Source organism: Bombus terrestris, chromosome 13 (assembly GCF_910591885.1).
Source record: "Bombus terrestris chromosome 13, iyBomTerr1.2, whole genome shotgun sequence".
Taxonomy (NCBI): Eukaryota; Metazoa; Arthropoda; class Insecta; order Hymenoptera; family Apidae; genus Bombus; species Bombus terrestris.
Window position 1 is genome coordinate 11528472 of NC_063281.1, and position 241077 is coordinate 11769548.

The 241077-nt window shown below is 41.1% G+C and overlaps 18 protein-coding genes across 40 annotated transcripts; 9 read left to right on the top strand and 9 right to left on the bottom strand.

Moving 5' to 3' along the window:
• The first annotated feature begins 450 nt into the window (after positions 1-450).
• LOC100645807 (serine/threonine-protein kinase 17B) lies at positions 451-64440 on the top strand. 2 transcript variants are annotated; one of them, XM_003400151.4, is made up of 6 exons: positions 451-1200; positions 45128-45340; positions 45413-45551; positions 55617-55743; positions 56356-56584; positions 58900-64440. In XM_003400151.4, the coding sequence occupies exons 1-6, from the start codon at positions 1067-1069 to the stop codon at positions 59912-59914; spliced, it is 1857 nt and encodes a 618-aa protein (XP_003400199.1). In that variant the 5' UTR covers positions 451-1066; the 3' UTR covers positions 59915-64440. The 2 variants fall into 2 exon arrangements, with proteins under 2 accessions (XP_003400199.1, XP_012170948.1); XM_012315558.3 differs by lacking the exon at positions 451-1200 and adding an exon at positions 30646-30671.
• Positions 64441-71626: 7186 nt separating this feature from the next.
• On the top strand, positions 71627-93131 carry LOC100645687 (probable serine/threonine-protein kinase MARK-A). Of its 2 annotated transcripts, XM_003400150.4 has the most exons (8): positions 71627-72143; positions 72792-73247; positions 77795-78007; positions 78172-78310; positions 87080-87206; positions 89058-89106; positions 89262-89441; positions 89697-93131. In XM_003400150.4, the coding sequence occupies exons 2-8, from the start codon at positions 72949-72951 to the stop codon at positions 92263-92265; spliced, it is 3576 nt and encodes a 1191-aa protein (XP_003400198.1). In that variant the 5' UTR covers positions 71627-72143; positions 72792-72948; the 3' UTR covers positions 92266-93131. The 2 variants fall into 2 exon arrangements, with proteins under 2 accessions (XP_003400198.1, XP_020721749.2); XM_020866090.2 differs by lacking the exons at positions 71627-72143; positions 72792-73247 and adding an exon at positions 76692-77666.
• Positions 93132-93367: 236 nt separating this feature from the next.
• Positions 93368-98196, bottom strand: LOC100645464 (ATP-dependent RNA helicase DDX42). Of its 2 annotated transcripts, none has more exons than XM_012315557.3 (10): positions 98080-98196; positions 97262-97493; positions 96917-97189; positions 96012-96552; positions 95346-95574; positions 94911-95185; positions 94502-94652; positions 94081-94415; positions 93871-93999; positions 93368-93670 (listed from the first exon to the last, which is right to left on the bottom strand). In XM_012315557.3, the coding sequence occupies exons 2-10, from the start codon at positions 97474-97476 to the stop codon at positions 93494-93496; spliced, it is 2325 nt and encodes a 774-aa protein (XP_012170947.1). In that variant the 5' UTR covers positions 97477-97493; positions 98080-98196; the 3' UTR covers positions 93368-93493. The 2 variants fall into 2 exon arrangements, with proteins under 2 accessions (XP_012170947.1, XP_003400196.1); XM_003400148.4 differs by having other exon boundaries at positions 97982-98094.
• A 1118-nt stretch (positions 98197-99314) lies between these two features.
• LOC100645345 (cationic amino acid transporter 4) lies at positions 99315-104665 on the top strand. 4 transcript variants are annotated; one of them, XR_007226125.1, is made up of 10 exons: positions 99315-99476; positions 99621-99771; positions 100018-100266; positions 100340-100675; positions 100938-101184; positions 101280-101679; positions 101826-102054; positions 102120-102281; positions 102374-102607; positions 102694-104665. XR_007226125.1 is itself a non-coding variant. In XM_003400147.4 (9 exons), exons 2-9 carry the CDS (start codon positions 99630-99632, stop codon positions 102553-102555), a joined length of 1947 nt encoding a protein of 648 aa, XP_003400195.1. In that variant the 5' UTR covers positions 99315-99476; positions 99621-99629; the 3' UTR covers positions 102556-104665. The 4 variants fall into 4 exon arrangements, 2 of the variants coding, with proteins under 2 accessions (XP_003400195.1, XP_012170946.1); XR_007226126.1 differs by having other exon boundaries at positions 103000-104665; XM_003400147.4 differs by having other exon boundaries at positions 102374-104665.
• A 1034-nt stretch (positions 104666-105699) lies between these two features.
• LOC100645097 (acetyl-coenzyme A transporter 1) lies at positions 105700-109318 on the bottom strand. Of its 2 annotated transcripts, XM_020866320.2 has the most exons (9): positions 108892-109318; positions 108570-108768; positions 108217-108506; positions 107980-108134; positions 107715-107908; positions 107464-107648; positions 107271-107388; positions 106959-107174; positions 105700-106883 (listed from the first exon to the last, which is right to left on the bottom strand). In XM_020866320.2, the coding sequence occupies exons 2-9, from the start codon at positions 108759-108761 to the stop codon at positions 106704-106706; spliced, it is 1530 nt and encodes a 509-aa protein (XP_020721979.2). In that variant the 5' UTR covers positions 108762-108768; positions 108892-109318; the 3' UTR covers positions 105700-106703. The 2 variants fall into 2 exon arrangements, with proteins under 2 accessions (XP_020721979.2, XP_003400193.2); XM_003400145.4 differs by having other exon boundaries at positions 108570-109317.
• Positions 109319-109734: 416 nt separating this feature from the next.
• LOC100644654 (host cell factor 2) lies at positions 109735-135666 on the top strand. Of its 3 annotated transcripts, none has more exons than XM_012315553.3 (8): positions 109735-109759; positions 121297-121457; positions 125250-125407; positions 129146-129302; positions 129563-129859; positions 129935-130245; positions 130725-131074; positions 131457-135666. In XM_012315553.3, exons 2-8 carry the CDS (start codon positions 121304-121306, stop codon positions 132190-132192), a joined length of 2163 nt encoding a protein of 720 aa, XP_012170943.1. In that variant the 5' UTR covers positions 109735-109759; positions 121297-121303; the 3' UTR covers positions 132193-135666. The 3 variants fall into 3 exon arrangements, with proteins under 3 accessions (XP_012170943.1, XP_020721975.1, XP_020721976.1); XM_020866316.2 differs by lacking the exon at positions 109735-109759 and adding an exon at positions 115529-115663; XM_020866317.2 differs by lacking the exon at positions 109735-109759 and adding an exon at positions 115529-115663 and having other exon boundaries at positions 130749-131074.
• On the bottom strand, positions 109919-136069 carry LOC100644977. Of its 2 annotated transcripts, none has more exons than XM_048411319.1 (8): positions 135718-136069; positions 111906-113013; positions 111707-111833; positions 111401-111505; positions 111037-111277; positions 110665-110850; positions 110216-110364; positions 109919-110142 (listed from the first exon to the last, which is right to left on the bottom strand). In XM_048411319.1, the coding sequence occupies exons 2-8, from the start codon at positions 112153-112155 to the stop codon at positions 109980-109982; spliced, it is 1221 nt and encodes a 406-aa protein (XP_048267276.1). In that variant the 5' UTR covers positions 112156-113013; positions 135718-136069; the 3' UTR covers positions 109919-109979. The 2 variants fall into 2 exon arrangements, with proteins under 2 accessions (XP_048267276.1, XP_048267275.1); XM_048411318.1 differs by lacking the exon at positions 135718-136069 and having other exon boundaries at positions 111906-112518; positions 112606-113513.
• A 426-nt stretch (positions 136070-136495) lies between these two features.
• LOC100644533 (protein brunelleschi) lies at positions 136496-141251 on the bottom strand. Of its 2 annotated transcripts, none has more exons than XM_012315548.3 (12): positions 140075-141251; positions 139721-139994; positions 139452-139650; positions 139167-139378; positions 138905-139103; positions 138408-138822; positions 138109-138329; positions 137670-138027; positions 137448-137604; positions 137193-137370; positions 136897-137120; positions 136496-136813 (listed from the first exon to the last, which is right to left on the bottom strand). In XM_012315548.3, the coding sequence occupies exons 1-12, from the start codon at positions 141010-141012 to the stop codon at positions 136628-136630; spliced, it is 3561 nt and encodes a 1186-aa protein (XP_012170938.1). In that variant the 5' UTR covers positions 141013-141251; the 3' UTR covers positions 136496-136627. The 2 variants fall into 2 exon arrangements, with proteins under 2 accessions (XP_012170938.1, XP_003400188.1); XM_003400140.4 differs by having other exon boundaries at positions 136496-136819.
• Positions 141252-141392: 141 nt separating this feature from the next.
• On the bottom strand, positions 141393-144020 carry LOC100644415 (syntenin-1). The gene is made up of 8 exons (XM_003400139.4): positions 143843-144020; positions 143485-143550; positions 143199-143387; positions 143016-143126; positions 142685-142920; positions 142456-142609; positions 142267-142376; positions 141393-142194 (listed from the first exon to the last, which is right to left on the bottom strand). The coding sequence occupies exons 2-8, from the start codon at positions 143533-143535 to the stop codon at positions 142140-142142; spliced, it is 906 nt and encodes a 301-aa protein (XP_003400187.1). The 5' UTR covers positions 143536-143550; positions 143843-144020; the 3' UTR covers positions 141393-142139.
• Positions 144021-144699: 679 nt separating this feature from the next.
• LOC100644306 (CKLF-like MARVEL transmembrane domain-containing protein 4) lies at positions 144700-157217 on the top strand. 3 transcript variants are annotated; one of them, XM_003400138.4, is made up of 4 exons: positions 144700-145071; positions 155346-155513; positions 155595-155708; positions 156182-157217. In XM_003400138.4, exons 1-4 carry the CDS (start codon positions 144898-144900, stop codon positions 156263-156265), a joined length of 540 nt encoding a protein of 179 aa, XP_003400186.1. In that variant the 5' UTR covers positions 144700-144897; the 3' UTR covers positions 156266-157217. The 3 variants fall into 3 exon arrangements, with proteins under 3 accessions (XP_003400186.1, XP_048267271.1, XP_048267272.1); XM_048411314.1 differs by lacking the exons at positions 155595-155708; positions 156182-157217 and having other exon boundaries at positions 144935-145071; positions 149220-155382; XM_048411315.1 differs by lacking the exons at positions 144700-145071; positions 155595-155708; positions 156182-157217 and adding an exon at positions 145082-149101 and having other exon boundaries at positions 149220-155382.
• Positions 157218-157984: 767 nt separating this feature from the next.
• LOC100644102 lies at positions 157985-161188 on the top strand. Its single transcript, XM_003400136.4, has 5 exons — positions 157985-158120; positions 159732-159868; positions 160285-160458; positions 160745-160864; positions 160947-161188. The coding sequence occupies exons 2-5, from the start codon at positions 159749-159751 to the stop codon at positions 161019-161021; spliced, it is 489 nt and encodes a 162-aa protein (XP_003400184.1). The 5' UTR covers positions 157985-158120; positions 159732-159748; the 3' UTR covers positions 161022-161188.
• Positions 161189-161342: 154 nt separating this feature from the next.
• On the top strand, positions 161343-164655 carry LOC100643984 (protein singles bar). The gene is made up of 5 exons (XM_020866326.2): positions 161343-162933; positions 163418-163600; positions 163779-163919; positions 163992-164151; positions 164525-164655. The coding sequence occupies exons 1-4, from the start codon at positions 162781-162783 to the stop codon at positions 164067-164069; spliced, it is 555 nt and encodes a 184-aa protein (XP_020721985.1). The 5' UTR covers positions 161343-162780; the 3' UTR covers positions 164070-164151; positions 164525-164655.
• Positions 164656-165661: 1006 nt separating this feature from the next.
• LOC100643860 lies at positions 165662-172466 on the top strand. Its single transcript, XM_003400134.4, has 3 exons — positions 165662-165990; positions 169539-169683; positions 170876-172466. Exons 1-3 carry the CDS (start codon positions 165933-165935, stop codon positions 171033-171035), a joined length of 363 nt encoding a protein of 120 aa, XP_003400182.1. The 5' UTR covers positions 165662-165932; the 3' UTR covers positions 171036-172466.
• On the bottom strand, positions 172433-195313 carry LOC100643742 (CAD protein). Of its 2 annotated transcripts, XM_003400133.4 has the most exons (26): positions 195047-195305; positions 194242-194380; positions 193759-194044; positions 193086-193402; positions 192096-192666; positions 191748-191981; positions 190810-191454; positions 190118-190670; positions 189401-189776; positions 188683-189109; positions 188359-188557; positions 187856-188007; positions 187674-187778; positions 180190-180438; positions 178957-179208; positions 178228-178392; positions 177963-178124; positions 177540-177711; positions 177065-177180; positions 176461-176875; positions 175841-176187; positions 174826-174967; positions 174679-174749; positions 174384-174562; positions 174082-174286; positions 172433-173149 (listed from the first exon to the last, which is right to left on the bottom strand). In XM_003400133.4, the coding sequence occupies exons 1-26, from the start codon at positions 195165-195167 to the stop codon at positions 172949-172951; spliced, it is 6801 nt and encodes a 2266-aa protein (XP_003400181.1). In that variant the 5' UTR covers positions 195168-195305; the 3' UTR covers positions 172433-172948. The 2 variants fall into 2 exon arrangements, 1 of the variants encoding a protein (XP_003400181.1); XR_007226122.1 differs by lacking the exons at positions 172433-173149; positions 174082-174286; positions 174384-174562; positions 174679-174749; positions 174826-174967 and adding an exon at positions 176255-176343 and having other exon boundaries at positions 176090-176187; positions 195047-195313.
• LOC105666401 lies at positions 181571-186483 on the top strand. Its single transcript, XM_020866325.2, has 4 exons — positions 181571-182043; positions 183054-183358; positions 183439-185216; positions 185577-186483. Exons 1-4 carry the CDS (start codon positions 181820-181822, stop codon positions 186189-186191), a joined length of 2922 nt encoding a protein of 973 aa, XP_020721984.2. The 5' UTR covers positions 181571-181819; the 3' UTR covers positions 186192-186483.
• Positions 195314-195868: 555 nt separating the features above from the next.
• On the bottom strand, positions 195869-198139 carry LOC100643625 (pyridoxine/pyridoxamine 5'-phosphate oxidase). 2 transcript variants are annotated; one of them, XM_020866097.2, is made up of 6 exons: positions 197888-198139; positions 197325-197473; positions 197039-197162; positions 196890-196964; positions 196146-196348; positions 195869-196076 (listed from the first exon to the last, which is right to left on the bottom strand). In XM_020866097.2, exons 1-6 carry the CDS (start codon positions 197993-197995, stop codon positions 195947-195949), a joined length of 789 nt encoding a protein of 262 aa, XP_020721756.2. In that variant the 5' UTR covers positions 197996-198139; the 3' UTR covers positions 195869-195946. The 2 variants fall into 2 exon arrangements, with proteins under 2 accessions (XP_020721756.2, XP_003400180.2); XM_003400132.4 differs by having other exon boundaries at positions 197063-197162; positions 197888-198057.
• A 118-nt stretch (positions 198140-198257) lies between these two features.
• Positions 198258-216756, bottom strand: LOC100643501 (atrial natriuretic peptide-converting enzyme). Of its 5 annotated transcripts, none has more exons than XM_020866092.2 (13): positions 215737-216756; positions 213684-213807; positions 206815-206998; positions 203580-203793; positions 202670-203041; positions 202102-202334; positions 201805-202011; positions 200947-201160; positions 200639-200784; positions 200401-200572; positions 199706-199953; positions 198859-198977; positions 198258-198741 (listed from the first exon to the last, which is right to left on the bottom strand). In XM_020866092.2, exons 2-13 carry the CDS (start codon positions 213741-213743, stop codon positions 198568-198570), a joined length of 2343 nt encoding a protein of 780 aa, XP_020721751.1. In that variant the 5' UTR covers positions 213744-213807; positions 215737-216756; the 3' UTR covers positions 198258-198567. The 5 variants fall into 5 exon arrangements, with proteins under 5 accessions (XP_020721751.1, XP_020721752.1, XP_020721755.1 ...); XM_020866093.2 differs by lacking the exon at positions 215737-216756 and adding an exon at positions 214050-215341; XM_020866096.2 differs by lacking the exon at positions 215737-216756 and adding an exon at positions 213459-213595.
• A 141-nt stretch (positions 216757-216897) lies between these two features.
• LOC100643381 (armadillo segment polarity protein) lies at positions 216898-223499 on the bottom strand. Of its 4 annotated transcripts, XR_007226123.1 has the most exons (8): positions 223295-223499; positions 222393-222456; positions 220671-222307; positions 220410-220589; positions 220014-220316; positions 218889-218985; positions 218419-218480; positions 217233-217333 (listed from the first exon to the last, which is right to left on the bottom strand). XR_007226123.1 is itself a non-coding variant. In XM_003400130.4 (7 exons), exons 2-7 carry the CDS (start codon positions 222427-222429, stop codon positions 217149-217151), a joined length of 2439 nt encoding a protein of 812 aa, XP_003400178.1. In that variant the 5' UTR covers positions 222430-222456; positions 223295-223497; the 3' UTR covers positions 216898-217148. The 4 variants fall into 4 exon arrangements, 3 of the variants coding, with proteins under 3 accessions (XP_003400178.1, XP_020721750.1, XP_048267273.1); XM_003400130.4 differs by lacking the exon at positions 218419-218480 and having other exon boundaries at positions 216898-217333; positions 223295-223497; XM_020866091.2 differs by lacking the exons at positions 218419-218480; positions 223295-223499 and adding an exon at positions 222665-223237 and having other exon boundaries at positions 216898-217333.
• Positions 223500-241077: the final 17578 nt, after the last annotated feature.

Sequence of the window (241077 nt, forward strand, 5' to 3'; positions counted from 1 at the left end):
TGTTCGGAAAGTACGGCATTGAAATCTCCGGGTGGAGAGTGGCAAAAATGGAGCAGCTCGCGGTCTCGGAGATCTCGTTATCGAATCGTATATAGGCTCGTGATATTGCTTATTAATCGTAAGATCGGTTTGCGAAGCTTGAAAGACGCGTGGGGAGACGGAGAAGGAGGATGATAAAGAAACATAGGCGAAATACGCGCGAGAGGAGGAATGGAGAGCGAGAGAGAGAAAAGGAAGTGGTCGGTCGGTCGGTCGGTGCATGCCTGTCAAGTTCTTTCTCTCTCGGGTTCGAAGTTGGTGCAAAGAGTAAGTTTACTCGTTCGGTTTCGGATCTGTTCGGATCGCTTCGGTTCAGTTCGGTACTGTCACCGAGTTTTATTATAGGTGGGGGTACGTTTCTCCCACCGCGTTAGAGATAGCGAAGGCGCTTCGAGAATCGAGAGTGGGGAATCGCACGAAGCTTCGGCGGAAGGTTCAATTGTTAGCCAACCATTGCGACGAGTGGTTGCGCGTGATAAACATTCGCACGATAGAAGCGCGTGCTTCGTTTCGCGATCGGTGCGTGCACTGGGGCTAGACTTGTGCGTTCGACGTCGCCTCTAATCGACGACGATCATCGTACGAAACGTGCAGCAAGATGAAACGCGTGCCTGTAATCGCGACAGTGACGTGGTGATTGGTTTCATCGTTGTTCGCGTTATATCGTCGTGAGTAAACCCGTAGTCCGTGTAAACGCAGTGACCGAAGCAGAGAGAAAACACCTTCCCTTTTTTCTTACTACTTCCTTTCTATCGTTTGCTTGTGAATACGAAGGATACTTACGCGAGTATTGCTGGCTGTGATCGCAACAAGTGAAATCTCCATAGTCTTCCTCCGTCTCCTTCTCCTTTTTTTCTTTTATTCTTTTGTGTGACTCGACTACAACGAGACTACTCGTGTGCCTGCTGGTTATCTACTTTGGCGGTCGTGACGCCTCGTCGTACGACCGAGCAACAGAAAAATTTGGGATTATCCGTGCATCTTTTGCGTTTGGTTCAGTTGACGTACCGTCGACCGGGTAGCGGCCATGACGGCGGACAGCTTGTTCGAGACTACCAGCATCCCAGGGCATCTCGCTCCCACGCCCCAGAGGCTGGAGAGGCTTCTCTCGAAACAGACCCTCGAGGAACTGTACGAGGTCGAGGAACAACCTTTCGCACGGTAAGTCCAGTCTTGCTTCTCTTCCTCTTCTCGCTTCGTCTCGCCTGCACGCCATTCTATCTCTTCTCATCGTCTCTTTGTGTAACGAGGTTACCGCGTCTACTTATATGTTTCCGACTCGGAACATAGAACGTCGATCGTTTTTCCCTATGTGTGTCCTCGCTAGGTCACCGATCTATCGCGCGCATCGAGCTCCGTTAATTAAAATTGTTTATATCTTCTTCCTTCTTGTCTTTCTCTCTCTATTCGCGTACCTCTTCTCACTTTGTTTTGTTTGGCTACTGTGTCGAAATGCTTTCCTCTAGAAACATTGCTGTTTCGCGACTGGAAGCAGACGGTGTGTAAAAACCTTTGAAATAGGATTCGAGTAAGAAAACAAAAAAGTTCTAGCGATAGAATGTTCGAGTAGGGCCTTGGGGCACCCTTAATTCGGTTCTGGACCCTACCGAAGAAAGAAAGTGTCTCTACCGCGAAAGATCGAGGTCGAGACTTCGCGCGCCGATACTCTTTTACGACCTCCGTCTACGCTAGTCTACGCCAGTATCCTTTTTCTCTCGTTTCTCGAAAATTCCGTTGCTTCTTAGGAAACAGCGAAAGAAAAGAGAAGAAATAGGAGACTACCGTGAATAGCTTGAAACGTTCCTCCGAAACTGTGCAAGGTCGATGAGCATCTGCGAACACGGTTCTCCGTGTGTTCCGAATGAATCCTTATCCTGCGTTGTGCACACGAGATCGTCGTAGAGGAATTGTCGAATCGAATGGCGCTATATAAACGACACAGTTTAATTCGTTTCTAACGTCGATCGTCGTTGTGTATGGAAAAACGAAAATGTTATTTTTTATATTACGTTGGCCGTAAAGCAGCGATAAAGCGGCTCGAAAGAATCAACAAACCGTACATTAGCTATTATCGCGATGTTTCGACAGTCGCGAAGGTCGAGAGATTTTGCAAAATCGCGTAACGACGAGACGCGTGCGTATCGACGTTTAAAGTTACAGTTTTGGAGCGAATAATTACGAAGGTCACGTGCTTCGAATTCCGTTGCGAAAGGAAAAGTTTTCATCGCGAGGTGTACGCTGCGTATGCAAAGTCGCGTCGAGTTACGGCGTAATATTTTCCGCTAAATATTTTTTTCAACCATATAATACTCGCAGGATGCGTTTACCGTGACAAAATTTGCCTGAAATAGTCGAGAGATCCTATTATGGTCAATCGCGCATTCATCCTCGATTTGCTCCAGTGCCATTTCCATTCGCGGTCCTTTTGTTTGCTGCTTATTGGAAGTGGGTAGGTAGTGGACTGCTGTAAACGATATTCTCGTTGCACTCGGCGATAATGTAGGCCACCAGCTACGTTGTTTGTTGTTATTACACGTATCAACATCGTTCTCGTTATGTACGTGTAATCCGTTTCGACGATGTCGATTCCACACATCGTCGATACAAACGTACTTAAGCTATGTGATTTTCAAGAGAGAAAGAGAGAGAAAGAGAGAGAAAGAGCAGGGACGCGCGGTGAATCGCAAGACGGTATTAATATTTATCGTCCGAATCAAGCTCTAACGACGTAACTCGACAGTTCTTTCACGACGACCCGCTATTAGTATTCTTTCAGTGACCGGATACGTTCGAGATATTCCACAAAGGTGTTAACCGTTGCAAAGATTTATGCAGCCGTCAATCAGGATCGCCGGTCGTTAGGCGTTAGCTACGAATGCAAAATAACAGCTGCTTACTAAACACCTGCTGCATTCGAGATTTATACACGCCAGTCGTACAGTGCTTTCGTATCGAAGAACGGAGAATTATATAGTAGCTCACGAAAGTATACAGCCCGGTGCAACTTATTTCGAACTATACTTTAACGTTATGAACGCGCGTAGGTCGAAATTACTTGGAAATATGTTGTTTACCGATCTGCTGTTGCCTAGCAGTCGTTGCTCGCAGTCGTGTGTGCGTCTAACAGTTTAAGAATTGATATTAATTGCGTGTACGTGCGATTCGAGGAAACGATCCTTTAAATTGTTTGACCAACTGTATGATGCATGCGAAACCTCGATATAAACTCGTATACGTTATTAAGGAAAGGAATGCAAACAACCGCGGCGATTCTTCGTAAAAGTCTGGCTTACGTAAGATTCCAGGGAGAATCGTGCATCCAAAAGGAGAATGGCACGGCGGTTGTTAAATGGCACTTTTTATTCACCGCATTTTATTGTTCCTTTTTCTTGCGGAATTGTTACATCGAATTAGTCGTTCGCTAAAGGTAAAACGAGTGGAGGTACGATTCAGATATTTAATTCTGGCTCGAGTTACGAACCACCAGCGCGACGCCGCGCCGCGTCATAAACTTTAGAGAGAGAGGGATCCCGATATAAATATTATGATTATGGCTATATCGGCTTATAGGGTGCCATTCGCGAATGTAAACTGAAAAGCAAATGTGCGCCGTTTCGTTCTCTCCGATTAAAAGATTTTGAGCGCGTAATCGATACTTACCCTCGCTATATGCTAGGCGTTTTATCGCCTACGACAGACATTTGCCTTGACGATTTTTCATCGTTATTCGTATTCGTTCGTCACGGTCTTGGAATTTTATATCGACTCACACTCTTCCCTCCCATCTCTCGCCGCAAAACGAACCTCTTGGAAGCCGAACTCGATTTTTGGTTTTATCTGCATGCGTGATTAGTAGACTGTGGACTCTTAAGTATAAAAATGCTTAAAGCGTTTATAAAATATATGCAAAGTGAAATATTTCTTACGATAACAGATGGAACATATTTCTGCTTGAGTTTCATTTATTTTTCTTTTTTTTTTTAATTTGCATTAACATCCGCGTTCCAACGATTAATGTTGATTCTTCTGAAAAAACAACAGGCTTACGTTTGCCAGTTGTGTATAGCAAGAGGATGAGATAATACATCAAATTCCGAGGTAAATTAAGAAAAAAAATATTGGTCGTTGCTCGTGTCTACTTTCGAATTTATAAAGTTGATCGATTAAATTCTCCTCGTAGAAATCAAATAGCATCCAACTGGAGAGTTTAAAAATATTTAAAACAAAGTAGACTCGTACATTCCATCCGTAACATAGATCGATTTGGCGTAGATTAATTATTTTTTCGCTTCGTTTTTTCGTCAATGAAATATCACAACTAGAAGGTGCTTCTGTTTTTCCTTGTTCAGGTGTGAGCTCGCAAACTAATTGCAGACAGTATTATGAATCACACGCACGGTATTTCCCTACGTAAACATTTCGCCTCGTTGATTAGAGAAGCACGGTCGCCAGAGAAGCTGGAGCTTATGTACGTGCTATACTTTAGGATACAGACAAATTCATTTCTCGTGACTCAGAGAGTAAGTGGATTTCTTGTGAGCACGGGAAAAATGATAATCGATGCGGCGCGACAGTTCCTATATCATTTAAAATAACGAGCATGTTATAATAACTGCACCGTGAAACTAAAAAGCAAATGATCCTATTATTATTATCATTATTTTATGTATAACTATTACTATAGAAATATCGTACGATAACCGGTCGACAATATAGATTCATAAGTGGTCTAACAAAATTCGTTCTCTATCGTTAATTATTATTACCTTATTACATTTTTATTTTTATTAACTTACAATCCGTTCCAATCTGTCGTGTTCGCTGTTGTATCGAAAGGTTTTTTTATTTTTTCCCGTAATTTATCTTATACATATTAATTTAAGCGTAGAATATAATATATCGAAAAAAGTATCGAGATGCAGAGGCAAATTCGTAAACAAATACAAAAGCAAAGGCTGTTGGACGGAATAGCTGTGCACCGATTTGTTCCGTATGTCGGTTGGCGTTTTAACGAGCCATCGGCGAAGAGGAGCAAATTCAATCGGCAGAAAGATATTTTGTAGCTGTGTAAGAGTGGGACGCGGGCAGATGCTTTTTATGGTATCGGGTCGCGTCTTAGAATATACGAAGACAAGTGGGGATCGTGCAAAGCAGAAGAGAGCGAGAGAGCGAGAGAGTTTAGCGTGGGTTGAAAATAGCTTGTGGCCGGACTGAGAATGCAGAGACCGTCCGCTATGCACTTGCCACTCGATATTTATACCCTTATAATAGGTAGATTGGTTGCAATGTGTCTTCGTCTTACGTCGGTCGAACGTACGAGCCCAACGACTTACCTGGAACGGTGGACAAACCACTCGGTAAACGCGGAAACATCGATATTCCGTTCTATAATTGCGTTGGATCGCGAAAAGTCTAAAAAGAAACGCTTCTACTTTTTCTATGTCGTTCGAGAGTCGAGAGGCGCGTTCTCGTTGCTGTTCAAGTGGGATTTCCTGTAAGCGACATACGGTAAACCACGTATACTCTATCGTAGGTTCGCAATCGTATTAAAATACGCGTTGGTTTCATACGACACGTAATAATCGTTTAGATAATTAAAGATTAGCGGCGGAGAATTATGGCTTAGCGAAAGACTACGCAGCAAAAATTTAGAAAGCTCATTTGTAAGAATTATAAAAACATAAACTAAGGATTCCATGTTAGGCGCTTGCAAGAAAACGCTTACAAATTCATATTCATAATTTCCGTAATTTATGGAGTACGTAGCCGCGTGGATGCAATTAACTAAAACAGCGATTAGGCTTGACTTTTATTATTTATAACAGGTTAGGTTATGATTTAATACATGTATGGTTTTGTCCATTGACGGGTTGTCAAAGAAGAGAGTGGCGAAGAAATAGCCAAGCGGCGAACTCCTCTCTGGTTACGTTCGCTAAGAGCGCTCTGGTTGGAGCGTACGAAGTAACGCGACGGAAACGGGCATGCCATCTGGAAAGTAACGGTAACGGCACCTGCAATTAGTGCGACAGCCAGGCTGCCTACTTGTTGGAGGCTTGCTCGCGAGCTGGTCGTCGGATGACCTTCCACCGAGGGGGAAAAACGAGATCTCGGAGCGCGTCGCCTGGTCGCTTCATCTCCTAGCAAAGGGATACCGCGTATCCGGTTTGTCGTATTCCGTGGTCTTTGTTGGGAACGGTTAAGGACGACGACGTGTTTCGAACCGTGGATCGGAGCTTCGACACGCGAGTCGTTCACGGTACACGATCCATTTCACTTTTTATAATGCAATAAGAATCTCGAAAATCATACCGTTCAGCGATCAGAAGGAGAAACCTGGAGGCAACGTGGATCTGATTGGTCGTTCCTCGTAAACCCAATATTATCGTTACTTTGCCGATGTTTATGCGATTTCGTGTTTCGCGAGCATAATTAACGAAATAGAGAGTATAGTTATTCGACAAACCATTGTATCTGACAGCGAGAACTTTGGTTTAGACGATCTATTATTTTTTTATATTGTACACACTTTATTCATTCTCGCGTTTTTAAATTTTCTCTACAGACATCCGCAGTCTAGTTAATTCTTTTCTGCGGAAACGTAACTTCGACCATTTGCCATACTTTGCTTCTCGTTGTATAAATCACAAAATGTAAGAATTGGAAATATTTGGTTTATTTCAGTTACGAGATTTGTAAACTTCTTACCGTCGTATGAAATACCATGGATTCCAGACTCGTTTCGAGAGCTTATCGTTAGTAAAAAATTTCTTTCGTCTGGATTTCGATCTAAATTCGTAGCCAGCCCACCCCGTCGATCCTCTTGACAGATTTCCGTTCGGGCGGAGTTATGGGCTGATTCTTTCACGATTTTTCTTCACCCTCGACAGGGTTTCTACTCGCGGCACGTCCCGTAGGAGGCTCCGGCAGCTGTCTCCAAGACGAGCAACAGCTGTGCTCCCTGCTGATCCCATTGGCTCGAGGCATTCTTGGACGGTTCTGCGTGTCCTTTGCTCTCGAGGATACTTCTCGTACCGTGGTGCTTCCTTTCACTTAACATAACAATGCTCTTTTTTCGTTCGAAAGAATGCGAGTTCGACAAGAGGCAGCTAACGTTCCGGTTTTTCTTTCTTTCCTTCCGTTCCTCGTAGTCGCGTTTTCTTCCTTCGATGCAACAGTGGACAATGGTTTGGAAAGCGACATTTCGTGATCAAAATTCAATTTTCAGTTTCAACGTTTAATCTTGTAGCTCTTCTCGCTTCTTCTTCGCGTTCCTATCACTTTAGACATCCTAGAACAATTTCAAGAGAAAATTTGTCGAGAAAGTTTATAAAGATTAATTAAAAGTGATATACATCCGATTTCTTTTATACGAAAGCTTACACACTTGTTAACATGAGCGTGTAAATTTTAAATTCGACTTACGATAAATAGTCGAATCACATCGTATAAACTGACTTTGCTAATAAGTTGACGGAGCTTTAGCCGATAGAAAGTGGATATAAAGGCGTTTTTCAATTTTCGCCGAGGAACGTTTCCCTCGGACCATTGTACATCGGTCGAACTCCACTCGACCAAGAGACAGATACGTTTGTTTCAGCGAACAGGGAGATCTGTTGTTTTGACAATCGGTTGGGCGGTCGTTAGTCGTCGAAGGAAAGGGGAAGTCGTGACTCAGCGAGGTTCTGCGACATCTTATTAACATCCCTTCTGCACGATAACGGCGATTATCGGCGATACAGATACAGCGGACGATAAAGCGGTCGTGGCGTTCCGTGTCGAGAGGGCTCTTCAGCTTCCCGTCTCCTTAATTATATTTATCGGGTCAGTCGATCGGAACGGTCGCCGCGGACCGAGATCTCACGTTGGTTCGTCGCGAACTCTCTCCTTTGGTAAAAAGTACGATGGCTCGATCGCTTCACGGGTGAGAAAATACGATGGTACGAGCCGCGAACGAGCTACATCAACGAACAAACGTTGCCTTCTTCTCAAGGTCGCCGTGATCATTGTCCGTTCACTGGCGCGTTGCTCGCTCATCCGATCGATAACTCTCTTCTCGTGGATCGTGTTCTACGAGTTCGAGGGAAGAAGCCACCCAGAGTCGTAGTCGTAGACGTGGCTCTTGAGAAATAACGAGAAATTCCAGCCATCGTTATTCACCGGTACCGTATTTAGACAGGCTGTTATTCGTACCCGTTACAAAGCAACGAATACTCCCTTCGGTCGTCGCAGGTGTTGCAGTCCTTTTCTTTTCACCGACCTTCGAATAAAGATATCGTTTCGAAGGGAAGAAAAATTTCCGTTCGAGTTCGATTTCTAGCTCGCCACGGTGAAACACAGCAAGATCCAGATCTCGTTCTGGATTCGTGCGTTCGAACGAGACACGGTAGATTCGCGGTGGTATCTCGCCGGAGTACGGGAAATCAGCGAATCTCAATCGGGCGAGAAACGTCCTGCCGGAATGATCTATGGATCGAGATCGATCGCGAGCTCTCACGAGAACTGCTACGAAAGGCAGAGAGAGGTGTTGTATAGTTGTTGCGATATTACGACATAGAGGTTAGGCTTGGAAGTCGGGCACGATGGAGAAGGGCGACGCTGGATCGTTCGCGATCCCCATGATCTATGGATCACGATTTCTTCCTGTCAGGACGTTTCGTTCGAACCGTTGCGCCGTGTGTCCTGTGCTCACGACTCGAACGCGTATCGTGATTTTTTAGATTGCTTCGTTAAGGATGAATCAGTGTCGCAAGAAAGACGTTACGCGATGTTGGATAAATCGTTTAAAAAATTGCTTTCTCCGAACGTGCAGCCTTTCTTTACCGAGCTTCTTAGTTTAACTACTTCTCTTGAAATTCGTCAGGCAGAAATTCACGAGAAATTTCGCTCGATTCGCATCCTCTCGAAACGATCGAATTTTTTCAGACTCTTGAATCGCGTCTTGGTTTCGAGCTGGGAAACACTCTCGCATGCTCGAAAACGAGATTGCTCGTTGTTCCGTGGCGTACTCGACGCCTACGCTCGTTTTCTTCCTCTTTTCTCTCTGCACGCGCTGCGTGTTCTTTCAACGAAATGAAAGACAAGTTTGGCCAGCGCTTCCATTCATAGTTATTAGGGTTAAACGACGCGCAAAATGCGCCTTCTCCTCTCGTATCCTGCGTCTCCTTCTTTCTTATTGCCAGCGTCTTTATCCGCTCCGAAAGGAATCGTGTGCATCCCTCGCAGCTTTTCGTTTCGTTTTAACCGACTCGCGCTGCGAAATCGTAAACAATAATAACGATGCGATCGTCGAAGGAACCTCGCAAGCAATTGCAACGTGATTATCCGTAATGTCTCTGAGCGTACAGGGTGTTTCGGTTATTTTGAATTTTTAAATATCTCGGCAAGTTCTGAAAGACGAAGGAATAGCGTGAGAATGAAATTAGCTGATTCAGAACGACGAGCATCCATTCGACGATCGTCAACGTTTTTGTAGATGAAACTGAATATCTTTCGATACGTCGATCGACGCGTTCCATAACTCGGCGTGGGTGCTCGTCGTATAATTCTCTCGTAATCTGCGTACGAAAAACAAGACACAGAAGACGAGAATATCGCTTAGCGTTTCCCGTGGTCGAACAAAGAGATAGCTAAATCGTTTTTAGGAATACCAGGTAAACGAAACACCCTGTATGAACATACGTATATTAAGGCACGATCTGCCAGTTGGACGTGGTATTCTTGTTTTCTCGTTACCGATGCCGAAGTTATACTCGCGTGTGCCGTAGAAGCCGCGGAAAGTAGCAACGAACGAATTTGTACGGGCGATATCGTGAAAGAGTCAGGGCAAGAGAAAGAAAAAGAAACGGAAAAAGAGAAAGAGAGAGTCGTGGCTTGTTCGTTAAGACCACATACGCGACGACCTCGTTACTACAACGCGGTCGCTCCCCTTCGGTTTCCGTTCGGTTAACCGTAAATTACAACCACGACCGGTGTGTAACGAGCATAATGGCGACGGTAGCCGGGTGAAGGTCGGCCAACTCGAGCGAGCGATGCGACGCGACGCAAACGACGATACGAATCGACCGGCATTTCGTTTCTTTTACGATAAAAAGCTATCCGGAGTATTTACCCGTCTTGATGTCGAGCGGTCGAATCGAAAAACCCAATACCAGCACAAGAGCGTTCTTGTATATCGAGCGTTCGATCAAAGATAGGTAACCTTGTCCTTATGTAGCGTGGTCGAAAGATGAAACCTCGATCGAGGCTAACGATATGCAGATTCGATTATCCTTCCAACGTTCGCCATCCGCGCTTCTGTTCTCTCTTCAAATTTTCCTTTCTTTCGCGTCGAAAAGTTCTCGTTACGTTGCACGATTGCCTTGGAATTAAACGAGTCGCTTCAGTTCGAATCGTTTGTGTTCGAATAACCTGATTTCAAGAGGACACCTAATGGCAAATAAAAAGGAAGTAGTTACAGCGGATTATGGAAATACTCGAGCGCTCGTAGAAGCTTTATACGAACACGTATTATACGAACGTTGGAATATCTACGAACTTAAATATGCTATACGCGCCAGGCGAAACGTCTTGCAGTTTCATTAGCAGTATAACAAGTCCTGATCGTATTATCATTATATTGGTAATATCTGAGACCAATATGAACGGATTTACATCGGTAAAACGTATGAAATTATTGGAAATGAAACGAGTTGACTAATAAGAACACTCGAGAAGATATTTCGAGTCTGGTAAACGACCAGTTTTCCTCATAGGCAGATTTTAAGTTTGTTGGAATTTAAATTACTCGGACGAAGGTAGTTTGACTAATCCGAACAGGGTCTTAAAATTAATCTCGGTCGTGTAGCATCCAGAAATCATTGGAAAGTATGTTTCAGCGTGTCTAACCATCCCGCTCGAAGGTGTCCTACTTCGCCAGCAACATATATCGTCGATCGTTGCGGTTCCGCGTATCCATTGTGGCGTACATTGGAAAGGGAATAACCTTGCCCGCATTTTCTATCGTATCGCAAGATATCTACCCCTTTTTCCTTTCGCGTACCGTCCAGATTACCCGATTATTATCCTTAAACCTAAACAGATACGATATCTATTTTTCATTTTCCAAAGCCTAGCAATTAATATTAACCAAAGCGCGGTCTCGTTATTTAGCTGTGGAAGAAATATTCGGATAATAAGTCGATCATCCGTGATTCACCGGTAATTTCAAGCTTTCGAATCGTTTGATCGATTCTCATCTCGATATCGTTCGACTACCCCAATAACAGGGTTGCAATTAGGCGAATGATTAGCACGCGCGGTTCCTACGTAACTCGCAAGAACCAGATACGTAGACTTTGTAATTATAGATTATTACTTGGGTACCGCGTGATCTGATAAGCTAAGGCCAAAGTAAAGAAATTACGCGAATCAATCGTACCTTGACGGTCGTTCGAGATGCGTAAGCAATAGTTTGCGGAGAGAACAACGCAGGAATTTGTTGCTTCCTTCATTCGTTGCAATATCACCGTTTCCTCGAGATATGCAATTTTCCTACCTCCAGATATATATTGCCAATTAGTATCCTCGTACTCGGAACCTATCATTCTTCCATTTTCACTTTCCATTCGTAAAATGTGTCGGTCACTCTGAATGGTCGAATGTCTGTAATCTTACGATAACAAATGGATCATTGTTGCCAGGAGCGTTCAATGTTTCATTTCATAACGATACAGCGAGGAAGAGAAAGGATTCTTATCGCTATGTGATGGCGAACTTTGTTTAAAATACAAAACGCTGCTTAAGCCTTGCAAGTCGGTGCTAGCATCTTACGAAACGACAACGATAAAAAGTAACATATTTGCACGTGTGAAAATTGACTCAGCCTCCATCCTGCGAAGGTTAAAGATCTTGATATTTTTTTCTTTTTTTCTCAAAGAAGATAGAAATAAGGTTATGGCAAAAGTAAATAACGCTAGACCAATAAAAGAAAATGTTAAAAGTCAATTCGCCGGGGAAGAAAGAGCAGAGTCGGATAAACCGTTGGATCGTTCTCCGATCGACGCTCGACAAAGCCGATCACCCACGCCTCGCAGGAATCCCAAGGGCGAATTCGTGTCTCTCGAGCCACTTACACCTCCGGCGGCTGCTCCGGCCAACCGTAGTCGATATAGTCCGACGATATCGCTTTACCGGTGTCCTCTCTCTTTCTCTGTCCCAGATTCGATGCTATACGATGCACAGTACATGCCTGTAAACATCATGGCCAGCTCTGTATACGGCCCTTGTAACGCAATGCGGGTCAATCGATCGGGTAGATTCGATCGGAGTATCTCGACGTGCGGTCCTTTACTTTGCTTCGGAAGGCCACTCGTCCTTTTGTCGTCGCAGTTAACAGCGTCGATAAATTGACATCAAGTTGCAAGTTTTAGGTTTTTTCAACTTTCACGCTGATCGAAACGGTGTCGCGCGTCAAGTTTTTTTTTTTTGTTTCTTTCTTCGAAAAGACAGTGTGATAAATTTTAGTTGAATCTATAATTTCGCGATACGTCGGAAGATAAGAACAAAGTATCACGGCGACTGATTCTATAATGTAGGTGAAACGGTCGCGCGACGAAATCCGCTTGTTCGCATCGAGCCATTGAGCTCGACACCATTCATCGATAGCATCGCGAAATCGGGGAAAACTTTTAAGCGATATTCATGAACGGTCTGCTGCGAGTTTCTTCCGCCTTTCCTCCGGAAAGACACTCAGGCTTCGGTTACGCACGACCTGTTGCTCCTACGATATATTTCACCGGTCTGTGGCATACGCGCAGACTTGGACGCGATTTAATCGCGATACGAGTTACGCGCGAAACTTTCACGCGGCTGACGTCATTGGTGTAACGCCGAAACGAAGAGCCTTGAACGAGCAGATTCCGGAGCCGGCGTTTCGTTATCGTACACAAGGTGCATTCGTCATCGATCTAGTCATAGTAAACTTCTACAAACCTGACCTACATCGCTTTATGAATCACGAATTCGTGCTATCGCTGTGAACCGGTAATCACGCGCACGATTTCGTGGATCGTCGTTAATTTGTACGAACGACAGAGGCACGATGATCGCTTCCATTTTTTGTAAATAACATTTTAAATAATATTTAAGTAGACTTTTTTCTCGAAACACCGATTTACGTTCATTAGCTGCCAAGCTGTGCCCATTTACTACACGTGTGTACCTACACGATTGTCACATAGCGGATAAAAAACGTTATTTTGTCTCTTAGCAAACAGCACGTGTTCGCTACGATAAATCAGGATAGAAAAAAATCTCTGGTTTACATCAGTCCTAACGCGATTCGTGGCAAATGTCGGGTTTGGATCGATTCAGTTAGGCGAAGTCACCGAGTGTTACAGAACACGTGCAACGGTATACATATTTGGAAGTGGTTGCGTCGGATTTTCGCAATTCTCTGCCGGTACGTGGTTGGGTGCACCGCGACCGCGGTCGTGAAAGGTGCGCCGTGAAAAGTTTACGCGTTGTTCGTGGTCCGGTCTTTTCAAGCCTAGCAACAGAAAACACCGGTCATCAGCAGAAACGCGAGAATTCGTTCCCCTCGACACGCACATTCCTCGTTCCAGGGACTGACAGCTGACGAGCCGGTCTGCGGCGCGTTTCTCGCACGCAATCTCCACTGGTCTCCATGGTTTTCTCCGTTCCTGCGACTAAATAATCCCGAAAGCCTGTCTCCGTGATTTTAGAGTATCGCGACTTTAATTCGAAAAGAGAGAAAGAGAGAGGAAAAAAAAACTGAGAGAAGGAGGAAGAAAAAGCCGGCATCGTATCGAAACACGAGCAAAAAGCAACGTTCGACGCAACGTTCAGATTCTTTTCTCCGGAAGAATGTAAGGTGAAACGTAAAAATTGCAGTCACACCTGTGGTGTCTGTAGCCGTGACACGGGATATGACATTCCATCGTAAGTACACCGCATTCCAAGAGAAAGGACAGCAAACCAGAAGGAAATAAACGTCGTTGATATACGTAGGAATACGTAGGCGGGAATTGTCGCAAGAGATTTCATCCGTATTTTCTTCGTTCATTCTTTCCTATTTCTTTCGTTTTTTCTTTCCGGATCATGAACAGGCTTGCACGAATTGCACGCGAATGGTCTCGTTCATGATCGTCCCGACGTAAAATACAGTTTTGCAGAAGTCGAACGTGCGTGACCGTGCCAGAGACAATTTTACATGCCCACCTACTATATAGAGTCTATACCATGCACAGGTGTGGCCAGTTATTTCGCTCGATTTATTGCCCTCTTCGTTTATCGCTGCATAGCGACAGATATTGGCAATGTCGTAACAGCTTTTCGTCCCACGTTGGCGAATTTTTCGATTCGCCTCTGAAAGAAATTATTACGATATTTTGGTACAGCCTGGCCACTCGAGAGAAATCGACTCGGTCGCAATCGCGAGTATCTGCACCGCTGTCCGATTTCGAAATCGATTCGTTCGTAACTCTGATCGATCAACGAACAAAGTTCGTTCGACCATCGACTCCGCCGCTTTGCGCAGAATCGTTTTATCGTAAGTGGTTCTATCCTGAGGATTTGCATTTATGAAAGAAGAAAATAACGAGCAATATATATATATATATATATATATATATATATATATATATATATATATATATATATATATATATATATATATATATATTCGCGAAAGTAGATCGGAAATGGACACTCGACCCGTTAAGACGAAAGGTCTACGTAGTACGGAACACGATGACACGAACTGTCTAACTGTCGCTTCCTCTTTCGTAAGCCGTACGTACGCTTTAACGTTCTCGTTTACCAGGTTGGGACGTGTCCTCGTTTCTCTGCGACTCCTTCCTTGAAATCGAACGATCTTGCCGTTTCCTCTTCCGATAGCTCGACGAATACCTCTGCATATATTAACGAGCGAAGGCACAACCTCCTTTTCACGCGAAATCGTATTAAACCGTTTGCGAATCGTTTTAGTCGCATTTTCCTTTTTTCATCGATAGAGAACTTCGTCCGTAGGATATCTGCCCTATATTCTATTTCAACTTTCGTTTAATAGCGTTTTCCAAGCAGAATAAAACGACGAACAACTATTAGCCGGCTACCGGTGCACTCGTCCATGCACGTTCTGATACTCTGCTTGATTTATAGTAACAGTTTCTGAATTTGATCGAAGCGTATAAGTGGATGAAAAAATTAATTATTATTATGGACTCGGAGGATCAGAAATGTAATTTTTCTCGATAGAAATTCAACGTTTCATGTTTTTCTGCCGGTTTAGAAAAATCGTAGGCCCTCGTGCTCTTACCTATGCCGATCACAAAGGATAAAATAATTACGCTCGTTGAATTTATCCGTAACTTTTTAATGAAAATAAATCTCGCGAAAGGAAATATTGGAATGTGCGATTATTTTTTCACCGATAACGTAGATGTTTCGTCAAACGTTTCGTTAACTTCCAGAAGTATCCGTCTATGGAATATTTGTATATTTTTACGTAGGATGGTTAGTCGATGATGACCCGAATGTCGAGAAATCGTCGTGGGATAGGCGTAGCTCGGGGATCTTTCTTTCGATTCCACGCACTGCGATAATTATACGACTCTTTGTAATTATTGCCTTCCCCTCCCAATGTCACCCTATGGCGCTAACCGTGTGGCGTCATGCCAGTCGCTTGCTTTCCACTCGAAACTTGCTATCTTTTTACCTTTTATGCGCTTGTAATTTTCACTTTTTCTCGATTGCTTCATTACACGCTGCTATACTTATTATATTCACGTGTCTTGTTTTTGTTGCAGGTAAGTCTCAAGATATTTTTAGCATGTCGAAGTCGAAAAACTTCTGATAATTTATCATCCTTTTTGGTAAGTCTAATATTTTTCGTCGTTTCGACAATCTTGAATTTTCGAGAATATTTCAAAATCAGATTCGAATCGATGCGATAATTAACAGGATAGTTAGGTCTTGTATTCTTCTATGAAATAGACTTTATATCGTATTTGGATGTGTAATATCATCGAGTAAAAAGTTAACCATCGCACATCTCAGAATCAAATAATAACTTGGATAATCGCGAAACATTTGTCATTTATAACATAATATCGTAGTTACGAAAGTATAATTTTTCTATATGATCCTAATTGGATAATAACTAATAATAATAGCTAGAGGCTGTAATTATCTCGATGCTATACACAATACTTGTAACAACAGTTAGATAATAACAGTTTGATGACTGGCTTCATGTGGACGTTATTAATAGCCTGTTGGTCGGTCTCATTGAGAATATATCTGGATAACCCTTAATCCCTATTTAACGCTCTGTCGAGCGAAATAATGGCCGATTCTTCCATGTTTACGAGCATTAGGATTTACGGAAAAGAGCAACCATTTACACCCTAACTACTTCGAATCTCGTCGAACTTACGCGTTTCTACAACTTGGAATAACTCATTTACCAAACAACGTCGAAAGTTCGTTGGAAGATGCGAACGAGTTACACGCAGCGAGACGTAAACGTGTACACGAGAATATGTACGCGAGAACGATCGCCGGTTGCCTCTGGATCACGTTTAGTTAGCACAGTTTTCTCTCCGGGACGGTGAACGTCGCCGAGGCCGTAGACGTGGCGCCGATTTAAACGTTCCTCCGTTCCGCTCCAGCTGAAAGCCGTGCACTGTTGCTCGCCAACGTTTCGAGCCGCGATCTACGGATACGCTCGATCTCTCGTGGTCCATTGGAAAATAGCCGCGTTAGGATCTAAAAGTTTATTCCATCGAGAGAAACCGTCCACTGGATGGAAGCGTACCTATTGTGGAAAATTGGAAAGAATTTTTATAAATTCCTAACCGGTCCGACAAAATGGAAAGATATGTTAATCTCGGTATGAAGGTGCGAAATAGCTCGTTATTATTCAGCGCGGTGTTCGCGAAACTTCTTCAAGAAATTAAATACTCTAGAAGCCTGCAACATTTGTTTGAAAGAATTCGCGATCAGCGAATTCTCTAACGCTTCATAGCGGATTTGCAAGAGAAGACTCGTGAAGTTACGGAGGTCGAAATGCGCTGCGATTCTAATCGAAACTCGCTTAACTTTCGCTGCGAATTTTCTGATATCTCTGTGCAGCAAATACTTGGACGAGCGGCAACGAATCGCGACCTGACTAATATCCGCTTAATCGAGTCGCCTCTTACCTTCCACGCGTCCTTGCGTAAGCGGCTCGACGACGGCCTTTGTCGTTGTTATTGTGTCATCGCGAGTAATGGGTACGACAGGCCGCTTCTGTCGGACAAGAGGGAAGAGCGGGTACCGGAGAGGAAACTCCGTTAAAAGGCAGCCTCGAAAGCGCCACGTGGGCGCTCACCTTCGATCGCGACGCGTCCACCGCGACGCACTTACACACACGACTGTTTCGTACGCAGATACACGCGTAGATTCGCGTGAGAAAATTTCACGGTATTTCGGTGTACGCGTCGAGATGCGTTAGTAATCGCGCGTAGGTTTTAATTGGGCTGTGTATATGCGCGGCTTGCTCCATACGTGTCACGTAGGTGAAACGGCACCTATCCGTGCCAATCCGTTCCCTTTGTTCTCCGCTCTAACGTCGAGACCTATTACTCGCGCGTTTATCTTTGCCCTTTCGGCGTAAATTCCCGGTCACGAATCCTTTTCGAGCTCCGTGTCAACGTAACGCGGTCGATCGCGATAAATATTTCAGGTGGAAATAGTCGGACCGTAAAGTAAAGCGGCCGACTTCTTCTATTCCGTTCTTATTTTTCTTTCCTTGAGAGCTCGATGACAAAGGACCAAGAAGTACGAGTAAACGACAGATTCGAAGTTTGATAAAGCGAACACAGGGCGAGGGACATTTCTCTTGGTTTTAGCCCTCGAAACCTGTAAACTTTTACCTACTGATCGATTTTACGGCCTGGGTTTATCGCTACCATCTTCTGCATGGACTAGCGCAGCTTTCTCGTTCACTATGTTAAATCGATTAGGAACGAAAGTGGATAGGGCTGTTCGTTCCGTCAACCCTGTCGCGGCCGTGTTCGTCGCAGCTCTAGAAACCTAGATTCCCGCGCGAGTCGGCGTCCAGAAGATCGAGTGGATTAAAAAGCGAAGCCAAACCAGTCCTCCCTGTTGTTGACGTGAAACTTTTCTCGGTTCGGTCTGCGAACGCCGCGAAATCGGCATATAAACGCCTTGGACGAGGGAGAGGAAGAGGGAATCCTCAAACGAATCGAGGAGTGAAATTTTACCGCCTTTCACCGTTTGCATGCCATTTCGATCGAACCTGCCACCGATGTCTCCCGCGCTGTCTCCGTATCTTCCACGATTTAAATCCAGCTTTACGCAGTGCGTGGAATTCTGCGTCGTCGTGGCGAAGAATCAGCCTCGAGCGACGAGCATCGGCAGAAGAAAAACGACCTTCGACTTTTGCTCGTTCGTCTTAGTAACGGATGCGTCAGAGCATCTCGCGTTCTGCCACGCGTTCTAACGTCATGTATCGCAAAAACTGCCCCGGATACATGGGGTTCTCGCGAGAACAGAACACACCATCGTACAGAAACGTAGCAGCACCACGTAGATAGCAGAATGGAATAAACCGATGCGGACTATTTTTGGAATCGTTTGCTTATTCCCGTCTCTGGCATTTTAATCGAATATCCTGTTTGATGAGCAAACATTACTCCGCTGGTATTCCACCTCCTCCTCTCTCTCTATCTATCTATCTATCTTTCTCTCTTTGTTCGTTCATTTTCCAAGAAACATCCGTCGCTTGTACAGTCACCGGAAATTCGGATTCTTCGGAGATTTTCTTCCCTCGAAAAATGGTTTCAGAAGAAGTTACGCTGCAATGTCGAGAGAGTTTTAATCACCGGACAAGGTGAATTTCCGCGCGCCGGTGGAATACCAAAGAGGTGAGCAAGCGAGGAAAGGTGGTCGCGATTCGAAGGCTAAATTTAAAGATCGAAAGGTTTGGACGGTGGCTGTTGGTCGACGGTCTGCCTCGGCTCGCTTCCAGATTCGTCGATCGCCGGGCGAATGCACGAGTATACAAATATATCGCAGGCGCGTGCACTGCACACACGCATTCCCTCGGCTACGCGACAGCCGTGCATTCCAGAGGAGTTAGCGCTGCATTATCATTGGCGCCAGCGCGCTTTCGATTCGAGGAAATCCGGAGAACAACCCTAAAAAAAGCGGTTTTCACGGTTTTATGACGCCTTTCTACGAGTTTACTTCCGCTCCTCTTCGACCGACTCTTCCCTTCCCTTCTCTTCTCTGCTTCCTTAGTTACTCGATATCCCTTTGCCGAACGAGCAACGTTTGATATATCTCTTCCTATCCGGCAACAACCGTCCGAATACGCGCGCACCGAGGCGTTTTATGGACCGTTTTATGTCCATAACTGCTTTGTTTAATTTTCTAGTGGACTCTACGGGAGCAAGCCGAAAATAAAAGCGCGACAGTTGCGTCAATGGTATCGCTTACGTAATTGCATCGACGCAACGTTCGTCGATGGTGACAAACATATTAAGTAGTAACGTTCTAATTATCGTGCGTATAGATCGTTTCTATTATCGGTTACGAATAAACGTCGTTTCATCGAGCGTAAGAAACCAAAGCGCTTTCGGTAGACCTTGAACTACAATCGGCAAGCTTATCGAGTTAGCGACAACCGGATAATTGCATCTTGGCTAGTTAACCAACGATAACGCGGCAGTTGGCCAAAGCGATCGACGAAAAATTCTCCCGTTATTCAGCTCCAGCGATTATGCTCTTGATACGTCATCGGCGACCAAAAGACCGTTAGACAGAGAAACGTTATACCGAAGGGCAAAACACGGCGGAAAGTGTGTCGCAAGCGTGTAACTCCTCTCGAACAGCGAAATTGACAATGGAACAACGAGAGATCTGCGCTTGGACGCGTGGATAGCTGGAGGCACGTCGAAGAAGGATATATCATGAAAGACTTGGGTGGTGAACGCGCCGCAGGAAGTAGGCGATGGATGCGGGGCAGCACGACTCGCGTCTGTAATAAAACGGAACTCGTTTTGTGACCTCTGGCCATTTCGACGGCACAGTAAATTTTGCCTTTGGCGAAGGACCTGTTTACCAGTTACCGGGGCTCGTAGCAAGCCTGGGTTATTCGAGTCACCTAAGCTTCGATATCGATATCAAAATTCCATCTCGAATTTTGCACAGAATCGTCAAACTTGTACTTGTACAGCCAAGTATGATAATTACGACTAAGAATAGTGATATTAGTTGAACAAACTTTCCTTTTAATGAGTAGAAATTACACGCTCCTAGTGAATTAATTGTCGATGTACGCGATATGTTTATTTCGCTGTTTATCTCGCTACTTATAACGAGGCGAACGTAGATGGTTTAACAATAGTTCGTAAGAGAATTTAGCGAATTAAGAAGCGGAATTATTTGCCTCGAATAACCCTGCTTCGAATGTGAACGCTGGTAGAACCGTCTTAGACGGTCGAATCTCCGAGCGACGAATTATCGGACATTAATTTTACGAGGATACGGCGAGCCTCTTTGTCGACTCGCTTTCGCATTTTAGGAGGCTCGGAACGAGTTTCCCCGGTGAAGTACGCGTATCCGTGCATCGTTCATGTTGCAAACTGCGAGGTAGAAGTGGCACGAGGAGGCAAGTGGCACGAGGGCAAAACGAAAGGGAATGAGTTTTTAACGGACGCAGTAAAAGCGCTGGGCGCGCCCTTTCTCTCTTCGAGGAAGGCATTCCGTCGAACACAAATCGCGCAATGATTCCGAGGGTTTCACCTTTTGTCGGTGAGATCCACGTCGATGGAACGACGTTATTTTCGACGCTCTCTATACCTGGGAGAGCCGCAGCCTGGGCCTTTTACTCGCCTAGTCCGGCTGTGTCGTGCCAGAACGAGTGAGTAATCCCTTCGGAATTTCGCTCGAAAAGTGCCTTTCCTGTGAAACTAACCAGCATCCTTCCGAACACTCTCCTCTCTCCTCTCTTCACCATGCATCGCTAAAGCCTCTCTCTTTCTCTCTCTCTCTCTCTCTGTGTTCTTTCTTTCACAAGCCCTACACGAAGCAGCGTTTACTGGAACATCGCCAGAAAAGAAAACCCTTCCTTTCATCCGCTTTCAAAGACTCGTAATATTCGTCCGAATGAAACTTTACGGCGCGCCAAAATATTTTTTTGGCTACGGATCCGGCTTACCCAGCTATCTCCGCTGGAAGATCAAAGTGCAGACGGATTGGGTACTCTCGTCGTGCTCTTTAAATTTCCGTATTTTGCCAAGTTTCGTCCGAACGAGTCCATCTAGGTGACGATGGGTGCTCCCTAGATCCATCGATCGAGCTCGATCTTGGCCAGAGAAAGAGAGAAAGAGAGAGAGAGAGAGAGAGAGAGAGATATCGGCCCGTGGATAATGCGAGTAACCTTCATCCGTGGACCGTTACTCTGCCCTGCCGGGCCCGCCGGCTACGGTTATTCAGGTCTCTGGGTCCCCGATCGTCGCGACACCGAGGTGAGGACACGTCTCGCGTGAGACAGCCTCCTTCTTCGCGCCACTCTTTCAGTCTCCAAGTCTATGCTTGACATCGCGGTGACCGTCACCACGGCAAACCGACGCGTTTCTCTTCGTCTTGCCCGTTAAATCGCGGTTCATCGTGGTAGATGCGCGGCTACAGGAATTATCCACGACGGTTTGTTACGCGCGAAAAGATTCTAGCGGAGAACGTTACTTCCGATTCGGTTCGAGGTCAAAACCGATTCGTCGACTGGAGACGCGTGTCGGCTCGATGCCTTCTCGCGTGACCGCCGGTCTTCCGCAAGTAGGCCACGTGCAAAGTAGGCCTCCTCACGAACCAGCCCGATAAACGAAGACGCGTTGCGGCTGCGGCTCGCGAGAAGTCATCTCGCCTCTTTCATCCTTCGTGTCTTGTCTCGACGAAATACGGGGTCACGTTGTAAAAGGCGTTCCTTCCCAGGAAGAACGAAATACCTGAGTCTCGGGATTCTCGCTAATGGGATCAAGGGGCGGGCAGAATTCGCGAGGCGTGTGCTCGACTCGCTCGGATCATTTGCTCCTACGCGACAGCTCGTCCGTTTCTAACATCGAGAGATTCGTTTCGCGATAAATCTCTCGGTGTTATCCTTTGAACGTCTCCATTGAAGAACTCGACGCTGTCCGCAGAGGTGGTCCGTTGTCGCAGTTTAAAGTCTACGTCGGTGTTCACGAATTACGTATGCTCGCTAACTATGTATGTGAACTCGTCGACTAACAACGAATACCGTTCACTCGGGAACGCGCGATGTTTGCTACGTCGAAGACTCCGTTCGTTCAAACACTCGATTGCAAATTTTCAAGTGCATTGTCCAGATGCGTACAGTTATCGCGCTAAATAAAATAATTCAAATTCTAATCTGTCTTCTTTGGATCACGAAAAACCTTCCTTTCGTACGAAGAATATAGTTACGTATCATTTAAACGATTATGAGAAGGAATGACAGTTACGAAATATTTGTCTAAATTATGGATACTAAACGATAGAAGCAAGCAACGATATTAGCGATCGTCGATACATGGTGGATCGCGTTTAAGAAGTTGCTGGCGATCGTATCTCGTAACGGCCACGATTCTCGAAGGAGAGCGATTCACGATCGCCTCGACCGAACACCTTTCCTAGTTTTGTCACGAGCACTGTGTCGAAGGCACGATATCGTTACAGAGCGATGGCGACAGAGCAACGATCTCGTGTCACGGTGTAGGATACGCGAATTCGTGCGTGGGTTTGCCGATTATATAGGCTGAAAGTTGCCGATCGTACCGCTAAAAGACCGTCCAATTACCGTGGCCGATGTGTGGTATTAATGAGAGCATGTCCATGCCATGTAGCTAGTTTTGAAAGCTGTCTGATTTATAGTCTCGGTTTCCTTCGAAACGCTATTAAGTATCACCGATATCTAACCTGCAAATAAGAACCCTTCTAGCATAGATCTCGGTATAGCGCGTGCTATATACGACGCTCGTGGACGACCTTATTTCAACGCTAAAACTTGCGACACTTTTCGCCGTGACTTTTTTACGAAATACCTGGCTGCTCGTAAATCGCTATTTACTTCTGCAATTCGCGATTATCCACGTACTTCCACCTTCGTAATCCTCTATTATTCTATCCTATTATTTTCCAGGAAATTAGCGGCGAAGAAAGACGTAGCGTTTCGTCAGAAAATGAGCAATAGCTTCTCTTTCTATCTATCGGCAATCTGAAAATTTCGTCCTAGAAATCTTGTCTTTTCGCTCTGAAGCTAAACGCGTGTTCTTCCATGCTTCTAAAAATTTCCAAAGTATTGCTCGTTTTATCGAAAATCATTCCTGAAAAAGCTTATGCGAACTTAACCGGTTGTTTGCACACTTTCAACTATGTCATTGAAATCCTCTTGCTACGGTCTACGTTTAGAATAAATTAATTAGAATATATATATTTCCTCAAAATCGAAGAAATTCTTTTTAACGATAAAGCTAATAACCAACTCTTGTAAATAGGTACGTGAGAAATAGGGTAGGTAATTAAGGAAATAAATCATTTTATGGCTTAGGTCTCTGTTAAGCAAACGATACCTGCTAATTTGTGACGGAGGATATGTCAGGGACAAATTGTCTCCGCCTTAAGCTGGAATCGATAGTTCTGTGAAAGAGTCGCGGTTTACAGATTAGCCGGTTCTCGGTTCTCACGACGTAGTAGCCTTTTGTATGCAGAAGCGAGCGAGAAGGCACGCAGGCAGAACTGCGCCGAGGAATTTCGACCGGACCCTGGTCGACGTTGAATCACACGTGAACGTTAACTCGCTTGGACGTACATACCGCATATACCAATCGCGTTGTGACTCACAGTCTTCGCGTTCAGACCCCTGTCAAAACACTCGACACATCGGAGAAAGGAACGCGACTTTTGTTTCGTAATCACAAATCGTTAGATGAACGAGACACGAAACGATCCACGTGTTACATCATGGTATCTGTATTTCTTACAATGACGAAGATACTTCCTAGAAAGGTAGAAACAACGGAACGAAGTTGTCGAAGACGAGTCATCGGTTGCATCGCTTTGTAAAAATCTCTATCCTCTGCATGATGAAACATTGGAGACGACCGATCTTTTCTCTTTCCTTCGATCTCAAATATTAGACGTTATTCGATCAAATTAGACGTTATTTTTCGATAGCCTGCGTCATTGTTACACGTAAGTGTACAGGCAAATAATTTGTTATTAGCTTCGGATAGGATATTTTAACTTCGCAAGGAGAAAAGGCAGATGGAAATTAAGGAATCGACGAGAAGCGGGGTTGATCAAAGTTTGACTCTCGAGACGCTCGTACGATAAATATCCGAAAAGCGCACTACGAGCACAGTTAGGCCTCTTTGGTCAGCATTCGCGAGGGGGGAAAAAGCGAAAATTCGAGGGACAAGGGAGAGGTGAAAAAAGCAAAGGGTTAGAGGCTCGGTTGAGTCACGAGCGCACGGTCAGTCGAAACGAAACGTAGACGTTCGCCACGCATCGTGCGTGCAGGTTGTACGCGGAGGGCTCACCAACGATACGTATCTATGTTCGACCGGCTGAGTCACGTGGGAAGCATGCGTGAAGTTATTCCTTGGCAGGTTCGGCGCTTTATACCCTTACTCGCCCGCCTTCTTCCTCCGTTTCTTTCCCTTTCTTCGTTTCCTCTCTTGCTGTTTCCAAGCGAACGAGTCAACGTGTCACGACTCGCCTCCTTGCCACCACGTCCATCGAATCGCTGCAAATTGATTCGAACGTATCGGCCGTACGCGTAATCCGCGCTACGAACACCGCAATTGATCGATCCTAGCGGTTAGGCTCGCGTTCATTAGCCGACTATGAACGGTCGCGCACTTGACTCGCCTTCGTTCAAAGGAAACTGTACGAAACGACTGTGTTATCTGCATCCGCGATTTTAACGGGCTACTGTGCATACGGTTGCCGATCGTCGATATCTTCGTCGCTTGTCGCCGGCAAAAATTCGATCGATTCTCATTACGTTTCTATTATTTCGTTGAAAGCAAAGAGAGTCGAGAATATCAGACGATACAAATGGTAAAAACAATTGGTTCGTGGCACATAGCAACGCGTCTTCGTTTGCCTATGTGGGCGGATCGCTTGGGGCTCGAAGCGATTTGTCATAGCGACCATGTTAAATTATAAGGTCTCGATCGGACAGTCAATTACCGGCATTATGTAAATATTTTAGTAGAAAGATGGCAAGATGGAGCCAAGCCGGACTTGGGCCGGCAATAATGGAACAGGAATATTCCAATTAAGCCTCGTAGGAAGAATGCAGTCTCGCATAAACATAAAATAGCAAACGTCCGATAATGTTCGCCTTGTACATCGTCCGTCATTACGGTTAATCGTGTAATAGAAAGGAAATCTGTCTCGTTATACGCCGTAGAGAAAATGGATAGAAAATGGAAGACGGATTTGAGGAGAATGGCATCGAAGCTTGGCTGTCTCTTAACAACTTCCATCGTATAATTATACGAAATAAAAGGTTACTGGTACAGGCAAATAAATCAATTTCATATCACCGCGATAGATAAATCAATTTGTATTTGAGATAAAGGTATTTCTTACGAGGCGAACGTTCAATTAGTCTCTGGTCGTGGAATTTCACGGAGGGTGGCGTCGAACCGTCTGGTTTCTCGAAATCCTCCCTCGTCGGTAGCAAAGGTAGGAGCGTCTTTGCCATTACCACGGTCTCCAGCTCTCGAGCACAATGCTGTGAAACGATTTGCACTTGAATGCCAGGTCTCATCCGTTTTCAGGCCGGATGCAGGTCCCGCCTTGCCCCGGATGCGATCCCTTTACCGCATCGACGCACTCGCGTCTCTCGTCCAACTATCTCGTTCCGTCAAATAGCCGTCGAATTTCCACTATTTTTTTTCTTTCTTCGTTCGCTTGGCTCGAGGACATCCATTCTCCAGCTCGCAATTAAACGAAGCATTATAAATTCATGGAGATGGAGACACACGATCGGGTTTGTCGTTGGTCCTGTTTTTTCGGTTGGCAGGCAGTTCGCTTCCTCTTAACCGAAATACAAACGCCCACGCGTCTCGCCGACAAAACCAGATACGTTTCTCTCGATTTTTCACCACGGCTATAAATCATGGCCACGTCGGTGTCTCGAGTTAATAGCTGAGCGGAGAAACTCATTAAGCATCCCGCGAATGGTTTACTTCTACTTACGCTAATAACCTTGCCACTTTATTGTTTGCTCCCTCGAAGATTCTGTCTTTATTTATTATGTCTGTTTGCGTATCATTTATTTGGAACATTTAACTTTCGCCAACGCGATACGAAGATGTATTTTTATTCGCGCTCTGGGAAAACTTTTACAATTCTGTCGTTACGACGATGGCTAACAACTTCTCATCGTACATTTTTTCATCGCGAAACTTCTTTTTCGTCGCAAAGTCACACGCAGCAGCGATTCAATCGCGAAAGAGAAACGCGTCGTTTACGCTCACAAGTACGACGGATTATAATATTAGATGACGTGTAAAAGAAAAGTCGAGGAGTATCGGAAGGTAATTAAAGTCAAGCAACAGCAATAAATTGAAATAGCAATGCGGAGAACGCGGTAAAATATGGCGGATTCATCAGGAAAGAAGCCATAACGACTAACGGTTAATAGATGCAGCTTCCAAGAATAGAACATCCTTGAAGGGGATAAGATAACTGCAGCTCCGATATACTGCGATTTACTTTTCATCCTCGTTTCCCATCGATCGCTGCCGCCCAACGAGACCGTGTGAAAAAGCCACTTCTCACGTCGCGATTCCAACCATCGAAAAACGAAAAACACGAAAGGTAAAAAAGAGCGGTGGAGCGCAACAAGCATAACGAGTGTTATCGCGATGATATTTCCGCGCAGGTATGTATTTCGCCTGCGGTTAATTTTATTTCACGCTGCGTGATATCGCGAAGAAAAACAAAGAAACGATACGATTCCTAGAAAAAAGGAACCGTTCAGGAGTGTTGAAACAGACACGGAATTAGCGTAATCGCGACACTTGTTGTCATGCGCGGATTATTGTTATGGTATCGTGCCACGACAGTCGGGGTCGTTGATACAACTGTGTTATTCGTTCTTCTCGGTTCGAGCGGTTCAGACGTGTACACGTAAGTGAAATATAGAAATCGAATCAAACGATACGTAGTATTCCTGTTATTTTCCAAAAAGTAGAGAAACAGCTCTGATATTTAAAAACGAATTTATTGGAAGGGAAGAAAAATACAGATTTTATATTCGAAGATCCCTAACGTAATAGATTTTTCTTTATTTACCAATAGAATGACGTAATACTGTCACAATAGTAAAATCAACCACCGTTGACGCGAGTGCAACGTATCGTTTGCAAGATATAAAATTATCCATATATAATTTAATTCGTTCTGAATTCTTGAAAAGACGAGTAATCGAAATAAGCAAAATATTTATTTGCACTTGCAACGATTGTATTTGTGTTCGTGCGTTACGTGTTTAAGACGTTAAAGTTGTCGAAGATTGGAACGTTTTGGTGAAGCGAGCGATTCATAAATATAACAAATAAGCATAGAACTCGTTGCTTACATCGTTCGAGATGTAGATGCATTCCATTTAAGATGCTAATTGCGCGCAACGAATGACAGTAAATATCCGCGAATCGTCGTAGAGTTTCGCCGCGATTAAGTCGCGTTTCGACGCGTGACCACCGAGGTCTGAATTTTTGCTGATTGTTTTGCGAACAGCCTCGAATCGGTGGTAATTGATAACCGGTTCTCCGGCGTAAGACGTATATACTTCTCTTATATCGAGCAGCGTGCTGACTCTTAATGAATTCAGCTGATCGAACGCGTACTTTTCGTCACGGAGACGCTCGAAATCCACGCGAATTCCTCGAAAAGGATCTGCTCCTCGAAAAACCTTCCTCGAGAAGTTAACTAAGCTTCTGACGAAGTTCAAACACCACCATCGAATACGGTAGACTTTGCTTATTTGGTCCCGCTTTAACCAACTAGATTTTTCATCGAATCTACAGGACAGCGATAAGTTTACAAACACCGTATCTTTAGTTCACTTTGGAATCTACCGTGATTTGACGTTATGATCCAGCGATAAATCATTTGCGTCTTGAGAATTAAACGTTAACCGTGTAGCTATGTAACGAGATTAGAAAATTAACGAAACAATGTAAGAACTTAGCGAACGTATATAAATTACGAGTTAGTTACGTCGTTCTTTAGACGTCCCATCATCGAGGACGACAATTCGTCAGACCTCAGGCAACCACTTTAACCATAGCCTTAGAAACTTAGAACGGATCCTCGAGACAGTTTGAACAAGAGCGCGTTACATATTTGTCATGCTCCGGTCCGGTAACGTACGTGCCTCGAATACGGCCGCATTCGTGTTTAGAAGAACGAAGAAAATCGTAAAGTACGCGCGATACAAAAGCGAGTAGCGGATCCTCGTTGAAGTATCGTCTCTAAGGTAATTGCGACACGCTTTAGTACTTGTCACAGTTTCACGTGGTCGCCGGCTTTCGCTGGCAACTACGAAGACCGGCGACTCAAGGGGGAAGGTAATAATCGTTAGTCTCTCTGCAAAGCGACGTTACGTCACACGGCCGAGTTTCTAGCATCCGTTTAACGCGGCCGATCGCTCCGACTATTCCGCGATCGATGCCCCTTCTTCGAGCGATTCCAAGTTTCACGTCGTCTGGATATGAAAACCAGTTAATTTCACCCGATGTGCTTTTGGAGTTGTTCCTAGTAGAATAAATATAGGTAATATGGTATCGTATTACCCGTATTTACACATTACCTAGATTAAACAAGAAGTGACGAACATTTGTAATGATTTCTAATCTTACACTGAGATAATTGCTTTATTACTCGTATAGTCGATATCGAAAGCACGCTATCGAGAAACTATTACCTAGACCGATCCTTATCTTTTAATATCACCATTCTTTCCGTCGTTATCCTCTAAATTCAAAATTGTAAATCTCGAGCTACGTTTAAAAAATATATGCCTTGAAGCATCCGTTTTGTAACCTACTCATATTGGAGTACGAAAAAGATAACGAGTTCTAACATAGTTCGATATAAAAGAAACTCAGTCCGATGGGAAAATATCGGTTTCCGATACTCGAATGTCCTCGAACCTAGATTCGAGACGATAAAGGCTGGTCTAACAGCGGGACGCGAATCAAAGTGCACTCGTGGTTGGTTCGCGAATCGATCAGAGGTCTGGAAAGGATCGGATTTCGCTCGCTAGACTCGATTCGCTTGTCCATCGATCGCAGCATTGGCACGCTTTCGTTTTTCTTCCGTGGGTGAAGGGACACGCGTGCACTTTATTAGCCGCGAAATCGCGAATCAAAAACCTCTCGTGCGATACACACAGCGAAAGAAAAAGTTATCAACGTGGAAGAGGAATCGGCGTGGTGGCTCGGTCGTGGAAGCGTCGCAAGGAAGCGTCGTAAGGAAGCGTTTCGATGCGAAGAGACACCCGAAGCACACGGTTCTCGGCGTTGTTTCTCGATTCGCGTTTCTCTTACGTACGGCTACCTGCGGTGGCTGCTATCGCGAATATATATCCGTCGCACGTAAAGAAGAAATAAATTCCCAGCAGGCCGTAAAGAAATCCGTACCGAAGGCGTGTGCACCATCGCCTTGGTAGCTCGCCAACGAGGTTAGTGGGATTTGAGATTTTCGATAGCTCCTTCCTACACGTATACGGCGTAACGTGTCGAGGATAACCGGCGTTCTCTTCTCGCGTGAACGCGTTCCTCCTGTGCACGAGAATGCTCGATCGTGTCTCCTCCTCGGCCCAGGTTCCAGCTCTTCGAATCCGAACCGAAGAACCAGAGAGCAACGACGCTCGATTCTCTCTTCTCCTCCCGGCTAATTTGCATAAGAGCGAGTTCGATGTACCAAACCTTAACCCTAGAATGGTTAACAGAGGAAAGTACCGAACGAGACAAGCAGGAGAACGTATAATTACCATTATTTTCTATGTTCGAACAATATAGACGTTTAAGTTGAACGTTTAAAAAATTACTGGTCCGATGTTACGTATACGATACTGTCTATATTTTCAAAGCCACGATCGTAGAACGTTTCTCTACCGTTTATTCTGTACTATAATCTGCTAGGCTTGTTAGAAACAGATATTTCAATTGATTTAGGATTTCAACATTAAACAGACAGAAATTGTATCAAGTGTCCAAATATGTACTTATGAACGGTAGCATATATCGTATTTTTCAGCAGAATTACCCACGGCTGAACTAACGACAAGTTTTTCGTGTTTGTTGCAGGTACGTATCGCTCGGACGTATTTACCGGAGATACCGGTAACAGGGATCCTCATTGTGACAAAGTATACCTACGATTAGTCGACACTGATAATTCGTTATCGTTACGCGTAAGGCGTCGCTCGGGAGATTGCTTCACGATTATCTTTCTACATACATAGCAACGAGCGAAAGGTTACAGGCGAGCTTTTCCCTTTTCCCTCCTTTCGTCTTGTCGTTCTTCGCTGCGATGAAATTTTCGTAGGTGTTAATTTATATTATTAGGCACCGATTTCTGACAACGGTATCTTGCAAGGTCGATGTGAACGTCTCTGACGCGTGTCTTTGCGTTTCGAAAACAATACGTAGAAATTATTTAATCTTTCTCGTTTATCGTTTGGCACGAAACAAGTCTTTTCGAACACCGTGAAAATTCAGGGTCAACAAACCTAAACGAAACTCGAACGGTACAAAGCGAGGGCTAAGATCTTTTGGCAAGACGATACCTTTGGTCGCCCACGTTTCGCGTCGGTCATCGCACATTGTAAACTGTTGTCCACGACGCGTGGTACAAAAGTATTGTACTTGCTCCTGCCTGACTCACGCGACTTGATTTGGTTTTCATACAGCAGAGACACACGACACACCTTGATTTAACGCAACATCTTCCTCGGCTAATTATGATTCATCGACAGTAGCCATCGATAGCGACGACGTTTATGGAAATTCTCCCTCTAACTGTGACTAACATGGCCGATAACTGTTAGTCGATGGCATCGTGCGAGTGGACAACGAGCGCTGTATAATAGACGTTTCGTTTTTGAAGCAGTAGCGATACGAAGGAAACGTTCTTTCAAGACGAGCTGGTAATAAGGCCAAAGTGTCGTTCTAGTTCTAATTAGTGCGTCTAAAAGCCAACTCGGAGAATCCCACTTTCTGTAAATATCCGAGCGTCGGATGTGACGAACATCCGCATATAGATAGAAACGAACAAATATCGTGGACCTATCGGCTAGAAAAGTAGGTATCACGAAAGGGAAAAGAGAAAGAAGGAAAAGAAGGAGAGATGGACCGGTCGATCCGACGATCGTTCATCTCGACCGCACGGCGACTTCCTGCTGTCGATCGTTGAAGTATGGCTGGTGCGGACCGACCAGTTTGGTACCCTTCAAAACTTCCCATCGACGATCGCAAATAAACCGAGTCTACTTTGATGCCTTGCGAAAATAAAGCTGACGTTCCCTCCCCTGTATCTCGATCGAGCATCGTTGCAACGAAGCGCAACTACTGTACATTCCGCGAGACTTGCATCTCGCTCGATAAATTCGCCGTTATATTGGGTTGGCAACGGTCTTTGACATTAGGTGGTACTGACAAAATCCGCAATCACTTAGTTACCATTCTAATAGATTTCGTGAAAATGTAAAGGAGGGGAAAAATAATAAGAAAGGAGAGGAAGCGCGAGGGACTGAGGAGGAAGAAAGGGAAGGTTGTACGGTGGGACGTTGAAAGAAATCACGAGAGATAGGGGATCGAGAAATCCGTTGGTATGGAGTATCGGTTTCTTCGGGGGTCCCGATTTAGCCACGGAACGCCGCAAAACGCCAATAAGAGGATACTTTGGTCGTTGTCAGGATTAATGCTCGTCACGAACGAACGAAGGGACGGGCGTCGACTTCTAAATTTCACGAGGAAAAAAAGTAACCGGAGGGAGACGCACGAGGCGTTTGGCGAACGTACGTGGACGAAAAGGAGGAAGCCTCGGGCAAAGAGGGGAGATGGACTCCCTTGACGTCCTTCGTCGGTCGCCACAGTTTGCTGACCCGGTTTGAAAAGAGCAAAAATCGATGTCGATGGGAGAAGGAAGGGATCCAGGGGCCGATCGAACCAAAATCGACCAACCGGTCGACGGCTGGGTACCGCGCATTAAAATCTCCCTGCGCTAATCTGATTCGATTATTAATCCTGTCGAGATCAGGCTTCTAAAAATAACACCGTAGGTCACGGCGTGTGCCACAGCGTCGATTTCTGCGTAAAAATTGTTAAGATGTTGTAAAACGATCGATCGAAATAACATCGTTTCCGAGGATCTGTGAATCGATGATGTAATTTAAAGGATTGGAAAATTGAAAAAAAAAGAGTAGGTTTTTGTTATGACCCATTTAATCGCGATATTAGAATTCTCCTAGTCTCTTTCGAAACAGCGTATAATTATCCTTCTCGTTGGAGATGAAACGAACTAGTCGAGAGACAGGAATCGCGCGAAAACTCGCTGAGCCGTTGGTTAATGGCTACGAGAGCAACGAACGAGGAGAAAAAGAGGAAAACGGAGCCGGAGGAAACTGGAACGGGTCGTTTTGTAACCGTTCTCGGATGAGGTTAAATATCATTCCGTTCGTTCTTCGGCGGGCAGCGGATAAACACCGGTGAACGATTCGCGTGAAAGTTTCACCGTGCTCGTTGCCCGATAAAAATGTTGCTCGTCTGAACAAACTCTCCCAGAGAAGGTAGACGATCGTGGTATTTGGTCAACAGGCTTTTGACTGCTGTCGACCATATAATTGCGAGATCCTCGATGACCTTTCGACGCACTCTCGACATTGTCGAAAGGTTAAAAATTAAATTGTTGGAATATGCATGTACGTATATCGAGAGAGTCGAAGCAAATGGTCCACAGAAACGTTTTGTACGATATTCAACGATAGCAACGAAGGAAACACGTTGAATTACGATTGAATTATATTGTTTTCGTGGCATGACAAATTGTTACGACTTCGTTCGAGATATATATGTATATATGATCCTTCGTAGGACGGAGAATCATCTTGTGTCACAGTAATAATCATCCTGCAGGCAGAGAAAGAAAAATTTCTGCGGCGGTCGACCGCAGAAGGTTTCGAATGAAACGATTCGAAGCGGTTTGCGGGAATGCAGTCGATCCCGTAAAAATGATAAAAGTGTTCTAGCATGGAAGCAACAAGCAGAAAAATACATTTTTGCCAGCGAGATTCCAAAACCTGCTCCCGTGACATTACCGCAGCTGAATTCCTTTTCGTACCACTGTGAACGAGGCATGGAATTCAAACGACTGTTTAAGAGCTCGTCCTGCTGCTACTTTCTTCTCTCGCGACATTTGCGAAGAATCAGGAACTGCAACAGACCCGAGACCAAGGATTATAATTCGCAAAAAGAAAAAGAAGCGTCTGTCGTTCCCGTGTCAACTACGAACATTGGGTCGCTCAGAAACCATACCGATCAATCGCGTAAATTAAAACGCTTAGAAGCACGACGATAACGAACGATAGTTGCTAGGATTTGTCCTACTTTTACAATTTACAAGTATTTCTTTGTGATACATAAATTTATGAAAATGAGAATTTTTTCTTGAAACGTCGAATACGAATTCTGTATCTGGATAATCTGAAATTTATAATTCTACGAGAGCTGAAGTCGATCAGCAGATGGATTTTCAGAAGCTCCATTATTACTCTAAATTTTGTCTTCAGGTAAAGTTTCTTCGTCACAGCGATTGACGTCAAGGGATTAAAAAGATTAATGAAAGATTTAACCAGATCCTGGTCCATTCACGACGCAGACACGACTCGATTATAAGCCCGGACGATTGCGTTGGAAGTTTCGCTTCTTAGCGAAGTTTAGTCGATTAGCCGGCGACGGTTAAATGGCAGCGGCAGACTCGCGACACGATATTCCCCGTATTTTTCTCGGTCCATCCTGGACAGCCGCAAGCCGTATCAAGTGCGTGTATTGCGTAACGCGTGTACCCGCTGTGCGTCCAAGTCCACCAGCACAATGGCGTTAACGAGCGACAATCGACGGGAAGACTGCGAACGTGTCCGCTTGACTCGCGCAATAATGCGTTTCTGTTACCCCGCGTTTGTACTCTCGCCGAACTAAATTCTCGCTTTTTCCACGATTGCTTCCTTCTAGCTCCATAAACATCAGAAAATCCACAAAAATATATTCATCGCGTTTGCTCCTATGATTTTCATATCGAATTGTTGCTAGATCCTGCGGATTTTCCCTCTTTGATCTAACAATTGTAGTATTGGGTTGACAACTAAGTAATTAATTAAATAATACCACCTGATGACAAAATCCGCAATTACTTAGTCGTCAACCCAATATTAGTGAAAAATTTCTCATTCATTTTATATTACAGTCCATAGTATATGTTATTATATATAGTCTACATTATAATGTAGCATAGCATATAGTCGGTTCTTAATCTGTGGTCTATGGGCCCCCGGGGGACGGAAGTCGTCACACACGCAAGTAATTATTTTTTTATTCGAATAAAAGATATTTAATACTCGTATTCATCTACTTATAGCGGCTCGCTTCTATCGAAATTCGGAGGTTGTTGATGAGAGTTCCAAACGCATATATTCAGCACGTTACGGATGGGAGTTGCGAGCTAAGTCTCGCGGGTCTGAGACAATAAAGAGTTATTTATAGGAAATCGGTGGTAAACAAAAGGTTAAGAACCTCTCCGTTATAGCGTATAGAGTTGGTAAGAGGCAGTTGGTTTCACGCGAACCGCTTAATTCTGGACGGAACGATCTCGATGCCATCCGATGGTTAAGTTTATCTCATTACAGGGCCCCGTGGTACGGAAACCAGAGCGACTCGTTGCCCCCGGTCGTCGTTAATTACACTCGACTCTGCTGGCAATTAAGGAAATTAGCAGATAGGTAGGCAGACCGACCGCGTCGTCTACGATCGCCGGCTCTGCATCGGTTCTCTCTCGAATGCAAATCCATTGTGCAACTACTGCAACGGGCCAGCGTTACATCGTTACCAATGCGGTGAAATTCGTTCCAGTTGCGTTCGCAGCTCGTTAGGCCGATTACACAACGTTGCGCAATCTTCTCCTCTCAGGGGCACTGGAACGTTTTTTTCTATCTGCACTTTCTGTGCTTTCTCATCACGAGCTTCTCGATCGTCAAATAAAAAATTAAGAGGTATTGCAACGTATTTTACTTTGCGATATTTCTGTTTACTCCTTGCGATTACTCTGCACCAAACCTTGTTACCGCATCAGTCGTGCGTCTACTTTGAGCCATTGTTTGCGTTCAGCTTCCTGTATCCTTCCGTTTTTTTAGTAGAACTTTACAAGCCACTTATCGACTGCAACATCACACCGTTGGCGTTCGATGAAAATTAATTTCGACCTGCGCAACAACCGACCATATCTGAGCTGAACGCTTCTCGCACCAAATAAATCTACCCTTTCTGTAGCTTTCCAACCTCTGAACCATCGAAAGGGCTACTTACATAGATGAAAGAGACGCAAGGTACGAAGGATGTCGACCGTTAGCGCAAGGTGCGTGGCCAAGCTCGTAACCGCGATAGCCGAGCAACGACGTTGCGTACAATGTCTCCAGTCGCGGATGTCGATGACCCTCGAACGTCGGTATCGGGACAAGGAGAGGATGGTAGAAGGAGAGGCAGAGGAGAGGGAGACGAAGGGGAAGGAGAAAACGGTAGAAGCGGTGGACGAAGATGGAAGAGTAAGGAAAATAAAAAGGCACAAGCTCCTCAAGGGAAGAGGTGGAAGAAGGTACTTCGTAGACCGGATGGTGGGTAGGAGCACGAGGTCGTCGGACTGACCGGTGTGTTTAGTAGTTAGGAAGCTAATGGATGCCTTAAAGGACGATGGATACACACAAGGTTGTGTTGCACGACGTAGACTCTGATCCCGGTGTTAGCACCGATTTCCTGGTCCGCCGCTCTACACCAGAGGGCAACGAGCACTTAACGCTTTGCTCGGCTCCCCTACCTCTCCTCTTGACCCTGGGTCATTGATCTTACACCAGGCTACGTATATAGTTTTAATGTGTCTATGCTCGGTAGCTTTAAGTAACACGCCGTTTCGAACTTTGCGGTTGATCCCTGGTCGTGGGAAGAAACAACAGACATCCAATTTAGGAGAGCACGACCACCGAAACGTTGTAATATCTGACTTACGATGTGGTCACTCGTCAGACACTCGACGCCAAGACGTCGTATTTTAGGTCATGCTGGACCTTCTACTCGGTGACTCCAGTCCGAAGGGAAAGTTTGTTTCTTTTCGCGTTTTTAAATGCGAAAACTACGGATGGAAGGTATGAAAAATAACGTTTCTTTTATCGCTCAGAAGTTACACGGATTTGTTCTGTGATCTAAAAAAGCACACAAAAAGCGACATCCACATCGCACGAATTTCTGGAAGCAAGTGGTTCGTTGCTTAAGAGCGTATGGAACGTTCAAGCGAAAACCACAAAGCCACAAAGAGGTCGCAGCCTCAAGCTCTCGATGCTTTTCTCCGTCTCGATCATCGTGCAAAAGCTTCGAACAGCTCCTCGTCGCGTCTCGTACAAATCCAGCACTGGATGGAGATACCACTACGGTGAAAGTGTATACTTTCTATGGAGTTCGCGGCACTACCGCGTTCAGCCCCGGTTAGAACTTTATTCCACGTTGTGAACAAATTTGCGAGACTCGATGCCGGGTAACTGGTTCATCCCTGAAACCGAGGATTCAAAGAAACGAGATGTAAAAGGGATTGGTTTGGCTATTGGTTCGCGCTTCTTCAACATGGGACGCGGTCGGACGATCGAACGAGGTCCTAAGTACGCTTTAAGTCCCGCACAGATACCAGGGACTCGCTGGAAAAATAATAACGTAGCTGGCGCTATTTAAGAGAAACAAACATAGTGAAAGTATTGTTGCGTTCTTAAATATTAAGGTTGATCACGAAACCGTGAGCAAACTATTCCTTGATATTCCCACGGATTCTGCAGCGATCAAATGAGACGCGATCATCTCTTGGACCGAGAAATGCGCAATAAATTTTAGTTTGCGTTTTCATCGCCGTGCAGATAATAATACTTTGTACTTGTAAATAATAATAGACTCGTGAACGCTGTAGAAACGAATGATCATTCTCTCGTCTTTTGTATTAACACGTTTGCTTGCTACTGAAATGCCTCGGCATATGTATGCTGCGACGTCTTAATTATTTGAAAGTTAGCCGCTAGACTGTCGACGATAACTACTTATGCAATTTTGAGTTTCTGCATCTCTGCGTTCCAGGAAAGAGATTCGAGAGGTTAGAAATTTTGCAAATAACTTTCGTAAACTTCTACTAATTTCATATTTACATTAAATTCGACACTCGAAACGTATAAACTTTAGCTAACCACTGATTTTAGGATCGCGCTACTCCTATATCGTTTCCATCTACAGTACCGGCCGCGGAGATCGAAGAGCAGGAAATGTCCAGGAGTTTCTTTAACCAGAGAAGCACGACAGTGGAACGGTCCAGTTTCCTGCTTGGTATACTTTCGTGACGCCTCGAGTTACAACTTTGACGTTATCCGTGGTTCAAGGAGCTCGTAAATTCGAACCGTTGCTTGCCAATATCGCAGCTATATAAAGATACGCGGTAAACGTTTGCAATTACCGCTTCCAGGTGCAATTTCATTTGTTACAAATTGCTAATTAATTTTGTTCCTTGAGAGTCGTAGAGCCTTGCATTGCCGGATAACGCGATCACGAACCTTCAGCTTCGCCAAATTATCCCGCTACGTCTCGCCTTCTAGCTTCATCCTCGTCTTCGCGGCAATTGCACGGTTCGAGATGTTCCGTTCTTTCGTTTTCTTCTCGGAACGTAGTCATAGGATTGCGAGCGCGTCGATTTAACGCGCTCCTCGCGACTAGACCTCCGCGTAGAGGGCTTCTTGCTATCTGGCTGTTGCAGCAAATCTCCCGTTTATCCTCTAACGACCTTAACGCCGCAAAAACCGTCGCACCCCGGGAACATTTGCCTTCCTTTCTCACAGAGGCTACCAATCTGCAGTAAAAATCACGGGAAATTGCGATAAATTTAACAACGCGACGTACATAATTGCACATCGATTTCTTGCACTGTTAATGTTATACAGAGAAGTCGTTTACAAAGTTTTTGACAGTATTTCCTGGGAAACGCATGCGATGCGTCAGAAACGGGTTAAGGGATTAACGATCGTTGCGCAATGAAACTCGAATACGTAGAAACGTTTAGGAAACACGAGAACGCGAAGTCGATATTTTATCGCCCCGCAGCCTCGAGGATTATCTCGGAAACGCGACTTTCACGCGGCGTTTCGTAGCGAGATTTGAAAATTTGTTAGCGAACGTTTATAGGAAATGTGAAATGCGCAAAGGTATACTGGATGCCCATAATATGGAAAAATGTATCGTACATAGTAAAATAGTTCGTAGTAAAATATTATACTTGTTATAATATGTGAGCGGCGAAGCTTATTGAGATATCGTGTGTTTAATTATGTTCGGAATATGAATTTTCATAAACACATCCGCGGTTTAATCATTGCGGTTCAATTTATCAGTAATTTTATAATTGAAATACATCTGGTCGAAAACGCGTAATTATCCAGATACTTTTGAAAGATAGCGAATACATGTTACAAGATAAACATATAATTTTTTAATTTCCGGTGTAACAGTTCCGAACGTTGGCTCGTGAGACGCCCGTGCACGCATCAACTACCTCGAACCAGCTATTTTACATTTCCGCGGAGAAATCCGAAGCGCCAGGCCGGCAACGTCTAGATCCCGTGATTTCTCGTTGGAACCCGTTGATCAGGCTTGTTTTCTTCCACCGCTACCATAGAAGGTCCTCTCCTTTCATCGAACGCAGAAATTCCACTCCTCGAAACGTGAATTTAGTCTCTCGCGTGCTTATGGTAGTTCGTCGTCTTTCGTGAAAACGTTGTATGAAGTCGATAAAACCGCGGATCCACCCGAGAGCCAAGCTAAATTACGCTACGCTGAGTTTAAAAATATTTGCATTATTATTGTAGTATAAGGCCCAGTACGGTTTAGCTTAGCTTTTGATGAAAACGCTTCTGCATATATTATTGTGCGTGTATGCGAAGCAAGTATTTTTAAATTTAACATAAACGGCGTATTTTCGGTACCTCTGACTTAATGAATCGGTAAATTCGAGCTACGCCAATGGTGAATATGTACGTGGTCCAGCAAGTGTGTCGACGTCGGTCTTGTCGACGACAGTCACGCTCGCGCGATTCCGCGTTCGCTTAGACGAAAGTCGAGTTTCTGTCACGATACCTTTCAAGGTCAGGACTTAATGCGCCCACGTAATTAACCTCCAACGAGTTGCCAAGCGGCACTTTGTATTTTCACGGAGAAATCCGACCGCGGCTCCTCGTTAAAGACTTCGAACCAACCTCGTTTTCTTCGGCTGGCATGCGCTCCGATCGAACTGGGATTCAAGCTACTTAAAATTCATCACATTTCACGACTACAACGTTTACTTGGTCAAAGACGGTTTTATCGAAACTAGAAAACGTTAATCGATATATGCGTGTTTCTTAGTCAAGTTTTCTAGTTGATAGATGGTTTGGAATATCCGACCGAGGTAATAAATAACCGAACGCTTTTTACTTAAATTATCTCTTTCGATGTTTAGCCAGAGTATATCGAAATTAAGTTTTGCAATCTGCCGATGAGCTCACAGATACGAAATATCGTTGCTTATATTACTTGCAATAATCTCTTATCGATTTAGGCGAAACCTTCTTATCTTGTAATTTTTCTCTCAAAATATATATATGTATATATACACACACTATATTTCCCAATTGGTTTCAAATCTGAAATATTTCACGTGGCACATACGATACGTAGACACGAAGAAATATTATTGGTAAATGTTGGAATCGTGAGTCAATGCATAAGAACACATCGTATCATGTACGACACGACCACCCCAATTAGATTCACGGAGATCCACGATCCAGACACATTAATCACAACTGCGGTTCTTCCTGGAGAACGAGTCCACGTTCGTTCGTTAAGTTAGAAACGAGCTTCTCTGTAACGGTCGTGAATAAAATTTCGGCCTCGATTTATCGCACCACCTGTTGGCTGCAGCTCGCAGCTGCCTCCTCGCTATTACGGGGAATTTGTTCACCGGCGTAACGAACGCGGCGCGGCCGTTCTCGCAGGTGCTACCTCGACGGGACGAAAAATACAATTTCGATTTCTTGCTCTCCGCTTGACGCCGTTCCCCGAGACTTGCCCGTCATCCTAACACGAGCAAATATCTTGGTTCGTGTAATTTGCCAGGTTTATTCGAGCGACTCCGGCGAGAAGAACGTGGCACGGTGTTGCGCAAAACTTGAAGACACGTTGCTCGATTCCACCGAGTTGAGATTAAGACGCGAGATTGTACAGGGTGTCCCACGTGTTCTCGTTCAGCGATGAACACGCTGACGAAGTTTGAACAGAGAAACACAGGGACATTTTGTAGAGTTGGCTGTTTCGTGGAAGAAATATCGCGCTAGTGTTGAGCAACAGTCTCGATGCATCGCATTTCCAAGACAAATTAGACTCGAAGGTAGATGCGATTTGTTGGAAGAAGGCGCGATCTTTACGAGAATCGTGCATACGCGAGCGGTAACAACGGAGCGTGGGAGTTCGACCTGGGCTCGACCAGGGAAATCGAGATCACGTGCATAGCAATGCAGCCACGGCGCGCACACTCGGTCTGCGTTCACTTCCTCGACTTCTGAACTTGTTTCCTAGCGTTTACGTGCATTACGTAAATCCACGTTAGGCTCTTTACCTTCGTTCGCCATCGCGTTTCACCCGGTGACCCGAACGAAAGCTTCGCCACGTTATGTTCCGACTATGGCCCCTCTTTATCTCTTTCAGTCGTTTGATCCTGCATACATATATTCTGCGAACTTTACGAAAGTATTTGAACACCTACAAAGAGATGGCGAGAAACGCGAAATCTCGAATAAGTCGATTGTATCTGCGTTCGATGTTTTAGGTAGATGGTAAAACAGGCTCGAAAGTGCCAGGTCCTTCGTTTTCGAAAATTAACAAGTTTCCTTTATATTTTACTTTAGAAATTCTTTTGGTACCAAGTTTTCACAATCTACTTTAACACATTTCTTATTATTTTTGCTTATTGTATTAGTACCACATATTTTTACATATTGTTGTATATTATATGTTGTCTAACAATATGTAGTGATATTATACGTATATATTACATTATTTTATTATTTTAGGTGGAAATTGTAATAAAAACATTTAAAACATAAAATGTTATCGCCTCAAAAACATAATTTTTCGATTAATTTCTCAAAAACAAAGGACTATGCGCACCAATCCTATTAGACCTGTTTTATCATTAATCTTGAAAACTTTTACTGAGTTTATATCTTTGGGACATTTCATGAATACGTTACGCGATTGCAGATTTATGTGCTTCATAGTTTAGTCCGTACGATCGAAAGAACGAGATCGGAGGTTTATTTTGCTCGCTATATCGGTCGTATCACTGTTGTGGAAGGGTTAGTTGCTTTATTAGGAACGGGGAAATCTGCGAAGCGATTTCATTGTATCGAACTCGAGATATCCTGGAAACAATGCTCGCAATCTCTTGCCACCTAATGGCGCAACTGTAAATCCGATATTACGGCGACAGCGATTGCGACGCTGTAATTATGGCGATGTCCGATGCTGCTGCCGGGTCTAGCTGGAAAATTAGAACCCTCGGGTAAATGAAAGTTCAAATAACCTCCAATTATCGTAATCTTCTATTCTCTGGAAACGATTGCCTTTCCTTTCTAAAGCGCACAATCTTGTTACGCCTTCGTCGAAGCGATCGGTTCAAGCGTTCTCTTTTCGTTAGTCTTTCTAATCTTTCGTTTCCTTCGAAGCAATGAAAATCTACACGCTCGTGACTTTAGCGTAAAGGAGACGATATAACGTTCCAAAAGATCGAAGACGAACTGCATTAAATGCGTTCGTCTCTTTTCCCTTTGTTCGGACGTTAACGTCAGATAGATCTGGCAGTGTAACAGCCTGTAATTAGAACGTAGATAAGAGACCCGTTCGGTGGAGTCTGACCACGATCGTCGACAACTATTGGCATTTGCCAACCTACATACCTAGACAAGCCGTGGTTCTCACTCGTCGGAGAGCGAGCTGGTCGCTTGATCAACGAGAGAGAGGTACCAAGACACGAGTTAAACCGTCCGGCGACGTCGATCTCGCAACCAGTTTATCAAGTGAAAAGCATCCACGCCGATACTCGGAACAGCCGGGAAGATAACCCGGTCGAGCTACAAAAATCTTCAAACCGAGCGCACGCGAACAGTGTACAACTTTTGTGTACGAACTTTATCACCGAAGGTGTCGTGAGACTTTTTATCGGCGATGCGATTCCTCCGCGAGCTACAGCCGATCCAGAGTAATGCCACCGATAATTGCATCAATGATCTCACGCTGCCTCGGCACCGTAAAATTTTCCCTGCAAAGTCAACGCGCTCGTTAACAGTTTTATGGTCGTCGATGATAATTAAAGCAACGTTCAGCGTGCTTTTCGCTCGCAAGTATCCACGCGAGCTATCCGCAATGTGTACAGTAGGTGAATGAAACGTAGCGAAGGATGTTCTTAAAATTAGAATACTAAAGGCGATTAATTGATCTAGTTACAGCTGAAGTATAATCGTTGAAAAAGTGTGTTGAACAATGTAAAAAAGCTGTGGCGATCAAGTATTTTTTAAAACTTCTGTGTATATTTTCAGACTCGTTCCAAACGTCGCAAGTATAATCGTGTTTCATATAACAAAACATATTTAGAAAAGATTTCTCTAGGCGTTGGAATACTTTTATTTGGAGTACCGTAAGAAATATATTTTAGACATTACTGCGAGGCAAGAAACGATTCTGCGTTGACATCGTTCTGTGAACGAGGTTCTGTAGATCCTGCGGGTTCTTATGACGTCCAATAGCTTTGAAATTAATTGTTACGATCATTGAAAGTTGTAAAGTTTAACCACTGACCGATTTTACGACCTCCCTATATCGCTTCCATCTAGTATACCTGAAATACCTGATCGTTGACGACCCAAGCAGGGCGTCGTCTCGTTCCCTGATTTACTCTGTGGGATACCGACCTCGTAACAATGCTCTCTAACGACGTTTACACCGACGTCCGTCGCTCGATTCATTCGCTTCATGGGTCCTTCGTAACGAGCAACTCTATGCAGAAAAATCATGACACGCGTCCAGGATATTTTCTATTCTATCGATATCATGGAAAGAGATAGTGCGTCCGAAACGTGTAAACTCAAATACCGCAATTAGGCCATTTAAGGGATACAAATTGCCATAATAAAGCTTTGTTGCTATCGGGTCTCCTAATTTGGCAATTAGTCGAATACAGGTACAAATGAGGTAGCTGAATAGTAGCTTTAAGCTATCGCTCATAAATATCCCCGGGCACTCAGGTTAAGCCGTAGTAATAGTACGCAATGTCTACAAAAGCCAATAGAAAAATATTACTAGGAAGGATAATAACTGTAACCAGGTTTTATTACATTTTCTATTAGGGTACCAGTCTGCAATTCTATAGTACCTGTTAGAAACATACCGATAATATATTTTACTGTCTATGTCAATATTTGTGCACCTTCCATATAGTATAATAGTTTAAGAGTCCCTTCATGATCTGGCTTTTAACTTAGGAATGAAAACATTTAAAGGCACAGAGTTTGTCAGGTAACGAAGTATTTCTACGAGATTTAACAGTTACGAAGTTTTACTGTAACGCACTAACGATACGAGTTTTGTTAATGCATATTAGATGCATTTTTTACAAACAGAAGGAGAACGTTTTATTCCAAATTTATTTATAATTTCCTGCGAGCAATTGATCGCAAATACTTTGAGGGAAATATTTAAGGGAAATTTCATATCATTCAGTCATCGATATGGTGACGAAATGCATTCCATTTAATTCCATTGTTGTATCGGCCTGGTTCGATCTCGAGGCCGTTCCCAAACGAGTCGTTCGTGGACCGGGAAAAACGTCTGGGCGTTACAAAAAGAAACGAGACTCGTGCGATTAACGGTGATGCTTTCACCGTTGTTCTTAGGACTAGAGGCCGAGAATCGAAAGAGACGGTCGACAAGAGCGTTGCCCGCGCAACTTCGCTTTCTACAGGTTGTTTAGATCATCGGATTACAAGCGCACCGTTTCGACGCGTTCATGATACACAGGGTATCGTCGATCGTCTTGGTATCGTTCGAAAATGTAGCCGCACAATTTATAGATTATTTGTTGTTTACCGAGTGGAAAATTAGAACGCGAAGCCAGACGCAGAATTTCCATACATTATGTGCAATTAGAAAAGCGCGAGCATAACGGGTTTGTATCTGCTCGTTGATGAAAGAGCGAAAGTAAAGCGTTCACGCGTACAACTTCCTCGCGCAACGTTACTTCACTCGTGACGTCTTTGTCCGTCACGCTCAACAGAGATAGACACGCGTTTCTAATTAATTTTTTATGGATTGTGGGGTTTAGCTTCGAATAACGTGCCTGTATTTGAATATATAATGCATTGTACAAGATGTAACGCACGATAATTAGACCGTGGATATCTGTGCAAACGCATATTTTTATAGAATATTGGTAGTTAAGTGAAACTTGGAAAAGAAATTTATTTTGCGTCCAGCAGATTTTAGTCGCGTACTATTTATCCTACGTTTCGTATTTTTTTGCGTTTTCATATTTCATTGCGTATGTTTTTTAAGAACATTTGTAAAGCTGTAACATCGTACCAGATTTATTACAACATTTTTTTTGACGCTTTTCGTTCCTTTCGCAGAGGCAAATACGCGGCAGTGAGAAGATGTCGAGAGAGATCGAGCGGAAGGCAGTGGGCAGCGAAATTTCTAAGGAAGAGGAGACGGGCGCAGGAATTGAGGGCGGAAGCCCTGCACGAAGTCGCGGTGCTGGATGCCGCGGCCAGCTGTTCTCGTCTGGTGTCCTTGCACGAAGTATTCGAAACGAACACGGAAATGGTCCTGGTTTTGGAATTGTAAGTCGCATTCTCCATTTTCGAGGCCGAATTCCACAATGTGTGTATATATGTACTGTTTTCAATTCAAAGGGCTCCTGGCGGTGAATTACAAATGATTCTGGACAGAGACGAAGTTCCGGAAGAACGACAAGTTGCCAGATTACTGAAGCAAATTTTAGGCGGAATAGCCTTCCTCCATTCCCTGAACGTCGCTCATCTTGACATTAAGGTGAGTGTCGAAAGTTATTCGATGCTTGCGAGAAAATTGTTACGCTATATAGAGTGTCCCAGATTTTTTCAGCCAAACTTTGAGAATTTTGTGAGAATATCGTTTGAGACAGTATGAACGATATATAAAGTTAGTAAAGTATCAATATAGTCGACCGAGTCATCGCGATGAAATTAAATTCAAGCAAACTTCACGGGATAATATGTACTGTACGTAGATTCAGTTCTTTATCGCCGTCAGTGTTCCATCGACAGGAACGGCAAACACTTTGAAAGTATTAACACGTAGCGATTACATTGATTGCGAATCTACTCTCTTATCTTATAGCATAGCAACGGCAAGTAGACTACCGTTCCTTCGTATCTTCCATTTTTGTTCTAACTTCTTAACGAAGCTTTAAACGAAACGACCTACACTCCTGGTCATAAGTATTGGGATATCCGCTTAGTATCAATTGTTTTTATTCTCTATTATTATTTCATTAGAAATCTGTTATTTCGTTCGCCTCATGCGGCCAGGTATTAAATAAAATTGTTTGTTAAAGTTTCCTCATAAATGCGACGAGTAGCTTATAACATTTCTTATTTATATCCGTAGAATACGAATATAATTAACGCAAACTTGGAATACCATGTATAGCAAGCATGACAGAAGGAAATATTCCGGTCGAGAGTGTTTCTTATCTACCGAACATTAAAAACAACGAAGAATCCGATAAGAGTTGGTAGATTGTGGTTTCTGCAAATAAGTCTTATCTAGATTTTTCCTGTCGGGTTGAAAAACCTTCTCAGAGAATTGGCACGCGTACCTTTACGACCATGAAAGGACACGGATAAAAACTAGAACAGCGAGCGTACGATCTCCGAGTCGCGCCTAATCTCGAGGACCGAACTCGGTGATGAAAAGAAACTCGTTGGCAACGAAACGACGATGTTTCAGGACGGTGCTGGCAGTTTCTCAGCAACGCAACGTGCCCGGCCTCTCGGTCGGTGCGAACGACCTAAATCGTTATGTAAAAGTATCCGTATAACAGGGCGAGCTTTGCCAAATCTCGATTTGAGCGCGAAAACTGTTGCATCGTCGCGACGTCGAGACGATGTTACGCATCGTTAAAGAGGGCATCGATCCGTGGCTAGATCGTCGATCGATTTTACCGTCACTAACATCTTCTTGCACAATTGAACTAATATTGTTAGTAGACAGCGGATTTTTATCCATTTATTGGAACTTTGAAAATGCAAAAGTGCATACAATTTATGTATATAGTATACAAAAATATATAAGATAGTATAGTAGCGTGTTTATTACGATATTTAAAGGATAAGATATGCTTTTCGTTTAAGTTGCATTTCTTCAATTAGGTTCGTACAAATGGAAAAATAGAAATCCGTGGTTTAATTATTAGCGTGTTTTTTGTGCCGCGTATGATCTTTTTTGCCGAATGAGCATTCTAGCTAATTCTTATAGCGATAGAATCGATCTGTTTATGGGAAACGTAAGAATACTATCGGGAATTTAAATCTACGATGCGTACTACGAGGGTTGCATTAATTTGTCGTTTCCCCACATTCGCATTGTTGTCTCGGAAAGTAACTTTCTCGCGAATTCAAATATTTGCTAGAAAGCGGGGACGCTTTCGTTGGAATGCAGAAAGGAGAAGAGGCGCGTTTCCTCGCTACTTTGTTATCGCAAAACGCGTATTTGTTTAAAAAAAAAAAGAAGATCATAAAGCAGAACGGCGAGACACGTGCACGAACGGGAAGGAATCACCGCGATGGAATTCCGACGAAACTGGCTCCGATACGACGTTTCTGCCTACTCGAAATTATTTTTGTACCAGCCACGAGGGAGTCGCGTCTCGCCGCGAAACTTTGACTCGAAAATAACTCGACGCGCCTCTCCTCTTAGCCTTTTCACCCCGAGAATAATATCCAGAGGAAAGAACGAGATCTCTGTCCTCTTTAATTAAAATTTCTTTCCATTTTTTTTTCACGTTTCAAGATACGTTGAAATATTTAAAGTCTTGCTTCCATTTATGCAAAGTTGTATCGCTCGTTCTCTCTAGCAGCGCTATAATTCAATATTCGCAGCATTATCTTTTTACCAGCCAACTGGTAAAATTTATCACATTTAGAGAAACGCGGCATCTGTTCGAACACTTTATCATTTCGAAGAAGCTAATAGCGAAAACATGACGAACTTTTCAAATCCGTAGACTTTGTATTTTAACCGTTTAAACTTGTAAAGAGGACGAATCTCGTTTCTCGTACGAGCGCCAGAGTCCTCTCGAAACAGAGAGTTTCTATAATGTGGATTAAAATGGAGCCTCATATTTGCATAATTACCCCGGTTTTATCCGTCGATGAATCTTTCGATTTTGCCAATAAATCGCTTTAAATTACGCTAAACGTCAGAGGAGAGACGATGCATCCCGGAGATGATAGATAAGCGTGGTTTACGTGCGCGTCACGGAGCGCGGTACACGCGCGCGAGATCAGCGACATTTTTCTTATTTGGCGGTGGCGACGATTTGCAATTTGCGACGTGCACACGGTGACACCGCGATACGGGACCAGCTACGCGAGAGGACGTCGAAGAGACGCGTCGCGACGAAACACAGGCGTAGATATACGAGTGCGTGTTTATCGATTATCGACGTGATCGATATGGGCGAGCCAAGGCAAACGAGTCGTATTAATAATATTCCTTCGGCGACACACGTGGCGGCTCGCATATTTCAGCCTTCCTCCCCTTTTTTCTCTTTATTCTTCTCAACGCGGCTCGGATTATAATCGCGGTTACGCAACCCAATTACCCACCTTTCGTAAATTGATAGCAATTTGCGGAGATACAGGTTACCGGGTACGCGACTAAATTATGGACGAGCGAGAGGCTGGCCGCGACGCTGTTAAATTCTCTTCTGAGAGTTATCGATATCGCCTGACAAATTAAATTACCGAGTGAAAAACTGCGATCGAGATGGAAATAAAATAAGGCCGAGTTTCGTGCGTTAAATCGTTGGCACAACACGTGACTCGACTCGAAACGTTCCTTTATCGGCTTTTCTGCTGCGAGACCGAGGATTACGCATCCGCCAGAATTATCGCGATGTTTTCCGAACGATAAGATAATTTCGCGCGTTCTAGCTACGTAAAATGGCTCGCTTTAACGGCGGAAAGAATCGATTCCGTTCTTGTTTGTACGTATTTTCCGATAACCGGGAATTACGGCCGATTCTATATCTTCTGGCACTTAACTAGAATAACCAGCTTCTAATGTTTCTACCTATAAATATATTACACGTGTATATAAATAGTTATAATTAAAATGATACGTTCGTGGAACTGAATACCAGTATATACTAATATATAATTATATAATTATATTTCAATTCAAAGAAAACGGTAATATCACAGTAATATTGCATAAAATTCATATCTTACAGAGTGTCCAGTTTTAAGATTGCTATTTATGTGGTAAATTAATTTTTTTGCCAATGCATGGTCGCTGTGAACGTTTAGTAACGTTACCAACGTAATCATAATAATCGTGTCTCACGACAACGCCGATAAAATTTCAAGAAGTTCGATGTAACGCACGGCAAAGCGTTAAAGTACCTTGGTGTAGATAAATCATCGAGCTCGCGAGAGCAAACCGTTTAGCGTCGCCGTAAAACGTTGCTATCAAAATGTTTTGCCGCTCGAGCCGGCAACGCGTTTTTGAATCGTTGACCCGCGTTTCATTTTCAGTCGCGTCGTTCGAGATCGCGAGAGCGTGGCCGAATAGAAACGACCGCGCCCGTTTCGAAAGGAAAAACGACGCACTCCAGTTTTGAAACTTTCCGTTTCGACGCGTTCGCTTTTCGAAAAGTCATCGCTCTCGCTTCGATCGCGCTTCGAACTCGGCGAACTCACGCGCGGAGGCCGTGCACCATCCACTCCGGTTCATCTTAAAATATCGCCGTGCCACGAATTCACGCGATATGCCTGACCCAAATATAGATCTCGCGTTTATGAATGGAAAAATGCAGGCGAATTCTTTGGCTCGATTCCAAGAGGCCTCGTTGGCCGGCGTCCACGAGGTTTCAGGCGCCGGGACGTCGAAGCCAGTTTCACGCTGCTGGAAAATCACGCTCACGCTCGATAGGTTTCTCGCGGTTGATAATTGGAACCAAGAGGGACGAAACGCCTCCGTCATCGCGTCAAGCCTTTCAGTCTTTCATTCGCGAGTCGTGTACGGGCTATCTGAATTTCTTGAAAATTGTTCTCTTCGTATTTAAGAGGCTAGAACGATAATGGTATGACGTTCGTCTTAATGATAACGCACGGATAGTCAATTAATAGAACGTTGTAATTGATGCAAAGTTTTGAAGCAACATTACAATTAACGCCGAATAGATTAATTACCGACAATGAACGTCTACTCGAAACAGATTAACAGAGACGTCACTTTATATTCTCTATTTTAAAGTCTGTCATACGAGATGTACATATTAATCAATGGACACGAAATCCATATAAAGCCAAGTCCTTTTTAAGCTTTACGGTACTGTTATTGTAACACGTCCTCGTTTTCATCCAAGTATATATATATATATATTTTTTTTTTTTTGTCGTCAAAAGATCTCTTACGTTTAAAGAAAAGAAGAAAGTAGCGTTATTAATACGCGCCGTTTGTCGCTAAAATTTCACGTTAAAGACGTTGCGGAACGTAAAAACTGCTTTTCTCGGTCGAAACGAGAGAGGCGAGATCGTAATTTAAAAAATCGCAGCTGGGTTAATCAAAAGTGAAAGGATCAATTTCGACTATCAACGCGTACAACTTTTCTACCCACGTCAATCCTATCGTTCGATCGTTCGCGTTCCCGTTCGCGGAATGTCATAGCTCTTTCGAACTCGTGGAAACGAGCGGTTGAACGATCTCGACAGGCATGCAATAATAAACGCGATATCTAAACTGGCGCCATAGGCCGTCTACTTCTCTATTTGCCTTCGATCTCCGATAATCGCGTTGTTTGAAATTGGTACGTTCTCGCGACAGCCCGAACGCTGTATATTCCCTATCGAACGTTCGTTATTCTAGGCTTTCTCGCGAATCGATTTTTCGACGGATTTTCTACGGAAGAGAGGCGATCGACCTCCGAAGAGAAAGGGAGAGATTCATCAATGAACTCTCGGGGCCTAGCCTTGATAGTCGGAGGAGCGAGCTTGTACCGAGAATTCCATTTCTGCCATGGTCAGTGGCTCGCGTTCCCTCGATCGATGCGCGCCAAGCGTCGAAGCGGTTCGTTCATTAGGCAGAACGCCGCGTTCGATGAAATCGATTCATCGGCCTCTTAATGGGATAACCGAGCTCCGCCCCGTAGACGGCGCGTTCCGAGCGAACGCGATACGAGTTAAGGAAAAAAGACCAGCGATATTTCATACGTCGAAGGAAAAGCGACTGACCGATCTCTCTTTTCTCCCTTTTCTACACGCTTCTATCGTGCAACCAAGACCATATAGAGCAACGATAAAATTTGTGCTTCGACCGGCATGTTCGTAGCGTACAAGTATATAATTACGTTCACGTGGAATCGATTTTGCAAAATGACTCAGATTCTAGACGAGTATTGTTGGGATCATTGGTAACCCGATTCAGATACGCTCAACGTGTATTGAGAGATCGTTCCACTGCATAGTATAGTCTGGCAAGCGATATTTACTTGCCAAAATTGAAGATACTTTTATATAAAATTAAATTTAAATTCTTTTAAATGTAAATGTTAGTTTCTACGATGTTGTTTGGCTATTTCTTGGAAATTATTCAAAGACATAAAAACTTTCATCGACGCTGTCCAGCCCGTGATGTTACAGTATATTTGCTTGCAAAGGTATATTTGAATATTAGTATGCGGCAGAAATATTCATCTTCGTAAACGTTACGATAAGCGAAATACGAGCTCATGGTATATCGAGGTTTATTGAACCTAAGCGTTTAAAAACTATCTATATTCTAATAATATCTATCAAAATATAACACGCATTTCACTTGGTACAGGCTCGAGGAGAACAGCAGGGTTAATGTATTCTTTCTCGTAACTCGTTCCCTCGTACAGCGCGTGTTGCATTCACGTCTACCAACTCGTACATGAAACACGCACACGCGTGTTCTCGCGTCTGGCCGCAGAGCGTAGGGTCGCTTCCCCCTTTTCTCAACCGCCGGAAGTTTCAATGAACGCGAGAGACAGATCCTCATAAATTCGTTGTCCGTTGGCTAAAAAGCCTTGCAACTTGGCGCAGACGCTTTCGCGTGCTTCGCATTCCGATCCTCCGCCGAGTTTTAATCGAGAAAATTCGATCGTCGACCTCGACGATGCAACACCGAGAGAGAGAACGATCGCAGATGCGCCGAGGCATCGTGAGAATTACCCGCAGCGACGTTTTTCTCTCGAAAAGGTAGATAACCCTGACTTAATGGTTCGCGTCCTTCCTGTAGTTTTTACGATCGCTCTCTGTGTTACGTTAAACGACGACATCCGACAGACCGAGCTCCGAGAACCGGCTCACCTGTTACACTTTCCTAGACACGCTCGATCGATACATCGCACGTAACGTGGCGTTTTGAACCGAGCGAACGACCGACCGCACCTCCCTCGTTCCGGTAAAACTTAGAAACGAACGCCGTAAACGAGCATTCGTTCGTCGAATCAGAAACGCAATATCCGTATGATTTAAACTGGCTCGATGCAGACCGTTGTTCGGTTCGACGAGGAAACGATCAAGAAGCGATTATCCTATTTGCCAAGGAGAATACGCGCTTGTTAATAATATTCGTGGTAATCGATCGCGACGCCTACATCGGTTGCAGCGAGGAACGTTCGCGAAACTCGAATGACGCAGGAACTCCGTAATGGCTAATTATGGAAATGTCTTTGTTCCTTATTGAACGACTTCCGGGACTCGGACGAGTCCGTTGCCAAACACACTTGCCAGATTCTCACTCCGAACGATCCGCTCTGGACAGAGCGTTCGTCTCGTTCTAAAGCTGCGTTTCCATCGGTGTTCGCGAACATGTTCCCGCAGAAACTGTAGCGAACATTAGTAGATACTATTAGTAGACATTTGAAAACTGTTCGAATAACGCCGCATACCGAGGATAAATATTTTTTAGATTTATCTGAACGTGGCTGATGCATACGTAGAATCCAAATGCGTAACAATTGCGATTAATACGAGAGTTCCAAGTCTCAGCGACGTTTTTCCGACGATGGTATTATAAAGTTTCACGATGTAAAGCGTTAAAGAGCAAACTGGAGCGCTCGCGATATGAAGAAGCAAGAAACGAGAAGCAGCAGAGTAAAACGCATTGATAGGACTCGGTGGACGAAGTGCACGAGTGTCGAAAGCAAAAGGGGCCACACGAACAAAACGTCCCACGACCTCGACTTTACAGGAGCACTTTTCAAGCATCGTGCGACGCAGTCTGGTCACGTTCAACTCGTAACTCGGTATAACGAAACGTAACGCGCAAACTGAATCCTCGAGCGGAACGAGCGTGCACGCCATCGTTCCTTCTTGGTCTTCTCGTCCCCCCTCGCGTGTTTTACCAATTTTCTTCGTCTATCTTACTTCTCGATCGAAGCTTCGAAGGTGAATCGCTGCAGGAGCGAGGAGGAATATTCTAACCGACGTGGTATTCCACGAAGCGAGACGATCGAGGACTTTTGCAATCGCTTCTATACGCTGTTGGTCGCGACAGCCACTGTTTCGTAGAACGTTGACGAAGACTCGCGACGATAATGTTTAGAACATCGCAGCGGGAAGAAAAAGCTTTTCCTTAAACGTTTCTGTCACGCTACGCGTTACGAGAGTTTCTCCGCAGGTGTCAATTCGCTGTCCTTGCTCTGGCGACTCTTCCCCGAGATATTTCTCAGTGTTAAATTTCGTGCAGATTATCCAATGGATGGAAAAGTTGGTCTAGCGAAAATTCCCCGTTTTCGTTCGGCTATCTTCCATCCTTGTTCTATCGATGTTTCTTTGCGAGAAGTTTAAATAATTTCGAGACTGCAAAGAACGCGACGAACCCTTTTCTTCGTCATAAATTCAAAGATTCCGTAAAACGGATGTTGCGAATCGAATTTGTCGAGGATTTATCGTGACGGACAAACCACCGTATCGCGAGTCTCGCTTTTATCCACCAGAATACATTGTCACTTAAAAAGATCATCGACACAAATTTCGTCGTTTTTCTTACGAGCCTATCGGTTTCTCTAAAATAATTCTCTCACGAGCTGAAAACCGTAGGCGATGGAATCGCGAGCGAATAGAGGCGCGAAAGAGGATGCGTGGGCGTCTCGTTCGAACGGGCACCGAAAGGCTCGATACGCGAATGCAAACGATCGTCGATAAGAAAGGTCGTGGCGCGGCCTAGCCGAGCGATTCATGCCCCTTTCTCGATCGTTTTTTCCCGCCGAGAGAATTCTTTCCTCTCGAAACAATCGAACAAGGCGCTTGACTGCTGTACGCGAAGAAAGAGACAACAGAGAAGGAAACAGGATCCGAGGTTCTAGGTAAAAGAGAGAGCGATGCAGAGAGGAGGAGAGACGAAAAGAACGAAAGGGGACGAACGAAAGCTCCCTTTGTTGATATATTGTCAACGACAATACGCTTTTCAAGCTCCTAGCTAGAGCGACGATTATGTTTTTAGGAGTCACCGGTTTCAACTTTTAAACGCTGTCCAAAGGAGCGTCATTATCGAGTTTATTAAATGGCCACGTGAAATACTCGAGTGTGGCGATTAATTGCACCGATTAGTCAGCGGCGGAGGTACAGCGAATTAGCTTTTGTTCGATACTTTTAATTAAGTACCACTGTGCGTGCCCATTGGAACGTTCAACTGTAGGTCGGTAACTACGTTTTTGCACCCATTGGAAAAACACACCTGCAGCGGCTGTAACCCAACGTGCTCCCTTTACGAGCAGATGTTTCAACTCTATTATTCGTACTTTTTACACGCTACCAAAAGTATCCGGACACTTTGATGTTACACGAATTTGATCAGAATGTAGATATCACTGGCAAATTAATTAGGGACAAGGTTTAATAGCGATTCGCAAAGAACAAGATGATTACAACGATCCTCTCATCCGTAATTTTGTCAAAAAAAAAAAAAAAAAAAAAAAAAGGAAAAGCGAGAAAGAAACAAGTATGTGGACTCTCGAGCGATAGTGTACAAAGATAAATTGCCCTACATCGCACGACAATTATTCGTAATTGTCGAATTACAAAGCGAATTACACTTACCTTGACTCAAATATCCTTCCGACTGAAATAACCCTGTCGTATATTTCCTCGCACTCAGCTGATCAAATAAAAGGAAAAGCAAGCACGAGTGCTCGTCGGTGGTTACGATTAATTATCACGATTACGTGACAAATGCGTCGTCGAATTGTCGTTTATCAAATAGCTTCAATTAAGTTAAGACATCGCGTACGAACAAGGCATGTAATGATCGCTGAAATCACGATAAGACAGATGGAAAAAACTACTCCGATGCATGTTGCTCGGTTCGCCAGCACCCGCTGTGCCGTCAGTTGGACCATTTTTGCTGCGAACGCGTTTCCCTCGCGCCGCCCTTCTTTCACTGGCATCAAACGCTGTTAGCTAGTTGATAATCGTAGCGACAAGATCGCTCTAAATAATTCATTCTCGCTGTAAATGTCGTCTGGGTAAAGTATGAAACGGTGTTCTCGTTGGAGAAGCACGAAGTCTCGGGCGTAGATCGCATCGTACGGTTAATCGGGGACGCTTCGGCTGCTCCGGGATAAAATATGATCGTTCCATCTTCTTCCCGAGCGTCCGCGAGCTGCAAGCAATTATACGGAACGACGAAAGAAAATAACGAGCTCTTTTGTCTCCGTTGGCGGTCTGTGGAGATTCTTGAAAGCCTTGGTCGTCGCCAGACCACCATCCGTCTCGAGAAAAATTCTCTTTTTCATCGCGTAATTTTACTTCTTCGTGAAACTACAGCTTCCTTCTATTATGGCGAATTATAGTTCTAACCTTGCGCGTTCGTTTCTTTCAGCCTCAAAATCTGGTCCTGACCGGCGAGTTCCCAGACTGTGACGTGAAGCTTTGCGACTTTGGTATCTCGCGGTACATCAGCCATGGCGCGGACATACGGGAGATTCTGGGCACGCCCGATTACGTTGGTGAGTAATCCTGACTTAAGCAACGGAAAAAGAATTCGCGATAAGCCGTGGCTCGCTGGATCGTTGATAGTTTTCGAAATTTTCCGCTGTCTGTTGGACTCGTAAGTAGGGGAACCTAAAGTACGATAACGTCTTTATTCTGTCGTAGACCTTGAATTCGTCTGTCTTCGATCCGATAAGAGTATTACGTAGCCTCGAATTTAGAAATTACAAGCAATTCGTCATGTTACTTCGGGTTCCCCTATTTCTCGTCGCCACTAGCTAGTATTCGCACGGTGAATCGAGTCCGCGACTCGTTTCATACCGCGTAATTCCATTAGAGAAACAGACCTATTGCATAATTGGACGGAATAAGCCACTTTTTGAGCGGGCAGGAAAACCACACGCGTGGCTTTACGTCGATCATCGACAAAGAGCATCCATTTACGATTACTCTCTGCTATCGCTTTTGACTCGGGTCTAACGGTCGCACAGCCAACTCGAACGAAACCGTCGTTGGACAATGCAACGTCACAAACCGTTGCATTCCCACGACCTGTTCTTCGTTGCGTGCCTTTCGATGCTTCCTTTCCTGGTTTCACACTCAAGTCGCGTCTCTCGCCATCGTTTCAGCCCCAGAAGTGTTGAACTATGAGCCGATCAGCCTGGCAACAGACATGTGGTCCATCGGAGTTCTGTTGTACGTGTTGCTAACGGGATGTTCTCCGTTCGGAGGTGACACGAAACAGGAAACGTTCTGCAACATCAGCCGATGTCGCCTAGATTTCCCCGACGATCTGTTCGAAGACGTGTCCGAGGAAGCGCGCGATCTCATGCGCAAGCTAATGGTCAAGGATCCAAAGTAAGTATTCTAACGAGATACGTCTACGTATCCGTCGTTCCTCGTTGTCCCAATTCTTTGACAATGTTCCCGTGTATCCGTATCTCTGTTCCTTGCTGTACAAATTTATTGGAAATATTCTTGCGAATGACCGCTGTGATCGAACGAGACGAAGTTTGTTGACTCGTCAAATATACGATCATCCCCCATTTATTTCACTGTAATTTTATTCCGTAATAATTAACGTTATCTTTTAAAAAAGTAGCAACGGACCAGTCCATTGAAAATTATAGCCATCTGTGGAAAAGTAATTACAGCAAATTGCTCGAGACCATCCAAATCTTCTTTGAATCATTTTTCATACAGCAGGCAATTTACGAGTAATTTGCAATTGTAAATAAAAATCGGACACATCCTTTTTATAGGGAGTCGAATGAGATTGTATATTTCAAACGAACCATCTCGCCTCTTTGATACATGGCAAATTTCATCTTGGTCAAGCACAGCTGTATCTTCCGAAGGTATTCAAAGCCTTTTTTGGACTGTCCCCCGATGGAAAGCGTGTTACCGGTCGACTCGGACAGCGCATCGTCGTTGGAATGTCGCGATCTAACGTAATGCGATTGCTTTCGTTCCTAGAAGCCAAATAATGCCAACGTACTCGACCTAACTAACAGTGTTCTCGAGATGCACGCGCTGCCTCCACGCGGCCTATCTTCTTTCGCTTCGAGGTAAACGGTAAGCGGTAAACGTTCTCGGTAGGTCGCGCGGCACGCTTCCTCGAAGGCATTATTTTCACCAGTGCCGGAATTCTTAGTAGCACGTTCTCCGATAATACTTATCCGCCGACCTCTTTAGTCTTCCATCGAAGTCGCGGCGCTGGCACCGGCGCCTTTTCGCCAGCGATAAACGCGAGGTCAGACGCGAACTCCTTCGTCTCTTTCATAACACGATCTCGAGTTTAGCGGCCGCTGAGCGATGATTTACCTCGAGTCAAGCCTGCAGATTCCCGTCAAATGAAACTATTATCATGATGCATATCCAGTCGATACAACCATTGTCACCCATTTCATCTGACCTAACTTTTAAAATGAACCAGACGTATTACGTAACTGTTTTCTTTTTTACAAAAATGTGTTCTTGGTGGAAATATTTTAAGAAACGTGTCAGAACGTGGTCATACTTGTTATATCGAGTTTCCACGAACTTAACGTAAACTTATGCATAAAGTTCTCTTGACTACATACGGTAACTATGTTTCAAGATACGCCAATATAGCCATGATAGTCGAATCTCGTTGTAACTATAGACTGCGAGTTCGTATGCGTTAGGAAATCTGAAATTGCAAAAGTTCACGCAATGTACGATAATGTAGTATTTAATACGACGTTCAATGGATGACATCAATTTCTACTTAGATTCTATTTGCTTAATCAGATTTATAAAAGAGTGAATTTGCATAAAAGTATGCGGTCTATTTATAACGCTCATAATATATTCGTACGGGGCTTCTACAAGTGTTCGTACAGGTACTTTGGCGAGGAACTGTATAGGATGTTAGAAGAAAATTTCACTGCCTGGAAACTCGTAATTGTTGATAGGTATCGCGATACCCAGTTCGTCTTTGCGCGAGATCTCGTGCAAAGTCATGCCTCGAGGTAAATCTCATCGTAGAGGAGACGTTGTAGGTTTAGAAGTTACGACGAAAGTCTTTAAACTCGATCATTCGGCTTCCTGAATCCGCACGTACGTGGAAGCAAAACGATCGACATTCCATCGAGACGACTTTCTTCGAAACGGGAAGAAGGACGTTGGCACATCGAACGAGTTCCGCTGAAAAACTCGTAGATTTCCTTATCGTCGACCAGTCGGACAGCTGAAAGGAAGTCTCCATCCGGAATATCCGCGCCCTTCCAACGCGAAAGTTGGCTTATCTCGTTGTCAGCGTGTGTGTTTTATCGTCGAATGTACATGCGTCGTTTTCGTTCCCTTTCCATCCCTACGAAACGCGCGTTACGCAACTACGTAGAGGCCTGTTACCAGAGTCAAGACGTCCCGTGACTTGTGCCGGAAATGGCGACCATTCGTGAAATCGCGGTGGTTTGTACAGAATGGGACACATTGTGAGATCGAAAAAAAGGAAAAGAAAATACAACTATGTATGTGGTTTGACACAAAAGCAAGGAGATTACTCTCGTTGTAACTCAGATTACTTGCCCCGATAAAAAGCTAATAAATTCCTACAAATTTAAAATTCAACAAATTTTGATCGAAACTTTAATCGAATCCTTATTTGTTCGCTTCATATTGATAATCTTAATCCGTTGCTTTTCCAGCGAACGCTTGACCGTCACGGAATGCCTGCAACACCCATGGTTCGGCTCGTTCGACGACCCTCAACCACCATTATCTTTATCCAGCCGCCCAGCGTTGGACCAGTCTCCCATCCAAGATAAATCATCGCAGGAAACGAAATCATTCTCCAAATCTACCACGAGCGCCGAACACCAAACAACGACAGGACCATCCATGACCAAGAACGACTCAGAGAAACAAAAAGCGGTGAACGCTTGTCAGGGCATGGAAACGAAACCCTCGGCAAACAGAGCAATTTCCTCGCACACGGAGAACATATATACAAAGTCAAAAATGTCGCCGAAACCCACTAGATTCGGGCTGAGCTCGGATCGCAGGGACACTTTTAAGAGGAACATGGATTCTCTGGCGCAGAAATTTTCCGGCACAGAAATCATGATAATCGAGCCAGTCCCGTCATCCGGTACCACAGTTTCCTCGAACGTAACAAGCAGTACGCAAAGGAGAGCCACAGCCACGCACACGATGCCAGCCGGAGAGGTGTTCAAATGCACACCGGTATTCATCCTGGGCGAAGAGCAACAATGCAGCGACAGTGGCAGCGATTCCGTTTCAGAAATATCGACGGACAGCTCTAGCGACCGAAGCAGTATTTATTCAGACGATTCGTTGGATTTTATCTTATATGGAAAGAGCCAAGGTAGAGCCACTTTCCCATTCTCCACTACGGAAGCGCCTTCCGACAGATGGGAACACAGGCACCATACGAGGGTTTGGTCGAGAGAGTGCAACGGAGTGGTGAGCAAAGCTCTCAGCCGTTTTTCCTCAGAAACGTCGAACACGAAGTTCAGCAAAGCTACCACGCCGCCAACAGCCCATGGTAAAGCTGGATTAGAAGCTCTTCGCGAAAGGGGTGGAAACTTAGTTGTAATTCGTGAACCTGTAAGAGCTGGCAGATACACCAGATACAGCGAAGTACAATGCGAATCGGTGCAAGCACGGATTCGACGATTTCAGGTTCATGGAGCTTCGTAGATGAGTAAGCGCGTGATCTATCCGTAAAGGACTTTCTCGAGCAGCTTCAGAGTCCTGGGTCCTCGATGGACAGCAACAGGATCCTTTGTATATATTACGTTACGGTGTACAGTAAATGTAGTTTCAAGAACGCGTTGCGAGACATCGATAGTCGAAGAAATACGCTGCAAAAAAACAGAAAGCTATGGGATAACTGTAAATATTACAACGAGAAGATTTGCGGGTACCGATCGCTCGTGACGCATGTTGTATATAAATTCGGACGACCGAGATTCTACGAGAGAGCGGCGGTCGACCGGACCACGTTACTCGAGTTTCGAAGGTTTTATCGTACATAACGCAAGAGTAAAAAGAAGAGCTTATTAGTTGATTGTGGTACGGTGGTTTATGGAAGTATTTGAGCACTTCTAGAATCTTTTTACGAATTTACTATGTACGGGTTATATGACACATTGTGAAATTTTCTTAGAACTGCGACGAGACACGGTTTTCGTGGTCGAATTGCTAATATAATTGGAATACTCGTATTCCATTTTATAGTACTATCGAAATTTCGAAAAATCGTATAACATATATAGTAAATTCATAGAAATTTTCTACACCGAGTACTCAAATAATTGTATAAATTATTGCATGTAGATTGGATTCAAGGTGGCAGCAGGAGTTTCAAGCGAAACGTATCGACAGCTCGTTGTCTGCCATTACCGATAGACTGACCGGCCGTCCCTTCAAACTGTGAGATAGAAAAAAGAAAAAAAAAGAAAAAAAGAAAAACGCGAGTTACGCGTTCGATGCATCGAGTTGCTCGCGATACGAAAGTGGAAGACTGGTTCATCTCGTTTCGTTTTCTGTGGTCTCGACTCTCCTCTCAACAACGTTTCACGCGAGGTCGACACTTGCGATAGTTACGCAACTGGATAAATGTCAGGCATATGTCAGACTTTGTTCGGAATTCTAGTGTAACAGCGTACGTGTATAAAGTAAAATGGCGCGCGAGCAGCTCGATGCTGAGCGGCGAGTTTGCCCAACCTAGCCATAATATTATTAGTCGCTATATAGATCGTCGTGATAACAGTAACTCGAATTACCTGGAGCTCCGTTCCACGGATCTCGCTAAAATTTCAATCCGATAACTTGGGTGCCTTTACCGTATACGTTTTAAGAGAAGTCGTGTCCCAGTCGCTTAAGCCATTAATGACCAAGCACAATAAATAGAACAGTAAAGGTAACATATATAAAAATCTATTAGATCCATGGTATTCGCTATCGTATTCACTAGACTGTGGATTTTTATGCTTTTATGGGAAATTGAATTCTTAGAGGCTATCGTAGATGAAGGCTTACCATGGTACATTTTTTGCAAATAAAGATACTGACAAAAATAACGAAGTGGGATTAAATGTGTTCTTACTTTTAAATTTGAAAGTTTTTGAATTTAAAAAGTAGAATTGATAATAAAAAGGTTATTGGTTGCTATTGTTACAAGTAATAACATTGCTTTGTTATTTATTATACAGAACAGTAAGATTAAAAGAAAATTTCACTCGCGATAGCCTCCAGAGTAAAAGATGCAAAGATACGTAGAATTCACACAATGGGCAAAAGTGTATAAAACATGCAAGATATCGTACTCGTTCGAATATTTAGAAAGTAATACAATTCTCCACCTATGCCATCATTTTTTTCATTCTGTCGAGAAAAATATGAATCTGCATAAACATCCACCGTCTGGGATACAATTCCATAATGTAAATTGAAAAGAAAAAAAGAAATTGCAACGCTGGCTCTTGATGGGTTAAGTCGTCTAGCGTAAACGAAGCATACGCGTGCATGTAGATATAGAAATGTACGAGATACACGGGGTAGAATCTCGCGTATGAATATTTCTGCGTGTACAGGCAGTGAGCTGTACGCGACTGATCGCAAGCATTAACCGCACACTCGTAGTGCCTGCTTTTGTTTGTCCCGTTCGTAGTAGCGTATCTCTCTCCGCGGAAATACGGCTCGTTGCGCCGGAAGAAAAATGAACGCGTGCACGACGGAAGAGCGTGGTGAGAGAACGAATCGATGCTTCCAAGAAGAGTCGGGTGAACGAGTCAAAGAAATCTCTCTCCAGTCTGAATAGAGTGCCTTAGTCGTACGGACGATTTAATCAATCGTACCGACGATCGATCGAAATTGAGAGCCTAAACTAGCTTTAGGCGTCTCCAATTCTTCTCGTTGGATCGATATCGTCTCTCGAGGGAGATCGGTGCCTCGTATCACAACGACCTGCCCTGCTAAATATCGCGCTGCAACACTCAAAAATGAACCTGTTAGCTGAGTTACGTTTAACCAAATGCTCCTAGAATCCTGAAGTTAAATATACGCGTGGGCTTACGATTGCTTAAAAACCAATCACCGCTTGTATTAATAATTCTCCTGTTTAGTCCGTAAAGTGACATTAGAAAATCAGAAAATCGACGAACATGATCCAGTTTTTTGAACCATGGCATGTTAAAACGCTACGTCAGAAAATGACGTGAGAGTGATAAAATTAACAAAGATAAGCTCATCGTGCTCCTTCTGTGATCTTTCGAATGATAAACGACGCGAATGATATATTTATTCTTAAGTAAAATGAAACAACACGTAAAGGGATAGGAGATTTCTAGATGGAGAAAAATTACGTTTTCGAGTTCCTTCTTCGGTTAACAGGTTGACGTTTGAAGAAGCTTTTCCTTCTGCCTCTTTTCTTCTCCTATTACACATCTAGGATCTGTCGCATCTCAATGACTCAAGATACATCGCGAAACTACTGCCGTTAGTACTAAATGAGTCTTTTAGCCATTGAAATACGTATCCAGGGCGAGTTTCGTTGCGAGAAATGAAACGATCGATAGCTCTCGTCGAGCGAAATCCCGATTTTTTCAATTCTGCGCAAGTTGGCGAGTATGAAACGCATAAATGTATAATGTATACATATCTACGTAGACGAAGTACGAGGACGAACGCTGAAAAAAATCTCGTGGAGCTTCCACTTCCGTGGTAGAAGGGAACGTTCCGTAAATACTAGTCATATAGTTGCTCGTGCTTTTGTTCGAATTCGTTCGTTTCCCTCTGACTAGCCGCTTGAAATCGCGGTAAAATTCTCAACGTACAGTGCCTTTAGAAACATTAACACAGGGATGGAGGAACGAGAACGTTCGAGCAGGAGGGACGAGCACACGATCGAAATGACGAGAATCGCGCGTCGATGTCGAAACAACCATCCGACGAAGCAGCAGCCTATAGAAAATCGAAAATGCGTTTGGAATCGCGATCGACCGAATCGCTTTGCGTCGTTGTTTCGTGTAACCGAGTTCCTCGTAGATCGAGGAATCGAATCTTTCCCGACTTCGCGAATATTGTTAATAGACTGCGGATTTTTATACGTTTATGACAAGTTTAACGCTTGATCCAATTGTCTTTCTCGCTTCCCCTTCCTATACATACTTTCACATATCTTCCTTCCTCTTAGATCGTAAAATATTTTATTCGCGAAAGATGTGAAATATACGAAATATTACAAATAAATATTTAAACGCTATCTATATATTTTATGTATTGAATTATAATTTTTAATAGAAAAAGAAAAAAGGCCACCAATATATCGTACTTGTTATATAATATTTAATGCACGAGACAAATCCCTGCTACGATTCCAACATTCTCCATCTCTTCGTAAAGTTATAAACTTGTATAAATATCCGCAGCCTAATTATTATCGCGGTGTGAGGCGTTCGTCCTTTGAAGTTCCGAAACGCACACTATCGAGATACGCGAACGTACGACACGAGACACGGGGAATATCTGACGTCTGACACGAATATATATAATATCTTGTCGTAGAGTATGAACACAATGAGCAAATGAAAGAGCGTGAGAGTGCGTGTTGCGTGATTTCACGATTGCCTCTGAGAATCAAAGAAAATCATAGAGACCTGTAATATAGTTTTGCTACGATGATAGAGAAAAAGGGCGTGCATTCGAAGCGAGCCGGTTTGCCATTTCTCGGGGCCAATGCGTTGTTATTTATTTCCGTCTACTTTTCTGTCCGATATCGTATTTAATTATCCCGCGTGTCGCGTTTTATTCTCGTGGCTTTTTAGTCCGATCGTTGGCCCTCGCAGAAGGGCGTACCGTTCCTCTACCCTTTCACTCGGGCGCGCCTTGTTCTCTGATCTAATCGATTTATCAATATTATTATTATTATTATTATTATTATTATTATTATTATTATTATTATTATTATTATTATTATTATTATTAATTATTATTATTATTATTATTATTATCATTACAATTATTATTAATATTATTATTACTACTATTGCTATTATTATTGCTATTATTATTATTACACTATTATTGTAATGTTATTAATTTCGAGGTCAATTATGATGAGAAGTATCGCGCATGTAGATGCTATTAAGATCTTCTGTAAATATTTCTCTGTCATTGTATTAATTTTAATAACATGCGAAATAAATCATTCGTTCAAATCATTGGTACTTAAATTTTTACATACGAGTATTGGCACGCCTACCGATATTTCATGTAAATGTGCACCACAAGCGAAACACAGGACAATACAAAAGGATGATACCTACAAGAGTTGAAACAAGTGGCTAAATAGAAATTCTCAAAATTTTGTCTCTCGTCACTGCGATTAAAATTTTGCCAGTGTTTTCCAGCAAATGAAACGAGTAGGTATTATAACACCTACTACCAGCTACCGCTAGTCACGGATAACAGATACGATTCACATACGGAAAATGGTGGATAAAGTGTCACACTCGGTGAGTCCGAGTTTTTTCCATACAGAGAACCAACGTTCTCCAAGAACGTCGGTTTTCTTTTCATCTTATAAATAGGCAGACATTTATAGCAGCCAGGTGACACGATGATTCACTGGCTGGATTTCCTGCCAAGACAAAAGTCACTGTTAAGCCCATTCTAATCTGACGCCTAGCGCGGCAAGTTCAACCTTTGCGCGTTTTATGGTTGCTCGCGTAAACGGAAAGGGATTTACTATTCGATACGAGATGTATAATTGCCAGCTTGTCCTGCTCGCATTGCACAATCTGCAAGTATGACCAGTATGACCACGCACCGTGCGGATTTCTCTTACTCGTACTCTTGATGGAAAGGACATTTGTCTTATCATAATTCAGATAGGAGAGACTCACGTTTACACAGTAAAGATTTAACAAATTGTGAATCAACAGGAGGTTTAAAGCAACAGCCGTAAGAATCAAAAGCAATAAAGAAAGCAACCGAACGAGACATTTGGCTTCGTCCATCGATCTTTTCTCATCGGAAATTTCATCGTGAAACGAGCCGCAAAATTCAACGTCGTTTAAAGTTGTCGATGAAAGAGACAGAGGAAGGCGGCTCGCGAGACACGCAAACGTAGAAACGAGGAATTTCGGTCGGTGAAGGGTAACCCAGGCGAACAATAAAAGCGTATAAATTCGCAAAAGCAGCGCGGACAAAAATGGAATCGCAGTGGCCTGTAATTACGGTGCTAACACGCCGCTTTTGTCGGCGACCATTTAATGTTGGCGCGCGACGCTGCAGTCAGAGTTTTTTCCCCCTATAACTGAAACTCTTGATGCGGACTCGCGGGCTAACCTACACGCTAATTAACGAATCATAGTCGGCAGGCACGACTGCGTCGCCTTATTCGACCTCGGCAGGTGCTGCGAGAACGTTTCCCGGGCGTTGATTTAGCAATTCCTAGGCGCCAGGAGACGCCGACCGATCGTGTGCCCTGAGGCAGCTTCCATTAACGGAAACGACTCGAAACCACGCGTTAATGTCCATCAGAAATATCAAACGTATAGCAAGCGAGAGGAAAAGGGAAACGAATTGAGTTTCGAGAAATGATTTTCTTTAATAATTCGCTTGCATCTGTAGGATTCGAAATATACGATACGGTGGATATGGGATATGGGTAGGAGATAAGGAATATGAAACGTTAAATGTGAGACGAATGTAGTAAAGTGTAAAGATATTTCTTAGAGATACTAAATATGGAATGTGGAATACGAAAAAGGGAATATGAAATATGACGTACGGAATGGAGAGATAAAATGCGGGGAATAAGAAAGAGGTGCAGGTTTGGAATTAAATGTGGGATAAATATAATGCGCTGCGAAAGTGTGAAGATATTTCTTAAAGATACTAAATATGGAATGTGGAATACGAGAAAGGGAATATGAAATATGACGTACGGAATGGAGAGATGAAATGCGAGGAATCAAAAAGAAGTATGAGTTTGGAATTAAATGTGGGATAAATATAATGCGCTGCGAAGGTGTGAAGATATTTCTTAAAGATACTGAATATGGAATATGGAATACGAGAAAGGGAATATGAAATATGGCGAATGGAATGGAGAGATGAAATGTGGGGAATAAGAAAGAAGTATGGGTTTGGAATTAAATGTGGGATAAATATAATGTGCTGCGAAAGTGTGAGGATATTTCTTAAAGATACTGAATATGGAATATGGCATACGGTATGAAGAGATCAAATATGGGGAATGAGAGAAAAGATACGAGTTAGGAATACTAGTTGCGAGATAAGATACACATAGGAAATATGAAATGTGGGACGAGGAAATGGATATAGGACAGTGGATGTTAGATATTGAATTTTCGATATAGAGTATGTGAATAGCGTGGGATAGAGATCGTGAGATCTAATATGGAAATTTAGAAGTATTATGGTAATTTACCCAATTGTAATGGTAATTTTTACCCAATGGTAATTTACTCAATTGGGTATTGGTCGTGGGACGTGAGACGTTTGACGTTTGACGTAGAAGATGGGATAGGATTCGTGCAAGAATCGAAAGCAAGAGATTTAACGAGAAGCTGTGCAGGCTTTCGGGAAGGTAAAATATTTAACGACAGGACGAGATAAATGTCGCGAATCCTTTTGAACGGAGAAGTTGCAAATTCTGGCAATGTATCGAGGCAGTGGACATTAATCGGACGCCAAGTATGGCTGTAACTCGGTTATTAGACACGAGCCGGTCGTTCCTATTGTGTCTAATTCTTGGATCGTAAATCGTAGAGAAGTTGCACGTGCATGCTGTGCACGTCGTGCATTACGGAGCAACCAGCGCACGCATCATACAGTCCTTTATGGTAGTCGGTAATTTGCATTCTCTGTGAATACTGGCGCGCGTCTCCTTCGTTGTGTAAATAATGCCTGGTTGTCTCGTTTGCGAATCTAACGAGTTTGAATCTGTCTCCGCGACCCGTCATCTCAACCGATTGTTCCAGCGCGTTAATTAGAAAAAGAAAATTTCTCATCTTCTCGGAGAAAGGTTTGCGTAGAGTTCAAACGTGACAGCGATCGAATCACGTAACTTTTAATAAAATCGATGGAATACAGCGAAATTTAACTTGAACGAAGTAACGAGATCTTCCAAGCATGACATAATACACACAGTTAATAAATATCAACTTCGTTTATTATGTTAATCTTAATTGCGACATTCCATTATACTTAGCCTAAGTGCGCTAAGTGTTTCGTGGCTTATGGACGATAGCGTTGTATATGCTTACTTTTAATTTTATCGGGTTCTGTGCAAAATATATAAATTTGTAAATTAATAAATTTCCATCGTCGCGTGCGATCCTGAATTTACAGAGGTATTTGACTCGTTAAACACTAGGAAACGTCGGTTTAATTGCCGCGGCAATACGCTTAACTACGTTGCGTTGGCGAGTTGCAGATAACGCAGCGTCGTAATAAATAACATCGGACTAATTGGCTACCAGAAGATCTCGTCCATTTTTTATACGAGTTTGATGTCCGTTTTATCTTCTCGACGATTTATCGTAACGAAAAATTCGGATAACGAATAAGCTATTATCGTAATCGAATCTTGGATCGACTGTGTCGAATGGCTGGGCAATAAGTTATCCTTTTAACAGCAGAGATAAAACACGACGATGTACTAGTGCCGTTAACGCCAAACCCATGAAAACAAGCAACGCGACTATGCAAATACACTTGACAGGAAAATTAAAGGATCGTTAACTTTTGACCGAAAAATCGTGCATCTTCCAACTGCTGCGACCTCGTAATTTCTTCAGAATTGTGACAGTGCTCGAGTATATATACACATATAAGATATATAAAAAATGTATTTTTCTTAGTGATAATGAAATTTTTTAATTTTCATTTCGTATTTATGAAAAAGCTGAGAGCGTCTGAAGCGGAGCTTTTTCTCTTTCAAGGGAACTCACGCGGATCGTTCTCCATTTCATCCGCGGAGCCACGATAATTCACAATTCGATAATACGTCGGGGAATAATTAACGAGCCTTTAATTTCGCCGCGAGGTGTACTTCAAAACGACGCGCGATGAATTATACGTTCGCTAACATCCCAAAAACGACGTTATTTATTACAGAAGCGCGAAGCGATCCTATCGATGTTAGGCTTATTGGTCGACACGCTTTTTCCAGAAATTAAACGGTCCTTTTCTTCGTTAAACATTCCTCGAGCGAGCGGCGTAAATTAAGCGAGACGTTGTCTCGAAGGCGAACTGGAAGAGTCTGGTTTTCGTTTTTCCGCGATAAAAGTGAGACGTTCCGATCTGATTGCCGCGAAACGCGTCAACGCAACGTATCGAATCGAGGACGTTGCCGCGAATAACGAGCCATCGGAGTACCAATAATGACGCGCCGCTAGAATTTATTGCACCTGCCGGGTAAACCTATAAACAGAGATCATTAAGCACTACGGCGACGTTCGCCTGACGGTTCAGACGAGGTTCAATCGTCGTCGGGTAATTGATTTCGTTCTTCCAGAGAGAAGAGATGCACGGCCTCGGCTTCACGCTCCCGCTTACCACTTTAATGGCGGTTTTCCGTAAATGGCGGTTTTCCGCGAGATCACTGATCGAGAACTGGCTATCGCCAAGGAAATACGTACGCTGCCGGCCATAAGCGATAGAACACCTGACGATATCTAGCAAAATTTCACTGCTTTTCGTTGCTTTTATCGTCCAATTATTTTGTTGTAAATCTGTTAGTTAATTCGCGTTATACGCGTTATACGGCGTAGAATGACGGCGATTAAAATAAAATTTATTAGAGTTTGCCAGGTAGGTGTCTACGCAGCACGTCGAGTAAGCAATCTGAATATCGTGTTCTAACTTTCTATGTCTAATTTCCAGTTTATCGCGTACCAGTTTCTCTGCTTAATCTGATCGACAACGGCTACGATTTCGTCGAATTGTCAGAAACACAGACGCGTCGTGTGAACTTTGCAATGTGTTTCTCGTTTGACCACCTGGCCTTCGTTCGTATCGAAGCTCTACGCTACTCGACGACGATGAAGCCATCTCCGACTCTGACAAAAGGTCTTGTCTGCCATTTCACGCGTTCTCTCGAACATTCACTTGGACACATTACGTATTCATAGTTTTCTATTTTTATTTTCGCAGAATCACCGACCAACAGCTGGCGAATTAAAGTACAGTGAAAGGGGAGACGCGTAAGAGAACATTTTGTTTCACGCCTCGAAGGTGAACGTCATAGGAAGCTGTAAAAAAGTGCTTGCGAATTCGTCATTGAAAGTAGACGAGCGGTGGATAAGCGAGCAATTATCCTTGGCGCGATCGCGATCGAACACGTCGCTGCTAATTGTTGGTACTAATTGCTTGTCACCGCTCTCGCGATCATGCGATATTCGTACGCATGTACGTTTTCTCAGCTAGATAACAAATGCTGCCGGGAATACGACGTTCCAGGTATTCGTGATTCGTGCGTGTCACACCGCGTAATCGGCCGGGGCGAAACACGATGGAAAATGGACCGAGTACGGACAAAACTCGTTGGATCGGAGAACAAAGCGAGAAGAGAGAGGTTTGTCGCAGCTCGGCCAAGACGAAACCTTAAAACGGCGAAGGACGGACAAATATTTCAGTAGACGAGCCTAGAACGGCGTGCGCAAGTTTCTGACCAGATCGATCTTTCTCTTCGTGTTCCAAAAATGGTAAATAAAAGAATTTTTCTAACTAATATCGGATATGAAAGAACGACACGTAAAAGGACAATACAACAAAGAAACACCGTCGTGTATAGTTCCACGTATTAAGATTTTCTAAAATATCGTTTCTGTAATACGAGGTGAAAATTCTATCCAACCTTCTGCAACGCCATCGTCGATTGTCTTAAACAGCGTCTTCCTCGGAAGCAGAAACGTTCGAAGGATGCCAAATATTTTTGCAAATCGAACCTTTTGCCTTTTTTGTACGTACACCACATCGATGCAGGACGTTACGTTTGTCCAATAAAAGCTTCGTCCACCTTTCATCGTTTCAATGTTACAGCTCGATCCAGTTACGAGAAACACCTCGTAAACGTTTAATTGTCTCGTAAGAAACGAGTAAAATCTCTATATAGATTCCTCGGACCTTTTCGAACGACTCGTTAATCGATTTCTCCTTAGAGAAGACTCGATCAGGAAAGACCTTTGCGTATCCTTTCGGTGTGGGATCGAGCATCCTTGTCGTTATTGCAGTCGATCCATAACAGCGAACGCGGAATCTTTATCTGCCATATAGGTTAAAGAAGTTCCGACGAGGAAGTCCCGTTTCGAACGATTAAAAAGATCTTAGTGAAATTTACGGTTCGGAAAGTGGAGACAATGCTGGACGCTGTAGGAAATATGACGAAGCACGCGCAACTTGGCGTACTCCGCTGGAATCGAGATCGACACCTCGACTCGTTTCCAAGAAGCGATGTGATCGGGCATGGAAATCTCGAAGGTAAGACCCCCACGCGTTCATTAACATATTAACGCTTTTACAATCGTGCTCGTATCTCGTTTCACTATCGTCGCTCGAGCTCTCCATCTAAACAGACGAATGTTTCTCCGACAGTCGTCATTCGCCAAACGATTCAATCGATCTATCAACATTATGTTCTTCGTAGTCGTCCGCTGCGTACAGGTGTTTGGTTAAGAAGGAAACAAGTCGAGGAATTTTCTAGAATAAGTATACACGGAAACGTATCGAATCTTGTTCACTACGATAGAGTAGAAATGTAAAAAGACTTCGATTCAAATTTCGTTACGATCAATTTCGGCAGGATTCGTTTTACGTAGCAAGAATTACGCTATAAGTTGGAAAATTTAGAATCTATGATCTTTAAGGGAGGAAAATTTCAAATAAACATCGAATCGTTTTCATTCGATGGTTTTACATCCGTTGCGGCTTTACTTCACAGAAACTCGACGCTATTCGCAACTAGATGGGTAGATGGTTGGAAAAGAAAGAGAGCAAAAAGACAAGGAGAGGATCCAGAAAGCGAGTAGAATCAAAGTAGCGTAGCTACACGACAGTAGCCTGGATACGCGGGAACAGGACCTAGGAAGGAAGCGACTCGGATCGCCACGAGTTTTTCTCCTTCCCTGAGAGCGCAACTTATGCACATGCATAATGCACCGGCTGGTGGACATCTACGATCGCGTGCCTCTGCTGGATACCACCTACGTCAGAGACGCTGGTATACACCAGCGGCGTTGCGGCGTAAACAGCACTAAAAGGAGCAGCAACAGCAACGACGACGCTCGTGTCCACTCCAGCAAGCAAGAAGGAGTGGGACACGAGAGTGGAGAGTTCGAAGACTTGTAGAGGAAAAAGAGAGAGAGGGAGAGAAAGAGGGGAAGAGAGAGAGAGAGAGAAGCTGAAGAGGTCGAAGAGGCGGGAGGCTGGAGACGATCGACCAAGGAGGACGGTTCGAAAGAAAGAGGGAACGAGAGAAACGGTAGTCTATGGTCCAGCGACTTCGTAGCAAGAAAGAAAAGAGAAGCGAGCTGAAACGAAGTCGAAGCTTGTGGTCTCTCGCCAACTCGTGGCCAGTTTCAGACGCGGCGCTCGACCGTCAAGCTCGCGATCTCTCGAACGGACGACGATCCCTGTCGCTCGCCTCGAGATGCGAACATCGTCGCAGACATCTTTCGTCGAGCCCATCGAATCGAACTTCGATGCTCCTGCCAGCTCGGTGAACTTTTGACTCGTTGCTCGTGGCTCGTCCCTCCACTTGGAGAGTTGCGACCGCGTTTCGCGAGTTCCCAATCGTTGCTCGTTCAAAGTGAAATCGAAAGTAACTTCGCTAAACTTGGATCGTTTACTTGGAACGGAGGTCGTGTATTGGTGTACGGGAAATCGAGCACAGGTACTCGTCGAATTGCGTTCGGCTACTACGGTTACAGTGGACGCGTGTTCCGACGAATATGCCACAGCCATCGAATATGCACCGGGTTGTTGGAAAAGTTTCGTTCTGTTACGAATTTTGATCGAATAACGAATAAAAATACCAAAGAAAATTAATTAAGAAGAAACAACCGAAATTCGTTGGTAGAACGAGTCTCCATTCTCGATGAGACAGTGCCTGGTATAACGGATAATCGGTTGTTTAAATATTTTTCTCGTCTCTGCACTAGAAACTTCGTTGTTTCTATGTCCATTCTCAGAATCCTTTCAAACTTTACCAACGTAATCGTGACGGTGATGTCTTATCACGGTGCTAATGAAATTTCAAAATACTTGATATAACACACATAATACATTCAACGGTATTCATAACGTGTTTCTACGAGCATTACTTTCCCGAGCAACAGTAGACCTTTATGAATACGTATACGTATTTCGATCTTCAGATTCTTCGGGACGGTTTATCAGAACGCTTATCCATTGAAACCATAGCCTGAATACACGCAACGAATACGTCGATAGTTCAATGTTCAAAATACAAGAAACGATTTTTCGGTGAATTTCGTTCAACGTGGAACATCGTTCCTAACGAATCCGATTTATGTTCCAGCGCTCGATGCCCTGGGACTTGATCGCGCGTCGTGATCGACCAAACCGCATCGTTGAAACGAACTGCCCTCCTCGAGCGGGCTCTATCGTTATGCTCGATCGCGTTCGTTGAACAAGTTCTCGAAGCAACGAAGGGAGGAGAATCTTGCGTGGATAACATGATTTATCAGCCGAATCATCATCAGTCACCGACAATGTCGTCCGCGAGGAAGACATCGCCACGACCGCAGCGTCGAAGCTTGCAAGCATCGTCGGCAAAGTGTGCGAACGCGAAAGCGAAACGCGGAGGCGATAGGACTGGCAACGAGGAGAGATGCAGAGGAAGGTGCAGGGTGCAGTGGAGCGAGAAACACGTGAAGGAGGGGTTGGTTCTCGTGCAAGAGGCGCAGCTAGCCAGAGTCGTCAAGACGGGGCCTATCACGGAGCATTACGAGATCGACCCGAAGCCGTTCGCGAAGTAAGACGTTCCACATTCGCGCGATTATAATTATATTCACGTGCGTATACTACCAGTCATGGATATTAGGACGCTTATACGTTGCACTTATCGCGGAGTTTTAACAAATTTTATTCTATTTGGTGCTTTATATTCGAACGCAGTGAAACGGGTTCCCAGCGAAACGCGTTTCCCATTCGAATGCTGTGAGAATGGAATATTAGATTTGTGAAAGAACGATTAGAAAGTAAAATTTAGTAATTGTTATCGATATCGTTATCGTTTAGGCAAATTCATATTTTTACGAATAGAACTGGATATATGTTTCGATCTCAAATTATTATATACGGGCTTATCGGTGTATTTTGTGGATTTTGTATACCTTTAAATTTCTGAGACATTAAAATAAATGCAGAAACAATAGTCGTAAATCCGCTGTTTAATTCGTTGTCGTTCAATCTCTGCGCTATATGTACATCGGCGAATCTTAATACGTATGACTGGTATATCTAACGCATGACTTGGAAATCAGTGCGCAAACACGTTCATCAAAAACTAATATCAAATTGACAGTAGAAGTGACAGAACGCTATTCCGTAACATACAACGTTTAATAGTTCAATTGAAAGCGTCACGTTATAAATCCATTGACGGTCTATCGAGAAATTTTCTATACGTCCACCAATGAATCGTCGTTGTTCGTGTTGACATGCACTCGTTCGATAGTGGTACTGCAGGCTCTCGGCGATAATAGCTTCACTTCAATGAAACTCAATCCAGATGCGGTCGTTGTAAAAATGAAATCGCGTTGGTCGTTGGAATCGCTCGGCTCGTAACTTTCCACCGCGATCGACGCACACCGATCGTTAATTCCGCTGAACTTTACTTCGTCTCATATTTATCGAGTATGTTAATACAAACTTAAACAAGCGGTGTAACCTACTGTCAGTGCGCGTCGATAATCCATTGGTAACGGTTGCAATCGCCGACCGTGACTTTGCATCTTTAACGAAGCGGACTCGACCGATGGCTACTGCAAAATCGTTTCGCGATACCGACTCCGTTAATACTTTGCATCCGCAAAACTTACTCGCCTCGAATTAGCGAGTTTCAAAGGATGGCTCTTTTTTCCGAGTCGCGACCGGCTCGTTAGCGAACGCTGTCGCTAACCAAAAACGGGGCCGAGACGCGAAAGGCAAACGAATGTTTCGCGCAAAAAGAAGGAACGCACTGAACGCCACGCGAAACGACGACTATATTACGTTAGGTCATCTCGAAAGTTTCCGGCTGTTTCGAATCGTTCGATTTAAAATGACTTTACTCCTGCAGAAGTGGATTTTTTTGAAAAATATTTTCCATATCTTTTTGCAACTGAATGTTTCTTGGGCTGTATGAAAACAAAATCGTATTTAAATTGAATAATGCTTTTAGATGATAGAAATACGATTTTTTCTAATATTATATGTATACTTAATCTATTTAGTATTCGCTGAGCGATTTTAATATATCGCAGTGTAAACGTTTATAAATCGTCTTTAATTAGGCTATCGATTGAACGGAAAAATTAAACGTCAATTGGAATTATTTTAAGACTCGCTTGTTACTCTTTCGCGTGACTAAATATGGTGTTTAAAGTATACTGAATAGAAAAAATCAGCTAGTCACTATTTTAAACAAAGGATGTGTGAGATACAATCTGTCCAACCATATTTGTATAGTACATACTTGAAATATTTATACGTTAAAATCAGATACAGCAAAAACGGCGGAAACTTTCAGGATGACTTAATAATTCAGCGAACTCGAGGACTCGACATCTCAACTGTCGACTTAGCGACAATTATAATACATCTTGAAACTTGCAGGATACGATTCTACTACGACCATTCTACGATGACGTCTCGTCGTATCGAGTTCCCCAACATCACCAATGCTTTGATATTGGATCATCAACGATGCTCCGATCCATCGTCGAATTTTTCTCGGATTCGTTCGTTTTCAACCTCTGCTTATCTTTGATCGTCGAATTTTCCTAAGATTACCGACGATTCGATCCTTGATGCTTCGATCGTCAAACCTTCCCGCTATTTTTTGCAAAGTTTCCATCTTCGATCGTAAGATTTTCCCAAGACTATCGACTCTTCGATCTTCGAATCACCCGAAGACTATTGGAATCTTCAATAGTCGAATATTTTCCTAAGATCGGCAAAGGCCCGAATTTTAATCATCGCCGACGCTTTTGATCGTCCCGACTGTCGGAACAAACGCACAAAATCGGCCGTATATAGCTTCGATCTCCGCGTATCCGTGCGATCTCGGTGATTCAGTGCGCGTGATTTCGATTCGGTATCGCGAGCAAACGACGGCCCGAGAGCAGCCGAGCACACCTGGTAATTACTTTTAGAAACGGGCCTTGAATCCACGGCAAACGGGGCGCAAAAATTGCCACGGTACCGAGGGTGAGGGGCCTGGAAAATCGAGGCTCGTCAGTCCGGTGTAGGCCAGTGCGTTCAAATTGGAAACGATTAAAGTTAATTGCACCCACTATCAGATGCTCGTTACGACTGTCGCGCTTATCTGCTCCGGCTAAAGGACGTCGGTGAAATTGCGGTGCAAAAGGGGAAGGGGTATTCGCCGATTGCCGCACAAGGGCGTCTACTTTCTCCCTGGAAATTTACGGGCTGCGAACACTTCCGGGATGCATACTCTCGGAGAAAACATTAGCCGGGGATCTGCCGGAAAGCTAGGCCAAGATACGCTAAGTTTAAGAGCATCTGCTCCGATATAATACCAGGTGATATCGAAAAGAAATTGGACAAATTTTCGCAAAAATTTTATTATCGAACCAATTCAGTTTTGGCTTTGGTTTTATTCGAAGTAGTTCACCGCTGCATTGATATGCCGGTCCCAACAATTCTGTCACGCCTCGAATGATTTTTGGAAATTATTTTTCACAGTCGCGTCAAGTACCTGTTGCGACTTCTTTCGTATTTTATCGCACACTGTCGAAACGTTGTCGCTGGAGCTCCGATTTCATTTTAGGGGAAAGAAGGAAGTCCCGAGGGGCTAAATCTGGAGAATACGGAGGATATGGAACGACCGTCGTGTCGTTATCCGTTAAACATTTTCGTGTTTCGTAAGACCGCAATTGCGGAAAAACAAAAACTGGCTGCTGCGTGACGGCAACGCTCCTGCGCACACGGCTTACGCAACACGAAAATTTTTAACGGGCAGCAACACGATGGTCATTCCGCATTCCGGTATTAGCGGAGAAACAGACTGCTTCGAAAGGAACCGAAGCCAAAATTGGGCCGTTAGTTCGTTAATAAAACTTTTATGAAACCAGTCCGGTCTCCTTTTGATAACATCTCGTACACCATCGACTATAAATATTTGAATACTCCGTGACGTTAACTTAAATTAAATGCATTTCGCTATTTTTATTTTTTAATCATTTTATTCTAAATTTATCAAGTCACTCGCGCCATATGTGCTTTATAATGCGAGATATAAAATAAAGTAAGCTTTCGTTAAAGTTCTGCAATAATGGTAGAATATTTGTTTGTTGTTACTCGCGATAGAGGCAAACGAAGAGCTACGAATAAACAGGAAGATTAACCCTTTGCTCTCGACTGTCCTCTCCGAGGGGACCATTGTTAAACTAGCAAACAACTCGGATGTTCCCTTTAATGGGACACAAAGAGATTTTTGGTGATTATTTGGCGCTAAATTAACGCAAATCAGGAATTTTTAAAAAATATACGTTTTCTCGAAATCTCGCCGTCGCATTGTACGAAGAAATAAATAAAGAAATGAAAAATATGCCGAGGGCAAAGGTTTAAAAAATAATAACACAAACGGGGGATGCGTTGCAAGCGTTCCGCTCGCAGCTCGCGTCTCGAACTTTCGAGAACGCGGTCAGCGCGTGAGTTTCGAACCACGAAGACGGTCGCCTGTAACGCGCCGTGGGACGTTTGCGCAATAAAGTTCGCCGTGTTAAGATACCGGAGGCAGAGACGCGTAAAAGTGGTCGGTTCGCAGCGTCGATTTACACGCGTCGCGGGCGCAGCCTTGCGAGGCGCCGCGGCGTCGACCTTGTCGAACAGAGACGCTCGGAATTGTTCGAGACGATCGTAAAAATCTCACTGACGGCCAACGAAATTTCGAAGTTGCTTTCGTCTTTTCTCTTACGAGTCTCGCGCGCTTCAGCGATAAGATTCGTCTCTTGTTCTCTCTCACTGGTTGCAGTGGAACTATATTTAGCAAAACGAATCCGGAGAGAAAGCAGTTAATCGAGTAATCCTGATAACAGAGATGCGCTAGCTATTTCTTCTTCTTATGATTAATTCAATTCATTTCGTTCGTTTATCTACGAGTAATAATCCTTTGATATCGAATGCAAACACAAGAGAATAAACAGAATAGAATTACATACAGCAGGTACTTGAAATTAATTGCGTAATTACTCGTGGAACGATCGTAATTCCTATCACCTTGCCAATAATATTATAACGTTAGTTTAATTTTGCAATAAAATGGTCGATAACCGATTCGGTGTTGTTTCACAGCGGACAATGGGCGAAAGTTTATCGATGCAGATCTCGGGCGACCGGTATCCTGTACGCTGCAAAGTACTCATCGAGAAACCGATTCAACGCGGATTGCAGCGCCGAGCTGAGACACGAGATCGCTTTGCTGTCGCTCTGCTCGCAATCGCATCGCGTCATTCGACTTCACGATGTCTACGAGACGCCCAAAGAAATTATCCTCGTAATGGAATAGTGAGTATCTTTCTAGGGAACGTATAAAGGTTACGGAAGAAGAACACGATGAGTGGAATCGTTCTTGTATCGTTTTAAGATTCGGTAGATTCCCAACAACTAAAGAAACATAAATAGTTAGCTATTTATAAGAGGCGAAATTCATCGAACTTTGAACTTTCCAGCGCCCCTGGTGGCGATCTGCAGACGCTCATCGACGGCGATTTGGTGCCCCTCGAAGGTGACGTGGTACACTTTGTGAGGCAGCTAGTAGAAGGACTCGCCTACCTCCACCAGAGAAATATCGCCCATTTGGACATCAAGGTAAGTTCGACCCATAAAAGGTCGAAGCGAACTTGTCACGCTTCTCGTATATCCGGATCCCGGAATCGACTTCGCTCGGCGTCGCGTCACCCAATAGTTCCGACGATTTCCTCTCCTCAAAGCCGAATCCGTACTCGAGTTTTCTCAAAGTCCAGCGTGAGCGTAACATCGCGGGAGAATTCATAGAATTCGATCGCCGCTCCGCGATCTTGCAAAGTGGAAACACTGCCCGGAATAAAAGTATTCCGAGAACTAGAGACAAGTTTAGAATGTCGGTACGGTGGATGAATCACGATTTATTTATATAATAGTAACGAACGTGGTATTAAAAATTAATTCTATATAAGGTTGCTCGACATCTAACGAACGAACTTTGTCAGTACGGTAGAAGCTGGATCATCCGAGGTGACGCGGGCCGAACATACTTCGGATAATTGTCGAAAACTTGAACAACAAGGAAACGTTTATTAGTGCACATAAATGGTGTAACAAAGTTATAGAAAATATTGAACGTAACATAGTGCACATTTACTATACCTAAACCTAAATAAATATGTAGGTTTAACTAATTGTTTGATCGTTGAAATGCTGCAGTCACGATACCTGATCATTTACGCTACCATATTCTTCGTGCTAAAATTTCGGATGAAATAATGTTATAATAAAGTTCGAAGCTGATACGGAACTTCGGTTAAAAAGGACTCTTTTATATTACCTGGTAAATTGCTTTCATGTCGGGGAATAATTAAAATGATCTCAACATCGTTTGAAACTTACGGCAGATTTACATTAATGAAACGTTTTACGACTTCATTGAAATTTTGTACTGGTTGAGAGATTTCAAGATATGCGAACTCACGTTGCTTTGATTCAGCGATTAACTCAGCTGATCCGAAGCTTACGAAGGATAGTTTGAAAGAATATTTCTACAGACAAGTAACTAAGAGTCGAATAAATAAATCAGTCCCGGCCTACACGAGTTAACTCGAACGAGCCTTTAAGATCAGCAACAGAACACTTTTAATTAACAGAAAACCCATTTAACCATCGACGACGCGTTTCTATTCGCGAAGCTAGTAGAAAGGCAGCTTCTTAATTGCGACCGGTCGCGTTCCGATGGAAGCAAGTCGATTCCGCTATAAACGGCCGGTAAACAAATTGGAATTGCCTTTTACGTGGTATCCGGACAAAGGGGAGATACGCGGAGCGCGCGACTCGGCCGGACTCGGGCCCTCATCGAGCGTCGAGACGCGACGAAAAAAGTCACTGGAACTCGGACGCGGCTTGAAAACGAAAGCCCAATGCGGCCCTGTGTTCCAGCTCGTTGCCGGCCAATTTATTGCGTCCTTTCGATACACGAGCGCCTTTTATTTCAACAATCGCGGAAACGTAAACGCCTTTTAGCCGGCGAGCTTCTCAGGGAAAAAAGACTTTGCGCGAGAACGCGCCGCGTGTCGTCGAATAAAGCCTGCGTCCTGTATTTTCGCTCGAACCGCACCGAGGCGATCGTCTCTTTTAACGGGCAATAACAGCCAGTTTGGCGAACTCCGCTTCCACGATTTTTACGCGAACCTACAACGCTCGTAAAATATCGCGCCGACGTAATTAAGAGTTGCATATGGCATTCGCGAGAACTCGTCGGTTCGCGTTTCGGTACAAACTGCTCTCGAGTTTTTACGGCTTCCTTACGACCAGTAACTAGCGATCAGATACCGATCACCGTTAACGATGTCCGATCGATTCGATACCGAAGCACTCGATGGGAAGTATCGATGCGAAGTAGCGAAATTTTTGGTACTTGGTACCGATTATTATGGATATTGGCCTTTGTTCGATTGACGCTAAATCGATACTGTACTTGATACATCACGGGGATATCGATGTTCGTTTGATGATACTTTAGCAGCGTACGGAATCATATTCGACGTCGACAAGGGATAGGACGTTTAACGTTAAACAGAGTCTCTCTCTGTTAAGGTGGGATTTCGTATAAGTGGCAGACTCGAGTGTTTGGATACGTTAATGTGCACAAGTGTCTGGACACTTTCAAATTGCGGTAGGATCCCGTATAATGTGGTGGTCGTATAATACGATTGCAGAATATCTTTAAAAGATTCTATATACGGCTATGTGACGCGCCAGAGCATATTATTGCTTTAAACATACAAGAGCAGTATTTGTAATTCATTTGCTGCGCTTGCCTTTTGTGCTTTGTGTATAGACCTGATGTATGCGTTTCTTCAATTGACTCGAAAATCACAGTCATGCATTAACTTTTCGACGACGAGGACGACCTTACGTATTGTGCGAGCTATTTTTGGGCAAAATTGTTCATTCATTTCAAAATTGCTCTGTTCATTTTTTTAAAATAATCTAGTTTCTATGTTGCGGGTAATTACAATATATGAGGTTGCTAGTGTAACGTTTGATGGATTGGACAAATTTCTATCCAAGTTCCATTTCTGTAGTCGCATCAACGACCGCAGTCTGTTTATAAGAATAAAAGCGACTGCAACGAGCGTTTGGGCGGAAGAAGAGGAATATCAGAGTTACGGTAAAGCACGACTCGATTTCACGGGGTCATCCGAGTCTCTTCTTCTTCGCCACGGATAAAAAAAGACTCCTTCTTGTTATCCTCGCGAGAAATTCGCGAAAGGTCGACGAGCCTTTGCCACGGAACAACATCCTCGATCAAGGCGCCTGCCCGCGCGTTTTACGTGCGCCGCGAGTGGATGCGAGCGCGTGCCGACTTTTATCGACGACGTAAATCTCGTCGAGAATCCTTTATCAAGGATCTCCAAACTTATTTACATTTATTCAGCTATCCGAGCTGAATTCACGACTTGTATTGATATACGCTTTGTGTTACGCTACAGGTACATACAGTCGCTCACGAAAGTATTTGAACATTCATAGAAACTCTCTATGAATATATTATACGTACAAAAGACCTTGCATTGGCTCTCTAACGAAACAAAACTATAATCGTCATATTGCTAGAGTTTGAACCACCGAATCTCAAAATGTGCCTGGAAATTACAAGATGTTCAAGATCTTGGACAGTCGATTATTCGCTGTATTAGTAGGCCGCGATATTTAACGAGACCATGTTCGGCGTTCGTTGCATGTTTAAGACCAATATTCATTCTGCATACTAATTTTTTACTAGGTATACATTTGCAATAAATGTCCTACAACTCATGTATATTATTGAAGTACACGGTATCTCGCTTCGACTTTATGCCAATGTTTTCCTTAAAAGATGAAATTGTTTCAGTTCGTTAAAACTAACGATGAGATTAGGCAAAAACGTTGGCACGTACATGAAAGTAAGATTAAATTGTTAACTCACTGCCCATTCATCGTTCGAGGCACACAAGAACCGAGACTATATACGACTATAATAACAGCTCTGTGAAATTAATTGAAAAGGACGCCGGTTACAGAGAACGCTTTAGTCCAAGCAACAGCGAGTCTTCTTCGCGAGTCTATTCCTTGCCAGTCTATTTTGGCAATTGGTTACAATCTTCACACTCTTGAGTTTAATCCGGCGTGAAAGAAACGCGGCAATGAACAACCTTGGTGAGTACAAATTCTCGGGCGCGTTGGAGATCGCGCGCTATCCCCGATCGCTGATCCACGGTTCACGATTCGCGGGCTGCTACGAACCGAGAGGATCGTTGCGTGCGTCGTGTACGATACTCGCATTATTCCAACGCTCCATAAATGTTCGACCGCCGTATTTGGATATATGTAGTGGGGCGCGTATCAAAGGGAGAGGACAGGCGAGGGACGTGCGATGCATTGCCGTGTTGGCGATCGTACGTGCAAACCAGCTGCGCCTCTTTGTATCCACTGCCGAATCGATGCAATTACATTGTCTCCCGGTGCAAACTGCACCCCAGGCGATACGCTGTCTCGCCTCGCCTCGCTATGGTCTTTGAAACCGGCTGTCTGACCGGGGAAAGTCATAATTTCCATTATGTTCTGTTACACAATTCTCAATTTTCATTATAAGCTTTCTACATACAAGTTTAAATCTTTAATTAAAGAAAAAAGACAATGTTACGTAAACGCAACGCTTTGCTTGCAATTCTTTTCGGCAAATTTACCTTATCGAATTCTATTCTTTAACTTTGTAGTTGTGGGAAGGAGTGTTTCAGGGATTCGCTCAATATTTCTTCCGGCGTCGTTTCTTTCGTGTTAAAAAATTGATTAGTATCAGAAAGATGGAGATTGGTAGATACCGCGAGTAGATGGAAACATAAACAGAGGAATACAGCGGAGGAAGACTACTTTCACCGATCGAAAACATTGCCACGGGAAAGGCTTCAGAGTCGACCTACCGATCTATCGAAAATTCAATTTCCAAGCAAGGTTTTCGCCAGTTAAAAACGCAGCTATCGCGTCGATACAATTCCCAGGAGGAAAAACAGAGCGCGGCGAGACCCCACGCTCTTCGCGGTAGAGCGACCACGCCCAGACTTCGTCGGTGAATCACACCCGGTTCCTATCTCGCTGGACGCTCGATACCTATGTCTGACCGCCATAACTGGAGCAACCGTTGATAACTCGCGAAATTCCCGTGAAAGAGAAAGGAAGGAATCGCGCGTTACGTTAACGGACAGCTGTAGAGCGACGCGCAGCTCCTCCACCTCTTGTTTGTTTAGAGAGATAGCTGTCGCCTGTAGAATGATCATATCGTAGGTTAATTTCTAAATGCTTCTCTTTACAATTTTGATATCGCGAATGTGCGCGTTTATGTATTACTAAAGTCACATCATATAAACATCCATGATCTACTCATTCGTGAACTACGTACCATAATTCTGAATTTTCTGAAACATTTATTTTATTATGCGTTTGTAGAAGATTTTATTCAATTTCCCTTCGTGAAAGATTAAAGCATATTTCAAGGCGATTGATACAGCGTTTCGTGGCTTGCTCTCCTGCTCGAATCAACGTGATTCGATCAACTAAAAACCGGAGTAAAAATTCGAAAGAATAATTGAAGTTATTTGAATTGATCGAAAGACTCTGAGACTTCGCTGTTACGTCTCGATTAGAAGAGGCAAATGGGATGATCGATCCTCGAGAGATACCACGACGAGAAACGAAGCTCCCACGTTCCCAGCGTGAAGGAACAATCGCATTCTGGTTAACAAGATAGTCGGAGCTCGATGAATCACTATCTCTGTTCGTAGATACGAGGCAGCTAACCTGTTCACCGTAACTGGAGCACCTCTGGGTGTCTCGCGACATTTGCCAGAACAGAGGAGGAGAGGAAACTTAATCAAACGCCTCGGCGACTCGTTTCGACCACGCATAAAAGGGAAACCCTGGATGTTTAATAAGGCCGCTCCGCTTCTATGCTAACTCGATTAAAATCGTGCAACGTGGAACAAAATTAACAGTTCACCGTCGTGTAAATACCTTCTTATCGAGGCAAACACATCGAGCAGAGGAGAGATTTTCGATATGTTACACGAGGGTCCGGCCCACGCCAAAAGTTGTTTGGTCAGCGTAGCGAGAGTCGATCTTGTGAGAGATTCGATCGCGTAGGATTCAGCTACGTCCGTTCGAAACGCGTTCGATTCGATTCCTTCGAGACTGCTTGTCCGAAATAAGAGAGAAAGAGAGAGAGAGAGAGAGGTGAACCAGAGACATGTGTATTCGAGAATACGATTAAATTTGTCATGATTGATCTGATTTCTTATAAGTCATGAAGCTTAAACAATATCATCGATCATTAAGGAGAGCCTGTAGAAGTCGACTTTTTTTTTATTGGTGTATTTCAATATAGAGGATAAGATAAGCACATTTATGCAAATTTAAGCAAACTGGAATAATCCTTAAGAATTACAATGTCGTCTGAAATCTTACGGCGCTGTTAGACAATCAATAACATTGTCAATGTTTCAAGGCTCTCGACGAAAATGCAACTTGTCGATAAATATCGACGACATTTTATCTTTTTAGTTGAAAACCTTGAAATATCGACAACGTATACCGATATTCCGAGCACACCCTGAAACGCGTAATTATTCGTTCATTATTTTTCAATAACTCTTACAAGCAATTTCTGTCAATTTTCACCTGTGTTTGCATAAATTTAAAATTCTGATCGATCAGTCGTTTTCCTGTTAATCTCGATCCAGCAATCTAGAATAGAGATGTACGTAATTCGCAGCATATAGCGAAAAATATATTAGCGATAATGAAATTTTAAATACTTTCGCGTGACGCATGTAACGTATCCGTAAAAATTTCCCTGTGTTAAGTAACGCTTTCACGAGCCACCGTACGTCCCTCTTTAACGTCGTTCGCTGAATTGCGCATCTAGCGGACCGAGGAATTATTTTTACGTCTTTTGTCATTATTTATTAGCCGCGTGCCGGGACTATCGAGAGATACTTTGAATATTCAGATTCGCCCACGCCGTCACATCTTCCAAGGACCTGGACGTTAAAGCCAGGAAGATTCTACGAGAGGAATAAGCGGTGTCCCCGTGCGAGAGAGCCGCTTACGTAACCGGCGTGTATTTCGTAGATCGGAGATCGTTAAGCGGCGATTCGAGAGCGCGGGATCGGGCAACAGGCGTGGGTCTAACGTAACGATCGCGATTCTAACGTGTGTACTTGTTAGGCTGGGAAATCGCAACGGGTGACGTGTATAAGGAAACGCGAAGAACCGGCCGTTGGGAAATCTAGGCTTCGCGAGACGGCGCTCGATCGAATATAGGTTGCATTCTTATGCGACTCTCGTCGTGCAAATAAAGCGCGTAAGCGTCCTCTCGTTTGAGAAAAATCGCGTTCGCGTTACAGTCGACAGTTACGCAGCAGAGATCGCAGCCTCGATCGTAGCGAGCTTGTTCAACGAGAAACTTAATATTCCATTCTGTTCGCTGTGCGCGCACGAATTTATCGTAACAGCATCTACCGTGTTTATGTAAATGATCGCGATGTACTCCTCGATGAAGCGCGAATCACGAACCACGCTGTTGGTACTCGCGCGAGGCCCTTTTCTCCCATTCTTTCGTCTCAGTTTCCATCCCGGCTTTTCTAACTTTACGTCGACGGCAGGCGTGAACTCTGCTGCGCTCGAGAGGAATGCATTCACGATGAAGCGCCTAACTGAAACAATAACCATCCGTGTCGTATACGTGTACGTTATTTTTTATTCTCATCGACGATAAGATATGCATAAAAGATAAGCATAAAAGATCTCCCGCAATTGACGCTAATCTAAATAATTTTTCACGTTGTTGATGTTTCCTTATTAGCCTGTAACGAGAAATATTCGTTGATTAATTCCTCGTTCGTGTTCTACAAATGAGATTCTATTGACGTTGAACCATCGCATCTGCTGAACGATACAGTAAATCTAAAACACTGGTAATTTACGTGCAATGATCGCGCTTGTTACGAACGATCTAAAAAAGGTTGTACAAAATTCTTTTCACGCGATAGCAACACCGAAAGCGTCGTTTAACGACGTGCTCGACGATCCTCCAACAGCTTCGACATTGTGACGGTAGAGAAATACAAGATATCCCGCTGAGCAAGCGACGCGACGCGTAAAAGGAACGACGACATCCGACGCGACGCGATTAACTCGCGTTAGTTGGTGATGTTGTTTAAGGTAGCCTCGTTTGCATGGACCGAAGTCTCCCAAGATCTTTTATCGATCGCGTAGATCATCGAGGATTCGCGAAGCGCACGACGTTGAAGAACGTGAACGGGCATAGCTGATTTTTTTTCCATCGCATCGAGTACGAGATTCACGGAACAAGATAATTGTGAATCACCGTAAAGTGGAATCGATCTACTGGCGCAGTATGGGCAGAATGTTTATCGGAGGATTTTTATACAGGGTGTTTTTCCAGGCAAACTTTGTTAACATATTCTCCGAGTATGAATAAGAATGACAATTTATTCAGGCCGAACTGCGAAGAATAATGTACCAGCGAACGTACAAAATATTAGAAGAAGTTTTATCGTGAACGTTTTATTAAAAAATAATGACAAAATTATAACGAAAGTAACAAGATCTTGCGATTGCTATGCTATACAGGATAAGATAGATTTACAATCGATGTAATTGCTACACTGATGTTGATGCAAATGCATGTTTTTATAGAAGATCGATAGCTAAACTTCGAATATATATAAATTGTAATCGAGGAATGAATTTTCTATTTAGATTTTTATCTAGATTCCATTTCAGAGATGGAATTAATTATCCTAGCAGGTCGGAATTTTGATTTTATATCGGAAGATCAAGCACCACTGTCTTCCTATTTAACTTCCTATTTAACCACTTAACAAATCTGTTTCCTTCCTATAGAATATCCTGACTAGGTTTAGTTACAGAAAAATTAGAAAACAAAATAGACTCGGGAAACTTCTAGAAGCGAATATTTAAATATTAATTTCGATTAATATGGAAATTAACCCATCGAAATGACGTAAGACATTTGAATTTCCCCGACGAAGATTACTCGAACAATGCTTGAACCCGTTTTTTATAATCGAATTCATCTGAATATTAACGAACTCATTTTTCGTTCATTGCCGGAGTTAAAAATATATCGCTCGATCGCATATGCGTTGTTTACGCATTACTTACGCTCGAAATTCAATTAAAGCGAAGAAAAAGCGACGACTCGTTCGGGCTGAATTAACGAGTCAATTAACGGCGGCTAATTGGTACCGAAAAAACGAACGAGCTAATAAGAAACGACTCACCGGCCGATGCTTTATGTTTCAGCCGCAAAATTTGGTAATGATGGGCAGCTTCCCCGAATGCGAGGTGAAGCTCTGCGACTTCGAGATCTCGAGAGTGATATTAGAGGGGACGGAGGTCCGAGAAATCCTCGGCACACCGGATTACGTGGGTAAGCAACCGTTTTTCGCCAGACGACTTCATTTTGTAGTTTTATCGCGCGCAATCTCACGGCATGCCAATAAGAACAGCTCGAACGAAACCCAACCGACAAACGAGATGCGATTTCCATCCGAAGGAACGAGCCAGTTGGTTTCGTCGGTTCCTCCGAATTTTCGTTCTCTTGGAAAATATATAGGGTGTTTCAGAAAGTTAAAGTACGTCTAAAAGCATGAAATAGAGAGAGAAAAAAATGTAAAACAGGCTTATTATTTCTACAGATCCATCAAATCTCTTATATTAATCACGAGCATGAGTACTCGTTCGACATTTTAGCGTCTCCTCGATAATCGTTTATAGCCGCGACAACAGATGTATCTTTCAGTAAAAATCGATAACAATTTAATCATCTTTGTTCGTTGCTTGTTTTAAAGAGTTTTACATAAAAGCCCGCCTCAAATCTTTGAAACATCCTGTAAATATCCGCGTTATCGCTACACGGATGATGTATCGAGCGCATTACTTTGTAACGCGAGTTTACTGCGATCAAACAGGTAAACAGGTGTGTCGGCACTTTGCTCGAGTTGCCAGTTAATTGCTAGCAATTAATAATCTTGCCTCGTTAATCGGCGATCTTTGGTCCGACCGAGATCGCGGACATAATCGATATTAACTGACACGTTAAGTTTCCTTGCGCGATCGCGTTGTCCAACTTGTCATCGTTGCTGATTCTTGCCTCTTGAATCGATGTTAAAATCTCGCGATCAGGAAATACGAGGCACGTTCTTCTGCTCACTTTTATTCTCAATGTCTAAAAACTCGTCACCGCGTTGCCCATCGACATTGGGATTTCCAAGCGAAAGCAAAGGGGAACAGTCATCGAAATTCTATTAAATCGAGTTTCGTCGCATGGATCGTTGCCAACTATTAAAATGCGCACGCATTCTTCGTGCGGTCGTTAATTTCGATTCGGACGAACGATGACTCGTTCTCTTTGTTCGCGACTCGTTTCGCTCGAATAGAACGATATGCCGCGTAACAGCAGAACGGCATATAAAGCTTATTCAATGAAAAGAGCTCGGTCGTAGGCCGCATAGTTAACGATATAATTGACGCGCGCCATTATCCTCGTTGATCGTATCGATTCGTCGAATAACAGAGCTAGCGCGTATCGTTGAATATCTTAATCGCGCTTAACACTCGAAACGAAGGAGCACAGTCATCGTGATCGTGTCCCGGTGCTCTTTATTCGGTTTATTCGCAAGAAAACTCGTCGTACTCGATCTCCTCGCGGGTTTTATCAACTTCTCATGCCTCGGAAACTTATCCGCTAATAATTAAACTACGGACGTTCACGCGTGTTAAATATGTAAAAAGCATCTGACATTTATGCACATGAAATATCGGACTAGCGTCCAACTATACACGATGGGACAGAGAAAGAGATTATTTTATTTTTATCTTTGTCGGCCTACTTAACGCGAAGGTAAAAATTGTAATGGGATCTTTAGCGAGGATCGATGAATGGAGAAGTTATAATAGGAATACCGTCCAACTATAAAGAAAGACAGCGACCACAAGGAAACGACGAATCTAGACTTTCTACTCGTGTAACGAATTTCAATCTCGTAATTCGATATTTTTAACGGCGAAGTACGACAAAATTTGTATACCGTGTACGTCACTGTCGTTTAAAGCGTAAATTAGAATTCAATTATTCCTTCGACCACCGACACCCACGAGGTTCGATCAGTTTTCGTTTGCCAATAAATATATGACGTTCCTAGATGATATCACGAATTCGAACGAGGCCGTTCAACCAAATAACATTCGCTTAACGTTCCACGATTTCTCTCAATTTCAGCTCCTGAAATTCTCCACTACGAGCCGATCACGTTAGCCGCCGATATGTGGTAGGTAAACGACGAAGAACACTGTCGGGAAATTTTCTGAAAAGAATGGCCTACAGATGAATCCGTGAAAAATAGTAATCTTGGTCTTTTTTCCCAGAAAGTTTCCCAATTATGTAATTCTCCGATCATATTCGAATAACATTACTCGATTGAAGGTCCGTGGGTGTAACGACATACGTTCTTTTAACCGGATTTTCTCCATTCGGCGGTGAAACCGATCAAGAAACGTTTCAAAACATCTCTCTAGGCGAAGTAGATTTTCCCGAAGAATTGTTCGGCGACATCTCGGCGCAGGCGAAAGATTTCGTCGCGAAGCTTTTGGTGCTGGACCCGAGGTGAGTTACGAAACATAAAAGCAATCGAAAAGATGGCTAACAGGACGATACAAGGGCGAGAAACGTCGATCCGATCCTTCGATCTACGGACGTACGCGATTTCTTGCTTCGAACCTTGATCAAATATTTAAAGCCTTCCTGTTTATTGAAATATTAACGATTATTCGATTATCAACGGTACTTATTGTTAGTTGCGACCCTATTCGAGAAAGAGATACGTAGATATTAAGATAAAACCACTGTCTTATATTTTAGTGCACGAATGACCGCGAAACAATGCCTGCGTCACGATTGGCTACGCGGCGCGCCCACGCAGGCGTCGCCACATCTCCGAAGATACCTGTCGAAGTCGAGAGAAGTGCTTCTGGAGCGGGTTGTCAGTCGCGAAAACCTGCGAAGAGCGGCGCTTTTGAGCCAGGCGAGCAGTCAGGCGAATCTATCGAGCGACGTTCAGGACGCGAATCATTCCGATCAGAGCTTGCAAGACTGTTTGCTAAGTCAAAGCGAGATGTGCCTGAGTCACCGTCTCACAGGAAGCCGATCTAGTCTCGAGGGTAGCGAAGATTTCCCAAGTCCAGCCGATTCTCGAACGAGTCTCAACTCTTCCAGAACGAATCTTAGCTGCACCAGCCAGAGTTGCTTGCTGAACAAAGAACAGACCCAGGGTTTGCTCAGTCGAGCGCAAAGTCGGTCACAGGCGAACTTAAATCACGGTCTTAGTCGAGGACTTTTGTCTAGAATACGAAGCCTAAATCGAATCCAGTCACAGGCGTGTTTGCTCAATGAAAACTCTTCCGCAACCTCGGCTTCTTTACAACCGCGGATGGCGATAAATCCTGTGATGAACAAGTCGCGGGAGAAACTGTACGGGCTGAGATCGTTGTCCAAGTCTCAAGGAGTTTTGGACATCTACAGAAGCCTCGAGTGTCTTAGACGGAGAAGGAAGAGCTACCAACGAGCCAAAACGGAGGACGTGGTACCCATTTTCAAACGATTAGGTGCTGAAATCGATACGTCCAACGTATCGGACACGTCGATCGAAACCACGTGCGACACTGCAGAACACCGATCCCACGACGATGTTTCCAGTTCAACGGAGACGAAAAAACATTTGGATGGAGAGAGCAAAGAATCTTCGCAGAAGATCGCGACAGAATCAGAAGTCATGGTGCGAGTTAACAATCGATCGAGAAAAACCGAGCTGCAAGAAGAAGTCGTCAAAGATCTGCAAGCATCGAGGGAACAAGCTTTCGAGTCTGAAGAGAATTTCGATTCGTTGAAGTCGATCGAATCGGATACGTTGACCGAAGATTCGGACGAAACACCGGTGAATCGCGATAACGAATCGAATCTGGTGGCCGGAAAACGACCCTGTCAACGACAACATTCCGACGTTTCCAGTCACTCCAACAATTCCGGCACGTCGGACGACAAAGAGGACCGATCGACCGAGTCCGAAAATGAGGAGCCAAAGTACACCGTGGCGCAGCTCGTATCCGCGTTTAACAAGCACCAGGAAGTCGCCTCGAGGTCGAGTTTGGAAGCGATAATGACCGAGAAAAGAGTGAACGAAGTCACTTTTCCTACCGGCACAAAAGCTCTGAGGTTATTCATTCCGGATATCAACATCAGCGAAAGCAAGATCGTTAGACGGAAAACGAGTTACAAGCCGCGGAAGAATTGGGAGGAGTTGAGAAAGAAAAGCGAGAAAGACGAGGGAATATTGAAGAACTTCGTCGATTCGGGTAACGAGGACGAAAACGAGGATAACGAGGTTGCTTCCGATTCTAAAAACGATAGGAAACCGAATAGCAAAACTGTGGAGGATCGAAAGGACAAAGAGCAGGTTGAATCGTCTTCCGAACAGTGGTCTAGTCCATCGTCGATTGGTATCAACGAAGACTATATCTTCGAAGAAGCTACGGTTCAAGACAATGTCGATACAACAATAGACGAAAAATACAAGCAATGCGTGAAGGGAGCCAGGTCGATCACGATGGAACAATTGAGCGACAAAACTCAGAGGACGATCGCTAATCCTCGTCAGAAAGAAAGGCTACCAAATTATATCTACCCAGAAGTCGCGTGCCATATCAAAGACGATTCTCAGGACTCGACTAGGAAAACAACTTCTGTATCCGTGAACGGTAAAACGAATTCGAAGGTGCAAAAATCGGATCGAACGAAACCGCTGTACAATACAGAGTGCGCGAACGTGAATTTGAAAGACATCTTGCAACGGGTAGACAGCTTTCAGAATAATCCGAGGGAGAACTTGGAAAATTTAAGAAAAAGGACGTCCATCGCGAAGGTAATCTTGAACGACAATCAGGATAAAAACGAGGGAGAAAATAGATCGAGTACTCGAGCTCGAAGCGAGCCACCTTTGAATTTGAGTCCCAAGGAGGAGGATCATAAGATGAAATTGGTTGTACCACCGTCTTTCGCGAGATCCTCGTCTTTGTCCAGCGAAAGCAGTTGCCCTACTCCTTCTAGCGTGCACTCGGATGCGAACACTTCTTGGGAAGACGTTCAACGTGGTACAGCAGGATCTAACGCGTCCTTGGAGAAAGAAGATCCCAGCAAAATCCAGAGAAGGCACGAGATTCAGAGAACTTCGAGCGAGGGAAGGAACAAGCAGTGCGCAGATGACAAAAGGCTTTGGGGTAGAGTTTGTACGGGTTCTTACAGCAGAGCAATGGAGAAGTTTAGCAAAAACAATGACGCGAACAAGAAACCTATTAACCAACTAAACGGATCGCAACAAAATGGAAAGATTAGGAGGAAAAGCAGTCCTGCCATGCCCCAATACATCAACCCGTAGAAATACACTTCCCTTCCACGAAGACTGATTATAGAACTTGGCCTTGCTCGATATTACGGTGACTCAAGCCGGAAGATCGAACAGCTGAACACTTCTTTTCGCGAACTCTTTGACCGAGTTCGTTTGACAGAAACGAGACAATCGATTTAACGATCTTCAAGCCTTGGCAAACGTTGGTGAAACAATACCGTAAGACTTAACTAAGTAACGTAGCTACGTTGGTCATGTTCGAGTGGACCAAACCGGCGGATAAATAATCTACAAGCGTGTGTCATCAAATAGTCGAACGACAAACCTGTCATTAACATCCCATCTGGGCGTCGTGTGGTCAAACAAGGCGATCGAACGTGATTGATCGTCATAGCCTTATCCTTGACTTAATCTCCATATCGAGCGACCTTCGAGAACTACTTTTTTCGAAGTGCGTAGTATCGATGGACACGTGGGTACCAAGAAAACGAAGCAACTAATTTCGTCTGGAAATATGGTACCGATAAAAACGAGAGGAAAGGAAACATCGATAATGTCTTCTTGTAGCTTAACTCACATTGCGAGGAACGTTGCGACAATGTACGGCGTGCGAGAAACGCGAATCTTGCGTTCAAAGAAATTGCTCACTCACGAGAGATTATCTTTTTACGATACATCTTTGCCTCTACTAATTATCTCTGTTACCTCTGTTGCCCATCGAAGCTTTAGATAGTAGCAATCAGGATTCAATTGGTGCGCCGAAAATAATAACTCAATTATATCGTAGTAGCTAGCGTCTTCTTAAAGCCGGTCTAATAGGGTATTTCATTTAGATTCTAAACGACTTGTTCAATTTTGTATCGAAGATATCGCAATAAAGATTCCTTGCCGTTAAATGTCACGCGTTATTTGCCTTGGAAAGAAACGGAGCCAATTGTAGTCTCAGAAAGCTTTCACGAGAAAATCCAATTAATACCTCTCAATTCCTACGAATACCAGTTTGATCTTCAGGAGAAGACCTCCAGCATCTTACGTCAATGTTTCACAAACAAAAAAGATTGGGAAACACTGTCATACAGCCTTATATAGGCGACTTGTATAGGTAGGAAAAGAAATTTGAGGTAAGCAAAAATTTGCTAAAATTAAATCTTATTATAATATAAAAACAATTGGCAACGCCACTGCAATTCACATATTATCAGCAATAATATAATATCTTAATATACACAAAATAATCGCAATTTTCAGTCATCAATGTTTATTCCCATCGACTCTTTCTCACTCTCTTCCTTTCTCCTCCGATATTCGTACTTTGTATATCCTGAGTCTTTGATTGTTCCGTATTTGGTTTCGGAGGTACAGGTGGTGGTGGGGGCATTATCACCGAAGGCCGCGTAATAGTTTGTTCCCACGTATGATCCGACGACGCCCGAAACTAAAAATCAATTAAATTCCCACATATCACATATATTATCCCAAATCCTACACATTATAGCGATGTTTGTTTAAATTCTAAGAAAGTCGTTTCGTCTAAATTTAAATGATTCAACCTCATCACTTCTTACTACTCACAAGGAACGCTATTCGATCGATGATGTGTTGTTATTTATATGATCGTAACGAAATAGGACTTACCTGAGAATTGTACTGACTACGGAAAGCAGCTTTCATGGCCGATAACCGATCGCTACCTGGTCCATGTCTTTCTAATTTTTTAACAACTTCGCTTATGTCCTTAGATCCTTGCGACGAGGAACTAGAACTCTAAACAATAATTTGAACAAATTTGTAACGTTATATTAAGATCTGAAAAAGGGAACTGGAGGAATTTCAACGAATAAATACCGAAGTTGAAGATGTTTCCGGTCTTCCCCTAAACCCAAGTCCGGCCCCTCCAACGTTCAAACTCTTCCCTTTCCCACCTTTGAACCTTGACTTGCGGAACCAAGCGCTTTGCATCGCTAAATCCATGAGACTCTTTGGTACTTCCTGATTTGCACCCTCCAAATTTCGAACTAGGTGACCTGCGAATTCTTTGTCTTTTTCTGTTACAAGGGTATACGCTGTTCCTTTTTCACCCGCTCGACCAGTTCTACCTATCCTATGTGTATGAGTATCTATGTCTCGTGCGACGTCGTAATTAACGACGGTTCTGATATGTGGAATGTCCAAACCTCGAGCTACGGGAAAATTCAAAAGGAGTTTCAGGAAATCGTTACAAATAAGATTAATCGTTCCAGCTGATTGAAGGCAAGAAGATAATTACCAGCAACGTCAGTAGCGACCAGTGTAGTAACTTCCTTCTTTTTAAAAGCCGTTATTACTTTGTTTCTTTCGATTTGGTCCATATCACCATGCAACAACATAACATCAAATTCTTTCAACTTGAGATTGTTCGCAAGTTCCTCCGCATTGAGCTACGGTAATATAATACTATACAGTTGCAAAAATTCACTATATATAATTTGTATCTGTTGAGTAACTTGCGGATATTTATGCAATAGAAATAATTTCATAGTTTCATGGACATAGTTAAATATATCCATTATAGCTCTTTCTCGCTGTACATTTTATACATTTTCACAGTTCTAAATTAAATTTGAATTAAAGTTTCTCACAAATGCATGAATATCAGCAGTTGTACTAGTTAGCCGAGCACGGTCATAATCGCCAACCTTTTTAGTTACAAAAATCAACAGACTACCAGAACTCAAGAATTCAACTAGATTCTGCAACAACCACGTCCATTTGCCAGTAGGATTATTATTGAACACTATCACGTGTTGCGTGACGTCAGCATTCGCCTCACCGACATCCCCTTGTACTATCCTAACCGGATCCGTCAGGACGTCCCTCGCAAGCTTTTCTACCCTCTTTTTGAAAGTTGCGCTGAACAACAATGTTTGCCTGTCTGGCCTTACGTGGTTACATATTGAACGCACTTGTGGCTCTGGAATCAAACAGAGCGGTAACAAGCAAAATAAAAATATTATTAATAGGTCTTAAAGTTTTCCAACAATCGCGTCGACGACGCAACCGATCGACGAAGAAAACTTGTTTTTCTCCCCTGTTCCAAGATTATAAAATTGTACTGCAAACGGTGCGCTTACCGAAACCCATATCGAACATTCTATCAGCTTCGTCCAATACTAGAAATGTTACTCTGGTTAAATTCGTTGCTTTCATTTTAACTAAATCTATCATTCTACCCGGCGTTGCGACTACTATTTCCGCACCCCCTTCCAATGCTTTACTTTGCTCCCATTTGCTGCCACCGCCGTAACAACAGCACACTTGAATATTATACACTTTCCCGAACTTCCTTGCTTCTTGGTAAATCTACGAATACAACAACGAACCGAATAAACTTGCGCCTAAAACTATCCCTACATACATATTAGCTTGATTGGAGAGCGCTGTCGTTTTTATTCTTTGGAAAGAAACAAATGAAATATCTGAACTGACATTACAATTAAAATATTCTTTCGGTGCTCCTATAGCATTGAATCGATGAAAAATTATAAGATCACGAAACCTTCTACTTGCAACTTGTCAATCTTACTAATGTTATTAGCTGATGAGTTATTGCATAAGTGGGTCAAGATAATTTTCCCAACAATATTAACCATTTTTTAATGGTCTATGTTTTGATAATATACATACGCTTTAACTATCTGAAAACCTCCAAATAAAATACTAACTACGAGCAAAATCTGACGACAGAACTTCCGATCAATTTAGTATAATAGTTTAGGCTACTTTAACGTAACAAGTACCTGTTGTGACAATTCTCTCGTAGGAGCAAGAATTAAACCGATGGGTCCGTCGCCTGCCTTCAATTCTCTTTGATCCATTATATGAACTAACATTGGCCAAATGAATGCTGCTGTTTTACCGCTACCGGTTTTCGCTATACCTATTATATCCCTGCCGCTTAATGCGGCTGGAACTGCTTGAGCTTGGATGGGGGTAGGTTGAGTGTATTCATTTTTTCTAATAGCTTTTATTAACGCATCATCGAAACCAAAATGACCGAAACTGGTAACCGGATTCGGCGGAGACGGACCAGATACCTTTATTCCCAAAGTTTTCTTCAGATCGTCGATTTGTTGTTTATTTAAATTAGCGATCTCATCATGAACGTTATAAAAATTTTTCTCGAAAGATTCGTATTTTATCTCGCTATGATCAACAGGAGGTAAGGGATCGATATCTTTCTTTTTTGGAGGCGCGATCGGATTCCCGTCTTCGTCGTAGTCGATCTCTTGGTCAGATTCCTCTTGTTGCAAACCCGCAGTTGGATTTTCTTCCATATACCTTGTCAATGGAATAACCCGATATTTCTTCATCTCTTTTTTTTCTTTTTTTAACAAATACAGCAATGGCTAATTAACTGCAGTTGCCAGTATCTGACTATAGGAGCTCAATCTGAATTACGATTGTTAATATGCTAGGTCATAAGTTCTCAAAATATGGGTCGTGAACCACTGGTAGCTCATGAGTAGATTTTGGTAGAATCGCAAATGGATTGCGAGAAGTTAATTTTTTTAAATTGATCTTGGCTCAATATCATAATATCTGCTCACAATCAATAGCTTTGAGTCAGTGAATCCGGACTACAGTTAAATAGACACTACTGCATCTTTTCTTCCCTTGCCAAAAAAATCAACAAAGTCCTTACCTGTAATAACTTTCCTCGTCGTCCTCGCCATCGATATCCGCTCTAAATCCCTTGGACTTTTCTTCTTTGCGCTCGTCCTCCGCCAGCTGTGCTTCATAATTGTTTCTCTTAACCTCTGCGTCTATACCAGCCATAAATGCATCTAGTGGATCTTCCTCGCTATCGCTATCTTCTTTCGAAGTTGATTTTTTCATCCAATCGTAAGTGGGAGATCCAGGTGCCGGAATATATTCCAAAGAAAATGGTGGAGGATCATCATCATCCTCAAAGTACCTAATTGTAGCATTTAACATTTAAGTTGTTCTTAATTTTGCTCTCTTATAACTTCTTAAAGCGTATACTCACTCTTCCTCAGTTTTGCTACGCTTCTTTGGCATTCCCCAGCATGCAGATAAGGCATTTTCGGTAATAGAATTCATAGTGTGATAGCCTTGCTTGCTTAGAGTAGAATTTGGCGGAGGCGGTGGTATGTTAGACCCACTTCTTTTTGTGCCAGTCATTTGAAAGCCAGCAAATCCAAAGCCTTTTGGCTTGTTACCACCACCACGGTGATAACTCATATTTATCTTGTTATTTTCTACAATGTGAATATATTAACAGTTATTTATGTATCTCAGAATCATTGCCATCTGAAAATAGCTGGGAACTCAAACAAATCATGTATTTATAATTTGTTTCTGCTTGCCCTACTTTTGGATACAATCACTTAACACTATCAAGAGAATACATTGTTAATAGACTTTGGATCAAGACATAAACATACATGACAGAAAACCAAATTCATGACCTGTTATTTTTCATTTATATTTATTCTGGTAGTAAGTATGGTAAACAAAACGCAAAAATCTATCGATTAATATCAATACAGTATTATTTTACAGCTATTCAAATTTGCTTTCTAACGCTATATATTTATTGTTTTCATTTCAACGGGAGGAAAGAGGTTAGAACACCTTTCTAACTCACTAATATAACGGGAAACGTTGAAATACGTATTTTTTATTTGCGAATACTAAATATTTGCACGATATTTTAAGACAATGATGAGAAATGGATCTAACTTACACGAATACTCTTCAGGAAATTACTTTACATCTAAGAAAATGCGACTCTAAATACTTCAATATCGAACGATAAAATAAGTACATATAGAGAGTACTCACGCCTGCAGCTCCAGTTGTTTCACAGTACAGATACTGTACCATGCGGCCAAATACTGAAAATGATCCACGTTAGCATGTACAAGAACCTATAAAATGAAGGATCTGTTTGCTTGCACGCACGCTAGCATAGACAGGAACCTATTTAGTTACATGTTACAAACTTGCCTTCGCAAACGAAAGAATACCACTCTCGATCAGCCGTATACTGTAAAACCAGCAACGTGCCTTAAAAAATAAATTAATTTATTAAAAATATTTTACAATAATCAAAAATATTCATGCCAGTCGAAACGACATGTCGAATGCCAAGAGTTAATGTTAAATCTAAATATTGTTTGGAAAATATATTACAATTATTATTACATCTTTTCTTTTCTTCTTTAAAATCATATAATAAATATTAATTATTCTTACTCTTTTCTATTTCAGATAGCTACGAAAACATTTCTGTAGGACCGTACAATTAAATAGGTTCTTGTGTATGCTAATCAAACAGGACAGATCCCTAACTTTATAGGTTCTTGTATATGCTAGCGTAGATCACCTTTCAGTATTGGCCGCGTGGTGCAGCACTAGTTCGGGGACAACCAGGACCATAAGCGTGAGCACTCATTTCTTCTTCGTGTATACATATTATAACAACTCAGACGGTGCTGCTCCCCTGTGGTGCATCGATATCCTGCGTTAAGTCCTTGAGCGAATGGTATTGTTTCCAGAAGAATGACTCAAAAAGGATATGATCTCTGTTATGAATAATTTAATCTGTAACTGATACATTTTCTCAAAAAGGCAACTTCGATAATATTATCTTACAAATTTTATGCAAAGTATAATATTATGGTTAGAAAAAAGATGATGTATATTAGATACAATTTGTTCACCCTTATTCGCATATTTTATTGAGCAACATTACACAACATTGAACATTATAATGTAATAGCAATTAGATTTCGTTAGAAGTGTTTAGTAGAAATTGATTGTGAGCTTATCGCGATCTATCGATATTTATACCATTTGATAAAGCTAAATTCAGGAAGTTTTCTAAATAAATAAATTAACGGCTGAGAAATAGAATCAAAAGAAAATCAATTTTCCGAATGTTGATTAAAAATGCGACTGCAGGAACACGATAGAATAGGTTTTTTAAAAGCATGCTTATTGTCATGGAAATGTTGATTAAAAGATTCTCTTCATTCATACTCTGACGGCTGAGTGACATAAATAGTTCTATCACAGCTGAATCGATCGGATATCCGAGCCTGCGTGTTAACAGAGGCGCCATGCGACTTCTCCGTAGATTTCAGCGTCCGTCGTAAGATCGTGTTCGTCGCAGTTGAGATTCTGTCACAACGAGTCAAGCATCGAAAAATTCCGCATACGAACATAGTCAATTCCACGTAAGTAGAGAAACCATTTATGAAGCCTATGATTTAGCGGAATGGCAATGCGTTTGCTAAATAAACATTTGCTTTCAAGTACTTCTTATCAGTATGATACATATACAGATACAGTATGATGTTGTAATAGGAATCTGTTTAAAGGAAATCAGAATGCCATCGGTTCGCCGAATGATCCTCGGGCACGTTATGTCCGGCCTGTGTTCCAAAATGAATCGCACGAAAAAGCTCCAAGGTGATTTACTTGAAACTCCAATGAAAAGATGTCTTTCCACGTTCGATATTACGTTGCTTGGTAAGTATGCTTTTTCTGCTATTTTAGTCGTAAGAACATGCACGACCACCTCGCGCGATATCACGTACTCGTAGGCGATAAAGTAGTTTCAAAACCGGAAAAATGTTAATTGCATACGCGCGATATAACGTTGTAACTCGACGAGACGTTTATGCCTGATATTGCCATAATGAACAATTCTCGCGCAACTTTATGGTCTCTTTGTGTTCATGTTTACGTATGTAAGCATATGAATTTATTTTTCAGGTGTTGGTCATATGGTTGGCGCTGGTATTTACGTTTTGACAGGAACGGTGGCTCATGACACAGCCGGTCCAGGCGTAATCCTGAGCTTCCTGCTCGCTGGCGTAGCTTCTTTGTTAGCTGCGTTATGTTACGCTGAATTCGGTGCGAGAATTCCAAAAGCTGGCAGCGCGTACGTTTACACCTATATCTCCGTCGGCGAATTTTGGGCTTTCGTAATTGGATGGAACATCATATTAGAGCATATGATCGGTAAAGTTATTTGTTCTCGATTACGGTCTATTCCGTCTCATAAATTTCACGGAACTTTTATGCTCGGGAATAGGTGCGGCGTCCGTGGCCAGGGCATGGAGCGGATACGTTGATTCTTTAGCAGGAGGAGCAATCAGCAATTACACCCGCCGAATAATGCACGGGTACACGATGGGAGAACCACTTGGAACTATACCAGATTTTTTAGCCGCTGGACTATGTCTAGCATACGCGATGTTGTTAGCATTGGGCGTTAAATGTTCGGCAACGGTTAATTCTTTGCTCACTATCGTAAATTTAGGCGTGATGGGGTTGGTAATCGGTCTGGGGATATATTACGCGAAATTCTCTAACTGGAGCTGTGAGAATGGAGGATTCTTACCGTACGGATTCAGCGGTGTATTAGCAGGTATTTTTGGACCTATACATGGAGGGAAAATCGTATAGTACTAGCCATTCTATATCTTCTTTACTACAATATGGATTGGTAAAATTTAAATATTTAAACAATTATTTGTAGTATAAATGAAACTTCATAAAAGAAGGAAGCAACTAATATCGTTCAATGTTAATATTTATCTTTGCTCTGTACTGGACAACTTTCCTTCATACATGTTCATTTCCAATAAATTCTATTCTTCTATTCTAATACGTTTCCTATACACGAACAGGTGCCGCAACATGTTTCTACGCTTTCGTTGGCTTCGATTCTATAGCTACCTCTGGCGAAGAAGCGCGCGATCCTGGGTACAGTATACCACGAGCAACGCTATTTTCCATGGCAATCGTAACCATCGGGTACGTGATGGTCAGCGCCGCTTTAACTTTAGTCGTGCCGTATTGGAACATCAATCCAACAGCAGCGCTTCCCGAGGCTTTCTCATCGAGAGGAATACCATGGGCGAAATACGCGATAAGGTGAGAAAGTCGTCGAACGATTCTTACCTAAAATTCGAAGCAAGGAACACCTTTGTTGGAATAATTTTTCCGTGTACAATTTTCATGCGCAACAGTGTTGGGGCTTTGTGCGGAATGACGACGACTCTCTTCGGATCCCTGTTTTCATTACCACGGACAATGTATGCCATGGCGAACGATGGTCTACTCTTTGGCTTTCTGGGCCACGTTAGCGAGCGCACTCAAGTTCCGGTTCTCAACTTGGCTATCAGCGGCTCTGTCAGTGCCTTAATCGCCTTGCTCTTCGACCTTCAACATCTAGTTGAATTTATGTCTATCGGTACTTTCTTGGCCTATACCATCGTTTCAGCGAGCGTAATTATCTTGAGATATCGTCCTGAGAAAGTTACGCCGCCACCATCGAACGCTGGTACACCGAGCAGTTTGACATCGCCTCCTACCGAGGGTGCGGATTCCAACAGCGATTGTAACAGCGTCACATCCGCCGAATCCGAGGTAAAGAAATAAGAGAGAAGGAACCGAGCATTTATAACTGTTCTAACTAGACTGTGCAAATTCACGTTCTTACGGACTAAAAGTATACAAAGAAAATCTAGTCTTCCTATCTATCCTCTTCTTTATAAGTTTTACGTTCGTTATAGCTCTTAGATCTGAGCGAGGGCACTGGCAAACTTACGTCACGTTACGTTTGGCTGGTGAATTTCCTGGGCAACTGCAAGCCTGGAGATGCGGTCACTGGTTCCGTGATGATTTATACGGCAGGTTGCATTTCTTTATGTTACCTGTTAATACTGATATCTCAAACGTATTTTGCACCAGACTGGTGGGATTACTTCGTTCTGACAAACGTTGTTACATTACTGATTGGCAGTAAGTTTCAGAATTTTCACTCCATGTCACGCATTTGTTCTCTAACTAATCGAGCATAATCGTAGGTCTTATCGTTATCTCTGCGCATCAACAAAGTCCACCTACTGGTAAATTCCGCGTACCTATGGTACCTATAGTACCAGCTCTGAGTATCTTATTCAACGTTGGGTTAATGTTTCACCTGTCGCTTTTAACGTGGCTACGATTTCTTGTGTGGATGATAGTCGGTAGGTTGATATGTCAAAGTCGCATACAAGTCGATGGTATCGTCAATACTGTTTCACAATAATGTCGCACGCTCGTTATACCTTTGTTGCAGGAATGTTAATATACTTCTTGTATGGGATTCACTACAGTAAAGAAGCAGCGGGTCCAAATTCGTATTCGATCTTAATGGCGACTTCGGAAGCTGGTCGGGGTGCGAAATGGGGAGCGACGTTACGGGTTAATCAGAAAAGCGATAAAGTTCCCATCTTAAACGAGGAAGATTTCGTACATTAGAAGCATAGAGTTCGCTAGAACTGTGTAAAAATTATGCCAATCAACGCTGAATGTAAGTAAATTATAATACGTAGGGAATTGGAAAAATGTTACTAAATCTGACCATTGTTTTCTTACATATACCTCAATTTGAATTAGAGATTAGAGTGTCTGAGGGATCTTTGTACATACCGATGTTATGTAAAATGCTAAGCCGAATTGTATCCCTTTCAAGTCACTTTGTCTTTAAGAATTAAGCAACTGGATGCTGGAAGGATTTCAATGTAGGCAAGACTGTGCTTTTTTAGTAATTTATCTCAACTAATTTCGTCGATCGATTATGTCGTACCTTATTTGTATATCGCAATTTAGTTGAAAGTATTGCAATCCTTATATTTTATTATATTTAATTATATTTTATCGCGCACAAGTTTATGGTATATACAGTCCTTTTATATTTTACAGATATATATTAATTCTCGTTGCGCATACAAAATTTCATCGTATGCTGATTGTACATTAGAGCGTTTAGTTGCGTATTTATACGGATGCACAAAAAACAAAGTGTATCTAACGACATAGTACAATAGTAAAATTCAGCCGACTCTAAGGGAAGGAAAGGTATCATATTCTTAGTACAAATTTGATTTCTAGAAACCCATCGTCTGGTCCAGAAGAATAATAAAATATTCGGAACATTTATAAATTTGATGTTGCAATCAAAAAAAAAAAAAAAAAAAAAAACACAAAAAAAGTTAAGATGTGCAGAGAGAGGGAGAATGTATTTTTGGAGACCAGATTTTGGAAAGGCATGCAGAACAATTGTCTATGTGAGCAAATTTGAATGTTCTGCTGCAAGGATCGAAACATGGTGCCTTGGGAACGGATAGACTAATTATACAGTAAGATATACGAATCTAAAAAAGCATGACAATAGATTCAGCTATTATATGGCGGGCATTAATTTTAAGATTATCTGTACACGGATTTGCTAAGCTCGTGGATTGCTCTATTGAATTTTGGAAGTGCTCCCCTGAGAAAATAGAAAATATGACTACTTATCATGCCCTTTTCTCTTTGTAGTCTTCGTTTATAATTTCGCCCGTTTTATGAGATTAAATCGGTGTGTTCTACTTGTTCCACTTGTTACATAGTATAAAACGTTTCTAGGGTTGACCGTTTCTAGTCCACCAATTTATTCACGACCTCTTACGTTCAAAAGTATTTAATACATGTTTGACGTAAAGCGAACGTCGATTAATACTGTATCTCGAATTATTTCTTTCCGTATAATTTAAATAACTAATGGCGTATGTTATTTTGACAGTCCTCCGCTCAGCAGATCCAGCAAGGATCGACTACCATAGCAGATAATATAATCGATGTTACGTAAGAAAGTATATACTATTAATATCTTAAAGATTACTACCGTCAAAGTGACGTAGATGTTACATAGATGAAAAATATCCTAGCAAATACCATAATATCACATCTTAAATAAGATTTAAGGTGAACGTTTATTTACGAAGAATACATCGCTTCAGGATTACGCGAGTAACTTGCAAGAAATGCAAGTATTTGCAGACGCTTAGAAATGTTTCAAATAAGCCAACTTATCTAAGCCAAGTTATTATACAAGAAAGTAAATATGTAGTAGGATTCATCCTTAGAATATTACGATGCAGCAAACTTTTACGTGATATTTGAAACATTTCTTTCTGCCTTGAATATCCGTGAAGATTTTCGAAAACGATTCACCATTAAAGTAGAGAGTATACATATAAAGAAAAGAATATTCAATCGAAACGTTACATAGAAATTTTCTGCGAGACGAAATCCCAATATTGTACCGCAAATTGTAAGGGCAATTACAATGTACGCGCAATTATCGACGCATATTGTACAGCAAACTAATTATCGGTGATTGCGTGAACACACACAAAAACAACAGCCACGAGGAAGAGATTGTGAAAATATATGTGGAATTAAAATCTAGTTAGCCGTGCAACCATACTGCGCACCATACGTGGTTATCAAGCTCGTGTAACCATGCATAAGAATGGTACCAAAAATTATTGTCAATGTTCTGTACTATATTTGTCTTCTAATATAAAATATTTGTCATCGAAAAGTCAGAATTTCTCCAATGGCAATTAATTCTTTTACACTACCAGCGTATCATTTCAAAGTACACGAACACAAAATGAACCATATGTTTATTCTTCGAGCGATATCTTTGACAGCATTTCCTAGAAACAGGCGATTTTAAAGTACTTCAAATTTGATGTATCGACGTTTGATTAAACTTCCATGAGCCATTAATAATGCAGCCTGACAGAGATTTACGAGCAAACATGGAAGTATTAACCTATATAAAAAGGTGAACCTTACACTTGAAAGCTTTAGAAAGAATTTTGAAGTCACAGTAGAAACGTGCAACATGTTTATCAAGTTGATTCTGATCGCCACGTTCGTTAACTTCGTTTGTGTACGGAGTATCGAAAATGAAGTTCAACATCTATCGTTGTTCGTTGAGTCTCATCCCGGCACCATTATGGATACTGAATCGACTAAAACCGTAAATATCTTGCTATGTTTCTTGTATAATTTTCCCAGAGAAAATTACATTCGAAAAGATCTATTTTTATATACCGTTAACGAACCTCTTCTTAACGGTACAAATTAAAATTAACGCAACGATATAAATCGCAGGGAGATGAACACGTTCTTGAATTGCCTACAACATACACATCCTCGTTAACTGTGCCAACGGTTGCGAATCACGAGTCGATACATTCGGAATCGGCGCATCTCAAGAAAAGAGCAACAAATTTCAAGAAAGACCATCGAACCGATTTACGACCTGGATGTTGTGGATAAGCGATTAAGTGAACCACCTTTCACCGACCACCGATCCTGTCCCGTAAATATCTACTTTAAAAAATATTTACGTGCAAATGCTAGATAGTGCTTAAATGCATACTACGAATACCGTTTTATCTCTTCAGTTCCTTTCACGATGTGATAGCATATAAAATAAAAAAATGGCTATCAAGCCGCAGAAAGATAACTCTTTTTCTATTATCCCTATTTGCACCATCACATTAAATTCTACGCGATGAATTCAAAAAATACGGATATGGTAAAAGCAAAGTAAAGGTAGAATACTTTGTATGGAAAACTTTTATTAACATTATGTAGTCGTACATAATAAATTACAAGACCCGTTTGCGAACGGTCGCGATTTTTATCGTTAAGTTATCCAAACCCAATCGAAAGTACAGATATGTAGTAAGTCAATGCAATATATTGCAACATTACATCGTAATTAAAATCACCAATCTTCATGGAAGGATGAGGACATAAATAGAAAAAGACACAGTTTTATTTTTTTGGCATATCACTAAGTATAAACGACATGCTACAACCAAAATCATCAGTGCTCTATTTAAATAATTGTACAATGAATGCAGTACTTGTTCGATGTTGTTATTGTGCCAATATATGAAATAATGTTATAAAAATTATTCATATAAAGTTAGGTAACAAACCTCCGACAAATAGCGATTATTATTTGTTACGTTAAAAAAATTAAACAAATAAGAACACGAAACAAAAAACATTGTGAAACTAGAAAACAATTCAGTTCATGTTGCGTTGATCAAATTGGAACACTTGATGGACGTGTAGAAAATCACCCGGGCACGCAACCGATACGCGATTAACATACGCGTATTTACTTTGTACAATTTCTAGAGATGTGCGAGAACCCAAAAATATCGAATCGGATTGGGTTCCCGAAAGTATCTCGTAATTCGGTACTGTCAGAATTTCTGATAATTTCGAAATTTTTGAAAATTTAAAAATGATAAAGACTAGAATACGAAGTAAAAATAATAACGAAATATATCATAAATATAACATTTTACTATAGAATATTATAATTTACTATATAATTTTATAATTCTCGAAAATCCTAACTTTCTCAAGAATCCCGAAATGTTCAGGAATACCGACAATCTCAAATTACGGATACTTTTGGAACGCGACTCTTCTCGACTCGTCCCGAGCATCGGGTTTTCGATATGTTCGAATTTTCGCACACTTCTAACAATTTCGTAATAATTGCAGGTACCGTATTAGCAAACTGCAACACAAATTCAATACTGTTATCTGTTCTGCTTCGAAAGAATAATTTTCCAAGCAGACATCGGTCTTGTTTGTAACAGATCTATTTTCCGTCGACCCCATCTGAGCCAAGCAAGTCCTATGATTAAGCACAAGATACTCTCTATGTAATATCCATCAAATTGCATATTACAAGCACCATTGTGCGTATCCATGCAGAGCTGAAAATGAAAAAATTTTGTTTTCAAAAGCATCTTTTAAACGATTATCTATAAGCCGAAACAACAGACACCAACCTCCCTTTTCGAAATTGTGCTACAGTCATTTGAGGGATCGGTGCTGCATTGCCGATACGTTAATGGATCAACAAACCAAAGAGCTGCCGTTGCTGGCCAATTAGCTCCCAGATTACTTAATGTATTTAGTAATGTCATGTAAGTACCACCAACAGCTGGATCGCTAATCTTTGCAAAAAATGCCATTGATGCCACGAACATACTACTTGTGAAAACCTATGACAAACAAAGATGATATATATAATTATATTCGCATTATAATCGCTTATCATTATTAATCGAATTATGGTTCGTCTCGTGTCGATATCTTACTTGGTGTATCAAATATAGAGCAATTAAAACTATGAAGTAATAGGCTGGAACATGTCCCCCTGTTACGATATATGGTGTCACATATACCAAAACTGCTGCTACTAATCCAAAAGCCAGTCTAGAGGATCAATTACAAATATTTATTATATGCCTATTTGGAATATTCTACTTTATACATTTGTTTTCTAATCACCTATAAGGCATTGCCATTATGTATACATCCATGGGCCTTGGACCTACTGTATACTTTGATATTGCTAATGGTAACAGTATTTGTAATGGAATCATAGGCACAGCCATAAGGGCAAACTTTTCTTTTGGTATACCAGCTTCTACTAGCTTCAAACCTGTTACAGCATCACAAGCAGAAAACCCTATCTGCAATTGATGCAGAATTAGATTATTATTAATAATATAAATGTGAATTTTATTATATTTACTGACCTTGGCAGTTAACAAAAATATAATGATTGTTTTTATAGATGGTAATTTGACGATCTTCCAAAGTAATCTGTACGCATGTTTGATATCTGTATTCAATTCTTCGTCTTTGTGCATTTTCTCTGAATCTTCATGTTTAAACAAGGCAAGTAAAGTGGTAATAATTATAAATACCCATCCCCAGAAATAAAGAAAATCTATAAAAATGAATAGTAAATCACAATTGTGCCTATGTCAACCTTTTAAATATTAATGCTCAAATTTTTACCAGGCAGAGTTAAAATGCCTTCATTGGAAGGTGTAGATCTTAAATAACTGTTACAAAATTCCGGAGATTCTAATGCCATAAAAAGTACATAACCAATAAAGTATCCAGCAGTTTGTCCTACACTGTTGCAAGTTGATGCATATCCCACGTTACATCTAAATATACAAAACAGAAATACAGACTTATTGAAGCTACTATTAACTCATAGAGTCTCACAATTACAAATTATATTTATACCTTTTTAACATGGTCAGTGCCCATCCATCTACTACAATATCTTGAGTTGCAGCCAAAACATTTAGTACAAAAAATATTACAGTCAACATTTCTATGTTTGGTTTTATTGTTTTACTACCCAACCATTGATTTACATGGCTGGATAATAGCAGCATGAAAAATCCCATTAAATATTGAGTTGGAATTAGCCATGTTTTTCTTCTTCCAAATCTTTGTGAAAACACGGAGTCTACTATGGGTGCCCAAAACAGTTTCAAAGAAAAGGGCCATTGCACAAAGCTAAATTCAGCCTGGAGATACAACAACATTTGTATATTATTTTAAACAATTCCAATATAAATCTAGCAAGTTACCTGCTGACGATATGACACATCTCTGTTCTGAAGTAACATGGGTATAGAACCGCATAACCCCAATGGTATTCCTTGTAACAGATATAAAAATAAAAGAATAGCTATATTCTTTTCATCACCTCGTACATCCGAACGTTCGTGGACGTGCTTCAACTCGTGGATCCCATCCTCCACATTGTCATCCTTATTCATTTTCCTTCTAGTACCCATGAAGAACGATATGAGAGATCAACAACAATCTCATGCACCTTACTTTTTTAATCTTGGCCGTAATCGATGATGTTTTTATGCGAGCGTCGACTCTTTAATTTTTAATGCTTACTTTTAACAACGTTATCAAGCATTCCATGGATTATACGATAATTATCGATATATTGTTCCAAAATGCTCCAACGTAGATCCTCCGATCAAATGACATACAAACATTTCTGAACGGAAGAGTCACACAATAACAAAATGAATTATTTATCTTGTGACAGTTGTATCACTATTAACGTAGTCATTGCCGATATAACCTTAACTTTACATATATAAAACGATATTACACTTGTTCGAGGAATTGACAGACGAGGTTCTAGTAAAAAATAAGTATTACCAAGTATTTTACATTTATATTACGAGCAACAGCAGCTGAATGGTAATGAACTCAAATTGTTTCGCTTTCATCAAAATTGTTCAGCTGAGAGTCATATACAAAAGTTTGCAGCAACTCGTAAATGCCACGTTGTTTCTCATTAAGGACACGTCAGTTATATTCTGTCTTTTTCAATCTTAAAGCCACGTGTGAAACCTTTATTGCTAAAACTAACAATTTGATAGAAGAGCAAATGTATATAAACTGGGTAAATACATATGTGCGAATCGTCAATGCATTGCAATGATTTTATAGAAACTCGCCTTTTACCGAGACCGATATTTCTAGGTATAACAGTAAATTACTAACGGGTTTAGAATACTGTTACTTAAGAAAATAACATTATTTAAAAGGTTCAAGAAATTATGTAATATTATGTGTGCCCTTAAACAATAACTCATTAGCTATAGAAATTATGTAATAGAGTATTGTCAATCGTATTTGGCGGGGATAACTACGCGCATGAATGGCACCCCACTATTATACACAACACGTGTTACGTGATACCATTCGCAGAATTTAGTCACAGTTGCCTGCGGGCCGTCAAGAGGTTAAGGTATTGTTTTGTTTTTATTTTCTAAGTTATCAAACATGCATACGTATGTATATTTTGTGTTATATTAGTTTTATTCCTGTATTTTCATACGGTTCCTCCGTTTCCATAAGAAATGGTATAATAATGATAGTGTTTCGTAACAGCGCAGAATTTGACGCCTTTATTTTTCTGTTGGTTTTTATATTTAGAAGAATATCCAGTTACAATTCTTTGACAAATTCTATAGTTTAAGAACAGATAGATTCTTGCTTGTTTTAATTTGTACAAGAGTACAAGTAAATGCGTTGCAATTGTCTCCATTCACGGCAACAATGGTTGCCGCTCTTACTAATCTTCTAATGCGCATATTCACAAGTTCATCGTTGAGTACATTATTTAGAAGCCTGTAATAATATTAAAACTTACGGAATTATTTCTATAGTTTAATGTAACAACAAAAAACAAAAATATATATACAAATTGCTAAGACGATGTTCCAATGCTGATATTTCTTTGAAAAAGTTAGCGTCCTTCTTACGATTGATCCAGTAATTCTTTTGAATCTCGCACGTGACTCTAGCTACACACGTTGGTGAGAGAGATACTTTGTTTCCATCTTCGTCATTCTACTTAACGATAACACAGTATGATATATTAAAATCGAATGCTTAGTTAAAATCAATGAATGAGAAATTACAATAGAAATACTGTCCAACTATGGAGAATGGTAGTAAAAGTAAAAAAGCACAATTTAACAAACTTCTATCAAGGTTTCATTTTTCTACTCACATTCTATGAAAATATACATGTGTACTAATATCTGCAGTCTATTTATATCGATTTGCTACGAATTGGCTCTTTAGAATCAATAGGTACACTCTTTCTCAATAGTCGGACAGGATATCGTTCAAATACGACTAAACAACCTTGGTAACGTTACTTTTCAAGTTTGTTAAAATGTAATTCATATAATCATTTCTATCTTTGATGGACAAACTCGATCGTTTCTTTCTGCCTGATACAACTCCGAGCGGAAGAAGAACAGGATTCGTTGCTAAAGCGGCGGCTGCACCAATTAACGCAACACCTGCCAATGCCTTTAAAGCGACGGCCTAATGCAAATAATAGCAATCAATAATGAGCTAAAAAGTACGGTGAAAATACGGTCTTAAAAGAATTGAAGCGGATTGACGACACTATTGTCAAACTGTATTAACAATTTTATCGTCAGTACCGTTGATCGTGTGCAGGCCTCTTTAAAATCAGATCTCGGTTCGTCTCTAAAATTCAACCATTACCTTCTGCGCGTTAATATTCGGATGGGGAGGAGGATGTCCATCTGGACGATTTGGCTCCATAGATCCGAATTCATCGCCATTAGCGAAGGTCCCTGAAATTCCATAATCACCTCCGTAACCAGTTGGTCGATTAAAGCTATATCCTCCGAAACCACTGCTAGCATAACCATATCCTCCGCCGGAATCATAACTACCAGGTTTGCGTGAACCTTCGCCCCCATAACTCGGTCGTGGATCAAATCTAATAATAATCGTATGAGATTAAATTAAAAGTTAAAAAAGAGGTAATCCACAATTATTTTTCAAATATTTTATTTAAACGAAAAAATGACGCTTCATAGAAGTCAACCTAATGACTGCTCACCTATCTCCTGTATGACTTCCTTCGTAAAATGCAGTTCCAGCGTAACTTCCACTTCCGGGTCTTCCGCTTAAACCTGGTGGTGGTCCGTGAGTTTGCCAGCCGTATCTGCGTATTTCGTTTAAAGCAGAAATAATAAACAGGAGACAACATAACTGCTCCAAAATAAAATAGATATGAAAGTAATTCATTTTCCAAAATACATTATCATTCAGATAATGTTATTCGAAGTAAAGTAACAAAGCAAAAGTTTTATTCGAAACTTAATTGTGCCCAATCCTGCATTGTAATACTAATTTAAAGAATCACCTATCAGTGGGTAAACGTTCAGGAAATTTAGTTTGATATCGACCGTTGTCCACAGGGATCCTACTGTGATACGAATCAGGTCGCGTTGACGAATTAGAACCGTATCTGGATCCGCAGCAACTGAAACTTGCACGTTTCAATTCATCGTGATGTGAACGTTTCAAAAATGTAAAGATTTTTATTTCAATATTTCACTTATCTCTTGAATCAGATTTCAATCGCTGATATTTATCCAAATTCTTCTGTTCGTGTTGCCCGTTATCAGACACTACGCTATACAGATATGGCGTCTTGGAAGAATTTTTAGCGCGTACGACGTCCGTCAACAGTTTATCTTTCGTGAGCTGTTTCTTAACGAATTCAGAAGCCGCGGCGAATTCATTATTCTCCGCGAGTGCACAGCAAACAACGCTAGTCGTTAGCAAAGCGCAAATGAATCGTTGCGACATCTTAACGAAAAATCTACTTAGGTAACAATTCGCCGCGAGATAGTAAAATTTCTAGATACGTTTTAGCGTAAAGACTGGGGAAACAAAAGTGCTTCTTTTCCACGAGTTTCACCTTTTTATATAGTGGCCACGCATGGAATATTGTCGCGCGTTTGTCCTTCAGGACTGGCGGCTCTCTTTCCAAGCTTTCTTTGCATCGTCGTTTCAATCGGAAAAATTATTCGATAAGAAATACATTGGTCATAGTTGATAAAAATTCTTATTTTAATAACAATTCTTTTCTTTAACTTTCATATTTGTATTCTATTTTCATTTATACTTCGTGTTCTTCGATAGAAAAAATTTGTGTGTTTAGTTGCGTCTCTGTAAATCACGAAGCATGACCAAGAGATGTATACGAGCATGCCGGTGAAAATATAAGTGTCGCGAGTGAGCCAACAATATCCTTACCGTCACGCTAAGGGTTTAATTAACGTCCGTTTGTTACCATAGTTTTAAGTGAAATTTCACATTCTGATAGAACAAGGAACAACAGGTCAAATCTTGAAAGCGATAGACACTCGCATCTATCGCTTTCACATTAGTGCTGGATCGTGCTTGCGTTCTTGCTAATGCGCTCTTTAATTGCACGTACATAGTTTGGTCGATATTATCATTATTTTCTTGAAAGTTCAGGAAACGTACACATTAGTCTTCAATCTTTTTACTTTCCCATGCATAAAAGGAATTGCATCGTGTCAGTTTATTTTCATCGTACAGACCAATTTTGGCAATTTTCTTCGTTCTCTTTATTCGGAACTTTTCAATGATTTTTCCCACAACTTTTGATAACGTCATGCATCAATACATTCGCTGGTACTGAAATACAAAGACAGATTGACTTGATCCTGATCGAGGAAATTTTATATAAATTAGATAAGAAAGTGAGACGAGTTGGTTACGAATCCGATGTGTCGGAAGGTACTTTCTATGAAATATTCTATCGAGTACGATCGTCGATGAATCGAAATTTCGTTCTTTTAATATAATCGGCGTTACAAAGCACAATGGAGCAATCTGTTCCGCCTAGATATTTTTTGTGTCGGTGATCGTCGATCTTAGTAAATGTATCCCCTTACAACATAGTGCAAAATTTGTCTGTCCATTGTGCGTGAACCACTTGCAAGGTTGAAAGAGAAGAAAACGCGGGTTTTAAAAATATGACGAAAGAAAGCAGTTAGAATCAGCTAATTTACAAGGGAAAAGATCTGAGAGGTCAAAGAGCGTAATATGGGTGCAATCTTGTTATTTTGATTATAACTGACGAGCTTTCTGGCAAAAGGTAGAATGGCGAATCGAGGAAATTGCGTTGAAAGTTCTAACAATAACGAAAAGAACTGTATAAAGAAAACAAAGAAAAATTTCATAATAATTCAATACTTGAACACTTAATATTCGATGATTGTCTGGCTGAGAGAATCAGAATAATATACGTCAGTTCGCTGCTAGTTCTTATAAAACTGTATTCTACGTTTATATTATATATTTGCGTTTATAATCATGTTACAACTGTTTCTCGTACTTCTATAAATTATTCCTTCTAACAGCTGAAATTCTCCAAACTTTGGTTTAACGTCACTGTGATTTTCAGCCAGTTGCAAGGCTACCAATGCTACTGTGACTCTGTGTACAGGTTGGTCATGGATCTGCGTGTATCATCTCTTCGCAGAATACAGCTCGATTTACTTGAAATCGAAAGACAAACGATGGCTTTTAGAGAAAGGGATCTGTTACTCGTGGCGAGATAGAAAAGCTAGCAGAGAAAAGATTTCTGGTCTATGCAAAGGCAGTGAAGAGCGGGCAGAGACATTACGGAGCTAATTTGGAGAAGAAAAAAAGGGGGAAAGGTCGTGGATGGAGCGGGATGATTCGTTGCGCGAACGAGGAGGAAGAGAGAAAAGAAAGTGGAGAAAGAGGAGGTAGAGCAGGGTCGGCGGGGTGACAGGAGAAGACACGACGAGTAACAAGAGATCGTGGAATGGAGCAAGAGTGGAGTAATCAATACGCATTCACACGCGGTGGCTAGCATCCCGTTTCCATGGAGACCGACGCTGGCGCATGTGCAACCTAACCAACCAACCTCGTATCGTCATAGAAATTTGCTCAGACACAATTCTACCCCTGTACAGCGCGGAGCTACTAACCAACGATCTTCGAATCTCTTTAAATCATTCCTACGATACATATTATAATCCACGTGCATCTATGTATGTTTGCACTAAAAACAAAATGTACAGCGATCCAAATGTTCGCCAATTTGAATCTTCTTCGACTATACTTTCCAGCGAAACGTGTCGGCGTTCGTTAGAGCGACGTGCACAACCTTGAGAAGTCTGAGTTGAACACCGTGCGAATAAGATTTTCTTATTTATTCCCGTATTACAACACCCACAAGCAGGAAACAAATTTCGCTCCTCCTTTTGGTAGAGACTTTAAGAAGGCAGGTGATACTGTACGATTGTCCTCTTGATGACGCTCATGCTTGTGTATCGTTGCCACCGTGGAATACAGTAAAAGCGTTCGACACTCGGATGTTCACCCCCTGGCCGAGTCAGAGGGGATGGAAGCGTTGGAGTTTGCGGGTAGCAGGGGGTGGTTTCCCTATAGGCGCCTGCGTCGAGTCCTCGATGACGACTCGACGAGGTAGGTGCTCGACCCGGACGCAGTACGGAAGAAACGTCGAGCACGTAGAGTGCCGTCCTCGTGACACATCTTAGCTTTTCTTTTCTTTTGATCCATGGCAACAAGGAAACGTGGCGAAGTTTGCCCGGTGAATCACTCAGTCGAAGATTGATCGCGGTGACCCCACGGTTTGACGAGATCATTACGCGGTACCATGCATCTCCCGTCTTTGCAGTGACCGTAAATGAAGAAGACGTTTATCGCAGCCGAGGCAAAGATTATCAATGACTCGATGCCGCGGCGAGATAAAAGATGCATGGAATTTCTCAATGGTACTGAATGACCCGAGTGACACTTCGTACGTCGTGCGCCGATAGAACGATCCTCGTCAACATTGGCAATATCTTGGCCATATATCCAGTGGTGGATACAGTCAATATGTCGCGGTGAAGCAGTTTAAGGATGAACCTGTCTTTTGTCCGCCGTGTGTTCTGTGTAAACTCGAATACCGCGGTCGGCTGGATTCTTGCTCACCGTGTCACACCTGCCGTTGGGAACAACAGGTTGAAAGTGGAGTTTGTGACGATTTGAAGAGATCACTGCGAACGAACCGGAGATTTCGTTGTTGCTTCTGTTAACCGTTCTGGGCCACGTCATTCGACAGATTCGAAGGTCTACCAATTAGACGATGCGTTTCCGCCGAATCAAAGGTTAATCGCCGAGGAGCATTCAGCGATGTTCTTACCACCGTAAAGGCAGGCTTAGTCGCATTTAATCGTCGCTTGCATGTGGGTCACAAGTTGCATTCGCCAAAGCTAACGAGATAGAGGGTTTACCGAGTAGAGAGGTAAGCTTGTTAAAATTGCGTTACCCTCAGGCATCCGGCGTTACCGGCTACCTTTATAATTAATTCGTTCTTCTTAACATTTTTCAAATGTTCCCGCTGCTCGTCACGTTTTCCGCTCCTTCGAGATTTACCGTGGGTCGAAGTAGCTGAAAACATTGCGGTCTTTTGTCTCTGATACTTGGAACTTTATCGCGTGCAATATTTTTCTTGTACAAATCCTTAACGCGAAATGTGAAATATAAATGACGTTCGAGATGGGAAACGTGTTTAAACGCGTAGCTCGAATGGATTAAAATAGATGATATTTAGAAATTATGAAGTCAGTGAAGTCGAAGTCACGTGGTGAAGATGCGGTTTACGGTGTCCTTAACCTCACGGAAAATCAATGTTCTTCGCGTAATGTTAGCCAAGTATGCTGTTCTATCTTCTTTATAAACCATCGTACAAAGTTGGATATTGTTCGAATAAAATTTTATTCCAGCAGAACTACGAATGAAATGAAGTTATTCGAGAGTAACGAGTAACTTTTTATTGAAATAAATATATGAAACAATATACGTAACACGACACCGCGTTATATCCGAGTTATAACAACAAGATGAAGATTCAACTCTTTAACTTTATCTACAGTACGCAACAAGAGATTTAAATTTGTGCGATGCATAGACTAAAATTTGAGTCTAAAGCTCGTGGTACAGTCGAAGTTAGGAAAATTCTATGGCTCAAAATAAAAATTAAGATTAACAATGTTACACTGGTGACATCGTCTCCGAAATAGTTCAGTTTGAAAAAATAGTCAAGTATGAATTTGCTTTAATTTAAACGAAACTTTTGACAAGAAGGTAGTGTTTCGCATTTTCAAAAATTTTCGCTTGTCGAGCGAAAATCCCTTGCCGATCCTGCACTTCTGTTTGGTCGTCTTTTAAGGATATGCATTTCAGTGTGAAAAGAATTTCTCTGATCTGATCGAGGTCATTCACCGCGTTTGTTTGACATAAATATCTTCGCACTGACGAATATTAGGTAGCACTTGAAATAACTCACGCTCAACGCAATTGCTATCGCGCAGAAGAAACGACACAGACGGCACACTGTCGGAATCTTTGTTGTCGGCGCATTAATTTCATTTATTGAAACCTAACTGGGTCTAATACTCCATTCAGGGGCACCGATACCGCGACCATCCAGAAACAAGTATTATCAATTCGCATCACGTTGCTCTGTGATCTTATTTTAAGGTTTCGTTCTATTCTAAAAATTCCCTGCAAACGAATTTATCTATTTCTCATTCAGATGGATCAACACGCTTCGACTCGAGCGACTCATTTAACGAGTACGAGCGTGCTGGCTTAAAAGAATATTTTAAGCGAAGCGAATAACAAGTTGGCGCTAGTAAAGCGATTTCAATTTGGTTGAGTTCGAGTAAACACTGAATCGAATCTCGAATATCTATACAGTCGCATACCAAAGCTTCGAGATTTAATCATAGATACGTACCAACGAAACGAGAAATTCAATGTCCTGGAAAAATGATCGGACACGTTCGTGTTGCACGGTGATTGGGATTACGTTTTATAAGCTTCGTTTAGACAATTTACATCGGACGTAGTTATACACGGGAATGCGTGGGGTTACACGGATCCTACCGCAAGTGACACTGGTGACACGCTGGAGGGTTTCTAGAGGATGTCATTCAAAACACGCGTCAAACGGCAGGGACGTTTTACATCGTAACGCGATGACAGGGAACGACTTCCCCTACTTCCTTCTTATTCCCCGCCACGCGATACTTTGTAAACGATTTGAAGAAAGAAGAAAAGCTCGATCGACTCGTAACTCGATATTAAGAATTCATACTATAAATTGGCGTTAATTTAAAGGGGATTGCCACTCAAGTAACGCTTGAATTTTTAATGCTTTCATTCGCTTCGATGAATCGACAGGGGTCCAAAGATCGTCGCGATACGCGAGAAGTTTTCTGTATCCTGTGGGGTGTGCAACGTTGCATGCGCCGGATGACTTTTAGTTGGCGTCCGCTGAACAGAAACAGGAAAAGATGCGGAAGAAAGGCAAGGGAGAAAAAGATTACACGGGCAGGTGTACAGCGAAAAGTGGTTCTTTGCACGTGCATCCGCTGTAATGAGAACTCTGTCTTCATTCTCCGACGTAAGAATGCGTTAACGAACCTTAGGTGAAAGTTCGCTTAAAAGATTTTGTTAGCGCGCGGCTAAGAGCTTCTGATATTCCAAATATGCCGCTCGTACCAGATTATGAAGTAGCGTGTGTATAGAAGGAATTCGAAAACCGTAGCCTTTAACATTCATAAATCTCACTTATCGCGATTTGTTATCGCCGTAACCAGAGTTTGGTATAGAAACATGAACTCGGGGCAAAAAAGAGGAAAAATAGTGGAACGTATACCAGCGTGTAGGAACGTATAGGAGGATAAGCTGCTGGAAATACCTACATATTTTTCCGCGGTAGACAACGAAAGAATCGATACTGTGAAATCGCTGAAAAATACCAGCCACGTTTCTCTAATCCTGCCTTCTACGCTAGTATTCGAACGAGGGGTGCGAGCCCGCTGTTTAAAATCTCTAGACGCAGATATTATATCGGTTGTCGTATTTTCCTCGCTCCCGGTATTCGTTGACGCTGTTCAGACAGCCGCGTATGTTTCATAAGATCTTTACGCTCGATTCTCCCCCGTGCATTACGTCCATTTCAAAGATCACGTAGAAAAAAGTCGTGCAGTTAATGACGCTTGGCTAGGTAACGTGATGAAGTCCGACAGATTAATTTCGCGCGAAAAAATCGTAACTTTTTTCTGCCACGTTGACGACTTGCTAACGATCAGACAGTATAGCAAAAACTGGCGACGAGCAACGACCGTACATATAATTCAGCAAGGCTTTTTAGTGTTTTTAGTGGCAGCATGTATGATGTTCGGTAAATAATCCTCGTCACAAGAAGTTGATCGATTCATTCAAAATACATAATCGTGGAAGAACCCTAAACTTTTTAACTTTTATAGATACGACACGCGATTAGAACAGATGATACACGTGTCTCTAAGTTATCGTCGTAGTTCCATTTTAATGCTACGTTGGTTCTACAGTTAAGAAACAAGAATAAACTGCCTCTCTACCGTTTCTCTTTCTTCCAGTGAATATACTCTGTCTTTTTGACGGAAGAACAGAAAGATTGTTAGTGCCAAACGGATGCAAGCGCGATAAAATGATCTTCTTCGTATTCGATAATTTATAAAGTGAAAGATTTAGCACTTCTGAATGTTAAATTGCGATTTACGCGATGCCATAAGAGTATCGCTTGCATTCCTTTGGTTCTAGGCGTTTCATTTATGAATCGAAAGTTTGTTGACGATTTTACGATTGTAAGATGCAACGCGCCATAAACAGAGGTCCTTGGACGAACAACGCGAAACAGCCGGGAAAGGAACATCGGGCCACGTAATACAGGAATCAAGAGAAGTGCGAGTGTCGACGCGATAGAGGAAATTGTCTGACTACGCTCCCTTTTCGGAAGCCGGTAGCGGTAACGCATCCCCTCGCGAATCGAGTTAAGCAGAGCGAGCGAGAGAGGATGCTTTTCGCTCACCCTCCACGCAGAATTCCTCCCTCTGCCTTTCAAACGAAAAGGGAGTCGGGGGATCAAAATCTAGTCGAATCTTGGCGGTCGCGCTCGTAGCATATCGAACCTGGGAAAAATGAAATTCCCGCCACCGGTCGATAACACGCCGGTTTCCAACGTTGTTAGGGGCTGCAGGAAGAAAACGCTTCCCCGTAGAGTGCTCAAGAGCCAGCAGTCGAAGGGATATTGCTGTGATAAAACAATACTCGAGCAAACGAGAGAGGTTGAGAAAATATGCCCGGACAAAATCCATCGAGTCCAACTATACACGCTCGTTCTTAAGTTTTAGAGCACTTGAACTAGAAGAAGATAAGATAAAACTAAAAAATCACTAGGAACTTATATTTCGATAGTAGATTATTGCGCAAGCGAGCTCAGCTATTCTATTATTTATGAACCGGAGCGTGTTCTAAAATTTGTCTGCGCTTGAAGAATTTGTTTCTTGTCAGTGATTTCACAACTTCAACACTGCCGTCATTTTTGCCGAAGCAGACGCAAACGTAGCGTCGATGCATCATAAAAGATTAAAATGACTGTGTCTTTGAGTATACTTCCAGTAGGATGGACGTCGAAAGCAACGAGAACAAACGACATGTTTTCGTACGTTTCTTGTTTCCGGGTCAGACACCATTTGCCATCGATTTGACAAAGTGTGAAAATACAAGTTATGCAACGATGCGACAAATACGAGGAAGTTGCGAATAGCGACTGATATTTGAGAAACTTTTCCACCTATATTTAAACACGGTTTCACGGGGGAATCGTTGAATTTCCATTCATTTGAATTAGACCGCCCACTACAGAGGTTACACCTCAAAGCCTAATTTATTCAACCAGATTGATATGTCAACACGGAATTGCTTCGTTTAACGCACTATTCGATCTTCCCTTTTTTTTCATTAATATTTCCATTGGCAAAGATATTTCTATTTCTCCTTGGTGCACGTTTCAACTCTAAGACGATAAATAATACTTGCGTGCTTTGGAATTTTCCTGAGCAACATTGCAGGTCATAAAGCGACCCATGAAAATATAAAAAACTTGTATGAATACATTACGTGCCTTTATACTGTATTTTTTATTGATTTTATACTGATTTTTTTTACTAAGAATACCTTCGCAATAAGTGACTCGCGCTATTAAATTGATTACAAATTTTGTCAGTATAATCATTGTGGTTGTGCCTAGTTATGGTACTAATGAAATTTCGTAAAATTTTGTATAACACACATAGTATATTCGTAAGAAGTTTCAATCTAAACGTTCAAATACTTTCGTGAGCCACTGTACGTTCGTTATTTTCCCCGTATTTTCACAGATTTCCCTTCGCCACGTTTTCTTGGTGGTACTGTACAAAACGAGTATACCATGGGGAATCCCATTTGTACCGGCGCGGCGCGTCTACCGGCGAGCGTATTGCTTGGCAGACGTATTTGCGTACGCGTGTTTGGGGTGCGTGAGGGTGCATTCGTTTACCCGAAACTCGATTTCGAAGCTTCGGTAATTGAATTTCAAATACGTCTGCGTAGCCGTTGATACGTTTAAAGCCAACATACGAGGCATTTAAGAATATCATATTCCTTACTGTCCAACTGACGATTATTAAAACGAGAAGCAAAACAATCTACTTTATGTAATAATTTCGTTTCTCTGTATTTTATTTTTCCTGTATCAGCACCGTCAAGACATAAATTTATCTTTCTTGTTGTCTTATGGATAAATACTCGATAAGCCAAGTTACAGTGGTCACATAGTAATTTTGAAAGTGCATTTCGTCAACATCCTGTTCTGTTAAATTCTCATTGAACTATTTTTGGTCCATCTGTTACTGCGGCAAAACGCAGCAACATCCGCAGTCTGTTTTTTACTACAAATCGAATCTAGTTTCCTCAGTTTCACTCAATTTCAGCGAATATCACGAATAAAACGCTCGTTAAATCGTTTCTTTCACTAGAACTAATTCCGAGATCTCTCTGTTACAGGAAGAAAATGTGGAGCTCGGTTACTGCGGCTGGCAGTGAAAATGGGCCCGCACCACCTTCCAGAAGCAAGCACAGCGCTACTTTGCTCGCAGGGCACGTATATCTCCTTGGCGGACGAAACGGCAATCTTCCTCTCAAAGACCTCTGGCGATACAGCCTCGGTAAGTGATAATTACTATCGCTTTCAATTCTTGCTCGACGATATATACGAATAGTTAGTAGCGAGCTTTGCAACTAACGACGGAATTATGGAAAGCGAAAAGGGAAAGTGGAATTAGTGGGTGGAAAAAATCCTTGTAATTACAAGAGGTATTAATACACGACGTCTGAGTAACTTGAATACGGTACACGAACAACATCTCTGACCAACGCACCCTACCATCTCGCTCGGTGAACGAGGGTGCGCGACGGAATTTAAACGGGGTTCAGTCTGATCAATAATACGCCATTATTAAAGCCCACGTATATCAACTAAATCCGCCGGCGATACTCCACAATTACGACTGTTTCCACGGAGATCAGACGTACGCGAATTAATTGCACCCTCATGTGATAATCCATGGCTTATACGCGTCATAACCAGCACCGTGCGTTTGGCCATTGCGTCTCATAACTGTAAAATCAGTCGAAACACTCCGGTTCTTATACGAGACGTCTAGAAGCAAAGTGCAGGTGATATTTCTCTGGTATATGGAATAAATCGCATTTCAAGTTCAGAAGAATTAAAAATATCGTAGGTAGAGTGTCTGGAGGTAAAAGTTACGTGACATTTATATACACATTTCTTTTTATGAACTTTGTTTTTCAATTCATTAGTTATCGAATACGGAGAAAACTATTTCATTGAACTTTACATGCTTTTGACATTAGCAATCTTCTGGTAAACAATGTTTTGCGAGACATAAAACCCGAAACAACAGATTTTAGAAGCATCTTAGCGGTAGGAAATTTATGTTGCCAAGGTTTATCCTTCTGAATCATCTAAAAACGAATAAACGTTAGGATAGTATACTAAGCGAGGCAGTGTATTGGAAATTGAATCGAAAATGTCGAAGCGACTTTAGAGTTATGAGACGTACCGTATCAATCATTTCGTAGCATCGCGTTCAAATCGATCAGTTTTTTTCAATCGCGAATTATTTGCTGGAAACCACGCTTAGTCTTAGCAGAAAAAGTTCACTAAGAATCAAATAGAAGCATCTCTTATTCGGCTTAAATAGCCGACCACGTAGAGCCTAGCCAAGTTTCGATCTGCTTGACTGGCAACACACTAAACGTATTCCCTGTGGTCTCTACATCGACCGATATCGGAATCAGCCAGCGAATTCACGCGAGCGGATTTTAAATTGGTCAAAGTCCTGGTTACGTTCTTTTAGGAAAGAAACGTTTAAATCGTGCGATGATCCGAACCAGAACACGTTACTGTGGATAATTCGACGTTGTACGCAAAATACGAGGCGAAATCCTAAAGTGAATTTGCAATGGTCGATGGTACGTCCACGAGGTGCCCTATTCATCAGAAGGGATTGTTCGGCTACGACTTCGGGTGAATATTAAAGCGGCATCGGAAGGGTTGGATGTTGGCGGTTTGTCTCCTGGGGGCAAATACTATCAGAGTAACCCCTGGTATGTTTTAAAAGCATAGCATTGTCGATACTTGATCTTGCAAAAATATTGTGATACCTCGAAGAACCGTAAGAGTACTTCGTCCTTGTATGTTTTGTTTCACCCTCTTTTGCGAGCGGTGGGAATTTCAAAGGGTTCTTGTCCTTTATTTTCTATTTATTAAATCGATGTCTATCCTAAAACTTTAATGACGATGGTAAAACTGCAATAGCGTGCAGATATTTCTTTTGTATCGTTGTATGCCGATACATCGATTTCTTTAATACATTTTTCAACAAGCTGTTAACTTAAACACGAACGAGCGTATTACAAACATTTGTCGAATGAAAGCGAGCGAAGAAACATGCTTTAATATTTGTATTTGGAGTTGCAATAAGTGCGAGAACGCGTTGATACAACGTATTGAAATGAATTAGTATTATAGCCACTCACGTGGCTTAATCCATTTTTACATCGAATGCCTACTTTGTGATGATTTTGATAAAGATTAGAGATCTATAGCGGATCGATCGTTTCTACTCGCTTCGAGTCGATTATTTCCTTTCTCTGTCATCAAAGTCATCGCAAGTTTATCCTGCGAACAGCATTTTTCGAACAAAAGGGTGCATAGCTTCGTAGCCAGCTAGATACGACACGTGTTCGTAATCAATGTCGGGCATCTCTAGTGTCAGTCTAAGAGAGCCGCAACTACTTCAGCTAACACATTATGCTTCTTACGTAAATTTCGTACGCTTTGTTCTCGAGCACGTTCCAGTGCGAAGCTGCGATTCGAACGTTTTTGCCGTAGAGCAACACTTTTTTGATTTTCGTTGGAAAATACAGAAGAACAGCGAGAGGTGGAAAGTGGAAGAAAGAATCTTTTGTTCGGCATCGAGCAAGAAAAATCTCGTCCTTCCTTTATTCATACGATATAACGTAACTTCATGCCCCGCTGATTTCCTTTGCCTTTATTTTTCTGAGCGGATTAGGGGAGCGTCCCTTTTCTCTTTTCGTAAAACTTCCGAAGGGTAAAAAAGAACGTCTATCTCTTGTTAAACCCATGCAATAAAGGAACAAGTTTTAACGCACCCTTCAAAGCGTCATTAACTTAACGTTGAATGAATTTAGATTTATTCGATCTCCTTTTACGTAGATTACGTAAAAATCATGCTCTGATTCTTGCAAAAAGAAGAACCATGTTCTGTCAACGTACAAGGTGTCCCTGCAATCGTAATGTAGACTCAGAAGGAGCAATTCTTTATGAAAAAATTAATTGTAAATGTAGAATAAAATTTTGCGTTTGAGGCTTCGTCCTCGAGTAAAACGCGATCTTGAGAATTTCGCAAAACCTTCATTCCGCACTTTTCACTTACTTTTTTCACGAGGAATCATTTCTTACTTAGTTGCACCATGATTGCACAGACACCCTGTGGTTTTTGTTTTAATACGCGAGTCGCGGTATAATTATTTCTCGTACATTTCGTTCTTTTCTTTTCGCGTCCTTGGCACTGCTTGCATTTAATCCCTCGAACACACTGCAACATTCGCCGTCGTCCCTATGTTTCTAAGAAGCCCCGACCGCTTGGAGGATTTATTTCAGAGCAGCAGATTGCCGAGGCGGGTGAAAGTGTGATTTAGCGCGTCGAAAAAGATTTCTAGATACCCCTGAGATTACGATTCCCTTTGCGTGTCTTCCTTTTAATTTTGCACGGTGTTGCATCGATGTAGTAATTTCACACGAACACTCGTGCACTCTCGTTCGCAAGTGTCGAGACATTGGCTGGTCTCATACAAAGCATCGACAACTGACTCGAATCGATTGCGAATATTCGAACGGACATCTGATTTGTTCGAGCTTACCGATAAATATGTAACGAGCAGGTGTTCTGATATTTATGGCTGGCAGTGTAAGCGAGTTTCTGAAGATATGCCGAAAAATAAGGGCGCCGCTTGTGCCGTTAAGTGGCACGGCATTCTTTATCCTAGCAAAAACTAGGACAACTGTATGCATACACGTTGCATGTTACAGCGGAAACAGGTAATTAAAGCGTGCAACAACGGCATACATTAAAAAAACTGCAGCCGCTAAATTAAGCATACCGTCTGGATGCGAAACACGCGACACCGATAAGACGAGCCTCTTTGTTCCTCCACTCTGTTGCAATTCTTTTAATCGCGACTTCATCGCCCCCCTAGCGGAAAAATGCACAAAGCCAGAGTCGCGTAAATCTTGTTTATCCAGCTTGATGCAAAGAGAGAAATAGAGAGAGAGAAAGAGAGAGTCTGGAATATGAAAACGTTTGGAATAACGAGCTGACGGGTTAACCCTTTCTTTATTTTCTTTACAGCCGACAGTAAATGGGAGGAATTGCATCCTGGGGGAGAAAGACCGCCAGCACTTCAGGAACACAGCGCGGTAGCTTACAAGGATTGCCTTTACATTTTCGGGGGCGAGCTCGGCTTTTCCGCAGGCACGGAAACGCCACTTTGGGTTTACAATGTCAAGGTAACGTATCACCCAAGGCAAACCGGATTGCACCCTCTCTCGAAGAACGTTACACGTGTCGCGGTAAACTTCGTTCGATCGAATCGGAAGCATCGAGATGCGTCTTGATTGCGAACTTGCGTTGCTTATACCAGGGGAAATGTTATAGCTCAGAGTAAAACGGAAATTAAAAATAATAAAATGTCTTTGGGGACTTGCTCCTTGAGAAAATCGGGATATACGTTTGTATACGTACAAGTATATCCAATGAAAGATGGTTCAAGCCACGTAAATAACGAGTTCGCACAAGTAGAGTGGTTTCAACTTCCTGGAATTCGAGTAACGAGACTTCTAATATCTACGACTCAAACGAATAACAATGTTATTTACTGCCACGCTATAAGTGACTAAGATAATATAAGATAACTATACTCAAAGTAAGATAAGGTATATATAAGACGATATATATATATAAATAATTACGAAAATGAATTTCAGTAGGAAATTGATTTCTATTTATACGAGATTCCCGTAAACGAACCGTCAGCTATGCGTACCGGTTAAATTCGTTAAGAAGATTTAGTTTCATTCGAATTTAGGCGATTCGATTTGACGGAGCCGTGGCAGCCTCGAGGTATTTGGCCCTATGATGCTCCTGGCATCGAGGGTTTCGACACCCTCGGTTGAACAAACCAGACGAAGGACCATGTTGGCCTTGATTGACAATATCTTGCTCCGATGCTTTTCATCTAGTCCCGTTACTGAAATTCGTTCGAAGATACAAAACGACGATATTAGGAACTACGCATAAAGCGAGTAGAGGGGAAATCTTCTTGGTTGCTCGTTTGGAACGAGAGCTATTGAACAATAGCTCTTCCTCAAAGTTCTTGCCACTTCATGCAGTATAACGATAGGTTTCGTACGATTGTTCGCTATGCTTGTCTCATGGTTGTCCTTAGTTGTAGTTTACTGGTTCCTGAACCCAACCCTCTCTTTTTCCACTCCCCTAGAAGACAAGTTGTCATGTACATCCGATACGTCGGGTCGTAGTTTGTCTTTTACGTCGTTTCTATCGATGTTGTGGTTTCCTCTGGGTATTATTCTTTCATCTGTCTTCAGCGTCATCAGCAGCCCCTATGCACCGCTTCTCGTGTCCTTCCTTGCAGATCGAGTAACGCGATTAAGGCTTTTGCAAGCTGTGCCATCGTGCTATTTACAGAATGAGCTAGAAATCTTGGTATATTCGAAAAGGAAGTGATTTCTTACGTAAAAGTAGGTTAAAAACGTAGAACTATAATTTCTTTCGTATTTCGACTTAAGTTTTTTCGACGTATATCGCGATCAATCACGAGTCTCTGGTCGCCATCTTGTTATTCTCGTGATGATTGACCGTCGTGGATGCATCATTCGTCACTGTCATCTCCAATTTACCGCCATTACCTTTCGAAGGTATCGAGTTCCATCGATCGATGCACACATCGTGCGATATATTTGTTTGTTCCGACAGGCAACTATCTTGTGTCAGGTGAAAAATCGATATAACTGAAGATTACAAGGGAGAGACATAATAAGTTAGGTTTTTTTATCTTTTAAAGAGTTGTAGCGTCTACCGATAAAGTTTATCATGTTTTTTCCATGTGATTATTTACTGTATTCGATATTCGACAACATGTGACAATTCTTTGATGCTTGCAGTTTAACTAGAGTAATTTTTTTGACAACAGCTGGTGTCAACAGCCCTTCCTTCCATTTCGTACCCTCGAAATTGAATGGCGCTTATCCTCCCAAGGGTTCCTCTTCCCTCAACCTGTATACCATTAAAAATTGATAAACCCGGGGCACATATGAAACGTGGTATCAGTTTCACCTTAATAATTCCTCTCCTTTCAGCAATATGCACTTGTGAAAGATGAGGATATTAGAAAGTATAAACACAAACGATGTCTTTGTTTAATTCTTTATAAATTATCGAGAAAGGACAGAAAGAAGACGATGGTCGCAAATGGAAAAAACTATGAATCTATCAGATCATTCCTCTTCCTTCGACTATTTCTTCTCCTGTCGTGTTTTTCCCCGCGTGATCTTAAGATTACACGAACCGCCTACTTTTCTCTTTTTAATTTTCCCTAAAATCCGAACTTTCTTTTCCGCGTTGCTATGGTTACTCTTGGCCCGTTTGTTTTTATTCATTGGACCATGTCGAAGGCCTGGGATATTCCCCGTTGCTTGTCTCTTCGCAATGTATTATTGAAATCCGCGTTACGAATCCGTCAGGCGAACCCGATTGGTTAAGCCGGAGGGGTTGCTTCGTGGTATGCTCTCTTTCCACTCTCTTTCTCGTCTTCCCTCCGAGCTTCGTTAAAATTCTCTCTTGCGTACGGTAAATCGAAGTCGGAAGAGAAATTTCATCCCGTCGAATATTCTTTTTTCCTTTTTTTTTTTTTTAAATTGACGACAGCCGCTCGATTTAGTCCGAAGACGCGAAGATTCATCGATATATCGCGCGTCTGTTTAAAGTTTTACAGCGATTCGCGTAATTGATGATACCCAACTGTTCTCTCGCTAATTTTACAGCGTTTTAACGTGGATGGCGAATTTAGCTAGTATTCCACCCTTTCGCAACCCCCTCGTACCGTAATACAGGGTAGACGCAAGTGGCTATACAGACCTATCAACTTTAGGCACGTACTTGGAGTTACGTAATTACTTTCAGCACCCCTGCTATATAGCTTATATACCGTCCTTCCATCTTCCTTCCTTTGCATGTACGATCGCAGACCCTTGGCTAAGCCAACGCGTTTGCTTCTTTCTCTTTGACGCTACACATTGACGGACTGGAGCGAAAGGCTCGCTGTGATCGCCACTATGCTTCAAAAGATACGAACGTCGCTGCTATCTCACATATGACAACGGACAGAAAAAATATTGGTAATTGGTTTCATGAGAAAACGAACGAATGATAAAATACGCATTTAATGATGAATTTTAAATGTAGAGATAGTTTTGATATACATAGATTTAGTTAACAGTATATTGGAATTAAATGTTGTTCCTCTATACGAGGTAGAAAATGTGACTTGTTACGTTCTTCGTATTTAAATGTGGTCAAAAATTCTCATTCTCATGTCATAATACATACGGACATCGGTTATGTTTCTATTAAATATAGAACAGGTAAGTAGAGGAGAGCCCTGCTATCCTTCGAAAATAAATCGTGCGTTGCTTATGTCCTACATATTTTCATCAGTATTTTTTCAAGGTAAACGATTAAAAATAGATCGATGCATTTAACCAACTAGCGATATTTTATGCTTTTCTTTATTCTATACGTCATTCCTCCCCCCTTTTTTTTTGAATAATTCAAAATACGATAATGCCGAAGAAGCTGTCATTAGACCAGAGGTATCAAGCTGGATCTACTCGAACGACAAAATGGGGGAGTGACGAATTAGAACTCTTGTGTGCCTTTTGTTACGTGCAACCCCAGTCTGGTCGAAATTGGAGAATTCTCTCGTCTATTGTCACCTGACTCGAATGATTAACCCTCTGATACTCGCTAAGATTACCAAAGACTAAAAGCCTAATATCGTCAAACTTTACCAATATAATCGTAGCACTTGAGGTTTGTTACGATGCCAATGAAATTTCAAAATGTAGTTCAAACGATACTTTGTTTGAATATCGACCAAATACTCGACGTTTGACGAGTACAGAAAGTATCAGGATTTTTCTTTGCATTCGAGAATTTGTTATTTGTAGACCAACATGTGGAGGAAAGTAAGAGCGCAGAGAGGTTGTGCGGTTCCCAGAGGTCGAAGAGGCCATACTGCTTTAGTTCATCGTGGTCAGATGCTCATTTACGGTGGTTATCAAGATCTACGTGGCAGCTCTCCAGAATTGTGGGCATTCCATTTCGGTAAAATTTCAGAATTTTTACGATTAAACTGTTAACGTTTATGCAAATTCATATCTCTGTAGACGCAATTAAACGAATAACACAGACAAAAAGTTTCACCTAATGCGCTTCGTTTCCTATACTTTATTTTATATACTATGTGTACTCTATGTATTCTTGCATCTTGAAATTTCCCATAAGTGCATAAGAATCGGAAATCTATTAATGATGTACATATTTCGAAAGGTGGCTGACGATACGATCGATAATGTACGTTTTAGAAACGGAATCGTGGCATCTTCTTTCCTCCAGCGAAAGCGGACCAGCAGCGAGGCACAAACACTCGGCAGTTTTACACGGTGACGCCATGTACATTTATGGGGGTATGACCGACCTACAAGAGAGAAGCGATTGCTGGCGATGGGACGTGAAGACCGCTTCCTGGTGCCTGTTGAAGAACAAACCAGGACCAGGACCTCTTCATGGACACGCAGCCTGCAGGCTTCCCAGTTGTATGCTAATTTTCGGTGGAGAAAGCGGTGGTTTAGCTACGAACGAACTATGGAGGTTTCATTTCGGTAAAAAATCCAAACATTAGTAGCACAACGATTTTGTTCGTCGAAAAAGATACGAGGTGTGAAACTTCTTGAAAGGTACGGAAACGTGGGAGAAATTATCAGTGCCAGGTCCTAAACCCCAGCCAAGAGCGGAAAGCGTTGCATTGGCAGTTTCCGAACTGATAATTCGAGGGACCAATATCGACAATTCGAAACCAAAACCGAGAAATCAAAGGACGAGACTTTGTAACAATAGGATATCACCGAATGAAGCACCGGCTAGACCGAGCTTTCTTAAAGAAATTTCGAAATTGTCGCAAATTAATCTATCGCGGCTAAGTCATCCGACAAAGTGCAGCTATTCCGTTTTAAGTGGCCAAGATGACAACGAGGAAAGTCCGCAAGAGGTATGTTTCCTCTTTAATTATGTTTGTATTAAGTATCCGGACACTTATCTATATTGGACAAGGTATATTTTAATTAGAAAATTGTGAATGAATCGAACTGCTGTAATTTTATCCTGTATAACTACCATAGTTACGTACGATAGAATATTATGCCGCGTTTAAATTGACTTTTAAAAGTCAATTTCCTTCAAACTTTCCGAAATTATTTTGTTAATTGACAAGATTCTTATTTTCAAATTCTGTAATTTCTAAATTACAACACAAATTAACCCTGCTGAATTTTCGACATAATCACGTTCTCCTAATCTGTATACTCTGGTCAAAATCGAATACTGTTGAAATACACGTCAAACAAAGTGCCCGGATACTTATAAAAAAATAGTTTGTCTTTACCATTCCCTTGTACTCGTATTATATGCACACGTATCAAGCTTTATATCTGCACAGAAAACGCATGTGACAAATGAGCCTGCCTGCAGGCGAATACGTACTATCCGTTTCAGCAAGTGGACTCCGAGGTTGTCGAGCCATCTACGGGTATGGTGAAATCACGAAGCGCTAATACGCTAGCTCGTAGAAGACAGAAACAGCCGGAAACAACATATAAAAACGTGGACACGAACAATTGCAACTACGCAACCGGTGGTTCCGGCATGACAAGAGATCCTATCTCGGTACCGAATTTCCGTGCTCTGACCTTGCCCACTCCGGTCCTGACACCTGTAGAAGTAGCCAGGCTTGTTTTCGTCGACCCAGACGAAAATAGCGACAACGAAGAACGAAAGGAACCTCCTACCTCTAGGCTGATAGAAGTTCAAGAGGAAAGGCGGTAAGTGCACTTTCGTACTGCTATTTTTGTAGGCGGAAGCGTCACTAGGTGGATGGATAAGCGATACAATCCGTAAAATAAAGTGTTAATTGGTAACAACGACCGTGTATACACTTGCGTTGAAAAATAGAGCACCTTCTTTTTAGTTTTTACTTATTTTTGGTAATCGATGTAAATTATTCATTTCAAATGAAATATATTTTTCTAGTAAAATTTCTAATATCTCAGCAATCTATTCTTCATCATTGAAATCTATCAACTTTCGCTGTCGACGGAATTTCCTTTACTACATCGCTTCCACCTACTTTACAATCTACTACGTTAGAATCGCAACGAAAGTTACATAAGGAATACAGAGATGAAGATCCTTGGAAATTTCCAGAGACTTCGCGGCTGTGCACCAGGCCTGTCAGCCGACACGAGGCGAGAGTTACAGCTCGCACCTTTACGAAGCGGCGCTACAAACACCAAAAACACCGACCACGTCAAAAATTCCTACGTCCGCGTCGGTTCGATTCGCTGACTTGGAAGAAGGTGAAGAATCGACGTCGGACTACGCGAGTATAGAAGCCCGTAGTCCCGGTGATCCACTCGCCGACGACGATTGGCAATCAGGACGAAAGAGCAAACAGTATCGCCCCATAGTTACCCCATCGACGATACGCGAAGGTCAATTCGGCTTTTGTAATCCAAATTACCTCGGACTGGATGAAACGAAGAGTCATCATCAGCAACAGCAACAGCAACAACCTCAGGATGGCAAGTACGCGAGATTATTGAACAGTCCACCGGATAGTGTCTTGGAGGACGAACCGGGCAGATCGGCCTCGCAAACGTTTGCGGAATTACTAGAACTTCAAGAAATTAAAAGGGTACCAAGAGCGCCGCCTAAAAGTTTACCATTAGGATCTCCGTCGAGGAGAGCAGTCAGTGCGTCGAGAGCCGAGAGACAACGAGCTAAGGTTGCTGCGGCTGACATCAAGGAAACCGAGACACCATCGTATGGACCAGCGCCACTTTATGTTTTTTTAGTTGGCGGGAAAGAAAAGGGTCAGGTGACGGTGTTCGCGAGGCCCGTTTCTTTGTGGAAATTGCAATTAGCGCCACACATTTTTTAAAAACGATAAGTACGTTTATTGGTTTTATGCATTTTTACACGAATAGTTCCATGAAATCGAGCGATCGATTTTCTTCGAAAGACTTGCCTGTTGCTCTTGAGGAGCGAACAATCGATAAACGCAATTTCCTAATGCCAAATGAAGACTGCAGGGGAAGAATACGATAAGTCAAATTTCACACTTTTTATAGAGAGTTTCGAGATTCGGCGCGTTAACAGTTCGCCTCGTGTTATCAAAATTAGCTTTTTATTTGGTTTTTAAAATTTTAGAATTATTGTTCGTCGTAATATCAAAATTAATAATTACACCTTTGATTTACACAAAACATCGTCAACTCATCGTTAATTTTAAAAGATTTACATGTTTGAATCTAATAAATTATAATCATGAGGCAACATCAAAATCAGAGAATCATTGGAAATATACTTATTATATTCTTCACCTATGATCTCCAAATGTTACGTCGTTGTAGTTAGAAGAATTTCTTAATCTTTTACCGCGTTTATTATCGAAGACAACGTATCCATTTCGTTGACGTGCATTCACGTGCTTCTTAATAAGTTTAATTATGAAAAGTCTTCAGCTCTTTGAAGTATCGACATCGTAAATTATGCAATTAATATAATTTATCGTGCAATATCAAATGTGATTAGAACAGCGAAGTACTCGAGTTTACAGCGACAGATTTTAAATTGAACATAGTTATCGTTATTTCAGTATCTTGTTTAAAATATTTCTCTTTAACTATATTAAACTATATTGTTTGCATTAAACTATAATAATTTAATTATTTCCGTTTTATTACTCGTTTACTTTGCTACTTACATTTAATGATAAATGTAGTAGTACAAGAAACGTTTTACGGTAGATCAGTGAATGGAAACGCGTAGATACATGGAAAGTTCATATTGAACCGGTTCGTTTAAGAAGATTGTTCTACGGTTTTATTTATTCATAACGAAATAAGCAGTCATATGGAACAGATGTTCATACCAAAGCGCAAGTCAAACACGAGTGAAATGAATAACCAACCCTTTATCTACGAATGCGTCCTGTCAGTCTTAAGTGGTATACAATAAGTCTCATAGAATGTTATAAAAATTTACGATTAAGATCGATACGTTAGATCCTAGGTTTATCATAAATGATATAATTTTTCATACTATGGTAGATAGACGTGTAATACGGAGTGCTAGATTATTCAAATTTTTTGACGCGATATTTAAAGATACAAAATAATAACATCAGAAAATTCGCCCGATCTGCGCTTAACTGCCATCGACTGTGAACACGGATATGCATAGAAAATAAAATAGAATATCCATAAGTTCGAAGTGTAACGATCGACGTTAAAAGCATTCTGAATATTAATGGAAATCGGTGTGTGATTGTGCCCAATGTGAATAATTAAAGTACGTTTCAATTATTCTGTGAAGATTAGATTTTTATAAAAAAAAAAAAAAAAAAAGATGACTCTAAGTGAAATTTCGTCGGTAAACGTGAACTAGAGTAGAATCTAAGAAAGCTACCAATGAAGATAACTGTGTCGAGTTTTCTTTTAATTTCATCACGAAAGGAGACACTTGTAACGCGCGAAACGTACAATCGTGTATAAAAGAAAAACTATTGTGTTCCAAGACGTTTTAGCGAGTATAAAACAAAGGTACGAATCATTGAAGTCAAAAAGTCTCCACTATGATTATATTTATGGCGGTAGCGTATCATAGATCCAGTATATATATCATAAGTGAAAGAAACGATAAAACATGGGAGGTCTCTTGTTCATGTAGAGTTTTTATGCCCGCAAAGGCCCAATACATGTAATCCATCCATATAGTAGCAAAGGTCAACGTGGCACCTCATAGGCTGAATATTAAAAATCATAATTTTTAATCATTTTTAGAGCTACAATAGTAATAATTTTAATTTTAGATATACTTACAAATAAGAAAGGTTATTTGGCTAACAGTTAATTTTACGCGTAAAATGTTTTAAGATAACAAAGCTATGTTTGGTTAAAGGGCATGTGCAATATATATAGGTGCGTATTAAGTATCCTTTGTTGAATTAAACGCTCTGTTTAGTAAGAATATTTGATAATATTCAGCTAGAGGCCGCAGGCACCCGAAAAATTAAAGTTTTCCATTCGTAGCACTAGTCAATTTTACATTTTACAAATCAGTGTACAAACGTTAAGATAAATGTTTTTTCGTGATGTCATTTTTCTCCTAGAATCTCCTAACCTAGAATTTGTTAATTTTCAGATATACATATTAGTATGTACAGTATTAATCCGTGATCCATTTTTGCATTGTATGCATGATCGTTGCCCATAATCTTGACCATTTTGCCAAGCAGCTAGTAACCATAGTTAATTAATTAGTCGTACGAAGTATACATACTAGTATACCGCCGTCGAACTTTCGATTGTCCTACGTACATGTTCCATATTTAAGACGAGTTCAAACGATTCCGTATGACGTGCAGTTTAATTTAACGAGTTGGAAATTTTGCGATTTAAAATGAAAATGAAAGCGAACCAGTGCATATTTTAAATAATTAACATTCCCTCATTATTATTTTAAGTTGTACGTATGCGTAACGCAGTCTGATAGTCAATTATAATCGTGTCATTAAATATGTCCGTTGCCAAATAATACTTCTCTTTAGAACGTCATGCCTCGTTAAAACGAGATTCAGAGTATAAGCTCGAAGACGTGGGTTAAACCCGAAAAAAAAGAAATTGAGAAAAAAAAAAGAATAACAGCGTAGCTGATTTGAGTGCCTGTAACTTCATGCAAATATATGCATCTCATATTTTTCTGCACACGAACGATTTTTCGGAAAAAAACAATTCACTGTGTTGTCTTCTGGCTTATGCTTCTCTTTAAAGTTACCAGAGACTACATGTCGTACAAACGAGGCGCATGGAAATAAAATAACAGTAAAAGGCGGTATTATGATATAACATGCCGATGGAAGGAAAATAAATCGCGTGTTGTTCCAGTCGAATTTCATATCACAGAACGCAGTATTTTTTCAACGAGTAAGCCTTGAAGCAGATAACCCGCACTCTGATTTTTTCTATGTTAAATGTCAGACAATATATGTATGTATATTATATGTACATCTATTTATATGTCTCCATTTAAATGAATAGTTACGAGGATTAACACCATTTTGTAAATATGGTGATGACAAAAGTATCGTGTAAGTTATCAACATCTGTCCAACATATAAAGATTTTATTAATTATTATCTTTGAACTATAAGTTAACAAATAATAATAAAACAAATAACTAGATTTGTATGAATCGTTAAGTTACATACAGTACTTTGTTTTAACGCGACAAATGTATTATTTATTATTTTCATTCGAGTTTATGTATGTAACTATTAATCATAAATACCATAATCAAATTGTGGTATTGATATAGTTTGATAAAGTGAAATACAATAATTTAGTATCAGCCACACGTCCTAGTTTATATTTAAAAAAAAACCAATATACTATGGGGTAAATACCTTCTGTAGTTTGCTCAAAGGCAGTTCCGTCGATTACAGAGAAGACCACACATTCTCATTTTCATTTCACGTACACATGAACACATACAACCATTCCTGCCCTGACCTCCGACACAAGGGCGATATTGATAAGGCTTTAATTATAAATCACATGGCATTGTAGCCTTGAGGTGACTGGCAGCACTGCCCTTGAATTAGCTAGCGAAAGGATTGCCCTATAAACTATATCTCCTACACGGCCATATAAATGATTCATATGACCGTAATCTTCTACCCTTCCATTTTACCTAAAGTCCAAAAATATCTATATCTACTAGTAACTAGTAACGAACGGCCAACCATTTACAGCAAAGGACTTTTTTTGGAGAGCAAAAAACGTCCCTAGGATATGGCGCGCAGTTTGATCAACTTATTTTCATAAGCAAAAATGGATCAAGACAGTTGTGCAGTAACGTATGTTACATTCGAGGAGACTAATTCACAAGGTTCGATTTTAAAGAAAATTTAAACAGAAACTTTAGTTGGGATTGGGGTTATATTTAGTCAGAAATAATCTTTGCGAAATTCGAAAAAATTTTGTATCAAAGAAAAGGAAACCTTATTGACGATTATCGTTGAAATCTATATAGGGCAAATTGCAGAAGGATAAAATAGAATTTCGAGTGCGGTGCTCAGTGGTAAAAATGTGCTTTTTACCGGCAGCGCGTGTAGCGGCATATCTGTAAAGTAAATATGTAAAATATAAATATATTGAAATGGAATATTCATAGAAACCAACTATTCTTTGATAGTTTATTAAAAAAAGTAAAAGTTTTTACATCTTACTGCATAGAGTGATAATAACAAAGCATAAATATATTTTATTTTTCTCTCTGTCTAATAAATCACATATTTAATAATTTCATTTACATCAGTAATCATCGACAGTTATTTCTATCGGTGGTATATAACGCCACGTATGTCCAGCGTTTATCAATTCCGAACAAAGAACTGGCGTATTTGGAGTTGACTCTTTACTACTACATTGAATATCTATTTTATACTGTCCAGCTGTAAAGAATACTACACGACATTCGTGATAAACTCGTCCATATTCCTGTAACTAAAAAAGAATAGAAAGAAAGAGAAGGAAATGCAATTATTAGGACTGTATATATTTTTATCACTAAAATAACTTACTGCTGGAAGCATGACTTTATTTGCGCCAGCAATGGATAATCTCGTTTCTAATTGATAATTATTTACACCATTATGGTGATCTTGATAAAAATTTATAGTTAACATAAGATCACTTAGTGGATGTTCCAAAGCATTACATATTCCTATTCCGACACTAACGCATTCACCTAAACTACACGTAAGTTCATCTTGTGCCTTTACAGTTGCATCGTTTATTTTGATTTCTGAAAAATATTTATCAATTTAATATAGAGTAGTTAAAGGATCATAATTATACGACAATTATTCAAACATACCCCATTGTAAGGGACTCATTCTAACGAGATCCAACATATCTTGGGTGAGAGTAATACCAGAAAGGGTTGCTTTACCGATCGATTCCGTGCCCAATAATTGCCACCGTAAGTCAACTAACGAAGCAATATGTTCGGAACAAACTTTTTGTAGTTCTCCGATATCACCTGCCCCATTTAACTATCAATAAAACAGAAACTATTTGTTAATTATAAGATTTCTTAATTGTAATACGAATAAAAGATATTCTTTATTACCATTGATAATTTATTAAGTGGACATCTATCAACCGGTACAGGAATTCTACAAGGCTCTTTACCCTCCATGTATATACATTTAGTTTGTGTATAATGCAATTCCATTTCATGATTAGTCATATTTGTTAAATCTAACACGAGATAAAATTGTGACGGCCTGGAAATATACATATACGTATTGAGATCGAAATATGAGATATGACTCTTTCGTTAAGCGCTTACGTTTCTGCTGGAAGTACATCCCAATTTGTAATTTGTACACTAGGCAACATTTCAATTGTGATAAAAACTGATGATATACGACAATAACCTGCCGTTAGACCTGTACCACCCGAATACTTTATTTTCAATTGCCCTTCGACAACATTTGAAGTATGTAATGGAACTGCAAGCTTGGATAAACGCGAACTTGCCAAAGAAGAATGGCCCGAATGAGAACTTAAACCTGATCTGAATGAGGAAGTTAATTCGGATTGTCTCTTTGTATGCGACGGGGAACTTAATCTAGATGGTAACGAGCTGTGTCCTGAATGAGACATTAAGCTGCTCGGCTGACTAAGATACGTACTGCTGCTAATATCTAAAAGATATTTAATATATAATAATTTATTACACTGTCATTGTATTGAAAGAAAAAGATAGAAAAAATTGATCATATTACCATTTCGCGATGTAGGTGCTATAAAATCTGTAGCCGCATATAAATACAATGTAAGACTGGCACTAGCGCCGGGTTGTATGGGTAATTGTTCCATAAAATTTTTATCGCTCCATTTAAATATTTTACTTTCGAGTATTGTGTCTAATGTTGATTGTATTGATAGTTCGATTGTTTCGATAGGAACTTGGCCAATATTTGTAATTGTTACAGTACATTCGGCACTACAGCGTAGAAATGACTATTAAGTTCCAGTATAAAGGTCATATATTTGTTAATATAATTATTTATAATAGACATACCTTTCTCCACCATATAGTGATATACTTGCGCTAGTCACTATATTGTCTCCGGAGCTAAAGCTTGCAGTTTGAGGTAAACTTGTGGCTACTTCTATTCTCGGTAAAGCTGGGACTACCTCGACAGTATATTGAGAGTGAACCATTCCCTCCATATACCTTAATCTACAATTTGATTTCACCCCTAATGTATGCGTACTAAAGCCGAGAATCTCTAAATCTCCAATTTCTTTAGGCCTGCCCGCTAATGTTACCGCAATTGGTCCTGATTCAGCAGGAAGCGTAATACTTTCGGGAATTGACTCGAATACTACACCATTTGTAAGAAGCCTCATATTGGAAACGTGAAGTTCAAACGGCAAGGGATTAATAAGTTGCATGGATACTTCGCAAATATCACCTTCTACCCATAAATAATCTGTAACCATTTATATTTGTTATATAGTAAATTATAAATAATATAATTTTGTAGGCAACATCTAGTCGATACATGCACGTACCTACTTTACTCTTAGATATATTTTTCCTCTCTAAAGATCCAAAATTAATGGGTGTAAATAAAAATGGGCCATGATCTTCTTTGACCCTTTCAATCTTTTGAGGTTGAAGATGTGGTTGCATATTTTTTAAAATAAACGATTTAGTTTTTGGAATATTCGTTAAATTAGCAGGCGGTATAACTGTTCCAGAATCTAAAACCTATTGGGAACAATTTTACTTTCAACACTGAAAACATTATCCTAACATTTTCCTAAAACTTACGAGAGGTACGGGAGCGCCCTCGCATTGTTGAGATACATTTTGAAGTTGCAAAGCAGTTTCTTTACGTTCATTAGGAGTTAAGTAATTGTACATCGTTTGAAGTAGAAATGTCATGTGTCTCGTCGCTAATGCTGGATTACCCATGCGATTAGCGGCAGTAACAAGTTCATTTATTACCTGAATTTGTATAACTGGCCAGCCTCTATGGTTTTCTATACAAACAAATTTTCCCTTAACGCTAACGCGTTACGACGCGATGCAAAATTATGTCATAAAAAAAATTACCAGGAGACATATCAACAGGATCTAAGGACAATTTAAATCCAGAAGTAGCTTGTAGCATTAAATTATAACACTGTTGCCAATCTGGATTAGGATTATTTTGAGATACATGTCTTGTTGCAGCTAATCTTAGACAAAATGATGCTTTTCTTATAAAACCAAAACTTGTGTATAAATCTGATAATGTAGTGAACCGATCAATCTAAAATATTGTATAATTTCTTGTTATTGTCATTTAGTAAATTAATAACATTCTCGCGTAAACTACATACTTTTTCTTGCTCACTTAATGGTAAATTTATAAGTATGACATTATTTAAGTATGAAGCAGCTTGTAAAGTACAGTTTTGCTCTATTGAAATTCTTGTAGCCTTAAAGCTAGCTTCTGTCTCAATAATTCCAGCATATTGATATTTACTGTAATGTACTATTGCCTCGCGATATTTTTTTGATATTTCTTCAGGTAGCAAAATATGTGGCATATTACTCTTTACCACCTCTATAGCTGGCGGCGATAGCAAAGTTGCCACAGCTTGTGAACCTCTTCTATATATAGTAAAATATTATCCATTCTTTATCCACAGCATTAAATTTCCATTTCTGAAATTAATTTATTCTATACATACCTCTGCTTACCTGGACTTCCTTCCTGAAGAGAAGAGTTTCTCTGCAATGGAAGACTTCTACACATATTTGGATATAACACTAAAGCAGATGCAGCACATAAACCTTCAAATGCTGCTCCTAGCCACAACCAATCATTTACAGCTTGTAGTACGCTAGCTGCAGAATTATAATTGCTCAAAGCATCTGCTGGTAGACCAGCTTGGAGACATAAATCACCCAAATGTTTTGTCATGCGACCTACACATCTTTTTCTATTATTCCTAGATTCAAGATCTAATCCTATGAAATCTTTCTTTTCAAAAGGAGCTAGTAAAAGAGAGACCCGGTCTATCTTTTCTCTTGATCTTTCTAATCTTTTGGATTCCAAAATCCAGAATAAAGAATTGAGACATTCCATTACATGAACTTCGAGATCAGGGCATGTCTCATCTGTATAAAACACAGCTCTAGTTTTGAAATTCGAAGGTGTACTATATGATGATGGTGGTTCATGAGGGTTATTTGATTCTAATGGCCCAAAAAGAATAGCACGTGAATCATACAATGTTGCACTGTACTTTACTTTTAAAGTCTCATGGACTCTGCACAACTCGTTTAACTCCACTTGATTGTCATATTTGCCAAAAGTAATTAATCCTAACAATCTTCTGTGAGTTTGAAAATCTCCCCAATCGTTATTTTCAACAGGATGTTCTCTAACGAATCTAGCAAGAATTTCGCGCGTTCCACCAGTAGAATCGGCCACAGAGAATCTGCTGCCTGCTTTCATTATTCGTTCACATAACCTGGTAATAGTCTTTTGTTTGATTTGTGTGCCAATAGGCCTCAAAAGTAGAAGCAATGCTGCATGATCATGAGCAGTTTGCTCGTAATCAGGATGAGACATCTTGTTGTCGGGTACCGGACTCGACAAAATAACACTAATAGCCGAGCGCATTTATATCACTCACTTCCTAGTAGTACTTTACGGTACCTAGGTTTACATAGATAATAACTTTGCCTGCGGTATTACGGATATATGATAATTCTTTAATCCGACAATAATATCCCGCGTTCATCATAACAATATTTAATATTACATTTCACTTTGATAATTGTTATGTTACTACACTTGCAGGGACGACAAATAAAACACAAACTGCCATGTTTAAGGCGTATCAAATGCGCGTGCGTTATAAAATGTTTATCATATTTATATTACATACGTATTAGCAGAGGAAATTAGTAATCACAGAGGAACGAAAACTTGTTAAAGAACACAAAATAAGGATAACAAATAACAAAAATACAAAGAATAAGAAAGGAAACAAAGCAAAATATAGGTAAATATGTAACTTTTAATTCTAAGGAGTATACATTTTATTTAAAGTTTGTACAGAATTGGCACATTGCTAAAATATAATACGAAATATTATATTTTTACCTAAAGATTCTATGGAGATTATATCAATAGAAAAAATACATATAATGAAATATTACATAAATGTTATAAAAAACAGATTAAAACTGTAATGTGCAGTTTTTATACTATGGAAATTGTTTAAATATGCACAAACATATCAAGTATAATTAAGCGTCATTGTTTAAAATACTTTCATATAACTTGAATTGTTAAAAAAAGATATGAACCTTTTGTTAAAAGAATTAACAAACATTCTTATTTAAATAACAAAGATACCCTGGACATAGTAATAAAGTGGTTATATTCCAAATAATAAAATGAATAAGCATTACATATTTGTTAGGTATTATGTAAATATGAAGAATGATTTAAATATACCTTTATATATTACCATTCTTTTATATATGATAAATAATGAAAACTTCCAACTATTCCTATTAACTTTTTAGTTAAAAAATCGAATAATAAGTATTATAAAGATATTAATTTTTTAAATATGATTTATATCTTTATCTTTTTATTATATCCTTTTATATATGTGGAATATAAACTCACTACTATACCTGATTTATATATGGTAATTGTAATATGAAACACGTACATATATATCTCTAAAAAAATAAGATATGAAGTCAACTTTAAAATACGAATTCAAGGCTATTTTAAAAATCTGGTGTAGAATGGTCCATAAGTGTTTTCAACAAGCTGCTGTTCATTCTGAAAAATATTATTTCGATAAAATATTTGCAATATAGTTAGACATAATGTTATATACTAACGAAAATGTACTTTTTAATCATGTGGTCAAAAATATACGATGGAATAATCGTCAACGTGATTATATTCCCGCCTTTCTCAATCTCTTCCGTGACTTCTTTGTCTTTTAACCCTATAACATTCTAAACCATTTTGTGGAAAAGATATTATTCAAACTTATTAACTGTATTAAACACATAAATTTATTATGTCATAACAAACCTTTCCGTTAACTTCTAATATTTGATGATTTGTTAAAAGTCCATTTTTGGCAGCAGAAGAATCTTTAATTAAAGAGACTATCTTTCCGTTTCTGAACTGAAATCCAATATATTTTATCCTATTTTTGTGCATTGTTACTGTGCGTTCAAATGGTCTAAAATTGACAAAATTTAATAAAAAAAAATAGTAAAATTATAATTTTACTGATTAAAAAGAATATGTAACTGACCTGTCCCTTACTATTACTTTAATGCCGTTAATGTCAGCGTTTCTGAAAATTTTGTGAACTTGTTTCATTGTATATCCAGCAACAGAAACATCATTGATACTCAAAATTTGGTCTCCAAATCGTAATCCAGCAAGTGCAGCAGGCGAATTTTGCCTTACTAGGCATACGAAAATGCCATTATCTACATTATTAACTCTCATACCAATTTTACCATCTTTATCCTTGCATAATATCAACTGTAATGATAAGATAAAAAGATTATTCCTTCTCGAGATATAAGATACTAGTATTTTATATGTATTATATAACATAAATATGGAAAATTACTTACTTCTCTTATACCATTTGTAACTTGTGCTCTCTGTAATCCTAAGGACTGGCCAGATAGTGGTGCAACCATACCTGCTAAAGGACCTGATGTTACAGGTGTATGTACCATCATCTGAAACATAGATTTTTTATAGTTATTTTGCTGTAAATTGTAAGTTAGTTAAAGTCCTATTATATCACTTACATTTTGTTTAACACGAGAATATTCAGGCATATTTTGTGCTATTATTTCTTCAGTAAGTTCCAAACCCATATATTCTCCTAATGAAGGATATAACATATTAGAAAGGGTATTATGCGCAGGTGCAGATGGTTCAGTTTGTTCTTGCGATATGGGTAGAACATTGTGTTGCGACTCCATTTGTAGTTGAGCCTGCAAATATGATATAAATTAATATACATATAATATATAATATGTGAAATAATGGATAACTTTATAGTTAAAAATATATATAGCTAAAAGTTTGAACCTTCATCATATGATCCACCTTCAAGTCTTCGAGAGTTGGATACAGAGACATTTTGTATAGATTTTGCTGAAAAAAAGTGTACCTATATAAAATATGTTTTTAAGGAGCAATTTGTTTGTTAATTGTGAAATGAAGCAATAAACAAGGATGTAAAATTATTTATCGTAATTTAAAACAGTGACAGTATAAACAAAACAGAAATAGATGTATGAAATTTAAAACATAGTAAATATGAAATAATATATATAATATCGTAATCCAGCCGATGATCATCCGCATACCAATGCGATGAATGCACTGGATATCTAAGGTATCTTACACAAATGTTTATACCTAGATACAAGTTTAAATACTACACCTCTAAAAAGATGATTGATAAAATACAATACTCCTATCACGATGCACAAAGCCTCTGGTCAACGTTTCACTACTTTATGTAAAAAACACGAAATTACACGTCTTAAACGTCATGAGAGGCACTTGAAGCATCATTGATAAGCCACAAGTGATGAACAAAACAACTCTCCTAGTGGGATGTGTCAACGTCGATTCCGTTAGGGCAATTTCTTTATTGGTTAACGCTGTTGTATATAACGCGCAATCGCAAGCTATTGGGTCGCCATTACCTCTACATTACCTCTTTTAGTGACCAATAATTTTCCAAATTCTCTTGTAACCATGCCAAGGCGCATCTATTTAAAAATACATCCTCATATCAATAATTTCATTAATGAAGTTAAGTCAAATAGATCATACATCATTCTTTATTCTTCGAAAAAAATACATTTACTAGAGTATTGATATTCCCACACATAAATTTTAATTAACAGCTACTTTGTTCTAAAAACACGCTTTATTAAGTTACAAGATATTCTACATTTCAATAATCGCATATTTTCTAAAGTAGGGATACGAAGAGATATTTTACATGATTATCAAATATTCATGATGCAATTCTGTATTGAATTATAAACCGAGATCTAAAGCGAATATGATAAAGTTTACACGGGAAGAATATTAAAAATTTATGGAATTTTTAAAAAGGAGGTACAAAATTGAATGAAATGTATTTATCGGTTGGCATAGATAAGGAAGAAGTGGAAGAGCCAGAAAATTCGTAAGACGTGGCGATTGGTTTCAACTTCGTTGACAAGTTAAAGGAGGAATTGTATAAAAGTGGGGGAAAATAGAATACGGTAGGGGAACAGCGGGTTGTTGGCTAATACGTAGGTAGTATTCAATAGTGAGGCCTCCGTGCGGGCCGTGGTGAACCAACAGGTGTTCCGAACTTGGCAATCGCGGTACCGGTTATCTTTATTTTCTATTAGTGTTCATATTCACACCGGTACTCCTTTCACTGACGAATATACGTCGAATTACGTCGTGGTATATTTGGCGCGAAGAAAACATAATATGATGTCGGAGACCGTTGTGACAATGGACGGTTCCAGCAATAACGCCAGCAACAATCCTCGACAGGTGCCTACCGTAAAGACGGAACCGGTTCAACCTAACCCTCTGTTAGGCATTACGTTGAACGTGTCCTACTTCAGAACGATACCTGGTATCATTAAACTCACACAAGTGGTAAGTAAAACTTATCGATCACACTTCGGTAATTAATCTTCTTCTGATTAAAATGCAAAATTTAATTAATCAAACAGCCAGAATTAAATGTGGTTATTAATCATTAATAAAACAAGGTAGCGCTGATTGCAATCTAAAATTTTTTTCAATAATAATGATTAATGATATTTTTGAGATCTTCGCATATGATAAAAACAAACAATATCGGAGAAATTAATATGTTGTAGAATTTATCGCACCGAGTATTTCGATTTCCTTGCATTCGTGTATTTTTCAAACAATATGATGGATTAAATATGTAGTCTTATGCAACTGGTTCTACACAATACATTTATGTTGATAAAAATAGAATAACACGTACTAGTAAACCTCAGACGCATGTTTGTTCCACGTTTCAAAGATATAGGTACATATCGTACACACACAAGATATAAGTACACATCGTGTTTTTCAATGTGTATTGCAAAGTAAGAACAGCTACTATGTCGTTTAGACGGAGTTTTATTTTTGCGATGTTGTTAATCTCATTGGAGTTTGGCAAACATTCATCATCGTTTTTGCTACTACGATCCTATTATCTTTTTTCACGGTATTGTTATTTTAAACACGCATCTTTTTCAGCATTGCGCAATTTCGTGTCTACTAAATACGACTTACTCTTTCGAGCATGCAGTAAAGAAATTTACTATCATTTAAAAAGTAAGAAAACATACGTAGTTTCGAATTTTGTTTGCACCGTAACGTTGAACCTGCAACGGCATAACTGCATAACGGTAATCTACTCACGGAACGATTAACGAACTATCATCCACTATCTTGAAACAGTAATAATAATTTCTTATGAAATCACGGCGTTAAATATTAATTCTGTTTCCATACGAAGATTAGAGAAAGAACACGGTAAGACACAATTTCCATATTTTGCAGGGGAACAGTTTTAAAATACATTACTTGGATTGTTATCATATCCATGTTATCACAATTATCTTTTTATTTAATTTTGGCACAAACGTTTTTCCGCCCTTCTCGCCACAAACATCTCTTTTGTTAACAAGATTAATATATTAAAAGATATTAAAATATTGTTTGTCTTAAGTTACATATACCTTTGCCTTCTACAATATTTCCTCAACTATATCACTGGATTTAAAAGATCCTTTCCGCTATTAGCTACTACATATTAAAATATTCCTTTTTCTAAATTATAAAATGTCATTAAAATAGAAATATTAATAAAAACGAGCTGATTGTTTTTTATTTTCCGGCTGCGTAATGGATTCCTCCTCGAAATCGGCGGTACCGTTAAGTGATCAGCATCGGCAAGCATCGTTTCTCTTTGGTTCACGCACGTGCAATCAGAGACACGCCCGCTGACGTTTTCCGGTTTATATTTGCTCGTAAATAAATACGCATTGTTTTCTATCGTCGAAATAAATGAGCTAATTTATATAGCGAGACATAAGCAAAAAAAATATACATGTGATAAATCCTGACGGTGATTTTGTAGCAGTGCGATTAGATTACTAGCAGATAGAAACCAAATATAACCAAGATATTTATTTCACGAGACTTTTGCTGTCCTCGAATCGCATTTGTCGATACAGACGGTGTATTATCGGTTGCATATTTATTTACGTGGTATGCAAAGTGTTATAAATTTTACATAATTATTAGCCTGTGGATATTTATATAAATTCATACTTTTACGAACTAAAGAAACTATGTAACTGCTAAGGAAATGCTATTTAAGCAGAAAATTTTGGTCGTCATTCGTAATAAGCGCTATAGGTACTTCGAGTATTTTATATATCTTCGCATCTTTGGTGCATTCAATGAACTTTTATGAGTCTAAATCCTCTAAATAAAAGTATACATATTATTTCATCTTAACTTTCAAATACGCAATTTCAAGTTTTAAATAAACAGATTAAATATTAAAAAAAAAAAAATTAAAAACCGAATATATTTTCTTAAAGAGGAAGAAGCAACAAATCTACAAATATCAATGATGTGAAGGAGAAAGAGAACCGGTTTTTATTAAAGATGATGATCGTGCGTGATTGACCTAAGTCTTGGAATGATTCCCGGTCGGTGGCATAGTTTCGATGCGCTCGACACACGTCCCTACTAACTAGACACACGTTCGATGACCATACATGTTCATCCCGATGACCGGGACCATACGTGGCGTCCCACATACTCACAGTTCCATCCTACTGCCATACGTCGAGGCCGTACCAACGGTATCGGAACGATTCATTAAAAATTCATGCTGTCCTTGACTTTTTCTCGATAATTTTTCGTTCTTCTACTAACTACTTTATCGTTCATAGGATCCACGTATGCGACTCGAATCAAATTTCATTGAAATTTTTCGTGTTTTTTAGTTCCAAGAGGTTAAATTATTGCAACGAGCAATTACTATCGTTGATGAATGAATGCCCAAACCACGATGAATGATGCCAAAAACATCGTCTCTATTAATCCTGTCTAGTATTTGTGAAGTGGCTTGTTATTCAAGCCAGTTGTTCCAGCCTTCGACTCTGATCATTAGCAGCGAGACGCCTTAATGTGGAATGCATTAATAAGAAATAGATAGTACAACTAACACAATATGAATGTCATTTACCGTGTCATTCACGTACGTCATATCTATTCTCGTATATGTATTATGTCTCATGTACAATGATACTCACGAACAGAATGAATCCAGCATATTTCAGGGTCGCCGATGACATAGATCCTACAACTTTTCTAAGCTGTTCAAGTCTATAGTTCTTACACGTTTCTTATGTCTCTAGTTTCTTACCTATTAATAAATTCATTACCAACAAGCTGATATCTTAGTTACATGTTTCAACTTTTTGTTCCACGTCGAGTCGTAAAGGCAGAATTTAAGAAGACTTTCAAGTAAACATAACCCCAATCGTGTCGTACAACCAATATCGTATAATCTTCGTAACAGTGAACACAATGGGAAGAAATCGGTTCATTTGAATGGTGAATTTCGGTCAGGGTGATACGTACTTAGTCGTTCAGTAATTTTCTTCGACAGAGCGTGAAAAGAAAACGCGCGAAAAAAGTTAGACAGTAGCCGAACGGAAAACACGTGCATATGGAACAAACTGTCATCGATACTGTTGCTAACCTCGCTAAGATGAACGTTTGTTATTCTTGTCGAACGAACTACAGTAGAATCTTGATTATTCGAACTGATCACGACACACGTTGTTTGAGTAATTGAATTTTCCAGGTAATAGAATAATTCTTTTTCCACGTGATCATTTATTTGAAATATTTCTAATATTTATAATATTCCATAAATATTATCAATCGTATTTTGTCCGCATATGTATAATATGTATAATATAAATAAAAACGTCACAGTTTCTTTGAATTTTTATTCTTATCTTCAAATATTTCTCGTAAAGTATTATCTTTAAACATTCTATCAATGATCGATCGTTTTGCTAATCGTGGTCCTGATAATAACATCGTACTGCATTCCTTACATCGTGTAAGATATTATTGAGAAATTTCGAGAAATCAATAATACTCGTATTACTAGATACTTGAAAAATACTCGACGGATAGAAACACTCGAAGGATATGAATTTTAGCTAGTTCACAGACGAACAAAACACAAGGAATTGTGCAATATCGATCACGACGACGATTACAGAGTTCTAGGTTCACGAGTGTCTATGGTGTATAAGCTGTTCACCAAGCATATCGCCTTGTGCAACAAGTTATGCAGTAAACTCGGTAAACACACGCAAATACCTACCTTATACGCAAGGACAAGCTGCGCCTCGCAGCACAGAGAAAGAGACTCGAGTGGCAAATTCATGTCATATAAATCTTTTCTCCATGTTTGTGAAAGTATAAGCCAATTGATTAGATCACACGGTGAATCTTATAGATATATCGAATATGGGCGTCGATTTATATTTCTTCTTCTTATTGGTTTTGCGATCTTGGACGATATCTATGTGTACTTGCAATTGTATTGCACGACCTAATCTCTTAGGTATATAACACGTACATTACACCACGTGGGTGGATGGTTGAGTAAACGATTTACATATTTGAAGAGCAATAATAAGTAGCATTATTATTCATCTGTAATTTTTGTCTGTTCTTCGTAGAATGACGCAAACTGTGATGAAGAAAGATGTGATTTACATGGGAGTATAAAATATTTACGTATACAACATGGGAAAGGAAATACAAGAAATACGACGTAAGAAATAGTTAACGCGTTACAAGGAATATTTGTCGACACGCAAAATACTATTCAAGTTCTTCTATATCACACTCGTGTCAGAGTTAAATCCGTAACGTTATTTAGCGCGGTTTATATTACTAATTACGCAGTTATTTCTCTATAACCGGTGTGCATTTCATTATGATCGAACAAGCGCGATAGCGTACGTTGGCTCATTGAAATTACGTAATCGTTTAATAAATCGTAATGTTGCACAAATTGATTTATAGATAAACAGAGACCTGTATCGCGAACAGTGGCCTTTTAAACAGAAAAAAAGTTACAACAGCCCGTGAACTAGCGTAAATCCTGATAATTTTGAAAGTATTTGCCAATTTAAACGAGTGGAACGAACACGAGGCGTATCGATCTACGCGAATCGATCGACGTTTCTTTTTCATATAAGTCACAGTTTCCGGTGCCATTTATTGCCAAGAATGAAAAGCATAATTATTCGCTGCTCGGAAGTTACGAGTCCAAGTCGTTCGTCTCCGATTGTAAAAGTATTATTTCTGGAACCTTAAGATAAAGCGGAGAACTTGTTAGAGTCATCACTGTTTTAAGAAGTATACGTCATTTCCCTGACAGAATTATACTAAAGTTTAGCGCTATAGTTTTAGAAATGACGCGTGAAACAAGCCGATAAATGATATGACTGTAGTTTTAACATCGTTGTTCCCTTACACAATAATATCCCAACTTTTACAAGTAATGTCTATTAATAAACTGATAAGTTGCGCGTTGTTTTCTAGCGATGACTCGAATCGGATGACTTGTAAGAATTAATAAAATTTACTTTTAAAATTTCCTTTACTTTATTGCCAAATTCGTTACTGTTATCCAAGAGAATTTATCAATACCAATCACTGTTCTTTCGAACTCATCTAACATGTGATTTATCGTCATAATTTAAATCCTGAACTAGAAAACACCCTGTTTTACATAACTCTGTTTCACATAATGATGCTTTTCTCAGGATTTCTTCTTAATTTCGATTAATTGATCGTGACGCGATGAATAAAAAATCTAGCTTTGTAAACTGTTAGTCCAAACTGTAGGTAGTAGCCACTTACTAATCGTACACGAATAGCGCATGTGTGTCGTAAGGTTTCTCCTCGAGTTATATCTTATCTGCTATTTCGAAGTACTGACTTAGCATTTCGATTAATTATCTGGACTTTAAGTAAGCGGTTTCGTACATGCACGAATGACAATCACGTTACACATACGTCTGCAAATGAATGCCTCCGAATTGCTGAGAAATTTTTACACACACACACGCGCGCGTATACGTTTTTTATTTACAAATATCTTTTATCACGTTAATTGAGTTTATTGTGCTATTTCCGCCGTAAACACTTTTTCCACTTATTTGATAAACTCGTCTGACACTCAGCGATAGTAGCCAATAACCTAATTCATGTATTATTTCAGTAATTCGCGTTCTCATTCATCACCATTGACTCGACGATGGAAACTTCGAATTTAGTAGAACACTTGTTGCTAAGTTTAGAAGAGCATTCGCTTCCACGAAAATTTTCTTCGTTACACATCCGCCCGCCTTCTCTGTATGTTTCATTCAAGTCAAATTTGTTGCACGTTTTTACGGCAATTAAGTTTTCGGGCCAATTAAGCTTGTCGAATGTTAAGAGACTCCTGAAGCTTCAACGAAATATGGAAAAGCCTCGTACGAAACCGTTACAAGTCCTTACGTTTGCCGATACGTTGCAAAAGCGAAAACTATCGTTATCGGAATGCAGCGGCAAATGTGTGCGCCGTCAATGCGATGATGTCATGTTTCAGTTCCCTGCTCATCAATTGCATATCTACTACATAGTTTAAGTGAATGGGGCTAAAGCGGTTCGCTATCATTTTTATTACGACCATTAATGTTATGTATGTATATTAAAAGTGGCGCATTAATGCTCGTAGATCGTTCCCCCAATGAATAATGCAGATGCCTGACCTATATTTCCTAACAGCTAGTTATCCTCTTTTAAAGTTATTTTAGGAATTGTCGTTATTTCGTTTCAAAAACATCATACCGATATTAAAGAATAGAAATTAAATAAAAGAAAACACAAGCTATTTCTAAGCAAATCGAACGATTATGTCGCTAATATTTTAATAACTTGTACGGTCGTTGCATAAGCTATCGATGTTAGGAATTCTCAGTCGAACGTTTATCGCGGTCGACGACGTTTTCAAACGAGTGAAAGTGAAATTCTTCCTTCGGTATACAGTTCCAATCAGCGTTCCAATCCTTCGCACTTTCGCGCCCGTTCACCCTTTCATACATTCCAGCCTCTCGTATATTATAAACATTCGTATCTAAATTTCATGCCAACAAGGTTCGCGCGTTATTTTTACTTCTTCGCAACACTAAACGCTTTGTCGTGACTGATTTATATCTAGTAGGTTAAATTCGTAGATTGTTCATAGTTGACGAGTACGAGGGAAGGAATATGACTAGTCGCATGAGGAGAGTATCAAATGGAATAAAATACGACGTCGAGTGTAGCTCGAATCAAGGCCGCGCAGCTTTAAATATAACTTTCTTTAGGTGAACGATTTTCATTTGCGACAAATAACAGCTAGAAAGAAATCTAACGTAGGATGATCGAAGTCGGTTGGTTTCTAGGATATAAGAAAGTTTGATCGATGCTTGGTATCTCTAATGACTCTAACCGAGTATCGTACCGGACAGTCGTAAAGAAAGACGAGATGCGAAGGAAAGCGGTTAAGTATCCGCACGGGTGGACGCTAGTCGACGAAAATATCGAGAATGTAGAACGCGTGAAGCTCGATCCCAAGACGCAACGAGAACTAGGTTGTTTGGTCGGCGAACACGTGTTCCTGGAATATCCGTGGGCGTATGTGCGCCGAGACGTTGTCGCAAAGTTCGCTAAATCACCTGATTCCTCACTGGCGGTTTTTCGAGAACATATCGAAATTTACGAGGCTGATACGTTCCTTGTAGGCTATTCGTCTACCGAGTTGAAGTCCGACGAATTTGTGATTTGTCTCACAGAAGAAGCGAGGGACCTTGTACGACAACGAAATAGAAATATTACTCGTATTATTTGGAAAAAAGTTATCGGCAAAGTAATAAAGACTGTTAAACCGTGGAACTCTTTAGGTAGTGACCTGGAAGTAGAGGAAACATTCGTGAGGAACACGAGAGAATATTTTGAAATAGAAATCGTATTACCTGGAAGATTTCTGAATTCTTGTCGAACGTTATGCGATAGAAGCGCTAATGACTTTAGGGACAGTTATGTTCAGCTGATCAACGAAGACGAGAAATTCGAAAACGTCGATAGAAAATGCATTTGCAGGGCTGTCCAGACGTATATGCAACCTCGTGAAACATTTGTTCAAACGTGCCCCGAGTATCCTAAAAATGCATGGACTCAATACGCGTGCGAAGACATTTTGAGCGAGTTTATGGTTGGAAATAACGAAGAAGAGGGACAGTTAAAAGAAGGATCGGAAAAAGATGACGACGATCGGCCACAAAGAGAGGACGCTATTCAATGCAAGGAAATCGAGAAACCCAGGGAAAAAACAGCTTTAGAATTATTTTTAGAAGCTCGTTCGCAACAAATGATAGACGCAATTAAATATAACGCAGCTGTTAATTTGCACGTGGATGATATTGAAAATTTATCTAATCGAGAAGAAGATATCTCAACAGTCTTCAATACGCCTGCATTTCATGAACAGGCGTCGTTCACAGATTTCAATTTTACAGCCAATAGAACTGTTTCTGACGTTTCGTTGCATCCAAAATTCGCGGAATACTTAGCGATTTCGTACATCAGCAAATCGAGATTTTCTGAACAAACTCGAATGAACGAATGCAGAAACAAGACCGAATTTCAAACCAGAGTGCTCCTTTGGAAATTAAACGATCCACTTCGTCCACAGCTTGCACTTCAGGACCACAGAGAAATTTACTCCATTTCGTTTTGCCCTTACGACGATAATCTTTTAATAGGAGGTCGTTCCACTGGTCAGATAGTTATCTGGAACATCAAAGAGTTTTTAAATAATCTCGACGACGGAAATATAAAACTTGGAACGTCGACACGGAACAGTTTACCAGTGTTTCGTCCTATCGTTGTTTCGGACAAGCATCGTTCTCATCAGCTACCTGTTCGAAACATTCGGTGGATACCTGCCAAATATAACACAGAGCCAGATGGAAGCTTGACAAAGCCATTCGTTTCTTCTGACGTGCAACTACTAACCGCTTCCGAAGACGGCACGATAGCAGTTTGGAATATTTCTCTTCGTTCGAGACACTCTATTCGCAATGATGAAGATTCTGACGAACCTCTTCGCCCGAGTTTTCGTATAAAAATTCAAACTGTCGATGAAAAGCCACGGTTTACTTCTTTATGTTTCTGCTTTCCACCTATCGTCGCTGAACACGGTGAAAATTCGCCGGATATGAATAAAAATGACGTAAGAGAGAAGGATTGCATAACGAAATATCTATGGATAGGTTGCGTAGAAGGGTTGATAACTTGCGCATGGGAAAAGCAAATATTCGAAAAAAATTCAACAGACATTATCGAATGCGATATGTTAAACTGTTCTTACGCACACAATGGCCCTGTTGTAGAGATCACGCGGTCGGCACATCTTCAGAACGTGCTCCTGACAGTCGGTGGACGAGTGTTTGCCATTTGGGACGACGATCATATCGATTCTCCTTTATTTTGGAGAACAACTTCCTCTCGTTATACGAGTTGTTGTTGGGCTAACGAACCTGGGGTATTTTTGGTCGGCAGCCAAGACGGGAACCTTGAGATGTGGGATATAAAGAACGAATCGACCCAGCCGATATTTACCCAAATCGTTTCATTGGAACCAATTACTTATCTAACCTTGTTAGAATCTCCTGTATTATATAACGATGGTTTCAAGAAGATAGGCGTAGGCGATGGTGGTGGATTGTTTCGTGTGTTCACGGAAGCAGAGGTTTCTCGTAACGAAACGATAGAAAGAATGGATTGGTTCGAACAATATACTTGGAAAGAGACACGAAGGAAAAAACTTTTCACCAGTTGGCAGAACGATTTTCTCAATAACGATCCCGCTATAGTCGCGAAAAAATTAGCAAGGCACGAGGAACAAGTTAAAAGAGAGGCGAAAGAGGCGAGAGAAAGACTTAGGAGAGAACAGGAGACAAGGTTGAGGTTGCAAGCGGAGAAAAGGGCGCGAAGCGTTCCGATTCCAAAAGACGTCGCGTGGAAATCCAAGGAGTTCGACAGAATGAAAGAAGTTCTTTTGAGTAAAAGGAATTTAGTTCCCTCGGAACTCGAAGCAAAGAGGATTCCTTTCGTCGCTTTGCAAGCTGAAAGAGACGCGAAATTGGGGAAAGTTCAAGATAAGATCGCTCATAGGGATGTTTATTTGTTCAATACATTGTCTGCAAAATTTCCTGAACTACTCGAAACGAAAGCAGAAGCCCCGGAATTCGAGGAATTTATTCCGGTAGAACTGGGAAAATCGCTTAATTATTACGTTCAGAAATTTACTGAAATACGATGTAAAGCTAACGAAGCATTAGAAAACAATTTGGCTTCTTAGGCTGTTCGTGTTTTTCTTCTATTCATATGCGGTAACAAGTAAAAGCAGTGGTAAATTGATCATTAATAGATAAACTTATCTATGGTACTTCTAAAGTGTAAACGTGGGAGTTCCGTGTGGGTCATTAAAAAAATTCGTATAATGTCCTCGAACATTCCAAATTTAATATTACATGCCATAACATGTTTGACAAATAATTTATGTAAATAGACAATTATACAGCTAATATGAACCAGATAAATGGGATCCTCCATAGCAAATAATACAACTAGAACGTAAAAAGTGCAGTGTCGTGTTCGAATTAGTTTAAACATGAAAATCCCATATGTAAACAATGAGGATTGAAATATCGATTCGACATTAAAAATCATTAAATTAAAGGAATGCGTGTTTCAATTGGTTTCAGGGTTTTGGTATAATATGTATGTCATGTGCTTCACCGGCATTGGTAAGCGGGTCCCATTGGTTTCTATTCGTCGCCGTAACAGCTTTTATCGCTACTCTTTTATGGAGTTTCACCTATCTGCTGTCGCTTCGAGAAGCGCTTAAGCTACCTATCAATTGGATTGCAACGGTGAGTAAACAGCTGAACAGCAATTTTTATTATGCAAACGCAACTTCACCTCGTACTTACAAAGCGTCTGTTCAATTGCAGGAACTTTTGAACACAGGAATATTCACCTTCCTTTATTTTATTGCCATCGTGGTTCAGTTATCTGTCTGGACCTCGCTTGTAGGTTTTGCGGTCTCAAGGAATATTGCCGCAGGGGTAAGAATAATCGTGCCTCGTCGCTAGACTGCAGATATTTATGCAAATTTATGTTTCTATGAATATTATTAGACAGGTGGAATCTATACTATCGCTCATAAGTATCCTCGTCACTGGTCAAATTGTAGTAACATGAATTTTACTATAGTGTAGTTGCATTTCTAAATATCCCATGAATGCATAAAAATCTGCAATCTATTTATTCCATTCTACTCAACTATGCGTCAAATGAAAAAAACAAGGTACAGTTGCTCAATAAAATTTTCAAACATTTATAGAAATCTTTTATGAATAAAAATTCAAAATGCTTTATGTAACGCGCACGATATGTGGATAAAAAGCTTCTATGGTAGGTGTCCAGATACGTTTGTGAACAACTGTACCTGTTTGACGATCCAATCGAAGTCATAAAACGCCCCGGTTTTCACCTACTAATGAGAATAACGATTAAAATTCTTCTACTATTTGCGTAGGTCTTTGGAATCTTTAATACGTTGGCGTACGCTGCCGGGTCGTATTTCCTCTACGTCGAATTCAGAAGCAGTAACACACAGTGAAGAGAAGCAAAGGTACTCGAAGAGACGCTAGGTACCTGAAGAGCACCTACGACACAGCTACTACACTCGGGTTTTCGCGATCGTACGTTCTACGAACAAGAGTAAGATCGTGGACAGACGAATGAGTCGAAGCTAGTCCAACGGGGCCTCTACCTGATCATGTGTTGTAGCTGAGAGACTCTATAATATACGTGCCTTAAAAATCGATCAAACCGGACGATCATGCTATTCGATCGATAGAGGTTTGCCACTACGGTTTTCTGGGATCATGATCGCTACTCGAACGATTATAAAACAAAGATGAATGCAGTTTACTACTGGTTCAGGACGGGTTAATGCGCCGAAGAGATATCAACGATTCTTAAAGTTTTTGTTTTGACGAGATTCGTGTATCTTCTTCGTTACGCGGTTCAATTTTTCACTGTACAAACATAATATACAATAATAAGGAAAATGTTACGGTTAAAATAAAATGTAAAGGTTACCTTTTAAAAGCAAATTGTGTTTCAGAATCGATAAAATCCATATTGGATGTCGATCTCTTTTTTTTTTTATAATATGCAACGGATTATATAGTTTGATCATCGATGTACCTTACGCGGCACTTCTCGTCCAATTTAATTTTCTAACTGTACCTTTCTCGCACTACCGCGACTTTTTATTTATATGTATACACGCATTAGTTATATACGTTTATATATATATATATATATATAAATATCTGTTTTATAAAGTTAATATATTTGCACAAATTGAACGCTATACATCGTTTTTTCTTCATTTTGTTTTTTTTTATTTTCTGTCAATCACATAAAGCACACTTATGTAATTCACTTTCATTGATGTAAGAGCTGTTCGCTACTACGTGAATGAGTGTGTTCCTGGATACATTGTACTTTTTCTGTACACATTACCATTGAAATATATGTTCGTTTTTGACATTGTCTTTGAATTCCATTTGTACAGCGTTCGAATAATGCTTCCTCTCATTTCAGTGAGTCAGATGAGGAAAATAAAGAAATTTTGGAATATGTATAACTTTTCCTTTTCAATCTACAAGAATAACATCAGTGGAAAGATAAGCATCAGTGGAATGGATTTATCAAAAGGCAGTTAAGAAATTATATACAAGGCTTGCAAAAAGATCGCCGACTGTCTTCCTATATTTAATGAATAATTCAAAATCACCTAACGTCAACCAATTATCAGAGTGGAAATTAAAGGATTGTTATCGAGTCTGATTCGACGATCAAATGCTGTCATATGCTGTTTTTACACTCGTTACTTTACTTTTCCTTTTATTTTATATCACATTATTGATTTTGGTTATTATTCAAGCTAAATGGCAATGAAAAATATTTTGCTTTGACTGCTAATACTTAACTCGCAACACGCTATAAATAAATGCAAATTAGAACACGGTGCGTAAACATTGCGCTCGTGGAATTACGTCAGACTATAAAGTCAGAAAATTAATTGAAAATTTTATCGAGAACCTTGAAATTTCATTCAGCGGAAACTCCTAAAAAATTGCAAGAATACGAAACCATAACTAAGTTACCAAAACTATGTTTTAATGCTTAAACTCGAGGTTTGTATTTCATCGATATATATTGATATTTTGCTATGTGGTAATCCACATAACTTTGACTGCGCATCTTATTATGTACACAACTTCGTTACTTTCTTTCAATTTAATGTTGGTATACGTGTATACTATAAGTTCATTCTCTAGTTAGGAAGACGGATCCAAGTATGATATCATCCATGACGTCACTCGTGCTATGGTTGGAAACGTAAGTCCGCACCTCAGTCATTCGCAGGCGATCAAGGCGCGACCACCTACCTTATTAAGGTCAGTGTGAGATTTGTATACATTCCGCCTATTATTGCCGGTTGTGAGTCGTGAATCAGTGCAGTACAATTTTAACGATATACATTTCAATAATATAATTCCTGGAAAAAAGTATTTATACACAGCTATTATACAAAATATACGAAACAGTATTTATATAAAATCATTATGTGAAACTTATTATTATTTATTATTGCTCGAGTGTTTTGATAATGAGAAGAATGATAGAAATTTCAAAGAATATCTCAGATTAAATAAACAACACTTGTTACGTGCTGTCAAGCTGTTTGAATTCAAATTGTTTCTATTCATACACTTGATTAATTTTAACGAGCCTTCATATTAGATGTTATTCTTATCATGAATTTTTTAACCTCTTCCCATCGCAAGACGAAATATCTCGCGACGCAATGTCGTTCGTGATATACTTTAGACGAGATATGTTGCAACGTAAAATCATTCGTGTGATGTTTTGTACGAGATACCTGTTTCGCGATGCATTATCGAATGCTGCGTGACGAGGTACATATTTAATAATTTCGTCTTTCTATGCGAAGGGTTTAAACGATATCTTTGATGCATACAATAGCATTTTATAAAATATGTCACTACGTTTGGTCAGATCAAAACATTATAGAATTCGATTTTTCCTTATCATATGTCATTAAATGTACTATCAGGAATAGATAGGAACAAGATAAATATATTATGAATAAGTTGACAGGAGATCCCAACAATTATCCGATATTATTATCGTGCAATTCTTTCTTTGACACACATTCATTTAAAAATAACTGATGACTAAATTTCACACATGCTCGCTCGTAGCCACGCTAATTCGGGTGTATTCGTGACTCGAATTCACGAAAACAGTATCGGTATATTTTGAATGGACCATGAGGTTTATTATTAAATTATGAAAATTAATTCGTATACATAAATTCGATACGAGATATTTATTTAATAAATATTTATTTTAGGTACTTTTCTGCATAAAGCTTTAATTTATTATTCTAAGTATTAGACGTTTATTTTACTTATCTTTCTTCTTTATTTATTTAAACTCGCACGATTCCTGGTCTATGAGTATTTCTCTCTTTTTTAAATATAAGGAATTAACGGTTGCGTTCAGTATAATAAGAGAGGTATAATGTTTTTTTATACGATTTTATCTTCTATATCCTTGAAAATACCGGAAGGAGATGTGATTCCGACAGTTTAGACGCGGTATCGATCAGTAGCAAACATTAAGGGTGCGCCGGGATGAAAGAAACGATAATGAAAGTGAACGCATCTACAATCCTCTTCTCGTACATTACTATCGCTCGTTGAATTACCGTCGTTCTTGCGTTCTATTTTTATTCGTTATTTGGCAAATATTTAAACATACCGTAAGACATTTAAAAATTAAATCAATATACAAGAGTATGCATTTTCTTGGAACGAACGAATTTCGTGAAAGAAGAAAGTCTGTTGACGAAATAAGGTTACGTCCCAAAAATCGCTGGCCTTGGCCTTCTTCTTGCCCACAAACTTTCGCTTAAATATATATTCCGAAGTTGTTTCCCTACGAAACGCCCACAGCTGTAATGTGCTGCTTTAAAATTTCAGAGTCGATAAAGAAGGAGATGACAATGTCGCATTCGGTAACCATTAGAACTCAAACGGTAACGAGCGGTTCCACATCGGTTAACATCAATACAGGTTATTTAAAATCGTTTGGCGGTCTATTTAAATTGTTTGAAGTGGTAAGTATTTATTAGAAATGTTCTAACGTAAACTGGTACATATAAATATTATACAATATTTCTACGTATAATTAAAACTCAGCCCGACGATAAATGTAATCATGAAAATCAAACTGTAGGAGTAATTAACTCCGTAAAATGTACACATATTCATCTGGATAAAAATTATGCTCGGAATTACGAATTGCGGAAATACTATAGTACATATAGAAACTAAATTTTGATATATTCCGACAATGAATGACATTTTAATAAAAAAAATTCACATTTTTCAACAGAACTCTTGCCAAGCAAATATCCACAACATTTTTAATCTCTTCTCTCTAATTAGGTTTCCATATCGTTATCAAAGTTCCGCTTTCGTCTAAAAAAAGTGCGATAAGTGTATTTATCTTACCGAAATTCTTTCATTTTAGGCACTTGGAGTAGTGTGCGTGGCAATAGTAGCGAACAACTATGACAGCTACGTATACACCGCAGAACTATTCTTCCTTCTAATAACAACGACATTTTTGATCGGCACCTTTATTTTGCTTCTAAGTTGCTTAGCTTCCCTAACAACGTCCACTATCATTGCGAAGACTATTTATGTAAGTTTCACATTGTGTATTTACGGTGAGGCCCGGTGTAGCCGAACGATGCGGTACGATTGCGATTTCGCAGCAGTCGAAACACTCTAACCATACAGCCACACAATGTTTCCGACAAATGATCAAATATTGTACGCTAAAAGTTAAAAGTATAGTAGGACTCCATAGGAGTTTCCCAATTTCGTAACTAAGTTTTCGTTCGTCTGCATCGGCTTTAATTAAACGAAATAATCGACGAATCAGATCAAACTAAACAATCAGATTTATACCTCGCGTCTTTTTTTAGGAACTTCTTTATCACTCTATAGCATTTGGATTATATTTAGCCGCGTCTTTAACATACGTAGTGCATGTGAGTAATAACGTGAAAGGCCGAAGAGGATACGAAGTATTAATGGCAGCGGCAGTAAGTGAAAAGAATAAAGCCACTCTTTTTACAGCCATCCGAAATTTTACTATATATTACCGTTTGCTATGTTTTCTTTTAGATTTGTGGTCTTGTAAATTCAGCGCTATATTTTCTCAGCACGATCGTTGCCCTTCGCACGTACAGAATACATTAACAGCGCCTTGTAACAAGAATTCGGACAAGTTTTGAAATCATATATTCAACTATCGCGTTTCATATATTTCGCAAACCATCGAGTCGGGCATTGTTCGATTATATAACGCAACACGCCTTTTTATACACTGTTTTCAAATATAATAAAAAATATTTTTTTGTATGGTACTTTATACATTTTAAATATATTTATACAGTACAATCGCGATATATCTCCTAGTTATTGAAACGTGTTACAATATCGTTCTGAAAATTGTTGCAATTTGGCAATTATTTATTTGTAAAACAGCAAGAACCGTTTTTATATACTCTAAAAACATATATTTGTATAATCAAGTACATACGCATATTTATTATAATTATATATAATTACATAGACATATATTTATTGTACTAATGTGTAACGTAATAAAAAAGAAAAGAAAAAAAAAAAAAAACTACGGAATCCGCTGAGCTGTGCGAGTAGGTTAACGAAACCTAAGTGCAATTACCTACTCGTTTGTAGGAGAAAGCCTAACTTTTTTCCTTTATGCACATCGGCGTGTGACTGACGTAATTATGAGTCAGAAAATTCGAGCGTAGCGTCGACGAAAATGAAACTTTCGCACGGCCATTGACAGGACGTGGGTCTGCACGTAGCAACGTATGCGAGAGGAGTTTTGATAAAGCTGTACAAAGACAGAGAACAGGATACTGCGGTGCGATGCATAATGTAAGCAATTACATTGTGTATGCGAACAATCGAGGAATCTATAGATCTCATTTACGTTCGTCGATCCAAAAACGATCAAACCATATCCACGATGATTCGTGTTACAAGTAAAGCCAGAACGGTTCTGCGGCATGAAACAAAACGAAAATCGAGAAATAAGAAAATTGCACAGAGGGCTTCATTTTTTGGGAAATCGAGTTTGAAAATCTCGTCGAGTACAATATCCTGGAACGAACGTAATTAGCTTCTTTCTTCTCACAGATGTGAACATTTCTACGCGATTTTATAGTCACGAGACACACTGTAGAATCTTCGTCGCAGTTTGATTGTTTTTTAATCTACGAATATAAATCGGATCTATAGATCCTTCGTCTACGTATCGCGCAAGTTTGTTATTCCTGCCTTTCGTCTTATTCTCCGACTTCTACCAATTACTTTACTGTGTATACCAGCACCGAATGCAGATTTTGTCTCGCTTCTCTGGTCTCTTTAAAAAACATTCCTAATCGCATGTTTCTTTTTTACGTTTCCCGTGTCGACAGTACAGCTGGTCGGCCACATATTTCGGCGCAGCACGTGCCAGAAATAGACATCGGTATCCCTTGTGTCGAATACGACGTAGGGGGTGCAACGACATTTAAAACGTTCTGCATCAACCGGAGAAAACACCCTCAGTTAGTTGCAAACAGCTCGTCGACGCGGCTCGCGTTCTTTCCCGGCTTGTTACAATAGTTGGCTGTTAAGTACGCGCAAACTATATCTGTCGATCAAACGACGATCTCAGTTTCGAGCTTGTAACGGATCATCGAGTTGATTTATCCTCTTCGTTGTAATGATGCGAATTAATCGCCGTTTAACCAATTAGGGTGATTGAACGAAGAGTCTGAGTGAACACGAGACGGTTTAACGAACCTATAAATCGCCACCTCCTACGTGCATTTTGCAACAACTGCGATCCAGACAGGTGGAAACGAAGATCGTGAAAGATCGGGTAGAAAATCGTGAAATCAGCGTTAATCGGTAGATAGATCGGCGACGAGACGATATTATGGGTAGAAACGGAACTGGTCCGGTGATCCGGATGTCTTCTACGGGCACGCACGCTGCTGGAGGCGTAGAATGTTGTTACTGCAGATGTTGCACGTGTATACACGTGGAATTTCTAAAAACTCTACCCGGTCTTCTAAAACTGGGCGAGACGGTGAGTTCGATGATTCGAGAAACGATCTTTTATTTATATATAAAAATATTTCATATATAGAGCTTCTCTACAAACATATAGGTCGTCCAAAAAGTTTCTTTCGTTTTGTAAGGAAATAATGGATGCACAACATTTTTCCTTTTATATTATTTTATCGAATTACGTATGATCCATTTTGTTCTATCAAGGTAAATATCACAACGTTTGACAGATTAGGTTTCATGTTTGTATAAAGATGCATCGTTGTAAAAGACGCGTCTGTAAAAGAAAGACGCTTCTCCTAAGACAACCTAATGCTGTATGTATGTATGAAGCATATATCACGAATATGTTCGCGAACAGCGACAAATAGACGACGAACTATTCGTGAACCATGTATCAGAATATAATGTACCTCAAAATATGATACGAGAAAGTGAATAAACTTATTACATGATCTAATAGGTATAACAATAGCCACCAACGAGATACATCTGTTTTTCAGATTATCAGCGGACTGATACAAAGCTTGTTAATTAATTACGGTTTAAGATACAGTACAACGATCGGTTCAGCTTTCGAAGGAGCTTTAACTACGTCTTCCGCCTGTTTCTTAACATCAGCGGTATTACTCGCCTGCTACATCGTGTCCGAAAAATCCTACAGACTGATTCGATCATCTCTATTCGTACGTTAAACTTGTACAACGTCATTTTTCGTTCGTAAAGAATCCTCTTCCTACGAATCGTATGCGCATGTTGCGCATATTCGCGCGTATAATACAAAGCTGTTAAACGTTATTAAACGCTTGAACATCCGTAGTTGACAACTAACACAACCAGAAATGACATTTTATTCTCTTCTAGGAATTGATGTTCAATGCGTTAGCATCCTTCCTGTATTTAAGCTCGGCTTCCTATCTGGCATTTTCCACGAAGCTATTTCTCCTTCCAGAATATTACATAAGGCCAGGGTTCGATGTTTATCCTGCAATGTCAGCTGCTTACGTACGTATTCTATCCTTAACAATGATATCTGTTTGTGCGTTCATTCTTGATATCGTGCTGGTACTTTCGTAGATTATGAGTGGTTTTGTCGGAATATTACACGGGGCAGATGCATATTTCTCTTACACGCATTATAAGAGCGGAAGATGAATTGGAAGGGGAGTGAAATGTATAAAAACATCGCACGATTCGTGACAGAATCAAGATCCAAATACAGCGTACAATGTACAAGGTGAGTAATACGTATAATTCGAACCAAATTCTCTTTAACATATCCGCTGCTACTGACGCATACGTTGCGTCCATTCAATTATTTAAGTAACGCAATTGTTGCATTTAATCGAATCTGTCGCATTTAGATTCGAATCTAGTTGAAAGTATGCTGCTCTTGTTTTTCAAAATACCCATAGATGGTTCGAATCTAATCTACGAGCGAAGCAGTTATACCGAAAACAGAAAAATTCTTCAAGAATGGTTCTTTAAACAGTCGTATCGTAGCAGCAGCGGATTTGCTTAATCGTATTGAAACTGTTCTTCGAAAATTAATTTGTATTTTTTCATTTTACGCGCATGGTTCATTTCAACGTCGAAACGAAATTATATAGTTACAGAAACTATATCTACGTCAACGATCAATCGAGAAAGACCTTTATTTAAATACTTATGTTAAATTAATACGAATAGCATTCCAAAATTATGTAACGAACGAAAGTATTATAAAAATATAGAAAACGAACGTCGTATTTATTTAAATCCTTCTCATTCTTAATCCTTTGTAAGTAACGTCAAAGGTTAAAGATTATCAATTTCAATAATGCGAGATAATCCCCGAAGCATGAGTCAAATTACAGGAATTCCTCGAGCGTTTTCTTCCGTGCGTACGTCACTTTTTCTCATTCACGTGCATTACTATAGGAAGTCTAGATTTTGGTGAAAATTGTCAAACGAGATTCCAATTTCGATTTTTACTAACCCTTCGCGATAAAAACTTGGAAAACATTAGCTGCCTGGATAATCCTTTTCGCATTACCTCAACATAAAAAGCAACCAAATATCGATGCTCGATGTTAGAATATTTCTATGATGTTTTGTGCACTACACACAGGATACGGAGTATGCGAGTTGCATAGAAAATGTACGTACAAATTGTAGAATCTAATATGCAACTTTTTGGTTATTAGATACCGAAATGGATTATTGGTTTGTGAGATACATAGAATGACATAGAACGTGAGATGCGATGGAACGTGTGGATCTGGAATGTGGGACACGAGCTTTTATTCTACATCTTTCATTCATTCTTCGTCAAAGAATCGTCTCTTTTTCGGTTGCATTACGACGTCCAGTCTCTACGTAATTTTCATTTCTTAAGTCGCGTTTATGAAAATGTGAATTTGTATAAAAATTCGTTATCTATTTGTTAAAGTAGAATGTCGAGTACATGTCATACCGAAGTCGTACAAGATAAAGTTTAACGTTTCGTTGCAAAAAACGAACAAATAACGAATCGAGCGAAAATGAACACAACTACGTTGAACATCGTTGCTTTAATCCTATTATAAATCTAATCTAAGACTGACGAAGATGAACGATGACGAATAATTTCGAAGAGGACTGTACAAAGCAGTGCAGGTCGTTTAATAATTTTCGTACCAGGTTATCCGTGGATCACAGGCACACAGTGAATGGAAGTTATACGTTGCGTCGGTCCTCACGGACTCTCCGATCGAGACCGTGAGGTTTCTCTTTCCTCTCTGCCCCACCTTTCTCTTCTCGCGATCCATGAAGCGTAGCTAGAGCCTCTCTTTCTTCTTCTTCTTCCCCCGTTACTCTCTATCTTCCTTTCGTGTTCGCGGTTTCCGTTGCTCTCGTAGAGGCCTCACCAAGCGTATTGCTCGACTCAAGGCATGTGGTCGACAGTTTACTTCGTGATTTCGAACCGGTCGATTCATAGACGATTCCGAACGCTTCTCCGTGAACAAGGTGAAATAACAAAAGAATAGTTCGATCATTATGGGGGTACGCGTCAGGAGTATCAATGACAGTCTCAGGCTCACGTCCTCGACAAAAGGTAATTTATTTGAAATAATAAGGATTCGCGTTTTTCTACCTATGAGTTATATTGTACGTGTCCTGTATATTTTTCCACATTTACATACCTCACAAGCTTCGTAAATCGTAGTATTATTAGGAATCGATAGAAATCGATAGGAATTGGTAGGAAATAATAGGAACTTGGACAGTGTTCATGGGCAGTGCTCGTTACGTGTATCAGTATATTAGGGAAAGAAGGAACAAGTGCATACGATAGAGCGAAGAATATATAAATAATTAGACTGTGAATATTCATGCACCTTTCGCAGGTATAGAAATCTATATAATACACAGTGATGTGTAAAAGTTTTCAAGTAAATGGATCTTTCACTTTATATCCTGGCAGGAATACGTATTTTCAAGAAATTTAATTAACGTTATATTGCTATATAACAGGCGTTCGTTTGTTATTATTTTCCATCTATTATTTCTGTCTATTATTTTCTTCTACTTGTCGCGGCTTTATGCCCGAAACCAGTTAAAATTCTTCTAGATCCCTTCTGGAACAAAAACTGAACAATTTGAAATACAAGGTATATATATGTGTGTGTGTGTATATACAAATATACAAAATATTCAAAGTACTCGTTACAATGCTTAGGAGATGAAATAAATTTTTGTTTAGACTCGTCTTTCTTATTTATGTTAAGAAAAATGTGAATTTTCGCATAAATATCTAATGTAATTATAACACGACACGGTGCCAATTATATGACACGTTCAAAATGGAAAATTCGAGTCAACTGCTCGGTTTTCTTCCGTACTTTCTAAAAAGTTACTCTAAACCCTACGCGAATTCATACACGAAGCTCAACAGGTGGCACGTCGCTTCTCTTTCGTTCGCATTCTTCCACGTAAGGCAAGGGACCGTGCAAAGGGCAAAATGTAGTTAAGCGTATGCGTGTAAAAAATTGTTCCGGTTTTTCTAGTCGGATACCTCGTTCCTCTCACAGTTGCAAAGCAAAAACTAGTTAAACCACGAGATCGAACTGTATCGGTATCGATGCTTTCTCTGGGTACGAGCGTAGCTATTTGCTTTAAATCAACGTCGATGTACACCGATTCGCACTAATATTCCGCTGTTTCGTGGAATTTGAGGATTATTCGAGCATCTCTCGGAAGCTAAACCGATCGACTTGGCTTCCTCTTAATTTCCTAAATTTAATTTAATAATGATTCAATCGCCTATGTATAAGCGATATTCGATTAAAATTCGATGGTCAAGAAACAAATATGCAGTCCATAAGTTTATTACATCGCAACAGGATAATTGCGAGAAATAATATGAACGAGGAATAACAGTAAATTCCAATGTAAAAAGCAAATGTAAAAAAAAAAACAGCTTTCGCAAGATATATGTTACCACCAATTAAAAAATATTTGTTTCAATAAAGATACAATTTGTTAACTGTCATGAACGAAAGTATATGATGTAATATCATTGCGAATTATCGTAAATCAACGTCCAGCTCCATTCTCTAAAATAATCAATCTCTTACGAGAGAATATTTCGATTAGATCTATATAGGTTGACATAATGAAAAGAAATGTTAATCAGGTTAGTAGCAGAAAAGCATACAAATATTTGCTTGTAACAAACTCATGGATGTACTACACGTACGTGTATGAGCATTAAAGATCGTGGTATTGGAGGAAGACTTGGTGCTGGTACGTACAGGTGCCGATAAAATCTCAGACTTTGTTAACTTGTCGTGATCGCACAAATTTAATACCAGTTATGCGATCAAGCTATTCGTTTCGATGAAAATTATTATCACGATCGTTGTAGTACTTAATGATAATGCGCAATAAGCGAAAGCATTTCTGCGAAATGCGCGAGGTAAATATAAATATACCAATTACTTTCTTCTTTCAAGAGTAGGCTCGTAAAATCAAACGAAGACGTAAACCATTCCGTTTATTAATGACACGTAACTTTTTACGTATTTGCTTATCTAGAACGTTGATACGAATGCGTTTGACATATACGCCTCTTGTATTTAATCGCGGGGCGTTGAACACCATTTCCATTGGGAAAATACGTCACATATTACGATCGTAATCTCTTTAATTTAATTTATTATACGTCACGAAGTTCATCGTAAAATAATCTGAATATCGATTGATTCTCTTCGGTACACGTGCTTTAATTTCACGCAGTCAGGCCGTTAAGTTCGGAGGGAAGAAATTTACGCGATAGGAAGAAAATTATGCGATAGGGATAACAACGACAAAGAGGTCTTTTCATGCCGTTTTTCACTTTTTCTCAATACGATCACGGACAAATAACATATTTATCATAAACGAGTTGTCGCTACGAAACTATAAGAAGTAAATTTCTTTCGTAATTTTGCTGCCTGGCAAGTTTACATATCTGTGCGAACGATTGCTTCACCAATCATACGTGCTTTCTTATTACGCAGTTTTATCGCAAAATAAGCTTCAAATTTAATTTATACATTTCAGAATTCTTCGACGTAATACCATTTTTCCTTTATTAACGTATCAGCGAACCGAGCTAATGAAAATGCACTCGAATCTTTTCTAATGTTTTTTACAATTCTATCCGAAATATAGATCGAATGTGATCGAATGCGTTTCAAATTTCATTTGCCCATCGGCATTTTTACATGATTTTCAAATGATACATGTTCATTATTCTATAAGAAAATAACAAGTATTGCTTTGGCCATTAGTTTCTCATTAGATCGTTATTCTATTTGATTTTATATGTTTCATATTTCTCACTAATTTGTTATCATGTTTCTTCTTATATGTTTTACTCATGCTATTGTTATAGGATCAAATACTTCTAAGCGGTAGCGAACACGCGATAATGATATCTTTCGAATAGTTTTAACATGAGATTCCCGTGTGGAAGTTGTCTGGCTGGGTTTCAATGGGCAGCCCCGACCCTTCCATTTCCTGCAGTCGTCGAATGTGATCAGGGTGGCGTACGTGCCCGAAAAGACGTCATCCGCAAGTTCTTCCCAGGAACGGAAGGCGCGCGATGACGTCAATCGCGTCGAATCGTTAAATCTCTTATCCTCGTTTCCTATGTCCAAATGCGCATCTATCGCGTGAAAATCAAATACACCGACAACGCTTGTTCATACGCGTGTGTTGCAACGATCGAACCTCGCGGTACTGTTGTTCGGTCGTTGACCGGAAATTTATGTAACTCGAGCAATTATCACCAGGTAGGCACGAAATGGTCTGTAAACTTTTTCAGCAATTCCTTTCCAGGTAGAAGATTCTTTTAATTCTCTCAGGTTCCATTAATTCCCATGGATACGTACGGAGTTCGTCTTCCGTTCGTTAAAAGGAATATAATACTTGATATCTATCTGAGAATAAATTCTTATAACTCCAGAAGATTGCTTTATACCAAAAAGAAGATAGCGTATATATATCAATAGCTTCCCGTTGCAGAATATAATTACAGACGGATAACGCAACCATCTCGAATACCATCAGCTAATGAATTATTCGACATAACGTTCAGGAACTTATTTCGTGTTTCAGGAGAAGTGTCGTGGTCAACGACAGAGGAGCCTTTTACTCCCGAGGAAGAGGACGCGATAGTAACGCTAGTGGTAATCGTGATCGGTATCATAGTAGCTATAGTGGTACTGTTTTCAATGGGAATTTTCATCGATTGCAAACACCAGTACGTACAAGTATCGAATATCGTTTCTTCTTTAACATTACTTTAGCACGAGGTAGTGTTACTCGAGAAGACATGACGTAAAACAAATTAATAAAATAAACAACGAACAACTTAGGAATAAAGTAATATACGCATACTATTGAATTATTACGAAGTTGTTATTGTACAAGGATTATAAAATCAAGAATATTCGTATCGGTCGGACAAATTTCCTACCTTTTCGACGAGTACAAGTTATATCGTCGTAGAAATCGAGGTGGCAGCGGATGAGCCGTGTAACGCGTATTTCACTGTTTATCGCGTCACTAACAACGAGAAAAGTGGTCTATTTTCAAATGTAGATCGTTTAAGAATTGTTTATTACCGAATTTGCGAATTACATGACAGATTGCATATACAACGACGAGCAAAATTATCGGCGCAAAACCAAATTTCAGATCTGAATCGGAACTTGCAGTTTCTTATGCACGTGATCTTTATGATAATCATTTTAAACGATAAACAATCTTGCAGGATCATTAAGCAGCTGCGTAATAAAACTATATAAAAAGTATACATATACAGGGAATTAGTTTTGGCGAAAAGTTTCAATTAACTTAAAATTGATATAGTAATGTGTTTATAATAAATAGTCTAGGAACGATATAAGAACCATCGTAGAGATTCTAATTAAACAAAAATTTCCTACTTCGTTACAGAGAATTATTCCGGATGAAGGCTCATAACTGTTTTAGGAAGTAAAATCGACGTTATAACTGTTTTCAACACCTGTTTTCTATACTTTGCAAAAAATCGAATAAAACGTGCTCTGTTTCAGCAATTCAGGCGGAAGTTGACAAAATAAGCTGGCTCGTGCTAATATTTTTTCCATCGTTATATATACGTACACCTTGACCCAAATATTTTACTTACTCGAATAACCCTACGTCGTCTTATTACTGAGCTACGCGGATATTTATGTAAATTCATATTTCTACGAACGTAGGAATAGCGAATTAGAAAAAAGTGAAACTCAGGTGGAAGATTACTTTTTCTATTGAATATTATAGGAAGCTTTATACTTGCAGACACTTCACATATTCTTCTATATCCTGGGCATATTTGCATTTTCAAATTTTCCCACGAATGTGCAAGAATTCGCTCTATCTATCGGCGAAATAAAGCAACGACCGATTATTTCATTTCGTTGCAGGAAGAAGAACGTTTTAAAGAAAAAGAAACTGAAATTGAAGATGCCACCGTTATCTCGAACGAGGAAGAGCCAAAAGGAGGACGCGAAATCCTTAGCAGCGGATATGTGCCCAAGCGGTGCCAGTGACGCTGATTTAAGAACGCGCGATGCCATAGTCTGACACCTTTTGCGGTACGTCCATCTCCAACGCGAATGAGAGCCACTGGTAATCTTCATGGAACTTTGTCGTCAGATCGGGAGCAAGCATCGGGATAATGATAGGTTAGAATTTTCAAAAATGGACGAAAAGAAATTTCGCGATACACCAGGACGACGTCGGTGTTCGCGTTGACTAAATGTGGGTGGAGCTGGCTTATCGTGCTTGGAGTGAGACGCGAGAAAATCTTGCAAACGGTGCATAGCAATCGAAGAAGTTCATTGATCATTCGACGTCATCCGCATAACTGTGATTTACATATTTCTATTTATCTTTCGATCGCATCGATCTCTTATCGTGGCTGCTCAGCAAAGTTTTTCCTCACGAGCAGGAAGCGTAAGAAAAAATTTCTTGAAGAACTTTTAAGCTGATGATACATTGTACGTACAATCTCAGTGATTGCTCGAATCACTAAATACTATTCGTTCGATCGTCTAATCTTGGAATCGTAAAATAATAAAAAATACGAATTCGAATCTGTACGAAGGTACGTGCAGTGGCTCACGAAAGTATTCGACAACTAACAAACATCTTTTACGAATATAATATCACGTGCGTTATATGAAACATTTTGAAATTTCATTGGCGTCGTAATGATATTCTGCTATCATGATTATATCGATGAAGTTTGAAATAAATCTGAAAGTATATATAAAAATTACAAGATATTTTGTACAAGCATGTGTTTTACAGAGTTCACAGAGATTGACGTAAATTTTAAACAGACGAATGTCCATTATAACGATAAGCCTAAATATTTATATCGCCTTTCTTTTAACGCCTATTATACGTTTAAGATTATGCATTAAGACCATTTATGTCGTATATTAATTTTTAAACAACCATATGTTTGCAGTAAATATCTTGACAGTTGATATGATCCAGTTTGATATAATCATGACAATTGTGATTCATTACACTGATAATAAAGTTTCAAAATCATTAATATAATACACACGATATGATCATGAAAGTTGTCTTTCTAGGATAAGCGTTCAAACAATTTTGCAAATCACTATGAACACATTTTACCGCGAATCGAATCAAACGGAGTTGAATAAAATTGTATCGAATACGAATGTTTATATTTGTACACTATCGTCAAGCGCTCTCCTAAGGTCTAGTCATTCATTCGGCCTTGTAACGACACAGTAATTTTGTCAATGCTTCGTAAATCTATCAGCGATTAAGAAATTCGCCAGAAATATCGACGTTAATCACGAATACATTCCCTTATCAACTAATTGTACGATACCTGTTTACACCAGCGTACTCAACGAAAATTGTATATTACTTTTAGACCAGTTATCTATTTATACGCATATTACGTGTACATACAAAAGGATAAATGTATATAAATCTATTGTCAAAAATAAAAGATTTTATTATCTTGCATTTGTGTGGTTTGGTCAGGCACATATACAATGATACAAGGACACAGTGGAAATCTTGTGATGTAAAACTTCCTTGTCTTCGTAAAAGTCTTACGTAGAGATAAACTTTTATCAAAACGCATTCTTATCGAATTACACCAACGTTTAATAAAAAGACATTGCCTGCTTATCATGCAATCTGAATGAACATGTATAACGATTTGTTATTTCGAGTCAACGATAGCATATATATATATATATATATATATATATATATGATATATATATATATATATATATATATATCATCTGGATCCGTATCTATCAAAATATAAAAATATTGGTTGATAATAAAACCGTATTATGCGAATCACAGTCTAATTGGAAATGCGATTGGCATCGTCTTGTTTGTTTTCTTCAGGTTCGTGCGTTATTGCTTATATTTCTAAAACCAAATCAATCTTGACCTATTAAATCAACTTTGCTTTTCCACCCTGGAATGCGTCACCACATACGGCCAAGGACCATTGCCAAAAGAGCCATTCGAACGTAGACACCATTTTCAGCCTGCCGGAAGTACGCGGCACGTGGGTCCGTGTCAAATTCTGTACTGATTTCGTTCACTCGTGGCAAGGGATGCATCACTACCATCTTCCTCTTCGCGCGAGACATCAATTGCGGAGTTATTACGAAATGACCGCAAACCTGTAAAAAATACGAGCATTTAGATACACGAACGTGATACGACGTTTCGTTTCGTTCCAAAATAATGCTTTTAAAGCCCCGTACAGATTAATTCAGTAAGTAACTTATTTATTGCTACCTGAATTATTCCTCTAAATCTCTTTACTTTTATCTTCGTTAATCGAATGTCTTGCATTTTTATTATGTTTATGATTAGATACTAGAATCGTAAATTTGAAAAACTCGAACTTAATTAAGTTTGCTAATCCAAACGATACTTCGAGATTTCCAATGATCTGGCGAAATACACAAATCTCAAGGCTAAAGAAGTATCGCTTTGTGCAAGAAACTTAATCTTATGAACGCTCTATTATCTTTCTCTTCTTTAAGTAACAACTAATAAGTTTATCTTGATAATAAGGCCTTGATCGAGGTCGCATTTAATAATCGAACTGTCTTGCAAGATTAATGATAGATACAAAACAGGGATCGCTGTAACAATTGGAAGATTAGCAGATTAGCGTGGTATTACGGTTTACATGTTTCAATCGTGGATATTTTATGTATGCTCGTTTCTGATCAACTATTTTACCTGTCTTTTATATAATTCCTACACAGAAACTAGTCTAAGCTAAGTAGCTCTCGGTTTCGAGTTAGTGCGGGCGTCTCTAATTTATTGTATCTAACCAAACCATGTAAAAGGCAGCTAATGTCAGGATTAAAAATTTTTCCTCGGCAACTCGCATATCCCTACAGGTCCTTTCGAATAGTAGGGGATATGTGGAGAAACTAAGCTTTCGCGGAAACAAGGCAACAGGTGTGAATGTAGGACACCTGAATGCAACCTTCTAATACTGAATCCTACGCTGATTTCGCACGTTGGACTTTTCAAGGTGAATAAAACTTCATCTAGCAACCTTTTTGGTTAAAACTTTCATTACGTGATTACTTACTTTATTATACTCTTCTTGTGTGGCGAAACGTTCTCTCTGAATGCGTGTCATGTAAAGGACATCCGTGTCTGGAAGAGCATCCTCGAGGGTGCTGAATTGTTCCTGCGTTATTCCGCGTTCGTACACGTACTTCACCACGTGGTCAGGCATACCAAGGCCAGGAGGGCACACGTAACGAAGTTCAACATTGTACAAAGTCAACAATCTGTAACACGAAACAGGTGTTCGAAGGTTGTCGCTGATTACAACGTAAATCGAATGACTTAATAATAGATTCGTAAAATTCACACGCGACGTCTCACCTTGACAGTGAATGGACAGTTCTACCATGTTTCAAATCGCCCACCATAGTGATCGTTAAGCCATTCACAGTACCGATCTCGTCTCTTATCGTAAAAATATCGAGTAACGCTTGAGTTGGATGTTCCCCAACACCGTCGCCGGCGTTCAGTAAAGGTTTTCTGCAGTGTTGTGCGGCTCTCTGAATACGAAGCATTTATATTAATAAGCGCATTTATTTCCAGATAACTTAAACTGAACGAGACTGAAATAATTTAAGTTCGAATAGAATACGTGGAAAATAGGAGATTAACTTACTGAAACGGCGCCAGGTTCAGGATGTCGAAGAACCACTACGTCCGCATAGCCTGCCATCACCGCTACCGAATCTGTAATAAATCATCGTGTCAAACTCATCGTACAACGAACTCCAACCTTCGCTCTCTATCACACGTGATCGCAAACCTTCCAAACTTTCTCCTTTCTTTACCGACGACGTCGAACCATCCATATAAATCACTCGACCTCCGAGTCGTTCCATCGCGGACGCGAAACTGCAAGATGTTCTCGTACTGACTTCGTAGAAGATGGACGCCATCACCTTTCCCTGTGCAGAACCGATAATTAACATAAAGTTATCGTCAAAGAGATGGGACGAATTAGGCTCGATGCAAGGTGCAAGATGCTTGATGCAGACGAGCGTGTTTCGTCGCACGTCCGTTCCATACACGTTTCAGTAATCCTTCGTGTTATGTAGGGAGATACTTTATCATTCTTTGAATTACATGTGGGAGAATTGATATCTATTAGCGGTTAGGTATACATGATTGATACATCTGGCTAAGAACGTTGTTTTGTCGTCGTATGAACATTGCTCCCTGTACAGTAAGAGTTCTGTCACGTGTATCGCGATACGCATAGAATGAATACCAAATGCTCGTTATCGTCTATTAGAGTGTTAGTATCCATACAGGATGGTACATCACTAGACTACGAATTTTTATGCACTTATGCGAGATTCGAAAGCGTAAACATGCACAGAATGCATATGATATGTAAAAATATACAAGATACCGAAAGTATAGTATACGAAGAACATTTAGCGACTGAAATAAATTTTTGTTTATATTCTATTTCTTTAATTATCGGATAAAAAGTACGAAGTCGCATAAACATCCGCACAATCGGCTCATCACGGTATCGCGTGGAACCATTCAGCATTGAGAATGTTACGTACGATTCGATAAGATCTATTAGGATTGCTAAGAAGTTGCTCAGATAGCGTATGAAAATATCTCTTTTCTTCTCTTATATTATTGATTTTCCTGCTCTCCTTTTTCTATAGCAACTCTTTTATCTAGAAACCAAAGAGATAAAGCTTCGGCCTCGTTCGCTTGTGTATCACATTTAAGAAGATATTATCTAAAAAATCACTCGTCTGCATAGGATCTTAGTTTCGAAATTACGCGTGCGTTCTTACCCGTAGAATATGATCCAAATGTCGTTCTTTTCTAACAGCGCCGCGAAGAATTTCCGCATAATTGAAAATGTCTTTCAGCAATTCTTTGTTGAAGATGTCCACGGTCAAGATATTATGTCCAATTATATTGTGGCTAGTGTGAGTCGAGGAAATCGTCGACATAGAAGTCAATACAAGATTCGGATTACTGTCGCTCTTGTATTTCGTCGCGTTGCTGATAGGAAGCGGCGAGATGGTGCGTTGTTGAACCGTTTGAAGCTTCGCGTGCTCGCGGGAATCTACGTCCAGGGCAAAGTGAACGTTCGACACCTTGTGCGATATCGGTTGCAACAGATGCCCGTATGATTCTGAAACGAATAAACTAAAAATGAATAAATCGTTTGAAATTTTATTACGCAACAAAGTAATCTATACCTTTCGTCGCTCGGAAGATAGCATTTATAATAATATGCCTATTCTTAGCCATTAAAGCAAAGAATAATCCTTCGCTCGCTTCAACATATCTTAGAAAAAGAAAGTAACTCTAGGTAGGACGTGTTAATTAAGCAGAGTAAAGCATTCTTTCCAAAAACGTTATTTCAGGTGACGCATAATACTTTCATCGAAGCAGATTTCCATACCATTTTGTTCTTCTTCCGACATGTCCGTTATCATCCGTTCGTTGTATCTTTCGTAATTGGGCGACAACAGCCAGTCCAATGCCGAATTAGGTCGACTGTGAGATATTACATCAATGACCGGAGCACTCATAATCGTTTGCGCTTTCATCTTCGTTTGCATCTCTCTGATATCTTGGCCAAAGCCAGGATTCACCAGAACTTGGCCTTCGACGTAGGCAACTTCTCCACGAAGCACTACGCGATGAACCGATCCACGAACTTTCATCCCTGCGAAAGGTGTCCACTTTGATTTGCTGAAAGGCATCGCTTCCGGTATCACCCATTCATCGTCAAGATCGACTTCGATGTAGGTATTCGGCTGATCCGGCAGATTGAAGATCCTCTTTGGATTTTTATACAGTTTGTCTACTATATCCTGAAAAGAATTTTTCTTACGCTCGTTATCGATCGACAAAGATTATAACGAATTTGCTCCAACAAGATACGAATACCTTTTATGTCGTAATAATGGAACATTAAAAAAGAATGTGTTTATACGATATTGCGTGCCTCGATAGAGATCTCGAGTTATTATCGTAAAGCTTTTAAGATAGATTTCGATTACCTCTATTGTTAATTTTCCTTCGTGAACTGCAGTGAGGAGAAGCGGAAGCATCGTCTCGAGTCCAGGAAAACCTGGTGGCGGTTTTGCACTCGATTTCTCTTGCACGGTATGCGGCGCTTGAATATCGAAAACGCGCGTTTAACAAAACTACTTCTTCGAACAGAACCTCTCCAAAATATCGCACATCTAATATATACAAGTAATCTCCACGTAATTTAACGCGTTTTTCCAATGACTAATCGACTTTGTAATCCGACACTTATAAGAATTATCAGTCTTTAAATCAAAAGACTTTTACAACGAAGCTATTACGACTTTTTCGTTTACAGATTCAGTGAAAGCCATTTATGCGTTGAGAAATTCTCTCGATGAAACGGATGACTTAAATTTGCGTTACAAATTTCATTTTTTTTTTTTTTTTTTTAATAGAATAGTAGAATAATGTTAGAGAAGACGTTAATAAAATAAAACAAACCATGATCTGTTGCGAAACAATCGATTATATCCAAATTATCCCAAAGAGCTTGTTGATCTTCTTTGGTGGCCAACAATGGCCTCACCTGACCTCGACCAACTCCTATGCGCCCAAGATCTTCCTCGCATAGGAACAAGTGATGAGGAGACACTTCGCAAGTGACAGGCATTCCCTGATAAAAGTATGTATGTGGAAAATGTAATTAAGAAATGTATAAAAATTGTCTCGATAATCATCGCAGTAATAGCTTACACCCTCGGATCGTTTGATGTTTGTATAGTTACAAAATTGTCCTCTATCTTGAAATTCGCATATTTTTTACTGATTTCTATCTCTTTCTGACAGATCTCGTGATCTCATGATAATGGCAGTCGTGACGTATTATTTTTAGAGATAATGAATAAGTTCGTAAAAATAGCTTACTTTTTCCTTAGCAGCGCGTATTATTTGAATCTCTTCCTTCCGAGCTACATGACACACGTGAATCGGCCTGTTATTCAAACCAGCCAATAAAAGGACCGCGGCCGTTGTTTGGCCCTCGGCATGAACGCAAAGAGGATATTTCTTTGGCCAACTTTGGAAATGCTGAAATCAACGAAACTATGGATAACCAAAGAATCATATCCACGAATCGTACAAAATCTCTGCGCGTATAATTTTTCATACGAATCCGATCCACGAGACCTACCTTAAGCCACGACGTGAGATCGGCCAATGGATGAGACGTGAACGTCTCGTTAAGATACATTTTAAGTCCAGCCGCTAATGGAGCTAATTCGCCTATTATGTCGTAATTATCGTACGAGGCACCAACGTAAATCGAATAGTCGCATCTCGCGTTCAAAACTGCACGCTGCAAAAAGAATACACGCGTTCCATTCGTATGAAATTTATGAGATTTCTAGAGGAAGTACATCGCTCTGATTAATATCTAAAACGATATATCTGCAACTATGGGGCACCTTTTGGACAATTTCCTATTTCTCCGTTTTTTTTTTTTTTTTTTTTTTTTCTATCGGTAGGAAATTAAGGAAATATCGTAGGTATAACAAAATACCCTCGGTGACGCAGAAATTCGTAGAAGACTTAGTTGAAAATATTCCTTCAAGATTTAAGAAGAATCAAACACGTACGTCCAAGTACTTGGCTGTAGCTAGGTCAAAGAACAGAATTTCAATAAAAATATAAGATAAGTTTCGCGATAACATTCTCCTCTAATCTGTTTCCTTATAGCATATTTATTCTTACAACCTCGTCAGTGCTTCGATATCTGATAAATCCACTTTTGACATAATATTGCATATATATAAAATTTCCAGGAGACTGAAGGAAAAGAAACGAGGATTTAGATTTCTTTTAAATGGTCAGAGCGGTGTATTCCATTGTCACGGAAAGGAAGCCGATATTATTTTCTTACTTCTTTTGCCATGGCAAAGGATTGATGATCGATCACAGCGGGATTTGTGTTAGGCATCGCCAAGATCATCGTGATACCACCGGCAAGAGCAGCGGCGGTACAAGAAGCGAAATCTTCTTTGTAAACAGCGCCAGGGTCGCGTGTGTGTACGTGAATGTCGATTAAACCAGGAAGTTTAATCATCGTACGCGATGACATGCAATCTGTATGAGTTTTCATACGAGGCGCACGTCTACCGAGCATTCTCATAGCCTACGCAATAGAAGAAGCAACGTTCATTGTTACGTCAGTTGTCGATCACTGTATCGATTATATCGTCGTACAAGCATTCATAAATATTCTGAAATAATCGTGAATTTCTAATAATCCGATTACGGATATTTATGCAAATTCATATTTTTACAAATATAATTAACTCTGAAATGGACTAGAATAGAGTATCTTTTTTGTTTGTTTATTGCTTTTCATGATTCCAGAGAAACACGGCATATCATAGTGCGATGAATAACCCATTTTAAGTAAAACTTTATAAGATTCAGATAAGTAATAATGAAAAGATATTCGTAGAAATGATCGATAATTGTTATTTAAATAGTTTTGCGAGTCACGCGTATTTCGATTTCTATTGTTTGTTTAATTCATATAGAATAACACCGTGACAGAAATATCGTTGCACATATACGATATATAAACGTGCACGTATCTGTTTGAATCAAACATCAAGGATATTTTTCAAGTTTCGTTAATCCATGAGATTTATCTGATATCACGACTACGGCTATTTGGCGATAAGACACAGAATGTGTTAAAAATGAGATCTAAGAGATTTAAGAACTTCGGTAACACCGAACGAGTGGACTGAAGCTAACATAGGGGGCCTAAAACCAATGTTTTTATAATCCGCTTTTATTATTTACCAGCATTTGATATGGTTAACTTGATATGGAACAAACCTCCTTAAATTCTATTTCCACGTTTGTAGATATTTGTAAAAATATATTTGCATAAATATATCATAAATTCCTTGCTTAAAAGAGAATCGAAAGTCGTGATTTTTATACAAAAATCTTATTTAGTCAGCGATATATTCGCCATTTCGCCTTGCGACTCTCCGCAAATGAATTAGATAGTTTTTTACGTTATCGCCTGAAAGCGTTTGTCCTTTTATTAAACAACTTCGATCTATGCATCAAATCCAGTTACAAGGGAAGAATATTGAAAATTTGTACTTACCTCGACGAGTAATTTCGCGCATTTAACGTCTGTAATTAAAGGAACGGAATAGTCGACGGCGAGTCTCCTGGTCCTGTAACCATGTGTCATGAAATTGGAAACACGACGCACTCCGCCGTTTCTCATTGGCAGATTAATGACGAGATCGAATTGTTTCTTCGAAAGGAAATCAGCCAAGTGTCGAAGTTCACTGGGGCTGGAATCTTCATCGACGGTGATATTCTCGAAAGTCCATTGAACGGGTTCCACCTATTTTTTAAAACATTTATTCGTTCCTTTATTCAGCCGGATATTGTTTTCTTGCAAACTTCCCCTCCCCCCCCCCCCCCAATAAATTCTTCTTATCGCATTCTTCAGATAGATATTTTAACGTATCTATGCGACGATAAACTTAAAATACATAGCACGAGCTACACCGAATTTTTGAAACGATATCGAATTGTGATAAACGAATATTATATCAGAGTTAGAAATTTTTTACATACATCAGCGAGAATTTAAGCACATATACCAATCTGAAAAATACATGGTAATCTACTGTTTAAAATTGACCAACGTGTTCTATACGATATATGAGAATTCATTCGCAATTATTCCGACCGGCACTTTATCCTGCATTAAGATTAGATATATCAATCTTCCTCTTAGTATATCTTTATCTATGACACTCATCGGATTATATATAATAAGAGGTTTTTATTAAAATATCTTGTATTTTGGAATAATACGAGTCATTCGACTGATTTTTCATATACAACTACGCTTCATAGCGATTAGGACATGTGTAAGTTACGTTTACTGAAAAACTCTAGAAAACTTTTGCCGCGTTTCATTGCAATATAAATTTATCCTGCTTTTACGCATACGTATGTTACATATGTTGTAATAAATATCGACACAGGAGAAATTTTGCTTGATTTTGGTTATTCCATGTAATTAGAAAATAAATGTAGCGAAAAATATCGACCAACATTTAACTCGTTCGGTTAAACCGTACTATCTTAGCATTTTTCTCGATATACATGTTGAAGTATTTCAGAATTCCCCTATCTTTTACAGATTGTTACGAGACGATGGCTAAATATTTGAAATTTTAGTGTAAAAAAAGGAACAACGATCGGAAGAGAAGACGGTATATGAAGGTTCGTTTTTCTTTGGGTTCGAAGATGATGATCGTTTTGAAATTGCGAGAAAACACGAACGATCTAAGATCACGATATGTTTGTTTCGACTTGTTAACACCCTTGGTCTTTGAAATATTGAAAAATCATTCTCCAATCATAGCGCGCGTATGATATAAGAAAGTCGTGACATTGTTGGTAGGAAACCCGTTCGTGCTTAGCTTACTTGTCGATAGCCGATAGCGAGCGATTAAACCTATTCTGTTGTCTGTTGATAACGATAGCTAAGTATTTATCGGCAGTGGCACCCCACGATTGGATTATTGTCTCATCGACGAGTGAATACGTGTTCTTTGCGGGTTTATATGCGTCATGATCGCGGACGTTGATTCTCCGTTAAAGTGTCAGAATCAACGAATAACGTTTTGTCGTCGGACAAGGTGACGGAAGGAAGTTTCTAGTTACAATAAACGATCGTTTTCCGAGTGTAATTTCCGTGAGAATTAAAAATGGGGAATTCTAATCAGAAGCTAAGACGGAAGTTACGGGGGAAAGGAAACAGGAAGCGTGGCAGCAGCGACAACGTTCAAAGTAGCGAGAACTCGACTACAAAAAGCGAGGAATACAACGATCCGGAACTGATCATTTTGAGGAAATCTATCGAAAGGAATCCCGAGATGTTCGTATTGAACAATCTCATGATGTGCGTCCAATTCTTTCGAAATTACGAAAAGTAAGATATCGTTTTAAGGCTCGCGTACTAATTGTGTTACGCTACCGTTCTCAAGTATCTGGACATCGGCCGCAATTCGCAACGTTATCCAGCTGTTGCTCTCTTATTTGTACTAATCGACGTTAATTATCGTTTCTATCGATGTCCGCCGCCTGTATACGATTGACTTGAGGCAAAGTGGACACAAGTGGAAATGAAGGAGCTCGTTACGGAACCGGAAGTTAAGCTTACCGAGACGCGTGCGTGCAGTGTATGAAACGTGGATGTGTGTTGTTTCACATATTTTTGCTATTTTATGAATCGTAGCAAAATGGAACAGAAATGGCTTCACACTGGTCGCCGCATTGAAGCGTACAGCAAGCGATATTTCTTCGCGTGTCTCGCACGACACATCGCAAACAGAAAGCTTTAGATTCACGGCACGATAGGAATATTATTTTAAGAAATGATCTATCTTTTCACTTATTACCGAACGAAAATCGATCGATCGGTTGAACAACCAATTAAATAACTCGCTGATACAGTTAAATATAATACTTCTGTGATATAATTAAAGCTATTTTTATAAGAATTACATAACACGGAGAATATTTTATTTAAAAAAAAGATGGAAACGTTCGCACACCTGGAAAAGTGTTCTTGTTATGATCCCTTCAATTACACCGAAGGGTTTTATTTAAGAGAAAGCGTTTTTTATATATTATTACGATTATCGTTTATGTGTACGTTTTGCACGACGTAAATAGCAAAGCCGGAAGGCAAGAGCAAATAAAGATACGTAAAAGATATATTTTACATATTCGCAATAATGCAGAAAGTGTACAGATACTCGTGAACAGTAGCGTGTACGTTGGAAAAATATTCTTCCGAATAATCGAAGAAATAAACGAGTCTTTAGTCGTCGATCGGTGCCACGATTACGACAAACTCGATAACTTTAACCGGTGATAATACGATTTTATCAGTGGTTAAGCAGAAAATAAAATCTTATACATAGTGATGTTTTTCAGAGAAATCAAGCACGTGAAGGAAATTATGGCATCGTCGCGCGAGATGCAAATGAACAAACATTTGCCTCCTGAAAAGCACGTGCTGCTTCCAGACATTCTTCAGGAGCACATCGCGCATCACCTCGGTTTCACTTCTATGCAACAATACTTTATTGGACCAACCATCGAACCTTTGCAGCCGGTTCGAATTTACATGGTTCACAATAACATTGACATCGTGGAAGAAAACTATCCGCCGTCGCACTATAGTAACGTGAACAATGCAACTGTATATAACATATTGTTGAAACCAACGAAACAACAAGGTAGGTGACGATACGTGGCGTAGTCTGGTTATAAAGTAAAATACTCGAGGGGTAAGCAAATTGCGTTTACATTGTCGCAGGTTCTGTGCGACTGCAGGTTCTCCGCAACTTTGCATCGTCGAGGAAAGCAACGAGAGAAGACGACGTGGACCTAACATCGATAGCAGAGGACGACGACGAACTATACAGCATCTACAGTCCAAAATCTCGATCAAATTTATCTGTCCACTCGATCAGTTCTAGCAAATCTAAATCAGAGATGGTTAAGAACTCTAATTTCAAGCATTCGAGATCTTTGCCCAATCTGTGTGACGAGGAAGTCGGGAATGGAAGCTTTTTACATTCCAATCGTAGTAGGAAAATCGTAGAGGAGCCTGATTACGACAATGGGTCCTCCGATGCGGAAGAAAGAAAACGTCCGAACAAAAGACCACAGACGAAGGAGGAATTACTGAACCGAGGGAGTCGTCGATGGGAAAAACAAGAGCCGCGACAAAAGATCCAAGGACCTAACAGTCAAGATCCCACGAGCAGCAACAGTTCTGGATATCGATCCGACAATTACGCATATAGCAGCGATAGCAGTTGCAATCCGAGTCGGAACTCCCAATTCTCTCAGAGCTCTAGCTACGACGAGCTGGACGAATGTTGGATAACGAACGGAGAGTTTCCGCGTCGTTGTTTCAAGAAAATCACGTATACGTCCGATGGGAATCTCTACGATCCGAAAGCAGAAAGGTTGCAAAAGCTGGATCATAAACAACGAAGAATTAAAATGGTCTTGAGCCGATACAACTATAATTTGTTTTATATAAGCAGCACCGAGTTTATGAATCACTTTATGAAGGTGTTTATACATTGGTTGGGAGAGTCGTTGAATTTTGATAAGGAATCCGTGAAGAATACCAAACAAGGAGGGTGCGTACTCTATTGTGACAAAATCATGATCGCCGAAACGTTGAAGTACAGTAAAGTGGAACAATACGAGATCATCCCTGCGATTTGGTTGGAGTGGCCTAACTGCGCCGAAGAATGGCTGGTGAGGACACGACATACCTGGCCAAATAACAACGACGTGGATAAGGTTAAAGACTTTGGATGCTACGTCGTTCCGGAAGGCTTCGTGTCGGAGGGTGGAAATATCAATCTCCTCGAGGATCTGCAATGGCAGCTCACGTTCCCTGCAGCCGAAAGATACCTTGAAACCTGCATGACACAGGCCCAAATACAAGTGTATTTGATCGCTCTGATGCTTCACAAGACTTTCCTCAGACCTATTTTTGATACTATGTTCGGTCTAACCACTGCTCATATCAGGCACAAATTATTTTGGATGATCGAAGAGTACGCGAACCCATCGAAATGGCCAGATAGTAGATTGGGAGAGTGTTTGTTAATGTTTCTGAATTCTCTGTATAGTAACATTAGTCAATGCGAACCTAGGCTTAACGATTACTTCATCAAAAGTAGGAATCTCTTTCAAACGATACCCTCTAACCATTTGCTGCACACGCAGAAACAATTGAAACGCATCACAGAGAATCCGATAATGTACGTTTTTCATGCAATGGAAAACATTCGATACAGTGACGATTTCTTCCCGAGATTGGACTATGAGATGTTACTGAAGATATTGACGGCTGACACGTTGACGTTGGTTAATCCGAAACTGACTCAACACGTTCCGGTTCCGATATATCAAACGTACGAGAATCCTACCGAGCAGAATGAAAGATACGATGTAAGAGGCTTTTGGGACATGGCGAGGGAACAAGGACACAACGCATCCATCAGGTTGATCACCAATAAGTCGTTAATTGTCCCTCGCAAGGCCACAGACTCTATCATCGAAATCGCTGTAAGATCTATTTTCTGATAAGCTGTTTCTATCGACGCTTTTATCTAAAACACTCGCCATCGAATGACATATTTTATTTCGAGGACGTACGTTCTCGTTGTACCGTGTTCGAGAGTCGTACATATGTATATCACGAAATACCTTTTTTCTCAAAATTGTTATTGATCAACCTCAACGACTTTATTTCTCTGAAAAGATTTGACCAACAACGTAATTAATATTTTTCGCTGTATATTCGATAAGGAACAATACTATTCAGTTATTTGTGTTCCGCAATACTTAATCTTATCTGCCAATGATATAGGATGATCTCTGGATTATAGAAAAACTACTACTCTATTTGTCTCTATTTTTTTACAGACACGTTGCGCTGACTTGGAGGGACCGAGGTTGTGCATTCTTTTAGGCTTCTTCATACGGCATTTCATCCAAATTGCCGAACGATGTGATCAGTACCAAGCATATCGACAGAAAAAGGTGTACCTTGATCACGCGGACAGGCTATCCATATTACTTTTCGAGCGTCAAAGATATACGGAAGATGCGCTAGCTTATCGCGACAAGATCAAAGTTATCAGGAAGAAAGTAGCTGTTTCCGAGCCAGGAAATCAACCTCCAGATACTCCGGAGAGAAATCCAAAGAACGCCATATACGTCGGATCGTTAAACAATCGTTTCATGCAAGAATCAAATTCGTCGAATCAAGTTCGACGGAAAACCATCGAGCCAATTCCTAGGCCGAGCCTGAAATTGCCACAAAAGCAAGTTAATGTTCAAGATGTTAAAGTAATCGTTCACGAAAGGCATTACGAAGAGCCGAACGAATTAAATTTAGAAGTTACGAATGATAAGGTGGCCGCTCAAAGTTCAATAAGCGAAAATCATGTGTCAAAATTGGAAACCAATGAACGTAAACCAAACAAACCGCCTCTTCGTCTTCAAAAACTTTCAGGAAGTGAATCCACGTACATTTAGAAGCGAACATGCACGACTAATTCCTTCGTTACCTAATAAATTCCTCAACCTTTTGCAAGTAATCTGTAATTTATTGTTATTTAATGTTATTTATACTTACAGATAATTGGACGCGATTCTTAATTGCTTATCTAGAAAAATTAATCGCATAAGTAGAACTCCATTTATCTGGACTAATTGGAGGACGGAAAGTTTACTTAGGGTATCCCAGGTTTCTTTGAACCAAATGGTATTAGTGTATTGTATAAGTACAACTATAACAAATAAACGAACCTCTCGGTTGTTAAACTGATCAGCTACACTTTTTTCTCAATTTCTCAGTTTCATTACATAAGTACACACGATTAACGTTCAATTCTCAAGAAACAGTTCACTTATTTTCATAAGTTTGTTCGTAGCAACATAATTGCACAAACAGTAGTAGATTCTAAAGTGAATTTTATCATTGGGATTTGCAATATCATCGCTTATGATTTTATATGATGTATTTTTATTTCTATTCACAGAGTAAGGTAGCTACGTTTTCTGATAAAGAACCTGGGACACACTTTGTAATTAGAGTTCACCAATTTTCCCCACTGCCTATTCGTCTTATTTGTTACATTATGATTGATCACGTCCAGATTAATGGATTCAATTGGCGACTTGTTTAACACTTACGCTGTTATTTTTTATGCATGTGTTGCGTCCATCGATCGTCTCGGTAATATTACTAACGCAACTATGTAGTTTTAGTCTTCGTCAGATATTGCAATATCGTGCAATGATACTACGTAGTCATTTATATATTTCTGACCGTGATTCATTCAAACAATCTAGAAGTTACATGTAATAGAATTTTTATATTTGCAGAATTTTAGTAACGGCGGAAGTGTTAATCAAATATTAATTAAAATTCCTTTCTAATAAAGAGATTTCTAATATAGCAAGACAAACGTGATAAAATGACATTTAATAATGCTAAAATATAGCTGTTCCACTTTTGTAATTATAATTTTTTGTCATTAGGAATGACTGTCTTTTAACCTTCGAATAGTATCGTTTGATTATAGATTATTGTAATGTTTTGTATAAGTTTTGTATAAGATTAGTAGCAAATTTAAATGAACTTACAAATTTCTAAGTTAAGTAATCTAACTCTTCGAATTCTTACAGTTCTCAACGATTTAACGATATCAGATAAGAGATAATTAATAATGTAGATCAATGTGGAATGATGTAGATCATATCTATCGCTTCCTTTTGTATATTTCTCAGTTATCTCGTCGACACGCAACAGTTGCGTTAAAGCCATTAGAATTAAACGATTAAAGCGACGCAACGTATGCATTAATTCTAACGAAAGTATCGAACTATTAGCGGTTAGTATTATATTAAGTTTTAGGAAATTCTTTTAAGTCAACCTTAACACACGTTCGTATGAATTGTAACTGTAAATATTTAAATATATATTTTAAGTTTCTAACAGAGAATACTCATTACCTCTACTCCGTGCTCTGTGTAGAAATCTGCGGTCCCCATGCTGGCGTATAATTTATAACCCATCTTGTGAAGACTACGAACAGAGGGTAACAGTTCCATTTTGTGCTGTAATCAAGAACCATGCTGGGACATTGCACCAATCGTTGATAATCATCAAATCTCTACGTGGCAGAATGAAATACCTTGAAACTTCCAATCGAGAGCAGGATGCCTTTCTGTGGTATATGAAAACCGGTACTCATCATTCCCTTCAAGTAAGCCTCGTACCGATTGTCTCCGAAACAGGCGACTTCCCCTGTGGATACCATCTCAACTCCTAACATTACGTCGGCACCTATACAATCGTAAAGCGTTATTCTTCAGGTTCATATTTTAAGAAAGAATATTTTAACGTGCCACAGGATCCAATAAGGCTTTTTCACTTGGTTTGTTGCATATAGAAAATACAAACCATTTATTGAAAAAATAATTTTTTAAAAAAGGATTTCAGAAAGTAAAAGATGGCTATAAATCGATATAGACACAGAATATCTAGGCAAAAGCTAGTAAACGATATTCAATTGGAAACAGCGAAGAATAAACGCAAAATATTCCGTGTATAGTCTTGCAGAAACGATATACCGTGGCAAGATACTTTGTTCGTAGCGTGGCATAAACGACATCGTGTCGCAAGATACGCGCTTACCAGCAAGACGCGAGAAAGAAAATTGTGGCACTTTTACACCGACTTTGCCACATCCAGCAAGTACGTCCACTGGATCCACAGGCTCGCCGACGATCAGTCGCGTGGCCATAGCTACGAAATTATGATCCAGTGTTTTCGACACGAACGGGAAAGATCTTGATACTCTAACGTTGCACTCGATGACTTTCAGCTCGTTGTCCTGTCGACAAAATTTATTTTTCTTCCTCAACATTTCAATATTACTTCGAGGAATCGACTATAAATACCGCCGAATGAATATCGCCGCGTCATTCTGATTTGGAAACTTCTTTCCAAAAAATTTACCTTTGCGATCAATTGCATGTTAAAGGGACCAGTGACGCCAAGAGACGCGGCAATGGCCTTGGACATCATTTTAATCTTCGTCAAGGTCTCTGCGTTGATATCCTGAGGTGGTGTGACCAAAGTAGCGTCACCCGAATGAACACCAGCGTTCTCCACGTGTTCTGATACCGCCATGCAAAGAATAATTCCATCGTACGCAACTGCATCGACGTCTATCTCCTTCGCTTCGAGAATAAACTTTGATATAACCACTGGATGCTCCTTGTTCACTTCGCTGGCGCTTTTCAAATACGACTCGAGGTCGTTATGCGAATGGGCCACGTTCATAGCTGCACCGCTCAATACGTAAGAAGGGCGCACTAAACACGGATAGCCGACTTCTTCGCAAAATTCGATCGCGGACTTCAAGTTGGTCAGCTCCTTCCACCTGAGCGATCATTATATTTACATTAGATTAATACTTTGATATACGACTACGTGCGAGTAATATTAGAAATGCGATAATTAGACCGCGGACTTTTACGCAGATAATTATATTTTAAAAAACATGGTTTCAAAAAATGTAGGACCTAAAATAGAGATTTGGTTTATTGATTAAATATTATAACATGCTTTGTTTACTCTATGCATATTTCTAAACTAAACGCATTCTGTGTATTTTTGTATAATTTTCGTAAAAAAAAATAATTCGTCATAAGTTGCATTAATAATGATTTACCTGGGTTGCGAAATTCCAATGCCATCCAACATACGAGAAAATTTGAAACGATTTTCAGCTCCATCGACAGATTCCGGTGAAGTGCCAAGAATTCTAGCTTGTTGTCTGTGAAGATCCATAGCGATATTGTTGGGCAATTGGCCGCCCATCGATAAAATTATTCCTTCTGGACATTCGTGATCGTAAATATCCATCACAACTTCGAACGATATTTCTTCGAAGTACAATCGATCGCTCATGTCGTAGTCGGTACTAACTGTTTCCGGATTGTAGTTCACCATGATCGTCTTTCTTCCCAAGTTTCGTAATTCGCGCAAACAACTAACGGCACACCAGTCGAATTCTACGGAACTACCGATTCTGTAAACTCCAGATCCTAAGGAAAATGTTATTCACGATTATTCATTAAAAACATACCCAATTCCCCAATTGTTTTTGACATTCGAACTGCTTTGTTAATAGATAAATTCTACTTCCCAAAAAAGTCATTTTTAATAAAACAAGGAAAAAATCAAGTAAAAAAATAATTCTAGATAATTTAATAGCATTAAAAGTTTGTTATGTTCTTTCTATTTATTTGTAAGAAATTAGCGTTATATCAGTAATTTAATAAGAGCCAATCCTACGTTAACGCAACATTTCCTTATGATCATGAAAAGGAATTTTAGTCTGTCTTTTTGCATGTGCATTTTTTGATTAAGTTTCTTCATTACTTGCCTATAACCATGGTGTATCCGCCAGGAAATTCTACATCGTGCGTAGTGCCATTATATGTCAAATAAAGGTAATTCGTCGTCGCTGGCCATTCCGCTGCAACTGTGTCTATCTGTTTGACCATTGGTCGTATATTACTCTCCTGTCTTTGTATTCTAACTGCTAATTCCGAACTCTTAACCGCAGCCGCTATCTGTTTATCGGAAAATCCAATTTGCTTCGCTCGTAGTAAAACCTCGTGCGATAACTTTGTATGATCTGTACTCTCCAATACTAAATAATAATCGATAATATTTTTCATCTTGTGTAAAAACCACCTGTCTATTTTTGTAAGTTCGTACAATCGATCGATCGTATATCCAGCCTTTATGGACGCTGCAAGGACGAACATTCTTTTATCAGTTGGCTTTTCCAATTCTTCGTCGTTGGGACTTTTCACGTACGGGTCGAAACCATTGATGTTCTCGTCAACCATCCTCAACGCTTTCTGAAAAGCTTCTTCGAATTTGCGACCGATCGCCATCACTTCTCCCACGCTTTTCATGGAGCTACCAATCTAAAATCATTTTAAGTTTGTCGTTTTACAATTTTTATGCTATGGTTGGGCTCAGTTGCGAACATCATCTTGCATTAAATAATTATATTAAAAAAAGAAGAAAATTGTACAAATTTATGTACTGGTCTAATATGTATACCTTTGTACTGACTCGTTGAAATTTGCTCAGATCCCATCTCGGTATTTTAACCACACAATAATCTAAACTAGGCTCGAAACAAGCTGTAGTCTTTCCTGTAACGGAATTATGGATATCCGGCAAACGAATACCAAGAGCAAGTTTTGCGGCTACGTAAGCCAACGGATAACCGGTAGCTTTGCTCGCTAATGCCGAACTACGAGATAATCTGGCATTTACTTCGATTATATAATACTCCTTGGTGTTTGGATTCAGCGCGTATTGAATGTTGCATTCGCCGACAATTCCAAAGTGTCTAATCACATTGATAGCGGTCGTCCGAAGCATATTATATTCCATATTAGACAGTGTTTGACTCGGAGCGATTACGATCGATTCTCCGGTATGGATGCCAAGAGGATCTACGTTCTCCATGTTGCAAACAGTGATACAATTGTCGTACGCATCCCGAACGACCTCGTATTCCACCTCTTTCCAGCCTTTCAATGATTTATCGATGATCACTTGAGTCGAATGAGCGAACGCTTGTTGCGCGAGGTTTCGTAGTTCTTTCTTGGAGTTCGCGAAACCGGAACCCAATCCTCCAAGAGAAAACGCTGCTCTAGCCATTACTGGGTAGCCCAATTTTTCTGCTGCATCTAATGCCTGATTGAAATAATAATAGTGATAGTATCGTAAATAATAATAGTTATAATTACTTTTCAATTTCCAGAAAAATCAATAAATATCCTCCTTTCAGTGAATAATCAATTGAATATCGATAACGAATAAACTGTGAAATTTCAAAACTCAGCGAATAGATTGTACTTTCGAAAGGCACCGATAGCCTGTGTAGGAATCTGTATTTTCCGAAAGTATAGATCGCCGAAGATGAGTTCTCGCGATTCAGATCCGCCACCTGACATCCGAATTAATCGTCAGACTTGCGATTCTCTTACCTCTTCGATAGAATAGACCGCCGCACTTGGCGCCACATTTTCATTGATCTCCGCGATACGTTCTGCGAAGATCTTTCTATCTTCCGTCTCTATGATCGACTGTATAGGCGTTCCTAAAATTCTGATATTATATTTCTTAAATATTCCATTCTTCTCGAGTTCAACGCCACAATTGAGAGCAGTCTGTCCACCAAATGTCAAGAGGACACCATCGGGTCGCTCCGATTGTATTACCTGAAATATTCAAAGACATAAAATTCTACGTCCACTCCGAATTCATCAAAATTTGCCAGAAAAGAAAAGCGACTGCTCTTTAGAATTCTTCAGGATTCAATTATACCAATATACCTGTTCAACGTATTCCGGTATAATCGGCAGAAAGTAAACCTTATCCGCCATGCCTTTTGACGTTTGCACGGTCGCTATATTTGGATTGATCAGTAACGTCTGCACGCATTCTTCGCGTAACGCCTTGATCGCTTGCGATCCGGAATAATCGAATTCACCAGCTTGACCGATACTCAGACCACCCGATCCCAAGATCAACACTTTTTTCGGTCGTATAGGTAAATCTATCATGTTGTTGCTACTGTATCTCAGTTTTTTAATAAGTCTTTCCTTCATAGAAATTGATTGTCTTTCGCTGGCATTGTCGATCACGGCTTGCAAAAATACATCGAACAGGCATTCCAGATCTTGAGGACCGGCAGTGTGCTCCGGATGAAACTGAACGGAAAAGTAAGGAAGCGTCGAATGTACGACACCTTCGTTGCTATTGTCGTTGGTATTGGTGAAGAGTGGCTCCCAATTATCTGGTAATTGTTTTGCATCGACTGCAAATCCATGATTCTGCGAGGTCATGTAACAACGACCGGTTCCGTGGTGCGTGACTGGTTGATTGTGACCACGGTTGCCGTAACTATATGTAACAAATGTATGTAACACAAGAATTTTTCCACAAAATAGAATTACTAAGTAGATATAATGAATTCACTCGCGTTTTATTAAAAGAGCTATTTATATAACGAATAAATAACATGTCTAAGCCAGTAAACAAATTTATTATTGAACCGAATAGTACTTCGAGTAAATAAAAATAGAAGAAAAATTCATTTTATATGAAAGTATGATACACTTGTACGAATGTATTATGAATGTATGTACGTAAAAGTTTTGTATGGTAAGTGTTCAAATACTCTCGTAAGTCAGTATAACATCGTTTTCCTGTTAGCGTATGCTAGCTACTTTTGAGAAAATAATAGGATCACCAAGACGAGAATTGAAACGGTATACTAATCGCACACTCGTGCAATTAGGGGCAAGCAGAAGAATACATACTTCATCTTATATGTGACGCAACCGGCGGCGATGCAGAGCAACTGATGGCCCAAGCAAATACCAAAAATCGGTTTTTGTATGTCGGATTTCAGGATGGATCGAATACTTTCCACCGTTGTTTCGCACTTGCTCGGATCGCCTGGTCCATTGCTAAGGAACAAGCCGTCGTAAGTGGCATTGTTTAAATCGTAATTCCATGGCACAACGTCTACGCGAGCACCTCGACTAATCAAGCATCTCAATTGATTGTACTTTAGACCGCAATCTATTACGCATATGCGAGGATAACCAGCGGAATTGTATGTCCTTTGTATAGGCTGAAATTCAATGATCGATAATCAATTTGAACGGAAGACCAAAGGCTCGGAATAACTTTGAAGTTTAACCCTTTGCTGTCTGAACAGCGTTCGATACCTTATTTCAAATGGTTCGTATTAGATCTCATAGTTTTTTTTTTTTTAAAGTACATTGAAAATTACACGTATGAAAAATGATCGAGATCGTATCAAGTGTCATAAAACTGACATAACATCGATTTTTAATTAAAAAGAAATTCTAAACTAGAATACGCGTTTAAATTAAAAATAGAAAAAACGGTTTGTACGTTAAAATAAAAAACGGTGAAGTGAAATAAAGCGTCGAATTCGAAGGGATATATAGTGTTGTTGTGTACCTGGACCACTTCCGCGACGAGATGTCTATTGTTCGGGTCCGCTATCGGAGGAATCAAGGAAGCAACGGGATTAGAAACTAATGGATCGAACACGATTCTGCCTAATATAGTGCCTTTCTCGCGAATAATCTTTGTCAGAGCTCTGGTATCGATTTCGTATATGCCTGGTATATTTTGTTCCTTCATCCATTTGGACAGCGTCCTGGTTTGCCGCCAGTGGCTCGGTGTTTCGCATATCTCACCGACCACCAGAGCAGCCGCCCAAATTCGATGAGATTCGAACCAACTGTAATGGCAAACATGTTTATTACGATCATCGATGCTAAGAAATTTATCTATTTTTAGATATTTCTAACAATAACAGAGTATCGAAGAAAAATCAAGGTAATCGCGAAAGGTAAACAGATTTTCAACGAATGGATTTCCAAACGAAATTTTTTGCTCGAGCTATTAACTGGCTGTTATTACTTTTGAAACTCTTACTATGGTATTTTATGGTTGTCCACCTCGTCGTCAAATACTCCATAATTTCCAATTATCGGATACGTCAGCACTAAAATTTGAGCATGGTAAGAAGGATCTGTGAGTGATTCTGGGTAGCCCACCATACCAGTCTGAAACACTGTAAGAAATGTATCAGTGTGGACAGTACACGTTTCGTATACAATATCCCTTGTAAAAATTCCAGCCGTAACTTCCCAACTATACAAACACCAGATAAAAACAACCGTGTAATTAGAGACAGCGCTTTTATCTTCGATTTTGATCTACTGAAATACGAAAATCCAATGTAAACATACACGACTATGATTTTAAATCGCCGAATATATTTAGAGAAGCAATCGAGTATACATCGTACGAAATGAATTCACACAAATTTTAATATGATGAAACTAGAATTTTTAGAATACATACGAATATAGACACCACAGTAAATATAAACAACATTATCTTTGTATTCTATGCGTAAACATATTTTCCGTATGAATTCTTCCAGAACTAATACCGAACGTGCGAAGATAATGTTCTCCAGCGGACGATAAGCTAGTACAGGCTATGGAATAGTCCCACGTGGCTCTTTAATCATCCATTTTCACAAGGCGCATATCGTTCTTCTCGTCGAAGCGTGAAAACATAATCACATGGTAGTAAAGAGGAACGACGATCATAATGAAATGAAAAGTATGAAAAGTACGAAAAAGACGACGACGGTCGAAACGATCGTTACAAGAATCGTGCACGTGCTACATATTCAATACAATGGACGAGCACGTGTTCCGACACTCACCTACTTCACCATCAACCGGTTTTTCCGCGCCGAAATGTCTTCCCGCGAAGACAGAACCATCTTCGAGTAAAAGATAGACTGTTTTAGATATACGATCAGAAACGGTCGCACGCTCAGACATTTTTCAAACTCTTCACGGAGTACTGAGCGTGTTCTCGACCCGCTGAACACTGCTCGTACTATGGGTCGTAGATACGCTTTATACGTTGAGTATCAGATATTGGAGTGTCATGTCTCATGAGTATGAGATCGTTTAGCCTGGTCAAGGCCTGCATGCAGCGCCACAAAATCTGCTTCCAGCCGATAGGTGTCTAACTGTCCACCCGCTTGTTGCGCGTACGATTCTACGCGCATATCACGTGATCTGTATCAGTCCGATACATTGGTTTTAATTTCAGGAATATTACGATCAGAGCAAGCGCCATGTTGTAACTCCTCAACGGATTTGAATTTGAAACGCGCGCCTAAATGCATCGGTATCATGCAGAATTCTCCGCCTTGGACTCGGTTAATGATACATATATGAAAATCACAGGAGAAAAACGCGACGAGTACTTACATTCGTTTTGTTGATTTTTGATTTTACGGTTACATTATGGTTATATAAAAAATTAACAGAGATATACTTATCTTATTTGTTCTTCCTTCTACTTTTATTCTTTATTGCGCTTACGTACTTTTATGTATTTTATACCAATCCCTTGCAGACTACGGTCAATTCATTCCTCATTCATTTCTCGGCTATGATCGCTCGATAATCGGGGGAAATTGGTCGAAGAAGGATCGGATATATGGCGATTGGGTTTTAGAAATAATACTTCATAATATTTGAAATACTTGTTTTAAAATCTTATTACAAAACAAATAGAAAAAGATCGTGGTTGTCATCGATGTAATGTATTATGCAGCTATATGACGATTCTCCCAGGAATCGTTCGATGCATTTTTCTGATATAAAATACGATCAGCTATTAGATAATCCCTCCCGAAATAAAATTCCATCATCGTCGGAAAGAGTTTATATCCAACGCTGGAAGAACATTTAAATATTGAATATTCCTTATCAACTTGTGTATTTGTGCAATTTAGATAAACTTACAAATGATCCGGCATCGGCAAATCATTCTCCCCTCTACGAACCGAGTCTAATATTTCATCGTGTCGCTGCTTCAGTTCTTCCCAATCGACATCGCGTCCTTGATTGCATACGTGGGATCGTATCTTGCAAAACAATGGCTCTCTGTCGTATAGATGCTTGAAACTTTCTCTCTCTAATCTCTTCATGGTACCTTCTACTCTCACCTATAAACGCAATCGCATCACTCATAAATAATCTGCAAATATTTCTGCAAATTCTCAGTTTTACGAAGGTAATTAAAAAACTGGAATCTGCGCAAAGATTTCTTTCAATGTTAAGTATATTTTGGGAAAGTATTCCAAATTTAAGTTAAATATTCTAAAGGGTTGCGTCTTCCCATAAATGCATGAAAATCCGCAACCTAATTACAAAACGCACCACCGATGCATGCTAATATAAACACCGCGGTAAATATAAAACAACGTTATCTTTGTATTCTATGCGTAAACATATTTTCCGTACGAATTCTTCCGGAAATAATACTGAACAAGATAATATTCTCCAGTAAACGATATTCTAGTACATGCTATGGAATAGTTCCACGTGGCTCTCTAATCATCAATTTTCACAAGGCGAATATAGTTTTTCCCGTCGTAGCGTGAAAATATAATCATATGATAGTAAAAAGGAACGACGATCATAATGCTTTAATTAAAATGAAAAGTACGACGAAAGGGAAACGACGACGGTCGGATTTTTGCTCACTTGTTTCATGATCTTTTGCTGCTGTTCGTTTACATGATACCAAAGGAAACACATGGCAGCGTATGGAACATTGTTCTGAAACGACAAAACTCAATCAGTGGTGAGAAAAAAATCGTTACCCCTTTGATGCGATATGATCGATGCGAAACTGTAAAATTTTCATGCAGGCTTACTATATTGTCGATTTTCTTGCTGCGACTGTCCGTTACAATTACGAAACCATCGTTATCGAATTCTCGCAGAACGATGTTCCTCGCAGACACCTTACAATCTCTAAAATAAAGACGTTTCATTGAAGATTTTGTGCGACTTTGTATTTGATAAAAATATTTTAAAATTTCGCTAGCACTATATCAACATATAGCTATCACGACTATACTGATACAATTTGGAAAAAGGAATGATCAAGGATTGATCGAAATGGTCAATACTAACTTCGAAACGGTGGACAAACAGCAAATGTCCACCAGCGTTGCATCGTATCTGCGTGCCTCGTCGCGCCAAATTCTGAACAACTCAACCGGGTGATCGACCAACTCCTCGATTTTTGCCACGTCCGAAAGATCCGACCCTTTCTTCGATTCCTTAGCAAACAACGATTCTCGCAAAGGTCTCAATTATGATAAAACATCAGCCACTCGAATCAACGACTCAACGATTGACTCGTTTTTCAAACTTAAAATATAAATAGAATGATTTGCATTTTATCTGCAATTTGACAGTAGTACTACAATCTGATGTTAGATATCGCGATAGAAAAGTACCGATGAGCACAGTTAATTTGTCATGTGTGCTATCATTGCCCGAAAGATATTGTTTCAGTATATGTTTATAACAAAAATAAAATAAATCCAATTGAAACGTGACTCGTAACTCGTTTGAAATACGACACCCTCTAAAACCTTAGGGAGAAAATGCCTCTGTAGGTTATGTAATGTTATTCGCAGTCGGAAGCAAAGCAAAAGCTGGAAAAACCGTTTTCTTTGCGTTTTCCTTACCATATTTCTAATGCCACCGAGCCGGTTAATTCCAATCTGTATACGCGCTATTGCCCGTCGTAACAACGTATTCACTGGACCAATGTTTGCCATGCAACTGAAGAGCATTTACTCAGCAACTCTACTTAAAACCTCCCACTATCCCTACCTTGACTCTGCGCACAAGTTTCTTCGTAACACCACCGAAGATAGATATAGAAACCTTACATATCAACCATGCGCATTCACCATCGACAATCCACGACAAATCTGAGCTTCAGGCAAATCGTCTTATATAATAATAACGATCAAGAACGTAATTAAACAGAAAAATGTACCTTCCGAGCACTGTGAACGCAAGTCTATCAGAGAAAAGGAATTTTTCGTGTTATTCGTTTTTCGACTACTTATACTTTACTGAAATAGTTTTCTTTACAACGCTGTAACACATATGTAGATATTTTACGAACAATGGATACAACAACGAATCTTTGACGAAACTATACAATAGAGACGAGAAATGTATCCCACGATAACATGATACGTCCTAACGCGCTAATTTACAATACGTATTTTACAGTCTGTTAGATACGATAGGAAAATTTGATGAATTAATTCTACATCGCGTATGTATATTGTAATATCAATTTCAGTCCCAGTCAGTTCATATTAATTTGTTAAATACTATTTTAAGAAATAATCTATTCTATCGTAGATTTTATCCAAGCGATATTCGAGGAAATTTTATCGTATAATCGTGGCCTTTCGACACCAGCTTTCGAGCAAGCTATTCGCCAACTTCCGACACCCGCTAGCGCCCATCTGCGATCATCCGGCTGAAGACATAACATAGGACTGCCGGCGACCTCTTCTTCCTATGTACAATAAACAGTAATTAGATATTCCCGACTGTGTATGAACACCGAAAGATCAGGTCGTACGAGAAACAAAGGATAAACGAGTCTTTTGTATATGTGCTGTGGGTCACTTACGTTACAATCGTCAGTAGAATAGGCCGGTTCTGTGCAGACGCTATTCACGGACGCGATACTGATGTTTTCGCATTGTTCCATCGCGCTGTGCTTAAGCTGTACCCTTTGTAGTAGATCTCCTGATCAAAGAAGAGGTTTTTCTTAAGAAACAGGGAAACGTTAAATGCATACTTTTTGATCTTTCCTTAATATCAAGCTTTCTCAATTTCTGATGTGTTGTTAATACACTAAGAAGCAAGCAGTGAAATAATGCGACGAGAGCACGGAAAACAGATGACAATTGTATCATTAATTCCTTGATATCAATATCAGTTACAGTTTAATGTTATATATAATTACTGACTATTAATGAATGGGAAGGGAATTTATAATAAATCAGAAATTAAGAATAAGCCTTCTAAGAATACATAAACTTAAACAGATGAATACAATTCTGTAAGCAATCAAAAATATATCTAATATTATCACACTTTTCACAAATGGAGCTTCAGCGTGTCTATTGGTTTCGTTATACAATGGTTATACTATAACAAACAGCTGGTTTTCATCATATCGAGACAATAAATCAGTACCACAACAAGGTACTTACATATTTATAAGGTAATAGTATCTACATAACACTTTGAGATAAAATCAAGAAGATCTTGTCAACGATATTGTGCAACCAGTATCTCACTTTCGCATCCCTCTAATTGTAAGGTCGACGCAACGAATGAGGCAAATAAGTGGCACGCATAATTACGCATTCTTATGTAACCCATCGAAGAAATAAATAACACGACCTTGCTGCATCGAGGTACATTGTTCGATTCCAAGAATTTCGTGCATCACGCTAGTGATTACTCACGATTTCTGGCCCATCCGAGGGTGTTGCAATGAGTAGCATTCATTGGTGGATCCTGATTCGAAGGCAAACATACGGGTCTTACGAAATCCGAAAACATGGTGACAGGTCGATCGAGTTTCAATAGGACAGTCGTACTCCCTTCTACCGGAGATTTAATCATACCCACGATTCTACGTTCTTGTTGCCACGGCGACGTGCTCGAGAGGCGCACAGTACCCATTCTTGCGGACCATTCTGCCTTTGGCTGACTGTAATTGAGTTATTATATAAGAAGAAATTGTTAATGGATTGCTACAGCAGAACTTTGGTTATAATAATGCCACGCGTTATTCGTATAATCAAATAACTCCGCCTTCGTATGAATATCCTGGACGAATATACGAGAAAGAAGTACAATTTTCTAGATTCTAGAGTATCTTAATGTAACGCGGTTAAAAAGAAGGACAGCCTATTCTGCTGTTAACGTAAGACCTTTTCATATAAGACGTACACCATATTTTTTAAACTATTTTATAAATCTTTATATCAAACACGAATTAAAAAAGTTTTGAATAAAACCGTAACTTGTTTCCCAGTCTTTCTCGCAAGAAATCATCCCTTGTATTTCCACTGAGCCATTGAAAATCAAATAGCCGATTATAATGTTACAAATACTTCAACCTCTTAATGGAGTATGTAGGAATAGCGGAACGTACCCTTGAAAACAGGACGCCGTTGTAATCAACCAATTTTCCGCCACGAGCGTAGCATCGCATACGTGTACATCTTCCTTGAACAGAGCCACGTGCCAAGGCCAGTCTCCTGGCTCGGCCATTTTATTAAGTCCCCGGCTACCGCTCTTTGCATGTAGAGATTGTACACCGCACTCTAAACGTAAGTTATATTTTATACATTAGCGTGAACTTGAGGAAAATAACAGCTCTTACAACGTACCCAATTCAGAGCATCGGACGTACATGACTTCCTTGCTCGGACAGGGTGCTCTAACAAACGTAATCTCTGTTGCCGATGGATCCTCCATATGTACGTATTGAACATCCTCTTCGTCGTCGATTCGAACTTCCACGGACTTTACCCCTCTGTGAGTAAAGTAAGAAGCTTCGATTAAATTAAATTCAATTTCTCAACACATTTCGCTCGATATCAGAAAAATGTCACTCGCATCTCTTTGGTTCCAGCGTCTTAAATTACAGCTCGCTTGTGTACATTGCAAAAGACAAAGCACGGGGTATTATACTCACGTGTAAGTCAGTAAACTGCACAGGGAGCTGGCGGCAGTTTGAAGAACGGTTTCCATTTCCGTTCCTGGCAGTGTCGCGTTCAGATTTGCGGTGCAAAGCTTTCCGATAGTACCCTTCTCGTTGAACACCACGTACCCTTCGCTGTTATACTTTGCGGCAAACGGTGTATCCGAAGGTTGTGATTTCACGGATCGAATACTTGGTGCTAGGGATACTGGAGAATATATGGTGTCAAGAACGAGTATGCGATGCATGACGCCGAACGATGTTATAGGTGGAAACGATATACATGGCGAGGTCGTAAAAAACGCGTCTGTCGTCAATGAGCGATAGTAAGATTTTTATCGAATTACAAATGTCGCAATTATTAATAAATCACGTATATTTTATTGTTTATTAAATTCTCCTCTTTCGAACGTCACGCAGCTATCAGTCTTACGATCTCGTACATGATCTTTACACGATACATCAAAAATATTTCTCTTTAACGCATTAACATTTATTTCTCTAGTTCTTTTAATCATATATAGAAAATAAGTATTTGTATATATGTGTGATCCCGTGTAAAGTCACCAGAAACATGTATCTCAAAATTAAGATATATTTAGCTATTGACGTGTTTAACTCTGTCATTTATTAGCACTTGAAGAGAACAAATTATAAAAATGTACCCTTTAGCACTTTATTATCGATCGTTGTTAAACCGTGCACGCGAGTATTTGATTACGCGAATGGCATAAGAAATTCTTATGTTCTGCCAACGTTATCAACCAGTTGGGTCGGTTCTTGAAACTCATAAACTTTAACTTCGGCCCGATTTTACGATCTCTCTATGTCGCTTCCACTGACCATACATACGACAATCTTTCTCGTCGCTGCCGTTGGCGCAGTCCGCTTTTCCATCGCATCTCTTGCTACGTGGAATGCAAGTTCTACCTACACCGCAATGCATATGACCGTCGCGACAATAAGCGCAATTTTTCTCGTCGGAAAGGTCAGGGCAATCGATCACGCCGTCGCAAATTCTCGGTGACAATGCTTTCGCTTGAAGTGCTTGCACGCATCCTACGATAACGATTATGCGGTAATTACAAAGGTCCGTGACACTTGATAATTTCCGCGTTGCTCGGCAAGCAAAAGGTTACGATCGTTCACCTGGCTTTGCTCTGCAACCACCTTGGTCCGCGTATTCCGGGAAATTCGAACAATCCAGTAGGCGTTTAATTCTGTCCGGAAGTCGGCTGCCGCATCCGCTCCAGAATTCTCTGCAGAAACTTCTACACGGCAGCTGTAGCAGGTCTTCCGGTTGGTTCGATACGCAGGCTGGTTGCAATACTTGGCACACAAAGTCGTACGCTAATCGGTAACATTCCGCATCCACTAGCTCCCTGTGACGGAAAATTCGTATTAACAACGATCGAGTAAAGTGATTGTTGCACACTGGATCATCAGAATTTCTTGATTATTTTGACTTTCTTTTAGTAAAATAAGAATTAGATTAAGAATGAAATATCGGAAGAATGAATATATTATTTCTGCTTTTTCCAATTCTAAAATATCCTTTTCCATTTTACGTATTAATGGCATCGTTTCGGACAATTTAACTTAACTAAGTCTATGTAAAAGCAAGAGAACTGTCATCTTCATGTCTTATCTTTAAGAGATAACAATGCATCGCCTCTGCCATATTTGATCTATTTGGGAAATTTTGCTTGATATTCACCTGAAAGCGATCACGTCCTCCTCCACGTCAGCCAATGAACGGTGTCCCAATATATTCGGGTACGAAGTAACGTTGTATGGGAGATGTTTGCAGTAAGATAAATCCAAACTGGTGCATCTTCTAGGAGGCGGTGGTGTAGTGGTTGGTGGTGGCGTCGAAACTGTCGTTTGTTGAGCCACTTGAGCGTTCAGAGCTGTCAAGCTCTCCTGAACTTCGAGGCTCTGCGAGTCGATCGTTAGATTCGTTAAATATTTCGAGGTTGTAGGATCGATCTCCCGCGTAAGAATTTCCACGACATCGGCAGTGCTGATTGTCTGGTATCGTGGATCGAATCGAATCTCGAAATGTACCGCCAAATTCTCACCTTCGGATCTGTACAGTTTATTTGCGACAAATGGTTGCCGGTTAGAAAAATATGGATAGTGTGAAATCACGAGAAAGTCTGGAGATAGCTGGGTTTCTCTTGTTCGCGAGATCGGCAAAATTTCAAGGAAGATAACTCGGCTTTCGATGTTTCAATATGAAAATAACGATTCGGATTCGAGCAAATCAGCGGCTTTCTTCGAATTACAATCTCGTTTTCGAATGAAATGTATCAATTTTAATGGATCTATGACATCATTCGAAAAGTGAATTTCTCTTCGTAATTGCTCTTTCGATTGTCTGTTTTAAAGATATCAAAGTCTAAACTAATAAACCGGTGTATAAATGATAAAGGCTAATCTTCCTTAATCACCGCAAACCGATAAATTTGTATTCTTGTTCGTAGGCAGAGAAATTTCTTAAATTAAACTTTCCTCCGTGAGTTCAGTTTTTAATATTAGTTTTAATAGAAGGTTAAATTACCGTTTCGATGTTTGAAACATGTAAACCTACGATCGTGTTATTTTGCTTCCGCGAGTATACTTACCCATCGAGCGCCAATATCTCCACAGCGAGGAAAGAGATTCTCAGCCAGCTGCGACGGAAGATAAGATTAAGTCGATCGCGATACTCCCGTGCTCGTATTCGAAAGGCTTCGGTAGAGGGGTCTGCCAATTCCGAAACGAAGGAATCGCCTTCGATCACTCGGAATGTCGCCAAGAAAATCTGATCACCCGGGGGATCCGATGTCAGGAACGTGTCTGAAAGCACACAGGTTAAACGCTACCGAATGATATCGCAAACTCGAACAACTATTTCAACTTGTTAAGGGCCAAGAGTTAACGCAACATTGTATTTCCAAATATTCAGACTTTGGACTGTCGAGTTTCCAAATTTTCGAATTTAAACGATGATGGTAATTTTATAATTGAGATACATCTTATTAAAAATATGATACTCTTGAACGATAGGGCATAATTACATTATGTGTAACTTTACATGTGAAACCTTGCAGTTTCCCGTAAATATCAATAATTTACATTGTGAAGTACAGGGTAGCGATTAATCGATGTCACGGAGCTGTCCTTAAGAACGAAACGAAAACCGGCTGTTATCTACAATGTCGATAATTATCGATCGATTTCATTTACCGTAATTGACAGTTACCCGAGGGCGCGGGAAAAGGGAAATAAACAGATTTCACTGCGGGATAATCGGCCGATTTCCATCTTGCGACCATCAGATTGCTAAATGATACTTTCTAATACTCCATCTTGAAACAACGCGTTCTCTCGAACGTGATAGCAATGAGACGTGTCTGTATAAACGCGGCGTCAGCCGTTCTTCTATATTAAAAACCGCTATCAATTTTTCCTAGTTAATATTCGACCGATACCGTAAACATAAACTAAAGTATCGAGGGCAATCGGCCACCAACAGCAATACGGCTGGAGGCTCACCTTTCACCGTGCCTTTGGTCGATTATTTTTACTCCACAGAGATTATTTTTTCGCTCGGCGATACAGTTTCTCGCGGCAAGCGAGCGATCTTCTGCGGCTTGTGGCTCTATCGTCCAAGCAACGTCAACAGCAATAGCATCGTTTTCATTATACTCAGAAACAGATTTCTAGTATAATAAATACAATGACGTACGAAATTTTTTTGAAATTCCATCGATACTACAACGACACACGACTATCAGGATCGAATCGATAAATTTTGCAACCAATCTGGAACTGTATATAGAAGCTATAAGATAGTTATAAGTACGATAAAAGTTTGCTACGGTAAATAAGTGTTCGAATAGTTTCGTGAGTCACTGGATGAGTTTGACAGTCTGTACCACGTCGTTTCGCGATTCCTTGAACGCGAAATACTTTCGAAAGGAGAATTCGGTTAGTATGATGAAGCATCGAAATGATTCAAGGACACGGATCCCCCCTTTGAGGTCGAATGTTGGAGGGGTGACAGGCAGGACGGCTCGACAACTCGGTCAGACCGTTAGCTTCGCTACTTTCAAGGCCTCTTTGCTGGACCTCCACGCGATCGTGCATCTTCTTCGACCTTTGCCTCTCTTTGCCCGTATACTACAAGAATTATAGAGCGCAGGCCTTACGCTTCGTCACGACTGTATTCGCTTTCCTTTCTCGTAAATCGGTTCCCGTCCGAGAATTCTAGTAACTTCATCGAAGGATACGTAGATCGTTGGCGAATAAAAGATCCGATCTGTGTACGTAAACGTATTTTCTCGGTAACTCGGTCGGACCGTTATGTTTGCACGCTGAAAGACCTCAATGGGCTCTGGCCGCATCATCCTCTCCCTCTTTTTGTTCGGTTTTCTTCGGTTACCAAAGGATACGCACGTCCAGATCGTAGCAACGATTCCTCGACAAGATACAGCCAGGTACACCTGCTCATAGGCATTAGAACACCTGCTGGGTTCGTACGAAACACGATAGTACAATCAGATTATCAGGCAAGCGTAGCAGACCGATCGGAATTTTGGATTTATACCAGATAATGGTAAAGTTAACAATTGAAAGTAAAAGCAAAATATACGATAAAAGTTGGGCAAACGTTGCAAGAGTTGTAGACAAAAAAAAGTAATAAATCGATATTTGCACGATTATTCGCGCTGCATACTAACTCTTTGCTAAATACAGACATGTTGTAATGAATATTATATAATTTCTATATACATTTGCAGACAGCCGTGTCGCGTTACAATGCTAACAAAATTTGAAAACCTTTCACATAACACGTACAATGCGAACATAAAAGTTTTCCATGATAAATATTCGCACGCAGTTCCCACTAAGCCAATGTATATTATTCGTCTGTACCAAGGCAGCTATTCAAACGCTTAAACAATCTAGAAATTTCGCCACTTTAGAGACCATCTGTCGCGTAAAATACTATAACTTGAATCTTTAAATCCACCTGTTCCACCGTCAAACCTTCCCTTCATTAGGATTCGCCGTTATCTACGTATGAATATTAACAACGAATCTGCATCAATTAGACGAAGACTCTTCTCTGACGCATGCTACGCTTCGTTTGCTTCTTCATCGTACGATCGAAAGCAATTTCAAGGTGAAGTACACGTATCCGTAAAGCGGAACGTACGCAAGTTCTTGCAAACGAGGAGAGACGATCACACTTTACGCTTGACAAAATGTTCGTACAGCGTGAAGAGTTCGTCCGTCTTGCGAAACAAGCGTCATGCATTTCGAAGTAGTTTCACGTCCACCAGAGCGTCGGTTAACCGTGCAGTAATTTCATTTACGGCATCGGTCGTATCGCGTATAAGTCCGCGGAGAAAGCGTACGAACGAAACCTTCCGCGCACTTCGAATTCCTTGGCTGAGTGATCTTCGTACTCGCTCGTGCTGCACCTTCTGTGCTTGACAAACAGCAACTAAGAATTATTAAGCCTCTAAGCCGGCATATTTACGAAACACAGCATAAATTAGCAGAAGAAACGACATAATCTTGAAAAGCATCGATAATCACAACGACAGCTAACAAGATTTATGTTACATATCGGATATATTTTAATCGAAGATATAATATAAGAGATGGACGAAAAATGCTGCCGGAGAATTATTATACATATTATATATTTAACTTTCTTCTTCGGTCTGATTCATAATTAACGACGGAATAAAATTTCATGAGTATTGGCTGAGCAAATTTAAATTTAGGCAAACACACCGTTTCCAGCAACTTTATACAGACTTCCTATTTTACGTAAATAGTTCGAAACTCGAGTGTTATACTTACAGCCAAGATATATGGAGACTCCAGAGAAGAGGAGGAAAAGCAAGAATGCGGCTAACACGCAGCATCCGCAACGATACTGTCCACCGAGCTTCCTCGTAAATCGAATGTCACTGTCCGACGACAGGATCGAACTCGGGGTTCCTGCACGGCTGAATCTTCTCGTGCTTACCGTGCTTACCGATATCTGAAAAAGAAAGGTCGATTCGTCGCTGCTAGCGTGAAAAAAGATGGAAAAGGTTATAAGAGAAAGCTCGATTAACCCTGTGTACTCGGGGAATTTTTAACATTCCTTTTCGTCGATTACGAAAGAAGAGAGAACTTTGGATTTTAAGCTTCCACGATGACTATCGAACGACGTATTTATAGTTCTTCCCGTCTAACAATCATCGTAGCTACTCGTGACGAGTATTTTGATTTCTAAGGACCAACATGCAATCGACGTCTGTAACTGCCAAACCTTGCAAAACTATTTTATCACTCGACAAGCATAGTTTCGGATTCAATCCGGAATTCATGTATAATAACTTTATAAATTAGATATGCAAGGTGTACCATGACATGATATGATACGTGGCCCACTTCGAGAATAGACAGATTAAAGGAATAAAAAGATCGCGGAATTCTTTGATACGACGATTGCTAATTTGCATGGAGACCGAGGATATCTCGAGCACTTTCTACGAAGGCGAGCAATTGCGGATCATTGAAATACAAAAATGGCTATAAATTTGAAACTAGATCATACGGGACACGCGTGCATATGAATATTTTTCATTGCTTTTCCCGCATCCCGTTCGCGCCAAAAGTGGCTTCCATCGTCTTATAACACATCCTGTATTTACGCCCTAAAAAATTTCTACCAAAATAAATTGCATTCCGAATGCAAAGAGTTGAAATTTTAATATGTATGTCGCTGGCACTGCTTTTCTCGCTTAGAGAAACGTTGGGAATTCATCGTACCCCTCCTTTCTTCTCTCGCTAGATTGGATTAGACACGACAGAGCAGGGATTACTAAGATTTCTTGGCGAGGCACGACTCGCATTAACAATTCTCCTACTTCCGCTTACGGACTACGCGAAAGAATTCCTACCGAAGCGATTTTTATCGTGTTAATTAGAGATAATGAACGTCGCTTAACCTGTCAGTCGGGATAATCTTCATCTAGATATTTCTACAATTATGAAACTAAAATATAACAAATTAATTTCAAGTTGATCGATTTTAATTCTTCCAGATACGACGTAATTAGAGCGAGGATGCGTGCGAAGGATCGGTGTCTCTATGAATATGATCAAAGAAATACTTATATGTGGAATCTGAGCAGAAATTCGTTTATCTACTAACGCATCGAGCTAATTTTTACACCTAGTAATTTAAGACGCTAGTAAGCATATCACGGTGGAAATGGCAGGGTAATCATCGTGCTAATTATCGAAATATTATTAAGCGTTACGTAACCGCGTTTCATGCGCTCGGTCAGATCCCAGTTGCGTGCGATTTTGCGCGTGCATTCAACTAGTGTACAAGTACACGATACACGATATAGTCTTTACACGCTACGGAGTCAGTCACGAAAGTCTACGTATACCTATCGGACCTTGTATCTGTCTTATGGAAGAAATTAAAAACTCGCAACCGCAAAATTATTTATACCTTCGTACCAACAGGATTATTAATACATTTCTGGAAGGAATGAAACGAATTAAAAGATTTAAGAATCTTGGGATAAAATTACACTACAAGTTACAAAATCTCTAATTTGTTCAACGTCATTGACATAACAGAACATTATCGCCGCTTATGTAGGCCACCTAGGCGATATTAATAACTATCTTAATTATCGTAATCAATGTTAAGTCTACTACTTTTACGAATATTTTCACGTATAACAACTTTACGTATATGATTTTTCTAACGCATTATATTTCATATCTTTCGACTTGCTTTTCTCAATAAAAGATCCTATTACTTTTTAACGATATGTGTCTTGATGTACCCGCAGAATTCGTACAGCTAACGCTTTTACTATAATATTTTGTATTTAAGGGATATGTTATATCCCCTATTTATTATTTATAGTAAAAGCGTAGGTTTTCGTGACTGACGTGTATCGTGCACAGTGTACGATCATCGGTAGAACAATCCACATTCAGCGTCGGGAGCAATGAGCTTATCTTCTGTGACGTGCGCGCTAACTGTGTAAGCGGCCGTGTAATCGTTCCGCCACCGATGCGCGTACACATTCGTCACCAACACAAGCGCGATTCGCGTGCACTCGCGCGAATACTCGGCGCGCCACAAACGGGCCTACGCCCTCGTTCAAATGTTACGCTTGGCACACGCTCCGTACCAAAGAACCGGCGAATCGTACCTTTTCTGCCGATGCCAAGTTTCGATGCTCCTTTCGACGCGCTCCGATCATCGCACAAATACTAAACTGCTCTCCTACGATGTCTTACTTGATCATCTTGAAACGGAGCGAAACTAAAGTTTTATCGTGCGTGACGCGCTTGTCTTTTTTTCATTCAATTAAAAGAACTCGAGTTATCGTTCTGTAACAGCTTGTACGACACGTATATATTTGCCTAATTGTTTGAGTATTCATACAGTTCCAAAAACCGTCCTCCCAAAAGTAGAAAAATGACAAAACTAATGCAGTTATCAATAAATGACGTCGCCCATTTCTAAAGGATTGAAAAGCAAAGAACGTATCTGGAAACACGAATAAATGCCAGATAGAACATTTTAACCGAGTACGATAGAATTCCATTTATTGAAGGGAAACTTTAAACTACAGGTGCTAACAACACCCGTGTGCTTCTGTCGCAAATCGACTAAGGCATTTTGACGCTTACAGCGTTAGTTCCACTCAAACTCGAACGTAGTGTGAGCGAATTCCAGTGTAGTCCGAAAGCCAAACGTGTTCCCTTGCCTCGCAAATCGAATACCAAAGTTTTGAGTTTTCCTTCTCTTTCGTCGCGCCTACGCCCGATTGCGTAAAATCCATCCTCTCGTCTCGATTATTTCTAAGGAAACCGCGACTCACAGGTTGCAACGATCGGCAGAAGCGAAGAAGTATATCTGGCAGCGTTCGAAGCAAACGGGGATTTTGTTCGCGTGTTACGTAAGAAACAGCGATCGAGGGGTGTATTTGGCGAACAATAGCGCGCAGAGATATTACGAAAGTCGAATGAAAGTTTGAGCACGGAACCTTTGTATTCTTCGAACCTAATTCGATAATAGCCTTCGATCAGGGTTTTCGTAGGAAATGCTCATTTAATAAAGCAACGTTTCGCAATAAGGCTTATACCTTTTGTGCTAATCGAGCATGATCAATCATGGAAGATACGTGGCTGTAAAATTATACCGTGGCAAACGAAAATTCTCTAGCGGACGCGTTCACTGTTGGTTGGTAAAAGTAATTCTTTCCTTGGCGATGCAATACAGCGAAAAGGTCAAGAGACTCGATCTTTTCTCGCTAAAGGAACGGCAACTTCTGACGAAAGGCAACCCATGATCCGCGACGAAACAACGAGAAAGATTAAAAGAAAGATAAGTGGCATAAACACGTTGGAAGTTCGATATAATTGGAGTATTGGAACACAGACACCGTATCGATGTCAATTTACGAATTTTAATTCTATATCGTACTGTGTCGAGGACGTGTGCTACCGTCTACGAGTATGCAAATATTTGCTCATTTCTGATATCTTACATTACAAAATTACGGATAAATGTTCATCGCGAAGGTATCTAGCGATTACGATTATAATTGGAGAATTTGCTTCGCGAGATAAGAAGTTACACAGATCCGAAACGATCTAAAGAGTATCGTTTTATACGAATTTCCCGCACTTAGGCATCAAATAGTTCGAGTATCTTCGACATGTATCGCTGTCGATGATTTCGCCATCCGGTTAATCGAATGCTTAGCGGCGAGAATGGTCAATTGAAATTTGAGCGCATCAGGTGTGGAAAGTAGAATTCAGTGTCGGTAAACGACGAGGCCCAGAGAGATCGGTCGAAGAGATTAAAATGCGCTCGGACTAGTTGAGAAGGCTTCCGTTAATGGACACGGTCGATGACTTTAAGACCGAGAAAAATCAAGAGCTGACGGAGCACGTTAGAAAAGCGCTTTCCATTGGCGATGTTTTCGTGAAAGTCAGTTCGATCATTCTTGTTCCGCTAGGATAGAGTCGAACGATAATCGTCCAACCGTAAGAATAGATCGTCAGATCGGTTTTTCTTTGTCGATTTTCGCCGTTGGCGTCAGCCAAGCCGACGCTTTCAAATTATTGCAAAATCAAAGATAAGCGTGAAACCCGAACGATGCGTATATATTTCTCGTTTCAATCTTTTAGCTTGGATATGCAAAAAGGTAAAGAATCTGCTGCAGAGTTTTTCTATTATAACGTTGAAAGTGCGATAAAAATATGAACAATACGCGACAACAAGTTATGGACGGTACTACGTACTCTTCTACCACTTTCTTACGATTGAAGCGTAGTCGCACGAATTTCTCTAAATTCGAGATAAAGGTAGACGTCGATCGAACGACTGTCTGTCGCAGAAAGAAAGAAACGGTGTCATCGACCCACGGAAAGAATCTACCAAGTTTCATTGGCTCGCCCGGTTCCTCGTGACTTTCTTGACCGTTATTACCGTTATTCCAAACGTCGGACTACCTTTCCAAAAGAGCAAGAATCTAGGAACGAGTTCTGCTTGCTTGAAATTACAATCGGTTAGCGGTGTGCCGGTACACGGAGCACGTGCGTGCACCTAACCATAACAGACCAATAGTTAAATGCAGAGCAATCGTTATCGCCTTAAAGCGACTCTTATCTACTAACGACAATCGTTTTCTCTCGTTTTCTCCGGGCGGGGAGGAAGGTCTGGCGCCTTTCGTAACCTCCGCCTTCTTCCACTTTACGATATCGATAGAGTTTATTGGATATTGACCCGCCAAGTCCTATTAACCCTTCTATATTAATCACTTTCATCGGCAGTTCCAAATGCCTACTTTATAGCAATGAACCAAGAACAATACGAAAAGACCTGTGTGTGACGAATAAACTCGCTTCAAAAATAAATTTGTCTAAATATATCGTTCAAAAGGGGACAGAACATGGTAAATTTACCTTCTGTCTGTTACAGAAAAGCAACTTAAACTAGGAAAACAAGCAACCACATTAATATAATGGTAACATAGACACCCGTGATTCAGCCAAATTTGAAAAGCATAGACTCGGCATAATTTTTAATTCTTTTCCATTTGTCACGGAATCGGGTGTCTTAAAATAGGTGTCAGCGATGTCGGAAAAGTTTTAAAAATGAATCCAGCAGTTTGTTTAGAAGTTATTACAGTTACTACGAGACGTATTGTGCCATTAGCCTCGAAAGGGTCAAGTAACGAAAAGTGAGCGTTAAGCGCGTAGGTTTTAATGGGGAATTCTCTGAAAACCATCACGCAGCACGTGACAAATGTCATTCGTACAACTCGAGCGGAATACCAATCGACAGATTGGGTGCTACTAGCGAAGTAACGGTATATCGAGAAGAGAGGAGATGTCGGCTTAACCCAAGGTAACCGAACCCAGCTAACACATCGTTCTTTGTTTCAGTCAACCTAGTTCTCCATCGAGTGCGTAGGTATTCGGCATCATACGCCGCATCATTCGGGGTCAATGGAGAACAAGGTCGATGAGTCTGCGGAGAAACGACGCATTGCAGGACGCTCCTCCGATATTAACGCAAAAATTACCCAGCCAATCAAACCGTCGTTTCTACACTGTGGATTTTTATGCATTTATACGAAATTTAAAAGTGTAAATTTCCACGAAATACACGTAATACGAAAAATATCCAAGGTATAACGTTTCTAATAATATTTGCTGAGTAAAAGAGTTCTCGATTAAAGTTCCATGTTCTCTTTTTTAACTATATTTACAAAAATATGAATTTACATAAAAATCCAGTCTAATGACGATAACCATGCCATATCACGCGTCTTATAAAATCTTTTGCGTAATACATAGTATACCCGGAAAAGATTTCTATAAACGTTGAGAGTTAATTCTAAGCAAGTATGTATATTGTATCTATGATCAAATATTAAATATCAAATATTAGTATTAATATATTGCCACGTATTAAAAATCGATAGTTCTGGTGTTAACAACGCGATCTTCCCGATTGAAGAATAACAGCGATAAAAGTTCTTTTCGTTCCTTTTTGCACCTCGCCGTTCCGCCTGAAGGGTGATTCGGCCGTTTGCGCAAGTTATCAGTTTGCCGCAGCGTGCGCAAGTAATTCAGTTAATGAGCACGTGCAACGTAACCGCAAAAATAATTCACGTAGCTTTAGCTTACGATTTCTTCGCGGATCGCGTTTGCAGTCTGCTATTTTAAAGCGTGTTAATGCCATTCCGAAAGTTTCTACCGGGGAGGAAACATCGTTCCGCGTTACACTTTCGTTCGAGACAATGGGCATTTTTGTCGACCGTTCATCGTTTCTCATCGATTTTACGTTTTCTTTTCGCGTACGATTTCACACGGGGACCAGCTAGTTAATTAACCGCGAGACTCGAGTAAGATGGTAACGAGGAAAGCGCGTACAGGGGGAAAGTGCGCCACATTCGTCTCACCTTCGAATCCCACGAGCTCTTACGCTTGTGCTCCATCGCGACGGTCATCTTTCAGCCGTAGAAACGATTCCTTTCAGCTTCATCAACGTTTCTTCGGTATATTTGCCGCGTGAAGGCGCGCCAACGTCATCGTAAAACTGAATTTCGTTTCGTTTCGTTAGCCTTTGCCGACTATCCCCCGAATATCGATTTACGCTCTTAGTTTCTATGCACTGTACCAAATACCTCCGATAATCGTCCGTTCTTTGCGAGGCAACAACCTTTATCCGACGAGATTAGTTCCATGTACTTGCGCTTCCACGCTTTGTCCTCTTCTTCTTCCGGTTCAATATCGTTCGCTTCTTGATACCTATGCAAAAAAAGTCAGCAATTACAATAGAACGAAACACGCGCGCGTACAAACACGAACATACGCGTGCACGTATACACAAACTCGAGTATTTAAGACGCGCCGTCGACTGCTATTAGAAATACCAGCAGCGAAGAAATTAGTGCACTTGGCGCAAAATTACGCGATATCCGAAAATTTTATCCGATAGAATGCACTTGACACTGTCGCGTTGCGCCTTTATTAGTTTCTTTAATTTTTACCACGTATAGTCGGTCTTCACAGATTTCAGATAATTCACTTTCTTCTATCAATTTTTTAATCGTTATCTTCTTCCGTAACGTGCCTGTTAATAACGCGATGCAAAATATCGGCCAGCGCTATATAACACAGGTGCGCGGGAATGATCATAGACAGCTGTCATGAGAAATTCGGACTCGATTTCCCAGACGAATAAAGTCGAAGATTAGCGAGAAATTTTTTATTTTCTTTTTACGTTCGATTGCATAAACGGATCGATAGTCGAGACTGGCGAGGAACAATTTCTTCGATCGAGTCGGAGCCGACTACGAGCCAAGGAGACTGTGTCGAACGAAACAAGACTGCCAGGGGAACGGAGGCCCGCTGGTTAGATCGCTCCTTCGCTCCTGGATGCACTTTCACGTCATTACCGGTTCTGCACGACACGATACGACACGACGCAACGCGACGTTTTTCGAAGCTTCGCTAGAAAACAGAATAACCGAATCGCCTATGATTTTGTGCGAGATGGTAGCCCATAGATCGCGAATTTTTATACGTTTATGGGAGATTCAAAGATTCAAAAATGCATTGGAACACGTGTAGGAAAATATGTACGAAGGCCACGAGTGGGAAATATGACAAATCACATTTCTCATCTTTTATAGAATTTTTTGAAAAACTCGATTACGCGTCGAAATGTTTCAAAGAACGCAGCAGGGTTGATTAATATTAGTCCGCGTGATTTACGCTAAAAAATATCTTAAATTTCATACGACGTGTTAACTATAAACGCTGGAATAATTAACAAGTGGAGCTTTGGTGGCATTGGGAAGAATACAAATTTGCATAAATATCCGCAGTCGAATTGTATCAGATAGTCGAGACGTCGGTTTATTTTGATAAATAAGACGCGCAATATCTAAGAGTCCAGCGAAACGGTGGTCTATGTTAAATTTCATGCCACGTTCGAATGTGAGAGGTTGTAAAAAAAAAAAAGAAATCTAACGAATATTTTTAGCTTTAACCTGTTCCCAAGGAATTTGGCTGCGCTCGAAACTGCTCGTTCGGATTAACTTTTCAAGGGTAACTACTTAAATCCTGAATTCCGTGGAATAACATTGGCTACTATCTTTCTTATCCTCGAGACAGCAGATTGTCAATGAACTTAATTCTACGTTATAGTATATCGCATTCTTGACGTATAAGTGGACTATCGAATTTCAAGGGTAGATCGCGGATGGAAATTAATGCTGTCTTTAAACAGTATCGATTTCGATTACGACTAAGGCCGTACCACCTGCGTTACACGATTAGGATTAATATGAAAGATAAGTAAACAACGTAAGAAATATATTTTGTAGCATGTCATTTGAAAAACTCGTTTGAGAAATATTCCGAGAACGCGAAAAAAATGAACAGTGTAAAAAAATTATTAAATACAATTATTAAAAAGGGCTGAAAATAAACATTGGAAAATACAAAATAAATCACTGACACAATAATAATACAAGAAGGCAAAAAATACCAAAGGAACACACGAGTAACGTGATTTTTATAGAAATTATTACAAGATGCAGAGTGTACTGAAAAGAATTAGAAATAAAAGTACGAAAAGATAAAATATAACATTAAAAACAAAGATATATATATATATACACGGGGAAGAAAAATAAGAAGATACAAAGATACATATATTTTTAAACGTACCTTTCTTTTTGTAAATCCTCGTGTGCGTAAATCTTTCGCTGATTGATCGTTCAATCTGTATCACTGTTACGAGCCATTCTTTTTATTCGTTTCTTTTCTCACAATCGGATTTTATTTATTCACGAAAATGATCGTACACGTGAGATATACACCAAGATTCATACAGCATCACCGTTTCGTTTCACTGGGAAAAGATTGGCTGTTATTCGATGACAGCTGTGTCGGTCGTACCGGAAACATTTCCCTCTTCGACTGCCGGGAACGTTAAGTTGGCCTTTCACACTCTACGAAGCAACCGTGCGCTCGTCAAGGCGATCCTCTTTCTTCGTATCACAGAAAGAAATAACCGTTAACGCGACAGCCGAACCTTCGGGCAGCGTGGTATACACACGAATGTGCACTCGACAGACTACCGCCACGATTAATGACCCCGGGAAACGTACACGCGCCCTTCTCCTTCACAGAAATGCCTCAAGTATATACGTATACCGTTTACCTGTTGCCCGACTAATTGTTTACAATTAGGTCTATTCTTATAATGTAAATGTATTTAAGTTACATAAGTATTATAAAATAACGTATAATATAATCATGTATTATGTATAACGTATACTATCAATAATTCATAAAGAGAAATATCTTTAAAATATGTTTAAAAAACATTTGATCGTGAAACGGTTGAACGATAACTTTATTAATCTAGCGAGTAGGAAGAAATTGTTTGATCGACACAGTTACGAGAGTCTTCGCTTTCAGAAAATGTACAAACATTTGCTCAAAGTTTACGCTAGTAAGACTGATACACCATACACGTAAATCCTTTCCATACGCGTATAAGTTCTAAATAATTCACTAAATACCGATGGTACACGTTCGCTCGTTCACCTACATATATGCTCGTTATGGACTAGTTTGATGGACGATCGGTAACTTGAGCTCGATCCGATGGTTAGAAACTACCAGATACCTAAACGAGAAATTCATTTACGACTAACTTATACGGCTTAAATCTACCTCACACGTACTACTTAACTCGCATATACTATGTTAACAAACAACTCGACGTATCCCAAAAGGACTTTAACCATCTTGTTACGTTACGCTTTCTGATAAATTCCAATCGAAAGGAAAATACAGGTGTGAATAAACCGGCTGACGCGATTTGAATACTTAATCGTTCAGTTTATTCGTATGAGCAATTAAATGATACATATACATGGTGTGTATGAATTACGTGTCTCTCACTTAAGTCTAATACATCGACAGCGATCGGAGGCGCGTACAGAGCATCGAACGAAGCAAAGTACCGCCACGATTGCGTAGTTACGTTAATGATACTACTAGTCCGTATTGAAATTACTTAAGAGCCTCACGGATCCGTTTCTCTGGCGAGATACGATGCTGGCACAATTTCATAGATCGGTGTCGTACCAAGCTGCAACCTGGTTATTATCTTGCGGGGGTGCAGGAAGCTCTCCTAAATGATCGAAACTCAGGTCACCCTCGTGCGCTACGTCCATAGTGTCCATCGCGCCATATGTCGACCCTCCACCTATTTCCAACCCTTGCATCGAATCTACTGGTATCTGGTCATAACCTGTTTCGTACAAAATTTACAATGAACCCAATGTGTAGCCCTTTAGCTTACTACATTTAATCGAAAATAACTACAGCGTCAATGATTCTGTGAAAATGTTCTCAACCCAGTAAAGCACAACCTTGCTAGATAATCGCGACATTAGGCTCTCTCGCCGAGATACCATTGCTTTTCGTTCTCTGATATTATGAAGCAGGAACAGAAAGCAAACGATTATTCCAAATCATGGAAGTTTCGTTTCTTCTTGATTTGCGATACCGACACTTTTAATCTATTAACCGGGTCGTCCCTCGAACAGAAATGTTCTGTAATTACAATATGAAATTAAAAATTAACGACAAAGATACATTTCTTAATGATAGAGAAATATTTCAGTTACATCGACTTTAGACCTTGCGAATATGAATATGGTATAATTAATTTTGAACAAAAGTAGGATGTACGAAGAGATAGGATATTTCTAAGTAAAAGAATTATATTGAACAGGTTCAATAAGTTTTCCCCGGTTAATAGGTTAAAAAACTGCGTGAAATCAACTAAATTCGAGACAGGTAACGAGTAAAATGATAGCCACGAGATGCATTCGATTGAACGTAAATGAAAAAGGACAAATAGGAAGCCAAAGTTTAAATTCGCGCGTATCACTGATAATAATTGATAACAAACTTTCTTCGCAATACTCGTTTCCGCGACAGCACATTTCTGACAAACGTATCTTATCTAATTACTTACGAATACTTATCTATGCTTCTTTCCACCATAAAGTACGTTCACTTAGAGGAAAGATGATAAAAATACAAATATATCATGCACAACATTGTATAAATAGATAAAAAAAATAAATAAATAGACACGCTACGTATGAATCTGTCTTACTCTTGATAAGTAACAAAAATGAGAAAGAAATTGAAACATTCACAAAACGTGCATTATGTGTAATATTTACCAAATTCAATAAAACGTGTATCGTATGGCCAGGATATATAAGATACAATGTATAAACTATGAAAAGCGTGTGAAAGAGGACATTTAGCGATTAGTCACTAAAGCAGATAACAGAACAGTACGTAAGAGCTGAGTATCACCTATGTTACTGCGAGATACTGTTGATAGCCTGTATTTTAATATAAGTCCGTGGGTTAAGCTGCTGTTAAAATAACATAGAATTAAATGCAATGCTTTCTTCTTATCATCGGTTGTGTTTTTTTTTCTTTTTCCTTTTTTTTTTAGAAATGAAGGTGTTACCAAATTTCTCATTTCGTATATCGCACAAATAGGGGGAGGAAACGAACACGAGCACAGGAATTCGCATTACCAGTGATTTTCTGATGCAGAAACGAAGGGAACACATTTCGTTTGAAAGAGGTCTTGATAGCGAGTGATTCTTGGGTTACATTCGTTACAAGGCGTATCAAAAGTTTCGAAGATCGCACCGTTAATACCGTGGGGAAGGAACACCGTAAAAATTCACTTGTAAATTCATCTACGACCGATCGACCGTATCGATCGTCCGAAAGCAATTAATCGGATAAAAAGGATAAGGCTCGTAACTTACCTTGCGGTTGATACCCTCGACCTCCGTGGCTGCTGTGTACACTAGGAGGTCCTTGTCCATACATACCGTCATAGCCTTGATCAGGGCCAAGCATGTCCTGAAGAGATTAGGTAGCTCAGATCAACACAAAACGTATCTTCCTTTACAGGCGTGTCTTTAACAGCCGGCGAGGGTAATACGTCAAGATACTCGTGTCGCAGTATCACCGACAACTCCGCGTACGAAAACATCGTTTAAAGGCATTACAAAATACGTGGAACATGAGTAAACGTGTGACGCGTTTATAGCGTTTGAAAAAGTAATCGCGGATGGCTTTATGTTATTCAACCTATTATGGTGGGGGATGAAACACGAATGATGATGAAACGCATTCTCATGCATAACGTAATGTTGCAATCTAAGGATATATCATAATAAAATCATCGCTGTACATTTATTACAGGTTCCATTGCTCCATTAGGCATATTTCATTTGAAACTTTTCAGCGAATATGGAATAGCGTGAAAGGTTGAAGCATCGATTTCAACGAGAGTTATAGTGAATACATACGTAGAATTTGTCCAAATATTATGGCTGATACTCGAAAGTTTTTTGCCAATTTTATGATATGTGGGTTTAAAGTTCGAAGTTTTTACTCTCTAATCGATTTAATTTTCATAATTGTCGCCTAAGTTGTGCGAACTGGAATAATGGATAACGACATTCAGTTTTGCAAACACTATCTAATTATATATTGCTAAACTTACATGAAGGGGACGATTACGTATGCGAGTACCTGTTACTAGTCAGATAAAATTGCTGTATCGTTATTATGCCCTCGTGGCTTAATTTACTTAACACGATGTAACCAAATGTGAAAGGGAAATCCGATGCTTGAATAAATTAGCTTACGAACCGATGACAATCTGTCTTATAAAAATCGGCTTACGCGTTTATTCCTAGAATCTATTCGAAAGCTAGCACGGTATAGCGTATACTAAAATTTTATCGCAGCAGCACATGCCGCTAGATGAAAACAAAAAAGAAAAAAACAATCGGGGCTATGTTACAAGGTGTTTATAAACGAATAAATTTAACCACGGCATAAGCGAAGCATGCATCGGTATTATGTATGGATTACGATACCTGTAGATCTGGACCCATCCCAAAGTCAGCGTTATTCCAAAGGTTTGTATCCTCGCGTAACAAAGAGTTGGTGAGTTCCATGGAGAGTCGTTTCTTATATTCTTGTGGTTTATCTTCACTCATGCGGAATAGCACAGCTGCCGCATAAGTCGCGACACCTTCGTTTCTAGAGTGAAGCAACTCCGTTAAAGGAGCAGTAGCACCTTCTTGTTCGATCATTTCGGCACCTTCTTTGTCCGCGGCAAGTTCGCAAAGTACGCCAGCTGCGACGCGTTGAATATTTTCAATCTCGTTAAATAGCAACTAAAATCAAGATACAAGCGCATTAGAGCAAATGATTAACATCGAGCAAACTAAAGGAAATCAAGTTTTGAGGAAAATGTATGTTAAAATTACCTGTACGAAGATCGGAATTACGTTCTGAGATCTGATAATGACCCTGTTGTGTGATTCCCTCGCGAGGATATGAAGCGCTCCCACAGTACCTTCCACTATTTCCTCCATTCGAACACCGCCATCCGCGTACGCGCCTGATGTTTGCTGACTTCCAGTACTTGCCACGGATGAACGTTGTTGCTAAAGTGGAATTGATCTTTTTTACACACGTTCTAACTTAAATAATCAAATATACGGAATCGCTTCGAAAGGGATGCTTACTCGTTGTGTCTCGGGAAAAGCACGCATCAAAAGCCTGACCAGATGATGAATCGCGCCATGGTCACGAAGCGGCCCGTGATTCGCGGGACAAAGCGCCAAATTGCGAATTAATCCTATTACAGCTTTAACCAATGGCCAACGTGAGGGCGGGTGTAAAAGTTTTACTATAACCTGAATTCCGTAATTTAGGCGGACTGAATTCTGTGCCATTTCCGCTTCCACGTGACGTGACGTTAAATGACGAAGCGCGCATACCGCTGGTTCGCTGATCTCCTCCCGACTATCCGCGTAAATGATTGTACGTACAAGAGCGTCGACACCTCCCACTTGGCATACTGTTACCTTATTACGTTGATTATTGCAAGTCAAATTCGACAAGATACCAGCGGCACATGTAACGACATTTACGTCGGTGGAGCTAAGAACTTGTACAAGACTCTGTAATAAACCCTCTAATCCATCGACTTTGGTGCCAGCGTCCGATAAATTTCGTAACGTCCACAAACAATTTTGGACGAGTCTCTGGCTTGGATTACCGAGATGCATAGCAAGAGCTTGCATACCACCAGCTTCGACTATCACCGGTTTATTACTAAGACAAACGGACAACACTTTCAAGGCTCTTGAAGTCGTCCATAGAAGCTTCTCATAATCGTAAGAACGCATTATGCGTACCAACTCTATTGGTCCTTGAGAAGCTAATATAATTAATTTGCTCTCTTGATTACCGTATGCAAGAATTTGCAAGCAGTCAGTTACTATAGCTAAAAATTTGACGTTATCCCGCTGTAGTAGTGCAACCATTTTCTGTAATCCTCCGGCAAGCCGTACAGCCATTTTAGAACCATCCTGATGTAAAAGTAAATTATGGAGAGTCGTGATTGCGTAAAACAATACGGATTCCATTGGAGAACTCAAAAGCTTCACAAGAGCTGGTATTCCTCCGCTTTTGAAAATGGCTAACAGACCTTGTCTATGATGAGACAAATTGTGCAAGGTGCCGACTGCTGCTTTCGTCGATTCTAGGTCGTCACTGTTTGAAATGGCACGAACTAAAGCAGCTACCATTTGTGAACTGTTCATAATAGCATGACGAGATGCTTCCTTCTTGGAAAGTTGGTGAACTACCATCGCTGCTTTAGACACAACAACTTGGTCCTCGTCGTTTAACAACTTTATTAATTCTGGTATTGCACGTGTTGCAAGATCTGCGTCATCTTGATAGTTTATCAAATTGACAACCGCGTGCTTCAACATTTGACTCGGTTCTGCCAATCTCTGTACAGCTGTAGGTTGAGCCGGATCATACTGTGTCGAAGGAATTTCTATACCCTCCTCCAATGTTTCAGGAAACATAGCTGCGCGAACACGCTGAGATCTTGTATGATTCAATTGTTGATTCATTTCATCAACTTGATCTTGAGTAAAACCCTGTGCAAATCCTTGATCCAAATCAAACATCAGCTGATCACCTTCCATCTCGTCATCCTCTTTGCCTGACAAAGATGGAGCTTGGGTGACAGTGCCAGAATGTATTCCTGAATCACCCATGTAAGAATTTTGCTGCCACATCAAAGTTTGTTCTTTGGCAGATCCCATGGGTAGATCACCCAAACCCTGATAATTTCCATGAGACACTACAAAATTAATTGCACAAAATGATACAAATGTTCCACATAACATACACGATATGTCATAGGTTGCCCACAAAAGATTACTCACTTGGTCTGGATTGATTCGAAGACATTTGATAACTCATGGCTCCTACGGGAGAATCTATCCACACCTAAAATAGAAGAAAACCGTGTTATATACATGTATAACGCAACCATCGCTTGCATAAAGTTAACATAAGTTTAAAGGGACAAGAGAAAACGAAACATTAAAGCACGTATAAAGTACTTTAACGCGTAATCACGACGTTATCACGATATTCAAACATGCTCAATGTGGCGTGAATATCGTGAAAGGGAATACGTAAATATAATACGAACTGGAATACACCTCTGTGTCGGTTGGCGCACAACTAATAAGAAAAAAAAATGTCTTCGATCACACGGGGGAAAGTTTCGTCTTCTCGTTCAAAGTTTTGAAGACGCCACGACGCGCATAGGGTCAGTGCACTGTATTGCGAAGAATGGAAGGAGGATGCAACTACGCGGAATGTGGGCATGATCGAAAGATTCCTCTGAGCGTTGTCGCAGCTTCCACTTTTACATTGGAACACGAGCGGGGGACGCGGTGGTTCGATCGAATACGGTAGGAAATCGTATCTCTAGAGATGCACACGAGGCCGCGAACGATACTCGATTTCCAAAGGTAGAGGGACGCGCGTGGGCGTGCGGCACAACAAAGGCTCTGAGAATGCAATGCATCACCATTTTCCGAGGATCCACGAGCGGCAGAGAGTGGAGTGCGGAGAGTGGCAGAGAAGCGAAAACGGAAGGAAGGGGCAACAAGAGAGCTGACTACGATACATTAATGGAAGAGAGAAAGGGGACGAGAAAAGGAGAGAGAGGAAGAACACTTTGACACACCCAGCGTAAACACCGCCGTCACGGAAATGACAATTTTTTTCCTATCGGTCGATGCAATGGCGAATGATAAAATAATGCTGTGCTTACCGTATAGCGAGGATCGACCGAAGGCGACTTCGTGAATCGTGCTCGAACGAGGACACGAATGACTCACTACCGTACGCTCGATCCACCAAATTCCCGTTTGTCCCCGACGCTCAATCCACCTATCTCTTCTCCGTACGGAGCTCTTGGCCTTTCTTGCCTCGAATCCGTCAACTAAAGATGGCGGAAAACGACGCGGAACCTTCGATTCTACCGCCACCTGTCGTCTGCACTGATTCGAGTCTGCAGTGGTGCTCAATACCCATAATGTAACCTCGATTAGCTCGGTTGTTCGTAGGAGAATATTTATCGATTTTTACCCCTTGCGAATAGTCGATCGTATCTAACTCAAACTCGTTTACTTCACTTCCGAGAATTCTCCAATTAATTTATTTCCCCCGAATCCTATACTTGTTTTAACTGATGCGCACCTTTCGACGCGAGAATCGCATCTGTAAGTATGTGCATACTCGCTCGTTGCATTCTAAGTTTAAGGTTATATGCAAATTGAACTCGACGGAAATAAAAAATACATGGTGAAACGTACAAGTTATTTTTCCAGTTGAAATTAATCGATCTGCAATTTACATGAGTTTCGTAAGTATCGTGTATGAATAAATTTACGGATACAAGCGAGTATTTTGGTATATACTTGGTGATCGGAAAGAATGAAACCGATCTGTCGGTATGTCAGAAAAAAATATGCCAGATGGCGAAACTAGCGATACTCTATAATGTCCCAGTACCTCGCGTACGAAGACTGAAGGATAATATGCTGCAGTCGGGGAGATCAATTTCAATTAAAAGACAATTCCCTAGGACATGGCAATTTTTTAATGGATTCGTGGGTATTTGTCCATCCACGGTAGTCGAGAATTTCTGATCGAGTTCAGGAGTAAATCGTGCAGCTAGACAGCTAGAATGCGCACAAAATAACAGACACTGGAGTCCAAAGTAAAATATACTGGCCGTTTGGCGGGAACACCATTCGTTATCGGCTGCGCCCACGCCGATTAATTTTCGGATGCGTGATGGCGGTACCGTTCCTTCCGTTCCGTACAGTGATGATACATTTTATGTCAACGCTGATATTGAACGGATAATCGGAAAAAAGGAAAACGCGTTTTCAAATACATCATCGTGTCGATATTGAAATATCGAAGCGCAAAGCTTCCTGAAATATATAAATATATTCCCGTTCTTTCAATTAATAACAAGCAATAACTACATTTTGTATAATTTCGAAAATAAAGGAAATGCTTTGTCGCGTACGAAATCTCGATCGATTTACCGCAAATGTTCGCAATATCGAACGTGGCAACCGCGTGAAACGTCATTCGAGACAATATCGAACTCGCAATAAACTGTCATCTGCGTATCTTGAATTCGTTATACGTTTATATACGAGAATTGTATAAATACTTTAAAAAGTCGTTCATATATTTCATTGGTTCAACTTGTTAAAACATTCGATACAGGAGAATTTTCTTTTAATCGAAAAGAATTACGTGTTATTTTCGATCCGCGAGAGATCTCGAATAAAATATGTAACATCGAACAGGCGGACAGTTTTACGATGATTCATCGGACAGGGGAATACACATTTTTTTCACGAAATATTTATTTATTTACATAAGTTTCGACTACGACGTATTCTTGTCGGTTTCGTTTATTTATGAGCTTAAAGGGGAATCGTGTAGCCCACGCTTCGCTATGTCGAATATATACTGCCCTCCTTAACCAAATGAGCAAAATCGAACGTTTAGTATGATCGAGTAAAAAAGTAAGCTGAGAAATGTTCGCTTCGCGTGGTCTACCTATCGATCGATCGCTCGGATGATCGAGCAAATAAGAGATCGAGTTTTCGTTTAGTTTACCCGGTCGATTCTTGAAATTTCGCATGGTCTTCGAAAAAAGCAAGGTACCGTCTTGAAGGCAGACCAGGTAGAGAGCATAGAGGGTGACAGATGCCCGTTCAACGGTGTGTCTCCCCACCTACGCGGCATGCTGCTGACACGAGCGTTTATGTCTGCATAAATTCTCATTTGAGCCCCGATAATAAAGTAAGCACACGAGGGGGACGGACACACGTTGCCCGGTTCGGCGAGCACAGGCTGATACATAGATCACCGCTGAACGCGGGGCAAGAAAAGGGGGAAGAGTCGGGCAGGGTTGTAAGAGAGAAAGAGAAAGATAGAGCGAGGGAGAGACGAGGACTGAAGGGATGAGGAGTTCAGGGGCTGAGAGGTTCGAAGGGGTGGAGGGACCAACGATGGCTAGGCATATATTTATGTGTATCTATATAAGGTACACACGAGCACACGTTGCCTCTCGAACGAGTCACTATACAAAGCTGGACGCACGCACGTACACAACATTCTCGAGATGCAACGTGCTTAATTATATGCATTCTCAGAATCTGCGCTGCTCTCCTCCGCTTAATGCCCGTGTATTCTGCAATGCTTCGTGTTTACGCGGCGAAAGGGAGGATAGTCACCGTACCTCATTTACCGTTCCATCTCGCAGAAGAAGAGCCAATAGGAGCGTATGGAAATCATCCTCGATCATCAACATTCTTTTCAGCAGATCGACCGAAGATATCGTCGTGAATCACGGCCGACGACTTCGCATCGTTAAATCTCCGTTATTCCATCCTGAGTGATCGGGTTTATATCCTATACCGAGTGATCAAGCACGCGGAAGTTTTAGTTCAATTTCACCTGAAAGTCTGAGACCGCGGAAAGGTAGGAATGATCATTCTCGTCCCGAGGGAAGGGAACGAGTCAACCAGAGAAGTTTCGGAGACACAGTCGTATCGTCTGGCATGGTTGATGGAGTAGTCTCGTGGCTAATGTCGAGCGAGGATAGCGAGTACAGTCAGCGTCGAGGACGACGACGACAAAGACGACGAACGATACCCGATTCATCACTCAGACCGACCTAAGGGACTCACGCAACTCCCAAAACGCAAACGAGTTAACAAAGCGTCGAACACTATGACCAAACGTATAATGAGAATGCGTATTTCGCGTATTCCGCTAAGTTACGGAAGTTGAAGATTCACGCTTCAAATAGCGTTCGATCGAACGATCTCGGTTCCAGATATTTACGATAGTACAGTTAAATAATGGAAAAGGCTAGTAATGCTGTGAATGAGAGAGGACTGTGCTGCGAAAGAGAGGAGAGCACGGGAGGGGAAAGAGGCAGGAAGATACGAGGGTAGCGTGGTACCGTGGTACCGTGGTACCGGGGCAGCTCGTCGAGATGGTATCCGGGGCGTGCCTCGTGTACCGCGGCGTCGTCGAATCGAAACCCTTGGCGAAGGTCATCGAGATCAGCGCACTCGGCACGTCGATCAGACGATTTTGTGCGGCACACCTGCGCTCAGGCTTATCCGGTCTGCCCTGAGCGGCTCCTCGCGCGCACAGCGTGTGGGTGCGGGCTGACAGCTCCTATCGGAATGGCTCGGATAGGTTATTGGAGGTCCTCAAATGGTATCGAACAAGGTTCTGCTGGGACGCGCGGGAGGGGTGATAAGAGGGAGCGGTTTCTCTAAGTATCGCGAAAGGCACCCATACTACTACGATCTACAGTACGCATACGGGGCCAGGGAAGCGCACCATATGAACGTCCTGTGCGACGAGACGCGAGTGTGCGTTTACTAGCACAGTTCGAGATCGTCTCGAAGGTACACGTCGATTTCCGTACGGACATATGCGCGACTCTCTCGGCCGGGTAAATGTGTGCGTAAGTCGAATGCACGCGCGTGTACGAGTCCGAGATTGGCCGGTCTACTCGATGCCGAGGGAAAAGATACTGCGGGACGTGGCCATCACTGATGAGCCAACCCACACCGTGCGACAGCGACAAACAGGACAGCACCGGGACAGGACAGGACCGTCTCGCTCGGTATCAGGACTGTAAATCCGGGATTTTATTCGCCCGGTATCGAGGTTTATAGTGTCCTCAGTGGTACGGCCATGTGTGAGTCGTTCGCTCGCGTACGTGTGTCTGAGTTATGTTCAACCGTCTCGCGGCAAGACGTTTGCATATCTCCGCTCTTTCGCTCTCCTATACGAACCAACGTCTCCGGTGGAGACGAACCGTACCAGGGGAAAGAGAAGAACAGGAAAGGACGATCCACACACCGTCGTCTTCCCCTCGCAGGAGAACTCCGTTTACTTCGGTCCGTCATCCTCCGCCTCTGTTCGCGAAACGAGACCTTCCTGAAAAACGCGCGGTTTATCTTGGCCCCTGGTATCCCCCGTATACACCAGGTATTAACCGGCTGTCCGGCGAATCGAATTTATCGGACGGCCTGGCTTTATCGAACGCCCCCACTTAACGTCCCGCTTAATTAGACACCGGCCGACCGGTGTGCTTAATGACGGAGGAGTCCCGATGACGCCACGACGAGCGCTCCTACTGCCATTCGATCCTCTTTGACGCCCTATCGCCACGTCTGCGTCCCTACGCTATTCCTTTCTACCGCCCAATTCTTCCTCGACAGGATCACCGACCACAACCGCCCGAAAAACTTTCGCAAACTTTTGCCGTCACTTTTTCCAGTGAACCATTTTCATCTTCTTTTTTTTTTTCTTCCTTCTACTTATTCTTTACTCGTCCCTTTTGCGCCGACTGTTTTTACGAGTCCGTGCAACTACGTTGTGCTTCGGAGTCGATATCACGATCAGAGAAAAAGGGACAGAGAGAGAGGGAGAGAGGAAAGGAAAACGGAAGTGGCTCGTTATCCACTTGTTTAATCCCTTTCTGTTCTTTCGTTTTCTACCGAAATCGCCTATCGCGATATAAAAAGAAAAGAATCTTTAATTCGAGAATTCGTCCGAATCGCACGGAATCGCGGCAGCTTCCGTTACATTACGGCGTGGCGAAAAAATGGAGGATCGAGGAGAAGGAGGCCTTTGGATAACACCGGTTATTCCCAATGGTCGATGGTAGTTTTACGACGAAAGTTGGAATAATCGTACATGTTCCCGCTACCGGGTAACTTTAATATGGCAAGAAGATAAAGTCGAATGCCTCGATGTTGGCGAAATCGTCGGGACGCATTACGCGGCAATCAGGTAACGATAATTTTCGCGTTACGTGACAGCGATTGGCCGGCACTGCTTGCAACTCGACGAATATCCTTTGCTCTTTGCTCCTTTTCGCCGACGAAAGAGCGAAGGCTTTTCGGCGTCGAGATTTATTTTGTCACCGTACATTGTTCGTTCTGTTTACCGTAACAGCCGCATCCAAACAACGATATGATGGAGATCGCGTAAAGCAAACGATAAGAAACCTTAGTTTTCTTGAGTTTAGAGATAGTAGATAAGACATTTGAACTCGTTGGACAGAGTAAACACGATCGTGCCTTACAAAAATTCACTTGCTTCGTTGTTCGAGAGGGTTGGCGCCCACTTGAATCATTGGGAAGAAGAGGAAGGCAGAGAAGAGGAAAATAAGAAATGGTTGGTACATTATGGCGCGGTTACGTAGGAGAAGCGATCGCGTTATCGATGTTACGTTAGCCCAACTTTGTTAGGGCTAACGATAAATTATCGGGATAGTATTAGAAATTGATTACGCACCATTGATTATTCGGCCACGAACGCTGGTACGGTAAATAGTGGTTATTCGGCAATAATTTATCAGAGATTAGTATTAGTTCCGTTGTTCTGGTTTACTCGAGCGACTATCGAACTCGCGCAAGGAAAGCCGGAGCTCCGTCCGAGAGGTTGTTCCTGTTGAGCGGAAGCGATGACCGCGGAGAGAGGGCCGCCTCGGTAAAAAGCATGCACCCTCGTTCGATGCGGATCGAGCACGGCTCTCGGAGCACGCGACGTTTCGCGACGGGGTTTGAACGATCGGCACGCAGGAACGCCGCGGCAACGGTGACCGCGTAGGAAAGAAAACGAGACTTATAGAAATAAATTCAATTGCAAGAATAATTATCGCCGCTTATCCGCGTATAAAGTAGGATATCCTACGGCAGGACTCGTGACAGGTACCAATTACCTTCATAAATGAGAAGCATTCAATTCAATTTTCATAAATAAGAGCTATTCAAATGAGCGGGGTGAGGTGAAGCGGTGGATAAGAGCAAAGAACGAAGAGGAGGAGAAACAGAGAGAAGAAAAAGGAAGAAGAGGAAGAAGAAGGGAACGCTGAGGGAAGAAGTAGAAGAAGGAGAAGAAGAAGAAGAAGAAGAAGAAGAAGAAGAAGAAGAAGAAGAGGAAACGAAGAAAGAGATGACGAGGATGACGAAGAAGAAAGGCAATCGGAGGAAGGGAAGGCGTCGAAGAAGCTCGAAGAAGAATCTTGGAAGGGGGGAAGAAGAGAGAATCGGTCGAAGAAGGTGGAGAACGAAGGAGGCGGGCTGGCAGCGAGTTTTGGTGGCGGGGAAGTGATCTAAGCGATGCGACAGCGGGGAGTAAGCTGGATATATTGCCGCCTGAGAGCGCGCTGTTTTCAACCAATTATTTCTACTTGTGGTTGCATGACGGGTACGGGCATGGCCACGGCGGGGTGGGTCGGGGGCGGCAGTGTACGAGAAAGAGGCGAGTTAATGCCATAAATACATCAGCGTTATGGATGCCAGCAATTATATGAGCCCCGACGAGGTGGAGCGCCTCGTTGTGTATACGTATGTATACACCTATATCCTGTATCTGTCTATATACCACACACTTACGTGTATGTATGACATGATCCTTCGGCCCCGGATACCTCGGCCTCACCTTGGTTGCAACTGGTCCGGTTCTCACGTTAAATCGAATCCGCTGCCAATCGAATTATTTTCGTCCATCGGCCGCGTGCTCCTTTCGTCCTACACCTATCCAGGATCGTGTTCGTGCTCATCCTCGTCCACGTACTCGATCGCGAATACGCCAAGTATCCGAAGACAACCGGCGTTATGTTTATCGTGCCGATCTGCTATCGGTCAAAGTTTACGCGATGCAGAGATAAAACGATAAGAAACGATACGTCTAACGGAATAAGCGGAGGATGTACGCGATAGAGGAAATAACTGCTACGTTGTGGCATCGCTGCCTCCCCTATTTCGTAAAATAAGCCACGTATACGCGTATACTTATGTGTTAATATCTCCGACAGCACGCGAATCCGATACGAATTTAAGGCAGCTGTAGGCGGTAAGCGAATACGGATATTTTTGACAATATTGCGAATACGAAACGTGCCGCAACGTCAGACTTCCGATCGTTTTCCCAGCGTGCACCAAGATAAGGCCAGCACGGACGAAAATGAATCGAGTGATTTTATTCGCGGCACAAATCAAGAGATTATTTCCTCCTCGCTGGACCTTGGTTTTGCTTATACGCCGCGCCGTACTTCGTGGTCTTGTGAAATTGAATCGTTGCGTTCGCAGCCTTAAATTATACGTCGTCGCCAACACCCACGCGTATCTACCCCGGGATATTCACGCGCGCGCCAGACTGCTTCCACTCGAGAGTCCCTCGTGTTTTCTGGATTAAAACGTTTGTTTCGACGGGATTGCCCCGGCTCGCGACCTCCTTTATCGCTTTACTCTCTCTTTCCCGGTAACTTTGCATTTTCTTTTACGCGATGTAACGTGCCTTTAAAACGTTGACCGTGCGTGCGAGGCCGCTTTTAATTTTCAACCAACATCCTCTCCTGCCAGTTCACCCATCCGTCTCTCCGGTTCGTTAACGAAATCTCATCCGCGTCTATACGTATATTTTTTTTTTTTTTTTTTGTGCAACAACTATACGCGCGAAATTCATTCATCGTGTCATCGTACCGTCTCGATCGATCAACAGAAACCAAAGAAACGAACACACCCCTGTACGATGGCTGGATGCGCCGTGTAAACTCGGAAAGAGGAAAGGGGAACGAGCGTCCGAAGGACGTTTATCGATCAATCTTGGCGGAAGTATCCGGTGGAGAACGTAAATCGACTTGGCGCAAAAGCTGAAGCGTCTCGCGAGTGGTTGCGCGCGATTCTCGTGCGAGGAGCCCATAATTCTGGTCCGTCCATCGTGCCAGGCCTCCATCCGCGGAGGCGATTGGCCGTAGCCACGGGTGTTCCCGACGCTTTCTGGCCCTGTACTCCCTCTTTCCTTTCCTCCTTGTCGTTTCCTCCTACCTTGGTTCGCCGTTGCCGCCTGACGCTCTCCTCCTTCGGCATCCTCGAGATCTCTCTTTTAATTCTTGGGGGCTCAATTAAAATCAGGACCGGCTTTCTTTCTCCCTCGCCAACCCCGCCGTCTTCTTATCGGCATTATCTCCGGGAGGCGTCGTTGCGCTTTTCATTGCGCGCACGGCTAGCTTACCGAACGGTCTCTGTGCTGCTAGATCCACGATTCCGTGGAAACGATTCCGTGCTCTGACCGCGATAACTGCTCTCCAATTAGTGCGAAAACATTTCTCCGCTGCTTTTTTGCCGCGGATGCACGACCAACCACCGAACAGAGAGAATTCAATCTTAACGATCTTAAGAACGAGGATTTCGTGACCTCGGCTAACTCCCATGACCTCCGTCCAGCCGTGTTTCTGTGGAAACGAAAGCCGATCGTTCGTCTGGAAATCGAGCCGAGAACCCGGTAAACGTTCGTCGATGCTTTGGTTAAGCGAAACCGTAATAAGTCGAACGTACGCGAAAATGGATTTCCATCGATATCGTACCAGCCACTTTTACCACGCTGGATTATCCGGTGTAGTAACCGTTCGTGGAGTATGCGAAACACGGTAAACACCTGCCGTCGTGAAGATATTGGCTCGGGCAACGCGCACGGAAGGTTCTTTTCAAGCAAAGGAGAAACGGACAGCAAAGGCAAACAAAGTATCATCGACAAGATGTACCGGCGGTCGGTGGTGTACTGTAAATCCTAAAGAACCGTCCATTGAACCGGGAGGACCCGGCTATTAGGACCATCACCGGGATGCTAAATGACATCGGTGGAGAGCGCTTAGTCCGGCTAAGGACGACATAAAGTTGCGTGTACGAAAATGAATGTTTGCTGGAATTTATTATTACCGGGCCTGGCTCGTAATTCAAAGGAGGCTGGCGTTATCTTCATCAGACGATGCACCGGCTCGGACCAAACACCGCGTGAGCCCTCGCGATGTCCACGTCGCTCGCATTAGAACCATTCGTTCCTCTCGTCCGCCCATCTATCCGGCCGCTCGTTTCTCTACGACGAAATTTTTCCACGATCACGCGCTGTCGTAGAGTTCTCGTCGCGTAAATCGACCGTTCTCCTCGCCTATTTCAACGTCGACCGCAAGGTCGCATGCGAAATCAAGTTCTATCCACGAATTCGAACGATACCTCTCTCTCTCTCTCTCTCTCTCTTCTTGCCGCTCTCTTTCCCCGTTGCAGGCGTTATAACGTAAAATCGCATTCTTTATCTGATTCTCGACGCGAGGAGAGGCTACCCTAAAGGTATTCCCCGAATCTGTCGATAAGCGAGAAGATGCGACTGGGTTTGGCAGCCGTTTCGTAGAAATACTCAATATTTACGTCGGTGTTCGATCGCCCGTCAGAATCAGGTAAAGCCAGTAGAAAATAAGAGCAACGGAGGGCAAACCGACGTGGGAGTTACCTACGGTAAAAGAGGGCCGGACATCAGGCGAGTACGCCACAGATGCGTCAGTTGGCAAGCTTTCGGGAAGATGGCGCCAAAGGTACGCTGAGATTCCACTTCCGTTTCCTCGTCAGCATCCTTTTTCCTTTCTCGATTCTCGAGGACATCGAGGACGCACGAATCCTACGAGATAAAAGTACGATCGTATACTCGAAGATCAACGAGTACAAGCGAGGAACAAGATGGTGCGAGAGTGTAGGAAGAACTTGAAAGGTGCGGGCGGAGGGGAGGAGGAAGAGGAGGTGGACGAGAAACGCACGAGGATAGGCATGGAACGGATGAAAGAAAAAGAGCAAAGGAAAAAGGTTGTATGGAGTCGAAGGAGAAAGGGCAGTAGGCGATCGCGAAGGAAGAGAAGAACGAAGGAGTGGAATACGTGGCACGAAGGGACAGCAGGTGCTTTGTCACCGCGCGCGACTAGATCCGGCGAGTTCTGGGGCGCTCCTACCAGATTGCGAGTCGCGCGGCTCGCATCCTCCACACGCGTGCTTTTGTACCAGTGACGTCACTGAAATATGGTTGGCCCTTTCTCGTTTGAGTGGAAACGGCCTGTGCGTAGAACGAAGGCAGGCACGAAGGGGTCGTACGCGATGCAGAACCCGAATGGTCGTTGGTACGGGTCTGCGCGAACTCGCGCGGGCCTATGGCCAGAAAAGACAGGAGGAGGAACGTTTTTGTTTCCCGGTGACATTTATTTGGGTGCAAGGGGACGTGGGCTTCTCGTTTTGCATAAGTCAGGCGTGTTTGTGTGCGAGTAGAGGCACCGTGATATAAATCCTCGCACGAGGAGACTGCCCAGTGGCTACCTCCGTCTTTCTCTTCCCCACCTCCGTCACGTCCTCCTCCGCCTCTTCTTCCGTCTCCATCTTCGTCTCTATCTCTATCTTTTCGTCCCTGGCTCACTTTCTCGCTCTCTTTTCCCCTTACCCTAGCAATGCCACACTGTCTCCCCCTTCGTCCCTCTCCTATCTGTGGCCCCCATCTTCTTCTTCTTCGCTCTCCCTTCTCGCCCTTCGCCACTTGACTGGGCTCGGGCGCACTATGGTGCACCCTGTTCTGCATATAATGCACCGGCCACCGTTCCACCCCTCTTCCTTGCCACCCCTCCATACCGTAGGACTCGCCTCCGCACATGCATGTCCACCGGCGTAACGTTGATGACCCACGAAAGGATCATTACCGAGCCAACGGGCACCTCGATGTTCTCTCTTGCCTCTCTCGCGGCTAGCACACGGGATGCTTCGTTTAAATGCCGGCTCGGCTACCGAAAACTAACGAGCCGATAAGCTAGCTTCGGAGCCGTTCTCCAAACACGCGCGCCGCGTTCGCTTTCGTAAATTAGATCGTCCGGGTGCAACGCTCCGCACTAAAACGTCGCTCGAGACGCTTCAACCCCTGTCCTGTCCTACGTTTCGCCCGTGTTTCCACGACTCTGTCGACCTCTCGTACTCGCTGCACGAGAATTTCGATTACCTCGGTTCGCTCGTATCGACATTGTCGATGATAATCTATTTATAACGTTAACGTTAGCGTCGGGGCACGTTCTTTCACCGGTCGAAACGCATTCGAAAGATCCGACAACGTAACCCGTCTCGGATACTTTCGCTCTCGGCCAGTTCGGTTCCCGCCAGTTTTATTTCATTTGTCGTTATAGTTTATCGCGACAACATGCCGAATCTTAGCGCGGCGAGAAAAGACGAGGGAATAGGCGATAGAGAAGGAAGAGAACGGCGTGGTAGAGAAAGAGGGGGCGAAGAAGGCGCCGAGTGGAAAAAGGAAGACAGCGACGACAGTTTTGGCCGCGAATAATTCAGACGGGGGAGTCGTTTAAACGTCGGAGCACGTCGCCCGACAGGTGTAGGCATCGATTAGCATAAGGTAACGACGCCAACGAGCACGTAAACACGTCCCGGCCGGGCGATCGATGGATCACGATCGCACCGATCTTTCCAGCGATCATGATTAAAGTGGGTCTTTAGAGTGTTCGACGTAACGGATCGGCCGTTCGTCGTAACAGCGTGTCCGTGAGGAACTCGGTGTATATTCTTGGTCGATCCTTCCCCTCTGTTGTCCCCTTTTCTCCCTCCTCTTCTTCTCTCTCTTCTGCCTTTCTGTTCTCTCAAGCTTCTTTCACCTATACGAGTGAAGCCTGGGTGACCTTGGCTGTGATTAACACCCAAGAAAGTAGAAACACCGGCTCGCATATACGTCGACCCGAGTCGGCGGCAGCAGGTTCAAGGTCATCCCGGAGACGCACGGATAATCGACGTTCGTCTTTTATGCGAATACTCGCGGATCGTCCTCTTCGAGGAAGAAACTGGAATGGACGCGAGAAATGAGTCATTCGGCGAGATCTACGAGGCAAAGGAATTTCGCTCTCGGACTTGTCGGATTTCCTAAACGACGTAGCCGTTGCGTCGATCGAACGGAAGTAAAATTCAGACGAACGAATGTCCACGTATGATTACCATCGCGATCAACGCGAATCTCCTGCTTCTATGAGTTCGATAGATACACGGTCGTAGGTTCAGTTCCAAAACGTAACGTCACGTCGTTACGATTTCACGACGACGACGCTGTAGGACAAGCAGCGTTTTAGTATCTCTCGATAGTTCGATATCGCGCCAGGTTGGTATGTTTAAAATTACGGAGAGGGTGTAGAGTTCAACCCTCCAAAATCAAATAAATTCAGGTAAGATTGGATCGACAGCGTATTATTTGAACATCGTTCCCCCGTGAAAGATAGTCTTGGATCTTTAAAACGCCAAATAAACGCCAAATTTTAAAGACACTCGTTCGCGCCGCATCCGATCAGTACTCGTCCAACTTGATCCGATCGTATTTCGAATTAAGCTGGATGGTCGGATTATAGGAAAAGTTTACGTAGTCCGTCGTATAATAGCTCGTTACCGAGTCTCATTGTAGACCGGCGATGTTAATGGGGATAGCAATTTTTCCGTGAGGTTGTAGCCAGCGAAGCACTCTCGTTCGTACTACTCTCGTTGTCGTCGGCGTAGCTGCTACCTGGCTCGAACTCACGCGTGTACGGCAAAAGGAGCACGGACAGCCCTTATAAGGGTTGTCACCGTGGTTGCCGGTATAGGATAATAAGATACTACCTCGTTGCTTCTGGATCCCGGACAACGGGCGGAGGCCGTACAGATCGTGACCGTTCTGCCTGCAGAAGACGCACGCTCCTGCTCCGACTGCTGTCTCTCTTTCTTCGACGCGTTGCAACGCGTGCCTCGGCTGCCGAAAATCTTCCTTTACGGGGAAAATTCCAACGCCACGTCGTTAACCGCCGATAATCCGCGTGATTTTTCCACTTGGCGTAACATCGAATTCGTTAGAATCGCGATACGGATACGGGGTCGCGTACAAAGTCTCGAGAGCGACCTAAACCGATACGTTACTGTACACACGTGGAGCACACGTATAAGGTGGTGGTCGAGCATCGAAGTTCACGAGGATCGGACGCACTAGGGTCCCGCAGATCGTATCTGCCGAGCGAGTTTACGTAGAAATCCGCGTTCTACCGACGAGCCGGACTAACCTAACTTAACCGCTCTCGAACAGTCAGCCCCTTCGGCTTCTGGTATCGCACTACGAATCGTCTGCTGAATCTTTGGCGCATATATTATCGAACACAGAGACTGTCGCGGAACGTTCCCCGCTAGGAACCGTGGAATTGTCTCGGGCGACGATTATCGACTTCGTGTGGCGAAGACTTACCACGGGCAAGGATGCTAAATTGGCCCTAATTCGAATCCAAAGATATTCCACTTATCCTCGTGGTCGTAAACTTTATACGAAATTCTACGTCAAATATGATCCCGTTGGTTTTCACGGTTTTAAAATCAAACTTCCAATTATAGTTTAATAGGTTTCTTCCGTTGCTTTAATATTTTTTCTCCGCAAGATGGATCGAAGATGCATCGATCGTAAAGTCGAGGAGATCGCGAATACGAAACGCATTCTTCCGTTGCTGCGTCTCTTGCCCGAAAGCCGTGACGTTTATGGGCCCATATGGTGGTCGCTCGAAGCAAGCTGATCGGTTCATAAAGCATCCGACCGCGATTCTCTGGTAGTCACAAATCAACTCAACTGGATCGTTTGGGCCCAGTGTTTCAGCGGTCTGTGGTGTAACCAGGCTATATCTGTCGGAATGTACCTATGGTCTCGCGCTACTTCACCAAGACAAACGAACGCTCTCAGATAGATACGAATGAACGGTCCCAGAGACAACACCGAACCTTCGTCTTCTTCGTGGTCTCTCGTAACGGACGAGCCGCGGTGTGATACACGTAAAGCGACGCCCTTAAATCACCACGGACCCGAACGCCACATCCTTCCTTCCCTTTCCCTCCCCAGCCCCCTGTTCCCCTTTCCCTGACCGCCCCAAACCCTTCTCCTCTTTTCCTTCCCTGGCGACTCCGAAGAAGGCTCACCACGTTGACCACGCAGAGAACCTTCGGCCTTAAAAGAAAGATGGATTTATAAGGGCCCAACGGCAGGCCACGCACAGTTTCGGTGATTCCTGCTCGATTCCACTAGCGACTCGCGTTCTCATTCGTCCGACAATTAGGTATAGGACGTACGTAGCGAAAGGCTGCGAGGATGATTAACGGGACAGAGACAAGGGCAGTAACTGCTTCGACATAGTTTCTTTTGTACACGTTTTTAGCAAGTCAGAGTGACGTCGATTTTTATTAATTTCTTCGTTTCGTTACATAGGTACGCGATTATCAAGGTTCGATTCACGAGCAACTTTCATAAGGGCACTTATGCAACGTAAACGATCAGCGATATAAATAACAGTAAATTCGAAGGTAGATTTAAAGAACAACGTTTGCAAGTTCATCGTTTCCACGTATTTTTCGATCTATGAAGTCGATCGACGTGACTGGTAAACTGCTCATCTTTTGAGTCCATACTCGTACTTACCCCTACGGTCGAGTCTCGTTTATCAGACATAATCACTCAGACCTGTATTCCTTTACCTAATCGTCTTTTCGGCTCTTTATTACTCGTGCATCTATCGTTATCGGTTATCGGTTACTTCCGATCTTTCCTAGAATCGATACGATATCTAGCAGTCTTACTATCGGATAAACCCAGACGAAGCTAGCCGGTATGTTTTTCATTTAAAAGGATGCCAATGGTTTCACTCGTATCGACGTGGCTATATACGGTGAAAGATGTAATCGCCGAGAACGGGCAAGATCGATACGATATAGAGCAAATATGACGGCGCGTTAACTGGGAACGCCGGGAGGAAGATTTTCCGATGACATCCCCCTTGGGAGCAGCAAATGCCTCCGCGTCCCCTCTGTGTTCTTTATCACCGTCCCGGAATGCTTGATAACGTTTGATTTGTTTCAATCGTAAATATCAAGACCACGCAATATGGCTCCCTCATTGTGGAAGGGGAGGGATCGCGTAGGTGGTGTCGATGCAGACTCGCGTAGCCAGGACGTACGCGCTGGCATGCACGAGACACTGCGTCCTAGGCGAGTGCAATAATCGCGTTGCTCGCGTTACCGCTAGAATGATTATTAAACGGTGGCGTGACTCCACGAACCACCGAGGCAACCGGTTTAAACCTTCGTCGCTTTTGTGCCCGAATTCACGATTACCAAGTAATTTACGCCGCGCGATTCGTCGATTCGCTCTTAATATACAAAAGCAATCCGTAGGATGAAAAGTTCGCGCGTATTGGTGCGGCCGTGGTCGTCGAAGCGAGAGCACGTGGTCTTAAATCGCGGAGATACGACGACGCCCGGTGAAGCGAGTCGATGTGGGGAGTAAAGATCGTGGAGCCGCGAACTTGCTATACACGCACGAATGCGCGCATCGTGGTTTTTCAATCGGGTTTCGGCGTATCCTTTAATTCGTCGCTCGAGGATAACACCCCTTCCTACTCTTCGCCACGGTCGTCCGGCCGTGTGCTCGCTCGTACGTGCATCTACGCACACGCGAACGGGCCACGTTTCTGCATTTGCATTCTCGACGCAAGAGCTGCGCGCACGCCGCCAAGACAGGAGGCATCGAATGTTTAATTCAAGATACGTGAGAGTGTCGAGCCCGAGCGAGAGACTGAGAGAGAGAAAGAAGGAGAGCACGGAAGAACAAGACTGCTGCACCGACGGAGAGAGAGAGAGAGAGAGAGAGAGAAACTCTGCGGTATAGGGGTAAGGGCGAAGAGCTACAGAAGTTGCGTGCGTATAAGCGAGTCCTAGAGAGTGTGTGTGTGTGAGAGAGAGAGAGAGAGAGCGAGTGAGAGCAAGAGAGAGGCGAGCAGGGAAAGGGAATGGGAAGGAAAGAGAACCGAAAGCGTAGGGTAGCAATTGATGGGACAGGGTGGCGCGTTTGTTGAGCTAATTACTGTAAGGCGAGGCGCTTACGCGCGCCGCTACATACAAACGGCATTAAAGGTGGTGGCCATCAATCCCCGTGGGTCCCCTTTTCCAGTCCTGGCAACTCGCCTCCTCCTATCCTCCGTCGTCTTCCCTACGCGGTATCTCTCTGTCTCCGGCAACGTCCTTCTCGCAGGCCACGCGGCCCTTCCACGCGATACGGGATTCGTGGTATTAATTGGCGCGATCCTCCGTCCTGGCGATCGTTTCGAAATTTCACGGCTAAAAGAGAAGAATCGACGACCGGTTGTCCGCTGGAAGAAGAAACGGTCATCGAAAGGAGCGCGGGTGTCGAAACGCTCGACGACCGGGGGCGTTCGGTCATCGAGGTTCGCCAAAGCACAACACGAGGAGTAGGTACCTGCTATGAGAGTCTTGGTGCGATGGTGTGACGCGACATAAATAATCGCAGCCGATAATTAAGATGGCGTTTCGGCGCTTGTGCGTGTACGGGCCGACACCCGCTGTCTCTTCGCGACGTGGCATCGAGCTCACGCGTGTAGACACGCGAGGCCGTGTCCGAGCCATCCAGGGAAAATATATCGTCCGCCCTCGGCCCATTCCGCCTCGATCCTCTACACTCGCTTCGTTCGTCGTTTCGCGGGATAGAATGCCAGCGAATCGTCGCGAACTCTGGGACATCGAATATCGTAACGGGTAAGGATCCTCTCTTCTCTCTCGGTTCTTTCTTTAGGAACGAACAAAAAAAAGGGAGGGGGGAGCGAGGGAAGAAAGGAAGACGACGAGGAAACAGAAGGAGAGAAGAGGAGAAGGGGAGAGGCAAAGCGAGACCGTCGAGTGCCGTATGCGAGAGCTCTGCTGTCACGGTAGAAAGTATTGCGTGGATTCATCTGGATAAACCTTGGTACGATCAATCACCTCGCGATTAACCGAACTGCCTACGAAATTGAACTCGAACAGCGTAATTTATAGCGCTTTTTTCGGGATAAGATAAGACGTGGCGGCTGGTGACACGGCCGCTCTACACCGACAAAATCTTCTCGCTTATAGAACGCGGGGAAGCCGCTTTCGACGAACTGACCGACCAATCACAGCCACGGCCGATCACGATTAATCACCACGATCGTTCGATGACTATCGGCATCCATAAAGTCGCAGCTAACGCAGCTAACCGTTGAAGGTTATTAACTGTCTAAATAAATGACGCGGTGAAGCGACATCGCGAGGGGAATCTCTGGCTGGCAGTGACATAAGTTGCCGAGTGTAATTAGGGGAATAAAGTCCGCGGAATTTCGCGAGCCACGCTGCCCGGCTAAGATCGTAAAGAGGACGAGTGTTCTGGCGTAACCCGAGGCCCGCAGACTCGTTGCGAGAAGGGGCTGCTGCTGCTGCAGAAACGACGAGGACGCGTTGGGGAATGAAGGTGGGGGGCGTCTCGGTGCCGACGTCGTCGTGCCAACCCCACGGGGCGCCAGGCTCGTTATATCTTCATTAAGCGGTGTACCTAACCATCCTGTCGCGACTTCTTAGCACTTTGCAGTTCACACTAATTTCGCGTTACTTTTTCTTTCTACGTATCGGTTTCCTTGTTCTCCGTGATAAACTCGCTATAAAGATGCTCGAAAGACAGCCACGCAGACCTCGTACATTCCCTTTTCGCGCTAGTTTTTACGATTCTTTGCCCGCGTAGACTCGATTCCTTACGGGTCGTTTTATATCCGCTAGCTTTTCGAACATCGAACGGAACGTTAGCCGTTTGCCGCGAACGGTGGACGAGGAG

What these genes read in the sequence shown, in the direction of transcription:
- LOC100645807 (XM_003400151.4), top strand. Translation starts at nt 1,067, where the DNA reads ATGACGGCGGACAGCTTGTTCGAGACTACCAGCATCCCAGGGCATCTC. An exon ending in ATGGTCCTGGTTTTGGAATT is followed by an intron (nt 45,341 to 45,412) that starts GTAAGTCGCATT and finishes TTCAATTCAAAG; the next exon opens with GGCTCCTGGCGGTGAATTAC. An exon ending in TCGCTCATCTTGACATTAAG is followed by an intron (nt 45,552 to 55,616) that starts GTGAGTGTCGAA and finishes CGTTTCTTTCAG; the next exon opens with CCTCAAAATCTGGTCCTGAC.
- LOC100645687 (XM_003400150.4), top strand. Translation starts at nt 72,949, where the DNA reads ATGATTTATCAGCCGAATCATCATCAGTCACCGACAATGTCGTCCGCG. An exon ending in TCGCCCATTTGGACATCAAG is followed by an intron (nt 78,311 to 87,079) that starts GTAAGTTCGACC and finishes TTTATGTTTCAG; the next exon opens with CCGCAAAATTTGGTAATGAT. An exon ending in ACGTTAGCCGCCGATATGTG is followed by an intron (nt 89,107 to 89,261) that starts GTAGGTAAACGA and finishes ACTCGATTGAAG; the next exon opens with GTCCGTGGGTGTAACGACAT.
- LOC100645464 (XM_012315557.3), bottom strand. Translation starts at nt 97,476, where the DNA reads ATGAGTTATCACCGTGGTGGTGGTAACAAGCCAAAAGGCTTTGGATTT. An exon ending in GACGAGGAAAGTTATTACAG is followed by an intron (nt 96,553 to 96,916) that starts GTAAGGACTTTG and finishes TCCATTGACAAG; the next exon opens with GTATATGGAAGAAAATCCAA. An exon ending in AATGTTCGATATGGGTTTCG is followed by an intron (nt 95,186 to 95,345) that starts GTAAGCGCACCG and finishes GTTTGATTCCAG; the next exon opens with AGCCACAAGTGCGTTCAATA.
- LOC100645345 (XM_003400147.4), top strand. Translation starts at nt 99,630, where the DNA reads ATGCCATCGGTTCGCCGAATGATCCTCGGGCACGTTATGTCCGGCCTG. An exon ending in TGGGCGAAATACGCGATAAG is followed by an intron (nt 101,185 to 101,279) that starts GTGAGAAAGTCG and finishes CATGCGCAACAG; the next exon opens with TGTTGGGGCTTTGTGCGGAA. An exon ending in TCACATCCGCCGAATCCGAG is followed by an intron (nt 101,680 to 101,825) that starts GTAAAGAAATAA and finishes CGTTCGTTATAG; the next exon opens with CTCTTAGATCTGAGCGAGGG.
- LOC100645097 (XM_003400145.4), bottom strand. Translation starts at nt 108,779, where the DNA reads ATGGGTACTAGAAGGAAAATGAATAAGGATGACAATGTGGAGGATGGG. An exon ending in ATAATGGCAATGCCTTATAG is followed by an intron (nt 107,389 to 107,463) that starts GTGATTAGAAAA and finishes TTGATCCTCTAG; the next exon opens with ACTGGCTTTTGGATTAGTAG. An exon ending in CTCTATATTTGATACACCAA is followed by an intron (nt 107,175 to 107,270) that starts GTAAGATATCGA and finishes TGTTTGTCATAG; the next exon opens with GTTTTCACAAGTAGTATGTT.
- LOC100644977 (XM_048411319.1), bottom strand. Translation starts at nt 112,155, where the DNA reads ATGTCGCAACGATTCATTTGCGCTTTGCTAACGACTAGCGTTGTTTGC. An exon ending in TGAAAAGTAACGTTACCAAG is followed by an intron (nt 110,365 to 110,664) that starts GTTGTTTAGTCG and finishes ATCGTTAAGTAG; the next exon opens with AATGACGAAGATGGAAACAA. An exon ending in GAACATCGTCTTAGCAATTT is followed by an intron (nt 110,143 to 110,215) that starts GTATATATATTT and finishes ATATTATTACAG; the next exon opens with GCTTCTAAATAATGTACTCA.
- LOC100644654 (XM_012315553.3), top strand. Translation starts at nt 121,304, where the DNA reads ATGTGGAGCTCGGTTACTGCGGCTGGCAGTGAAAATGGGCCCGCACCA. An exon ending in ATTGTGGGCATTCCATTTCG is followed by an intron (nt 129,303 to 129,562) that starts GTAAAATTTCAG and finishes TGTACGTTTTAG; the next exon opens with AAACGGAATCGTGGCATCTT. An exon ending in ACGAGGAAAGTCCGCAAGAG is followed by an intron (nt 130,246 to 130,724) that starts GTATGTTTCCTC and finishes GCCTGCCTGCAG; the next exon opens with GCGAATACGTACTATCCGTT.
- LOC100644533 (XM_003400140.4), bottom strand. Translation starts at nt 141,012, where the DNA reads ATGCGCTCGGCTATTAGTGTTATTTTGTCGAGTCCGGTACCCGACAAC. An exon ending in AGGGCGCTCCCGTACCTCTC is followed by an intron (nt 139,104 to 139,166) that starts GTAAGTTTTAGG and finishes TGTTCCCAATAG; the next exon opens with GTTTTAGATTCTGGAACAGT. An exon ending in TCACTATATGGTGGAGAAAG is followed by an intron (nt 138,330 to 138,407) that starts GTATGTCTATTA and finishes TCTACGCTGTAG; the next exon opens with TGCCGAATGTACTGTAACAA.
- LOC100644415 (XM_003400139.4), bottom strand. Translation starts at nt 143,535, where the DNA reads ATGTCTCTGTATCCAACTCTCGAAGACTTGAAGGTGGATCATATGATG. An exon ending in TTACAAATGGTATAAGAGAA is followed by an intron (nt 142,921 to 143,015) that starts GTAAGTAATTTT and finishes TTATCATTACAG; the next exon opens with TTGATATTATGCAAGGATAA. An exon ending in TATTAGAAGTTAACGGAAAG is followed by an intron (nt 142,377 to 142,455) that starts GTTTGTTATGAC and finishes AAAATGGTTTAG; the next exon opens with AATGTTATAGGGTTAAAAGA.
- LOC100644306 (XM_048411314.1), top strand. Translation starts at nt 152,000, where the DNA reads ATGCTTGGTATCTCTAATGACTCTAACCGAGTATCGTACCGGACAGTC.
- LOC100644102 (XM_003400136.4), top strand. Translation starts at nt 159,749, where the DNA reads ATGACAATGTCGCATTCGGTAACCATTAGAACTCAAACGGTAACGAGC. An exon ending in TATTTAAATTGTTTGAAGTG is followed by an intron (nt 159,869 to 160,284) that starts GTAAGTATTTAT and finishes CTTTCATTTTAG; the next exon opens with GCACTTGGAGTAGTGTGCGT. An exon ending in AAGTATTAATGGCAGCGGCA is followed by an intron (nt 160,865 to 160,946) that starts GTAAGTGAAAAG and finishes GTTTTCTTTTAG; the next exon opens with ATTTGTGGTCTTGTAAATTC.
- LOC100643984 (XM_020866326.2), top strand. Translation starts at nt 162,781, where the DNA reads ATGGGTAGAAACGGAACTGGTCCGGTGATCCGGATGTCTTCTACGGGC. An exon ending in TTCTAAAACTGGGCGAGACG is followed by an intron (nt 162,934 to 163,417) that starts GTGAGTTCGATG and finishes TCTGTTTTTCAG; the next exon opens with ATTATCAGCGGACTGATACA. An exon ending in CTGCAATGTCAGCTGCTTAC is followed by an intron (nt 163,920 to 163,991) that starts GTACGTATTCTA and finishes GTACTTTCGTAG; the next exon opens with ATTATGAGTGGTTTTGTCGG.
- LOC100643860 (XM_003400134.4), top strand. Translation starts at nt 165,933, where the DNA reads ATGGGGGTACGCGTCAGGAGTATCAATGACAGTCTCAGGCTCACGTCC. An exon ending in GCTCACGTCCTCGACAAAAG is followed by an intron (nt 165,991 to 169,538) that starts GTAATTTATTTG and finishes TTCGTGTTTCAG; the next exon opens with GAGAAGTGTCGTGGTCAACG. An exon ending in TTCATCGATTGCAAACACCA is followed by an intron (nt 169,684 to 170,875) that starts GTACGTACAAGT and finishes ATTTCGTTGCAG; the next exon opens with GAAGAAGAACGTTTTAAAGA.
- LOC105666401 (XM_020866325.2), top strand. Translation starts at nt 181,820, where the DNA reads ATGGGGAATTCTAATCAGAAGCTAAGACGGAAGTTACGGGGGAAAGGA. An exon ending in GAAACCAACGAAACAACAAG is followed by an intron (nt 183,359 to 183,438) that starts GTAGGTGACGAT and finishes ACATTGTCGCAG; the next exon opens with GTTCTGTGCGACTGCAGGTT. An exon ending in ACTCTATCATCGAAATCGCT is followed by an intron (nt 185,217 to 185,576) that starts GTAAGATCTATT and finishes ATTTTTTTACAG; the next exon opens with ACACGTTGCGCTGACTTGGA.
- LOC100643742 (XM_003400133.4), bottom strand. Translation starts at nt 195,167, where the DNA reads ATGTCTGAGCGTGCGACCGTTTCTGATCGTATATCTAAAACAGTCTAT. An exon ending in TTCAACGAGTCAGTACAAAG is followed by an intron (nt 190,671 to 190,809) that starts GTATACATATTA and finishes AAATGATTTTAG; the next exon opens with ATTGGTAGCTCCATGAAAAG. An exon ending in GCGCGAAATTACTCGTCGAG is followed by an intron (nt 179,209 to 180,189) that starts GTAAGTACAAAT and finishes TCTATTGCGTAG; the next exon opens with GCTATGAGAATGCTCGGTAG.
- LOC100643625 (XM_020866097.2), bottom strand. Translation starts at nt 197,995, where the DNA reads ATGCTCTTCAGTTGCATGGCAAACATTGGTCCAGTGAATACGTTGTTA. An exon ending in TGTTTGTCCACCGTTTCGAA is followed by an intron (nt 197,163 to 197,324) that starts GTTAGTATTGAC and finishes TCTTTATTTTAG; the next exon opens with AGATTGTAAGGTGTCTGCGA. An exon ending in GCCTGCATGAAAATTTTACA is followed by an intron (nt 196,965 to 197,038) that starts GTTTCGCATCGA and finishes TTGTCGTTTCAG; the next exon opens with AACAATGTTCCATACGCTGC.
- LOC100643501 (XM_020866092.2), bottom strand. Translation starts at nt 213,743, where the DNA reads ATGGAACTAATCTCGTCGGATAAAGGTTGTTGCCTCGCAAAGAACGGA. An exon ending in TGGTTGCAGAGCAAAGCCAG is followed by an intron (nt 202,012 to 202,101) that starts GTGAACGATCGT and finishes TCGTTATCGTAG; the next exon opens with GATGCGTGCAAGCACTTCAA. An exon ending in CAGCGACGAGAAAGATTGTC is followed by an intron (nt 201,161 to 201,804) that starts GTATGTATGGTC and finishes TATATTCTCCAG; the next exon opens with TATCCCTAGCACCAAGTATT.
- LOC100643381 (XM_003400130.4), bottom strand. Translation starts at nt 222,429, where the DNA reads ATGAGTTATCAAATGTCTTCGAATCAATCCAGACCAA. An exon ending in TTCGAATCAATCCAGACCAA is followed by an intron (nt 222,308 to 222,392) that starts GTGAGTAATCTT and finishes TTAATTTTGTAG; the next exon opens with TGTCTCATGGAAATTATCAG. An exon ending in CTTTTCCCGAGACACAACGA is followed by an intron (nt 220,590 to 220,670) that starts GTAAGCATCCCT and finishes ATTCCACTTTAG; the next exon opens with CAACAACGTTCATCCGTGGC.